The sequence below is a fragment of the Protopterus annectens genome, chromosome 3.part1, assembly GCF_019279795.1.
Source record: "Protopterus annectens isolate FY-2018-M chromosome 3.part1, PAN1.0, whole genome shotgun sequence".
Classification (NCBI taxonomy): Eukaryota; Metazoa; Chordata; order Ceratodontiformes; family Protopteridae; genus Protopterus; species Protopterus annectens.
In genome coordinates, this window is record NC_056732.1 from 1,832,820,273 (window position 1) to 1,833,108,630 (window position 288,358).

At 42.1% G+C, this 288,358-nt stretch overlaps 1 protein-coding gene across 2 annotated transcripts; it reads left to right on the forward strand.

The window, feature by feature from the left end:
- Positions 1 to 34,320: 34,320 nt before the first annotated feature.
- On the forward strand, positions 34,321 to 221,394 carry LOC122798723 (zinc finger protein OZF-like). Of its 2 annotated transcripts, XM_044067820.1 has the most exons (4): positions 34,321 to 34,513; positions 68,876 to 69,002; positions 142,612 to 142,725; positions 219,667 to 221,394. In XM_044067820.1, exons 1-4 carry the CDS (start codon positions 34,502 to 34,504, stop codon positions 221,367 to 221,369), a joined length of 1,956 nt encoding a protein of 651 aa, XP_043923755.1. In that variant the 5' UTR covers positions 34,321 to 34,501; the 3' UTR covers positions 221,370 to 221,394. The 2 variants fall into 2 exon arrangements, with proteins under 2 accessions (XP_043923755.1, XP_043923756.1); XM_044067821.1 differs by lacking the exons at positions 34,321 to 34,513; positions 68,876 to 69,002 and having other exon boundaries at positions 219,674 to 221,394.
- The last annotated feature ends 66,964 nt before the right edge of the window (positions 221,395 to 288,358 follow it).

Consider the following 288,358-nt stretch of genomic DNA (forward strand, 5'->3'; position numbering starts at 1 on the left):
CCAGTCTTAGCAAAATACACAGCCCTCCACGCTGCCACAGGATATAACTACACTTCCCTTGCTGCCGCTCTTTAAACAAAGGCTCAAGAAATACCTGAAGACACACTGGTTATGCCCCTGTACCAACCCTGACTAATTCTCCAATTTCTCTACTTCTATCACCAGCAGGTATCCTCTCACTAATCTATTATACTACAGCCCTACAAAGTAGTTAAGATCTCTAGTAATTTACATAAGTCAAGTCATGCTTGTTATCTGTTGATAACATACCGCAATATGTATTATAATACTAGTAACATACTGTACCACTGATAACATACTGTAAAATGACCTATCTTTCTTGTACAATTTTTGGAAAGTAATGTAACCATTCCTATGAATTAGCTGATTTAGTATCTCTACTTCTTTGTAGAATTGTTCCATGATATATATGTGTAACACAATCACATGTAATATTTTATTGTATGATAAATTGTTTTTCTTTACTATATCTCTTGTTACTACTGGAGCTTTTCTCCCCGGGCCTCCACTGAAAATGGATATATATCTAGCTGGACTAGCCCGGTTAACAAATGTAAAATAACAAATGTAAAATAAATAAATAAAATAAAAGAATATTATAGTTTGCTAGGACCACCAAAAGTCATTCTCCATGGCCTACTGATCAGTGGCATAGCTTGAGTTTGTGCTGCCCGGGCCTATCTTTGAGTTTGCCAACCTTCCCCCCTCACAAAATCATGGTTGAATGGGGCCCTCCATACACAGCCCTCCCCCTGCAGCCATTCCAATGTCCCATTATTTGGCTATTTTGCCCCATTTACCATAAACACTGTAATGTGCACACGGATTTACTTATACAATGATTATTTGGATTTCATTTAAAACTTTATTTTATAGCACAAACACTAATAGACATCTGCTAGACAAAGGCATATAGTCTCACAATGAAAATAGACTTGGCATTAAAACTTCTCTGCCCTTGAAACTTACATTCATTAAAACAGCACTGAAACCCACATTCAAAGAAAATGCATCTGGCCAGTGGAATATAAAGATTACATTTGGGCTGTTTTCTAATTCTAGGCCCCTTGCACATGAAACATACATGTGTTCTTTGATACACCTTCCTGATTGTATTAAATTACATTCCTTGTATAATACTTGTTAGAGCGCATTTTAACCAATTATAACAAAACTGCCCAATTCAGAACATTTCCATCATGAAAGTCTACTCAAACTTTTACAATCCACCAGTATCAGTAAATATGCACAATGTTTGAAGTAAAAGTCATCTAAATAATTCCACTATAAAGACATCTGTAAGATCTGTAACTAATGAAGACGTTGCTGCTAGCAAACAACTTAATATTTCATTGTTTCATCTACAAATAGTATCTGTTGCCCTTGAGGAATAATTGCCTATGTTACATTAAACAAATGATAGGGTTGTAATATTGCAATAGGGAATGGATGGCAAACTGATAACAGGTTTATAGATACTATGTATCTCTGCCAAAGAGGACAGTCTCAGGACTGCAGCATCCACCAATTCCACCCCCTTTAAAAGTGCAACACAGTACAGTATCAGCAATCCATCTACATACTGTGGGAGTAGAACCCACAGCCTTCTGCATCAAGGGCAAATATTCTACCTGTTGTGCAACTAACACAAACACACTTGGCCTAAGCAGTGCTGCTTATGCCAAATTGGTTTGTGTTGTTAGTAGCACAACAGGTAGAATACTTGCTTTTGATGCAGAAGGCTGTGGGTTCTACACCCACTGCATGAGTAGAACCCACAGTGTTCTGCATCAAAAGCAAGTAGTCTACCTGCTGTGCTACTAACTGTTGTTACTTGGCATAAGCAGAACTAAACTTCTCTCCCCCTAAAGAACTATGCAGCACAAGAAATCTGGAAAAAGTCAAAATTTATTGGGGGAACAGAAGCCCAAAACCAGGGACACATTTTAAACATTGCTTGTATAATCTTAGAAAAGTTTCTAGAATAAAATGTTTTGCGTTACCATGCATTTCCTGAAAGATAGGAAGAATGAAATTTAAATGGCTATCATTATTTAGTGAATTCAGTTCAACTTCTCACTAATTTGCAGAAAACCACAATTTTAAGAGGAACAGACCAAAAGTATGAGCCAAACATTCCATAAACTTTGGACAGTTGAGAACTATGGTTAATTCCTTGAATCACAAGGGGGTGGTGGGGATGGTATGGGTAGAGAGTTTAGGCTCTTGCTCCTTGTACCTAAGGTACAGGGTTTGAGTCTGAGTAATTCTAACTAGCAGTTATAACTAACTGGAGCATTTACACACACACACACACACACACACACACACACACACACACACACACACACACACACACACAGGTAAATCAACACATCCCTCACACACCTGTAGCACAAGTTGGCTGTTAAATCAACACATCTCCTTTGTTCCTGCCTGCAATGCAACAAATGAAAGCATAACACATCCCCCTTGTTCTAACTGCTGTTAAGTAAAACACACTACAAATGAAATGCTGGCTGTTAGTTAAGCAAACCACACACCTTGTTTGTTTGGCTGTGGAAATTAAGCATGTTATAAACAGTTGCCATTAAAGTAAGTGCTTCAAAAGCAGCACAGTACAAGCATATTCTAACTGCTGTTAAAAGCATATTCTAAAGTACAAATGAAAACTGGCTGTTAAGTAAACCTCGTTCCGACTGCAAATAGTTGCTGTTAATTCTAAGTATGCATTAGCTGTTAAAAAGTCTTTGGTTAAGTAATCATATACCTCATTCAGCTGTGGAAATGAAAGCTAAGTGTGTTAGCTGTTAAAAACCCTATGAAATATTCTTCTGGCTCACACAGTACAAATTAAAGAGCAGTAACTGTTAAACAGTTGCCGTTAAAGTAAAGATGATTCTGCAGCTGGCTGTTACTTCTAAATATGTTAGCTGTTAAAAAGGGACAGGACAGATGTTAAAAAAGTCTCCATTAAAGTAAAGGACAGCATAGTTTTCTTTACCTGGAGGAGCCCTGCTATTACTCACCTGGAGGAATTCAAATGCAGCTGCTCGCACACTACGGCCAGAAACAAAGTGCAGTGAATTCCTTGAGCCTTCAGCGAATTCTGACAGGCTGGCAGGCTGTTCATGGAGCTGACGTTATCGCACATGCCTCTGCACATGATGATGTCAGCTAAAACCAAAAACATTAAAAAAAGCCAGGAAATTTGGAAATTAAAGGGTGTCACTTGGGAATCATGGCACCCCATTATTTGAACCTCAAATCTGGTAAGAAATTCAGTGTGGTTGAGAGGTATGATCCCAGGGTAGATCTACCCCTGAAAGAATTTAAATGAGATGATTAAAAGCCATAAACAAGAGATGTAAACAAATGGTAGAATGTCAATTTTTATGGAGGTCATCTATAAAAAAATACCTGTCAAGGCAAATATGTCATACAAAAAGAAATGTGAAAGATTTTGTAATTATTGTGGGGAAGAGGAAACTGTTGAAGGGTTATGAAAGTATAGAAGAAATTAGGGATCATAAATTTTGAAGATAGAGTGATGTGTGAAATGTGGGAGGAAACTCACGTGAATGCAGGGAGGACATGCAGACTCTGCACAGAAGGCACCCCAGCAGAGAATCTAACCGGAGAACCTACTGCTGTGAGGCGACAATGCTAACTGTTGCACCACTGCTCCACCCATAGAAAAGTAAACATTATGTAGAAAAAATGATAGAAAATAATTTATTGTATTATGTTTTTATGGAATCAAGAGTATTAGAAATTATGTACAACAGCAAATGGGCTTTGGCTATTTTAGAGAAAATAAGATTTTGGTAAAAGAAGAAAGAGTGGGGGTCAGTGAAAAAATTAATTCAAATGAATGAGAATTATAGAAAAAATATGTTTTAATTGTAGAAAAAAAATGGATATTATATAAATGTATCTTGTAAATAAGTTTTTTTATGAGTTAGGTGCCATGGGATTTTTTTTTTGTTACATACATTAGAGATATCACCAACTCAAACAGATGGGGCTTCAGTTTAACAAAACAAAAAAAAAACAAAAAAGTACTTGTTTTCCCACCTTTCTAAGCTAGTATAGTCCAGTTTCAGGTTAGTGCTGAATTCAGGACTGTGTTACAAGTTTCTGTGTTTGGCCATACCTTACCTGGATAGAAGGAAGATTCTCTGTTCACGTGTGAGAGAGGGGAGCTTTGAGCAGCCTATCTGTCCCTGGTGGAGTGGTTTCAGCCCAGAAATTAGTAGTTTATTGGCCATTTTGGGCTAATTTCTATCACTTTCATTTTCCTGCTATAAAACCCACATTTGCAAGGTTTTGTGCTTGTATACAGCTCAGCAAGCTCCTGCCTGGTGCCCTGCAGAGTTCAACAGCAGCAGAGAGACAAAAGAGAGAGACTTTAGAGTGATTAAGTATAATTTTTCTGCATTTTCTTGCTGCCTTTAGCTAATTCCACCTAAAACGCCAATTATTTAGAGTTTCTGTGATTTAAAAAGCTTGTTTCAGCTACATATTGTACTTACTTTACTGCCTGCACTTTAACAAAATCATTTTTGTGTTTAAACGACCTGTTTAACTGTTGTAGACTACATAGTCAAGTGTGATAGCCATTTATGTGCATTTAAAGTGTTTTTTGATTGCATCTGCTTTATTTTCTGAGCTAGTATAGTCCAGTTTCAGGTTAGTACTGAATTCAGGGCTGTGTTGTAAGTTTCTGTGTTTGCCCATACCTTAATTGGATAGAAGGAAGTTTCTCTGTTCATCTGTGAGAGAGGGGAGCTTTGAGCAACTTATCTGTCCCTGGAGGAGTGGTTTCAGCCCAGAAATTAGTAATTTATTGGCCATTTTGGGCTAATTTCTATGTATTTCATTTCCCTGCTATAAAACATGCATTAGTGCAGTTTTGCACGCCAGGCAGCACCGGCTAGCTAGGGTATAACTATTCCCGGCCTCACAAAGTCTGCTCTTCAAATTTTCCCTTGGAACTAGACAAACTTTCAACTTAAGCACTCAAACCATTCACGTCTCAGCCCGGCACTTGCTCAAAATTCATAGCAAGCACTAATAAACCTCAGCACTAGACCCCCCTAAACAGTTCACTGTACCTATCCAAGCATGTCCAAAGGGCAGTTTCAGGTGTGTTTTCTGGTCCAACTGGTGAAACTGGGCATTTTGAGACAGTGTTACAACTGCCTCATGTACACAAACAACCCTCTCCTCCTACCACCGGACACTAATACATGCAAGAGATACAATTATACAGCCAAACTGGAAGCTAAGCTCTCTCAACCCAAGACTGGACCAGACAGTCAAGAGGAGAAGGGAATTACTTGCATCACACCACCAGTTTTACATAGAGCTATGAAACCAGCACCGGCAAAAAACACACAAATACACAAAGACATACTCGAAGGCTCTAAATGAAAATCTGCAAAAGCAACAGAGACCTCCAAAGCAGATATCCAAGCAACCTCCATCCCCCACCACAAACCTTGAAATACATACTACACAAAATCAGTGTGCCACACAATCACAGCCCTTAAGGCAAAATAACATACCCAGCACACTAGTAATAGTTGACTCTATAGTGAGGCACACTGACATCCCACTCACTAGGCTGAACAAGGAGAAGGTCACTGCTAGCTGCCTGTCAGGTGCCAGGATCTGCCACATAACACAAGCACTCAGATCACTCCAGAACAAGTACAAATACGACTCTGTCATTGTCCATGTTGTTGTTAATGACCCGAGCCATACCTCCCTGGACTACATGGAAAGAGACACGGAAGAGCTCTCTGATCACGTAGTCCAGGCTGGTATGACCCTGACCTTGAGTAGCATCCAGCCCTCACCAAGAATGATACCACGGTATAAAGAAAAAAATATCAATTTCAACAACTGGCTAAGCTTCTGGTGTCATTCAAAGGGGATCCAGTGTCTGTCAGCCTGGGATGACATGCTCGACAAGCCACACTGCTTCGCTAGAGACAGCTTGCACCTGTCACTCTTAGGCTTTCGAATACTGGCCAAGGCTCTTGCTACCCCCATAGTGCCTTTTTTAGGCAAGGCTCAAAAGACAAACCCACCACCGTAAATAGCACAAGTAAGAAAAAACTGAGGATAATGCTACTCAATGTCAGAAGTCTAAACATCAAAATACACACACTCGAGGCACTCTTCAGTATGGAGAAAAATTGATATATGTGCAGTAACAGAAACCTGGTTTAAGGCTCCAGAGAGCACCCCAGCACTACCAGGCTACAACGCATACCATACATTTCGGCCACAAAACCCAGATCGAAATAAAAAAGTCGGGGGTGTAGCCATATTCATCAAGGATACCCACACCTCCAGGTTAGTGGCACATTATGATGCTTCAGAGATAATCAACGTGCAACTAACAATGGGTAAAACTGCAATTCAAATTGTTGCTTGCTACAGATCACCCACCATGTCCCAGGACCCCCATTCCGCATTTCTGGAAACACTGGGAAACAAAGGTCCTACCAAACACCCTGATATTGGGTGATTTCAATTACCCAAACATTAACTGGGAGAACTACTCAAGTACTAACTCCCTTGCCCAGCATTTCCTAGAATTTATAAACTCAAATGTCCTGGATCAACTTTAGGGTTAGGGTTAGGGTTAGGGTTAGGGAACTGGTCAACACCCCCACCAGCGGTGACAACATATTGGACCTGGTCATCACCAACATGGGTGACTGGTGTTCCACACCAGAGGTCAACCCCTCGCTGGTTATATCTGACCATAAACTAATCACTCCGGATATCCACATTCCACCCCCACCCCCGGTCAAAGAAACCACTGTGAAAAACTTTTCAAAAGCAAACTTCATGTTACTTAAGACCGAGGTGGAAAGTTTCAAATCCCCCATGCTAAAGGATAACACTTCCCAAGCTGCAAAATCCTTTACTAATGCACTCTACAGGCACCTACAAGAATGCATGGTTCGTGCTATCCCAAGCAAAACCAAGACTCCCTCCTCCAAGAAAAGGAAACCAGTCTGATGGACCCCTGCCATAAACAAGCTAAACAACAGGAGGAGGAAACTAGTACAGAAAAGAGTAAAATCCCAAGAAGGGAAGACATCCCTGATCAGTATCAGCAAGAGACTACGATCCCTCATGAAATCATCCAAGGCTAGATTCGAAAGAAAAATTGCAAAGGACTCCAAAGATAACTAAAAGGCATCCTTTAGCTATGTCAAGAATCTAAGTGGCAATTCTCAGATCTGCTCGGAGTTAGCGCAGAATGGCACAAAATACACTGAACTGACCGATATCGCTAACATCCTGACAGATAGGTTCAGTGCAAACTTCACCCCCTCTCACCCCCAAAAGGGCCCATAACCATACCAGAAGAATGTAGTGCCCCTGAAATCACAGACACTCTGGTTAAAACTTCTCTAAAGTATTCAATTGTATTTATTACTGCTTGGTTGTAACTTGATTAAAGTGTAGCTATCATTCTAAGTCTTTTGGATTAAGCACTTGGGCTTCAGACCAGTTGTTTTACATTAGGAAGGTTTGTGGCAAGCACTGTGGTGGCAGGACAGGTAGCTTTCATCCTTCTAAGTTGGGAACTGCTGATTTAGAGCCCAGTGTCCAAGGGTATTAGTTCTGGTTTAGGCACTTGGGCTTCAGGCCAGTTATTTTACATTAAGAAGGTTCGTGGTCTGCACTCTTGTGGGAGAAGAGGCTGGACTCTGCCCTTCTGAGCTGGGAATTTCTGGTTAAAGGTTTATAGTGCCTGAATATCTGAACTGTATCTTACTGAAATTGGTACACCTTGTTTGCTCTAGCATAGACTAGATCCAGGCCTGCTGAATCTAGCTTTGTTTATATGCTTGTTGTTTGTTTGCTTGTTATTTCCCTGGAAGCTAATTCCACCTAATTTCTGTGGATCACTAGTGATATCTGCATTGCTTACTGTACTAGTTCCTTGTTTCACTTGAAAGAAAGTTACTGTTTGTCGTTTTTGCATTTAGTTACTTGTAACACATTGCACTCAAGTTACCTGGCACTTGCTCACTAAAGCAATTATATAAGTCAGCACTAAAAATTAAAAGCACTACACCCTCACTCCCCACTGGCCCTTGTTTTCAATTATTAAGGAATTCCCAATATTATTCTAGCATGTCCAAAGGTCAGTTGTCAATCTCCTCTCGGTCCAGCTGGTGAATCTAGGAATCTTGAGGCAATGTTATAACTGCCTCATGTACACAGACAACCCTCTCCTCCTCCCACATAACACAAATACTTGCGAGAGATGCAGCTATTTAGCCAAACTGGAGGCTGAGCTCTCTCAACTCAGGACTGGCAAGACCAGACAGGAGGAGAAGGCAACTACACACACCACAAAACCAGCCTCACATAATGCTAACACACCACTGAATCAAACACATAAACACACAAAGACATACTGGAGGCTCTGAGTAAAAATTTACCTAAACAGCAGAGGCCTCCAAAGCAGACACCCAAACAACTGCTACCTCAAGACACCCCACAAGCAACACATAAACCACAAAAGCATTGTGCAAAGCAGTCACAGCCCTTAAGGCCAAATACAACACCAAACATACTTGTCATAGGTGACTCCATAGTCAGACACACTGACGTCCCACTCACCAGGCTGAACAAGGAGAGGATCACAGTAAGCTGCCTATCGGGCGCTAGAATCCGCCACATAACACAAGCACTCTGGTCACTCCACGGCAAGTACAAATATGACACAGTCATTGTCCATGCTGGTGTGAACGACCTGAGATGTACCTCCCTGGACTACATGAAAAGAGACATAGAGGAGCTCTCTGATTATGTAGCCCAGGCAGGTATGACCCTGACCCTGAGCAGTATCCTTCTTTCACCAAGAATGATGCCACAATATAGAGACAAGATGATCAGCTTTAACAATTGGCTTAATGTCTGGTGTCATTCAAAGGGGATCCAGTGTCTGTCTGCCTGGGATGACATGCTTGACAAGCCACGCTGCTCGCAAGGGACGGCTTGCACCTGTCACCCTGGGATTCCGGATATTGGCTAAGGCTCTTGCCACCCCATAGTGCCTTTTTAGGCAAGGCTCAAATTCTAAACCTACCACCCTAGAAAACAAAATGGGAAGAAATTGAGGGTAATGCTGCTCAATGCCAGAAGTCTAAATCTCAAAATGCACGCACTCGAGGCCCTTCTCAGTATGCAGAACATCGATGTCTGTGCTGTAACTCAAACCTGGTTCAAGGCTCTTGAGAGCACCCGGCACTATTAGGTTTTACCTCATATCATGCGTTCCGCCCCAAAACCCGGACCACACCACAAAAGGAGGGGTGTATCCATATTCATAAAGGATACCCACACCTCCAGGTTGGTGGCAACGCGGAAACCATCCAGGTGCAACTAACCATAGGCAAAACTGCTCTACAAATTGTAGCATGCTACAGGCCACCCTCTCAAACTCAGGAACCCCACACAGCCTTCCTGAAGACACTGGAGGGTATAAATGTAGCTCCAAACACCATCATATTGGGTGACTTCAACTACCGAATATAGACTGGGAACATTACTCAAGCCCTAACTTTCTAGCCCAACGGTTCCTGGAGTTCATAAAGTCAAATGCCATGGAACAGCTAGTCACTGTTCCCATGAGAGGAGAAAATATACTAGATCTCATTATCACAAACATGGGGACAAAATGCTCCACACCGAAGTATATCCCTCATTGGTGAGATCTGATCATAAACTAATCTCACTGGAAATCCACATCCCGCCCCCACCCCAAACAAAAAGACCACAGTGAAGAACTTCTCTAAAGCAAACTTCACACTACTCAAGACTGGTGTGGTATCCTTCAAGGCCCTGAGCCAGTGGAAACCACAACCAAAGCTGGAAGCCCTTACAAATGCCTTCTATGAACACCTCCAGGACTGCATGGATCAGGCAATCCCAAATAAAACCAAGACTCTTTCCACAAAGGGCAAACGTCCAGTCTGGTGGACCCCAGCCATTAACAAACTTTACAATAAGAGGAGAAAGCTATTACATGATAGAACAAAATCCATAAAAGGAAGTCACCCTGATCATTGTTAGTAAAAAATACGAACACAAATAAAATCAACTAAGGCCAATTTTGAGAGAAAAATTGCCATGGATTCAAAGGACAATCATAAGGCCTTTTTCAGCTATGTTAGGAACCTGGGTGGAAACTCCCAGATATGCTCAGAATTAGTCCAAAATGATACAAAATCACTGAACCCACAGACATTGCCAACATACTGGCAGACAGGTTCAGTGCAAACTTCACCCCTCTCCCCAAAGGAGAGATAACTATCCCAGCAGAGTGTAGCCTCCCAGACATCTCAAATGCGCAGGTGAAAGCTGCTCTCTAAAGCTAAAACACAGCATCAATGGGACCGGATGGTGTCCCCGGCTGTGTGCTACACGAGCTAAATGAGGAATTAAACCCGCACATAAGGCAGCTGTTTAATCTCAGCCTTACCACAGGATACGTGCCCAAGGAGTGGCGTACGGCAACTGTGGTCCCACTCCACAAAGGCGGTGCCTCTACGGACCCTGGTAATTACTGCCCCATAAGCTTAACAAGTCTAGTCTGCAAAGCTATGGAGAGGATCATAATGGAGCTCATAAACAAAGATATAGGGGACTTGCAGACATTGGACCCGACCCAGTTTGGCGTCAAGGGCAGATCATGCCTTTTGAACTTGGTCGACTTCTTCAAAACAGTCACCAAGGCCATTGTTGAGGGAAAGGCAGTCCATACAGCCTACCTTGACCTTGCAAAGGCCTTCGACACAATACCCCACTCGGGTATTGTAGAAAAACTTACCAGCTTAAATGTAAACCCATATGTCACAAGATGGGTTGCAAACTGGCTTAAGGACAGAACCCACAGGGTTAGAGTTGCTGGCGCTATGTCAGACTCCAAGCCGGTCACAAGTGGTGTCCCACAGGGCTAGGTCCTTGGCCCCCTATTGTTCGGCATCTACTTCTCAGAAGTACAGGCCAACATGGGAGGACTTTGGCTGACAAAGTTTGCAGACGACTTAGTGGAAAGTGCATCGGACACGGATATCCTTCAGAAGGGACTCACGGAAACAGATAGCTGGTGCCAGAGCCATGGCCTGAAGTTAAACGTCAAAAAATGTATAGTGATACCCTTCGGGAAAAACAAGGTAACCCCAAGCTACCATATAGGTGGCAATCCACTAAGCACAGAAGAGGTTATCAGGGACCTGGGGACCCAGGTTGACAGTGGCCTTTCTTTTGACACTCACGTTGCTAAAGTGGTTAGAAAGACCTTCTACATTGCCCACCTGATCATGAAGGGATTCACATCCAGATCTAGTGAGGTCATTGTTCCCCTGTACTCTTCACTTATCAGACCAATGATAGAGTACAATGCCCCATTCGGGATGCATCTCACCCGACATCTGCAGCAATTGGAGAGACCCCAAAAGTTCCTCACCAAAAGGATAAAGGGACTCCAAAATCTGTCATATGCTGCCAGATTGAAGAAACTCCTGCTCTATTCAGTTGCATACCATCTGCTCAGAGGTGACATGTGCCTGACATACAAGGCCATGTCCAACCCGGAATTAATGGACATGCTCCACCTCAAAAAAATCCAAATCCACCAAAACCACTAGAGCAAGCGACTTAAACCTTAGCATGGATATAAATAGGACGTGCTGGAGGGATAGATTTAGAGACTCCCTATGCTGTGGAATAAAATCCCGATCCATGTGAGGCAGAGCACCTCGCTGGCTCTGTTCAAGAGAAATCTTGACCTGTGGATGGGAGATCGTAGGTTTATCCCGGGAATCATCTCTGTGTCACTGCTGGACAGAGGCACAACAAACTAATGGACACAGTATTTTTTCATATGCCACAAAAATTTGGGCTAGGCTTATAAATGCCTTAGGGCAGATAGCCTAGGAACCTATGAACCTATGAACCTAAAACAGCCCTCTCCAAAGCCAGAAACACAGCATCAATAGGACCAGACGGTGTCCCAGGCTGCGTTCTACACGAGGTCAAAGATCTACTAACCCCTCACCTAAACACACTGTTCAAACTCAGCCTCTCCACTGGCTATATGCCTATAGAGTGGTGCACAGCAACGGTGATTCCACTCCACAAAGGTGGAGCCACAACAGACCCCGGGAACTATAGCCCTATAAGCCTGACTAGCTTGGTCTGCAAGGCTATGGAGTGCATCATCATGGATTTCATTAACAGAGACATTGGGAATCTCCAAACACTGGACCCTACCCAGTTCAGCTTTGTTAAGGGCAGATCATGCCTCCTAAACCTGGTGGACTTCTTTGAGACAGTTACCATGGCTATAGACGAGGGAAAGGTGGTACACCAGCCTACCTAGACCTCGCAAAGGCCTTTGACACCATTCCCCATTCTGGTATTATAGACAAGTTCACCAGCCTGAACATAAACTCCTATGTCATGAGATGGGTTGCCAACTGACTCATGGACAGAACCCACATGGTAAGAGTTGCGGGAGCTAGGTCTGACTTTAAACCAGTTAAAAGTGGCATTCCCCAGGGCTCAGCCCTAGGTCCCCTCCTGTTCGGCATATATTTCTCAGAGGTACAGGCAAGCACAGGAGGACTATGGCTGACCAAGTTTGCAGACGACTGCAAACTAGGGGATATAATTGACTCTCCGGCTGACACAGACATCCTCCAAAAGGGTTTCACTGAGACAGATACCTGGTGTCAGAACTATTGCCTCAAGCTAAATGCCAAAAAGTGCATAGTCATCCCCTTTGGAAAAAACAAAATACCCACAAACTACCACATAGGTGGTAGCCCCCTAAATACAGAAGATGTAATAAGGGATCTGGGGACCCAAGTAGATAGTAATTTCTCCTTTGATAATCACATTGCCAAAGTGGTTAGAAAATCCTTCTATGTGGCCCACCTAATAACAAAAAGGTTTGCATCCAGATCAAAAGAGGTCATTGTGACCCTCTACACATCACTCATCAGACCCAAAATAGAGTACAACGCCCCATTTGGGATGTACCTTACAAGACACCTGCAACAGCTGGAAAGACCACAGAAATACCTCAACAAGAGGATCAGTGGCCTAAAACAGATGCCCTATGCAGCTCAACTGAAGAAACTCCAGTTGTACTCAGTTGCATACCGCCTACTCCGAGGTGATCTCTACCTGACATACAACGCCATGTCTAACCCAGAACTGATGGACATGCGCCACCTAAAGAAAACCATATCCCCTCGAGCCACACACTCTAGGGATCTAAACCTCACCACAACTATAAATAAGACATGCTGGAGGGATAGGTTCCTGTCCCAGAGACTTCCCATGCTCTGGAACAAGATTCCAATCTACATTAGACAGAGCTCCTCACTAATACTCCTCAAGAGAAACCTTGACGAGTAGATGGGAAACAGAATGTTTACCCTGGGGATCACTTCAATGGCTCTGCTGGACAGAGGCACAGGGAACTAATCTATGGGGGTGGTGAAAGCCAATATATTCATCTGTAAATATGTTGTAAGTAATTGCTATGTTAAATTGTTAATCGCTATGTAACCCAATGTAACTACTGTCTTGTTTATTTTAATTGTGGAGCTTTTCTCCCTGGGCCTCCACTGAAAATGGACCTACGTCCAGTCGGACACTCCCGGTCAACAAATGTGAATAAATAAATAAATAAGTTCTGGTTAGGCTTATAAATGGCTTTGGGCAGATAGGTTCATAGGTAGGTACAAGACTATCTCATCCAAAACAGGAGACACTCAGGAGTGCAGCAGCCCCCCCCCCCCCCCATGCTGTACTGCAATGTCAGTAATCTGCGTATCTGGTGTGCGAATATAACCCGCAGCCTTCTACACCCAAGGTAAGAGTGTGTTACTTGTGCCACCGACACCGATGTTCTACCCCATTTTAGTGGTAAAATGGGATAGAATAAGTTTGGATGAATCAGTATTTTAGACTAACCTGTAGTATCCCTGAATCAGTTACACAGACGCCTTTGTTTCTCCAGCATAAATACCACATTGCCTGCAAATAATACATTATATGACATTGTTTAATATACATGAGGACTCCATGGTGATATGAAAAAACACTGACGGGTCTTCAAACTTGCATAATATTGGACATATTTACAGGTGCAATAATGTATGTAGGGGTTGCAGGGTACAAAGCTGTAGATTTCCAAGATGTACATCCCTGTAGATATTATATTTGTGTGCATAATAAAAATCAGATCTGTCATCTCACTGTATGTGAGATTCACTAATTTCCTTTTGATTATTCAGGAAAATTCAGCCCAGCACTATCCTTCATGAGGTGCAGTCCTTCTGTCCATACTGACAGAGACAAAATGTTCTAGGAGTAATGAGGGTTTCTAAATAAGCCCAACTTATCAGCTTGGCCATGCAGGAAGAACAGAACATACAAATTTTCTCTGCCCTCAAAAAACAATGACTGATGAATTAGGTATTCACTGACCTCAGGTGAAGACTGGAGCATAGTGCAGTCATTTTTGAAAATGGAAGGGAGCAGCCACACCTCGTGCAAGGTGTCTGGGGGCATGATCAGCAGTAGGGTAGTACTGGCATACAGAAATGAGGGATTTAAGGTTGGGGTGAAGCATTTCAGCATTGTGTGTGTAATATTTAGCTTTAAAGCTGCAACTCAAATGTAACAAGCAGCTAAGTGGCTTGCTAAAGTTTTCAAAGGAGGGAATCACTTCAGTCCTTAACTTAGAGATGGGGGCTCCCATATCAGGAAACTGCATAGGATGAGCATGTGTAGTAGAGAATGACAAATAATTTTATTTAAAATGGTATCATGCAAGTAAGGTTAACGCTGCATTAATACAGCCCCAATTACAACCCCAGTTAGTAAAATTAATTTAGTTTTTATGCAACTCCCTTGATGCAAAGTCAACAACCAAACCTGTTGGAAAGTGTTGACACCATTAGAATGTAAAATCATGAAATTACCCCTGAACTAGTGACCCATAACCAGCTTGAGCACTGCATTCAGGATACAATGGATATTCACCATATGGATAACTACTGTAGTAGCCTTAGGTATATAGGTCATATCCTACTAGAGGACCTTCCCCATGTCCAAATCATTAGATAGCTTAAACTTCTTCTTTTGGCTTTTCCCAGTTAGGGGTCGCCACAGCGGATCACCTGTCCACTCATGATTGGCAGTGGAGTTTTACGGTGTTGAGTTGCCAGCCCATCACCCAACCTTCCACAAAGGCACACACAAGCATGCACTCACGCCTAGGGCCAGTTTAGAGTATCTAATCCACCTACGGCATGTCTTTGGGATGTGGAAAGAAACCAGAGCACCCGGAGGAAACCCACGCGACCACAGGGAGGACATGCAGACGTCACACAGAAGGCACCCCAGCCGAGGATTAAACTGGAGAACGTCTTGCTGTGAGGTGGCAACGCTAACTGCTGCACCGCCGCGGCTGCTCTGTTAGATAGCTTAAACCGATATGACTAAATTCAAGTTCAGGCATCAAATGCTTCAGTGCCTTCCTGCCATAGAGCACTCTTCATATAGGGTATCAAGGATCAAAGTTTGGCTAACATTGACCCAGTGCTGGGCAGATAAGTTTCCTTTATGAAAGATCAACTTTACTTTTGATAGCAGATATATTTTCTATAGAATAATTTTAAAGCTAGAAAAGTGCTTTGAATGACTGTCATATGACTTTTAATTTTAAATGAGAACATCACTTTTTTACTTTTATGGTAAAAAGCTGTTATGACTAATTTACATTACTTTTTCTCAGTTAAGTTACTTTTGGGTCTGGAAAAGTGTTTCAAATGCTTTTTATTGTGTTTTAATTGGAAAAAAGTTACTTTACTACTTACCTGTTTGGCTACTGCTGTCAGTCTTCCCCAGGAATCTGGCATCTTTTGTGGCTTTAATTATGGAACATATTGGTTCCTTAGTTCTGTCTTCCAGCCAGAAAAAGAAAATTGCTAGTTAACTTTTACCACCAATGTAAGCTGCTAAAGTGACTCTGCTGTGGTCTTAACTAGTTCCTCAGACCATTTATCTCCCCCCCCCATTTCCCTGTAATATAGTCCCTCCAGTCAAAATGGACCAGGGCTTAGACATATTCTCTATCGGATGGACTGCCCTTGGTGGGCAAAGTAAAGACACACTTGTTGGTCCTTGCAGAAGGGGCAGAGAATGCTATCCTGTCTAGCTAGAAAGCTTTGACTATTCTGGTGGAGGTTTCTCCTGGCAAAAGTAGGTCTGCTTTCTCTCAAATTCCTGTCAGAAAATAGCAGAATCTTATATATGTTTCTCCTTTCACAGTCTCTGGAAAGACTTTTGTATTTAGCTCAGGCAGAAGCATAGATTGTAACCAGCACAGGGTGCTGGTAGAACAAAGACAAGTGCATCACACCCTGAGCTCTTCAAGTGAACAGCAAAAAAATTCTACATTTTAGAGATTGACTAATTAGTTAGCTCCATGACCACTCCCACCAACTCTTCCATTCAAACCAGGAACACTGCCATTCCTTTTAGTAGCACACCAATCAGGTGGCCAGATTCAGGACATGACCCCTTCCATCCTCAGACATTCAGGTAATATTTCTGTGCTTTGCCCCAGTGTTCATTCCTCTCTGCACATCCAGCTATAAAAATGTTTTAAACTGTAGCACACTGCTTGCTACAAATGTAGGAAACGGTTACTACACAGTTTATTTCCTGTCTGCATGGAGCGCTACAGTGCTCATGCATTAGTCAATAGTTCATTTAAACTGTAGCAAGCTGCTTGCTATAAATGTAGCAGACAGTTGCTACAGTGAATACTCTGCCTGCACGGAGAGCTAAGGTGCTCATTCATGTCTAATAAAAAAAAATTCTAACTAAAACTATAGGAGACTGCTTGCTATAAATGTAGCAAGCAGTTATTACAGTTTAGACCACACATGTAGTGCTGTTGAACTCAAGTTCCATCGCGAAAGTAGTACAAGCCATTAATGCACTAAAGAGAAAGAGCGATGAAGGATATGGCCGACTGCATTCCACAACCCTCTCTCCCTGACATAGCTATGCTTCTGAGCTCAGGGGTTTTGTTCAGACTCATAACCCATCCAGTCTGTTTCTAGAATGGCCGATTGCACTCCACAACCCTCTCTCCCTGACATAGCTAAGCTTCTGAGCTCAGGGGTTTTGTTCAGACTCATAACCCACCCAGTCTGTTTCTATTTAAAAGAAATAGACACTTTTCTGAAAACTAAAGATTTTGAAACTCAAAATGATTGTGAAAGGAAATATTCTGTTGTGTCTCCCCAGCTTTCTGATTCATAATGTAAGGAGTGTGGCTTTAGCCAGTTCATTTGAAGGATTCTCTTTCTCAAGCATATGTTCCTCCTATTTTTGCAGCTTTGGAGAATGTTTTTGGCACAACCTGTAACTTGCCTGATAAACAACCTGATTTCTTTGAGACAACAGGCTGGCTATCGATCTTTTACATTTTTTATACAGTCATCCCAGATTAGACCTAGCAGTTATCACTTTAATGAACCCAGCTGCTTCTACACATTTGGTCAATACCAGTCTCCTGACAAGGATGAGAAAGCTTTTGATAGATTTACTGTCTCAGCATGGTAATAATTCTGGATTCTATGTTTTGTGTCAGCATGGTAATAACTCTGGATTCTGTGTTTTGTGTCAGCATGGCAATAATTCTGGATTCTGTGTTTTGGGTCAGCACGGTAATAATTCTGGATTCTGTGTTTTGTGTCAGCATGGTAATAACTCTGGATTGTCTCAGCACGGTAATTCTTCTGGATTCTGTGTTGTGGCATCTATGATGCTCATGATACTTTTTGCAAAATGAGAAAAGTTCATTTTTATCTCAAATCTGTTTGGTCCCATCATGAACTTCCCATGCCATTTCAGATTCCAGTTTTGGGGTTGGTGAATAGGCAGATTTTTCCTGCAGACACCATATTTTTCAAAATATAGGTATCCAGTTCTGTCACCCAACTCCAGCACAGTCACTGTGGAAGCCTCAGACTTGGCTTGGGCAGCTGTAAATATGGGGATAAAAGTGCAAGGTCTTTGGAACAGAAAAGACAGATCAAAACAAACTTATATTGGGAATTATAAATGTTCTCACCTCTCAATCATTTATGGTCCCTAGTACCTTTCCAATGATGTGGTGCATAAACAAGCAAGAGGAACCTGTTTTTATCCTCTATGCAGATTAACTATGGAAGCATGGAATATAGCATTTCTGCACTTTCTCACTCTACAGGCACTGAATGTACTGTCTGAGCAAAACCGTGTGGCAGGCAAGCCAAGCAGGACCAGATCAGATTCTCACTAATGGACACTGAATCAGGGGTGCCTTTCCAAGATTTGATCCAACTGTGGGGAGTACCTTGTAGATCTTTTTACCTCCTCTTGCAACAATCAATTAGAAAAGTTCTGCTCCACGTCCTCATACTAGAAAGCCTGTATGACAGATGCACTTTTCCTCTTGCAGAAATGTCCCTGTATCACTTCCCACCATTTTCCCAATACCCATGGTCATTTTGAAAATTCAGAAGACTCTCCAAATATCATTATGTTGATTCCCTTCTAGCTCAGGCAACAGTGATTCTCCCATCTTTTGGAAAGGCCAGGGCAATTACTACAAGCTTCCTCAAAGACTGAATCTATTCACACAGGACCAGGGGTGTTTCATATATCCCAACCCCAAAACTACAACTGACTGCCAATACCCTTTTGGCACTTTTTCTTATGTGCAGCAGGTATTAAAGGAGGCAAGAAAATCTGCTACTAGAAAATCACATATTAGTAAATGGAAAAGGTATTCTACTTAGTGCCAGGACAAGAACCAGAAGCCATACAGAACTAATGTCTCTCTGGTTCTACATCATTTGTGAGTTATTATTGTTTGGCTGTCTTACTCCTCAGTCAAGGTTCGTTTGTTGCCACTCTAAATACAGTCTCACATAAAAATGTTTTTGAAAAAGAGAAGTTGCATATGAAGCCTGCTAGAAATCAGCTGGTTCCTCCTTGGGATCTTGATTTTGTGTTAGAATAACTCTTGCTCCATTTGATCCAGATCAGCAGGCTGACGGAGGTTCTTGATGTGAAAAACTTTAATTGATTTGACTTCTGAATAAAGGTCATATAATTTGCAGGCTTTTGGGTGGGTCAGTCTTCTCATTTTCCACAAAGGTAAGATTTCCATAAGAGCTAATCCTTTATGCCTACTGTGTGATCCAAGTTTACCTGTAGCCAAGCTGTTCATCTCCCAGTCTTTGTTCCAGAACCTAATAATGAAAAAGAGTCTATATCTTGGATGTCCACAGACAGCTTTGGTACTATCTTGGCAAAGTTTTGCAGGATCGCCGATCAGTTCTTTTCTTATAAAGCTAGGAAAAAGATAACCTTTGTCAAGTCATACTATTTCTAAATTGTTGTTTCATGCTATTACCTTTCGATATTCCCATCACAACAAAACAATTACACGCAGGGTCAGTGTTCATTCTTCCAGGGCTTTGGTTTCATCTGTAACTTTTCAGAATGGACTGGATTCTAGAAATATTCTAGAAGCAGCAACTTGGTCCTCTTTGCAAACTTACAGAGCACTATAATCTGGATTCCTTCTCCAGTCTAGGCCAAGCTTTGCTAGGACCATTTTACAGGACCTTCAGGGCCCTCCTCTTCCTCATAAACTACGGTAATACATCCATATATACCCAAGGCTTACTACATCAGTGGTCTATATGATGACCACAGTACAGTTGTCCAAGTAAAGTTACCAAAACAGTAAATGTTAGAAGGATCACTGCCATCTTATATTGTATGTCTTTTATGCCAGGGTGTTGACATTTATTTTCATTTTCCTAGCATTGTGCTTGTCAGGTCTTTAGCCTCCCTCTGTTGGCATGAAAACTCTGAAGGGATTGGCACCCAAACCTGGATTTTTAGCCAAGCTGAGCAATGATTTGCATAAGTGGAAGGTGCCATGAAGCTTTGGAAGCTGTCTGGCTATCATATCCTTAGCAGAGTATAACCCTAAGACAACTGCAGCGGTGATCATTTAAACATCTGTTACGCTAAGTTTGCTTACACAGCTATACTTTTCATAGCATGAATGCCAAGCCAAATAGATTAGAGTATATTTAATTGGATAAGTCAGATAGTACACAAAAAGGGATATTTGTAGAGCCTTAGTTGGAATAAGTGTCCCACTAATAAAAGGAGTGCATCTGATAGTGACAGCATGATTAAGACATTTTCTAGACAAGATCCCAAAGAGTCATAGTAAGTAGAGTCTACATAGATGACAACAAGGTCTCTAGTAGGGTACTACAATGAATCAGTTCTTGGATGGTTCCTTCTCAATTTTATAAAAGTAGCACTGCAGAAGATATAAAATGAAAAGTATAACTTATGCTGATGGGATAAAAATATGTAACATTGTTGATACAGAAAAAGAGACTGCAAAGCCAATTGGCAGTACTAGAGTAATGGCCCAAATCACGACAGACTGAATTGACTGCAAAGAACCCACAAACAATTTGTAATGATCAATTTATCATTATTTAATTCAATAGTAAAAGAAAAAATATTATTAATAAATGTATTTAATAATAATAATAATAATAATATACAATCTGGAAGACAGTAGCTGCAAATGACTATTCAACTGAAGATAAAACCTGTGGTAATAATAATAGAAAGGAGTCTGTGGCCACTCTTATAAGCTTATGTGAAGATTGGGGAAAGATGGGCTAAGGCTGCCAGCCTAGTTAAATAGAATTTGATATATAATTCTATCAGTTGTATAAATAAATGTAAAATACAGGCTTGTGTTTTTAAATGAAAGAAAACACTGTAAAATGTGGACTTCAAGATTGTTGCAACATTTCCATCTGCTGTAAGGAAAACCAAGCCAAGCATTTCAAATGTGTCTTTTGAAGTTGGAAAGATCTTATGAATCTCTTTGATGTTTCACATGTCGGCTCCAGTGAGTCTGGATGAAGGTTTCATGCCCATTGTTTTAAGGTTAAAGTTGTTGTTGTATCTTTTGGCTTTTCCCGGTTAGGGGTCGCCACAGCGGAACTCCTGTCTGATAATGATTGGCAGTAGATTTTTACGTACTGAGTTGCCACCCTAATGTACAACCTTCAATGAAGGTACGCCCATTCACGCATGTCTCCATGCTAAGGGTAATGCTGCTCAATGCCAGAAGTCTAAATCTCAAGAGGCATGCCCTCGAAGCCCTCCTCAGTATGGAGAACATTGATGTCTGTGCAGTGACTGAAACCTGGTTCAAGGCTCCTGAGAGCACCCCAGCACTATCAGGTTTTACCTCATATCATGCTTTCTGGCCCCAAAACTTGGACCGAACCACAAAAGGAGGGGGAGTATCCATTTTCAAAGATACCCACACCTCCAGGTTAGTGGCAACGCACGAAGCATCGGAGACTATCCAGGTGCAACTAACCATAGGCAAAACTGCCTTACATTTTGTAGCATGCTACAGACCACCCTCTCAAACTCAGGAACCCCACACAGCCTTCCTGAAGACACTGGAGAGTATGAATGTCTCTCCAAATACCATCATTTTGGGAGACTTCAACTACCCAAACATAGACTGGGAACATTACTCAAGCCCCAACACCCTAGCCCAAAGGTTCCTAGAATTCATAAACTCAAATGCAATGGAACAACTAGTCACCATTCCCACAAGAGGAGACAATATACTAGACCTGATCATCACAAACATGGGGACAAAATGCTCCTCACCGGAAGTACATCCCTTTTTGGTAAGATCAGACCATAAATTAATCTCACTGGAAATCTACATCCCGCCCCCACCCCCCTGCAGAAAAGACCACAGTGAAGAACTTCTCAAAGGCAAACTTCACACTTCTTAAGACTGAAGTGGTATCTTTCAAGGCCTCTGGGCCAGTGGAAACCACAACCCACACTGCTGAATCCTTTGCAAATGCCTTCTATGGGCACCTTCAAGAATGCATGGATCATGCAATCCCAAATAAAAATGAGACCCATTCCCCCAAAGGCAGGCGCCCAGTCTGGTGGACCCCAGCCATAAACAAACTTTACAACAGGAGGAGGAAGCTACTACATGACAGAGCAAAATCCCTAAAAGGGAAGGCATCTCTGATCAGTACTAGCAAAAAACTACGATCACTCATAAAATCATCCAAGGCCAACTTTGAGAGAAAAAAAAGACACAAAAGACAATCACAAGGCCTTCTTTAGCTATGTTAGAAACCTGGGTGGAAACTCCCAGATATGCTCAGAGTTAGTCCAAAATGACACAAAATACACTGAATCCACTGACATTGCCAACATTCTGGCAGACAGGTTCAGTGCAAATTTCTCCTCCCCCCCCCCAAAAGGAGAAATAACTATCCCAGCAGAGTGTAGCCTCCCTAACATCTCAGATACCCAGGTGAGAGCCGCCCTCTCTAAAGTTAAAAACACAGCATCAATGGGACCGGATGGTGTCCCGGCTGTGTGCTACATGAACTCAAGAGGAACTAAACCCACACATAAGGCTGCTGTTTAATCTTAGCCTTACTACAGGATAAAGAGTGGCGATGGCAACAGTGGTCCCACTTCACAAAGGCGGTGCTTCTACGGACCCTGGAAATTACTGCCCCATAAGCTTGACGAGCCTGGTCTGCAAAGCTATGGAGAGGATCATTATGGAACTCATAAACAAAGACATTGGGGACCTACAGACATTGGATCCTACCCAATTTGGCTTTGTCAAGGGCAGATCCTGCCTTTTGAACTTGGTCAACTTTTTGAAACAGTCACTAAGGCCATTGATGAGGGTAAGGCAGTTCACACAGCCTACCTTGACCTTGCAAAAGCCTTTGACACAATACCCCACTCGGGCATCATAGACAAACTCACCAGCTTAAATGTAAACCCATATGTCACAAGATGGGTTGCAAACTGGCTCAAGGACAGAACCCACAGGGTCAGAGTTGCTGGAGCTATGTCAGACTCTAAGCCAGTCACAAGCGGTGTCCCACAGGGCTCAGTCCTGGGACCCCTCTTGTTCAGCATTTATTTTTCCAAGGTACAGGCAAACATAGGAGGATTGTGGCTGACAAAAGTTCGCAGATGACTGCAAACTGGGCGCCATAATTGATACTCCAGCGGACACAAACATCCTTCAGAGAGGCCTCATAGAAATGGATAATTGGTGCCAGAGCCATGGCCTTAAGCTGAACGCCAAAAAATGTATAGTCATACCCTTTGGGAAAAACAAGGTACCGACAAATTACCACATAGGTAATCCATTGGCACGGAAGAGGTAATCAGGGACCTAGGGACCCAGGTTGACAGTAACCTCTCATTTGACACTCACATTGCCAAAGTGGTTAGGAAGACCTTCTATATTGCCCACCTTATCATGAAGGGTTTCACATCTAGATCAAGAGAGGTCATTGTGCCCCTGTACTCTTTTCTCATCAGGCCAATGATTGAGTACAATGCCCCATTTGGGATGTATCTCACCAGACACCTGCAGCAGTTGGAAAGACCCCAAAAGTTCCTCACCAAGAGGATAAAGGGTCTTAAACATATGTCATATGCTGCCCGACTGAAAAAACTCCAGCTCTATTCAGTCACATACCGCCTACTCAGAGGTGATCTGTGCCTGACATACAAGGCCATGTCCAATCCTGAATTAATGGACATGCTCCACCTCAGAAAATCCAAATCCATCAGAGCCACGAGAACAAGTGACTTAAACCTCAACACAGAAATAAATAGAATGTGCTGGAGGGACAGATTCATAACCCAGAGGCTCCCTACACTCTGGAACAGAATCCCAGTCCATGTTAGGCAGAGCCCCTCACTGACTCTATTCAAGAGAAATCTCAACGAGTGGATGGGAGATCGTAGGTTTACCCCGGGGGTCATCTCTGTGTCACTACTAGACAGAGGCATAGTAAACTAAACCCTAAAAGGACGTAGTATTCTCATCCTAAGGGGTGGTGTAAGCCACATACACTCTGGCTAGGCTTATAAATGCCCTAGGGCAGATAGCCTAGTACGAACCTATAAACCTCCACACAGAAGACGCTTTAGCTGAGAATCGAACAGGACAACGTCTTACTGTGAGGCGACAATGCTACTGCAGCACCACCACCGCAGTAAAGTGAAGGACCAGAATTTACATATGGAATGTGCTTTATTGCTCTGGTTTCTGCTAGAGTGTATATGTGAAATGCCTTTTATTGCTGTGGTCTCCTGAGCAGGTGTTAGCTTGCTAAATAATGTAGTTTGTGGCCTGGGAACTCCAGAACAAGTGATGTAATTTGGGAGAGCCTTAGAGAGCTGTTGGTTAGTGTTTAAAAACTATTGTTAAGTTTGAGACTAAGAAGCATTTTGATCTTGGACATCTAACCCAGCACTGCTTATGCTTTATATATGTAAGTAGGATAATTGGTGCCAGAGCCATGGCCTTAAAAACGTGTTTTCTCTTAAGATTAGGTAAAGATTAGAAAGTTAGATTAAGTGTTTTTCTTTGACATCAGACCTGCCCTACTGTATTATTTTAATTTTGTGAGTGATCTCTGAACTGTTAGATATCTCTGTGGTGTAGCAGTATTGTCTTGCGTTTTAATTATTTATTATTAAATATTTTAAAAACCTTTACCTGTGGCTGGTTTGTGTAGAGATAGGCTCTAGAGTACATTGCATTTTTCTAGAGGTTATCATAATAGGCCACTCTAATAAGCCTTAGACTGAATAGTCACATTACCAATTGGATAATAATATTGCACAGTAGTAATTGGACACCCTTTCAAGGGTCTTTGGGTAGCTGATAAATAAGCTGGTGGTGGCAGAAATTACTACCGAATAGTCTGGGTAAAGGGACACAAGCTGGAGAATCTGTGTCAGCCTTCCCCAGGAGTGTCTGTGAAGATGTATAAATACTTATCTCAAAGTGTGGGTGTGTGTCAGCTACCTGGGCAGGGACATGAAGCACTGGTTGGTCAGAGAGGGTACTGGAGGTTAGCTTGCCAGCTAGTCTGAGATCTGGACCCTATAGCTGTGCCAGTGGGGAGTCTTATTGGGGACCTGGAGAGCAAGGGAGCTACCAGCCCCCAGACTGACTGTGATCTCTGTGTGCACATAAGGGAAATTGTACTTTACTGTGTGTATTAGTTATCCTTTCCTCTTCTAGGAGTCGCCCTCTCTGGTTTCAGTGGTGAAGATTGAGGCTCTTTGATTGCTAGGCCAGGGCACGGTTGTCACAGCTTATCTGAAATTAAGTAAGCAGTTTGACAAACGTGATACTGGGAGAGAATGTAGGCAGTGTTGACATGCATAGAATTGTCATTAGCAGTAGATAAGATATCCTTCTGTACAGACCATTGATAAGACCCAAGCTGTAGTAACATGTTGTTCTGGACACTTCACTTTCATCAGAATATAGTGACCACAGATAGTACAGAGGCAAGTAAAAAATAAATAATGTACAGTCTTCACAAAAAGCCAAACAAAAACTAGAGCATTTAACACAGAGCCTTGAAAAAAGGGGACAAAGGACAGATACATGGACATCTAGGATGCAATATGCCTGACACTTCTGTAACTACTTCCTTAAGCTTGTCTGAATGACAGGCACATTAGTGCCCTTCCTAAATGTGCTAAACACCCTGATAAATGTTAATTCCTTACCTTCCTGTCCTCCTGTACACAGATGAATTGATTCTCTATCTTTCCAGTAACTCCCCAAATACCTACGTCATACTAAATGCATCCACCACTAAATATAAGCGTGTTGGTACAAACTCATCTGATACAAGAAAAGTTCATTATTTCATGATTACAGCAACCATCCCTTATGACAAGTCTATTCAAGTATCTTTGTCTCTGATTAGACTCCTCACTCAACTTTCACTGCATCTTGACACACAAATAAATTCTCCATTTTTCTTGGAATTGAAATATCCATTTTCTCACACTCCATCAGATCTGCAATAGGCATGGCCATTGTTAGCATTTTGGGGGCCGCCAGCAAGTTTCAGGTTGGGGGCCCTACCCAGGAGAATAAAGTGTTCACATTTTGTCATGCCCCCTTCCCTGCCCAGCTCCCCCAGCACCATTTAATGCTCACTATAGTGTTACTACATTCAGACCATTAACAGTGGATGTGCCAAGGTATGCAGACTGACTGGCATTCAGTACAGATTTTACATTAAAATAAACCTCTGTACCACAGCAAGGTAGCCACTCAGAGGTACATGCACACACTGACTGCATACTCAACTGTCCAGATTTTCACAGAATGTCCAGAATTTGACTCTTTGGTCTGTTCCTCAAAATTTGTAGTTTTCTGGATTTCTGTGGCAAATCAGCGAGGGCTGAATTCACCAAATAATGACAGGCATTTGCGTTGGACTTCATATCCTTCAGAAAATGGTGACACAAGATTTTTTATTCTAACAACTTTAAGAATACAAGAGCAATATTTAAAATTTTTCTTATTTTTGGGGCTTTGTCCAGATTTTTGTGAAAAGAGTTTGAGAGCTAACCTTGACTGGCATTTAGTAGCAATGCTGTTACATTACAACAAGCCTCTGTACCACATCAAGGTAGCCAGTCCCACAGAGGTACATAAAGACACCCATACTGACATTCACAAGACAAAGACAGCACTACAGTAAGGCTGAACAGAGACACCTACAGACTCCTTCACACAGGACAGAGAGATATGGCCAGGACAAAACTACTATAAGACTGAAGAGACCTACACAAGACGAAGGCAGCTCTACTGCAGGACAAAACTGAGACACCACACAGACTCCCAAACACAAGATGATGAAAGCACTATGGCAAGATGGAGACAAACAATGAAAGCACTATGGCAAGACTGAGACAAAACAATCATTAGATAAACTGACTTCAACACAAAAGACAAAGACAGCTACCAACATGCAGAACAGTCACAATCCAGCGACACACAAGACAGTCATGGGACAGACATAGAAACGACTACAGGCACAAAAGACATACAAGGGAAAGTCAAGAGGATTACTGAGCCTGAGAGACTCAAACCCAAAGAAAAACAGGGTGAAGTCAACACCACCAGAGTGTAATTTATCTTGACTGTGCAGTTAGCTCCTCAGCTTTTTCTGATTACTAACACTTTTACTGCCATGAGCAATTTGTTCTTTCTGTGCTTCTGTCCTGGCCTCACGACAAGTCCTGCCACTCCCAACTGTCCTGGCCTCACGACAAGTCCTGCCACTCCCAACTGTCCTGGCCTCACGACAAGTCCTGCCACTCCCAACTGTCCTGGCCTCACAACAAGTCCTGCCACTCCCAACTGTCCTGGCCACACAATGAATCCTGCCTCTCCCATCTGTCCTGGCCTCACAATGAATCCTGCCTCTCCCATCTGTCCTGGCCTCACAATGAATCCTGCCTCTCCCATCTGTCCTGGCCTCACAATGAATCCTGCCTCTCCCATCTGTCCTGGCCTCACAATGAATCCTGCCTCTCCCATCTGTCCTGGCCTCACAATGAATCCTGCCTCTCCCATCTGCCCTGGCCTCACAATGAATCCTGCCTCTCCCATCTGCCCTGGCCTCACAATGAATCCTGCCTCTCCCATCTGCCCTGGCCTCACAATGAATCCTGCCTCTCCCATCTGTCCTGGCCTCACAATGAATCCTGCCTCTCCCATCTGTCCTGGCCTCACAATGAATCCTGCCTCTCCCATCTGTCCTGGCCTCACAATGAATCCTGCCTCTCCTAGCTACCTTTACCTCAAAAAATCCTGCTACTTTTCATCCTCCTTTTCCCACGTGGCCGTACCTGCTTGAGTAAGGAAAATCAGTGAATACACAGCATACCAGGCAAGCCAGGCTAAGGTGCTACCTGAAATTTACTGTCATACAGCATTACAAAAGATTACTGGAAAAGGAAATGTGAGCACATACCTAGAGTTTTACTGGGATCTTACGAATTTTCTTCTGGACAAAGTCTTCAATGAGGCTGCTGTGCAATAAACTTTCTCCTCCTTCATGCCCAAATGAGAGTACAGCTAAGTTTGAAAGTCTGACTCATTGATGAACATAGGTATGTCTAGGAGTTTCAGTTTAGAAAAGCTGCATTCCGCAGTATCCACTGTAACAGGTGCAATCAAATAAATGCGCAGTGAACCAAACATTTATACAGATTTCTTGCAAGTGGTTGTGAATGAGGAAATTTCACAGTCAGTGGTAATGATTCATTATCATTCAAGAAAGGCTTTTCAGTTCCTGTCCAAGGTCAGAGTCAATGCCACAGTGGCCACTTATATCAGTTCTTTCAGGACCTTGCACTGTTTGATTAATGCATCTTCCACAACTTCACTCAAGCTTTTATTATTTGGTAAAAATCCACAGTCCTTATAAAAAACTCTGAAAGCTGCCCAGGCTGGTCAGTAAATGACTGTAGCCTTGTGTCCAGCAGCACATTGGAGTCTACAGCTTTACCACTGGATCCCTTACAGTCTCAACCTCCCCTTCACAGTCAAAGAAGCATTTCACTTTACTCTGCCTCTTTTCCTGAAATGAAGTGCCAACATCAAATTCTTCTGCTGTCTTGGAGGCTTCACCCATGGCATGTTGAAATCTTGTCTCTAATTATTCAGTAAGTCCATAGTTGATGACAAAACTTTGATGCATGTAGACATAATCAACCAATTGACTTTGCAGAACTTTTCTTGCACAATTTACCTCTGTCAGCACATCATAACCAAACCACTAAACATAGACTGAATTGATAATTTCCAAGCGCAGTCCCCTTGCTTGTTGATAGGTGAAGCTTTACATACAAGGGATGCCACAACATATCTCCTGAAATGCTTCCATAACTCCCTTCAACTGAAACTGTACTGCCTTGACAGTCTATCCTGCATTCCCAGGGAGTCTCAGACAGTGGTATTGTCATTTCAAGATCTGCCGTCAGCTCGTTGGTGCTGAGCAGAGTGCATACATGTTCTGCAGACATCCAAAGAAAGACACTGCCTGTAGTGATGACTGTGATGCATCACCAACTATAAGATGTAAGTTATGGCAGGCACATGGCACATAAAAAGCCCTTCAATTCATCTGTTTTACCTGGGCCTGCACTTCCCCTTCATACTGATGTAATTGTCATATCCTTGTCCATGACAATCGTCAATGCCTGGCCTGATAATTTTGCAGAGTCTGAAGAAGTGCTTCTGTAAGTACTGCTCCTGTAGTATCATTCACAGGCACAAACCCCAGAAAATGTTCCTCAGCTGTGGCTGCAGTCCGTGAAATGTCCACAACTATTCCCACTTTAATAACAAAACCAGCCAAAATTCATAAGTGCAGCATCACAAAGACAGGCCCTACATAACGTGTACAACTTCATACACATACCCATTACCTCTCAATCTCTTGGCACACAGTTCTGAACAAACCAAAATCATTGTTAGAACAGAGTAAAATCATGAATTTGCTAGAAAAACCTAATTTCTGAGGAACATAACAGAAGTGTCAAGCAAACATCACACAACCTCCCCAGCCCAAGAACTGTGGACAAAAGCATAAAGCCAGGGCATGTACCATGCATTACATGGAGGATATGAAGTCCATTTTTCTAGTAGCTTCAGCCCTCATCATTATGCTATATAATCATTTTGTGAGCGAGGAACAGACCTAAAATCAGTCAAACACTCTACAACATTCTCACAGCCCCTACTCCACTGACATCTCATCACAATAATTCTAGTAGACAAAGCCAAAAATAATGTTGTTGTTCTTCTTTCGGCTTTTCCCAGTTAGGGGTCGCCACAGCGGAACTCTGGTCCGCTAATGATTGGCAGTAGGTTTTTACGGTGCCAAGGTGCCAGCCCGACGCCCAACCTTCAACGAAGGCACGCCCATTCACGCATGTCTTTCAAATGCCACTCGACCGCGGGGAGGACATGCAGACTCCACACAGAAGGTGCTATAGCCAAGAATCGAATGGGAGAACCTCTTCCTGTGAGGCGACAACGCTACCACTGCACCACCATGGCTTCAGACAAAACCAAAAATAATAGCAGTAAAAAAACATATCAAGGACAGTTTAAAACATTTCTATGATAAACTTAAAAAAGATACTAGAATAGCAGGGTTTGCATTAAAACATCAGTACATTTTGCATAATTCTCACAGCCACCCCCCCAAAATCTCAGCAAAATAATTCTAGAAGTAAATACAAATTAAACGAGGCAACATTAGTATTTAAAACAATGTGCTTATGAGCTAAACGATGCTACAACAAATTTTGCAGGAATATGCATTGCATGAACCCACTTTGATGAGAGACAGACCAAAGTTACCAAGGAAACATCTAAACATTGTGAAACATTGTGTCAACCCCACCCTTCTCCTAACCTCTCAGCTTAAGAGTTTCCAGACAAAGCCAAAAATAACTACAAAACAAAGGTATAATATCAGGGAGAGTTGAAAGCATTGCTATGACAAAATTGAACAGGTATTGTGTTAGCAAGCATTAACACATCAGTACATTCTGCAGAATTCTCACAGCCCTTACCCCCCCCCAATGTCCCAGCACAATAAATATAGATGAAGTAAAAAAAAAAACAAGACAAAGGTGTAACATTAACAATGTGTTTATACATTGCGTGACCCCACATTTAAGAAAACAAAATACTAGGCAAACATTTGAGCACTGTACACTACTCACAGTTGCTACCCCCCAACTTCTCAACAAAATAACTCCAGACACAGCAAAAATGATCATAGAACAATGGTGCAGCATCGGGGACAGTTGTAAACACACAAAATACTAGCACAAAAGGGTAGGCATTGGTATGTATTAAAACATCTCTATATTATGCAACATTCCTATAGCCACTATCCCCCAACTACCAACCTTTCAGCACAATTGTAGACAAAGCAAAAAAAATTAATAAACATTCTTATAAAAGACTGGCTAAAAAGACATAAAATTGGGACATTACAGACAAGCCTGCCTTCCCCAATCTCATAGTAGAAGAATTCTGGACAAAATGTAAAATAAAACCATTACAGCTATAGCCCCTCAGCTCCCCAATCATCTTAGCACAAGAACTTTGTAAAAAAAGTAATACAGTCCTCTCCCTGTTTCCTCACTCCCCCCAACAAAAAATAAAGTTCATAGGAGGTTACTAGGCTAATGGCCCTAGGGCCTTTATAAGCCTAGCCATATAGTACACCCTTATTTCCTTACTGACCATCTTGTATGGTCTATACTTGCAGCACAAATCTATGGTCAGCGCTTACTGCCCCTGTTCAAGAGGGTTATAGGGGATACCCCCAGGGTAAATTTATGGTCTCCCATCCAGTTGTCTAAATTATTCTTAAATAGGGTCATTGAGGAACTCTGTTTAATGTGAATTGAGATTATTCCAGAGGAATGGCAATCTCTGGGGGACATATGTATTACTGCAGCATGTCCTGTTAACGTCGCAGGCTAGTTTAAGATCCCTGGAGTGAGCGACTCTTGTCCCATTTGATTTGTGGATGTGCAGCACTTCCATTAGGGTGGGGTCAGAGACTGCAGACAAAGCCGAAAATAATGAGGTGACAAAGGCCCAAAAATAGGGAAACTTTTAAATATTGCTCGTATAAACTTTTTTAAGCTCAAACACATGCTATTATTTAATGACTTCAACGCTCAGTAATTTGCCTGAAAACCACACATTTTATAAAGAGCAGACCAAGAATATAAGGTAAAAATCTGGACAGTTGAGAGGTACGCATGTAGGCTTGTCACAAGTTCCCTCAGCAGCCTTTAAGATATAGGGCTTTAGTCTATCCATGTTGGTCATGTTTTGAAGGCCCTGAATTTTCTTGGCAAGAATACCAATTATTAACCAAGTAGGCCCACTGGGGCAATATAGGAGCAACATCTGGTTAAGTGGCTCACTGAAGGTCAGACAGTAGGCAGAAAATGGCTAAAAGAATCAAATCATGTACCACAGGAACTATTGCTCACAACCTTAAACTTTGCACCAACATTTAGTTTAAGAAAGACTCAGTCCCTACACAGAAAAATACTTATTAACAATCCTCTGCATTAACTGTCAAAAATAAAAAAATCCAAAAACGTATCTTTTATAAAGTCGATAGGAGGCTACTGCTAATCCTCTCCTTCCTCTTCACGACTGTATACTGCTCTGCTGCTCGCTTCTCCTCCATGCGGACCAGATCAGTTCAGCCCTTTTAAATTGCCCTTAAAAGGACAGTTTTTCACATCTTTTAGAAGTTGCCCCTACAAGGGCATTTGAAAATAGCTTGGTATATCCCACGATTGCTGCTGGAAAAGCTTGATCCACCGTCCATCCTCTGGTAATCCTAAGCCCCAATCTGCCACCCCTAAAAAAACAAGACAAACTCCTCTCTTAAAAAAAAAAAAAAAAAAAACAAGAGAATTAATGCTTGCTTCACACACAAGGGAGTTGACACAGAAAGTGATTTGCAAGGATCAATCAGGTCCTTGCTTCATGACTTCCATGTCTAAAAAAAAAAAAAAAAAAAAAAAGCTAGTCAGGTCCCTTGTTTCACTGAAGCAGACCTGACTGAGTGCAGCTTATTGGCAAGTTAACAAAAAATGAATAAATAAAGTTTGTGATCACACAGTTACATCACATCACACAGCCATGTGGACATCCATGAGGTACTGTACCAAGCAACAAACAAAGGAGACAGAAACCTGCAGCTGCTGCATGGGATAATCAGGTTCTGTGGGTTTTTAATGGTGACTTTGGCAATAGGGGAAAGGAATTTTACTCCCTCACCTCAGATTCAGCCTCTGTCTTATATCAGCATCCTCTACTAAAAACTCTACTACTATTACAACATGAGAAAATAAAATATGTAGATTTATTACACACTTCCCAAGAAATGACCACAACTATATAACACTAAAAAGGCAAACTTGCTGAAATATAACAAAAGAGGAAAGCTGCTCCTAGGATCACAACTAGTCAGAGTCCTACATGGACATACTATCCCTCCTTTAACCTAAAAAACTAAAACAGGCCCCTGCATGCAACCTAAAAAACTTGAACCATCATCCATCCTCTACCCCTTTTTTCCCCATTTTTACACATGTGGTCAGGGTGTCACTTCAACAGTGACAATCATCTCAGCCCAGGTTTACATCACCAGGTGGCTAGCCTTGCAGCCGTAGCTCATCTGTACCACTCACTCAAATACTCACAGGCAATTGACAGTGTCCAATCCAGCTAATGCATGTCTTTGGAATGTGGGAGAAAACCAGAGCACACCCATGTGACCACAGGCAGGACATGTAGACTTCACACAGAAGGCACCCCAGACAAGAATTAAACCAGAGAGTCTCTTGCTGTGAGGAAACAACGCTAACCACTACACCACCACAGTCACCCAAACATAAGGAACTTGAACCGCTCAGACTTTATAACAAAACAAACAAACAAAAAAGATTGCACATTCCAAGCTACATATGTCTGATTATGCATTCTCAGTTCTCAGGCCCAAACTGTTTGAGCCCCCCTCCCCACTTGAAATTAAAGACTGATTCTCTTATTCCAAGTTCTGTTCTCTATTAAAATCACATTTAGTTAATTAAGTAGACTGCACCTGTTAGGGATAATTGGCTAGGCTTAAAATGGCTTGCAAGGGCAGTTAGCTTAGTACTAATCTATGAACCTATTACCTCTGAGATCATATCACTTAAATCTACTTTAACTCTTCTCCACGTTAAGTCATCCACTAAGACCCATTGCTCCTTTTCTCATTTCTAATTTATTTTACTCAAATGTTTTGAAACTTTTGTACAGTTTGTAAATTAATACATAGGATTTGTTGTGTCCTAAGCATTACTCTGCCATTGCACTGTTTTACTGTTATTTAATGCATTATTGTATTCTTGCCTATTTTGTATGTCTGGTCAGTTTTTGACCCCAGGCTGAGACTGAAATTGCTCAGAACTAACCAGTTCTCTGAACAAATTCAAACAAACAAATGTAGTTTGGTTTGCTCTGCTTTGCTTACACCACAAATTCATGCAGTAGAAGTGTCACGTCTAGCAGCCTACAAACCCCTCCCTCCTGCTCTTTCCTCACAGCTGTATGTCATGAATATTAATCAGGTTTCCAGCAGAGGGTAGGACACATTTCACAGATGAACAAAAGAATAGGAAGTCACTGATAAGCTTAAAAAAATGGAGACCGCATTTGTCTCTGTATAGCAACTTAAAGAAGTAATTTGAGTGTTTTAATTATTTATCTTTCCTCTGCTTCTTAGCGGCTGCATACAGCAATTGTTTAGCTCCTGAACAGTGTGGCTTGTGGGACTGGAGAGTGAAACTGGGAATCATGAAGCTGGAGGTAAGAATGTGTATAGATTCTGTTGACAGTTGGACTTTGTTCTTCACATGTAAGACATCCAGCCTTGTGCTTTAGTGTGGTGCTGTTTATGTAATTGGGAGAGGCAGGACTAGGACAGCATACAACTTCGGGTAAGGAATTCTGAGCTGCATAGGAAACCAGTTTGTGTGAAGTAAATATTTGTGATTCTAGTCCTCACTTGTAAAGTGCAGCATGTATTTTGTGCTTCTGAGTTAAGCAGTTTCAGTTGGTGTGACTGGGATAGAGTCAGGATAATGAAGTAAGATGTAAGCAGTGCACTGGGTGATGCAAATCTGTTTGGTATAATGTAGTAGTGGAAGTTAGCACAAAGTAAAAACAAAAATGTATTGGGTTGCCCTTAAGATAGAAGTTAATGTGATTCTGTAATATTCAGTTCTAGCCATTAGCAGTCTTCAGTGTTTATTTGTGAACATGTTCTTCTGCAGTGTTACAGAATATATAAATAAACACATTATGCATTAAAATGGCCACATTCAATAGTGCTGGAAATCCCCAGAGTTGAACAAATGTTTGTATGCCTTTGCAGCATGTAGCAGAATTTGTGTATCTGAAAACTGTGAAGATTATGCATATATGTTTATAGTCTTGGAAATCTTAAAAGTCAAGCATAATTTTAGAAGCCTATGAAACATGTAGCAGATTTTCTGTACCTGAAACTTGTGAAGTGTATGCGTGTATTTATGTGAGTGAAAGTCTGTGTGTATATGTGTATGTATGTGTACATACACAATTTTTTCAGGATCATGAAAATGTAGAAATATGTGTCATTAATGTAGGTCATCTGCAGTACCCCCTATGATTGAGAAATGTATCAGACTGTCATCAACATATTATATGTGTACTTGTTTGTTATATAATATAATGGTTATTTAGTACATCTTTTATATTGGTGCTGGAGTAACTCTTCATACATTAAGATGCTCATATGCAAACTGTCTTCTTATTTTACTTGATAAAATATACTATATGCATCTGTCACACATGCTGATATCTGTAATGCTTGTACATTAATGTGCTTATGTTGTACTAGTGTCTTGGGTCATGGCTGAAAGCACTCATTTTGCCAGTCCTACTAGCCAGTTAAAGAAATAAATAAAAAAAAATCCTAACCATCTGACCCAAACTCTAGTATCATTTGTTTTTAATTCCTCTACATTTCTAGATGCTGTTTATGCCATTTTAAATTTCATGTTTATCCCTTTGCATAGACCGTGGTATAGGCTACATTGCTGAGGGTATAGGATACAAAATGGTGAACTCTGCATAAGACTGCTTTAAGTATCAGTGAGTTTTAGGAGTCCGCTTAGCTGAACAAACTTGGATTTATAACAATCCACTTTCAGCTGGCTCAGATGTATTCTCAAACTAGCTGGCTCAGACATATTCTCAAACTAGCTGTTAGAGTAACAACACACCAAGATTCAAAGTTAAAACCACGGTCTTTAATATGCATTCATAATCATAGCAGGGTTAAATCCCTATCACAACTTCGGATTGCTGATTCAGACAAACTACTCTGCAGCTGCAAGCCTGCACTGCAAACTCATGGTGAATATTGCAGCGAAGCAGAAAGGTGACAGAGGACAGGGATGGCTCCACTTAATGTCTCTTCAAATAACTGCCTGCAGTACAGTCGGTTACAGTCATTATAGGGCCACATTCGCTAAACCTGCCTGAACTACTCTGTAGTGATTTTCAAGAAGGCCACTACATTCTGCGTAATGAAAGTCTGCATTTGACAACTAGCAACACCTTTATTATGGCTATTTTCTGATTTTAATAAATTATGTAAAACATACAGACTGTTACCTTTTCTTTTAGTAGTCCAATAATATACACACTTTATCTTTGCATTTACAGCAAGATTGTTCCTCCCTCTACAGCAGACAACAGTGGCAACAACATGAATGTCAACAATTGGTTAAAGTTACTATTTCAAAGATGTCCCCCTGCCATAGGTGTTTACTGATCTTTCTACGTGGGGAATTAATATAAATCAAAAGAGTCCATCTCATAGTCCTGCCCCAGTCTCTGAGTCCGACAGGTAGTCAGGCACTGCCTCACAAAGCTGATGTCATCATGCATGCCCCTGCACATTGATATTGCAGGATATGCTGATGATGTGTGATGACATCAGCCATAGCTCAAAACTTGTTTATAAACAAAATATCGTGAATTGAAGGTGTCACTTGGAAATTTGTGGCACCCCATTATTTTGCCCTCAAAACCAGTAAATATGGAGGAATTTGGTACAGTTGAGAGGTATATGAACCTATTCTGGGAACAGGACTCATTTTAAGGCAATTTATTCTTGTGGCCATCATTGCTGTGCCAATACCCACCCTTCAGTTGTACCCTTTTTCACAAGAAGGGCTAGTCCATTCTTTCCAAGGTAAATGTAAGGTACCCGTCCTGTTATCCAGGTTCTCTATGAAGGATAATAGTGTGTCGCTGTTTAATCTGCAGGGATGGCTTATTCCCCATGTGAGGGAGGTGCAGCGTAGTGAATCTCTCTTCCCCAGTGCATTCTGTTTATATGCTGGTAAGCATTAAGTTCCCTAGCTTTGGTGTTCATTAAGCTATTAGACTTGCAGAGATGTGGGAGAGTAGGGCAACGGGACCTTTATTTGCGTGGTAATTGAGGCACAGATCACCCCTTGGGAGTCTGTAAGATACTCAATAATGGGATACATCGTCTAACCTGTCTTGGTCGCTCACGGTCTTTAAGCCTCTTCTTAGTTCTGAACCTCTGGAGGTCTCCAGTTGTTTGATATGTATTTATTTATTTATTGACATTTGATTATTGGGAAAGTCCAACTGGGTAAAAGCCCATTTTCAGCAGAGATCCAGGGAAAAACACTCCAGATTATTACTAAACATTTTAAGAGCAATAATTTTACAGTCTTCAAAAATAAAACATCTGTAATTTAAATAATTATAACAAATTAGATATAAAAACATTTGGTTAAGAATTGATACAAGGTATATGACAATCATTTAATAGTTACAGAGATTTTAGATAGTTTGTAGAGAGTGTAAAGGTAAGTCAGTTTAATACAAATAGGAATTGCAATATGAAGTGATGGAAAGACAGGCTTATGGTATGTTTAGCGAGAGAAAGTCATGGAAGAGAATTGGATATTACTAAGTACTAAGGAAGTAAGTGAAGAAGGGAGACTACAGAGGTATAAGGAATGAAAAAACACTTGTTCACAATTAGGGATATAGTTTATCCTGGTTTTGAGCAAAAACAGAGCCAGATTTTAGCTAGGATGTCTTTCAGAGTAGTTTTGAAAGATGGGAGGGAGGGCATAGACCTGATGGATACAGGTAAGGAGTTCCAGGCCTTAGCAATGCTGTACAAGTACAGAGAATGCCCAGCAGATTTGTTAAGTTTGTAGACAGGCATTTTTGGTCACTGGATTGCAGTGACCATCTGGGAACATAACTGGTAGAATGTTTTTTAGTGCTGGACAGACAGATGCTGAATAATTTTATAGGTGGTAAGAAGTTGTGTATATGTTAGTTGATGTCGCATCTCTAACAGTTAAAGCTTTTCAGCGCTATACAGTGATGGGTTCTGAAAGGGGTATGTGCTGCAAATTTAGCAACTTTGTTTTCGCATTATTCGAGCTGATATGTCAAGTAAGGTACATCCCTAAGGGGGTATTGCACTTTATAATTGATCTAATTAATGCGGGATGATATATCCTTGGTTGCTGTTAGTATTAAGTAGAAGAATTTTCTGACTACAGTTGCCCCATGATGATAGAAAGTGAAGGAACTGTCAACACAGTATCCAGGCCTTTGACTATATATTCATTTAGCAGTGGAGTATTGTCTGCACTTTAAGTTGATAGTAGGGTTGTTTTCCTACACTTTTGCACATTTAATTTGAGCCCATTTTTGGCATACCAGGTATTAACTAGAGTAACTTCTTCCTGAAGGGTATATAAGACAATATGTTGGAGAGAGAATGAATATTGTTTATAGGAAAGGGAAATGTCTCAAGAATATTTTGGAAACAACCTCAAAAGGCCCCTACAACAGGTATATGAAAAAATGTGGCTCTTGTAACTATTGCCCATATATTTTGGAGGGAAGCACTTTTACTGTTAATAATGTGACCGTTAGGTTAAATAAAAAATACTCCTGTAATACTGAGAAAGTTATATACTGTGCCTTCTGTATGAAATGTCCCTGTTTCTATATCGGGAAAATCGAGAGGAAACTGAGGAATCGTATTTATGAACACCTAAAAGACATAAGGAACAAGAAGGACACATTGTCCAAACATTGCATGGAGTTAAATGACCATTCATTTAAATTTGCTGTGTTAGAAATGATTGAGCCAGATATAAGAGGGGGGTCCGTGGGCTATAATGTGGCAACTTAAAACTAATGCCGCGCAGTGGCCTGGTTTAAATGATTAATTTTCTTTATCGTGCTTTTTCAAACTAAAAGCTACGGAAAGACAGAATAATTGGCGAAATGTATGTTCGGTCATAAATGGTTAAATGCATTTTTATATGCATTTTTTGCATTTATATTCATTATATATATATATATATATATCTATATATATATATATATATATATATATATATATCTATATATATATATATAATGTGTGTGTTATTATATTTAATTAGATATTAGCTTAGTACTTGCATAAGACACCTTGTTTAAGAGGAAGCTGGTTGGCTAATTTGTGTAGTCTGGGGTGTGTTTATTAGTGTATTTGTATTTAAAACAAGGTTTAAACTGTAAAAGGGCGTCTGATGAAGTCTGTGATTTGACAGAGATGAAAGCGCTTAACAGACTGTGTTTTAATTGTGATTTTCGAGTGTGAAATGAAACTGGGTTTTGGAATAAATGGCTTTTCATATATTCTGACTCTCCTGCTCTGCTGTGCCTTTTTATATATGTTAATTTATAAGTTTATAAGTTGTATTCTGTTTCTCCTGTGTATATACACTTGTATAGTAATATTGTATGATGTTTTGCTTTTGTATTTGTTTATTTGTGGAGCTTTTCTCCTCAGGTCTCCACTGAAAAAGGGTTCTGCAGCCCAGTCGGGCTAACTCGGTTAATAAATGTCAAATAAATAATAAAATAAATAAATACATTGCAGGGCTAACCCCTATTTCTCTTATAGACAGAGGCCGACAGTAAACATTCCCAAAATTACAAACCCTCCACACATTTTAGCACCCTCCTAACTAACACACCCCTCCACTTTAAATGCATATGTTGCCAGGGGATGCAATTAGGTTGAGTTACACAGCTGGACTTATAAAGGCCTTGGTGGTCATTAGCCTAGTATATACCTATGAACCTGTGAACCTATGTCTCTGGACATAGGGCATGTTTTAACATTGTCTAACATGTACTCCTTAAGTAACCTCTAGGGCACAATTGGTATAAGTTCATAGGTATATTTTAATTTATTTTATTTATTCATTTAATATTTTGTTAACCAGGAAAGTCCAACTTGGAACAGAGCCAACTTTCAGTGGAGGCCCCAGGAGTAATGCTCCAGATGCATGTTTTTAGAATGTGGTAGGAAACTAGAGCACCCAGAGCAAACCACATGAATGCAAGAAAGGTATGCTGACTCCACACAGAAGGCACCCCAGCTGAGAATCGAACCGGACAACCTCTTGCTGTGAGGCGACAATGCAGACCACTCCACTACTGCGCCTATAGTGGGCTAACAACCACCAGGACATTTATAAGCTTTAGCCATGCAATCCAATCGATTTATGTCCCTCTGTGTCATGGGTTTATTAGGAGGGGGTATGTTTGGAAGTTTCTAGAAGTAATGTGGGGGTATGTTAGTTTGAGCATTATTGTCTGCCAGAGACAGAAATGGGGGACAGATCTGGTGTGAATTTCTGATTTCCTATCCATTGGTATAGGTTCATAGATATGTACTAGGCTAACGACCACCAGGTTTTCTATAAGCCTAGCCCTAAATAACAATAACAACTCGTGGAGTATATTTGGGTTGCATGGCTAGGTTTACCCAGTGGTAATTAAACTTGGTTTTAGGTTTGTAGATGTATACACTAGCCTACGTTTTTAGACTGTGTATTGATAGAAGAGCAGGTTAATTATTTATTTATTGTTAATTAATAGTATTGAAGTGGAATACAGATCAAGATTAATATGTTAGGTTGGATTGGAAGAGGAACAGAACGTTGGGTGATGGGTTAGAAGTATTTACAATGACACAATTTGGTTAGGTGAGTAAGTAGCGCATATCCGAAGTGAGAGATAGTGCTGGTTCTTTTTTAATATTCAGCAGCAACGTGTTCAAACTCATAGATGTAATTTGCATAGAGCCTTTTTGACTTGTAGCTAATGTGAACAAGTAGAGGCTGGCCTAACGCACATTGGTAGGACAGGAGTTTGGCACTGTTTATCAGTAGAGGTATGGAGAGAGTGAGGGCTGCTGCAAATGGGGGGTGGAATTCAAGAAAAAAGGAGCTTATGCACAGTAGAGGTAAATGGAAAAGTGGTGTGTGGCTCTTATTGTGATGTATAAAGAGCTTGTGGATTTGGGAGATTTGTAAATACGGCACTTCTTGTTAACAGCTTTTAAAGAGATGCAGTATGTTGTGACTTGCAAGGTGCCCCAATGGGGGGATATATTCTAGTTTGTTAATGAAAATATTTTAGTTAGAGATTTCGTAGCATACAAGGGTAAGGAGATTATTGAGTATGAGTACAGTGGTACTACAGGTCTTAACATAGGAATAGAGAGGTAGGGAGAGGCTGGAGTTTAGACCCCTTAAGCATTTGAATCTGTATGCTGGTTCATCCGGGTGCCCTAGGGTGTCATGAAGATGCTGTGTTGTAACAGCTCGTATAGTTTCAATAAAATAGAGAACTAGTAGAGACCAGGCTTCCAGTTTCTAAAAAACGGGTTTAGTTCTGTCAGACTGACACACAAACAAGCACTTTCACAATTAGCTTCTTCAGGTGAATAAAATGCAGTTATAGAAACACCCTTTATATAACAATTAATTATGGTCACATGACTAACAGTAATTAATCTTTAAAGCAACCTTCTTATTTCATAAAAACTATGATACACTCCATAGGTATAATATAACAATAGGATGCCATATTCATAAAAAGCATATTAAATGCATAAATACAATACATACAATATATATCTGTAGTAAAAGTATACTTAAAACTCATTTTCTTTGAGGTCTTGCCTTAAGTAAAGGTCTGATAGGGACATGGTCATTAAGTCCATGTCCCATATCTGCCCCAAGTCTAATAATCCACTCAGCTTCGAGTGTTTCATTTCTTGTTCTAAGTCACCACCTCTCATATTTTCAAAACCTCTACCTCCTGTATCTGCTGCTTCGGTTTATTCTTCCAGCAATGGAAGTTCCACAGAACCTTCACCTTTTTGACCCATACCCGAATTGCCTACTCTGACTTTCCCACTTCCCACAAGGCAGAGGTTGACGAGCCGAGGAGGGGGGGGGAGTACAGTACAGGGACTCGCAGAGAGGAAGGAGTGTCACTAGAGGGAAGAGGAAGCATGAGGCGGGTATGGTGAGTCCTTACACCATAAAAAAAGCTTTTATGAAGGTAAAGAACTAGTTGTCAGTTTATCGTCACATGCTTTAATGGCTAATGAATTTAATGTGCTAAACAAGGGACTATCTTTTATTCCCACTTCAGACACTGATATCACGGATGTTGTGTTGGACATTAAACAGTTTACACGAAACCTAATGTTAAAAATTATGTTCAATGATGATTTGAATATGCATAGTAATTTCAATGTATTTAAAAAACCTAGCTTATTTGTTCCGAAATTGAATCCTTTGGTGCATGCATTTGAAAAAATGTGCATAGATGAGGCATATAGAGTGCATTACTTACATAAGGGAAGGAAATATTCAAGCAATAAGTATAATTTAACTAAAAGTGAATATCAAGCGTTATGTGACTTACAAAAAAACTCCGAAATTATGATTAGACCAGCAGACAAAGGAGGACAGATTGTGGTGATGAATAAGTTTGACTATGATACAAGTATGATCAATATGTTGAATGATAGTAATTTTTACAGTAGTATCACTCAATATGATGTTAACAAAATGATTAAGAAAATAGAACATGAATTATATGAATTGGCGAGAACACAGAAAATAGATGATGAACTATTTAAATACTTTAACATGAAGCATCCCACAGTACCTGTTATCCAAGGACTTCCTAAACTTCATAAAAGTTTTGTTAAGCCACCTATGAGACCTATAGTTGCAGGTAGGAATTGGTGTACAGAATCTATATCCATCTACCTGGAAAAGAGCCTACGCTGTCTTATAGACAGCTCTAAGTACATTTTAAAAGATACAGAGCAATTTCTAAGGGACCTGTACCAAGAGACCAAAGGAGGCCATATTCCTCCAGAGTAATTACTAGTTACCTTTGATGTGGTGTCACTTTTTACAGTGATACCAAATGGAGCAGGTATAGAAAGTATCACCAGACAATTAGAAGCCTTGGATTTAGAATCTATTAAAGTGGGATTGATTCAAACTTTACTTAATCTAGTACTTGAGAATAATGTATTCCTATTTAGCAAACAGATCTATTGGCAACGCAATGGGGTAGCCATGGGTACCTCATGCGCTAACACCTACACAAATGCAGTATTGGCAGAATGGGAAGCTAATAATTTAGTTCGAGGCCCATATAGTTGTAACATTGTGTTCTTTTGTAGATTTGTGGACAACCTCTTCCTTATTTGGAGGGGGTCAGTTGATTCACTGAAGGAATTTCATCATTTTATTGATCACACCACCTCTTATTTGAGGTTTACTATGAATTGGTCCTACACAGACATTAACTTTTTAGATGTCTCAATTTTTAGGGATCGGAACCTTAAGCTATGTACCAAACTTTATGGAAAAGAATGTTATATCAGTAGCATGCTGAATAGAGAAAGCATGCACCCTAACTTTATATTTAGAAATGTAGTGCAAAATCAGACATATAGATTATCTAGACTTAATGTACAGGATGAAGAATTTAGTAGACGGATGGGTGAAATAGAAGAAGAGTTTATACAGGGAGGATATGAAACTGAATTTGTAAAAACTAACATAAGTCAGGTAGCTAGACTCAGAGGAGATAGGGCTAAACCTTTCTTCTCAGAACACGCCCATCCTATTACTAGTGTACAAGAAACTAGGAGATATGTTCCCCAGAAATTAAGGATGTGCCTTAGTTACTCCAGGAATATCCATGCATATACAGGCATATTCAACAGATACTGGGACATTCTAAGGATGGATGAACAAGTTAGTAGACACCTGGACACTAAACCACAGTTCACCTTCAAAAATAAGAAATCTTTAAAAAGAAGGTTATGTACCACGAGAGATGTTAATAAAGTACAATGTATGGAAGGGACTAAGGCTTGCAGAAATTGTCAGTATTGCAGATTTATTCTAGAAGAGACTAGATTTGTGCATCCAGATACAGGTTAAATATTTTATTTTAGGACATCTGCCACTTGTGATACTTTACATTTAGTGTACTTAGCCATTTGTCAAGTCTGTTGTAAATTTTATATAGGGAAGACTGATAGGCAATTTAAATTTAGGATTAGAGAGCATTTATATCACATTAAGAAACAGAGTTTATATAATGCTCTGGCTAAACATGTAATGGAGACTGACTTGCAGCATAATTTTAAGTTTTTAGCATTAGGTAGATGTTTTGAAAATATGAGAGCTGGTGACATTAGAACAAGAACTGAAACACTCGAAGCTGAGTGGATTGTTAGACTTGGGGCAGATATGGGACATGGACTTAATGACCATGTCCCTATCAGACCTTTACTTAAGGCAAGACCCCTAAGAAAATGAGTTTACAGATATATCATTGGTCAGCAGTATTTACTTCACCAAAGTAAATGTATAAATCACATGAATTTATTAATTTACTTTGGTCGATCCGTTTCCTTGTGGATATAGTTGATGAAGTGAATACTGCTGGACCACTGAGTTATTTGTGTTATCAGCTTTGGATGAACATACACCTTACATGTGGATTTATTGACCAGAGTGTGGATCTAAAGAACTTTGCTAGTGGATTGAATGCTTTTGGTTATTTAGTGTGGCACTTGCATAGCGTTTTAGCGGTACCATAATCTTTGCAGCGGAAATTCTGCCTTAATGCTTCCCTCCTTTTGAACATTTTATATCCATTGAGTTTATCTGGGTAAGCGTTTTTAAACAACCAACATTTATTTTATTGTATTTATGCATTTAATATGCTTTTTATGAATATGGCATCCTATTGTTATATTATATCTATGGAGTCTATCATAGTTTTTATGAAATAAGGTTGCTTTAAGATTAATTATTATTAGTCATGTAACCATAATTAATTGTTATATAAAGGGTGTTTCTATAACTGCATTTTATTCACCTGAACAAGCTAATTGTGAAAGCGCCAGTGGCGGCTGGTGACTTCAAATCAAAGGGGGGCTGCAAGAGACAGCTGAATGGGTGGGGTCAATGGGAATGGGTGTGACCAACTAGAAAGGGGAGGGGCTATGCTCAAACCCACAAAAGCTGTAACTTTGATTAAATACTCTGCCCTGGATGCCAAACCATCATTATGAGAGTCCAATCAAGACAAAATGAAGTGTAGAAGAAAAAACATATTTGAATCCATTGGCTGTATGACAGTTTACTTAATATCTAGATGGAAATAAAAAGGTTGTGAGGCATGAAAAAATAAATTACTTTTTAAATACATTACTGGAATGCCAGTCAAAATCAAGTATAAGAAAAACAAGCAGCACTCAACTCAAACCACTTCTCCTTGCACTGCAGTTCTAATTATAATTTATATTCAGCTTTATTAAAGTACCAAGTAACATGCTGAAAGTAGCAATCTCTGTGATACCACCACTTGTAAAAATGTTTCATATCCAAAAAAGACCTGCTGCCTGACAACTTGTTTCATGGGGAAAACATGATCAAAGTAAAAAATGAAAAGCAAACAGGAAACAAGCTCAACATACATTGCTTAAAGGATTACTGCACAGGATATGGACCACACATGATAGATTGGCATTCTGTTTAGTTTACGGGTAAAGCCTGTAATGAGCTCTTAAAATAATGTAATCCTGTCCTTTATTACAAATACTGTCATATGCATTCCAATACCCAAGGCTTATATGTTATTTAGTTATGTAAGTATTCTCTGCATGGCAACAACAGAAAGGCTTTCAATGTTGGCAATTCTTTAACAGTATGCTTATTAAAACTTACTTGCATCTTACAATCTCAGACAAGCTTACCAGATGGTCATTAAAGCACTGCTACTTAAACACGGAGCAACAGGCACTTTCTGAATAATAATAAGCATAAATCAACAGTATAAAAATATGACAGAAATCAGAACATTCTGCAAAATCAAGGACAGATGAAAAGCCATTGTAGTACTTGTGTCTACCTTGGATGGGGGAATAGTCTGCACATTCACACTGCATAACTGCTCCTTGCCTTGCTTGGACACATCCAGAGTCACTACATGGGGGAGTGGGGTGCAACAAGTATGTCACAATTTGAAATGTCTCTGGCTGACTATGATGGCCCTGACACACTTGTCATACCTCTCACCCTCAGAGCAAAGCCATACATAGAAGTGGGACAAAGACCCAAAAATAAGGACAATTTTTAAATATTGCTCTTATAAACTTAGAAAGATAATAGAATAGTAGGTCTTGCATTAGTATGAAATTTCTGAAGGGTATGAAATCTGAAACTCAAATGTCTGTCATTATTTTCTAACTTCAGTCTTTAATGATTTGTCACTAATTTGCCAAAAAAAAAATGTTATGAAAAACGGACCAAAATGTGATGCAAAAATATAAAATAGCCACACAATACAGCTTGGAACCTGTCAAAGAAGGGACACTTTAATATTAGTATTGCTAACTTGAGCAGCTGACAAAATAAAATAATCTACATGAATTTCTGAAATAAAAGTAATCTATAACTCTGATTATTACAGTTATTTATTAATTGTAAACCCTCCATGTTTTCTTCCAAAATTGCCATTTTGCGGAGGGATTATTAGGGGAAGAGCAACATTTTGAGCCAAAATCGGGGACAGTTGAGAGGTTTGGATATGCCTAATTCTATAAAGCAATTTATTTGCATGTACCTCTCAACCTGTTAATGCAGGAAATCTGGACAAGGCCAAATATAAGGGGGGAATATATAAACAGTACTAAAAATTGCTCTTGTATAAACTGAGACAGTTGATCGAATAACAGGTCTTGCTTTAGCATGCATTTTTCTGAAGGTTATGAAGTCTGAAACTCAGTGTCTGTCATTATTTAGTGACTTCATTCCTAAATGATTTGACAGAAAACCACAAATTTTATGAGGAACAAATGAAAAATAAGAAACAAAAAATCTATTAATTCTGCAAAAATCTGGACAGTTGAGAGGTATACTTCAGCCGGGGCTGTCTTTGAGTTTGCTGCCCCCCCCCCCACAAAATCATGTTCGAATGGAGCTCCCCCCCCACAGCCATTCCAATGAACCATTACTCGGCTATTTCACCCCATTTACCATAAACACTAATTTGCATACTGCTTTACTTCTGCAATGATTTGGTCTTCATTTAAAAACTTTATTTTGCATTTTACAGCGCAAACACTAATAGATATATCTGCTAAACAAAGTAATGCAGTCTCACAATGAGAACAGACTTAGCATTAAAACTTCTCTGCCCTTGAAACCTCACGACCACTGAAACAGCATTAAAACCCACATTCAAAGAAAATACATTTTGCCAGTGGCAGATTAACTTTGGGTTTGGGCTGTTTTCAAATCACAGGCCCCTTGCACACGAAACATACACATGCTCTTTCATACACCTTCCTGATTGTATTAAATTATATTCCTTGTACAATACAGTACAGTTTTAGAGGGTGTTTTAAATTTATTGTTTTGAATTTTTTTAAAAAATGAAACAAAATGCATGCACCAGTAATGACAAAACTGCCCAATTCAGAACATTTCCATCATAAAAGTCTACTCAAACTTCTACATTCCACCAGTATCAGTACATATGCACAATCTCTGAAGAAGTAAACGTCATCTAAATAATTCCACATTAAAGAGATCTGTAACTAATGAAGAGGTTGCTGCTAGCAAACAGCTTTGTATTTCATTGTTTCATCTACAAATAAAGTGCCCATTACCCTTGAGGAATAAATTGCCTATCTTACACTAAAAAAATGATAAACTAGCAATATTGCAATAGGGAATGGATGGCAAACTGATAATGGGTTCATAGTTACTAGGTATCTTCGCATCCACCCCTTTTGTAACACAGTACAGTATCAGCAATGCATCTATCTACTGTGGGAGTAGAACCCACAGCCTTCTGCATCAAAAGCAAGTATAGTGCCTGTTGTGCTATTAACAATGCAAGCAGAATCAGCATAAGCAGCACTAAACTTTTGCTCCCCTGCAGCTCTCAGAACCTTGTAAAATCTACTCACTCAGTTGTATCTCTGAACGTTGCAGCACAAAGAAATCTGGAAAAAGCCAAAGTTTATTGTGGGGGGGACAAAAGCCCAAAAACCAGGGACACATTTTAAACATTGCTTGTATAATGTTGGAAAGTTGCTAGAATAAAATGCTGTGTTACCACCATAAATTTCACTGCCAAGCCTTAAACCCAGGACTCTGTGCAAAACAGTCACAGCAACATGCCACTATGCCAAATCAACTGTTTGTTTTGTGAAAGAGGAAGACGGAAACTTAAATGGCTACCATTTAGTGAATTCAGTTCTCACCATAGCACAGCTGTCAACCTCTTAGCACAAAACACCTGAACCAAGCCAATAATGGGTGAATACAGCCCACAAACATTCAGTTCTCACCATAGCTCTCAACCTCTTAGCAAAAAACACCCAGACAAAGCCAGTAATGGGGGAATATAGCCCCCAAACATATTCAGTGAATTTGGTTCTTACCATAGCTCTCAACCTTAGCTCAAAACCTGGATGAAGCCAATAATGGGGGAATACAGTCCCAAAAATGGGGACAAATTTCAAATATCCATCTTATACACTTAGAAAATTGCTAGAATAAAAGCTTTTGTCTTACCATGCACTTTCTGAAGAATATGAAGTCTGATATTCAAATGCGTGTCATTTTTAACATTTGTTAACCAGGAAAGTCTGACTTGGAACAAAAGCTAATTTTTAGCAGAGGCCCAGGGAGAAACATTCCAGACAGACACATGTCTTTGTAAGATGGGAGGACACTAGAGGAAACAAAAACAGGGAAGGCATACAGACTCCATGCAGAAGGTAAGGCACCCCAGCCAAGAATCAAACCAGAGAACATGTAGCTGTTGGGCAACAATGCTACCACTGCACCAATGCACTACCGGCTTTGCAAGGACACAAAAATACAGAAACCACAGATTTTGTGAGGAACAAGTATGAGGGAAAAATCTGCAACATTTTTACAAGTGGTGGTGGGTAGGGAATTCAGGCTCTTGCCACCTGGGCCAAGGTACAGGGTTCAAGCCTTATTCTCTACACACCACCATGTAGCACCTGGGGCATTACACACACACACACACACACACACACACACACACACACCCTACCTGGGACAGGTCCGTTTGTTGCAGCACTAAATCCTTCCATAGCTTCGTTCGTTGGAGCACTAGAAAGCCGTGCGAGATGTCCTTCCCAGACGAGACTCCCAGCCTGCCGACGTTGCAGTCCGAGACCGATCCCTTTCCAGTGACAGTCTATGCAGTTACAACTGCATTAGACTTCTGGGATCTCTGCACTTGAATGCTTCTTAATCCGGACTGCTACTGAGACAGTCTGCACATGCTCCATACTGGTTCAGCAGCTGTCTGGATATCGGAAATGCTGCTAGCGTGCATGCGCAAAGGTCCACTACTTGCGATTGTTTTTTTTATTTTCTTTCTTTGTATTTTATTTTATTTTACCTTCTTTCTTTTTTTACAACTGGGGGGGCTGCAGTCCGGCAGTCCAATAGCATGGGCCACCCCTGGAAAGCGCTTGTGTGTGTGTCAGTCTGACAGAATTAAACCTGTTTTTTAGAAACTTGAAGCCTGGTCTCTACTAGTTCTCTGTTTTATTAAAACTTCTTGGATTTATTTGTTACATAGTGGAGATCCCTGGATAGTGTTGGTTTGTGTCTACTTGCAGCTAGCATAGTTTGTCTTTGTGGAATTCATAAAACACTTCCAGTTAATGAACCACGTGGACCTTGTGAAAGATTTCCAAATTAAGTTTTGTAAGAAGATTTCAGGTGAAGAAGAACATCAGCATATTTTACATTACTTCATGTATTTTTAGTAGAGTAGAGTGAAAGATAGGAATAATTACTCACTTTGAATGGTGCCTTGGGGTACTTGAATGTTAAAGGTTGTAGAGATGGGTAAGTAATATGAGAACTGATATGTGATGGTTGCATAAATAGCTCAAGATCCACAGAATAGAGTTTTCATCACATCCAGTGAAATAAGTCTTCTGAGGAGGAGTGGAAGTATTTTGAAGACAGGGGAGGGAGAGAGAGAAATATTTTCATTGAAGTTGTGTCTGAGTCATATTGAACAGTGGTGAGAATATTTTCCTTTTGATCTTAAATAAGATTTTTGTTAGGCAACAGATATGTAATGGATCTGTAATGAGCTGTTTGGGATGGTTTGGAGGCCTTAGGGAGAGGAATAATAATTACTGCTTTGTAGTCTCTCGCTCGGAGCCAGAACATAGAAGATTGCTTATGTGAGTTAGTGGTTGTGCTGTGTAGGTAGGGGAGGGTAAGTGCTAACATGGATATTGGCTCTCAAAGTAATTTTAAGGTTGGTTCTTAAAATAATTTTAAAGTTGTATCCTTTGTCATGGTAAGTGTTTATGTTTTGTGGGCTATGTAGTGGTTTGCTGCATTTGATTGCTGTTTGAGGTAGGGGTGTTACCCATGTGTTAGTTTTATAGGGATGGCTCCCTTGGTAGATTGGATAGTTGAGGAGGAACAGCTGGCCCCACTGATGTTGTGCCTCTTAATGAGGGTGCTCTCCCTTCTAAGAGTGGTTATGCTTGGTCATGTGCGGTAAGACAAAAATGAATCTGTTGGGCCTGAATAAATGGAAATGCACTGCCGTTTACGGCATACATACCTGCGCAGCAGTCTCTCTGCAGTATATGCACAGGTAGGATGAGGGACGTACACTGGAGAACCTTAAATAGACCCAGGAAAAATAGCTTGAATAACCTCCATGGGTAATGGTCAGTAGTTTATGTTCTTTGGTTTCCTTTTTCTACTGCCTCTTCTGAGACCATCTTCATACTGTTAGTGACTTAAACAAATATTTAAGTACAATAGGACCTAGAGATTTGCACACAGGTGCTCCAGGCAGCATTCACTGTTGAAAGGTGAATGAGTATTCATCATGTGGAAGGGGGGGAACGCCTTGCCTTTAGTGGCATGATAATTCCACAGGATTACTTTGACAGGGCATTGTCTTTATACCATAGTTGGTTTACTGCATCAGGGTGTTTCAGTGTAATAGATTTATTTCATACTTTTTGCTTAACAGGAGTAGATGGTTGTCTTGAGTGCCTGAAATGGTGAGAGAAGTAGCTTGTAAGTTAGGTGTTCATTCAAAGGCAGATAACCATTATGTGCAAACTCTAAGCTTTTTATCTATTTGAGATTTTGTCAGGGTAGCAGACGGCCTTAACTGTTTATAGAAAGTATCCATGAAGTGAGAGGATATACAAAGTAAAATATCAAGTTACTCAGCAGAATAGCACAGTTATAGTGGTAGGACAGCTGTATAACCCTAACTCACTAGCACAAAAGTTCCTTGACTTTAACTCAAATGCCCTGGAACAAATTGTTCAAACCCCAACAAGAGGAACAAACCTACTAGATGTGGTCTTCACTAAGATGGCAAACAGATGCACCACTGCAACTGTCAGAACCTCAAATTGGTCACCTTTGAACTGGCACTAACACACAAATTGCAAAGTCAGACTAAAAAACTTCATCAAAGTAAACTATACCCTCCTAGGTGAAAGCATGAATGTATTTGCAAGCCCCATTTCCAACTGGAAGTGGGACGGTGAAGCCCTGTAAATCACTTGTATAAGTGTATTGACTTGGCTGTTCTAGACAGAATGAAAGCCAGAGCCCAAGTAAAAAAAAAAAAAAAACAGACCAAGGGAATTATAGACTCATTAGGCTGACCAGCCTCATCTGTAAAGCCATGGAACGGATTATCAGGGACTTCATAAATAAAGACGTAGGTGACCTCCAAACCCTTGATCCGACCCAGTTTTACTTCATCCAGGGAAGATCCTGCCTGTTAAACCTGGTGGATTTCTTCGAAAATGTGGCCAGGGCCATTGATGATTGCAATCTGTGCACACAACATACCTCAACTTGTAAACAGTTGTAAGCTTGAATTGCTAACTGGCTCACACACTGGTCTCAAAATATCAAAGTGGGTGACTCCACATCAACCAGCAGACCTGTCACCAGTGGGTTGCCACAAGGGTCAGTGCTGGGCTCCCTACTGTTTATTATCTACTTTCCAGAAGTTCAGGCAAAAATTAAGGGGCTGTTTCTGTCAAAGTTTGTGGGTGACCACAAACTGGGTGCAATTATTGAATCCCCAAATGATGTCAGTATAATTGAGCGTTTTTCACAGAGCAATGACTGGTGTCTTAGTCACGATCTCAAACTGATTGCAAACAAATGCATCATCATTTCCTTTGGTAAAAGCAATGTCCCTATTTCCTTTGGTAAAAGCAATGTCCCTTCACAATATCAAATTAACAGTACCCTAGGTGCCTACGAAGTGGCATGACATCTGGGATCACAAGTAGACTGCGACCTTAATTTTGACTACCATTTGTCTGCTGTAGTAAGGAAGGCTTTCTACATAGCACGCGTGATTAGCAAAGGCATCTCCTTTAGAGCAAAGGAGGTTATAACCCCTCTATATAACATCCCTTTCAGTGTGTACCATACAAAGCACCTGCAGCAATTAGAGACACCTCAGAGGTTTCTAACTAAGAAGATCAAGAGACTCCATTCACCACATGCCTTACACAGATTGACTGACTAATGTTCCTGTCACTATACTCTGTATCGTATAGACTTTTTAGGGGAGACTTGTACCTGGCTTACAGAGCAATTTCCGACCCAAAGCTAATGTAAATCAAACGGGACTAGAGGTACCCATTCCAGGAACCTAAATATGGCCTGCGACTTGAATAGGACATACTAGAGGAACATATTTGTCTCCCAGCGTCTGCCATGTTTTTGAAACAGAACACCTGTATGACACTGTTCAAGACAAAGCTGAACGAGTGGATGGGGCACTGTAAATTTTTACCAGAGATAGCTGCCACAACCCTCCTGGACATGGGTAGTCATTAATAAATACAATCCTGGGTGTTGACTAGAGTATCTATTGTATTACATTGAGATGACCACCAGGCCAATAGCCTAGTAACCTCCTATGATCTTTGTATATACAGTGACAGGAAATACTGTCAAAGTGTAATTGAATGGTGAAAACTCCTTCAGTTGTGCCATATGCAGTGATCAGAAACACTGTCACAGTGGAATATATAATGGAAGAAAGTGTCTTCACTCAAGCTGTGATAGAAAATAGTGTCAGAGTGTAACAGAATGGTGGAAACTCCTTCAGTGAAGCCTTGTACAGTGAGATGAACACTGTAGAATTGTAGTGGAATGGTAAAACGTGCCTAACTTAGGACTGTATGTTGTGAGAAAAGCTCCTAAATTAGGGCTGTATGCTGTGATAGGAAATTTTGGTGAAATGTGATGAAACAGTGAGAATCCCCTTTAATAAATCTGTATACAGAGATGGAAAATATTTCAAAGTGCTGCAAAATGGTAGGAATTTTGTACAGTACAGCTATATACTGTGATAGGAAACGCTGACAGTGTAGCTATGCACTGTGATGGGGAACGCTGACAGTGTAGCTGTGCACTGTGATAGGAAACACTGGCCGTGTAGCTATGCACTGTGATAGGAAACGCTGACCGTGTAGCTATGCACTGTGATAGGAAATGCTGACCGTGTAGCTATGCACTGTGATAGGAAATGCTGACCGTGTAGCTATGCACTGTGACAGGAAATGCTGATCGTGTAGCTATGCACTGTGATAGGAAACGCTGACCGTGTAGCTATGCACTGTGATAGGAAACACTGACACTGTAGCTATGCACTGTGATAGGAAACGCTGACACTGTAGTTATGCACTGTGATAGGAAACGCTGACACTGTAGCTATGCACTGTGATAGGAAACGCTGACACTGTAGCTATGCACTGTGATAGGAAACGCTGACACTGTAGCTATGCACTGTGATAGGAAACGCTGACACTGTAGCTATGCACTGTGATAGGAAACGCTGACACTGTAGCTATGCACTGTGATAGGAAACGCTGACACTGTAGCTATGCACTGTGATAGGAAACGCTGACACTGTAGCTATGCACTGTGATAGGAAACGCTGACACTGTAGCTATGCACTGTGATAGGAAACGCTGACACTGTAGCTATGCACTGTGATAGGAAACGCTGACACTGTAGCTATGCACTGTGATAGGAAACGCTGACACTGTAGCTATGCACTGTGATAGGAAACGCTGACACTGTAGCTATGCACTGTGATAGGAAACGCTGACACTGTAGCTATGCACTGTGATAGGAAACGCTGACACTGTAGCTATGCAATGATAGGAAACGCTGACACTGTAGCTATGCAATGGGATAGCAAACGATAGTGTTGCTGTGTGTTGTGATAGGAAATGCTGACAGTGCTGCTGTGCACTGTGATAGAAAACGCTGACAGTGTAACTGCGCTGTGATAGGAAATGCTGACAGTGTAGCTATGCACTGGAAAAGAAAAACAAAAAAAAACAAAAAGAAACTTTGCAGTGTAGAGTATGTGATGTTCACTTCCTAAATTATGTTAAGCACCAAGTCTAGTAATAAAAATCATACCTTAATATACGTGCTACAAAATAATAAAATTAGGAAATGGAAGATAGTCCACAGTTGAGTTAAAAATAGAATATTCTTTCTTGAAACACACAAACAAGTGTTCCGTGTGGAGTGTAAAGTATATATTTGATGTACTGTGATAGGAAACTGTGACAATGTTGCTATGTATTGTGATAGGAAATGCTGACTGTGTGCCCTTATGCTGTGATGGGAAACATGACAGTGTATGGTAAAATGTTGTGAAGTTCCTGCAGGTACAGCTATATACAATGATAAACACTACTGAACTGCAGTAGAATAGTGGAAAGTTCCCAACGTATCTGTATGCAGTGATAGGAAACACTGGTGCAATGTAGTAAAGTGGTGTGATGTTCCTGAGTACAGCTGTATACATTATGCTAGAACAGTGGGACACTCTACAGCAGAGCTACGTGCGGTGATAGGAAACACTGGTGCAGTGTGGTAAAACGTTGTGAAGTTCCTGTGTATGGCTATATACATTGTGCTAGAACAGTGCGATGCTCTACAACAGAGCTATTGAACAGTGGGGAGCTCTACAACAGAGCTATGCCCAGTGATAGGAAGTACTGGTGCAGTGTGGTAAGACATTGTGATGTTCCTGAGTATAGCTATATACATTGTGCTAGAACAGTGGGAAGCTCTACAACAGAGCTACATGCAGTGATAGAAAATGGAGGTTAGATGTAACACAGTGGTGTTACATAGGCTTATAGGAAGCACTGAGGAAGTGTAGTGTATTGATTGGTGAGAATCTCTTAAAAGGGAACAGAGAAAGACACAGGCATTCAGGCTGCATAATAAGGAATGAGGTCATACACTATCATGGCACAGGCAGAAACTGTGCTCTGAATCCCGGTATAAACAAGTAATCCAAGAAATGGAGAGACTAATGATTATAAAGGATGCATAGAAAGGGATGAGTGTCATAGAAGAGACAGAAACGGATGAGTATCATAGAAGAGGCACAGACAATTTGTCAAGTAAGGGGATAACAACAGTACAAAAAAATGATTAAGGGAAAGAAACAAATGACAAAAGATGGGGGATGAGATGGGAATAGAATCAAACATGCAAACTGGGAAACCGTGAGTGCATAATATGCAAAAAGGTATAGAAATGAAGTACAGGGCACAGGTGTAGGTGGGGTGGAGGTGAGGATAAAATCAAATGGGCAAAGCATGGAACAGTGAGAGCATCATAGCTTCATAGGAATGACAAAAGATGGGGGATGAGATGGGAATAGAATCAAACATGCAAACTGGGAAACAGTGAGTGCATAATATGCAAAAAGGTATAGAAATGAAGTACAGGGCACAGGTGTAGGTGGGGTGGAGGTGAGGATAAAATCAAATGGGCAAAGCATGGAACAGTGAGAGCATCATAGCTTCATAGGTTGGCACTAGGTTATCGGCCCTAGGGCCTGTACAAGCTTAGCCGTAACAATTCTCTGGCTATTTCTTCCCACAATATTTACTTCCCTGGAGGGCGACTGACGTGATCCCCGGAGTGAATTTCCTATCTCCCATGCAATCGTCAAGGTTCCTCTTAAAGAGGGCCAAAGAGGCGCTCTGCTTGACATGTATGAGCAGTCTGTTCCAGAGTCTGGGGAGTCTCTGAGTCACGAACCTAGCCCTCCAACATGTTTTGTTCATTGTGATGATAAGGTTTAGATCCCTGGAGTGTGTGGCTCTGAAGGATTGGGATTTCTTTAAGTGTAGCATGTCCAACAGGTCTGGGTTAGACATGGCCTTGTATGTTAGCAGAGATTGCCTCTGAGTAGACGATATGCGACATAGTATAGCTGGAGTTTTTTTAGACGGTCAGCATAGGGCATCTGCTTTAGGTCTGTGATTCTTTTAGTGAGGTATTTCTACGGCCTTTCCAGTTGTTGCAGATGTCTTGAGAGGTACATACCAAATGGGGTGTTGTACTCTATAATGGGTCTAATGAGGGATGAGTACAGTGGGACAATGACCTCCTTCTTTTTTCTGGATGAAAAGCCCATTGCTTAAACCTACAGACAGACAATCATATGCATAAAATGGGGAGAAGTGGATTACAGAGCACAGGTACAGGTATGAGAGGGAACAGAATCAGACAAATCATGGAACAGTGAGATCATATGCATAAAATTAATAAAATTAAATAACAGAGCACAGGTATAGATGGGGAAGAGATGGGGATTGAATGAAACATGCAAACCATGGAACAGTTGGTGCATAATATGCATAAAAGGGATATAAATGAATTGTAGGGCACAGGTACAGATGGGGGAGGAGGTACTGGGATAAACGTAAACCTACAGACAGACAAGGGAACAGTGGTGATAACAATGTATGTCAGAGGTCACCTTTTTAAATTCCAGTAACATGGGAAAATGATGTACATCAAAGGGCACCTTGTTAAAGCCCAGTAATATGGATAAATGATATCAGCGGACACCTTGGTAAGTGACAGATTCAGTGCCAACTTTAGCCCCCACCCCCCCCCACCCCAAAAGGACCAATCACAATACCAGTAGATTGCCAGGCAGCCAGTATTACTGCTGCACAGGTTAAAACAGCACTGTCCAAGGCCAAGAATACAGCTTCTGTGGGACCTGACAATATCCCTGGCTGTGTTCTACATGAACTACAGAGTGAACTGGCACCTCACCTGTGCGCCCTGTTCAATCACATCCTCACCTCAGGCTTTGTCCCAACCAAATGGTGCACTGCTATAGTCATCCCTCTCCACAAAGGAGGAGCGACTACAGACCCTGGGAACTATCGCCCCATTAGCCTGACAAGTTTGATGTGCAAAGCTATGGAACACATCATTATGAACCTAATAAACAAGGATATAGGGAATCTCCAAACTCTGGATCCCACACTGTTTAGTTTTGTTAACGGTCGATCGTGCCTGCTCAACTTGGTTGACTTCTTTGAGTCAGTCACCAGAGCTGTGGATGAAGGCAAGGTGGTTAATACAGCCTACTTTGATCTGGCCATGGCCTTTGATACCATTCCCCACTCAGGAATCATAGAAAAACTCCGTAAGCTAGGCATCAACCCCTGTATCACTAGGTGGGTTGCAAACTGGTCAGACTGCCGACCAGTCACGAGTGAAGTCCCACAGGGATCGGTCCTGGGTCTTCTTCTGTTTGGTATCTACTTCTCAGAAGTCCAGTCCAACATAAAGGGACTCTAGCTGACAAAGTTCGCAGATGATTGCAAGTTGGGAGCCATTATTAACTTCCCACTTTATGTTGACATCCTACTGAAAGGCCTCACAAGATCAACAACTGGTGTCAGAACCATGGCCTTAAGCTCAATGCCAAAAAAATGTGTCCTCATCCCCTTTTGGAAAAAAACAGTTTCCATGAACTACCACATCGATGGTAGTCCACCGAACACAGAAGGCGTTATAAGAGATCTGGGAACACAGGTTGACAGCAACCTCCCTTTTGACCACCACACTGCCACTGTGGTCAGAAAGTCCTTCTATGTGGCACATTTCATTACTAAGGGTTTTGCATCCAGGAAGAAAGAGGACATTGTCTCCCTCTGCTCTTCCCTCATTAGGCCAATCATCGAGTACAATGCCCCATTTGGCATGTACCTCACTAGACATATGCAACAACTGGAGAGGCCGCAAAAGTACCTCACAAAGAGAATCCTAAGCCTTACACACTTGTCCTATATGGACATACTCAAAAAACTCCAACTATTCTCTGTCTTATATTGTCTACTTGAAGGCGATGTCTGCTTGACTTACAAAGCCATGTCTGACCCAGCTCTGTTAGAAATGCTACATCTAAAGAAATCCCAATCCCTCCACACCACACACTGCAGAGACCTCAACCTCATTACCACAGTCAGAACATGCTGGAGGGACAGGTTCATAAACAGAGACTATGGAATAAACTTCCCATACATGTCAAACAGAGCACCTCACTGGCCCTCTTCAGGAGGAATCTTGATGAGTGGATGGGAAATTTGAAAATTCACCCCGGGGATCACACCAGTGGCTCTACTCGACAGAGGCACTGGAAACTAAGGTTGGGTGGCATGATGCCAGGGTAATCCTATGGGCTAGGCTTGTAAACGCTCCAGGGCCATTAGCCTAGTACACACCTATGACCATCAGAGGGCACCTTGTTAAAGGCCAGTAACACTGGTAAATGATGTACATCAGAGGGCACCTGGTTAAAGTCCAGTAACATGTGTAAATGATGCCCATCAGAGGGCACCTTGTTAAAGCCCAGTAATGTGGGTAAATGATGTACATCAGAGGGCACCTTATTAAAGCCCAGTAATGAGAGTAAATGCTGCACATCAGAGGGCACCTTGGGTAAATGATGTACATTAGAGGACACCTTGTTAAAGGCCAATAACACGGATAAATGATGTATAGCAGAGGCATCTTGTTAAAGGCCAGTAACCCGAGTAAATGATGTCCATCAGAAGGCACTGTGTTAAAGGCCAGTAACATGAGTGCAGAAGCAGATAGTGTTTTAATGGTGCAATCAGAAGTACAGGAAATTCAAACGTGAAATACAAGCATCATCCCTAAAGTACTACTTATTAATTAAATGCACTGATTGTCCAAGAACCTGCCTACAGTAGCATTTGACACTGCAAGTAGCCAGAGGCAATTATTGCAGTAATTTAAAATGGAGTGGTCACTTTATACTGTGAAGTACTGGTACCCCATGTTACAGCTGAGGACAAACGCCAGTTTATGAAAGACTGAAAATTATAATTTCAGCCTTCATTAGATGGGATAAAGAGTTTGCAGTTAGCATCAGATTTAGAGGAAAAAAGTTAAAGTGCAATGTAGTAGACCGGAAAGTTTAATAATTTATCTATTTATTTATTATTTTTATTTGACATTTGTTAACTGGGTTAGACTGACTGGGCAAGAAAGCCCTTTTTCAGCAGAGACCCAAGGAGAAAGCTCCAAACATATAAACTATGTAAAACTTTTACGAGTACAAAATACTAATAACAGAGAATATAATTAATACAGTAAATCCAAAACAAATCTTGACTTATTAAAAAAAAGTAAACGGTTTCATTCACACAGGGCGAAAGACTACAGTAACCATATTGGCAAATGGTCAACCAGTTATGTAATAGAGTGTCAATTCGCTGTTTCTGTTCGACTGTGAGAAAACAAGTTATTTATTGCTTTAGACAGTCAGAGGTAGATAATGTAACATTCTGTAGGTATGATTGTGTAAAGTGTGCAGAGGAGTTAGAGGTGACCGTGGAGAGCTATGTTCCCTGTTACCTCTGTCTTCTCCATCACACCTCCAACATTTATCTACCTGAAAAAAAATTCTGTGAAGTCAGGTAGGGATATAAAAATACCTATGCAAACCCTTCCAAGCAAAGATCCTAAACCTTCTGGACTTGGTTGCATTCTTGGAAGCCATGCTATGTCTTTTCATTGTTTTGTTCTAAATTGCTTTTCCAGTCTCTCTTCCTCATCTTTACTAACCCACTCTGATTCATTCTTATAGTTACCATGGAATATTTTATGTGCCCTACTGATTATCCCTTTTTTAACAGCGGAGTCTGTTCTAGATTGAACTAAAAGCTCTATCACAGCATGTTTTTCCCTTAGAACTCTGCTATCCCTTTCTCTTTGCCTGTACTCAGATCACGCCCTAGTGAGGAAGGCAGACCCGATATCCTGTGACCCAAAATGTCTTATTGGCCTCACCCCACTCTATTACCTTTCGTGCTCGAGTTATTTGCTCCTAATACGTTGGTTCCTTTGCCAAAGAGTATCAGTCAAGTATTGCTATTTGTCTTAATACATTTAAGGGTCATTAATACCTCGAAATAAGTTGATCTAAGATACCTGCCTGCTTAATATTTAAAGGAATAGTGTTGTTTACATATGATTTACATCACTTAATAGCATACCTCTCAACTTCTTAGTGCAAGAAATCTGGACAAAGCCAAAAATAATGGTGGGACAAAGGCCCAAAAACAGGGACAGATTTTTAAATATTACTCTTATCAACTCAAAAGTGCTAGAATAACAGGACTTGTGATGGGATGTATTTTCTGTAGGCTATGAGAACTGAAACTCAAATGTACATCATTATTTAGTGGATTCAGTCCTCCGTGATTTGTCCAAAAATCACAAAGTTTATGAAGATGAGGCAAAAATCTGGACAGTTGAGAGGAATGCTTAATAGTATTAGCAGCGCTGTGTATGTAAACCACTCAAAGTATATCATTTCGTTTACAATGTTTACTTCAGTTGTGGTATTCAGTATCCCAAATGCTGCTTGTGTGTGTGTGTTTGAGAGAGTTCTTTTGACTGATTATGTATATTGAAATGAAATACTTATTTAAATACAAGGAAATGGTTGACAGAATTGCTTCTATGTAATTTAACTGATAGTCATTATCCTGATATTCTGATCTGGTTTCCTGAAGAATTTCTACAATTAAAAGACTACCAGACAAGAATGTCTTTGTTAGTCTGAATACATTGCACAACTTGTGCATCTTACAAGTCAATTTAGATTTAGGCTTGGACACTAAAATGTTCCAGAGCAAAGAATTAATGTAGAGGTAAAGCCCTATGAAAATGTAGCACACCTAACTTGGCAACAAAACTCCACTGGTGAGACTGATCTTTGAAGCCTCTCTTCCTAACCACAAGTCTTAAAAACACACGTAAAAGTGGTAAATGAGATGTAGAAGAGAACTTCAGCAGCAAGGTCTTGAAAAAAGGCTACCCCCCCCCCCCCAAAAAAAAAGTCAAACTACCATTTCAAGATCATTTATACAACCTCTTAGCACAGAAGGCAATTATTTTTACCTCTTACCAGAACATCAGTAGGAGAAAGAGCTTTCCCAAGATTGGGACCTGGAACCCGGAACCATCTGTCTACTGAAATATGAAACCAAGAAACTGTTAAGAAGTTTAGAGGCATGCTTAAATATCACCTCATGTCAGAAAGGCTTGCATCTGCCACGTTGTCAGTGGATAATTCTTCCTGCTTTTACTTGTGTTCTAAGCCTTTGTCTCAGGACCCAACAATTCGAACCACAGTACCTTGGAACAACTAAATCCTCTATATCAACGACATCCTCATCGCTCCTCCTTCTAAATATTAATGCTAGAAGTATTCTTAGTAAAACCCAGGACCTTCATGCCCTACTAGCTCTGCACAAGCCAGAAGTCGTGGTCCTAACTGAAACATGGCTCAAACCTGAACACCATGATACTGAACACCATGATAATGAAATTACTGCCGCTGGGTACAATATTATATGTAGGGACAGACCTGGTAAAAAAGGTGGCGGTGTTGCTATACTGTTCCAAAACCATTTCACCATCGAACAATTTGAGTGCAATTCCCAAGAAGTAAAAGACATAGAACTAATTCTAGCCAAATTAAAAGTTAACTCCAACAAACAAATAACAATTGCAGGTGGATATATCCCACTAGGTAACAATACTATCATACTGGAGAGCCAACTGAACTGGTTGTCATCCTCCCTCCCACAAGAAACGATAATTTTAGGAGACTTTAACAGTGACTGGTCTGACTGTTCCAGTCAAAATCCCACCACCCGTATTAACCTCCATGGGTTTAGCTAAATTATAACTGCCCCCACAAGAATTGACAAAACTTCCATCTTAGACTGGATTCTGCTCTCAGACCCCACATTGGCTCAACAATCAGGCTGTCTTCCTGACAGTCTGAGTGACCATCAAGCAACCTATTAATTGGGAATCGATCCCACCACAATAAACAACCCATCCTAAGAGTAGTACGTGATAAAAAGAACTTCAGAGCTAAAGATCTAATCAACTCACTAAAATGCTGCAACTGGACCCACTTAAGACAACTAGCTCTAGATGATGCTGTGCAGTACTTCAACTCAACCTTCCTTGAAATCCTAAACTGCCATGCACCCCCCCCCCCCCCCCCAGAACCATTAGAATCAAAGCTTAACCATGCCACATGGCTAACAAAGGATACTAAAACCATAATGAAAGAAAGGGACAAAGCCTGGGCACAATTCCACAAACAAAAACCCCCCACCTTAAGACAGACTTATCTTGAGCTCCGCAACAAAGCTAAAAAAAAAAAAAATTAATAAAACGTGACAAAGCTAATTACCATACAAGCATACAAGAAAAATATGCTCACAACCTTCAAACATTCTGGGCCACTATAAATAACTTACTGCACCCAGGTAAATCAACCACTCCTACCCCTATATTACCAAACAACCATGACAATATCCCCACCCAGTTTAACACATTCTTTACTGAAACAGTCCAAGCCCTAGCCAACATTCAAAATACTACTACTAGCCCCTTACCTACAGAGACCCCTCTCAACGTCAGGACACCATATAACCTCTCCACTTTTTCTCTGGCCCCAGTCCCCACTAATACAATTGCAAAACTCCACAGAATACTAAAACCAACCACTCTAGCAGCTGACAATCTATCTGCAGACTTCCTTCAACTAACAGCTGAAGCTATAGCCTATCCAGTATCCATTCATATAAATAGGTCAATATCAGAATGTAAAGTACCTAACTCATGGAAAATATCTCATATAATACCACTACACAAAGGGGGAAAGTCCCTTGAGCTTACCAACTACCGCCCTATTTCAATCCTATCACCCCTATTAAAAATACTAGAAAGAGTAGTTCGTTCCCAACTAATGCAGTACCTCCTTAACTATGACCTACTATCTACATCCCAACATGGCTTCCGTCCCTCCCAAAGCACTACTACAGCAATACTCTCCTTTACTAACATTGTCAACCACCATAGAAATAATGGAATATTTGTATTCTCAATATTTTAGACTTATCAAAAGCCTTTGATATGGTGAACCATAGCATGCTGCTAGAAACTCTGTCTTCCCCTAACATAAGCCCCTCCATCATATCCTGGTTCAATAACTACTTATCAAATCGGCAGCAGGCTGTTCTATGGCAAGAACAACTGTCTCCCCTACTACCTATAGGCATAGGTATCCCACAAGGGTCCATACTAGGGCCTTCGCTATTCTCACTGTTTACTAACCAGATAGCTTCATCCTCACTATTATATGTGCCTCCCCCACCCTACAGGAGCTAAAAAACATAACCCAGAAACACTTTTCCTTAGCAGAAGCATGGTTCACTAACATAAAACTTACTCTCAATCCCAAAAAAAAAAAACTTATTCTCTCTAGCCCTGGTAGACCCCCACTAAATGACTTTACCATAACATCTAAAGATAACATATAAATCACCCCAACAACACACACAAAACTATTAGGCGTTGAAATAGATAATAACATAAGATTTGACTTACACAAAGCCCAGTTAAGAAAGTCAACAAAAAGCTTGGTCTCCTTTACAGGAACAGACAGTTCATCACTAAACCTACCAAAGCCACCTTAGTAAGGACTCGCCTTAATGCTTCCCCTATCTTAACTAACCTTCACCACACTGAACTAAGCAAATTGGATTCCTGCTGCAACAAAATTGCCAAGTTTGCTAACAACGCTTCTCATATCCCATCACTGTCTATCCCTCAAGCAACTTAATTGGCTTGAACTACCCCAGCTACTCCTACTCAACCAACTCTCAACAACACACAAGCTCTACTACTTTCCCAACAAAGCCCCTGCACTTCTGAATCTAATTCACCCCTACACCACCACTAGAACCTTAAGATCTAGTTCTCAGAATCCTATAAATGTCATCAAATATAAAAATGAAGCTGGGAAATCTATCTATGCCAGCTCCATTGCCAAAACCTGGAATTCATAGGTTCATAGGTTCATACTAGGCTATCTGCCCTGGGGCAATTAAAAGCCTAGCCCGATTCTGTATGGCTTATGCCACCCCTTGATTTGAGTATACTGTGCCCTTTTTAAGGTTTAGTTTACTGTGCCTCTGTCTAATAGTGACACGGGAGTAATCCCTGGGACAAACCTACGATCCCCCATCCACCTATCGAAATTCTTCTTGAAGAGATTAAGTGAGGTGCTATGCCTCCCATGAACTGGAATTCTATTCCAGAGCGAAGGGAGCCTCTGGGTTATGAAGCTGTCCCTCCAGCAAGTTCTATTTATTTCTGTGCTGAGGTTCAAGTCCCTCAAGCATGTGGCTGTAGATTTACTGAGGTGGAGCATGTCCATTAATTCTGGATTTGACATAGTTTTGTTTGTCAGGCATAGATTGCCTCGAAGTAGGCGGTATGCAACTGAGTAGAGCTGGAGTTTTTTAAACCGAGCAGCATAAGGCATCTGTTTGAGGCCCTTGGTCCTCTTGGTGAGATACTTTTGGGGTCTTTCTAATTGCTGCAGGTGTCGGGTAAGGTACATCCCAAAAGGGGCATTGTATTCTATGATGGGCCTGATGAGGGATGAATAAAGGGGCACGATTACCTCTCTTGATCTAGATGTGAAACCCTTCGTGATGAGGTGGGCTATGTAGAAGGTCTTTCTAACCACTATGGCAATGTGGTTTTCAAAGGAGAGATTGCTATCAGCTTGGGTCCCCAGGTCCCTAATAACTTTCTCTGTAGTTAATGTGTTTCCGCCTATGTGTTAATTTGTGGGCATATTGTTTTTGCCAAAGGGTATGACTATACATTTTTTGGCATTTAGCTTTAAACCATGGTGCTGGCACCAGTTATCTGTCTCTGTGAGACCTTTTTGAAGGATGTTTGTGTCAGCTGGAGAGTCGATTATGGCCCCCAGTTTGCAGTCTGCGAACTTGGTGAGCCATAGTCCTCCCACGTTTGCCTGTACCTCGGAAAAGTATATACCGAACAAGAGTGGTCCCAGGACAGAACCCTGTGGGACGCCACTTGTGACCGGTTTCGAGTCTGACATGGCTCCAGCAACTCTCACTCTGTGGGTTCTGTTTTTGAGCCAGTTTGCGACCCATCTTGTGACATAGGGGTTTATATTTAAGCTGGATAGCTTATCTATGATGCCCGAGTGGGGTATTGTGTCAAATGCCTTTGCAAGGTCCAGATAAGCTGTGTGGACTACCTTCCCTTCATCTGTGACTTTGGTGACTGTTTCGAAGAAGTCAACCAGGTTCAAAAGGCAGGATCTGACTTCCTTGTCACTTAACCTCCACCACCTCTACCTCACAATTTAAAAAACCTTCTCAAAACCCACTACAATAATAATTGGCATTGTTCATTATAAGTTTATATATAAACCTGTAAACTTCTCTAAACCCACTACAGCAATAATTGGCATTGTTCATTATAGGTTTATATATAAACTTCTCAAAACCCACTACAATAATAATTGGCATTGTTCATTATAGGTTTATATATAAACCTATAAACCTGTAAACTTCTCAAAACCCACTACAATAATAATTGGCGTTGGTCATTTATAGGTTTATATATAAACCTATAAACTTCTCAAAACCCACTACAACAATAATTGGCGTTGTTCATTAGAGGTTTGTAGGTTTATATATAAACCTGTAAACTTTTCAAAACCCACTACAATAATAATTGGCGTTGTTCATTATAGGTTTATAGATTAATAGGTTTATATATAAACCTATAAACCTGTAAACTTCTCAAAACCCACTACAACAATAATTGGCATTGTTCATTGTAGGTTTATAGGTTTATATATAAACCTGTAAACTTCTCAAAACCCACTACAATAATAATTGGCATTGTTCATTATAGGTTTATATATATATATAAACCTATAAACTTGTAAACTTCTCAAAACCCACTACAATAATAATTGGCATTGTTCATTATAGGTTTATATATAAACCTATAAACTTCTCAAAACCCACTACAACAATAATTGGCATTGTTCATTATAGGTTTATATATAAACCTATAAACTTCTCAAAACCCACTACAACAATAATTGGCATTGTTCATTATAGGTTTATATATAAACCTATAAACCTGTAAACTTCTCAAAACCCACTACAATAATAATTGGCGTTGTTCATTATAGGTTTATATATAAACCTGTAAACTTCTCAAAACCCACTACAACAATAATTGGCGTTGTTCATTAGAGGTTTGTAGGTTTATATATACACCTGTAAACTTCTCAAAACCCACTACAATAATAATTGGCGTTGTTCATTATAGGTTTATAGATTAATAGGTTTATATATAAACCTGTAAACTTCTCAAAACCCACTACAACAATAATTGGCATTGTTCATTGTAGGTTTATAGGTTTATATATAAACCTTTAAACTTCTCAAAACCCACTACAATAATAATTGGCATTGTTCATTATAGGTTTATATATATATAAACCTATAAACTTGTAAACTTCTCAAAACCCACTACAATAATAATTGGCATTGTTCATTATAGGTTTATATATAAACCTATAAACTTCTCAAAACCCACTACAACAATAATTGGTATTGTTCATTATAGGTTTATATTTAAACCTATAAACTTCTCAAAACCCACTACAACAATAATTGGCATTGTTCATTATAGGTTTATATATAAACCTATAAACCTGTAAACTTCTCAAAACCCACTACAATAATAATTGGCATTGTTCATTATAGGTTTATAGGTTTATATATAAACCTATAAACTTCTCAAAACTCACTACAACAATAATTGGCATTGTTCATTATAGGTTTATATATAAACCTATAAACCTGTAAACTTCTCAAAACCCACTACAATAATAATTGGCGTTGTTCATGCTACTCCCCAGGCTAGGCCGTAGGATTCTGCAAACACCAAAAGGTTGCTCCCCAAATCCCACTTGCACAATAATTATACATGGGTATTAGCTTGCCACCGGAGATTTAGACACTGTCAACCACTTTTATCCGTACTCTTATATATATTGAACATGTATGGTGCTGTTTTTCTTATTTGGTACTATTTCTGTCTCATTTGATAATTGATTAATGTTAGGAGCTTCTATCCCCATTGGAATGTATTTTTAGTGTATTTTTAACATGTATTGTACTACGTTTCACTATGTGTGACTGTTGTATCTCCTTTAACTGTATCAATGTCTGGAGCTTTTCTCCCCGGGCCTCCGCTGAAAACGGACCTGTGTCCAGTTGGACTTTCCCGGTAAACAAATGTAAAATAAAATAAAACATAAAATTTGATATTGCTTTTGTCACCTTTGGAAAGTACTAGCCATTCCACCTTGTATTCCTGTATATACTAATTGTGTGTAACAGTTTGCCTTCTGTGTCATACCATTTATATACATCAAATGCTTTCTATTCAGTTATTGCTGTAGATGGTGTTCTTAACATATTGTATGAAAGAATGAAGTATGCAAATTAATTTAATTTAGCATCTTACTTTTGCTAGTGTAAATTGTTGCCTTTACTGGCCTTGCTCATGGGTTATGCCTGAAAATGATCACTAGACCATCCTACTTGTCTAGTAAAGAAATGGCAGCAAGTCGCAGCAGGTGGAATGGTCTGTCTTTTCCTTTCCTGTCACCGACCAAGCCCCTTAGAAAGTTATGGTTACAACTGGAGGGATAAATAAAGTAATGTAAGTAACTGCAGCAGCACTTACAAATACGTACCTTTTCATTTCCTCTTGCTAACTGATTGTTTTAGAAAGCTGTGATTAGCAAATTGGAAAAAAAAATAAACTGGTCTAACAAGTGACTGCAGTAGCAGTTATAAGCACATGTATGTGGGTGTCAACTCTCTCCCAACGGGCTCTGATGTATTCAGATCTAATTCTTTGCATTAGATGTGGTTTGTAACAATTGCCTATAATTCTGTTTATTATTTATGCGTTTATTTAATCGCAGTAGTGAAGCTTCCAGGGACAGTGAAGCCCTCCACCTGCAGCATCGCTTCACAACACTCCAGAGGAGTCTGTTATTTTGCTGTAATGTCCACTCTGTGGGGAATTACTGGTTGCATAATTTTTTTTCTGTATAAATGAATACTTACTGCAACATAACTTTTATTAGATGTTTGAGATTGAATAAACATAACTGGTCAGCCTGGTTCAACAGAGTTGGTAACCTACTTTTTGAACTGTTGAATTTTCACAAATGTATCTTTGGATAGGAAAAATGGAAGGTTCATCAATTTTATAAAGTTATTGTCCAGTACACATGTTGTACGTGTTATATTGTTTATTCTTAATACATTTGTATGTACAAGACAACCAGAAATAAGCAAACAATTCTTTCTCACAGGTACCAGAAACCTTTGAGGATGTTGCTGTCATGTTTTCAGATGAAGAATGGGCAATGTTGAATAAACAGGAGAAAGAGCTACACAAGGAAGTGATGGTACAGAACTTTGAGAACATGATTTCCATAGGTATGGAGTAATCTCAGAGTTGTCATTCTTATTTGAGGCATGCAGTTGTCTGTATGGTGTTATGTGGAGAGAAATTAAGAACTTGTTTGGAGACTTTGCTAATGTTTGCTCCCTTCTGAAAATTAAAACTGGTGCCAGCTCAGGTGGATGTGCAAGATCTCATGGCTCTTATTGAAAAGAGCAGGTGAATTTCCTCAGTGCCCAGGCCAAATTTCACTTAGTCAGTATACATGTTATATTGGGGCTCTCCTGAAAAGAGGCCACTAAGGTAGCGAGAATAATCTTCTCTAAATCGAGATAAGTAAATGTAGTTTATGGATACTTTTTTTCTAAATTCCCTAATGTCTTTTTAAAGGTAACACTACAGTACAGTAATACATAGTGTGGTAAACGCAGTGACAAAGCCCAACAGGAATAAGCATGCATGGGTGCTGACAGAGTTTTCACACAGCAGTCAGTATTGCATAGTGAATATCTGCACCCACAATAGTGAACATAATTGTACTGCTGGAACAACATTGTAAAGAATCAGGCAGGTGACACAGGCCGTAGTATGCACGTTCACACATACACTGAAGTACCCCAAAGTTATAAAACGGCCACTGGAGGCAGCCCATACAAGGCAGTTAAAGCAAGTCAGTCATTTTGGGGAAGAATATGATGATAGGACAAGCAGAGGTGGGAAAAAAGCTTAGGAACACACCCAATGGCAGACAAGAATGGAAGATTGATGTGGGGAAGAAGTGAGTACTTGTTTTTGTGGGTATATGTTCAAGGAGATGGGTAGAGAGGGAAATAAACAAGAGGATTGTGTAGGTGGTATGGAGGGGAAGATAGGAGAGAGAGACAAACATATAGTGTATACAAAAACTGACAGTGACAGTAGTAACATATTGGGGTACAGCAATGGAGAGACACAGATTAAAAAAGGGTGAACATCTGGTGATGAAGAGGATTCGACTATGTATAGAGAATGTGAAGTTAAACAAAGGGATGAAAAACAACAATTATGGATAGGTAAGGAGGGTCTGCCAAAGCAGCCCAGAAGGGAACTCTGCAGAAGTTAGTCACTTCTGAGGCTAACATCATGGGTGGGTTGTATCTCTAGTGGCCTGATGGATGAGGTTAGCCAGCTGTGTGACTCTGTCAGTCACACAAGGAAGCACCCTAGGATGCCATTGAAAACTTCTAGCCACCAGTCCACTGTGGTCTTCACCAGTTGTTGAACTTCCTATCATGCAACTCGGGAAGACCCCCCCCCCCATACCACTGTCAGTCAAGGAGCCTTTTCTCCTATTAAGATGTAGCTACTTGAGGCCACCAGTGAGGTTTCCATATCAATTTTCCCTGGGTGACCTCAGTGAGGCTAGAGAGGCAGGCCTATGGCTACAAAGGATCCAGTAGTATGTACAGTGAACTCTGCTCACCACTAATTCTAACATGACAGTGAACTCAGATCACCACTAATTATAACATGACAGTGAACTCAGATCACCACTAATTATAACATGACAGTGAACTCTGCTCATGATGCAGAAAAAAAAACAAAGGTTGGGAGGGTGGCCTAATGGTTAAAGTGTTTGCCTTACAAACACAATGTGCAGGGTTTGAGTCTCACAAGGGATAATTGGCTAGGCTTAAAATGGCTCGCAAGGGCAGTTAGCTTAGTACGAACCTATGAACCTAAAAAAAAAGACAAAAAAAACTAAAAACAAACCTAAAAAAAAAGGCAAGTACAAATATGACTCAGTCATTGTCCATGCTGGTGTGAGTGACCTGAGACATACCTCCCTGGACTACATGAAAAGAGACATAGAGGAGCTCTCTGAGCATGTAGCCCCGGCTGGTATGACCCTGACCTTGAGTGGTGTCTTGCCCTCACTAAGAGTGATGCCACAATATGAAGACAAGATGATCAATTTCAACAGTTGGCTTAAGTATTGGTGTCATTCGGGGGGGGTCCAGTACCTGTCGGCCTGGGATGACGTGCTCGACGGGCCATGATGCTTCGCTGGGGACGGCTTGCACCTGTCACCCCTGGGCTTTCGGATATTGGCAGGGGCTCTTGCTACCCCCATGGTGCCTTTTTTGGGCAAGGCTCAAAAGACAGGCCCACCTCCATAGGTATCACAAGGGATAAGAAACTAAGAGTAATGCTTTTCAACGCCGGAAGTCTAAACCTTGGGATGCACGCACTCGAAACTCTCCTTAGCATGGAGAACATCGATATCTGTGCAGTGGCAGAGACCTGGTTCGGGGCTCCAGGGAGCACCCCGGCACTGCCGGGTTATACCTCATACCGTGCTTTTCGGCCCCAAAACTTGGACCGAACCACAAAAGGAGGGGGAGTATCAATATTCGTCAGAGATACCCACACCTTCAGGTTGGTGGCACAGCACGAAGCATCAGAGACTATCCATGTGCAACTAACAGTGGGTAAAACTGCCTTCCAGTTTATAGCCTGCTACAGACCACCCTCCCAAACCCAGGAACCCCACTCGGCCTTCCTGAGAACATTGGAAAATATGAAGGACTCTCCAAACACCATTATATTGGGCGACTTCAAATATCCAAACATAGACTGGGAGCATTACTCTAGCTCCAACACCCTAGCCCAAAGGTTCCTAGAATTTATAGACTCAAATGCTATGGAACAACTTGTTACCACTCCCACAAGAGGGGAAAACATACTGGACCTGATCATCACCAACATGGGGACTCTATGCTCCAGACCAGAAGTGTATCCCTCACTGGTGAGATCAGACCATGGACTAGTCTCACTGGATATTCACATCCCGACTCCATCTCCTGCCCTGAAAACCACAGTGAAAAACTTCTCTAAAGCAAATTTCACACTCCTCAAAACTGAGGTGGAATCCTTCAACACCCCCAGGCCTGTGGAAAATACGGCCCAGACCGCAGAATCCTTTATAAACGCATTCTATGAACACCTTCAAGAATGCATAAATCATGCAATCCCAAATAAAACCAAGACCCAATCCTCCAAAGGCAGACGTCCTGTCTGGTGGACCCCAGCCATAAACAAACTATACAATAGAAGGAGGAAGCTACTACATGATACAGCAGAATCCCAAGAGGGGAAGGCATGTCTGATCAGTATTAGCAAGAAACTACGGGCACTCATGAAATCGTCTAAGGCCAGCTTCAAGAGGAAAATTGCACAGGACACTAAGGATAATCACAAGGCTTTCTTTGGTTATGTTAGGAACTTGGGTGGGAATTCCCAGATATGCTCAGATTTAGTCCAAAATGACAAAAAATACACCAAACCCACAGACATTGCCAACATCCTAGCTGACAGGTTCAGTGCAAACCCCCCCCCCCTTCCCCACCAAAAGGGCAAATATCTATCTCAGCAAAGTGCTGCCCCCCTGGCATCTCAGATGCTCAGGTAAGAGCTGCCCTCTCCAAAGCAAAAAACACAGCATCAGTGGGACCAGACGGTGTCCCGGGCTGCGTCCTACATGAACTCCAAGAAGAGCTAAACCCAAACATAAAACTACTGTTCAATCTCAGCCTTACTACAGGATATGTACCCAAAGAGTGGCGTACAGCAACAGTTGTCCCTCTCCACAAAGGTGGTGCCTCAACAGATCCTGGAAACTATCGCCCCATAAGCCTGACTAGCTTGGTCTGCAAAGCTATGGAAAAGGATCATCATGGACCTCATAAATAAAGATATTGGGGACCTACAGACACTGGATCCTGCCCAGTTCGGCTTTGTTAAAGCCAGATCCTACCTTCTTAAACCTTGTTGATTTCTTTGAAACAGTCACCAAGGCCATTGACGAGGGGAAGGTGGTCCACACAGCCTTCCTGGACCTCGCAAAAGCCTTCGATGCAATACACCACTCGGGCATTATAGATAAGCTCACCAGCTTAAATATAAACCCCTATGTCACTAGATGGGTTGCAAACTGGCTCAAGGACAGAACCCACATGGTTAGAATTGCTGGAGCCATGTCAGACTCCAAACCAGTTACAAGTGGCGTCCCACAAGGCTCAGTCCTGATACCCCTCTTGTTCGGTATATATTTCTCAGAGGTGCAGGCCAACATGGAAGGACTGTGGCTGACCAGGTTCGCAGATGACTGCAAACTGGGCGCCATAATCGACTCTCCAGCTGACACAAGCATCCTCCAAAAGGGCCTCATAGAAACAGACAACTGGTGCCAGGGCCATGGCCTCAAGCTAAACGCCAAAAAGTGTATAGTCATCCCCTTTGGCAAAAACAAAGTGCCCACAAATTACCACATAGTTGGTAATCCATTAAGTACAGAAGAAGTAATTAGGGACCCAAGTTGATAGCAATCTCTCATTTGACAACCAGTGGTTAGAAAAACATTTTATATAGGCCACCTAATCATGAAGGGATTCACATCTAGATCAGGGGAGGTCATCGTGCCTCTTTACTCATCCCTCATCAGGCCCATAATTGAGTACAATGCCCCTTTTGGGATGTACCTTACCAGACACCTGCAGCAACTGGAAAGACCCCAAAAGTACCTCACCAAGAGGATCAAAGGGCTCAAACAGATGCCATATGCTGCCCGGTTAAAGAAACTCCAGCTCTACTCAGTGGCATACCGCCTGCTCAGAGGCGATCTGTGCTTGACTATAAAGCCATGTCCATCCCGGAATTAATGGACATGCTGCACCTCAGAAAATCCAAATCCCATCGAGCTATGCGCTCAAGAGACTTGAACCTCAGCACTGAAATAAATAGGACATGCTGGAGGGAAAGATTCATAACCCAGAGGCTCCCTTCACTCTGGAATAAAATCCCAGTCCAGGTTAGGCAGAGTTCCTCATTGACTCTCTTCAAGAGGAATCTTGATGAGTGGATGGGAGATCGTAGGTTTACCCCGGGTATCACTTCTGTGTCACTGTTAGACAGAGGCACAGTATACTAACATCAAAAAAGGGCATAGCAAAATTAATTTAAAATGGGTGGTGAAAGCCAAACACACTCTGGCTAGGCTTATAAATGCCCTAGGGCAGATAGCCTAGTATGAACCTATGAACCTATAAAATAAATGTGTGCTATAGTGTATTAAAATAGTACATTACTGACAGCAGTACATTATTATCCCACTGTCTGGAGAGCTGGTCGTAGCTCCTTTGACAGGCCATCCCAATTCTGTTTTTTGTTGTTAGCTTTTGTTTACAAATACAATGAATAAAAATCACATAATCATTAAAATGCTAATGTAATATTCACTTAGGTTAATATGAGAAATAATTTGAATATAATAAAATATTTGAAGAAAGTCTTACTATTTCTTATTAATATTACATTTTTATTCAAACACATTTATCTTATAAAAGGTTATGGAGGAAAAATGATGATTCCTTCTTTATATTTCTAAATCAAATTCAAAACAGAAGGCTAAAACTTAAGTTTAAAAATTGTCAACTTTGAAACATTCCTTCACACAAATTTCTTTCAATAAAAATAATAAATTCTGAAAATGTAGGTTTAGCAACAGAGTATATTGAGCTTTGCCAATACTCAGGCAAATATGAACATTATAATGTACTACATCTTTAGAAATATTGTCAGACCATAAAGCTTGACTAAATACTTGTATATAATTCCAATAATCCCATAAGGAGGAACATTCAAACATCACATAAGACTAGTCTGCTTTACAATTTTAAATTACATCTCCATCAGGATTTATTTTTATATATCTTTGCTAGTCTCTGTGGTATAAAAGTGTCCTATGCAGTGTTTTCCAAGAATAAATTTTCCAAAATGGATACTGTGTGGATATTCTTCGTCTCCCATTGCTGCAGTCCTTACATATGGGTAGTCCGCTGTCCACAATTGGCCCGAATACCAAAGGGCTAGAACCGGCGTCGGTCATCGGCGCCCGAGACTGACGTCAGTACGTGCCAGTACAAATGCGCATGACCGACGCCATATCCTCAGTCTTTCTTGCCGCGTGGTCCTAAGCAGAAGCAGCGTTTTGCAAGTGCCGTTCGGCGTTCTGGAATTGTCGGTTTTCGAGTTTCAGACCGGAGACCAAGTTGGGCTAAGTACCCCGTTGGGGACACTTTTGTCTTTTTCTTGCCTCAGTATTGACGGATGTCAGAAAAGTTAATAACTGTATTTCTTGTGGGAAACAGATTCCTCATAGGGATTACCATTCACTCTGTATTCCTTGTTTAGGGCCTGAGCACGACGTTGTTGGGTGTCGCTTTTGTGCTACTTTTAACAAGCGTACTATTAAACGTCGGTTGGACTGTGCTAGGCTAGTGTTTGGTAAACGTTGTAATTACAACATGCCGTCGGATTCTCCGACGCCTGGTTCTTCTAAGAAACGCAAAGAGAGGTCTTTGCGGTCCAAACAGGATGAGTCGTCCGCTCCGGACGCCGGTTCTGTAGAACCACCGACTACTTCAGCGGCTCCTTCTGAAAATTTACCTGAGTCTCTAGGGGAGCCTTTGTTACTACAGGAAGTGGCTTCTCCTGTGTTAGGCCAGGCTGAGGGTGCTTCTCAGGTGTCGGTGGTTCCCTCCCCTCTTAGGGTAGTTAGGCCTCCTCCTTCTAAAAGCCATTCTAAGTCTAAGTCTGCCCCTGCTGGTGCTAGTCCCCAGGGTCCAGCTCCTAGGAAGCACATGTTAAAGATGGCTGAAGATTTGATTACTTTAATTAGGGGTTCTATGCCCCCCCCTGAGAAGAGGCCCAGGGTAGAGACAGAGTTGGAGGGTTTGGTTCAGTCTTCCAATGAATCAGATTCCTCTGTGGAAGAACTTCAGGATTTCCCTCCCTATTCTGATTCGGAGGCTGAGGACACTACTCCCTCTGCGTCCCCTCCAGAAGATTTTTCTTTCTCTGAGACTTTGCATTCCATGAGGGAGCATTTCAAATGGGAAGGCCAGGATTACTCTGATTCTCGTAAAAGGCTGAGAGAGTTCTTGTTTTTGCCTCAGCATAGGCCCTTGGCTATTCCCCCTGTGCTGGATGTTGTTCAAGATGTATTTTCTGAGGCTGCCCTTAACCCAGATTCTCTGCCTCCTGCCCCAGTTAAACCAGATAGATACTACAGGGTTCCGGAAGCTCACAAGTACTTATACAAGAGTCCTAGGGCTGATCCAGAAACTATTTCTCAAGGCCCCAAAGGTGTTAGGGCTTCTGTGGTTAAGAATCCAGTTCCTCTGGACAAGGATGCTAGGGCCTTGGATAGGTGGGGTAAAAAACTGTATACCTCTTCTACTTTGGCTATGAGAGCTTTAAATTGTCAGTTTCATATGCTCAGGTATCAAAATTATTTGCTGGGACAATTGAAATGTAAAGTAGATGCTTTAGCTGAAGGTATTGACTGTAAGGAGCTTCAGGATTTAGTGCATGCTTCAGACCAGGTTGGTAAGCATTCTTTGCAGTGTGGTTTTGATGCTTTACAAGCTTCTTCCAGGGTGGCTGCTACTAGTTCTGTTGTTCGCAGGCATGCCTGGCTTAAAGATCAGACCTTGTCAGAGCATGTTAAGGCTCGAATTATGGATGCTCCTTTGCAATCTGATGTTCTTTTTGGCCCTCCAGTAGAATCAGTTTTGAAAAAAATGGAGGGAAAAGCTAAGTCTATGCAGACAGTTAAGGACTTTTTACAGGTTCAGCCCCCTAAGTTCAGTAGGAATTGGCCTGCTAAGGGATGGTCTTTTCCCTCTTCAGATTTTCATTCTAGGGGCAGGTCGAGGCGAGGTAGAGGTAGGGCTTCCTCTCAGGGCCCTGTTACTTCTAGGACTTTGAGTTCTTCTACCCCTTCTGCTGGGGAGGGCAGGGGTCAGTCCTTTCGGAAGCAGACCCAATGACCTGTGTCTTCAGCTGCCGGACTCTGCTTTGCTGGCAGCTCCTCTAGGAGGAAGACTGGGACTTTTCAAAAGGAATTGGCATTTGGTTACCCAAGACAAATGGGTATTGGACATAATAGATCGAGGTTACAAATTTTATTTTCACACATTCCCTCCTTTCAAAGGTATGCCGGATGTGCCTCATCAGCAAAGACTGGAAGCACAGATACAAATTTCTTCTCTGCTTCAGTTGGGAGCAATACAGGAAGTTCCTTCTGCGGACAGAGGCACAGGGTTTTATTCCCGTCTTTTCTTAGTGCCAAAGAAAGGAAATACTTGGAGACCAATTCTGGATTTATCCATTCTAAACACCTTTCTGGAAATTCCAAAATTCAAGATGTTAACACTGCAACAACTGTTACCTATGCTGGGCAGAGATCACTGGATGGTGACTTTGGATCACAAAGAGGCCTATCTTCACATTCCTATCAGGCCCAGTTGCAGGAAATTCCTGAGATTTCGGAATGGGAATTTGCATTATCAGTTCTCTGCATTGCCCTTTGGCTTATCTACTGCGCCCAGGGTATTCACAAAAGTCCTGGCTCCAGTAATAGCTTTTCTCAGACTAAAAGGAATTCAAATTTATCCTTATCTGGACGACTGTTTGATTCTGGCTCAAGGCAAGCACGAACTTCTTCAACATCTGCAGTATGTAATGACAGTTTTAAGATGCCTAGGGTATTCTGTGAACGAAATAAAGTCCAATCTAGTACCCTCACAAGAGATGTGTTTTCTGGGTGTAAGACTGAATACAGCTACTCAGATGGCATTTCTTACCCCGGACAAACAAAGAAATCTTCACTTATACTTCCAACAGCTATCAGTAATGTCCAGGCTGACTGCAAGGACAGTCCTTCAAGCCTTGGGGTTCATGGCATCTTGCATTCTAGTACTTCCCAATGCCAAACTGCATATGAGGAAGCTACAATGGTATCTCAAAAGCGTTTGGACTCAACACAGCCACGATTTGGACACTGTCATTCGAATTCTACCTTGCATTCAAAACGAATTTGTGTGGTGGGCTCAGGAATGTCACCTAAACAAGGGACTCTCTGTGACCCAACCAGAGGCAAGTCAGATATTAACGACAGACGCCTCGGAGTCAGCCTGGGGAGCTCATTTCAAAGGAAAATGGATTCAAGACCTTTGGCCCCCAGAGCTACTTCACTTGCATATCAACATGAAAGAGATGCTGGCAGTTCAGTTTGCATTGAAAGCATTCAAGGACCTACTTCTACCAGGACTAGTGTTGATTCGAACAGACAACACAACTGTCATGTGGTACATCAACAAGCAGGGGGGAACTCATTCTTACCCTCTTTGCAGACAAGCAATGCTGTTATGGGAAACTGCTTTAAATCTGCACATCACTCTTCGAGCACAGTTTCTGCCAGGAGCACAAAATTCTTTAGCAGATGTTCTGAGCAGACAGATGGTGGATCCTCACGAATGGAAGTTGGACCCTCAGGTATTTCTTCAGTTGACCATGGCTTGGGGAACTCCAGACGTAGATCTGTTCGCTTCTCCTCTGAATTTCCAACTACCTCTGTTTTGCACAAGGCTGTTTCATCCAAAAGCCTGGAAAATAGATGCACTATCCTTCAGTTGGAGCAACCTTTACGTGTATGCTTTTCCTCCTCTGCCTCTTCTTCCAAAGGTACTGTTGAAAGTCAGGAGGGACAAACCTTGCATGATCCTTATAGCACCGGATTGGCCTCGTCAGCATTGGTACCCTCTGTTGAGGAGCTTAATTCATGGAACACCTTGGCCATTACCACAGATTCCTCACTTATTGACTCAGGAAAACAATCATTTTCTCAATGTCAGGATACAATCCCTACACCTGACAGCCTGGCGCATTCTATTTTAAAGAAGGAGGGCCTTCAGGTCCCTCAACAAGTTTTGGATGTTATTTTGGAAGCCAGGCGACCTAGTACTCGAAAGGTTTATGCTGCTAAATGGAAGAGATTTTTTCTTTGGGGTTCAGCTAAAGGCTTTGATGTCAAATTGCCTAATTTGAGTTGTACATTACAATATTTGACTGTTTTATTGGACAAGGGTTTGTCCTTCTCTTCTGTAAAAGTGCATGCTGCAGCTATTTCTGCTCACTATGATTGTGACCCTCCTTTGTTTTCACATCCATTGGTTAAACAGTTTCTTAGAGGGGCTAAGAATATAAGACCCCCACGAAGAGCTCCTACTCCTGCCTGGGATCTTAATTTTGTTTTGGAAAAGCTGACTCTGCCTCCTTTTGAACCTGCAGCTACAGCTGCATTGAAGTTGTTGTCTTGGAAGACTGCTTTTTTGTTGGCTGTTACTTCTGCTAGAAGGGTATCTGAATTACAGGCCCTCATGGCAGTGGAACCTTTTCTGATTTTTCACAAGGACAGAGTTTCCTTACGTACTAATCCTACTTTTATGCCTAAAGTGATTTCTAATGTGGCATTGAACCAATCTATACATTTGCCTACTTTTTATGCTAACCCCCAAAATAAAGGGGAAAAAGTTTTGCATTCTTTGGATGTACATAGGCAGTTAAGGTATTATTTGAGCAGAACCAAAGAGTTCAGAAGATCTCAACAGTTATTTGTTTCTTTTGCTTTGACTTCACAGAGGAAAGCTGTCTCGAAACAAACTATTTCCAAGTGGATTGGCCATTGTATTATTTTTTGTTACTCTCATCATGGAAAGGATGTTCCAGTTGGGATCAGGCCTCATTCTACTAGGGCTACGGCCACCTCTACTGCTTTTCTGAGAGGGGTAGCTACTAAAGATATTCTAGAGGCAGCTACTTGGAGTTCTGTACATACCTTTACAAAGCATTATCATTTACCTCTTTATTCTAGGTCTAGGGCTGGGTTTGCCACTGCAATCTTACAGGGCATGTTAGCAGCTCCTAATGCTATTTAGTTACCCAGCCTCCCTTTTTTCCGTTGCTCTGGGATTCTACCCATATGTAAGGACTGCAGCAATGGGAGACGAAGAACATAGTACAGTTTTGTACCTACCATAAATGTAGATGTTCGAGGATCTCCATTGCTGCAGTCCAATTTTCCCTCCCTCCTTCCCCCTTTTCTTTTTTAGGTTGGGTTTTGGGTGGTGTTTTTTGCATTCTGACGTCTGAGGCAAGAAAGACTGAGGATATGGCGTCGGTCATGCGCATTTGTACTGACGTCAGTCTCGGGCGCCGATGACCGACGCCGGTTCTAGCCCTTTGGTATTCGGGCCGATTGTGGACAGCGGACTACCCATATGTAAGGACTGCAGCAATGGAGATCCTCGAACATCTACATTTATGGTAGGTACAAAACTGTACTTTTTAGTAACATCAGCTTTATGTCTGAATCTGAAAAATTATTTTCAGTACTCTGAAATACAAAATTCCAGTATTTTGAATTTAATTTGGTATTGGAATTTAATGGTATTGAGTATAAAACTGATAATATTTCTTTTCTAAGATTGGGATCATAAAGTACTTTGTGAAAATAGTCAATAAAATGAGGAATTTCCAGTTGATCAGAAGTAATTAAGGAATTGATTTTTCTCCTATATAAACATATTAATCTTTAATATATCGAAATAATCTTCACTGACACTGATTTGAAATTCATTAAAGCATCAACCAATTTCAGTTTTAGACACTAAAAGCAGTTATACCAATCTAGAGGTGTATTATTTCCATACCTTTGAAAATTATCATTATAAAGGCTTCCTACTGAATCAATATAAAAACAGATTGGCTATATTAAAAACAATTCTTTGTAATAGAATATTTATGAAATATACCTTTAAAATGTTTAAGAATATTTATATATTTAGAATTGGAAGGACTAAACAATGTATGTTGAATATAATTGCTTATTAATGTCCAAGCCTTATTCTTTGTGTTTTTGATTTAAATTTCTTGAACTTCTTTAACACTAATTATAGTTTCTTCTAGTTTGCATTTGAATTGATGCCTGTCTGTTGAATAATAGTTTTACAACCTGCAGCCATGTGCATAAATTTCAATATCAGGAAACTTAATATCTCCAGTCTCCCAGATTCTTGTTTGGTGAGCATGTGCCACTCTTAGGTTTTTCAGGATACCATAAAGGTTTAATAGGATTCTATTAATTATTTTGTATTGATATATACTTATAAAAGACAAGTATAATGCTGAAACCATTTTTATAATAATTTATCCTCACATGTGAACAGTATATTATTCTGTTTTCTTATTTTATTACAAGTACTATAATTTTCATTTATTTCTTCTATATTAGAACCTAAGTAATTCCAAGATATATTTTTGTTTATTATCCTGATTAATATTGGATGTTAATGGAATAATAGTGTTTCCTCTCCTATTAAGAATTAAAACTGTAGTTTTATTTTCATTAAAAGATAATCCAGAAACCTCTGCAAATTCAAAATTACTCTTTGAATATTTTATATTCTTAACTGTTAAGAGAATATCACAGCAAAAACAAGAACCTGGTTAATAAAAATAATTTATTTTAATTCATTGAATGTTATTGTTTTGTCTGAGTTGAAATTTCTAAAGATTTTACTGCTCCTGTAAAAGTAATAGGAGAGGGTGACCTCATACTTAGTAGCTTTCTTTATATTTCTTTAAATATTTAATGTTACAGGTTTTCTTATGGGTTTATAAGCAAATGAAGTATAGGTCACATAACAAACCAGAAAATACTGTCCTTCACTATCCATATCAAACTGTAGCCAAATATTGACATTACAAAGACGGCAGCAATTGTTAATAGTTACCTACAGTAAATGATTGTCACTATCTGACAAGTTCAAAATAAAGAAAAAATATTATTTATTTGTTTATTTATTTATTTTCAGTTTGATTACCGGGGAAGTCCACTGGGCCTGAAAGTGCCCGTTTTCAGTGGAGGCCTGGGGAGAAAAGCTCCATAAGCAATACAGTAAGGGTTACATAATTTTAAAGGTATAATACATATACAATACAATATCCATACAGTAAGGAAATGTAAATGCATAAAAAGTACAGCATACAATGCAGTTAACAGATATTAGGGAACACAGTTTACAGGTGTTTGCATTCAGAGCAAGCATGATCAACTGTCTTTGTAATAAAAGATCTAAGGTTCTTGCGTTATTATACTAGTAGATGGGAGACAGTTTACATGCAGTTATTCAAAATAAGTAAAGTATATACGTGACGTGCAGTCAATAGAAGTAATTTGCTATTTACATTATATACAAATTTGGAATCAAGTAAGAGTAGCTTTAATCCGTTACTGAGAGCTTGAGTCTGTTCCAGGAGATTAGAAATATGAGTTAGAGGGAGGTTGGGAACAAGGAGTAAGAAGAACCACTTGGGGAATTCCCTTGACTTTAGGTAGGGTGAAAGCAGGAACGTTTCCATTTGGATGACAGGTATGAGAAAAGATGGGTTTTGAAGGTTTCTGAGTTTGGTATAGTCCTAAGTGAAGGAGGGAGAGAATTCCATTGCTTGCCTAGTGAGAAAGAGAGAAGCTGGCCAGCAGGTCATTTGGGTTTGTGGACAGAAATTAAGTTTTGGTGTTCAGATCTCAGAGATCTATTTGGGATATATGGGGGAAGGATGTTTGTTAGGGCTGGGCATTTATCTGAGTGAAATATAAGATCTGAAGTAGGAGATTCATTTGTCAGCAGCCTGTGGGTATGGATCCGATATCGGATCCGAACCGGCATGGTTTATCCAGCTATGGATCCGAGCTCCTAGCTCCTCCCCTCACCCATAATGCCCTGCTCTCCCTACATGACCTCAGATCTAGTTTGCCGCGTTCATGGTGACAGCTTGATCTTTGAGCTCCTTCAGCTAAGTGATATTTTAGTATTTTACTAAGGGTATTTTTTGTCAAATAAATAGTTTTTTGTGTGAAAGTTTTAGGTTTCTCACCCCTTTAAACTAAATTTTGGTTAAATTACTTATTTTTTGTAATTCCCTCCCCTCGCTGGTAGCGTAGTTTGTGTGCACGTGGTTTCTTTGGGGCCTTTAGTGTGACTGGGTTGTTAACTTGTTATCTTGTTAGTTTTCTTTTTGTTTAAAAAAAAAAAAAAAAAAAGTCTGAGGCCCCAAAGGCGATATTTTCGAAATGCTCCGAGTGTGGCCATAAGCTGTCCCCTGTGGATGGCCACACTCGGTGCGTTCGATGCCTTGGGGTTGAACACCTCACTTCTGGATGTTCAATCTGTGCAGGGTTCAACCCCAGGGCATTGAAGGAGCGGAGGTCGAAGCTGGTCTTGGCGGGACTTTTACCCCCGGACTCGGCTTTGGCCTCCGCCCCGTTGGTAGTTATCGCTCCTGCGGTACCTGCCCTACCTGCTCCCGCTCCTCCTCCCGGGATTCAAACTCCCTCTACGGGTTCGGAGGACAGGGAAGCTAGGAAGAAGGACGGGAGAGAGAAGCACCACAAGCGGCGGGCCAAGACCTCCGTCTCGGCCCCGCCGGCTAAGCGGGCTTCTCCTCCAGCCTCTCTAGCTACTGGTTCTCCTCCTCCTCGGCTCCGGTCCCCAACCTTTTCACCGGGACCTGAGGAGGAGGAGACCCAACCTCCTTCGAGGCTATCAAGGCGGTACTCAAGGCCTACCTCAGTAGCCTCTTCGAGGTCGACCTATAGTCTTTCCGACGCCGATCTGGACCGGATGATGCAAAGGTTCATCCAGGCCCAGATGCAGATGGGAGTGCTCCTGCCTCCCCTGGGGAGCTCGACCCTTTTTCAAGCCCATAGCTCCTTCTCCGACCCACTACCGGGTTGGAGCCGCCCGAGCCGGCAGCTTTGGAGCCGGGGGTGGGTCAGCTCCGATAGTACTGGCTACTTCAGATCTGACCCTGCCCTCGAGTGTGTCGGATCCGACCTCTCGGAGCCTTGGCCCGAGTTTCGGATCCAAGGGACTCAGTGTGCCTTCGGCGCCTTCTGTGTCGGAGCGCACTGGTCCCTCGGATCCGAGGGCGCGGCTCCGATCCACTCGGATCCGAGGGGAGCCGACTGTCGGATCCTTTGGTGGCGGCTCCCCGGCTTTTGATGTAGTGGCGAGGGCTCTGTTGAGGGCTTCCGGACCCCCGGCACTTGTTTCGGCTCCGTCCCGCACTCCATCTGCTCTGGGTCAGGCTTCCGTCACCCGGCCTCTGGGACAGCCCGTTTCAATGCCCCAAGCAGTTCCTGTGGAACTAGACACTGCTTGCGAGGGCTCCTCGGACAGCCCCCCCGAGGAGGCACCTCGCAAGCACACGTGTAAAAGGAGGCACATAGACTCCCCCAAGTCTTTCACTGAAGACACGGACTTGGAGGAAGGGGAAGGCTCCCCAAGATCACCCCCCAAGGATGTCTCCTTTGGAGACATCATGGAAATGCTTCGTATAAGAGGTGGGTGGTCTGTCCCAAAGTCTTCTTCGGACGAGTCCGTGTTCTTGGAGGCATTCGAAGCGGGCCCGTCTACCTCTTGGGTGTCCTCTCCTGCCGACCCCCTGGTGGACCTTATTACCACCAGGGCGTGGAAGGAACCGGACACCATGGAGCCAATCCCCAAAAGGCCAGACAGGATTCTCAGCCCCCCTGCTGACCGTGCCCACTGGAGTAAGGGACCTCCGGTAGATGCCATGTTGACGGCAGCAGCCACCAAGAGGGAACTCTCCTAGGAGAGTCCCTCAGTCCATCCTTCGAGCAAGGAGTCTCGGATGATGGACCGCTTGGGAAAGTGAATGTTTAGTTCAGCGAACTTCTCAGTGAGGGCGCTCAACTATCTGGCACATGTTATTAGGATGCAGCGTGATCTTATCAAAGAATACGCTGCATCCCCCCCAGAGTCCATGTCGGAGGAGGACAAACTTTTGCACTCCTCCCGTATGGCCACTCTTCGATCCGTGACAAATACCTCTATGCGGTTGCTTTCCCATGCTACTGAGGGAGCCGCTAGAGTTGCAGGAGTAGGCCTAGTCACGATACGCCAGGCCTGGCTCCGCCATTGCGATTTCACGGAGCCCTTCAAGGCGTCTTTCGAGAACGCCCCCTTTGATGGTTCTGCCCTTTTTGGCAAGACGGTTCGCGACACCTTGGTTCAGAGCGAGAACGATGGGAAGATGCTGTCTGCCATCGGAGTCCGCTTCTCTGTGCCCCAGAGGTCCTACTCTAGGAATCAAAAGTGCCAGAAGAAGATGTGGTTCCGGAAGTCACAGCAATCCCAACCCGCTCCGGACAACCAGTCTTTCCATGGCAGAGGAGGACAGGGCGGACGCCACCCCAGGGGCAGAGGGGCTCCCAGGAATTTCGGGTCCAGAGAACCTTTCTCTGAGTGACCCGCGCAGCAACCCTGAGGGGTTGCCCGACTGCTCCACTCTGGAGGCAGTCGGGGGACGTTTTTCGGAGCACCTAGCGGCATGGGAGTCCATAACAACAGACCGCTGGGTCCTCCGTATTATATCCAGAGGATACAAAATCCCTTTTCTTCACGTCCCAAAACCAAAATCCCTCCCTGATGTTCCACCCGATCAGAGGGAGGCCGCTTCAGCAGAAATTGGCTATCTGCTGAAGAAAAGAGCCATCCAGCCCGTCCCCCCAGACCAGAACGGATCAGGGTTCTACTCCAGGTTCGTTTTAGTGCCAAAAAAGACGGGGGACCTAAGACCCATTTTAGATCTGTCCCTATTAAACCTGGCAGTTCCCAAGGAGAAGTTTCGGATGGTCACTTTACAATCTATCCTCCCCCTTCTGAAAGAGAATCACTGGATGTGCTCTATAGACCTCAAGGATGCATACTACCACATACTAATGGACAGACGGTCCAGGAGGTTTCTTCGCTTCCGGCTGGGAGCCAGTCACTACCAGTTCAGGGTCCTTCCCTTTGGTCTCACCACAGCCCCCCAGGGTATTCACCAAAGTATTAGCAGTGGTTGCAGCCCACCTGAGGCTTCAGGGGGTGCAGGTCTTTCCGTACCTGGACGACTGGCTTCTCACCACCCCAACAAGGCATCTACTATCCTTGGCAAGAGACTCCTTTCTTCAGCTAGCTCCCTGGCTAGGTATCACGATAAACGTAGGAAAGTCCAACCTGGCCCCTACTCAGTTGATAGAATTCATAGGTGCCAGGTTAGACACGAGGAAGTTAAGAGCCTTCCTCACAACCGACAGAATTCGGAATCTACGACTCCAGGTGCGGGCCATCCTCCACTCCAGCTCAGTTCTGGCGGAATTGGTCCTGGGGGCATTAGGGTCCATGGCGGCAGCAATTTCTTTTCTCTTCTCGCGCTCGCCCGCTTGAACATGTGGGTACTTCAGTGGATGCTTCAAGTACAGTGGTCTTATCTTTCTCTCCCTCTGCATCACCCCATTGCAATCAGCAAGGCTTGCAAGCGGTCTCTCTTCTGGTGGCTGCATTCAGAGGATCTCCAAGGAGGCCGTCCCTTTTGTGCATCTCCCCCTCTTGCCACAGTGACCACGGACGCATCTCGCCTCGGGTGGGGGGGGGCATTTTGCGGGACGGACGGTCCAAGGCACGTGGAACGACTCGGAGACCTCCCTGCATATCAATGTTCTGGAGATGAGGGCCGTGCTCTTAGTGTTGCAAGCACTTCAAGCCTTTCTTCCCCTGGGAACAATTGCGATTCAGTCAGACAACATGTCGGTGGTCTGGCACATCAACAAACAGGGGGAACCAAGTCTTACCCTTTATGTCGGAAAGCCATGAGAGTGTGGGAATGGGCGATCTTCACCAACCGCTTTCTCATCGCAACGCATATTCCGGGTCGGTCCAACATCCTTGTGGGACAAGCTCAGTCTCACCATTCTCTCCCCGTATGAGTGGTCTCTCAATGCTCAAGTAGCGAAACGTATCTTCGCATGGTGGGGAACTCCTTGTTGCGACCTCTTTGCTTCTCCCTTAAACACCAAGTGCGACAGTTTTTTCGTTCTAATCCCTCCTCCAGGGGATTCCCCGAGAGACGCTCTGGTACATGCTTGGCCTCCCGGTCTTCTTTACACATACCCCCCTCTGCCTCTGATGCTCCAGGTTCTTCAGAAAGCCTCTCGGTTGGGGTGCAGAATGATCCTCATAGCCCCATTCTGGCCTTGGCAGATCTGGTTCCCTTACCTAAGGTCTCACTCAGTGAATCCACCTTGGATTCTAGATCCCATTCCGGATCTGATAGCACACCCATCGAACCTACCATCTCCGAACCTGGACAACCTGAAGCTGACTGCTTGGCTGCTCCAGTTCCACTCCTAATCAGGTCTCCCGGTATTTCGCTCCGTAAAGGCCATTCTGGTAGCGGCGCATAAACCTCTACCAGAAAAACTTACCGCAGTAAATGGAAGCGATTCTCCATTTGGGCGGAGCGGCAAGGTCTAGATCCCTTCACGGTACCTCTTCCCGTGGTTCTAGACTTCCTTACCACTCTTTTTAATGATGGCGCCAGTAGTTCCACGGTCAAAGTTCAGCTAGCGGCCATTTCTCATTATCATGTTGGTCATGACTCTGGGCCTCTTATGTCTGCCAAGTTATGTAAAATCTTCCTAAAAGGCACCTTTCTGCTTAGACCCCCTGTCAAGCAGGCGGTTCCACCATGGGATCTTTCCTTGGTTCTTCAGGCCTTGACCGCTCCCCCCCTTCGAGCCTGCGGCCACAGTAGATCTAAAATTCTTATCTCTTAAGACTGCATTTTTAGTAGCCATTACTTCAGCCAAAAGAGTTTCGGAACTTCAGGCCCTGTCCATGAAGCTACCTTACTTGATCTTCCATCCGGACCGTGTGTACCTCAGGATCAATCCCTCGTTTCTTCCTAAGGTAGCTTCGGAAGCAAACATTAATCAGTCCATCAACCTCCCCGTTTTCTTTCCTAATTATCAGAACAAAGGTGAGTACAAGCTGCATTCATTGGATGTTCACAGGCAGCTTCGTTTTTATCTTAACAGGACAGCTGGTCACAGGCAATCCGACCAATTGTTCATTTCCTTTGCCAAATTCAATCTGGGTGAACCAATTTCCAAAGTCTCCTTGTCACGCTGGATTTCCCAGTGTATTCTATTAGCTTACCAAGCTTCTGGGAGGCCCGCACCGGACGGAGTCCATGCTCATTCAACCCAGTCTGTTTCTACCTCAGCAGCCTTTAAGGCTAGGATTCCTCTGGATGATATTTGTTCAGCGGCCACTTGGGCTTCATCTCATACTTTTATTTCTCATTACAAGCTGGATATCACGTCTAGAGGTAGAGCATCGTTTGGCTCTGCGGTGCTCCGGAATATCCTTCCATGACGGCCGCCCAAGATTCAGGTAGCTGGAGACTCTGTCCCACAGGTTGCTGACAAATGAATCTCCTACTTCAGATTTAGAAGTTATGTACTTACCATAACGTTCCATCTGAGTAGGTGTATTCATTTGTCTGCAACCATCCCGCCCTCCTATCCCCCTGGCCTTGTCAGTTTCCTGCATAGAATGTGTTACCCTTTGATTAGGGTATTTGATACAGGGCAAACTCGATCTGAGGTCATGTAGGGAGAGCAGGGCATTACGGGTGAGGGGAGGAGCTAGGAGCTCGGATCCATAGCTGGATAAACCATGCCGGTTCGGATCCGATATCGGATCCATACCCACAGGTTGCAGACAAATGAATACACCTACTCAGATGGAACGTTATGGTAAGTACATAACTTCTAATTTGTGAGCAGTGGTTAGTTGTAGGAAGTGTAAGTGGTTAGAGAGTTCTAGCCAGTTCAGAGATTGTAGGGTAAGGCAATGATGAGTGGAGTTTTTGGATTTAGTGGTAAACTTAGAGATCTTATTATAGCAATTTTCAAGTTTGGAGGTGATGGAAGAAGTCATATTTGTTAGAAGAGGGGCTCCGTATAATAAGGATGGCAGAAGGTAAGTAGTTGCCAGGGTATGCCTTGTGGAGTTGGAGCGAAAGAGGTTATTCCTATAGAGCATACCTAATTTTTGGTGAGTTTTCTTTGTTTTGTTGAATGTGGATATCGAACTTGGTGTTTGTCTATAGTAATACCGAGAAGTTTGGCAAAAGGGACCACTTCTATAGCTTAGTTGGTTTGGCTAAGGACTTTGAAAGCATTTTTGTCATAAGAGAAAGCCCTGGAGGGAAGGAAAAGTAGTATTTTAGATTTAGAGGTGGTTTTGGTGCATCCATTTCTCAGTGGTTGAAAATGCCATTTGGGTTTTAGTCAGCAGTTCAGGAAGGTTAGAGGCAGCATAGACTAAAGTTGAGTCCTCTGCATATTGGATAACTGTTGTTGCAGGGATGGCAGTGTGAAGGTTATTAATGAAGATGTTGAAAAGCATAGGACTGAGGATGGACCCCCTGAGGTATGCCGGTGGGGGTTTGTAAGAAGGAAGAGGTGGAGTTCTTCCATCTGACTGCTTGAGATCTGTCTGACAAGTAACTGGAGAACCAGGATAAAGTATTAGGGGAGAGATGAAGGTTGGAGAGATGATAGAGAAGGTGTTTGTGGGAAATGGTGTCAAATGCTTTAGAGAGATCTAGGGGAACTGTGGATACTAGGAGTCTGGAATCTCAGGCTTGATTGACTGTTTCTAGGAAGGAGCGTAGGGCAGTTATGGTGCTATGGCCAGGACGGAAGCTGTGTTGGGTGGGTGTAAGGAGTTGATTCTGGATTAAGAAAGGCATAAGTTGGTGGTGGACACATTTTTTCTAGAATTTTAGAGATTGGAGAGAGTAGGGCAGTGGGGTGAAAATTAGAAATATTGGTGTTTTTGCCTCCTTTGTGAAGCAGAAGAATGTATGCTGAACGCCAGAGTTTGGGTACATACAAGTCTTTTATGGATCTGTTTATTAAGATGCTGATTGGGAGTGCAATACCATCAGCAGCACATTTGAGGAAGGCAAGGAGGGTATGTTATCAGGGGCATTGGAGCATGGCTTTAGTTTGGATAGGAGCATTTTTATAATATTGGTTGAGACTGGTTTGAGCTCAAATATGAGGGAAAAGTTATTAGGGTTGTTGGAAGGTGAAGAATGAGGGATATGTGGATTGTTGTTTGGGAATGTTTTGGTTAGGTTAGCAATGGTTTCTGTAAAGAATGAGTTGGAACTGTGAGCTTAGTTCAATGTCAGTTATACTTGGGTCAGGGCAGGGATTATTCCTGGAGCCTGGATGGAGAAGGGAATTAACTGATTTCCAGAATTGTTTAGGGTTTTTATTATTGTTGGACTGAAGCTTATTGTAATAGGTTTTTTTGTCCATGGTGATTAGTTTTTTTTACATGGTTGCAGAGTTGGGTGTATTGGAGCAGGGTAATAGGCATTTTATTCATAGGTTCATAGGTTCATACTAGGCTATCTGCCCTAGGGCATTTATAAGCCTAGCCAGAGTGTGTTTGGCATTCGCCACCCATTTTAAATTAATTTTGCTATGCCTTTTTTTGAGGTTAGTATACTGTGCCTCTGTCTAACAGTGACACAGAAGTGATAGCCGGGGTAAACCTATGATCTCCCATCCACTCATCAAGATTCCTCTTGAAGAGAGTCAATGTGGGACTCTGCCTAACCTGGACTGGGATTTTATTCCAGAGTGAAGGGAGCCTCTGGGTTATGAATCTGTCCCTCCAGCATGTCCTATTTATTTCAGTGTTGAGGTTCAAATCTCTCGAGCGTGTAGCTCGATGGGATTTGATTTTTCTGAGGTGCAGCATGACCATTAATTTTGGGTTGGACATGGCTTTATACGCCAGGCACAGATCGCCTCTGAGCAGGCGGTATGCCACTGAGTAGAGCTGGAGTTTCTTTAACCGGGCAGCATATGGCATCTGTTTGAGCCCTTTGATCCTCTTGGTGAGGTACTTTTGGGGTCTTTCCAGTTGCTGCAGGTGTCTGGTAAGGTACATCCCAAAAGGGCATTGTACTCAATTATGGGCCTGATGAGGGATGAGTAAAGAGGTACGATGACCTCCCCTGATCTAGATGTGAATCCCTTCATGATTAGGTGGGCTATATAAAATGTTTTTCTAACCACTTTGGCCATGTGGTTGTCAAATGAGAGATTGCTATCAACTTGGGTCCCCAGGTCCCTAATGACTTCTTCTGTACTTAATGGATTACCACCTATGTGGTAATTTGTGGGCACTTTGTTTTTGCCAAAGGGGATGACTATACACTTTTTGGCGTTTAGCTTGAGGCCATGGCTCTGGCACAAGTTGTCTGTTTCTATGAGGCCCTTTTGGAGGATGCTTGTGTCGGCTGGAGAGTCGATTATGGCGCCCAGTTTGCAGTCATCTGCGAACTTGGTCAACCACAGTCCTTCCGTGTTGGCCTGTACCGAGAAATATATACCGAACAAGAGAGGTCCCAGGACTGAGCCTTGTGGGACGCCACTTGTAACTGGTTTGGAGTCTGACATGGCTCCAGCAATTCTAACCATGTGGGTTCTGTCCTTGAGCCAGTTTGCAACCCATCTAGTGACATAGGGGGTTTATATTTAAGCTGGTGAGCTTATCTATAATGCCTGAGTGGGGTATTGTATCGAAGGCTTTTGCGAGGTCCAGGTAGGCTGTATGGACCACCTTCCCTCCAATGGCCTTGGTGACTGTTTCAAAGAAATCGATCAGGTTTAAGAGGCAGGATCTGCCCTTAACAAAGCCAAGCTGGGTAGGAGCCAGTGTCTGTAGGTCCCCAATATCTTTATTTATGAGGTCCATGATGATCCTTTCCATAGCTTTGCAGACCAAGCTAGTCAGGCTTATGGGGATAGTTTCCAGGATCCGTTGAGGCACCACCTTTGTGGAGAGGGACCACTGTTGCTGTATGCCACTCTTTGGGTACATATCCTGTAGTAAGGCTAAGATTGAACAGTATTTTTATGTTTGGGTTTAGCTCTTCTTGGAGTTCATGTAGGACGCAGCCCGGGACACCATCTGGTCCCATTGATGCTGTGTTTTTTGCTTTGGAGAGGGCTGCTCTTACCTGAGCATCTGAGATGTCAGGGGGGCAGCACTCTGTTGGGATAGATATTTGCCCTTTTGGTGGGGAGAGGGGGGAGAAGTTTGCACTGAACCTGTCAGCTAGGATGTTGGCAATGTCTGTGGGCTTGGTGTATTTTTTGTCATTTTGGACTAATTCTGAGCATATCTGGGAATTCCCACCCAGGTTCCTAACATAACTAAAGAAATCTTGTGATTATCCTTCGTGTCCTGTGCAATTTTTCTCTCGAAGCTGGCCTTAGACGATTTTATGAGTGCCCGTAGTTTTTTGCTAATACTGATCAGAGATGCCTTCCCTTTTTGAGATTTTGCTCTATCATGTAGTAGCTTCCTCCTTCTATTGTATAGTTTGTTTATGGCTGGGGTCCACCAGACAGGACGTCTGCCTTTGGAGGATTGGGTCTTGGTTTTATTTGGGATTGCATGATCCATGCATTCCTGTAGGTGTTCATAGAATGCGTTATAAAGGATTCTATGGTCTGGGCCATATTTTCCACAGGCCCGGGCTTTGAAGGATTTCACCTCGGTTTTGAGGCGTGTGAAATTTGCTTTAGAGAAGTTTTTCACTGTGGTTTTCTGGGCAGGGGGTGGGGTCGGGATGTGAATATCCAGTGAGATTAGTTTATGGTCTGATCTTACCAGTGAGGGATACACTTCTGGTCTGGAGCATAGTGTCCCCTTGTTGGTGATGATCAGGTCCAGTATGTTTTCCCCTCTTGTGGGAGTGGTAACAAGTTGTTCCATAGCATTTGAGTTTATAAATTCTAGGAACCTTTAGGCTAGGGTGTTGGAGCTAGAGTAATGCTCCCAGTCTATGTTTGGGTAGTTGAAGTCGCCCAATATAATGGTGTTTGGAGAGACCTTCATATTTTCCAGTATTCTCAGGATGGCCAAGTGGGGTTCCTGTGTTTGGGAGGGTGGTCTGTAGCAGGCTATAAATTGGAAGGCAGTTTTACCCACAGTTAGTTCCTGATGGATAGTCTCTGATGCTTCGTGCTGTGCCATCAACCTGGAGGTGTGGGTATCTTTGACGAATATTGATACTCCCCCTCCTTTTGTGGTTTGGTCCAAGTTTTGGGGCCGAAAAGCATGGTATGAGGTATAACCTGGTAGTGCTGGGGTGCTCTCGGGAGCCTTGAACCAGGTTTCTGTTACTGCACAGATATCGATGTTCTCCATGCTAAGGAGAGTTTCGAGTGTGTGCATCCTGAGGTTTAGACTTCTGGCGTTAAGTAGCATTACTCTTAGTTTCTTATCCCTTGTGATACCTATGGAGGTGGGTTTGTCTTTTGAGCCTTGCCAAAAAAGGCACTATGGGGGTAGCAAGAGCCTTTGCCAATATCTGAAAGCCCAGGGTGACAGGTGCAAGCCGTCCCTAGCGAAGCATCGTGGCTTGTCGAGCATGTCATCCCAGGCTGACAGGCATTGGATCCCCTTTGAATGACACCAACACTTAAGCCAATTGTTGAAATTGATCATCTTGTCTTCATATTGTGGCATCATTCTTGGTGAGGGTAAGATGCTACTCAAGGTCAGGGTCATACCGCCTGGGCTACATGCTCAGAGAGCTCCTCTATGTCTCTTTTCATGTAGTCCAGGGAGGTATGTCTAAGGTCATTCACACCAGCATGGACAATGACTGAGTCATATTTGTACTTGCCTTGGAGTGACCTGAGTGCTTGTGTTATGTGGCGGATCCTAGCGCCCGACAGGCAGCTCACCGTGACCTTCTCCTTGTTCAGCCTGGTGAGCGGGACGTCAGTGTGCTTGACGATAGAGTCACCTATTACAAGTGTATCAGGTGTGTTGTTTAGCCTTAAGGGCTGTGACTGTTCGGCCTACTGGCTTTGTGAGCTATGTGTTGCATGGTAAAGCTTCCAGGATTTGTACCTCTGATGCATGATTTGTTTTGTTTCTTTGGACAGCCAAGGAGCAGTATTAGCTTTAATTATTTTCTTTCTTAGAGGGGTTAGGGAGTTAAGTGTGTCTAGGAAGACAGATTTGAAATGTTCTAAAGCTTTGTCAAGGGGAAGAGTATTTAGGATTTGCCAGTTCATTTGTTTGAAAATATTTGAGAGAGTTATGGGGTTAAAGTTGCTAAGATTGCGAGTGGGAATGTAATGGTGCTGATATGAGGTGGAGGTAGTTGAGCGATGAATGAAAGCAGGGAGATGGTCTCAAAAGGTGTCTGGGATATTGCCAGAGAGAGTTATTTTGTTTGGATGGGTGACTAGGATCCAGTCTATAATGGATCCTGGGGGTGTATTTTGTTAGGACAGGTGATAGAGTGGATTACTTTTGTAAAGTTGTAGAGGTTAATGGATAGGGAGGGAGAGGGAGTGTTGATTTTATTCCAATTGATATTAACATATTAACATTGCCTAGAATGTAAGTTTCATAATTGATTTCACTTGAGGCCCAATGAAGAATATCTTCAAGGGTAGAGATGTTGACACCTGGGGAGCTCTCTAGGGAAATAATGCAGATATTTTTATGTTTATTCATTCTTAGAAGACTGACTGTTAGTTCAGTATTTTTGAATTGTGGGGTTGGAATTTGAAGGGGGATTAAGTTACGGTTAGAGTAAATTAGAGCAGAGCCGCCACCTTTTTTATTTAATCGGTCATTTCTAAGGATGTGGAAACCAGGAGGTAAGATTTTGGAGTCAGCGATATGGAGTTTTAGCAAAGGTGCAATGATGGCTAAGATGTCATGTTGGTTGCGGCTAATCCAAGCTTGGTGTACTTTGTTGTTGAGGCTTTGGGCGTTGATTGTGAAGAACTTGAGTGTTGTGGGAGAAGGCAGAAGAAGAAGGGGGATGGGGAAGGGGTTGTTTGTAGTGGGACAAGAAGGGGGTGGGGGAAGGAGTTGTTTGTAGTGGGACAAGGACCGGGGTTGGGATGAATATCTCCAGCTAAGGCTAGGACATTACAGGAGATAACATATAGCCATTTGGGTTTATATAGTAGGAAGCTGGGTGGAGCTAGCAGCAGTTTAGGAGTATAAGTTTTAGTTGTGATGGAGAAGTGTTTGGGATAGAATAGGCGCAGTGGGTTAGGTGGAATAAGAGAAGAGGAGATGGAGTGGAAATGAGTGCATGAATGTGGTTGCAGGTGAGAGTATGGGATAGTTTGAGTAGAAGGTAGACTTGGGGGTGCTTTGGAGGAGTAAGAACTAGCATAGTAAAGGGGAATTAGGAGTACAAGAAGGGAACAAGGGGCCCAGAGGGTATAGAGGATTGGGAAGGGCATGTCTAGACAATGGGTGTATTGAAGGGAGTAGTTAAGAGGAAAGGAACTGGCTATTAGAGAGGAGAGGTATGGAAAGAGATAGGGTTATATTTGTTTACAAGGAGAAGAGGAGGAGACTGAGTGTAGAAGTATAGAGGATAGTGGAGTGTATTAGTGGGAGGGGTAACTGGGTGGGTGATGAGAGAACTATGATTAGTTAATTGTGCTGAGTGGAAGGAGTATGGGAGGAATAAATGTAGGCGTGGTGGGGCGGGTGGGAATAGGGGGCAGGGTAGGGGAGAGGAGTGAGCCCGCAGGGTGAACGGAGCAGGATACACCCACAGAGAAGCTTCTCAGGAAGAGTTGAGAAACAATCGGTGTAATCAGGTAAGATATGGCAACTGTAAGTTATGAGACAATAGGAGAGCAGTGTAGGCAGAAAAGTGGGGGAAAAGGAGACACAGTAATAACATAGGGGATGTAGTAGAGAGCAGGGAATTGGTCCACTTAAATGATTTGTATCAGGGGAAACCTGGAAGTCATATGTAAGGCAAAACAATACAATTTAACTTATTTTCTGAGTATAGCTACATATCTATTATGAGTTAAAAGTTTCTAATAAACTTTACTATATTACAAAAATATGAGTGTCACAAAAGGAAAAAGTGAGAAAAAATCAAGTCATGTAATTTTAAATTGACTAATTAAAAACAATAATATATTTCAATAAGCACGCTTCATACTTGGTACATACAACAAACGTTCATATGTATCTTGTATCGAGTAAAAAGAAATTAAGTAAAAATATTAATATCTATTTGAAGTTCAAGAAATGCAAGTGCAGAGGAAAATAACATTGCTAAGAACACTCAAAGCAACAGTTTGACATAAATATTAAAAGGTAATTAGAATATTTACATTAAAGCTACTAACTAAATGTGAGCTAATTCATGAATATTAAAAACTTAAATAGCATAAAAATGATCAGTAGCATTAAGAAAACGATTGTTGGTATAGAAATTGAAGTAAAACAGCATAACCATTAAGTATATATACATAAAGATGATATAACTACTAGAACGTCATAACTAAATTAAAGTAACAAGCAATCTGTTAAATACTATATAATAGATTGAAGAGCCCTATTTAAAGTAATAAGTGCTGTATTAAATAATGTATAATAGATTGAAGAACCCTATTCTGTTTTAGGCAAATGGTAACTTATTTTATGTATATTAAAGTATGACAAAGAAAAAGACCTATTACCAATTATTATTGGTCAGCTCCTTCAAATTTGTTAGGAAAACTGAAGATCCTTATATTATTCCTTTACTCTCTATTCATCGTGTCTTCGGTCTTGTTGATGAGCTAAGTGTTCTATTCCAATAAAAATTCAGTTTGACATTTATCAATTTCCCATCTATTTCATTTAAAGTAATTTCAATGAATTGAATGTGTTTACCTTGTTTTTTAGCATTGCTTTAAGAAGATCAGTCTGTTTCCAACAGTTATTTTGAATGAAGTCCATTTTATTTTTTTTGAACTGATCAAGTTTGAGTGAGTTCCTGTAGAGATGCCATACCCTGTAGATCTTTTTAAAGAACATTTCTCCTGAATAATGATTAGATTTGAGTGAACTCATTGATAAAAATTAAAATTTTAATTCAGCAACTTCTTTAAATCAAGACTCTGTATGTACTTGGAAATTTGTTGTAGAAAAACTCTGAAAATAAAACTAAAATATCTAAATAATAATTCCCTTTTTGTGGAGCTATTAACTGAAGGTGCTACTCAGTGGCCACCTTAAATGGAACCTTGACCATCCCATTTTTATGTCTCTCCTGAGGTGCTGGAAAAGCATAAAACAAATTGTATTGTGCACAGAAGGTGGGGGTTTGGCTCGACAGGGCACAGGAGATATGGTAAGGCAGCTTGTAGTCTTGCAGGGGGCTCAACCTAACACCATAGGGGACAGGGCAGAATAGGTTGCAGTTGTACAGGGGAGTAGTTCAGTCTGGCAGGGCACAGGTCAGTAAAGGTTGTAGTTTGCTAGGGGTATTTATCCTGAGGGTACTGAGGACAAAGTGGGAGAGGAGATTGGAGTCTTTTTGGTGGTTCAGCAAGACGGGGCAAAAGGAACACAGTCAGGCTCAGTCACTGTCTTGCTGAGCAGATGATGGGAGCACCATTCTACATGCACATGGCTGTAGGACAAGCCATAAGACTTATGGGACCTTGAGAATATCAGCCATATATTGAGCAATCTGCACAGCTCCAGTGGACAGTATACCCACTACTGCACCACTGTAATATATATATAGGGTTGGAATGATAACATTGGAGCAGCAAGCAGAGATGGGGGTCCCGGTCACGGATGATACCACTTGCCTTAAATATGTGACATTCCAGGATAGCTGTGGAAGAGTTTGAGTTTCAGCATCACTACCAGTTTCATGGATGGCACCACTGTCATTCTGAAGGGCCAGATAGTCACTGGAGGAGATGAACCCCATTACTCCAAACTAGTGTACCACCCAGGTATGTGAGATGTACTGCTTCAGTCCCTGGGTCTGCTTCACTACTACAAAAGGGTCTGAAGGCTGTTGGCAGAATGGCTTCTCAAATCACATCACTTGTAGCCAGGAGAATTAAGTTAACAAGTGCACATGAATCTGATTTAATAAGCAATTATGCAACTTGGAACCAAGAGCAAAACAGGAATATGCACTGCTGCCCTGAATATGGACTTCCATCATTCATACCCAGACTAGGATTACATACTGGTTACATGCAGTGCTGAGCCTTTGGTCTGACATTCCAGGCTCTTTATCAGCACTCTTGTCTGAACCACACTATCTTCCACTGTCCCTTATCCGCAGTACCTACCTTTCAATCAAATGATTTGGACACAGACACACACACACACACACACACACACACACACACACACACACACACACACACACACAGACACACACTTCTTCAGCTCTCCACAGCTTTCATCCTATCATAGTACTTCTGCCACCACTTATAATATGGCTAGGAGCCAAGCGCACCAGTTACCCGCATTCTTCACTTTAGCTAAATATAAAAATGATATCTCTACTGTACCTATAGTGTCAGGGATTTCATATATTGGTTTAAACTTTGTATATCCCATCAACACTGCCAAACAGAATCTGAATAACATAAAAGTATTACTCCTCAGTGCTAGGAGTCTTTACAAAAAAAAATAAATAAATTCACTCTGTACAAGTATTGTTTTGAGACCATTGAGAGCACTCCTTCAGTGCAGAGTTTCAACACTAGCATGCATTCAGGCTCACTTCTGTAGATGAAGACACTAAAAGTAATGATATCTCCATATTTGTATAAAAAAAAAAAATAATAATGCAACACTACCTCTAGACTAGTTAGACAACATAACAATGTGGAACAAGACTCATTATCATATTATGGCTAAGTATAGGATCCCCCTCTATGTCCCCCTCATCCTAAAACTCGTACTTAACTAGTATGCAGTCCCTTTGCATTAATTCAAACCCCATTCTTTTAGGGGACTTTTAACTACTCCCCACTGACTAGGAGATGTATACAGTCTCTAACATGTATGCCCAGAGATTTCTGGACTTTATCTGTACAAACTCTGCAGATCAGTTATCCTGCCCCACAGCCTTGGCTGATAAAATCCTGGGCTTGGTCCTTACCAACATGGGACAGCTCTGCTGTACACCAATTGTAATTCTCTCCCTGGTCAAATTGCAATACAATTCATAGGTTCATGTCAGGTTACTAGGCTAATGGCCCTGGAGCCATTACAATCTTGGCCCAATATCAACCCTTGTTCCCAAGAGGGTCATTTTTAAAGCAGACACAAAAGTCAGCATCTGTTGCCCTTGTCTAGGAGGGATATGGGTGGGAACCCTGCGGTAAATTTGTGGTTACCCATCCAATTGTCCAGATTGCGTTTAAATAGGGTCAGCAAGGGGCTCTGTTTAACCTGAATTGGAAGCTTGTTCCAAAGGTGAGACAGCCTCTGGGAGACAAATCTGTTCCTCCAGCATATTCTGTTGATGTCACATACAAGGTTAAGGTCCTTGAAGCAAGTGACTCTTGTGCCGTTTGACTTGCAGACATGCCGTATTTCCAATAAAGCAGGGTCAGAGATTGCCCTATATGCTTTGCACACGTCGCCTCTGAGTAGTCTGCATGACGCAGAGTAAAGTGATAGTGATTTCAGTCTGTCCCCATATAACAGATGCTAGAAACCCTGAATTTACTTTGTAAGGAACTTTGTGGTCTCTCCAATTGCTGCAGGTGCTTGGAGAGGTGTACACCAAAGGGAGTGTTGTAATCTATTATTGGGCTGATGAGTGAAGAGTATAGGGGGTTATAAACTCTTTTTTCCTGGAGGCAGTGCCCTTGCTTATGAGATGAGCAATATAAAATGCCCTTCTTACCACTGTGGAGACATGGTGATCAAAGGTAAGGTTGCTGTCAACCTGTGTGCCCAGATCTCTCACCACTGGCTGTGTGCTTAGGGTATTTCTGTTGATGTGCTAGATTGCAGGGACATCGCCCTTATCAAAGGGGATGATAATGCATTTCTTTGCATTTAGTTTAAGACCATAACTTTGAATCATTAGTCTGTGTAAGCTTCTCTTTCAGGATGTTGACATAGTTAGGGGATTCAATGACCGCTTGCAGTTTGCAGTCATCTGCAAACTTTGTCAGCCACAGACCTTTGTTTTTTGCCTGTACTTCGGAGAAGTAGATCCTGAACAGTAGGGATCCCAGAACTGATCCCTGCAGGATACCACTGGTTATGGGAGTGATGGAGATGGAGTCCCCTATTTTAACTGTATGAGATTTAACAGTGAGCCAGTTTGCAACCCACCTGACAACATAGTGATTGATACCCAACCGAAAGAGCTTGTCAATGATGTCTGAGTGGGGGATTGTGTCAAAGGCCTTGGCCAAGTCCAGGTAGACTGTATGCACAGATTTATCCTCATGTAGGGCTTTGGTGACTGTCTAGAAGAAGTCCACCAAGTTAAACAGGCACAATCTCCACTTGACAAAGCCAAACTGGGTGGGGTCAAGAGTTTGTAGATTTCCTATATCTTTGATGATGAGGTCCATATGATTCTTTCCATGGCCTTGCAGATAAGTCTGGTCAAGCTAATGGGCCTGTAGTTCCCGGGGGTCAGTGTATGCACCCCCCTTTGTGTGAAGGGATGACGGTAGCTTTTTTCCATTTCTCTGGGAAAACCCAGCGCTTAGGCTGTGATTGAAAAGAGTTTCCAGTGGTGTCATTAATTCCTGTTTTAACCCATGCAGAATACAACCTGAGATGTCATCTGGTCCCATAGAGGCTGTGTTTTTGGCCTTGGAGAGGGAATTTAAGACTTGTCCTTAGAGATGCTAATTGGACACATGGCAGGAATGCTTAGGGGTATGTGTGGCGAGGACAGAGGAGTGAAGTTTTCACTGAACCTTTCAGCCAGCGGGTTTGCTGTAGCCACACATTCTGTATATATAGTACCACTAACTACATGTTCAGCACAAATCTGGGACATTTTTAGAATGCCTTATGGTTGTCCTTAGTTTGGGTAGCTAATTTGGATTCGTAGTTAGCCTTGGAGGACTTCACAAGGAGTCTTATTTGCTTGTTTACGTTGAGAAGAGAGTGTTTCCATTTTTAACACCTTTCCTTCCTATCCATAGACATCAATTTCCTCCTCTTATTGTACAGCCTGTTGATGTCCACCAGCCAGGTTTGTTTTTCCTTGAAGATTTTACTTTGGTCCTGTTAGGCACAGCAGAGTCAATACAATTGTACAAATGTTCATATAAAGGATTGATGTATAACCCAGCGTTTCCTTCTGTGCGGGGGAAGGGCTGTGAAGCGATTTATGCCATGTCATAAGAGGTTGTAATTGGCCTTAGAAGTTTTTTAGTATAATTGCTGCTAAGGGGGGGGGGGGTCTGGTGTTGTAGTTACTTCTATTGCAATTGATTTGTGGTCACAACCAACCAGGGAGGTCATTACACTGGGGGTGGTGCAACAGTCCCCCATGCTGTTGATCACCAGATCCAGTATATTTCAGCCCCTTGTGAAGGTATCAAGACTGAAGCCAAAAGTGTCCTCCAATATCTTGGTATTAAGAGATTATGCCAAGGTTAATCTACTAAAATTCAGTAATGACCTGGCTAAATTCAACATCCCCTTAAACATCAATGATGCCTGTATGTCTGTGAAATCCTTTACTGTCAAACTCTATGCACATGTGAATAGATGCGTCTCTTCCCTCCAAAGTAAATATAATGCTAACTTCTAAAATAAATCTCTGAATAAATATGAGCTGTCTCTATAATAAAAGAAAATAAATCATTGCATGTAAAAATAAGTGTAACTTTTGGAATGGAAAAAAAGCTCTTGCTAAATCTTTAAAGGAACACTAGACCTTAATCAAATCAATCAAAGCCAGGTACAAGGTAAAAATTGCTAAGAAAGCAAAGGAAAATCATAAAGCTTTTTTTAACCATGTTAGAAACAATGCTAAGCACTGTACAGAGCTAATAGTAAATTATATCATGTGCCCCGACTCGGAGAATCTAGCCACTCTACTAATGGATACATTTAGGTCTAACTTCAGACAGTTACTGGCCAGCCATAAACAAGACCTGTCATACCCCTATAGAGGCTATTGTCAGCCACAGGCTTTGCATTGGATAAATAAAAGGCAGCGGCTATCAGCCCCTTGTACAAAGACTGAGGTGTCATCAAAGCCAGGAAATTATAGATCCATAAATTTCACCAGCCTCATTGGGATGTCATCAAATTCAGGAAACTATAGATCCATGTCTGACCAGCCTCATGTGTAAGGCCAGAGAAAGGATCATTGCCAAATGAATAAATAAGGATATAAGTAACCTACAAACTCTCAGTCCTAGCCAGTCTGGATCTGTTAAGGGCAGATCCTGCCTACTTAACATGGCCAACTTCTTTGAGAAGGTTTTTGAAGGACTAGATGAGGACAAATCAGTACACACTGCATATCTAAACCTTGCAAAGGTGTTCGACACCATCCCACACTCTGTACACACTACATATCTAAACCTTGCAAAGGTGTTTGACACCATCCCACACTCTGGTATCATAGATAACTTTCTCAGCTAAAGGATAATCACTGTGTAACTCATATTGTCCAGTTAGGATGGGCTGCTCTACCTTCTCCAAAGGACCTAACACTAGTCTTGTACCTCAGCGTTCAGTCCTTGGACCACTCCTCTTTGGCATTTACTTAGAGGTCATAGCTACTTTTAAGCATTTAAGGCTAACCAAGTTTGCAGATGACTGTAAACTTGGTGCTGTCTTAAACTTCCCAGAGGATACAATGATCGTCCAAAATGGCCTTTCCCAAATAAATAGCTGGTATCAAAACCATGAACTAAAACTGAATTCCTAGAAATGTGTGACATGCGACTCTGCTGCTTATCTAGCAGCATTTGATTTTGCATTGGATTCATTAATTTAAGGTTTGGATACTTGTATTTTTTTTATGTTTGCTCTTGTATTGCAGCTTGTTTTGTTTTGAATTTTGTTTTACCTCACAGTTTTTTCTTGAGTTTTAAAAGTTTCTGACTATGGTCAATTTAAAAAAAATAATTCTCCTTCTATTCACTGACCAAAGGAGTCCAATCTTGCTAATTAGTCAGAGAAATTGGGAAACAAAATGTATTATTTAACTGGAGGTGTTTAACTAACTACATTATTATTTAAGGCACTGCTGTGCGACTCTGCTGTTTATCTGACTGAATTTGCTTTTTACCACCTACTCACCCTTCTTTATTTTTACTACCTACTCATCCCTTCTTTATTGTGGTTTTATACATTACGGCTTTTCTGCTGCCTATTCCCACTATAAGTTTGACTTTTGGACACGCCTCCCAGTCTCATCTCATCTGCTCATTCTACTGAACACTGAGAGATCATTGGGTAGGCCCTCACCTTAGACTCTTGAAGCTTTGGCTCTCACCTTAGACTCTTGAAGCTTTGGACACACCTCCCAGTCTCATCTCATCTGCTCATTCTACTGAACACCGAGAGATCATTGGGTAGGCCCTCACCTTAGACTCTTGAAGCTTTAGACACGCCTCCCAGTCTCATCTCATCTGCTCATTCTACTGAACACTGAGAGATCATTGGGTAGGCCCTCACCTTAGACTCTTGAAGCTTTAGACATGCCTCCCAGTCTCATCTCATCTGCTCATTCTACTGAACACTGAGAGATCATTGGGTAGGCCCTCACCTTAGACTCTTGAAGCTTTAGTCACGCCTCCCAGTCTCATCTCATCTGCTCATTCTACTGAACACCGAGAGATCATTGGGTAGGCCCTCACCTTAGACTCTTGAAGCTTTAGACACTTAGTAAATACTTCAGCTGTTAGGGTATGAACCCATTTTTTCCATCTTACCTTTAAAATCTGCAATACTTGGTCCAAGACCAGCAATCATTGGAGAGTTCACATCAGTAGTCATCTTGGGATTAGTTTTTGCTTCTGGTAAGAGAAGGAACACAGGGACATTATTTAAAGCTAAGACAATCCATCCCAGTGTTATGACTGGGATGTAAGCCATGTTGGGTTAAGGATAGAAGATTATTATCGGTAAGGTGTTTGAAGATTTGAAGAGCTGTACGTGTATACATTTTCCAGTATTATTCCTAGAACTGGAAGTACTGTGATAGGACTATAGTTGGACAGGCTTGTTTAATTTCCTCCTTTATGAAGTGGTATGAATTATTTCTTCCAGATAGGTGGTATGTAGTTTTCTGCTATGGACTGGTTAAGAGACTGGGAAGGCCAAGGCATCTGCTGCAAGTTTTGGGTACTCTTTTTGCAGATTGTCTGTTGCTAAGGTTGTTGGTTTGAGATTGTGTGTTTTCTTATGGTAGAATTTGGGATGGTTGGAATTAAAAAGATGAGGCTGTATTGTTACGTGGGACTGAGACAGAGTTGGTGGAGGAGTCTTGTTTTGTAAGAGAGATGATTGTGTTCATAAAGTAGGCGCTGAACTGTATTGCTATACTGTCTGCATGGTTATTGGTTGTTGGTAAGAGAGTTGATGTTTGGCCGGAGTGTATTAATTTGTTTATCGAATGCCAGAATACCTTGGGGTTGTTTTGGTGTTTGATTTGGGGGTCAGGGAAAGTATATTATCATTTTTATTAATTTCTTTGCGAGATTTTTTAGGTATCTAGAATGCTAATAAAACAGAATTGAAATTTCTCCAATACCTAGTGTCACACAGGACAACTAGTTTGCAGTGACAAGCACTGTTCACATAGTTGCAAACCAGATACTCTTGACAGTGATTGATATTCTCACTCCAACTGTCTAATCAATAAAAAAGGGTCTGTTGCCATGGATATGAATGTTCCAACTGTCTCTGTTACCAGCTTGGTGGATATGGGCATCCTGAGGCAATGTAGAAATTAATTCTCAAACAAACTGATATGGTATGTGAGAGATGTATTTACACAATGACACTGGAGGCAAAGCTCTCCCATAAAAATACTCCTAATGTCAATAAGGTTGTCAGTAGTACACACGCTGCACCCATCATGCACAATTCAAAGCAGACATATAGACCTACATATGCTTGAGGCACTTACATGTAACCTTCCTAAAGCACAAAGACCTCCTAGACGAAGTACACATAACAAATAACCTGAGCAGCCCCAAATGCGCTCTTTCAAAACAACACCTACATCAACACATAGAGCTACATCTCATGGAGCATCTACCTCTAAACCCATAAGGCAAATCACCATACAATCCAACATTCCAATCATTGGAGACTGCATTGTGAGACACACTAATGCCCATCTCACCAGGCTGAGTAAGGAGAAAGTTAGTCAGTTGCTTATCAGGGACTAGGATCCGCCACGTTATGCATTGACTCAGGTCAGTGGACTGCAATTACTAATATGACTCAGCCATAGTCCATGTGGGAGTCAATGACCTGAGACGTACCTCCCTAGACTATATGAAGAGACACCTCATGGATCTCTCAGAATATGTGTCTCAGGCTGGTATACGAGTCTTGAGCAGCATTTTACCTTCTCCAAGGATGATGACACAATACGAACAAAAGATGATTGACTTTAATAATTGGCTTAGTTTCTGGTGTCATTCTAAGTGGGTGCAGTATTTGTCAGCATGGAAAGAGATGGTCAAGAGACCACGCTGCTTTTCCAGGGATGGTCTGTGCTCTCCCCTCTAGGCTTTTGAATTTTAGCTAAAGCATTGTCTTCCCCATAGTGCCCTTTTTAGGCAATGTCAAACTGAAAGTACTTCCGACATAGCAAACAAAAATCAAGAAACTCTAAAGGTATTACTGCTCAATGCTAGGAGTCTAAAAAAAAAACTCAACTCCCTAGAAGCTGTCTTTACCCTAGAGGATGCTAATATCTGTGTGGTCACTGAGACGTGGTTTAAAGCCACGGAGAGCACACCAACAGTGCAAGGTTATAACGCTTTCCACACATTTTAGCTACTTCACTGGCAGGGATTAAAGGTGGAGGTGTCTCTATTTACATCAAAAACAAATTTTCTTCAAGGCTGGTCAAACAGGACAGTGCACTTGAGCTGCTCTATGTTCAAATCACCATAGGTAAAATCCAGTACCAATTCTTTGCAAGATGCAGGTCCCCCTCTATGACCCAGGAAACCCGTACTATGTATTTAAACTTATTAGAAACATTAACCATCCAACCAAATACCATATTCATGGGTAACTTTACCCCATTATTAACTGGGAATCCTATACAACACCAAATGTACCCGCACAGAGAATCCTGGATTTTGTAAACACAATCTACCTGGACCAGATAGTCAATACATCAACTGGGGGTGCAACCATACTGGATCTGGTCCTCACTAATATGGGAGACTGCTACACACCCCCTACTGCAATGCCTTCCCTGGTAAGGTCAGACCACAAAATGGTCTTCTTTGAAGTAAAAATAAATCCTGGACCCCCAGCTAAAGCTAGAATATTCAGGAGCTGTTCTATAGCCAACCTCCTGCTATTAAATGAGAATCTGGCAAAATTTCAAGCCCCCATAAACCCAAGAACACTTCTGCCTATGCAGAACTGTTAACAGAAACCCTGTACAAATATGTTAATAGCTGCTTAGAGGCAGCTGTACCCACCAGAAAGAAGTACAGAACTAACTCAAAAAGCAAGCCACCCTGGTGGAATCGCAAAATAAATCGATGTATAACAGGAGGAAGAAAATCCTGGTAAAAAATTAGGAGATGCAGCACCCAGCAGGATAAAAGCACTCTCATCAAACTAAACAATCAACCCAGAGGACAAATAAAGTCTACCAAAGTCAAACTTGAGGTAAGTTTGGCCTCTCAGGCCAAGGACAACCACAAAGTATTCATTGCCTTTGAGGTTGCAGACATAGCTAATGTACAATTGTATGCAGAGCTCATTGTGCAGGTCCTTAATGCTCTTAAGACCAAGAACACTGCATCAGTGGGCCCAGACAGTATCCAGGATGCCTTCTTAAATAGCATGAAACCTGACCTGTCAGGGCCTCTGAAATTACTATTTAACTGTAGCCTCCAAACAGGCTTCGTGCCTCATGAATGGTGAAAGGCAACAATCGTCTCTCTGCACAAAGGTAGGCCTTCTACAGACCCTGGAAACTATATGTAAAGCCATGGAAAGAATTATCTTACACATGATCAATAGAGATATAGTTAACCTCCAGACACTGGACCCAACCCAGTTTGGTTTTAAGGGCAGATCATGCCTATTCAACCTGGCGGACTTCTTTGAGAAGGTCCCCAAAGCAATGGACAAGGGCAAAAGCATTCAGACTGCCTACCTTGACCTGGCAAAGGCATTTGACATAATATCCCACTCGGGCATTGTTGACAAACTCAAGAGGTTAGGTATAAACCCATATGTCACTCGGTGGATAATCAACTGGCTCACAGACAGGACCCAGGAAGTTAGAACTGGGAGCTCCACCTTTCACAAAGAGGCCAGTCACAAGTGGAGCCCCTCAGGCATCAGTTCTTGGACCGCTGCTTTTTCGCATTTACTTCTCAGAAGTCAAGGCCAGTGTCAGTGTTCTTTGCCTGAGTAAGTTTGCAGATGACTGCAAATTAGGAGCTGTCATTGAATCTCACACTGATGCAAATGTTCTCCAAGAGGGGCTAGCACAGACAGACAGGTGTCAGAGTAATCGAGTAAAACTAAATCCCAAGAAATGCATAATAGTATCCTTTGAGAAGTCATCCATTCCTGGTAAATATCATATTGATAACACACCCCTTAGAGTTGACCCAGTTGTCAGGGACTTTGGGACACACGCAGATAGTAATCTAGCCTTTGATCATCATGTGTCTACAGTGGTGAGGAAATCATTCTATGTTGCACAACTTATAAACAAAGGTATGGCATCTAAGTCCAAGGAAGTCATTGTTTCACTGTATTCAGCATTCATCAGACCTATTACTGAGTACAGTCCCCCTTTGGTGTGTACCTAACCAGGCATATCCAACAACTGGAACATCCACAGAGGTTCCTCACTAAAAGAATACAGGGTGTAAGTAATATGTCCTATGCAGACCACCTCAAGGCCCTATCCCTGTGTGTTCTGTCTCCTACAGGCTTTTGAAGGGGACAACTATGCCTGGCATACAGGACATAGTCAGACCCCACTCTGATGGACCTCCTGCATATCCACAAAACAAACAGCACCAGAATTACCCATTCTAAAGACTTGAACATTGCCTGTGATACATATAGGACTTGCTGGAGAGAGAGGTATGTATCCCAGAGACTACCCCATTTGTGGAACAAGCTCTCCATCCATGTGAAGCAGAGTTCCTCTCTAACCCAGTTCAAGTGCAGCTTGGACAATTTGGTGGGAAACCAGAAATTCATCCCTGATTTGGCACCTAGTCTCTAATGGACACAGCTAACCTGTAAATGGTTCATCTCTCAGGCTCATGCTTACACTTATCAAGGGTAACAGAACTTGTCAGAGATTTGGGATGCATGGCTGGGCTTAAAAAGGCCCTTGTGGTCGTTAACCTAGTAAACACCTGTGAGCCTATGAACGTACCAGGTGGATTGAGTCTTGGTTTTGGACCATAGTTTCCATGCTTTATCTCTTTAAAGGAGTACTTGCCTGATTTCTATTGTTAGCCAGGGTGCAGTGTTTGACCTTACTTACTGTCTGTGTTCTAAGTGTGGCTTATTTCTAAAAATTCCAGACAACCGTGTTATTGAAATGAGCTTCTGCTTCATCTAATGGCATGACTTTTAGGATATTCAAATTGTACAGTTTAAGGGTGGAGAGGAGGGTGCTAGAATCAAATTTCTTTGTTTTATATTGCATATCTGTTTGCATATGTTGAGGTGGCTTCTGACTGCATAAGTTCACAGATGACACTGATATTGTCAGCTAATCAACTGGAGGAATTTATTGTATTTGGCTTATTTGTAAGTATCCAGTCTAAGATGAATTCCCTATTTGTATTTTTATGAACTCTGGTTGTAGCTTTAATCAGTTGTGAAAATCCAGATACATTAATTGCTGGGGGTGGTAGTACTATTTTAATCCCAGTTTATATTGAGATCACCCATTGTGATGGTTTCCTGGGGTATATTGATAGCCATTGTTGAAGGTCATCTGCAGCTCTTATGTTTTGACCTTGGGGGATATGTAGTCCGGTGATGTCTGTTTTTTATGCTATTCAGTTTGATTTGTCAGGTACTCTACATTGTTAAAGTTTGGTAGATGGTGTTGGTAGAGGCTAACTTCTTGGATATTTTTATATATGATTGCTGTCTCACTGCTTTGTTTGTTTGTTTGTCAGGTCTAAAAATGCTGAATCCTGGGGGAATATTTCATTCTCTTTTATATCTGGTCTTAGCCAGGATTCTCTGATTTAAAGCTATAGCGGGGGAGAGAGATTGCAAGGCATGCTTGGAATTCATGAAGTTTATTGGAAATGCTTCTTCTGATGTTTAGTAATAATTCAGACTTGTTTGGTGATGCAAGACCTGGAGAGTTAAAGGGGTCTATATTACAACGTCGAACTCACAGGAGTTTGAACGTTGTAATATTGAACCGTACAGTTCGAAACCCAATAACAACGAGCACACAGAACAGCGATTTTTTTTTTTCCCAGGGAAAAAAAAAATTGCTGTTCCGTTACCAAAAAAAAAATAAATAAATAAAACATACACTTTAAAACTTAAACTAAATTGGGGGTTTCTCCCCCACACCTCCCAACATGTGGGGCTGTGCCCCCCCCACACACCCTATTTCTACGAGATTGCACGACAGTGGAGGAAATAGCAAAGCCCCGAAAACGGCCCACTGATTTTTTTTCCCCTGGGAAAAAAATCGGTGTGCTGTGGCTTCGCTATTTCCGTATTTCAGACTGTTGGATTCGATATTACAGCGTTTGAACTCCTGTGAGTTCGACGTTGTAATATAGACCCTTTTTAAGGAGGGCTTGTGTGTTTTTTAGGTTAGTATTTATGTAGTTGTGAGTAAACATGTTGGAGAGGTTTAGTAAGTACGTTTCGGCTGAAATGAAAGTAGAGAATGATATATGGAAGCTATATATAGGTGACTTCCAGAAAAGGTGGCTTTGGATTGGATTTGTGTGTGTGGTAGTTGGTTATGTGTGTCAGTGTGATGAGAGCAGGTGAGAGTAGTTGCAGGTGTCATAGTTGTGTAGTGTATGAATGCTTGCGGTGTAATGTTCTCAGAGACTACCCCTTTTTTGGAACAGAACTAATGTTGCCACCTATCCATTTTTTTCTGGACTATCCAGAAATTAAACCATTTGTCCAGTTATCTAGAAAATACTGCACAAACTCCGGTATTCTGTTTCAAAAACAGACTATAGAAGTTTGTTAAACTGGCAGAGTTACTGTGCTTTTTCTTTTTTTTTTTTACAGAAAAGTATAGTAAATTGGCAGAAAAAAAAGCATTAAAAATGGGAAAGAGGGCATTCTTCTTTACTTGCCATGACAGTGACATCACAAAATAGGCCAGATGTGGGCGGGGAGTGGTGGATGTGCAATGAGTGTGGCCTTGGTTTTCTTTTGGCCTCAGCAAAAGGTGGCAACCCTAAACAGAATTCCATTGCAACTACCCCATTGACAGCACAGTCCTAAAAGCTGCTCATGTAATTAGGGACTTGGAAAAATGAGCGCTTTTTAAATCGCTGTATGTCCACTATTGTAAGAAAGTGTATTTTCACTACACTGCTTATTACTTGGGATAAGGTGACCAGATCCAGGGATTTGATCATTCCACTGCATTCTGCACTCATCAGGCCAATCACTGAGAATAATGCCCCCTTCGGTTTGTACTCATCTAAACATTTGCTACAACTTGAACACCAAGAATGCTTTCTTGCTAAGAAAACCAGTGGCCTAAAATCATAACATTTTTTCTGGCCATCTCAAAGCCTTGTCCCTCTTCTCAATGGCATACAAACTACTGAGGTGCAATCTCAGAGTTCCATGCAGAGCTTCAACATATTCTGTCTTGTCAGACCTACTGCACATTTACAAGTGTAGTGGGAACTTAAACACCCATTCAAGAGCTCTAAATCTCTTTTACAACATAAATAGAACATGTTGAGGGATAGATATGCATCACTGAGAGTACTCCATCTTCCTTTCCACATAAAGCAAAGTACTTATTTTGCATTATTCATATGCAGTCTGGATGAATAGATGCGTAACCCCAAATTCACCCTATGTTTAGCACCCTTTTCCTCATGGATAGGAGCAACATTTAAATGTTCTGCTCATCTGTGGGTTATTTGCACTTAAAATAAGGGCTGGCAACACCTCATGGAAATGTGTGGCTAGGATCAATAGCCTAGTGTAAGTACCTTTGAACCTCTATCTCACTGGTAATTTGCTTAAAGGGACAGTCCCAGAGATTTTCTGTTTTGATTCTGGTCTTGTTTATATTTTCAGTCTGGGTTTCTGAACACATACTAGCTTTGGCTCTGGGGGTGGGGGGTGGGGGTGCTTACAGGAAGTTTCAGTGGTCTTAGTCAAACTCCATCTGTTAGTAAGCAGAGTTTTCAGCTCATTTCATTTCATATTTTATTTTGTGCAGATTTCGAATGCTATGATGTCATGCATGAGTGCCACTTGCTCTGTAGATAGCGTCGGAATGATGCCAATTTTGAACAGTAGTAGAAGCAGTCTCTCTCTTTTTTTTTTTTCATGTTTTGTTTTTTGATCTATGAATACTGGGCAAGTGTAATGGTTTTCTGACCTACTGTATAAAAAAAAAAAACATTTTAAAGAATGCCTTCCAAAACTAACTGTCACAATGGGGGCTGTACAGTATGGCATCCTGTGATAGTTTTACATACTAATTCTGAGATTGATTTACTACTGAGTAGGGGGAATATGTCAAGAGACTGCTAAGATTTAGTATGGATTCACTAAACTGTACTGTTTTGACTATACTGCTCACAGTTACTCAGTGGAGAACAAATAAAGGAAATAAAGACCTGCACTATTAAGATAAGCGTTTCTTGCCTAACCACCCCCACCAAAAACACGCACAAAAATGTAAAAACCTTATTGTTTCCCAGTGATTGGGGACTGAAAGCTTTAGAGGAACTGAATATTGTTAACTGTGTTCACCGGAAGGAATGAAAACAGGGCTGCACAAAGTAAACCGAAGCCAGGAGAAGGTCTGATAATGTGGTAAGTGGGTGTGGACAACTGGGAGATATCAGGACTAGTTTCTTTAGGTCAGAATGTTAGACTCTGGGATTGTCCCTTTAATTTACCTGTCTGATTAGAAGTGAACAGCTTGCCAGCATAGTGTTAAATAATATCCTCTCCTCAAATAAATGACAATGCATGCATAAATAAATGACAGCCACAGGATTTTAAGTGAGTAATTAAAACTTTACTTGAACAATAAACAAGACATGACAGTGCTAATACACATTAAATATTCAGAAGTAAATAATTTACAAGGAAAGGAAAATGAGTTGTACAGCATGGAACGTAAAAAGAAATGAACCTTGTAAATGCTCCGCCACTCATGCCTGAGCTACATATCCTCCCAAAATAACTGAGAGTACAACGCAACACCTGGGAGGCATAAGTATGCATAAAAAGACCACCTAGGGTCAATAGCCTAGCAATCCCTCATGAAGCTATGATCCTGTAATCTTCAGCTCAAGAAACTCTGACGACTCTACTTAAAGAAATTTTGGACCCTTACTCATCCAAGTTCCTAAAATATACATGGCAGAATTCAAACAGCAGCTTGCATTCTTGTACCAAGATCTCCCAAGCAAGGCTGACTGACTTTGCTTTCAGCTCTAAATATGTACACCTCAGCACATCATTTCTGTTTTAACAAAAAAATGTGTTTGTGTGGGGGTGGTGCTAATATCCGATTCCATCACTTCGTTTTCCTGGACAGTAACAGAATTTTTATCCACACTCCATTCCCATATATAATGGTTATGTTTCTCATGTCAATACGAGTAGCTACTTCCTATGAAGACTCTTGTAATTGCAGTTTATGATATTTTTTTCGTCTTGATGGACGATCATTTTGGGAATTAATCATATACAGAGAATTAGATATTCCCAAAAAATGCAGAAGTTACACTTTACATTTCAGTTACAAGGTTCTTAAATTTCTTTTCTGCTTTTCATGTCTCTCTCATTCTTTTTCATTCACAGGGGATGTGTAACTTACAAAGATGACAGCAGTCTGAAATATGAAAAGTAAATTATGTTTTTAAATGAAATTTCTCTTCACAGACGGAATGCAGTGGGAGGGTACACATCACAGAAAGGGGTGCAGTGCTAGAAATCAACACGGCACTGGTGGGTACACCTTACAGAGGGGGATAAAGTTGTAAGGGATTTCTTACAGTGAATATGCAAAGGGAGGCTGCACCTCATGGAGAAGGATCCAGTGGGAGCATACACCTCACAGACAGGGATGCATTTTGAGCGTACACCTCACAGAGAGGGACGCATTTCGAGTGTATACCTCACAGAGATGGATGCATGGGGAGCGTACCCCTTACAGAGAGGGATGCATTGGGAGCATACACCTCACAGAGAGGGATGCACTGGGAGCGTATACCTCACAAAGAGGGATGCATTGGGAGCGGACACCTCACAGAGAGGGATGCATTGGGAGCGGACACCTCACAGAGAGGGCTGCATTGGGAGCATACACCTCACAGAGAGGGCTGCATTGGGAGCATACACCTCACAAAGAGGGATGCACTGGGAGCGGACACCTCACAGAGAGGGGATGCATTTGGAGGGGACACCTCACAGAGAGGGATGCATTTGGAGGGGACACCTCACAGAGAGAGATGCATTTGGAGGAGACCTCTCACAGAGAGGGATGCGTTTGGAGGGGACCTGTCAAAGAGAGGGATGCGTTTGGAGGGGACACGTCACAGAGGGGGATGCGTTTGGAGGGGACCTCTCACAGAGAGGGATGCGTTTGGAGGGGACCTCTCACAGAGAGGGATGCGTTTGGAGGGGACCTCTCACAGAGAGGGATGCGTTTGGAGGGGACCTCTCACAGAGAGGGATGCGTTTGGAGGGGACCTCTCACAGAGAGGGATGCGTTTGGAGGGGACCTCTCACAGAGAGGGATGCGTTTGGAGGGACCTCTCACAGAGAGGGATGCGTTTGGAGGGACCTCTCACAGAGAGGGATGCGTTTGGAGGGGACCTCTCACAGAGAGGGATGCGTTTGGAGGGGACCTCTCACAGAGAGGGATGCGTTTGGAGGGGACCTCTCACAGAGAGGGATGCGTTTGGAGGGGACACGTCACAGAGGGGGATGCGTTTGGAGGGGACCTCGCACAGAGAGGGATGCGTTTGGAGGGGACCTCGCACAGAGAGGGATGCGTTTGGAGGGGACCTCGCACAGAGAGGGATGCGTTTGGGGGGGACCTCTCACAGAGAGAGATGCGTTTGGGGGGGACCTCTCACAGAGAGGGATGCGTTTGGGGGGGACCTCTCACAGAGAGGGATGCGTTTGGGGGGGCCCTCTCACAGAGAGGGATGCGTTTGGAGGGGCCCTCTCACAGAGAGGGATGCGTTGGAGGGCCCTCACAGAGAGGGATGCTTGGAGGGACCCTCACAGAGGGATGCGTTTGGAGGGGCCCTCTCACAGAGAGGGATGCGTTTGGAGGGGCCCTCTCACAGAGAGGGATGCGTTTGGAGGGGCCCTCTCACAGAGAGGGATGCGTTTGGAGGGGCCCTCTCACAGAGAGGGATGCTTGGAGGGCCCTCTCACAGAGAGGGATGCTTGGAGGGGCCCTCTCACAGAGGGATGCATTGGAGGGCCTCTCACAGAGAGGGATGCATGGAGGGCCTCTCACAGAGAGGGATGCGTTTGGAGGGCCCTCACAGAGAGGGATGCGTTTGGAGGTGCCCGCTCACAGAGAGGGATGCACTGGAGGGTACCTCTCACAGAGAGGGATGCACTGGAGGGACCTCTCACAGAGGGATGCTTGGAGGACCTCTCACAGAGGGGATTGGCTTGGAGGACCCTCACAGAGGGATGCGTTTGGAGGGACACTCACAGAGGGGGATGCGTTTGGAGGGGACACGTCACAGAGGGGGATGCGTTTGGAGGGGACACGTCACAGAGGGGGATGCGTTTGGAGGGGACACGTCACAGAGGGGGATGCATTGGAGGGACACTCACAGAGGGGATGCGTTGGGGACACGTCACAGAGGGGATGCATTTGGAGGACCGTCACAGAGGGATGCGTTGGAGGGACACTCACAGAGGTTGGAGGACACCTCACAGGGAGGGTATACCTCATAGAGAGGGATGCATTCAGAGGGTACACCTCACAGCCTCACAGAGAAGGATGCATTTGAAGTGTACCCCTCTCACAGAGAGGGATGCATTTGAAGCATACACCTCACAGAGAGGGATGCATTGGGAGCGGATGCCTCACAGAGAGGGATGCATTGGGAGCGGACGCCTCACAGAGAGGGATGCATTGGGAGCGGACGCCTCACAGAGAGGGATGCATTGGGAGCTGACACCTCACAGAGAGGGATGCTTTTGGAGGGGACACCTCACAGAGAGGGATGCATTTGGAGGGGACGCCTCACAGAGAGGGCTGTGTTTGGAAGGGACACATCACAGAGAGGGATGCATTGGGAGGGGATACCACACAGAGAGGGGGACACAGTGGGAGAGTACACCTCACAGGGAGGGTATATCTCATAGAGAGGGATGCATTCAGGGGGTACACCTCACAGAGAGGGATGCAGTAGAACGTTACACCTCACAGAGGTGAATGCAGTAGAAAGGTACACTTGATAGAAACAGATGTAAGAGGGTACACCTCACAGAGAGGGTTTCATTTTGAGCATACACCTCACAGAGAGGGATGCATTGGAAGGGGCACATCACAGAGAGGGATGCATTTGAAGTGTACCACAGAGGGGACCAGGGAGGGTATATCTCATAGAGAGGGATGCATTCAGGGGGTACACCTCACAGAGAGGGATGCATTGGACAGAGGTGAATGCAGTAGACACTTTGATGAAACAGATGTAAGAGGGTACACCTCACAGAGAGGGTTTCATTTTGAGCATACACCTCACAGAGAGGGATGCATGGGGAGCGTTCCCCTCACAGACAGGGATTCATTTGAAGTGTACCCCTCGCAGAGAGAGATGCATTGGAAGCAAACACCTCACAGAGAGGGATGCATGGGGAGCGTACACCTCGCAGAGAGGGATGCACTGGGAGCATACACCTCACAAAGAGGGATGCACTGGGAGCGTATACCTCACAGGGATGCATTGGGAGCGGAGGCCTCACTGAGAGGGATGCATTGAGAGCTGACACCTCACAGAGAGGGATGCATTGGGAGCTGACACCTCACAGCGAGGGATGCATTGGGAGCTGACACCTCACAGCGAGGGATGCATTGGGAGCTGACACCTCACAGCGAGGGATGCATTGGGAGCTGACACCTCACAGAGAGGGATGCATTGGGAGCTGACACCTCACAGAGAGGGATGCATTGGGAGCTGACACCTCACAGAGAGGGATGCATTGGGAGCTGACACCTCACAGAGAGGGATGCATTGGGAGAGGACACCTCACAGAGAGGGATGCATTGGGAGAGGACACCTCACAGAGAGGGATGTGTTTGAAGAAGACCTCTCACAGAGAGGACTGCATTTGGAGGGGACCTCTCACAAAGAGGGCTGCATTTGGAGGGGACCTCTCACAAAGAGGGCTGCATTTGGAGGGGACCTCTCACAGAGAGAGAGATGTGTTTGGAGGGGACCTCTCACAGAGAGGGATGCATTTGGAGGGGACACTTCACAGAGAGGGATGCACAGTTAGTGGATACCTCACAGAGAGGGGGATACAGTGGGAGAATACACCTCACAGGGAGGGTATACCTCATAGAGAGGGATGCATTCGGAGGGTACACCTCACAGAGAAGGATGCAGTAGAAAGTTACACCTCACAGAGGAGGATGTAGTAGAAAGGTACACTTGACAGAAACAGATGTGAGAGGGTACACCTCACAGAGGAAGATGCATTGGGAGGGCACACAAATAGATGGGGATGCAGTGGTGCTATGTCACACACTGATAGGTACACTCACAGAGGGGACTAAAGTGTACTGGACATCTTATAGAGAGGAATACAGTAGGAGGGTGCACCTGAGAGGGGGATGTAGTGGGGGAGGGTGCACCTAAGGTGGGGATGCAGTGGGAGAATACATGCCTCACACGGGATGTTTTGGGGGAGTACGCACCTCACAGAGGGGATGTCGTGGGAGGGTGCACAGCTCACAGAGGAGATGTAGTTGGTGAGTACACACTGTGCAGAGTGGGGGATGCAGTGGGGGAGTACACACCTGGCAGAGAGGGATGCAGTGGGGGAGTACACACTTGACAGAGGGGATGCAGTGGGGGAGTTTACACCTCACAGAGGGGGAGGCAATGGGAAGGTATACACCTCACAGAGGGGGAGGAAGTGGGAGGGTACACACCTCACAGAAGGGGGAGGCAGTGGGAGGGTACACACCTCACAGAGGGAGATGCAGTGGGAGAGTACACTTGACAGAAGCAGATGCAGTGGGATGCAGTGTACCCTCCCACTGCATCTGCTTCTGTCAAGTGTACTCTCCCACTGCATCTCCCTCTGTGAGGTGTGTACCCTCCCACTGCTTCACAGAAGGGGGAGGCAGTGGGAGGGTACACGCCTCACAGAGGGAGATGCAGTGGGAGAGTACACTTGACAGAAGCAGATGTAGTGGGAAGGGGGAGGCAGTGGGAGGATACACACCTCATAGAGGGAGATGCAGTGGGAGAGTACACTTGACAGAAGCAGATGCAGTGGGAGGGTACACTTCATGGAGGGAGATGCAGTGAAAGGGTACACTTCACGGAGGGAGATGCAGTGAGAGGGTACACATCTCACAGAGGGAGATGCAGTGAGAAGGTTCACCTCACAGAGGAAGATGCAGTGAGAAGGTTCACCTCACAAAGGGAGATATAGTGGGAGGGTACACTTCACAGAAGCAGATGCAATGGGAGGGGTACACACCTCACAGAGGGTGATGCAGTGGGAGGGTACGCACCTCACTGAGGGAGATACAGTGGGAGGACACGCAAAACAGGTGGGGATGCGATGGTACTATATCACACACAATGATAGGTACACCTCACAAAGGAGAATAAAGTATAGTGGACTTCTTATAGAGAGGAATACAGTGGGGGGGTGCACCTGAGAGGGGGATGTAGTGGGAGGGTGCACCTCAGAGCGGGATGTAGTGGGGGTAGTACACAACTCACAGAAGGGATGTAGTGAGAGGGTACACACCTCACAGAGGGAATGTAGTGAGTGGGTAGACACCTCACAGAGGAGATGTAGTGAGAGAGTACAAACCTCACAGAGGGGATGTAGTGAGAGGGTACAAGCCTTACAGAGGGGTTGTAGTGGGAGGGTAAATGCCTCACAGAGGGGATGCAGTGGGAGGGTAAACGCCTCACAGAGGGGGATGCAGTGGGAGGGTACACGCCTCACAGAGGGGGATGCAGTGGGAGGGTACACGCCTCACAGAGGGGGATGCAGTGGGAGGGTACACCTCACAGAGGGGGATGCAGTGGGAGGGTACACCTCACAGAGGGGGATGCAGTGGGAGGGTACACCTCACAGAGGGGGATGCAGTGGGAGGGTACACCTCACAGAGGAGGATGCAGTGGGAAGGTACACCTCACAGAGTGCGATGCAATAGAATGTTACAGCTCACAGAGGGGGGATGTAGTTGAAAGGTATATTTCACAGAGGGGGATGCAGTAGAAAGATACTCTTGACAGAAGCAGATATAGTGGAAGGCTGCACCTCACAGAGGGAGATGCATTGGGAGGCTACACAAACAGATGGGGATGCAGTGGTACTATATCACACACAGTAATAAGTACAAGTCACAGAGTGGAATAAAGTGTAGTGATCTTCTTACAGAGAGGAATACAGTAGGAGGGTGCATCTCAGAGGGGGATGTAGTGGAGGGTGCATCTCAGAGGGGGATGTAGTGGGGGAGTGCACACCTCAAAGAGAGGATGTAATGGGTGAGTACACTCCTCACAGAGGGGAAGTAGTGGGAGAGTACACACCTCACAAAGGGGATGTAGTGGGAGAGAACACATCTCACTGAGGGGATATAGTGGAGGAGTTCACATCTCACTGAGGAGATATAGTGGGTGAGTTCACACCTCACTGAGGGAATGCAGTGGGAGAGTACACACCTCATTGAGGGGATGCAGTGGGAGGGTGCACACCACACATGGAGGGTTGCAGTGTGGGAGTACACACTTCACACAGAGGGTGGCAGTAGGAGGGTACACACCTCACATGGAGGGCGGCAGTGGATCTTCACCTTCCAGAAGAGGATTACAGTGGGGGATGCACCTCACAGAGGGGGAAGCAGTGAGAGGGTGTACCACAGTGACAGGATGCAGAGAGAGGATACACCACATTGTGGGAGCAGTGGTGGGAGGGTCCATCTCACAGATGAGTACAGTGGGAGGGTCCATCTCACAGATGAGTACAGTGGGAGGGCCCATCTCACATATGGGATGCAGTGGGGATATCTCAATGGCAAATGCTTTCAGAAACGTGTTTACAGCTCTGTTCAAGCAAATGGAATTGGAATTGCTGTATTTGTAATTCTTGAGTTTGTCTTGTGGTATTATACCTTTTAATCTACTATTTATTTTATTATATCTTTGTGGTCCAAAAACGTTTAGGACCCAGCAAATCCAGTATTAAATGAAAACTCAGTTGTTTGCACTATACACTTGTAATTATCTTTCATAGCTATAATCCAGGAATAGTCACCCACAAGCAGCAGATTAAGTTATGCTGTGGGCTTAGTCTTGTAAACTCAGTTTATGTTGGTTGCCTGTAACTGGGATTTGCCTTTGAGGTAAAAAAACTACAGGATGCCAATTCTACATGTAACTGAATTTATCCCACCCAGGATTTTAAGGCCAATATCAATGAAACCTGCAGACTAGAAATTGTGTCTTTGGAGACCTGAGCAGTGCCAGAGGGATTCCATTGTAGGACAGTAGGATATATACAGCAAGTTTGACCAGATCCTTTGTGTACCCCCCCCCCCCCGGCTCTATGACTTTTTGTAAGAAGTGTAACACCAGTAAGTCATGGGTTAAATCTAAGGACACCTATTCAGTTGTCTCAGCTATGTTTGAAGGATGGCAGAGTTCTAGGCTGTCAGTAGCAAAGTATGTCTTTACTCTGTTGGAGATTGCTTGTGTCCTTGGGTTAGTGCACCCATATCCCAAAATTCACTGTCCATCTCTTCAAAAACACTGTAGAATCTTATGATATTTTACTACAATATCTCTGTGTACAATATCTCTGTGTTCTTGTTTGCCAGTTGGATATCAAGTGCTTTTTTGTGTGTGTCTGAAAAATATACTATATAAAATGTGCTTTTATCCAGGAATTCTCCATTCAGTAAAATTAAAACTTTTATGGGGTGCAGGAGAAACTACATGTATTGTTAAGTTTTGAGAGACTAATAAATGACAGTTGGGTTTTTCTCATTTTTTGAAAAGTGGTTAACAGAGGCTAAATGTCTCAGGAAGAAAAAGATTCACATGAGACCACAGTGCCTTTTCTGAAACATTTCATACTGAGTAGCTAAGGCCAGAATAACATGGTACACACACATTCTGTGTGTAGTAAGTGCATGGATACATGTTTATTGTGTACATACAAAGTTATGCATTATTTAGTCCATTGTATTACTCCCTCCATTTTTAACAAAAATATATTTGTTAAAGTTTCTGAGTGTATCTTGTACAGTAAATGAGATAGCAGGATTTAATAATTAAATTGTTCCTTTAACGAAGAATTGATACGATTAGGAGGTTCTCCATGAGCTTTCACCTCTGGCAAGACATCATTATCATCACCACAAATTTACAGTTTGTACTCTGCTATAAAGTCCCTGGGCGCTCTGTAGACATTTCAGGACTAGGTTTTCCATCTCTGGAGTTCTGTTTCCTCTCTACAGTCCAATATGTAGGTCTCGCCCACAAACAGCACATTGCGTAATGCTGTTGACCTAATCTTGTAAGCTCAGTTTATGCTGACCACCTGTAACGGGCATTTGCCTTTGAGGTAAAAAGTGGAACTCTAAAGTTACATCCTCTACCTCAGAATCATCAAGATGTGGTAAGAGAAGGCATAGATCTCCAATGATCCAAGTGCCCTTTGTACAAAAGTTTGGTATGTCTTCCTTGGATTTTATAAGGCACTGATCCAGACTTTTCAAAAGCAATGCCTGGAATCTATTTTGGCCCTCCTGCTGTTGCATCCCTGAGATGCAAAAAAATCATATTTAAATTATTATGTGTTGCTAGTGTGCAGTCTTGGTGTTTTGGGAAGAATTGTTTTCTGATAGTGTCAGAGTAGATTTCATCAGGTCCATTCTGGTTCCTGTGTCTCAGTAGAAGAAAAATCCCACAAAAATGTGTCACACGGTGTAGTATGTTTTGTTTTATGGGAACAGAAAAAGTGAAATTTTGTAATTTTTTTGTTTATTGCCCAATACTGAAATTTCTTCATGACACTTTTGAAAGTTTTTATATGAATATTTCAACTAAGCCATTCATGGCTGCATGCTGTTTTGCAGTGATAAATTGAATATTCTGTTTTGCTTAATGAAACAACATAGTTCTTTAAGAATGTAATATTCCTCTTTACTTAACGAAATGTCTGAATTTTCTGGTGTGAATTGTTTGCTGTCATTAGCCATCTGTTCAGGTAAGACGTAAACCACAAATAGTCTTCCTAAATGGTTAACGGTAGCCTGAGACGTACTTTGCTGTACAGAATACTTCTGTCCATTTAGAAAATGTACTGGATATCATCATCACCATGTTATTCATTAATATTTACATGCAGTCAGTTTACAACCTTTTCCAACATCTACCTGGAAATCCCCAAAGATATGTTTATGTATTTTCTGATGTTCATCGTGTTTCACTGTTGCAGTCATTACACTTGGGTTATCCTGCTGGCAGGCTACCCGCAGTCGGCCTGAATTCCAAAGTCCTGGTCCGGCATCGGTTGCTGTCACCTCTTCCCTGACGTCAGTGCGCCAGGGGTATAAAAGGTGTACCCGATGCCATTTTCTTCAGTCTTTCTTGCCATGCGCTGCCCGACGCAAAAGCAGTTCGCAAGTGCCGGTCGGCCGACTCCTGAGATTTTCGAAATTGAATTTCAGAACCGAAGTCTTCAATAAAGCTAAGTGCCCCATTAGGCAAACTTTTTCTTGCTCCAGACCGATGTCAGTAAAAGTTAACAATTGTATTTCTTGTGTGAAGCAAATACCTCATAAGGATTTTCACTCTTATTGTATTCCTTGCCTAGGCCCCGACCACGACGTTGCTAGTTGTTTTGCACTAGATTCAACCAACGCACTATTAAGCATCGGTTTGATTTTGCTTTACATTACTTTGGCCGAAGGTTTAATTATATAATGCTGTCGGAACAACCGATGACCGGAATTCAAAAAAAACACAAGGACAAAGAAAAGGACAGGCATCCGAGGTCCAAAACCGACGACAAAGCCTCTTCTAGGCTAGTCGCTGGTTCTCAGTGAGGCGCTTTCGCAGCCCCTGACACACACTACCTCAGAGCCACAGGCCGCCTCCGACTCCCACGTGGAGACACCTAGGCCTCTGGAAACTCAAGGTATTGGGCCTATGGAAACTATTCCCTCAGATGGCTCCGGAGCCGCTGAGCAGGCATCGGCTTCTGAGGGTGTTTTCAGACCTACACAACTTACAATCAGGACTACTTCAGCAGCCAAGACAAAGTCTAAAACACCTATAAAGACAAAGAAACAAGTTCAGCATTCACCTGGGCAGTCATCCATGTCAAAGAAACAGATGCTTAAAATGGCCGAGGACCTAATTACTCTGATCAGGGGTTCCCATCCCCCTCCTGATAAAAGGCCTAGGCAAGATACTGATTATGAATCCTCTGACCAGGTTTCTATTTCCTCTGATTCCTCTTCAAAACAGGGATATTCTCTTCCTCCCTATGAGGATTCTGATGCTGAAGAATCTATCCCTTCAGCCTCTCCTGCTAAGGATTATTCTTTTGGGGAAAACCTGCACACCATGAGGGAGCATTTCCATTGGGAGAGCCAAGATTATTCAGAGTCCAAGAAAAGGCTCAGAGATTTTCTTTTATTGCCTCAGCACAGGTCCCTGGCTATTCCCCCTGTACTAGATATTGTTGATTATGTTTTTTCTGAATCCAGTTTGTCTCCTGATTCTTTACCCCCTGCACCAGTTAAGCGAGATACGTACTACAGGGTCCCCGATTGACATAAATTTATTTATAAAAACCCTGCTGCTGACCCAGAAACAATTTCACAGGGTCCCAAAGGGGTCAAGGCTTCCACTGCAAAAAATCCTGTTCCCTCTGATAGGGATTCAAGAGCACTGGACAGATGGGGGAAAAAGTGTACACCTCTGCTACTTTAGCTGTAAGGGCTTTAAACTGTCAGTTTCACATGCTTAAATACCAACAATATCTGATGTCTTTGCTCAAACAGAAAATGCTTACAAGCTCAGAATGTACTGAAAATAAGGAAATGCAGGATTTGTTGCATGCAGCTGAACAAGTGGGAAAGCATACTTTGCAATGTGGTTTTGATTCATTAGATGCTTCTTGAAGAGCAGCAGTTACAGGTCCTGTCATTCGAAGGCATGATTGGTTAAAGGAACAAAGTTTAATTGATCATGTTAAAGCAAAATTGTTGGATGCTCCATTACAGCATGATACTTTGTTTGGTGTTAAGGCAGAAGAGGTGTTAAAGAAAATGGAGGATAAAAAAAATCAATGTAGACAGTAAAGGATTTCTTAACCAAACCATTCATTTACCAACCTTTTATCCAGATCCCCAGAATAAAGGGGAGAGACTTCTGCACTCTTTGGACATACACTGGCAGCTACGCTTCTACTTGGACAAAACAAAAGGTTTCAGAAAAACTGAGCAACTTTTTGTGGCATACACTGCAGGATCACAAGGAAAGGCTATTTCAAAGCAGACTATTTAAAAATGGATAGGACACTGCATTCGTTTCTGCTATGCACAGCATGGTAAATCAGTGCCTAAGAATATTAGGCCACATTCTACCAGGGCAGCAGCCACATCAGCGGCCTTTCTCAGAGGAGTACCAACCAAGGACATTTTGGAGGCTGCAACTTGGAGTTCAGTGCACACTTTTACCAAGCACTATCATTTACCTCTTTACTCTAAATCCAGAGCAGGCTTTGCCACTGCAGTCCTGCAGGGCCTCATAGCCACTCCTAATCCTATTTAGATCCAGCCGCCCAACCTCAGCTTTGGGATTCAACCCAAGTGTAATGACTGCAACAGTGAAACACAATGAACATAGTACAGTTGTGTACCTACCATAAATGTAGATGTTCGAGTGTATTCACTGTTGCAGTCCAGGTTAGCCTCCCTCCATCCCGCTTTCATTGCTGGGACTTATCTGTACTTCTGTTTTCTATACAACCTATGTGGTGTATTTGCTTGTAGAGGAAGATAATGTTTATGTTCATGCTTTTTTATTTGCAAATTTTTTAGCCTACCCTTTTGGGGGCACCTGACACCTGGGGCAAGAAAAACTGAAGAAAATGGCGTCTGCTGCATCTTTTATACCCCTGGCGCACTGACGTCAGGGAAGAGGCAACAGCAACCGATGCCAGACTAGGACTTTGGAATTCAGGCCAACTGCGGGTAGCCTGCCAGCAGGATAACCCAAGTGTAATGACTGCAACAGTGAATGCACTCTAACATCTACATTTGTGGTAGGTACATAACTGTACTTTCCATTTCACTTGGCTCTCTGCTTATTAGCAATCTTACCTAACATGTTAGGGACCTTAATGCACATGTATTGCTAATAATGTTGTCCTGCATTCAACGCCTTGTTCTGCTAAGTCAGCGGATATACTTACCAGGGACTTTGCAGAAATCACTGCAGGGTTTGCTGTAAAGTACCTTAGGCTCAGCTGTCCTAAAAACAAGTCTATAATCTTTGGTATAAAGTTTACTGTAGTTTCTTTAATCTGGGATGTTTCTTCATCCAGTGGTATGTACCTTGAAAATTTTCAGGTCTTTGAATTGATAGATATTGTGGATGGTGGATGGATGCCTTAATCCAATTCTTTAATTCAGCTAGGTCCTACTTGGATTATTACTCAGCAAAGCTTTGCTGTCTTATTTATTCGACTGAAGTATACACAGGTTCTTGAGCATTGAGCCCAAAGAAGTCAATGGGCATTGGGTCTTTCTTATGTAGGTGTTTCCTAAGAATTTGTTCTTTTATTGTTCCTCAGTGTCTGAAAACCATCGGCTCTCTGCAGTCTATTGATCCATTTCTTCTTTTCAGAGTAAGAGCTGCTTCTGGCCCATTAATTCCCTGAGAGGTGAATCCATTTGCAGTGCTATCATTCTGGCAACCATCATGGCTTTTTCTGCTTTTGGCCCCACACCCACTCTCTGGTGACTGATATAAGCACCCAGTGCATATGCTTCCAGACACACATTATGACGCAGAGCGCTACATCACCAGGTTGAATGGACCAAACTCAAATCCCTATTGTTTGGTCCAATTCATTGGCTGCATGCTGGTGATTGGCTGATTGGAGCCACCAATCATTCCCTCAGTGGTAGGTGAGTTTCCATTGGCAATTCACTTCCAACCTTCCCCACTCAACTCTTCCAGTATGTAAACCATTAGGTGAAGACAAATCATCTTAACCCTAGTCAAGATCTCACCACGTTATGCCATAGAGCCAGGTATTTGTGTCTATTTTAATCATCTGCAGAAGATCTTTAGAGGCTAAAATGATAAAGTATCGTATCTCAGATTTTTTTTCTGGAAAGGTGGCTGCCTGGCTGACCATTACTGTGTAAGAAGACAATGCCCTCTGATGAATGTTTATACAGAATGGTCACTCATGACACATGCCCACCACTTGGGCAGTGGATTCATGTTAGGGATACTACTTGTCTCTTCTTTCTCTAGTTATGCATGATTCTTTTGTTCTCGAAACACAAACTAACCTAAGTTACATCATTTTCTCCAGTCTGGCATCTTTGTCTGGAATATGCTTTCTACAAGAGCTAATTTTTTCATTATCAAATTTTATACACACTTTTCTGTGAAATAAAAAATGTTAAACCTAGAGCTTTTTAAGGAGCTCCTGCACCTCTCTGAAGTAGTTGTGTATTTGATAGATCATTGCAGATTTCAGAATCCCCGATTGTAAAGTGTTAAGTCATAAGAGAAACGCCATTGTCTCAGTGCTACTGTAGTGCCATCACCTTTTAGCTTTGCAAGCACTTGTTTAATATAATCTGATGAACATGCTGTCCTGTTATGAGGGTCTATATTAGATCAGCGAACGCTTAAACAAGCGAACACTAATTGATCGACCTTATTTTAGCGAATGTTTAAAATATCAAAGCAACAGAAACCCAATTTTTTTCCTAGGGAAATAATTTGGTTGTCCGTTTCTGTTGCTTCGGTATTTTCAGTGCTGTGGTGGAAAGTTACAGGTCGGATTCAGGTAAGTGTGTGATTGTGTGGACCCCAGAGAAGTAAATGCCAAACAGTAGGGGTGCCAGGACATATCCCTTGGGTACACCACTAGTGAGAGGTCTGCTGTCGGAGGTGGAGGCACCTATTTTGACCTTGTGGGTCCTGTAGGTGAGACAGTTGGCCACCCACCTGATGAGATAGGGATTTACACAAAGTTGTGTTAGCTTTTCTATGATGCTTGAGTGGGGGATTGTGTCAAAGGACTTGGCCAAGTCAAGGTAAGCTGTATGTACTGACTTTCTCTCATCCAGGGCCTTGGTGACAGTCTCAAAGAAGTCAACCAGGTTCAACAGGCAAGATCTGACCTTGACGAATCCAAACTGGGTGGAGTCAAGTGGTTGGAGATTGCCTATGTCCTTGTTTATGAGATCCCTAATAATACGCTCCATGGTTTTACAGATCAGACTTGCCAAGGTAATGGGGTGTAATTTTCAGTGTCTGTAGTGGCACCACCCTTGTGCAAGGGGATGATAATGGCAGTTCTTCACTCTGCTGGAATGAAGCTTGTACTTAGGCTGTGGTTGAATAGGGTGCTCAATGGCATAGCAAGTTCTTGCTGGAGATGGTGCAGAATATATCTCGGAATACCATCAGGTCACATGGAAGCTGTGTTCTTTGCCTTGGATAGGGCCTTTAACACTTGATCTATGGAGATGTGAGGTGCGGGACAAGTATTTGGGATGTCAGTTGGGCTTCTTGGGGGGAGACAGGAAGTGAGTTTTGCACTGAATCTAAGTCAACAGGATCAGTGTAAGTGGTACTGTTAAGTACTAATTCGGAACAAACCTGGGCTTCACCGTGAAGGTTCCTGACATAACTGAAGAAGGCTTTATGATTTCCATTTGTTTTGGAGGCTAGTTTCAATTCATAATTGGCTGTGGAGGTTTTTCACTAGTGATCTAATTTGCTTATTGAGGCTATGGAGGGAGTTTTTCCCAATTTGGGATTTGTTCCTTTTTACACTTGGACAACAGTTTCTTCCTTTTGTTATAAAGCCTGTTGATAGAGGATGTCCACCAGACAGCTTTGTGTTTCCTTGCGGAGCAGGTTTTAGTTCTGTTGGGTAGGGCTGAGTCCATGCAGTTGTACAGGTGCTGGTATACTGCATTGGCGTACTGTTCAGCATAGTTGTCTGTATCCTCTGAGGGAGGCGATGGTGTGAAGCTACTGATACCCTCCCTTAGGAGGTTGTAGTAAGCTTACGAGAAGTTTTTTAGCCTGATTATGGCTGGGGGGGGGGGGGATAGAAACTTCGAATGAGACAGACTGATGATCTGATCTCACCAGGGAGGAACTTACTGTGGGAGTGGTGCTGTGGTCACCCATGTTACTGAGAATCAAGTCAAGAATGTTATCTCCCCTTGTGGGGAAAGAGATGAGCTGGTCTAGAGCATTAGAACTGATGAAGTCAAGGAATCATTTGGTGATTGCATTAGAGTAGGAATAGCTCACCCAGTCTATGGTGGGGTTGTTGATGTGACTAAGGATCAGGGTATTGGGGTACCTTGCTGGAGTCAAGTAGGTCAAGGTAGGAAGAGTGGGTGTCCTGAGTCATGGAGCGGGGTCTGTAGCTGGCTATTACTTGGATGGGTGTCTTGCCGACTGTCATTACACCTGGCGTAATTCTAGTGTGTCATGCTGGCAAACCAGTCTGGAGGTATGCTCGTCTTTAATGAATATAGAGATTCCACAACCCTTATCTTCCTAACCTCATTTTGGTTTGCTAAAGCACAAATATCTTGCACAATGTAATAAATGCTATGTATATTTTAAAGGTAACACCTGATAGGTTCATAGGTAGGTACTGGGCTATCTGCCCAAAGGCATATATTAGCCCAGCCACATTGTGCGGTATTCACCGCCCCTTTGGTTAGTTCCCTAGGCCCTTGATCTAGTAGCTAGTACCCTTGGCCCCTATCTAGTAGAGCTGTTGGTATGATCCCTGGTGTGAACTTTGTTACCCCATCCACTCGTCAAGGTTCCTTTTGAAGAGTGATAGTGAGGGGCTCTGCCTTATGTAGATCAGGTCCTTGTTCCATAGCAAGGGAAGTTTTTGCAAAGGGAATCTATTCCTCCAGCATGTTCTATTCATTGTTGTGCTGAGGTTTATATCCCTAGAGCATGTAGCTCGAGTAGATTTGGTTTTGCTAAGATGGAGCATGTTCAACAGATGTTCATCGTGTTTCTCTGTTGCAGTCATTACACTTGGGTTGTCCTGCTGGCAGGCTACCCGCAGTCGGCCTGAATTTCAAAGTCCTGGTCCGGCGTCTGTTACTGTCACCTCTTCCCTGACGTCAGTGCGCTAGGGTTGTAAAAGATGCAGCAGACGCCATTTTCTTCAGTCTTTTTTGCCGCGCGGTGCCCAAAGCAAAAGCAGTTCGCAAGTGCCAGTCGGCCGACTCCCCGTTGGGGAAACTTTTTTCTTGCTCCAGACCGATGTCAGAAAAAGTTAACAATTGTATTTCTTATAGGAAGCGGTGGTGGTGCTGCGGTAGCGTTGTCGCCTCATAGCAAGACGTTGTCCCATTCGATTCTCAGCTAGAGCGTCTTCTGTGTGGAGGCATATGTGAATGGGGCATGCCTTCGTTGAAGATTGTGCGTTAGGGCTGGTAACCTGGTATGTAAAAATCCACTACCAATCATTAGCAGACCTGAGTTCCGCTGTGGCGACCCCTAAGCGGGAAAAGCCGAAAGACGCAACATAGTAAGCAAATACCTCATAAGGATTTTCATTCTTACTGTATTCCTTGCCTAGGCCCTGACCCCGACGTTGCTAGTTGTCGGTTTTGTGCTAGATTTAACCAACGCACTATTAAGCGTCGGTACGATTTTGCTTTTCATTACTTTGGCCGAAGGTTTAACTACATAATGCCGTTGGAACAGCTGACGACCGGAGTTCATAAAAAGCACAAGGAAAAAGAAAAGGACAGGCATCCGAGGTCCAAAACCGTCGACGAAGCCTCTACTAGGCCAGTCGCCAGTTCTAAGTGAGGCGCTTTCGCAGCCCCTGACACCCGCTACCTCAGAGCCACAGGCTGCCTCTGACTCCCTCGAGGAGACAGCTAGGCCTCTGGATACTCAAGGTATTGGGCCTTCGGAAACTAATCCCTGAGATGGGTCCAGAGCCGCTGATCAGGCTTCGGCTTCTGAGGGTGTTTTCAGACCTACACAGCTTTATATCTAACCAACTTCAGCATCAAAGACAAAGACTAAAACAGTTTTAAAGACAAGGAAACAAGTACAGCATTCTCCAGGACAGACTTCCATGCCTAAGAAACAGATGCTCAAAATGGCCGAAGACCTAATTACTTTGATCAGGGCCCCCCACCCCCCAATAAGTGGCCTAGGCAAGGCACTGAATATGATTCCTCTGATCAGGTTTCCATTTCCTCTGACTCCTCTTCAGAACAGGGATACTCTATTCCTCCCAATGAGGATTCTAATGCTGAAGAATCTATTCCTTCAGCTTCTCCTCCTGAGGATTACTCATTTGGGGAAGCCCTGCATACCATGAGGGAACATTCCCACTGGGAGAGCCAAGATTATTCAGATTCTAAGAAAAGGCTCAGAGACTTTATTTTACTACCTCAGCACAGACCTCTTGCAATTCCTCCTATTCTAGACATTGTAGATGATGTATTTTCAGAGTCCGGCCTGTCTCCCGACTCTTTACCTCCTGCACCTGTTAAGCCAGACAGATACTACAGGGTTCCAGATTCTCATAAATTTCTATATAAAAACCTTGCTGCTGACCCAGAAACTATTTCTCAGGATCCCAAAGGGGTCAAGGCTGCTACTGCAAAAAAACCCTGTCCCTTCGGATAGAGATTCTAGGGCACTGGACAGATGGGGGAAAAAAGTTTACACTTCTGCTACTTTGGCTGTAAGGGCTTTAAATTGTCAGTTTCATATGCTTAAATATCAGCAATACTTAATGTCTCTGTTAAAACAGAAAATGTTGACAAATTCTGAATGTTCTGAGAACAAGGAATTGCAGGATTTATTGCATGCAGCTGAACAAGTGGGAAAACATACTTTGCAATGTGGTTATGATTCACTGGAGGCCTCTTGCAGGGCCGCTGTAACAGGTTCTGTCATTAGAAGGCATGCTTGGTTAAAGGAACAGACTCTGCCTGATCATGTTAAAGCAAAATTATTGGATGCTCCATTACAGCATGATACTTTGTTTGGTGTTAAGGCAGAAGAGGTGTTGACGAAAATGGAGGATAAAGCTAAATCTATGCAGACAGTGAAGGATTTCTTACAGGTACAGCCACCCATATTTAGTAGGAACTGGCCTTCTAAGAATTGGTCCTTTCCCGTGTCAGACAGGCCACAGAGAGGCAGATACAGATGCCCTAGAGGCAGACAACAGCCCCAGGGCTCATACAGGCCCAGACAATGGGGTGCTTCTACCTCCAAAAGCGGAGAAGACAAATCACAGCCATATAGAAAACAGTCCCAATGACTTCCGTCTGCCAATGCCAAGCATTTATCTTTTGGCAGCACCCTTGGGGGGAAAGCTAGCACTTTTTTCACAAAATTGGCACATGATCACCCAGGGCAAATGGGTTTTAAACATAGTCTCTCAGGGCTACAGGTTCCACTTTCACACCCTTCCAAAGGCAAAAGGTATGCCAGATCTGCCACACAATCAATGGGCAGAGGCACAAAACCAAGTTTCATCTCTCGTGGACATGAGGGCTATTCAGCCAGTGCCACAACAAGAGCAGCGACAAGGATTTTACTCATGACTTTTCTTAGTACCAAGAAAGGACAAAGCATGGAGACCAATTCTGGACCTGTCTATTCTAAATACTTTTCTGGACGTTCCGAAATTCAAAATGTTGACCCTGCAGCAGCTTCTGCCCATGCTGGGCAAGAAGGCTTGGCTTGTAACTTTGGACCTCAAAGAGGCATACCTGCATGTCCCAATCAGACAATCTTGCAGAAGATACCTTAGATTCATAGCTGGCTCAATGCACTACCAATTCTCTGCACTGCCCTTTGGCTTATCTGCTGCGCCCAGGGTCTTCACAAAATGCCAGTTACCAGTAATTGCTTTTTGCAGACAAAGAGGAATTCAAATATATCCCTACTTGGACGACTGCCTTATTCAAGCATAGACCAAAGACATTGTACTAAAGCATCTGGCATTTGTAAAAATATTACTAATTTGCCTAGGGTACACAGTAAACGAAAAGAAATCAAAACTAGTACCCTCTCAAGAGATAATATTCCTGGGTGCAAGCTTAAATACAACTGCCCAGATGGCTTATCTCACGCCAGACAAATGAAGGCAACTGACTTCTTACTTCAAAACCATGGCAACAAAGACCCAGTTATCTGCAAGAAAAATTCTGCAGGCATGGCCTCCTGCATTCTGCTAATTCCATATGCAAGACTGCATATGAGGAAACTACAATGGTACCTAAAAAGTGTTTGGACTCAACATTGCCACAGCCTGGAATCATTAATTTCACTCATTCCCTGCCTGCAACAGGAGTTTCGATGGTGGGCACAGACCTGTCACCACAACAAGGGACAGTCATTCACTTTACCCACAGCCAGGCAAACACTAACAACATATGCATCAGATTATGCCTGGGGGGCCCACATGGCAGAAAAATGTATTCAAGGCACATGGCCCCCAAGCCAAAGGCATCTGCACATCAATCAAAAAGAGATGCTAGCTGTACAAAATGCTCTGAGAGCCAAGGACCTACTTCATCCAGGACAGCGGCTGATAAAGACGGACAACACCACAGTCATGTGGTACATAAACAAGCAGGGGGGCACACATTCCTACCCCCTCTGCAGACAAGCCATGATTTTGTGGAACACATCATTGACCTACCAAGTACACCTGCAAGCACAATTCCTGCCAGGAAAAACAAATGCTCTGGCAGATGAACTAAGCAAAAACCTCATGGACCCTCACGAATGGAAACTAGATCCACAAATCTTCAGCATGATAACAAGGAAATGAGGATGCCCAGACATAGATCTTTTTGCCTCTCTTCACAACTGCCAACTTCAGAGATTCTGCACAAGGACTTATCACAAACAAGCATGGAAAGTGGATGCCTTGTCATTCAACTGGAACAACCTTAGTGTATGCCTTTCCTCCACTGCCTCTCCTCCCCAAGGTACTCCTAAAGGTCAGACAAGAGAAGCCACAAATGATACTGATTGCCCCGGATTGGCCATGCCAACACTGGTACCCAATCCTAAGGAGCTTGTCCCAAGGCCCTGCCTGGACATTGCCTCAAATTCCTCATTTACTGACCCAACAAAACAATCCAATCCTGCACAGCCAACTCAGAACTCTAAGTCTAGCTGCATGGCGGATACTGTAACCATTCAGAATACACCTCTCTCTAAAGCGGTTATGGATGTTATTTTATAGGCCAGGAGGCCCAGCACCAGAAAATCTTATGCAGAAAAATGGAAGAAATTCTGTGCTTGGAACCAGGCACAAGGAATTGACACACTGGTTCCAAGTATTCCTCAGATTTTACAATATCTAACTGAGATGCTGGACGAAGGCTTATCCGTCTCATCAATTAAGATACATGCCTCTGCCATTTCAGCTCATTACAATACAGACCCACCTAGACTGCGGTGGTGGTGCTGGGTAGCGTTGTTGCCTCACAGTAAAATGTTGTCCTGTTCGATTCTCAGCTAGAGCGTCTTCTGTGTGGAGATATGCGTGAATGGGCATACCTTCGTTGAAGGTTGTGCGTCAGGGCTGGCAACTCGGCACGTAAAAATCTACTGCCAATCATTAGCGGACTGGAGTTCCACTGTGGCGACCCCTAACAGGGAAAAGCTGAAAGACACAACAACAATAACAATACAGACCCACCTATTTTTTCACATCCTTTGCTTAGGCAGTTCCTCAGAGAGGCCAAAAACATAAGACCTCCAAGGAGAGCACCAGTACCTGCATGGGACCTCAATTTTGTCTTGGAAAAACTCACACTGCCTCCTTTTGAACCAGCCAATACAGCTGAGATAAAATTCTTATCATGGAAAACAGCTCTGCTCTTAGCAATAACTTTAGCAAGAAGAGTCTCAGAGTTACAGGCATTAATGGCTGTGGAACCTTTTATTATCTTCCATCTTGACAGGGTTTCTCTAAGGACAAACCCGACATTTATGCCTAAGGTAGTGTCCAGTGTGGCTCTTAACCAAACCATTCATTTGCTTACTTTTTACCCAAACCCGCAGAATAAAGGGGAGAGACTTCTGCATTTGGACATACACAGACAGCTATGCTTCTACTTGGACAAAACTAAAGCTTTCAGAAAGACTGAGCAACTTTTAGTGGCATATGCTGCAGGATCACAAGGAAAGGCTATCTCAAAACAGACTATTTCAAAATGGATAGGACACTGCATTCGTTTCTGCTATTCTCAACATGGCAAATCAGTGCCTAAGGGCATTAGACCACATTCTACCAGGGCAGCAGCCTTCTTCAGAGGAGTACCAACCAAGGATATTTTGGAGGCTGCATCTTGGACTTCAGTGCACACTTTTACTAAGCACTACCACTTGCCTCTTTACTCTAAATCCAGAGCAGGCTTTGCCACTGCAGTTTTGCAGGTCCTTATAGCCACTCCTAATTCTGTTTAGACCCAGCCTCCCAACCTCAGCTTTGGGATTCAACCCAAGTGTAATGACTGCAACAGTGAAACACGATGAACTTAGTACAGTTGTGTACCTACCATAAATGTAGATGTTCGAGTGTATGCACTGTTGCTGTCCAGGTTACCCACCCACCATCCCCCTTTCTTTGCTGGGACTTATCTGTACTTCTCTATCCTATACAACCTATGTGGTGTATTTGCTTGTAGATGAAGGTATTATTTATTTTAGTGCATGCTTTTATAAGCAATGTTTTTTTAGCCTACCCTTTTGGGGGCACCTGACATCTGGGGCAAGAAAAACTGAAGAAAATGGCGTTGGCTGCATCTTTTATACCCCTGGCGCACTGACGTCAGGGAAGAGGCGACAGCAACCGATGCCGGACCAGGACTTTGGAATTCAGGCCAACTGTGGGTAGCCTGCCAGCAGGATAACCCAAGTGTAATGACTGCAACAGTGAATACACTCAAACATCTACATTTATGGTAGGTACACAACTGTACTTTCTGAGTTGGACATGGCTCTGTATGTTAGACAGAGATCGCCTCTGAGAAGGCGGTATGCAACAGAGAAAAGCCTTTGTTTTTTCAATTGTGCTGCATAGGGCAACTGTTTGAGTCCAGTAATCCTCTTAGTGAGGTACCTCTGTGGTCTCTCCAGCTGCTGGTGATGCCTGGCCAGGTACATTCCAATTGGTGCATTGTACTCATAATGGGTCTGATGAGGGAGGAGTAGAGGGGCACCACTACATCCTTAGATCTTGATGCAAACCCTTTCATGATCAGATGGGTCACATAGAAGGATTTTCTAACCACCTTGGCAACATGGTTATCAAAGGAAAGCTGACTATCTACTTGGGTCCCTATATCCCTTATTACTTCTTCAGATTTCAGGGTTTTTCCAAAGGGGATTACTATGCATTTTTTAGCATTTAGCTTGAGACCATGGCTTTGACACCATGCATCAGTCTCATTAAGGCCCTTCTGGAGGTTATCCATGTCGGCCGGAGACTCTGTTATAGCACCCAGTTTGCAGTCATCTGCAAACTTGGTCAGCCACAGCCCTTCAGTGCTTGCCTGTACTTCTGAGAAGTATATGCCAAACAGGAGGGGCCCCAGGACAGAGCCCTGAGGCACACCGCTCGTTACTGGTCTGGATTCGGACATAGATCCCACTACTCTTACTATGTGGGATCTGTCAGAGAGCCAGTTTGCGATCCATCTTGTGACGTAAGGGTTTATGCCCAGGTTGGTGAGTTTATCAATAATACCCGAATGGGGAATGGTGTCAAATGCTTTAGCAAGGTCAAGGTAAGCAGTGTGTACCTCCTTTCCCTTATCTATAGCCTGAGTAACTGTCTCAAAGAAGTCCACCAGGTTCAGGAGGCATGATCTGCCCTTGACGAAGCCGAACTGTGTGGGGTCAAGTGTTTGGAGGTTCCCAGTCTCTCCATTTATGAGTTCCATAATGATTCGCTCCATTGCCTTACAGATCAGACTTGTCAGGCTTATTGGTCGGTAGTTCCCAGGGTCGGTTGTGGGCCCACCCTTGTGCAGTGGAACCACTGTTGCTGTGCGCCATTCTATGGGCACATATCCTGTCGAGAGGCTGAGACTGAACAGGGTATTCAGATACGGGGTTAATTCATTTTGGAGCTCGCGTATGACACAGACCGGGACACCATCTGGTCCCATGGAGGCAGTGTTTTTAGCTTTAGATAGAGCCTTATTAACCAACGTATCAGTAATAATTGGAGTTACACAATCCCCTGTAATAGTAATAGAGCCTGCAGGTGGTGGTGGTGGGGAGAAATTTGCACTGAACCTGTCAACCAAGATGTTGGCAATGGGGTCAGTGTATTTTGTTCCATTTTGTACTAGCTCAGAACAGACCTGAGCATTGCCATTTAGGTTTTTGACGTAACCATAGAAGGCCTTATGGTTATCCTTAACTTTCTTTTCGAAGTTGGCTTTAGTTGACTTGATGAGGGCCCTCAACTTCTTACTAATGCTGATCAGGGAAGATTTTTCTACTTTAGATTTGGCCTTTTTTTGTATAAGTCTCCTCCTTTTATTGTAAAGTTTGCTTATGGCCGGGGTCCACCAGACTGGTTTCATCTTGCTTGAGGAAGGAGTCTTGGTTTTATTTGGGATAGCATGGGCCATGCAATCCTAAAGATGCATATAGAGTGCCTTGGTGTAGGATTCTGCATCCTGGATATCATTATCCTTCTGCAAGGGAATAGTGAAGCTTTCCACTTCGGATGCAAGTAGTTTGAAGTTTGCTTTGGAAAGGTTTTTTTACAATGGTTTCTTTGACTGGGGGAGGTGGAGGGGTGAGGATGTCCAAGGTTATCAGTTTGTGGTCTGATCTGACCAGAGAGGGAGTGATAACAGGTGTGGTACAATGGGCGCCCATATTTGTGATGACTAAATCCAATATGTTGCCCCCTCTAGTGGGAGAACATACCAGTTGTTCAAGGGCATTTGAATTTATAAATTCTATGAACCACTGGGCATAGGAGTTAGAACTTTGGTAGTTCGCCAAGTCTATACCAGGGTAGTTGAAATCACCCAAAATTATGGTGTTGGGTAGGACCTTTATATTTTCCAATGCCTCAAGGAATGCTGAATGAGCATCTTGGGACATGGTGGGCGATCTATAACAGGCTACGACTTGAAATGTGGTTTTGCCTGCTGATAGTTGCACATGGATGATCTCTGGGGCATCATGCTGCGCCACTAACCTGGAGATGTGGGTATCCTTGATGAATATGGATACATCTCTGCCCTTTGTAGTGTGATCCGGTAACTTAGGCCAGAAGGTATGATATGAATTGTAACCTGGTAGTGCTGGGGTGCTCTCTGGAGCCTTAAACCAGGTTTCCATCACTGCACAAACATCAATTTTCTCCATACTGAGGAGTGCCTCGAGTGCGTGTATTTTGAGGTTGAGACTTCTGGGCGTTGAGTAGCATTACCCTTAGTTTTTGGTTACCTGTGCTGGTTACGGTGGTTGGTTTGTCCTTTGAGCCTTGCCTAAAAAAGGCACTATGGGGACGGCAAGAGACTTGGCCAGTATTCGAAAGCCTAGGGGTGACAGGTGCAAACCATCTCTGGCGAAATAGCGAGGCTTGTCTGTCATGTCATCCCAGGCAGACAGACACTGGATTCCCCTTAGAATGACACCAGAAGCTTAGCCAGTTGTTGAAATTGATCATTTTGTCTTTGTATTGTGGTATTATTCTAGGCGAAGGTAGTATGCTACTCAAGGTCAGGGTCATACCAGCTTGGGCTACATGATCAGAGAGCTCCTCAATGTCTCTTTTCATGTAGTCCAGGGAGGTACTTCTTAGATCATTCACACCAACATGTACAATGACAGCGTCATACTTGTACTTGTTCTGGAGTGACCTAAGTGCCTGTGTTATGTGGCGGATCCTAACACCCGGCAGGCAGCTGACAGTAACCTTCTCCTTGTTCAGCCTGGTGAAGTGGAACATCTGTGTGCCTTACTATAGAGTCTCCTATTACTAGCATGTTGGGTATGGTGTTTTGCCTTAGGGGCTGTCATGAGGCACACTGCTGAGGTGAATTTTGTGTTTTCTGGCTTGTGTTTGGAGGTGCAGGTTGCTTGCTTGTCTGCTTTGGAGGGCCTTGTTTCTTTTTCATATTGGTACCTAGTGCCTCCGAATATGTTTTTGTGTATTTATGTGTATGTTTTGCCGGTGCTTGTTTTGTAGATCCATGTGTGACTGGTGATCTGTGTTCCTCATGTCAGAAGTGGGATGATTTGTTTACCATTGTTAGAAGTAAATCTAGACTTACTGATGATGATTGCACTTGTGCAATTGGCACAGCTTGGATAACGGTTGTTACGTATATTAGTGATTGGACTGATAAATGTTAGGAAAAGATCAAATAGAACAGATTTAGGAAAGGATGTGCCTATTGTCTGTAAAGATCACTCAGCCCCTATGAAACAAGATAATGCAACTGACAACTTTGAAATTCTGGATGTAATTGTTCAGCAGTCTGAGGATTCAGAGCATATCAACATAAATAAAAAGAAAGGGAGTTAACAGCAAATAATAAAGAAAAAGAAACTGATAAATGTCTGTAAAGCAAAGAGAATACATAATAAAAAGGACACTGCTTTGTTATGTAACACACACATTGCAGGGAATAATATTTTTTCTGTCAGAAAAGTGTCAGTTTACAGAAAAAGGCATAATTTTTTTCAAAAGAGAAGGTAGAAAAAAGAGGCGAGGCACAGGTGAAATGAAGAAATCAAACCTGAACATGAAAGGATTGAAGAACATCACTGTAAGGAAAGAGAAGAGAGAGAGAGCCGCTGACAACACGGCTCAAGCTATGGATGTACAAAGCCAGCTGATGAGAATTGCATGCTTGTAAATGTAATAGGCATTGAAAACAGTGGTATTAATAAGTCTAATGGTGGTGAATGACAGAGCAGATATTGCTGAATTAGAAGATGAAGGTTCTTCGGATATGATCAGAAATGATTGGAGATTCAATTATTAGAGGAACTGATACTTACATTTGCAGAGAAACAAATAATAAACATCGAATAGTGTTATGCTTGTCAGGAGCAAAAACAGGCCTTGGAATGCCTTCATGTAAGGAATTTCGGATCTGTTTTTATTCATGTTGGTACAAATGATCTCCACCACAAAGACTCTGACTGTTAGTGGGTAACTTACAGCCCACTTAGCATAGTTTGTAGATGCTGGCACATATTTTTCACAAATCACATATAAAAAGGAAAGTAATGTGGCCATGAATGAAAAGATTTTTGGGGTAAACACCTCCATGAAAAAATGTCTCATTTTAAAAAAAGGAAATGTGTAGAACATCCAAACCTAATTTTGGGCAGACATGTTCAGACAGGATGGTGTGCATTTGTGAAGATCAGGGAAGAGAATTTTTGCAGCAGATATTTTGCAGCGTTTGACAAACAAAAGGCAGGAATTTTACAAGGTCGAAAATATAACAGTTTACAGATAACATATGATGCATCTCTGATGGTTGTTTAATGCTATGAGCATTAATAATAATGTTTTTTTTATTGGAAAATTGGCTCTGTTCTCACAAGATTGATAATGTTATTGTTTGTGAAATATGGTTAAGGAACAATGAATGGAAACCAGTTCTGTCAGGACATAAATCTGTTTATTGTAACAGACATTCTATCATAACACAAAAATGCAACAAGAAAGTCCCAAAAGTATGAAAATATGACAAAAAGGCCAGTAAAAAAATGTAAAAATCACCAGCTTGCACTTTTATTAACAAGAATGTCTCAAGTCTGTAGCGCTTCGGCAAGAAATGCCTTCTAGGAGTACATCAGTAAGGAAAAAACTGTACCTTTTTATACAAACATTAACTATCAATTATAAAACTGTCTAAAAACATTAAATACTACATTTCTATTGTACTTGGAAACTTTTGATATAATTGTTTTCTGTGAACATTCAGTATTCTATTATAACACCTCCACCTGATTTTTTGTAAAGAGATTAAAGATCTTTAGGAGACCTGTGATTATTACATGTTAAATGAAAACAACCATGTGTAACTGATAATATTGACAACACTGGAACATGTAACAATTGTTGGAGTGGATAGATCTCCAAAGTCAAGTGCAGTTGACCTAGAGGAATTCATACATTGATTGCATGAAACACAGGAGGGAAGAATACCATTAGTCAGGGACTTAAATTTTCCAGAAACAGACTGGAATAATATTGATTCAACAACATTTGTAAGGAAATTATTCACAATGTATATTCAGGAACAACAATTGCTTCAGATTGTTAAAAAAAACAAACAAAAAAAAAACACCATTGAACAGAACATACTAGACATTGTTTGTGTTCCTAAAGAAATTACTGTTACTTCAAGTCAAGTTTTACCACCGTTGATGTACAGTGATCATGGGGTTATAAAGGTTAATATGTTGCTAGATAATTCTGCCAATAAATCTAACCAAATGCAGAGAAGATTAATCACAGATTATATGAAAGCAAAACAGTCACTGTGTAAAACTAATTGGAGTTATGCATTCTGTGGAAAAAACAGAAGGACTATTGAAAGGTTTAAAAGAGAAACTGAGTGCTAAATATAAAAAAAGTTTAACATCATGATCTAGGCACACAACGTCAGGTGGATGTATTTCCTTAAGAACAAGATACTTGATTAAGGTAAGAGACAAAAAAATATAAGAAATGGAAAAAATAGTTCAAACTACATCTTTGAAAACTGAAATAAACAGGTTGGGCAAACAGATTAAGCATAGTGTGAGACAAGATCAAGAAAAATTTGAAGATAATTTATATAAAGATGTTGAGCATAATAGGAAACCTTTTTATTGATACATAAGATGTGGAAGGAGTAAAGACATGCAAATTTATAAACTGTGTGTAGATTCTAAAATTTATTCTCAGACGCAACAGATTATAGATATATTTACAAAATCTTATGCAAAGCAGATTGGCTTCACTAAGGGGGTGATGAGTTGTCCTAGTGACATCTGGGTAACCTCAGATACTGAAATCAAATTAAATTATATTGAAAAAGAACAATGCACACTGGATCCAACCAAAGAACAGGGAGGACATGGAATTAGTAATAATGACCGGAGAACACTTCAGCAAGAACTTACAGTACCATCATATCTGTTATTTACTAGGTTGTGTAAATGTTGGGAGATTCTCAAGATTGGAGAAATGCACTTATTAAACCTGTCTTTAAGGGAAAGGGGAGTAGGACAAAACCAGAGTCGTACAGACCCTTAAGTCTACTTTCATGTTGTGGAAAAATAAGGTAATACTGGATAGGTTATTGTCAGAACTGGATAGGTTAGGACTTGAAACCATATATCAGCATGTTGTTGTTGTGTCTTTCGGCTTTAGGGGTCGCCACAGCGGAACTCCGTTCCGTTAATGATTGGCAGTAGATTTTTACATGCCGAGTTGCCGGCCCTGATGCACAACCTTCAACGAAGGTACACCCATTCACGCATGTCTCCACACAGAAGACGCTCTAGCTGAGAATCGAACGGGACAATTGAAAATAGATGTATTGCTACCTGTAACATGATGTTCTGTAACAATATAGTAACAGCTAAGAATGAAAAATTGTGCTGTGATGTAATTTATATAGTTTTAACTTCAGCATTTGACAGGGTCATACAAAAACACTGATCAATAAATTAGTACAACTAGGTATTGATGTACTCTTGATAAAATGGATAGCCGCTTGGCTTACAAATATGTCATGGCAAGTATCATACAGATATTGGACAGGTGCAATTCTTTGTTGTAGTCAGGGTGTGTCCCACTGCATTCTGTTCTAGGCCCATGAAATTCTTTGTTGTAGTCAGGGTGTTCCACGGGGTTCTGTTCTAGGCCCTTACTTGTTTAGATTTTATCTTTCAGATGTTTGCATGCAGATGACTTGAAACTGGGTAAAATGATTGTGTTAAAATTAGATCATGTCTGCAAAAGAACTTGACTAAATTGACCATTTAGGCACAGGAGAATAATATGCTGATAAATGCATCAAAAATTAAGCATATGAGATGTACCTTGAAAGGTGAATATTTAATACAGCACACAGTGATTTGAAACTGTAGATTTATTTGAGGACCTGGGTAAAAAGGTAGAACCAGTTTTAGATTTTCTAATCATATCAACCAGTTGATTAATGATAATTATAAAAAGATTTATAAAATCTTGGAAAGCAGAAATGAAATTATTGTTTGTTAGTTGCATTAGACCCAAACTTGAGTATGGAAAAACAATATGGAAACCTTCTAAGAAAACAAGCATGAGAAAACTGGAAAGAGTATAGTGGAAATATACCGAGGGCATCCACGGATGTTAACATTTAAGTTATTATGAAAGACTAAACTATCTGAACTTGTACAGTGTCTTATTTAAGAGGAGACCTTATGCAGGTATATATAGGGCATTTAGAGATGGTTTCCTCTGGGAATGTTTGGGGTTATCAAAAAGTGGTAGGAATCATCAGACAGTCTATGTTGAAGATTCTGTAGGAATGAGAACTGTACTGATTGTTTCTGTGAGTGAGTAGCTGTTGCATGGAGTAGACTACCAAACTACATTAAAGCCAGCACTAGTTTAGATATGTTTAAGAATAGGCCGGACACTTACTATGGGAACAACTGCTTTGGTATATTGGCAAGTTAGAAATATTTGTATGTATGTAAAAAAAAAAAAAAAAAAAGACGGAGAGAGATTGTGTGGCAGTAGTGTCATCAGAAGAAAGTACAGGAGTAATACAAGATAAGAATTTGGAAAGTTATCATTTGTCTGCAGAGCTGGCCAGTCATTATCCATGGCTCTTGATAAATTGTAGCTCTTTTTGGTGTATTTGGATCATTTTTCATCAGCTGTGTTTGAATAATCTGTGATGCTATTTATATAAATTTATCTTCAAAATTTAAAAGGGTCATACACAAAACACTGATCAATAAATTAGAACAATTAGGTATTGATATGCTCTTGATTACATGAAAGAATGCAGTTTTTTAACTATGATTTCTTCCCATTTTATTTATAGGATGTCACATCCCAATGGAGCAGCTTTGGATGTTTGTCAGGAAAGATGAAACAGTTTTAGCTGATGACACTGAAGGAAGATTGGTGAAGAAAAAACGTCGTAACATTATTGTTGGTAAATACATGACAAAGTGTTTCATTGTTCTCACACTTGAGTAAGTTTAATAAATCAGGGTGAGTTTTAGAATGGATTGTGTCCACTAGGGAAAGGGTACATCAGCCCTCTGAATGTCTGACAGCACTATGGCTCTATGGCATACAGGGATGTAGCACTGGCCTATGGATCTGTGGCATATAGGGATGTAACACTGACCGTGAACCAGACCTTCCACGATTGATTAGTAGCTTGGGCACTGGAGAGGCCAGGAAAGTTGGGGTAAAAAGAAGTGGCTCTTATCATTTGCTTTGTGTACTACTGTATGTTTTAGGACTGTGGGGAGGGTGGGGTTTCTGCCTGTGATTTAGTACTCCCCCAGCGATGGAAGTAGTAATATTATAATCACATGATCGATGGTCATCGTGTTTGATATACGGGGTGCCAGACCTAATTGGTGTTATGTATGCTGACACACATGATATCCAGCAGTCTCACGCAGTGCCTAACAAAAATTCCTGGCATAGAAGAAGGTTTATCTCATGTTGCAGTGGTAACCCATGTGATGGCCACTGTGGTCCCAGGCATGAGGGGTCATAGTGGGATCAGTAAGATATCAACTGAAGCAATGCCAAACATTTTTTACTAGCAGTAGCAAAGTCCTACTGTATTCTGTAGTTTGTGAATGTGGAATGAGTTACTATCTTAAGAGAAGGGGAGGGTATGACTTCACACCCTGAAGGGGTACTTAGCTAAGTGATGAAGGCTGCTTAAGGCAGCATGTTACCCTTTAGCAGTACCGTGGTACTGGTTGTTGATGCAGCACACTACCCCTTAGCAGCACTATAGTACTGACTGTTGATGCAGCACATTACCCCTTAGCAGTACTCTGGTACAGGTTGTTTTTGCAGCACGTTACCCCTTAGCAGTACTGTGGCACTGGGTGTTGATGCAACATGTTACCCCTTAGCTGTTCTGTGGCACTGGGTGTTGATGCAGCAAGTTACCCCTTAGCAGTACTGTGGTACTGGTTGTTGATGCAGCACATTAGCCCTTAGCACTGCGGTACTGGTTTTTGATGCAGAATGTGTTACTCCTTAGCAGCACTGTGGTACCGGGTGTTGATGCAGCACTTTACCCCTTAGTAGCACTTTGGCACTGGTTGTTGATGCAGCATGTTACCCCTTAGCAGTACGTGGTACTGGTTGTTAATGCAGCACATTACCCCTTAGCAGCACTGTGGTACAGGTTGTTGATGCAGCACGTTACACCTTAGCAGCACTATAGTACTGTTTTTTGATGCAGCAGGTTACCCCTTAGCAGCACTGTGGTACTGGTTGTTGATGCAGCACATTACCCCTTAGTGGCACTGTGGTACTGGTTGTTGATGCAGCATGTTACCCCTTAGCAGTACTGTGGTAGTGGGTATTAATGCAGTACGTTACACCTTAGCAGCATGTTATCCCTCAGCAGCACTGTGGTACTGGGTGTTTATGCAGCACATTACCCCTCAGCAGCACTGTGGTACTGGTTGTTAATGCAGCACGTTACCCCTTAGCAGCACTGTGGTACTGGTTCTTGATGCAGCACGTTATCCCTTAGCGGCACTGTGGTACTGGTTGTTGCAGCACATTACCCTTTAACAGCACTATTGTACTGGTTGTTGATGCAGCACAGTACCCCACAGCAGCACTGTGGTACTGGGTGTTGATGCAGCATGTTATCCCTTAGCAGTACTGTGGTACTGGTTGTTGATGCAGCACGTTACCCCTTAGCAGTACTGTGGTACTGGTTGTTGTTGCAGCACGTTACCCCTTAGCAGCACTGTGGTACTGGTTGTTGATGCAGCACGTTACCCCATAGCAGCACTGTGGTACTGGTTGTTGTTGCAGCACGTTACCCCTTAGCAGCACTGTAGTACTGGTTGTTGATGCAGCACGTTACCCCATAGCAGCACTGTGGTACTGGTTGTTGTTGCAGCACGTTACCCCTGAGCAGTACTGTGATACTGGTTGGGCAGCATGTTACCTGTTAGCAGTACTGTGGTACTGGATGTTGATGCAGCATGTTACCCCATAGCAGCACTGTGGTACTGATTGTTGATGCAGCATGTTATCCCTTAGCAGTACTGTGGTACTGGTTGTTGATGCAGCATGTTACCCCATATCAGCACTGTGGTACTGGTTGTTGATGCAGCACGTTACCCCTTAGCAGTACTATGGTACTGGTTGCTGATGCAGCACGTTACCGTTTAGCAGCACTGTTGTACTGGGTGTTGATGTAGCACGTTACCCCTTAGCAACACTGTGGTACTGGTTGTTGATGCAGCACATTACCCCTTCGCAGTACTGTGGTACTGGTTGTTGATGCAGAACGTTACCCTTTAGCAGCACTGTTGTACTGGGTGTTGATGCAGCATGTTACCCCTTAGCAGCACTGTGGTACTGGCTGTTGATGCAGCACAGTACCCCTCAGCAGCACTGTGGTACTGGGTGTTGATGCAGCACATTATCCCTTAGCAGTACTGTGGTACTGGTTGTTGATGCAGCATGTTACCCCATAGCAGCACTGTGGTACTGGTTGTTGATGCAGCACATTACCCCTTAGCAGTATTGTGATACTGGTTGGGCAGCACGTTACCCCTTAGCAGTACTGTGGTACTAGATGTTGATGCAGCATGTTACCCCTTAGCAGTACTATGGTAATCGTTGAACAGCTGTGTAGTCCCAAGTTAAGATTTTAGGTAATGAGTGGGGGGATATTGTAGGGAGGAGAAAGGTATATTCACAGTTCAGTTCCACTGCCTTGTGTCTGTAGAGTGTACTTCGCCCCACTGTTCAGTCAAGTGAACACTATATGTTACACAAAACAAAGGAATATAAAGCAAATAGAAAAAAATCAAGCAGCCAATCAGATAACAGCTTATTATGAGGCTAGCAGTGATTGAACACCTAGAAGAGCATAATGTATTACCTTATCTTGAAAGGTAACTTCTACAACAGTGTTCTGAATGGTCCTAAAACACTGTGCATAGTAAGCTGTTACCAAAATTAACAAATCAGTGTCTTAGCTGAAAATGCCAGTGAAATGCACACTTTTCTGACCTTGTAGGGACTGGTGTCAAGTCAAATATAATGAATTTAAGTCCACATGAGTTGAAGCATTAGCTCAGTTGTATAACTTCAAGTAGCCCAACCAAACAGAGCTCATTGGTGTGTGAAAGAGAATAATGTGAAGCAAACAGAACAAGGCAAGTAGCCAATCAAAAAATAACTTATGACACAACCAGGCATGATTTAACACCAAGATCAACAACAGTAATACCTTCCCTCATGATGACTACACCAGTGTTCTGGATATCCTCAAAACACTAGACACAGTAAACTATATGCAAACTTAACAAATCAGTTAAAGTGTCTTATGTAATAATAACAAAATATGCACTTCCCTGATCACGTAGGGACAGGTGGTCGATCAGATGTGATGCAGTTATGACCCCATTTGGTTGACACATACGTAACTAAAGAGTGAACTAGAAAAGCATCAGAGTGGATACTTTTCTGTTGTCCTGTTCGGTGCCTTTAATTTTGCTTTTTGTCTGCAGATCATTGACAAAGACATTTTTATCTTCTCTGCATATTTAAATGCATTTCTATTGCTAGGTCATTTGTTTTCCTTTCAAAAGGGTCTTCCCAAAGTGAAGGGGCTGAGATACTGAATACAGGTGTAACCAATGTCTTCGCATTCTTTTAAGGTGCAGCAGGTTTACCTGTGGCTTCTTAAATCAGTACCTGTGCTGCACTGACACCCCATGGGCAACTGACAGATGTTCATCGTGCATACAGCTGCAGTCATCACACTTGGGTTATCCTGCCGTCAGGCGGGTCCTCGGTCGGCCGAATTCCAAAGTCTAGGTCCGGCGTCGGTTGTCGTCGCTTCTTCTCTGACGTCAGTGCGGCAGGGGTATAAAAGAGGCAGCCGACGCCATTTTCTTCAGTCTTTCTTGCTGCATGGTACCCGAAGCAGAAGCAGTTCGCAAGTGCCGGTTGGCCAGCTTCTGAGATTTACGAAAAGTATTTCAGCCGAAGTCTTCTTTAAAGCTAAGTACCCCATTGGGGAAACTTTTCTTGCCTCAGACCGATGTCAGACAAAGTTAATAATTGCATTGCTTGTGGGAAGCAAATACCGCATAAGGATTTTCACTCTTACTGTATACCTTGCTTAGGGCCAGACCACGACGTCTCGGCCTGCCGTTTTTGTGCTAGGTTTAACAAGCGCACTGTTAAGCGCCGGGCGGAGTTCGCCCTTCATTATTTTGGCAAAAAAATTAATTATATCATGTCGTCGGATATACCAACGCCAGTTTCAGGCAAAAAACGCAAGGATAAGGACCGACATCCGAGGCCTGCACCGAGTACTGAGATCACGCTAAGGCCGACTACTGGTTCTCCGGTTCTCAGCGAGGCGTCTACGCAGCCCCTGACTACCGATGAAATTATTTTACCGGCGACTACAGTACCCGAGGTCGCAGGTTCCTCGGTCTCCATTCCCACTGCAGATACCGACGCCACTATTGGCGGAGAAACGGAAAGTTTAGCAAGGCCTGCCATTTCTGAAGGCATTTTTAGGCCTACCTCCTTCTCTATTAAATCGTTCACTAAATCTAAAGCTCCAATGAAAATTAAAAAACAGGGTCCTCAGACCCCCTCTCAAGGCCCCATGCCTAAAAAACAGATGCTTAAAATGGCTGAGAATTTGATTACACTCATCAGGGGTTCTCAACCCCCCTCAGACAAAAGACCCAGGTTGGAGGAAGACTTCCCTTCCTCAGACCAGGCTTCTATTACCTCAGACCTTTCTGAGGACCAGGATTACGCCTATTCCCCATTTGAAGACTCTGATGCTGAGGAGTCTATTCCCTCGATCTCCCCCCCCAGAGGACTACTCTTTTGGGGAAACCCTACATACATTGAGAGAGCACTTCCACTGGGAAGGCCAAGATTACTCAGATTCCAAGAAAAGGCTCAGGGAATTTCTGCTGCTTCCCCAGCATAGACCCCTGGCTATTCCTCCTGTCTTAGATATTTTGGATGATGTGTATGGAGAAGCCAGTCTTAATCCAGACTCTCTACCTCCTGCCCCTGTTAAACCAGACAGATATTACCGGGTTCCTGATTCTCACCAGTTCCTTTATAAAAGCGCTACTGCTGACCCAGAAACTATTTGTCAGGGTCCCAAGGGGATTAAGGCCTCTACTGCTAAAAACCCTTTACTTTCAGAGAGAGATTCCAGAGCATTAGAAAGGTGGGGGAAAAAGGTGTATACATAAGCCACTTTAACCATGAGGGCATTAAACTGTCAATTTCATATGTTAAACTACCAGCAGTTCTTGCTATCTCAGCTGAAAAGCAAAATGACACAAACAGAACAACCAGATTTGAAAGAGTTGCAGGATTTGTTGCATGGAGCAGAACAAGTGGGGAAACATACCTTACAGTGTGGTTTTGATGCTTTAGAGGCCTCATGTGGAGCTGCTGTCACGGGGTCTGTCATACGTAGACACGCTTGGCTCAAAGAGCAAACCTTACCAGATCATGTCAAAGCAAAGTTATTAGATGCACCACTACAAAAAGATGTATTGTTCGGTGTAAAAGCTGAGGAGGTACTAAAGAAAATGGAGGAAAAAGCGAAATCTATGCAAACAGTTAAAGATTTCTTGCAGGTGCAGCCTCCATGCTTCAGCAGAAACTGGCCTTCAAAAAATTGGTCCTTTCCAGCCATGGACAGACCCCAAAGGGGTAGATACAGACGCACAAAGGGTAGAGGACAACCTCAAGGATCTTACAGAGCTAGGCAGTGGCAAGCACCAGCCCCAAGAGGTGGAGAAGATAGACCACAGTCATTTAGAAAACAGATGCAATGACTTTCTCCTATGCCTGCCAAACAAAGCTATGATGGCAGCACCTTTGGGCAGAAAACTGGCCTTATTTTCCAAAAACTGGCACATTGTTACAAAGGACAAATGGATTCTGGATATTATAGACAGAGGCTACAGGTTCCACTTTCACACCCTTCCAAAAATGAGAGGCATGCCAAACCTGCCACAAAATCAATGGGCAGAGGCACAAAAACAAATTTTCACTCTCATGGATATGAAAGCAATTCAAGAGATACCTGCAAAAGAACAAGGTCAAGGTTTTTATTCAAGACTATTTCTGGTACCAAGGAAGGACAAAGATTGGAGACCCATCTTAGACCTATCTATTCTAAACACATATCTAGAGGTACCAAAATTCAAGATGCTCACATTACAGCAGCTTCTTCCCATGCTGGGCAAGGAGTCTTGGCTGGTAACGTTGGACCTCAAGGAGGCATACCTGCATGTCCCTGTCAGACAAGATTGCAGAAGATACCTCAGATTTCTTGCAGGTTCAACCCATTATCAATTCTCTGCATTGCCCTTTGGCTTATCTACTGCACCCAGAGTGTTTACGAAATGCCTGGCATCAGTAATTGCTTTCTGCAGACAACGAGGAATACAAATCTACCCATATATGGACGACTGCCTGATCCAGGCGGACAGCAAGGACATTCTATTGCAGCATCTGGCGTTTGTAATAAAACTGTTAAACTGCCTGGGGTACACAGTGAACAAAAAGAAATCAAAACTAATACCCTCTCAACAGATAATTTTCCTGGGTGCCAGCTTAAATACAATGGCCCAGATGGCTTACCTCACGCCAGACAAACAAGGGCAACTGTCTCAATACTTCAACAAAATGGCAACTTTAACCAGGCTAACTGCAAGGAAAATCCTGCAGGCTCTGGGGTTCATGGCATCTTGCATCCTTCTAATACCATTTGCAAAGCTGCATATGAGGAAACTACAATGGTACCTAAAAAACCTATGGTCTCAACACAGCCACAGCTTGGAAACAATTTTACCACTCATTCCATGCCTTCAAAAGGAATTTTTGTGGTGGGCTCAAGCATGCCAAAGAAACACGGGTCTCCCTTTCTGTATACCACAAGCAAGTCAAATCATCACAACAGACGCCTCAGACTATGCCTGGGGAGCACACATGGCAGATCAGTGCATCCAGGGAAAATGGTCCCAAAAACAGATGCACCTACACATCAGCCAAAAGGAGATGCTAGCTGTGTAAAATGCTCTTATGACCTTCAATGACCTACTGCATCCGGGCCAGCTATTAATAAGGACAGACAACACCACAGTCATGTGGTACATAAACAAAACAGGGAGGGACGCATTCATACCCCCTGTGCAGGCAAGCTATGACCCTGTGGAACACAGCATTGGAATTACAAGTTCAACTACAGGCACAATTCCTGCCAGGGAAGGAAAACACACTGGCAGACAACTTAAGCAGAAATATGACAGACCCACACGAATGGAAGTTGCATCCTCAAGTCTTCTCAAAGATAACTCAAGCATGGGGACAGCCAGACATAGATCTATTTGCTACCCACAGAAATTACCAGTTGGAAAAATTCTGCTCAAGGACCTATCATCCACAGGCCTGGAAAGTGGACGCACTCTCTTTCAATTGGACAGCATTGACAGTCTATGCCTTCCCGCCTCTACCTCTACTGACCAAAGTCCTATTAAAAACCAGAGCAGAGAGGCCACAAATGATTCTCATTGCTCCAGACTGGCCACGACAGCACTGGTACCCTCTCCTAAAGAGCCTGTCACACTCACCACCATGGATCCTACCTCCAGTTCCTCTTCTGTTGTCCCAGCACAACTACAAGACCCTTCACAGCCAGCTCAGAATTCTAAATCTAGCTGCATGGAAAATATCTTAATTTGCCAACAGACTCTCCTCTCCAAGGAGGTACAGGATGTCATCTTGGAGGCCAGGAGACCCTCTACTAGAAAAACCTACTCCGCCAAATGGAAACGATTTTGTTCCTGGAATCAAGCAAAGGGCCAGAATCCTTGGGTAATAAATATTCCTCAGATTTTACAGTACCTAGCTGAGATGTTAAAAAGTGGCCTTTCCTTCTCTTCCATCAAGATCCACGCTTCAGCCATTTCAGCACAATACAATACGGATCCTCCCTTATTCTCACATCCTCTATTAAGGCAGTTCCTCAGAGGGGCAAAAAATATAAAACCCCAACGGAAACCACCAGCTCCAGCTTGGGACCTCAACTTTGTATTGGAGAAGCTGACACTGCCTCCCTTTGAGCCGGCTTCTTCAGCAGAGCTTCAATACTTGTCATGGAAAACAGCCTTGCTTCTGGCTATTACCTCAGCATGCAGGGTTTCGGAGCTACAGGCCCTCATGGCTGTGCAACCATTCATCATTTTCCATCAGGACAGGGTTTCCTTACGAACCAACCCTACCTTCATGCCAAAGGTAGTATCCAGTGTGGCTTTGAATCAGACTGTTCATTTACCTACCTTTTACCCAAATCCACAGAACAAAGGGGAGAGGCTACTACACTCCTTGGACATTCACAGGCAACTTTGTTATTACTTGGACAGAACAGTCATTCAGGAAATCTGAGCAGCTCTTTGTGTCCTATGCTACAGGTGCTCAAGGAAAGGCCATTTCCAAACAGACTATTTCAAAATGGATAGCCCACTGCATACGCTTTTGTTATTCATTTCATGGAAAATCAGTGCCTGTATACATCAGATCCCACTCCACCAGGACTACAGCTACCTCAGCAGCTTTCCTCAGGGGGGTCCCTACCAAGGACATTTTGGAAGCAGCTACTTGGAGTTCAGTGCACACTTTCTCCAAGCACTACCACCTTCTACTATACTCAAAATCTAGAGCGGGCTTTGCCACAGCAGTCCTGCAGGGCATTCTAGCCCCTCCTTATTCCGCTTAGTACCAGCCACCCTTACTTAGCTTTGGGATTCTGCCCAAGTGTGATGACTGCAGCTGTATGCACGATGAACATAGTACAGTTTTGTACCTACCATAAATGTAGATGTTCGAGTGCGCATACAGCTGCAGTCCAGGTTACCCTCCCTCCATCCCCTCTTAGGACAGGGCTTATGACAAACACCTTTAACATACAACCTATTTGGGGTATTCCTTTATGGTGTATTTGCTTGCAACTACTGTTTTGATTTATCTACTTATGTATGTTTGCATAACATCATGTATTGCCTTCCTTTCTGGGGGCACCTGACATCTGGGGCAAGAAAAACTGAAGAAAATGGCATCGGCTGCCTCTTTTATACCCCTGCCGCACTGACGTCAGGGAAAAAGAGACGACAACCGATGCCGTACCTAGACTTTGGAATTCGGCCGACCGAGGACCCGCCTGATGGCAGGATAACCCATGTGTGATGACTGCAGCTGTATGCGCACTCGAACATCTACATTTGTGGTAGGTACAAAACTGTACTTTACAGCCTCAGGCAGCTTAGACCTAGGGAAGCCATCTTCTGTGTCCCATCCAAGGCTTCTTAAATCGGTACCTGTACTGCACTGATACCCCATAGGAAACTGACAGTTACAGCCTCTGACAGCTTACACCTAGGAAAGCCATCTTCTTTGCCCCATCCTAGGTATAGCTCTGTTTTAAATTAAAAAAGTCCATGTTGTAAACAATGAGATAAATGAATCTTTGTGTCATAGCGTGACAACTCTAAAAAGATATGCAAACACCTTTTGGTAAGATTCATTTCACTATATGAATCAGTCCATAAATGGCAGTCATATACATCACCTTTATATTGAATTAGTGAAGCTACCTTTCATTGAGATGATATTTCATCAGACATGTTTCTGCATTGTTTAGTCAAAATCCATTTTTCATTCTTTGTGCACTTAGTCCCCCTATCTACATGAAAAGGCTGTATTTAATATGACTATGGTATGTCCAGGTAACACTAGGATTAAATATAGTCGGATATTCAGTGTCAGCGGCTCGGCAGGTAACACACTTGTCTTTGGTGCTGGAAGATTGGAAGGCTGTGGGTTCTCTTCGTACACCAGGTACTTAATACTGATACTAAACTGCAGAGTAAGGAGTTGCTGCTTCCTGAGTGTGCCTTCCTTCAGATGAGACATTAAACAGAGGTCCCATGTGCCTGACCTGGTGGTAGCATATGTGGATGTCAAACAAACAGTTCCCTGGTGCCTTGGCCAAATTTCCCCTAACCAGAGTGACTATTACCTCTGGTCTCCCATGAAGAGAGGATATTGGCCTAATGGGGACTAACCCTGTAACCCCGATAACAAAGAGTAAATAAATGAAAATAAGAATGTTCTGTTTTCTCTCTGCCCGGCATGGTACATCTACATTAAGAATGTTCTGTTTTCTGTCTGCCCAGCATGGTACATCTACATTAAGAATGTTCTGTTTTCTGTCTGCCCGGCATGGTACATCTACATTAAGAATGTTCTGTTTTCTCTCTGCTCAGCATGGTACATCTACATTAAGAATGTTCTGTTTTCTGTCTGCCCAGCATGGTACATCTACATTAAGAATGTTCTGTTTTCTCTCTGCCCAGCATGGTACATCTACATTAAGAATGTTCTGTTTTCTCTCTGCCCGGCATGGTACATCTACATTTAAGAGTGATGACACGTTTCACTTTCTGTAATTCATCTAAAACCTTCGGGAGATATGCTGCTGGATAAATTTCTTTATTTACACCTGGTGCAGCAGATAGCATTGCCGCCTCACAGCAAGAGGTTTTCTGGTTCGATTCTCGGCTGGGGTGCCTTCTGTGCAGAGTCTGAATGTCCTCCCTGTGGTCACGTGGGTTTCCTCCAAGTGCTCTGGTTTCCTGTTACATCCCAAAGACATGCTGTAGGTGGACTGGACACACCAAATTGGCCCTAGGTGTGAGATTTTGCGTGTGTGCCTTCCGTGGGAGATTGGGCACCGGGCTGGCAACTCAAAACCGTAAAACTCTGCCAGTCATGAGCGGACAGGTGATCCGCTGTGGTGACCCCTAACCAGGAAAAGCCGAAAGAAGAAGAAGAAGACACCTCTTTGAATTAAAGCAGCATTCGTTTCTTTATATGCTCACAATATTTAAATCATTATTAACTAAGCATTCTACCTTTAAGGAAAAAGTACACAACTGGCAACAAGTTACATCTATTTGTAAAAGAAAACCCTTATGTTCACCTCAGTTTTTTAGTTAACATAGTTGGTAACTCTGAAGTAATTAATGTATTTATATTTGGTAACTGGGGTACAGCACTGATCCAAAGTAAGGCTTTTCAGGTTCAGACCATGAACAGTACCTAAGTGACTTGCTCACAGTCATTCCAAAGGAGAAAGGAAGATGAGGGTATCAAACCCTTGACCATAGAAAACAGCTTATTAGCAACATATGGTGTCAATCGTCTATACTAACTGGCAGACATATTACTTCTACTCTATTTATTTCAGAATCGGTCTTTGTTTATTTTCTACAATTCCAATGAATTTCATTTTTGTGCAGTTTAGGATACTTAGGAATTCAGTGTTAATCTGCTAGTCTCAGTTTCACCTCAGATACATTCTTAGAAAACAGCTTGTGTTCTGTAATTTCCATTGCATGCAGTAAAATATCATCTACGTGTTGCATTTTGAGGATAGATATCAAACTTCCTCTAGATCTGATGTGGTACTCCATGAATGTTTGGTACCATGAAACGCTGGATGGAGAGTGTAGTGCAATCTTCTTGTTTAACTTTTTTTTTCTGTCTTTTTTTTTTTTTTAAGAATAGATGGAATGGATTTATGAAAAGAGGAATGAATTGTTGGTGTAGCTCCTGTTAATGCATGTGTTAAGGGAAAAATGGCTGTACTTTTTACAGGGGTACTGGGTAGGTCTTTTGGGGGATCATTTCAAAAAAAGTTCCTCCTCTTCTTCCTCCAGTCTTGCGGAGTATACCACATGGCTGATGGATATTTCAGGCATGTGGAACTTTTTGAGATATTGTTAAGATTTACTGACTTCAGCGCTTGTACTGTGAATGTAATTCTTTGTAGTATTGGAATTTATTTGTTTATTTAAAAAGTTTCCAACTTTATATTTACATTGTGGGGGGAGGGTTCCATGATGAGTATGTTTTTCATGATTTGGCTTATTTTTATTTCTGTTCTGTTTGTTAATTAAATAAGTTAAAGTGGATGAGTTCTAGACTTCATGCTCGTGTAGTAAACGGTCATTCTGTGTGACTTTTTATGTAGATTAGCCGAAATGTCCTTATTTATATGTATGTGTGTATGTGAGCATAATGCACCCTTCAGCATGTACCACACTAAGAACCTTTACCAGCTTAAGAGATCTCATAGTTTCCTCACCAAAATATCTCCTGTTTCAGTACACATAGCTACTGTGACAGACTAAAAACCCTGCCCTTCTACTGAGGGTCTTACAGATTTCCTAGTGAGTGATCTCTGCTTAGACTTCCATGTTATGAATGACACAAAACTCTTTGAATTTCTTCACCTCAGTAGAACTGGTGGTAAAGCAAACACCTGTTCTAGAGACCTAAATCTACGTTACCACATTAACACCAGATAGAGATGGTGTTAATGTAACCTCACAAAGAAGATTACCAGCCTCAAACAGATGCCCTATGCAGACCGTCTCAAAAAACTCCAGCTTTATTCCGTCACATAGCGCCTACTCAGAGGTGATCTCTGCCTAACATACAAAGCTATGTTAAAACCAGAGCTGTTGGACATGCTCCACGTAAAGAAATCCCAATCCCTCAAGCTACACGCTGTAGGGACCTAAACCTTGTCACAGCAATAAACAGAACACACTGGAGGAATAGATTCCTGTCCCAGAGACTTCCCCTAATCTGGAACAAACTGCCTATCTATATCAAACAAAGCTCCTCGTTCGCACTCTTCTAGAAAAGTCTTGATGATTGGATGGGAGATAGGAAATTCACTCTGGGCATCACTTCTGTGGCTGTGCTCGACAGGGACACAGGAAAATACTTTTCTTGGGTGGCGAAAGCCAGGGTACCTTTTTGGCTATGCTTATATAGGCCCTAGGGCCAATTAGCCTAGTACCTACCTATGAACCTGTGGCATATTCTTAACCTAGTGATGTAGCGCTGAATCTAGGAGGAAAAATAAAGGTGAACCAGGAAAAGCAGGCAGTTAGAATGACAAGCAAATCACTACAGGTTTATCAGGATGGTTTACTAACTACTACAACACTGAAAAAGAATGAGTCTGACTACATTTTTATATGATTTCAGAGGGTACAGTTGTGAATTCTTACTCACATAAATGATGGCATGCACAAAATAAATGTATCTTATTCCTATTACTATGCTGTTTCCTATCCTGGTCACAGAACCCGCTTCAGGAATGCTGGTGAGGCATTTTATTATTACTCAGGGTGCAAACACAAGCGATACGACATCATTATCTTTACATTCTTTGGTGATAAAGACTATTGTTTCGACAATTACATTTGATATTAATTGGCTGTAGTAGTCAATGATTAAGAATTTAGTGGTAATTTGTAACATACGAAAGTAATACAACAACTGATATAGAGCTTCATGTAATCAGATTTGTAGAAACTGTCCTGCATCTTAAACAGCACAGCGCTCCTGTACAAGGCACAAATGGAGGAATATGATTGGCTCACTGATCCTAACCAATTTGTGTTCAAGGCATATGGATGCCAAGAAATTCACCTTTCAAGTGAAACTCGAGAGGTGAATCCTGGCATCCATGTTGAGAGCACATAATTAAAGAGTATGATCGGTGACATGGTCATAATTCTTTGTAGTGCATTGAGCTTTATCTGCCTGTGGTCATAATTCTTTGTAGTGCATTGAGCTTTATCTGCCTGTGATCATAATTCTTTGCAGTGCATTGAGCTTTATCTGCTCAGGATCATAATTCTTTGCATTGCTTTGAGCTTTGTCTGCCTGTGATCGCATTTCTTTGCAGTGCATTGAGCTTTGTCTGCCTGTGATCATAATTCTTTGCAGTGCATTGAGCTTTATCTGCTCAGGATCATAATTCTTTGCAGTGCATTGAGCTTTATCTGCCTGTGGTCATAATTCTTTGCAGTGCATTGAGCTTTATCTGCCTGTGGTCATAATTCTTTGCAGTGCATTGAGCTTTATCTGCTCAGGATCATAATTCTTTGTAGTGCATTGAGCTTTATCTGCCTGTGGTCATAATTCTTTGCTGTGCATTGAGCTTTATCTGCTCAGGATCATAATTCTTTGCAGTGCATTGAGCTTTATCTGCTCAGGATCATAATTCTTTGTAGTGCATTGAGCTTTATCTGCTCAGGATCATAATTCTTTGCAGTGCATTGAGCTTTATCTGCTCAGGATCATAATTCTTTGTAGTGCATTGAGCTTTATCTGCCTGTGGTCATAATTCTTTGCTGCATTGGAGCTTTATCTGTTCATAGGTTCATTATCTGCTGCATTGAGCTTTATCTGCCTGTGGTCATAATTCTTTGCAGTGCATTGAGCTTTATCTGCTGTGTAATTCTTTGCAGTGCATTGAGCTTTATCTGCTCAGGATCATAATTCTTTTGAGCTTTATCTGCCTGTGGTCATAACATTGAGCTTTATCTGCTCAGGATCATAATTCTTTGCAGTGCATTGCATTATCTGCTCAGGATCATAATTCTTGCTTTGCAGTTATCTGCCTTTATCTGCTCAGGATTCTCTTTGCTGTGCATTGAGCTTTATCTGCTCAGGATCATAATTCTTTGCAGTGCATTGAGCTTTACCTGCCTGTGGTCATAATTCTTTGCAGTGCATTGAGCTTTGTCTGCTCAGGATCATAATTCTTTGCAGTGCATTGAGCTTTGTCTGCTCAGGATCATAATTCTTTGCAGTGCATTGAGCTTTATCTGCATGTGGTCATAATTCTTTGCAGTGCATTGAGCGTTATCTGCCTGTGGTCATAATTCTTTGCAGTGCATTGAGCTTTATCTGCCTGTGATCATAATTCTTTGCAGTGCATTGAGCTTTATCTGCTCAGGATCATAATTCTTTGTAGTGCATGGGGAAAATCAAGTATTGTGCTGGCTTTCAGAGCCATAAAACATTTAGTTGGCACTGTCAGGGTAATCATATTTTTGGTCTGTTCCTGATGACATCTGTGGTTTTCGGAGAAACCACAGAGGACTGAAGTCACTAAAAAAATATATTCATTGGAGTTTTAGGGTTTGTATATTTCAAAAAATGCTTTGCTAACCCATCCTGTGACTCTAGCCACTTTTTCAGTTAATTAATTGAAGTTAAGGACACATTACTGGTACAGACAGCAGGAATAAAGAACATTTTTGTTCTGCTGTTGTCATTTGCTGGTCAGTACAGGCAGATTTTGCTGCCGAACACTAGACCTGACCTTAACTTTAGCAGAGGGTGCTTAACAGTTGTTAAGGTCGGGTCACAAGCCACTGTGGTGCTTAACTGATTTGTCTTTTTTCCAAATATTGGAGCATAATCATTGCACTTCGTGCACTACATGTGTTTTTATATTTCATTCTTTATACAGAATTTAAAAGTAAAAGCAGTTAATGTGTTTATGTTCTAATATAATTTTAATTATTTTAGCATGATTTATACTTTATATATTAACACGTTTTTATGCTAGTTTCTGAACTATGTTCACTGCTGCTATATCATGTAAGTATGTGTGTTGGTGTGCTCCATTCTGCTAACCCATAGTTTATAGAATTATGTGCCAGTGATGTAGCAGGTAGCACTGTCACTTCACAGCAAGAAGGTTCTCTGGTTCGATTCTTGGCTGGGGTGCCTTCTGTGCGAGGTCTGCATATCCTCCTTGTGGTCACATGGTTTTCCTCTGGGTGCTCCAGTTTCTTCCCACATTCCAAAGACATGCAGTAGGTGGATTGGACACTTTAAATTGGCCATAGGTGAGAATGCGTGTGCAAGTGAGTGGTATGGATTAACTACAGCGGCAGGGCTAGCCACCCAGCGGTATAAGCCTTGGCTCAAGATGATTGTCACAGCTGAAGTAAAACTATACTCACTTTTTATGTATATATTGTATATAAATTATTGCTTATTGTCTAAATCTTCTCTGTTTAAAAACTGTATTCTACTCCCTGGGTCTCTGCTGAAAACGGGCCTCTCAGCTCAGTTGGACAAACCCGGTCTACAAAAGTAAAATAAAATAAATAAAATAAGTGACATCCCGAACCCATGTGCAAAATGGAAAAAGGGGGTTGAGGATAGATGGGTTTATCATAGTAACAGGCTAGCAGTATACTTTCTGAGGTCTGTTGCTACATCTCATAACTGGTTTACATCCGCTTTTTATCATAATTAATTCCAATCAATTAAATATTCATTTATATTGATAGTTATGCTGTGATAGAGGAATTTATGTAAGCACTATTTTATAATCTTATCTCTTTAAGCCGGGCAATGCATTTTCCTGCAGCTTTTATTCTTTTTATAAATTTCCAGCCACCAGTGACATTTGTACAAATAGTTGTCCACACATATTATCCAGGAAGATTTTGTAAACTGGTGTCTCAATTTTACTTGAGATTTCAGTACTGTAACGACCAATATATACTACATTACTGGAAGGGTTACTCTTATCTATCAAACAGAATAATTCCTGGCAACGTTTAAGTCCAGTGTGGATGACTGGATGGGTGATCACAAATTTTCGATAGGGATGTGTGGAGAGTGTACTTAATGGTGGGCATCGTTAGTCTCCCAACGTGTTGGGTGATGTGGTTGAGCTTCTCAATGGTCTACTTTGACCATAAGTTTAGTAACAACCTATGAACCTGTTGTCCGTGTATACCGCTTTTCTTCAGATATAAATGTAGACTTTTATACTGCAAATCAGTGGGGACAGAGATTGACCAGTATCCATTTGAGACCCCAGCTCTACCACAGAGAAAAATCAACCACTATTATCAACTCTTTAGTAATCTCCCAGAGCATACTAACTCTAAGTTATGTGATTCAGGCTATTGCCTGTAATCGACAATCAGGCTGCAGGTCTTTCTCTGTACTTTGTACTTTTTAGAATTTTATTAAGATTATTTATTTTGGAGCGTGTTCTGAGTAACAGCACATAATTTTGCAAATTGTATAACTAATCCGTATCTATCTTCCTTAGGAAAAATGTACCTCTTCTATATTGGGAAGTCAGGCCTGTTGATAACCAATTATCCCAACTGCTCTCTTACAGTCATGATTTTCAAAGCCCATGTTTTGAAAACATGAAGTACATCTTAAATGTTTAAATGCTGTATCTGCTTCATTCATATCTTATATTTTCAGTGCTTTATGTAGGAAGAAATAAACTTAAACATTTGGTTTGATAGTTTTTGTTTTCCCTTCATTCCGACTCATTACTCTGGTCTGTAGTCCATCCTTGTTTGGAACTTTTTTCATTTTCTGCCCTATTTCCCATGTGAGCATTGAGTTTGCCCAAAAGGCTTCAGTATCATACATGAACCAGTGGTAATAGCCAAAGTTTTAGGCTTGGTTTTCTCACTGGAATTTTACATTCCATAATTCCCTGAATTTACAGATACCTCTTGTTTCTCAATGAGAATCGATTGATCTTTGAGAGAAATGTCCTTGTTCATTATTAATGCGCACAACCATTGGTTCTGTACTTCAGTCAGAACTTTAAATCTTCACTTTGTGTCAGAAAATATTGCACTTGTAGGACTAACTGCTAGAACTTTCCCTTCAGACTGTGGTGCAGTAAATTCTTCCACTACCCTATGTGGCAACCGCACGTTATACTTTTTGTTCCTTCTTACGCATCGGTGTCTTTGCCATACTTTAATTCAAACACATTGTTCTCTTCACTCCTGTCCCACTGTTGGTAAATCGGTTTCCTAAATTCTTTACTGCCTTTACACTTCAAGGAGTCTTTTGCTGCATGACCCCCTCATAGTTATTACAGACAAATCTGTGTACCTCCTTTCACCCTCTCACAGTTATTACACACAATTCTGTGTACTTCCTTTCACCCTCTCAGTTATTATAGACCACTCTGTGTACCTCCTTTCACACACTCAGTTATTACAGACAGCTTTTTGTACCTCCTTTCACATCCTTTTAATACTTTGCCTCACTTCCTGTCGTGTGGCCTCATTTTCTGTCTTTCATCATGAATTTAAAGTTTCAGATTTTAATTTTCTTACATCATTACTCTTTTAACATACATTCCAAAAGAATGTGGTAATATTTCAGTTATTCGTCAATCAAGGGGAGAAACACACTAAATATTAAATCAGTCTCAGTCATACCAAAAGATTGACAGCCTTGGAAAGTCTGGATAAGGACATTATTGGTATTTCATCCCTGGATAAGGACATTATTGGTATTTCATCCCTGGATAAGGCCATTATTGGTATTTCATCCCTCTGTAGTGTCATGCATGTTAGACTGTTCAATAGGAACAGACCCTCTTTAATTCTTTTAATGATTTCAGCCTTGCTCCTTTAATATTTATAGGTTTATAGGTTGGTACTGGGCTATCTGCCCGAAGGCATATATTAGCCCAGCCACGTTGTGCGGTATTCACCGCCCCTTTAGTAGTTCCCTAGACCCTTGTACTAGCAGCTTGTACCCTTGGCCCCTATCTAGTAGTGCTGTTGATGTGATCCCCGGTGTGAACTTTCTGTTACCCATCCACTCATCAAGGTTCCTCTTGAAGAGTGATAGTGAGGGGCTCTGTCTTATGTAGATCGGGACCCTGTTCCATAGTAAGGGAAGTCTCTGCAAAGGGAATCTATCCCTCCAACATGTTCTATTCATTGTTGTGTTGAGGTTTATATCCCTAGAGCATGTAGCTCGAATAGATTTGGTTTTGCTAAGATGGAGCATGTTCAACAATTCTGGGTTGGACATGGCTCTCTGTTAGACAGAGATCGCCTCTGAGAAAGCGGTATGCAACAGAGAACAGTCTTAGCTTTTTCAGTCGTGCTGCATAGGGCAACTATTTGAGGCCAGTAATCCTCTTGGTTAGGTACCTTTGTGGTCTCTCCAGCTGCTGGAGATGCCTGGCCAGGTACATTCCAATTGGTGCATTGTACTCAATAATGGGTCTGATGAGGGAAGAGTAGAGGGGCACCATTACATCCTTAGATCTTGATGCGAACCCTTTCGTGATGAGATGGGTCACATAGAAGGATTTTCTAACCACTTTGGCAACATGGTTATCCAAGGAAAGCTGACTATCTACTTATGTCCCTAGATCCCTTCTTTCTTATTCAGATTTCAGGGGATTACCTCCTGTGTTTTGCGGGTACTCTTTTTTTTTTCCAAAGGGGTTTACTATGCATTTTTTTTGCATTTAGCATGAGACCATGGCTTTGACACCATGCATCAGTCTCATTTAGGCCCTTCTGGAGGATCTCCATGTCAGCCGGAGACGCTGTTATAGCACCCAGCTTGCGGTCGTCCACAAACTTAGTCAGCCACAGCCCTTCCGTGCTTGCCTGTACTTCTGAGAAGTATATGCCAAACAGGAGGGGCCCCAGGACAGAGCCCTGAGGCACACCACTCGTTACTGGTCTGGATTCGGACATAGATCCCGCTACTCTTACTTTATGGGATCTGTCTGAGAGCCAGTTTGCAATCCATCTTGTGACGTAAGGGTTTATGCCCAGGCTGGTGAGCTTATCAATAATACCTGAATGGGGAATGGTGTCAAATGCTTTAGCAAGGTCAAGGTAAGCCGTGTGTACCTCCTTTCCCTTATCTATAGCCTGAGTAACTGTCTCAAAGAAATCCACCAGGTTCAGGAGGCATGATCTGCCCTTGACGAATCTGAACTGTGTGGGGTCCAGCGACTGGAGGTTCCCAATCTCTCCATTTATGAGTTCCATAATGATTCGCTCCATAGCCTTACAGATCAGACTGGTCAGGCTTATTGGTCAGCAGTTCCCAGGGTCAGTTGTGGTCCCACCCTTGTGTAGCAGGACCACCATTGCCGTGTGCCATTCTATGGGCTTGTATTCTTTTAATATCTGCTTCAAGTTAAGGTGGTATTTTCCATGTATTGTTAAACTAACGAGTCATGTTAAACAATAGTTTGTTTTAAGTGGCTGTAACCTGGCATTATGTGATAAGGGTTGAATTTTTAGGTTCATACTAGGCTATCTGCCCTAGGGCATTTATAAGCCTAGCCAGAATGTGTTTGGCTTTCGCCACCCATTTTAAATTTATTTTGCTATGCCCTTTTTCGAGATTAGTATACTGTGCCTCTGTCTAACAGTGACACAGAAGTGATACCCGGGGTAAACCTACGATCTCCCATCCACTCATCAAGATTCCTCTTGAAGAGAGTCAATGAGGGACTCTGCCTAACCTGGACTGGGATTTTATTCCAGAGTGAAGGGAGCCTCTGGGTTATGAATCTGTCCCTCCAGCATGTCCTATTTATTTCACTGCTGAGGTTCAAGTCTCTCGAGCGCGTAGCTCGATGTGATTGGATTTTCTGAGGTGCAGCATGTCCATTAATTCCGGGTTGGACATGGCTTTATACGGCAGGCACAGATCGCCTCTGAACAGGCAGTATGCCACTGAGTAGAGCTGGAGTTTCTTTAACCGGGCAGCATATGGCATCTGTTTGAGCCCTTTAATCGTCTTGGTCAGGTACTTTTGGGGTCTTTCCAGTTGCTGCAGGTGTCTGGTAAGGTACATCCCAAAAGGGGCATTGTACTCAATTATGGGCCTGATGAGGGATGAGTAAAGGGGCACGATGACCTCCCCTGATCTAGATGTGAATCCCTTCATGATTAGGTGGGCTATATAAAATGTTTTTCTAACCACTTTGGCCACGTGGTTGTCAAATGAGAGATTGCTATCAACTTGGGTCCCCAGGTCCCTAATTACTTCTTCTGTACTTAATGGATTACCACCTGTGTGGTAATTTGTGGGCACTTTGTTTTTGCCAAAGGGGATGACTATACACTTTTTGGCATTTAGCTTGAGGCCATGGCTCTGGCACCAGTTGTCTGTTTCTATGAGGCCCTTTTGGAGGATGCTTGTGTCGGCTGGAGAGTCGATTATGGTGCCCAGTTTGCAGGCATCTACGAACTTGGTCAGCCACAGTCCTTCCATGTTGGCCTGTACCTCCGAGAAATATATACCGAACAAGAGAGGTCCCAGGACTGAGCCTTGTGGGACACCACTTGTAACTGGTTTGGAGTCTGACATGGCTCCAGCAATTCTAACCATGTGGGTTCTGTCCTTGAGCCAGTTTGCAATCCATGTAGTGACATAGGGGTTTATATTTAAGCTGGTGAGCTTATCTATAATGCCCGAGTGGGGTATTGTATTGAAGGCTTTTGCGAGGTCCAGGTAGGCTGTGTGGACCACCTTCCCCTCGTCAATGGCCTTGGTGACTGTTTCAAAGAAATCAACCAAGTTTAAGAGGCAGGATCTGCCCTTAACAAAGCTGAACTGGGTAGGATCCAGTGTCTGTAGGTCCCAATATCTTTATTTATGAGGTCCATGATGATCCTTTCCATAGCTTTGCAGACCAAGCTAGTCAGGCTTATGGGGCGATAGTTTCCAAGATCCGTTGAGGCACCACCTTTATGGAGAGGGACCACTGTTGCTGTATGCCACTCTTTGGGCACATATCCTGTAGTAAGGCTGAGATTGAACAGTAGTTTTATGTTTGGGTTTAGCTCTTCTTGGAGTTCATGTAGGACGCAACCCGGGACACCGTCTGGTCCCATTGATGTTGTGTTTTTTGCTTTGTAGAGGGCGGCTCTTACCTGAGCATCTGAGATGTCAGGGAGGCAGCACTCTGCTGGGATAGATATTTGCCCTTTTGGTGGGGAGTGGGGGGAGAATTTGCACTGAACCTGTCAGCTAGGATGTTTGCAATGTCTGTGGGTTCAGTGTATTTTTTGTCATTTTGGACTAATTCTGAGCATATCTGGGAATTACCACCCAGGTTCCTAACATAACTAAAGAAAGCCTTGTGATTATCCTTAGTGTAATGTGCAATTTTTCTCTCGAAGCTGGCCTTAGACAATTTTATGAGTGCCCGTAGTTTTTTGCTAATACTGATCAGTGATGCCTTCCCTTTTTGGCATTTTGCTCTATCATTTAGTAGCTTCCTCCTTGTATTGTATAGTTTGTTTATGGCTGGGGTCCACCAGACAGGACGTCTGCCTTTGGAGGATTGGGTCTTGGTTTTATTTGGGATTGCATGATCCATGCATTCCTGAAGGTGTTCAAAGAATGCGTTTATAAAGGATTCTGCGGTCTGGGCCGTATTTTCCACAGGCCCGGGGGCTTTGAAGGATTCCACCTTGGTTTTGAGGAGTGTGAAATTTGCTTTAGAGAAGTTTTTCACTGTGGTTTTCTGGGCAGGGGGTGGGGTCGGGATGTGAATATCCAGTGAGATTAGTTTATGGTCTGATCTTACCAGTGAGGGATACACTTCTGGTCTGGAGCATAGAGTCCCCATGTTGGTGATGATCAGGTCCAGTATGTTTTCCCCTCTTGTGGGAGTGGTAACAAGTTGTTCCATAGCATTTGAGTTTATAAATTCTAGGAACCTTTGGGCTAGGGTGTTGGAGCTAGAGTAATGCTCCCAGTCTATGTTTGGGTAGTTGAAGTTGCCCAATATAATGGTGTTTGGAGAGACCTTCATATTTTCCAGTGTTCTCAGAAAGGCCGAGTGGGGTTCCTGGGTTTGGGAGGGTGGTCTGTAGCAGGCTATAAATTGGAAGACAGTTTTACCCACTGTTAGTTGTACATGGATAGTCTCTGATGCTTCGTGCTTTGCCACCAACCTGGAGGTGTGGGTATCTTTGATGAATATCGATACTCCCCCTCCTTTTGTGGTTTGGTACAAGTTTTGGGGCCGAAAAGCATGGTATGAGGTATAACCTGGTAGTGCTGGGGTGCTCTCTGGTGCCGTGAACCAGGTTTCTGTTACTGCACAGATATCGATGTTCTCCATGCTAAGGAGAGTTTCGAGTGCGTGCATCTTGAGGTTTAGACTTCTGGCATTGAGTAGCATTACTCTTAGTTTCTTATCCCTTGTGATACCTATGGAGGTGGGTTTGTCTTTTGAGCCTTGCCTAAAAAAGGCACTATGGGGGTAGCAAGAGCCTTTGCCAATATCCGAAAGCCCATGGGTGACAGGTGCAAGCCATCCCCAGCAAAGCATCGTGGCTTGTCGAGCATATCATCCCAAGCTGACAGGCATTGGATCCCCTTTGAATGACACCAGTACTTAAGCCAATTGTTGAAATTGATCATCTTGTCTTCATATTGTGGCATCATTCTTGGTGAGGGTAAGATGCTACTCAAGGTCAGGGTCATACCGGCCTGGGCTACATGCTCAGAGAGCTCCTTTATGTCTCTCTTCATGTAGTCCAGGGAGGTACGTCTCAGGTCATTCACACCAGCATGGACAATGACTGAGTCATATTTGTACTTGCCTTGGAGTGACCTGAGTGCTTGTGTTATGTGGAGGATCCTAGCGCCCGACAGCCTGCTCACCGTGACCCTCTCCTTGTTCAGCCTGGTGAGCGGGACGTCAGTGTGCCTGACGATAGAGTCACCTATTACAAGTGTATCAGGTGTGTTGTTTAGTCTTAAGGGCTGTGACTGTTCAGCACACTGGCTTTGTGAGATATGTGTTGCACGTGTTTTGTTTTGGGGTAGCGGTTGCTTGGGTGTCTGCTTTGGAGGTCTCTGCTGCTTAGGCAGATCTTTATTTAGAGCCTCCGAGTATGTTTTTGTGTGATTATGTGTTTGGTTTGCTGTCGTGGTAGGTCTATGTGAGACTGGAATTGTAGTGAGTGTGGTTTCCTTTTCCTCCTTACTGGTTATGCCAGTACTGAGTTGAGAGAGCTTAGCCTCCAGTTTGGCTATATGGTTGCATCTCTCACATGTGTTGGAATTTGTTGGGAGGAAGAGCGGGTTGTCTGTGTACCTGAGGCAGTTGTAACATTGCCTTAAGATTCCCAGATTCACCAGCTGGACCGGAGAGGAGATTGACAACTGACCTTTGGACATGCTAGAATAATATTGGGAATTCCTTAATAATTGAAAACAAGGGCCAGTGGGGAGTGAGGGTGTAGTGCTTTTAATTTTTGGTGCTGACTTATATAATTGCTTTAGTGCGCAAGTGCCGGGTAACTTAAGTGCAATGTGTTACAGGTAACGTAAATGCAAAAACGACAAACAGTAACTTTCTTTCAAGTGAAACAAGGAAATAAGTACAGTAAGCAATGCAGATATCACTAGTGATTCACAGAAGCGCTGAGAAGCCGCTTATTAGGTGGAATTAGCATTCCAGGGAAATAACAAGCAAACAAACAACAAGCATATAAACAAAGCTAGATTCAGCAGGCCTGGATCTAGTCTATGCTACAGCAAACAAGGTGTACCAATTTCAGTAAGATACAGTTCAAATATTCAGGCACTATAAACCTTTAACCGGAAATTCCCAGCTCAGAAGGGCAGAGTCCAGCCTCTTCTCCCACAAGAGTGCAGACCACGAACCTTCTTAATGTAAAATAACTGGCCTGAAGCCCAAGTGCCTAAACCAGAACTAAGACACTTTAAGAATAACAGACACTGGGTTCTCAATTAGCAGTTCCCAACTTAGAAGGATGAAAGCTACCTGTCCTGCCACCACAGCGCATGCCACAAACCTTCCTAATGTAAAACAACTGGTCTGAAGCCCAAGTGCTTAATCCAAAAGACTTAGAATGATAGCTACACTTTAATCAAGTTACTACCAAGCAGTAATAAATACAGTTGAATACTTTAGAGAAGGCCTGGATTAGTGCTCAAGTTACACAAACAAAGCTAGATCCAGCAGGCCCGAATCCAGTCTATGCCACAGCAAACAAGGCGCACCAACTTCAGTAAGAAGCAGTTCAGATATGCATGCACTATAAGCCTTTAACCAGAAATTCCCAGCTCAGAAGGGCAGAGTCCAGCCTCTCCTCCCACAAGATTGCAGACCATGAACCCTCTTAATGTAAAATAACTGGCCTGAAAGCCCACGTGCTTAAACCAGAATTAATACACTTTTAGAATAACAGACACTGAGCCCTCAATCAGCAGTTCCCAACCTAGAAGGATGTAAGCTACCTGATGTCCTTCAAGGATGCATCTGCAGTCCTTACATATGGATTGTCCTGCCTCAGGCAGCCCTTCGGTCGGCCGGATTCCAAAGTCTGGATCCGGCGTCGGCTGATGTCGCCCTTTCCCCGACGTCAGAGCGCCTGGGGTATAAAAGAGTCAGCCGACACCATCTTCCTCAGTCTTTCTTGCCGCGTGGTGCCCGAAGCAGAAGCACTTCGCAAGTGCCTGTTGGCCAGCTCCTGTAGATTCAGCTACCGAAGACTTCAAAAAGCTAAGTACCCCGTTGGGAACTCTTTCTTGCCTCAGCCGATGTCAGATCAAACTCTTAAAGTTAGTAATTGCTTGACTTGTGGGAAACAAACGCCTCATAAGGATTTCCATTCCTACTGCCTCCCTTGCCTAGGCCCAGACCATGACGTCTCGGCCTGTACTGCCTGTGCCTCCTTTAATCGACGCACTCTTAGGCGTCGGTCAGAGTTTGCAGATGAATTTTTTTGGGCTAGTTTCTCTTATAAAATGCCGTCGGAGACTCCGACTTCTCATTTAACCAAAAAACGGAAGGACAAGGACCGACACACGCGGACCGTGGTTTCGGCTGAAACCACGCCTAGGCCTACCGCGAGTGTCTCGGTCTCGGCTGAAACCGAGTCCTTGGTACTTCCGACCGTGGAAACGGTACAACCGGCAGCCTCGGCCCCGGAGGCTTCTTCTGAGTCGGTTATGGATTTACCTGAAACCGTGTTCAGGAAACTACCGACACCATTCCCTTAGACAAGACTACCCCAGCACGTGGAGCAGCCAGGCCCCCTGCATCCATGTCCATTAAAGCATTCACTAGGGCTAAAGCTGCTAAGCAACAAAAAACTCTGCCTCCCAAGACTATTTCTCAGGGATCCACTACAGGTTCACAGATACTAAGTTTGGCTGAGGATCTTATTTCCTTAATCAGGGGATCCCAGCCTCATCTGGACAGGGGCTCTCAACCCCCTCTAGACAAAAGGCCCAGGGCTGAATCCGCTGATCCTCAGTCCTCTGATGAGGCCTCTGATGGCTCTGCTCTATCAGATTACCAGGAGGAGGCCTTCACGGCCTACGAGGATTCTGATGCAGAGGAATCCATTCCCTCTGCCTCCCCTCCTGAAGAGCTGTCCTTTGGGGTGACTCTTCACTCCATGAGATAGCATTTCCAATGGCAGGGCCAGGAATTCTCAGATTCCAGGAAGAGATTAAGGACTTTTCTTCATTTACCTCAGCATAGACCTTTGGGTATTCCTCCTGTTTTAAGTGTCATTGATGATGTGTATTCTGAGTCTAGCACTACCCCTGACACCCTTCCTCCGGCTCCTGTTAAACCCGATAGGTACTACAGGGTCCCAGACTCACATCATTTCCTTTACAAGGCCCACTCTGCTGACCCAGAAACTATTTCCCAGGGTCCTAAAGGGGTTGCAGCTGCCACTACTAAAAATCCACTCCCCTCTGAAAGGGAGTCCAGGGCTTTAGAGAGATGGGGTAAAAAAGTGTATACTTCTTCCACTCTGCCTATGAGGGCTTTAAATTGTCAATTTCATATGATACAGTACCAAGAGTATCTGTTGGATGAATTGCAGAAAAAGCTGTCTTCTCCTGAACCCCTAGACCGTAAGTCACTTCAGGATCTGGTACATTATTCGCAACAGGTTAGCAACCATTTCTTGCAGTGTGGTTATGATGCATTGGAAGCTTCATGTAGGTCAGCAATGACAGGTGCAGTCATCGTGAGACATGCTTGGCTGAAGGAACAATCTCTGCCAGATCATGTTAAGGCTAAGCTTCTGGATGCTCCACTAGAAAAGCAAAAGTTATTTGGCTCCACTGCTCAGGAGTTCTTAAAGAAATTTGAGGAAAAGGCTAAATCTGTACAAACAGTCAAAGATTTCCTCCAGGTACAACCACCAAGATTCAGCAGAAATTGGCCTTCTAAGAATTGGTCCTTTCCAGAAGAGAGATATCAAAGAGGCAAGAACAGGCGTGCCAGAGGTAGAAGGCAAGCTAGAGGCTCCTACAGAGGACGTCAATGGCAGCCTCCTAACCAGCGAGGTAGTGCTGGACCAACAACTGCTGCACAAGGACAGACTCAATGACTTCACCTTGATCCCGCCAACCAGGGCTCAATTAGAAGCACCTTTGGGCGGAAAATTGTCTTTATTCTCAAGAAATTGGCACAGTATTACAAGGGACAAATGGACACTGCAAATAATAGACAAAGGATACAGGTTCCATTTCCATACATTACCAAAAAGAACAGGAATGCCAAACCTGCCACCAAATCAAAGGGCAGAGGCTTTAAAACAAATTGCCAACCTATTGCAGATGAAAGCTATAGAAAAGGTTCCTCTCACAGAACAAGGCCAAGGATTTTATTCCAGACTATTCCTTGTCCCAAGAAAAGAAAAACAATGGAGGCCTATTCTCGATTTGTCCGCACTCAATACTTATCTCATTGTGCCAAAATTCAAAATGCTGACCCTACAGCAACTCCTTCCCATGCTGGGCAAGGGGTCTTGGCTGGTAACTCTAGACCTCAAGGAGGCATACCTGCATGTCCCTATCAGACAATGTTGCAGAAGACACCTCAGATTTCTTGCAGGTTCAGAGCATTATCAATTCTCAGCATTGCCCTTTGGCTTATCTACTGCACCCAGAGTATTCACGAAATTCCTGGCATCAGTAATTGCACACTGCAGACTTCAGGGGATTCAAATATACCTGTATCTGGACGACTGCCTTATACAAGCGGACAGCCAACAAACTTTGGAAAAACATTTGAATTATGCCATCCGCCTTCTGCAGGCCTTGGGATACACAGTCAACATTCACAAGTCAAGACTTGTGCCATCCCAAAGAATAACTTTTCTGGGTGTGGAACTAGATACAACCACCCAAATGGCTTTTCTCACAGAAGAAAAACAAAGACAACTACCGGATTACTTCAAAAATCTGACAAAACAAACTCGGATGACTGCAAGGAAAATCCTGCAGGCCCTGGGTTACATGGCATCGTGCATTCTTCTGATTCCACAAGCAAGGCTGCATATGAGAAAACTACAATGGTACCTAAGGAGTTTATGGTCTCAGCACAATCACAGCCTAGAAACTTTGATACCACTCATTCCATGCCTTCAAAAGGAATTCCTGTGGTGGGTCCAAGCAAGCCAGTCAAACAGGGGTCTGCCTTTCAGCAAACCAGTAACCAACCAAACCATTACCTAGGACGTGTCAGACCATGGTTGGGGAGCACACATGGAGGACAGATGCATCCAAGGACTATGGTCTCAGAAAGAAGTGCGCATGCACATAAACCAAAAGGAAATGCTGGCAGTGATACATGCAATCGAGGCCTTCAAGCACTTTCTACATCAAGGCCACCTGCTAATAAGGACAGACAATACCACAGTTATGTGGTACATAAACAAGCAAGGAGGTACCCATTCCTACCCTCTTTGCAGACTAGCAATGAATGTTTGGGAACTTTCCCTAAAACTCAATATAGAGCTGCAATCCCACTTTGTGCCAGGAAAAGACAATATACTGGCGGACAGCCTAAGCAGAAGTACCATGGATCCACACGAATGGATGCTACACCCAGACATCTTCCTTCAGATAACACAATTTTGGGGAAGGCCGGACATAGATCTTTTTGCCTCCCACCACAATCATCAGCTGAAGAAATTCTGTTCAAGGACATACCACCCACAAGCATGGAAAGTGGACGCCCTCTCTTTCAGCTGGAATACTCTAACAATGTATGCATTTCCACCTCTTCCACTAATGACCAGGGTCTTACTGAAAATCAGGACAGAGCAGCCAAAAGTGATTCTAATAGCCCCGGACTGGCCAAGGCAGCACTGGTACCCACTGTTGCGATGCCTGTCACACACGAAACCGTGGCCTCTACCACAATGGTCACTCCTTCTGACACAGCACAATTACAAAACCCTGCACTCCAGCCTGAAAACCCTGCAGCTGACAGCCTGGAGAATACCTTGACTCCTCACCAGGAAAAGCTATCCAAGAGAGTGAAGGATATCATCATGGAAGCTCGCAGACCTTCCACGAGAAAGACATATTCAGCAAAATGGAAAAGATTCCACACTTGGAGCACCGCAAAGGGCCTAGATGCCACAGTGATGAGCATGGCACATATCCTGGAATACTTGGCAGAATTGCTCCACAATGGCCTTTCTTATTCTTACATAAAAATTCATGCTTCAGCAATTTCAGCAGAATATAATACTGATCCACCTGTCTTCTCTCATCCTCTCCTAAGGCAGTTTCTAAGAGGAATTAAAAACATCAATCCTCCAAGAAAACCACCAGTGCCTACATGGGACCTTAACTTCATGTTGGAAAAATTGACTCTACCTCCCTTTGAACCAGCAGCATCTTCAGAGTTACAGTTCCTGTCTTGGAAAACTGCCTTCCTTCTGGCCATAACCTCAGCAAGAAGAGTATCTGAATTGCAGGCACTCATGGCAGTACAACCATTTCTTATTTTTCATCAGGACAGAGTCTCCTTGAGAACCAATCCTTCATTCATGCCAAAGGTGGTATCCAGGGTCTCATTGAACCAAGCTATTCACCTGCCTACCTTCTTTCCAGATCCGCAAAACAAGGGAGAAAAACTTCTGCATACCCTGGACATTCACAGACAGTTACGCTACCACTTGGACAGAACTAAGACTTTCAGAAAAAACTGACCAGCTGTTGGTAGCATATGCTGCAGGTATCCAAGGCAAAGCAATTTCCAAACAGACAATTTCAAAATGGATAGGAAATTGCATTCGATTCTGCTACTCTTATCATGGAAAAACTGTGCCAGCTAACATCAGGCCTCATTCCACCAGAGCCACAGCCACCTCCACAGCCTTTTTAAGAGGGGTGGCTACCAAGGACATTTTAGAAGCTGCTACATGGAGCTCCGTGCATACATTTTCCAAGCATTACAATTTGCCCTTATATTCCAGATCCAGAGCAGGCTTTGCTACGGCAGTCCTGCAGGGCATTTTAGCTACACCATCATTTTCTTAGATCCTACCACCCCCAGCTTGGCTATGGTATTCTACCCATATGTAAGGACTGCAGATGCATCCTTGAAGGACATAGTACAGTTTTGTACCTACCATAAATGTAGATGTCCGATAGGTATGCATCTGCAGTCAGGTTTTCCCTCCCTCCTTCCCCTTTGTGGTATTTCTTGGGTACTTATAGCTCTTATAGCTAGCTGGGGTTATCTATTATGGTGTATTTGTTTTTTATTACTGTGCATGTTTGGAATATTTTGCATTTCTCCAAATTTAGCCTTCCTTAGAGGGCACCTGGCATCTGGGGCAAGAAAAACTGAGGAAGATGGCGTCGGCTGACTCTTTTATACCCCAGGCGCTCTGACGTCGGGTGAAGGGCGACAGCCGACGCCGGACCCACACTTTGGAATCCGGCCAACCGAATGTAAGGACTGCTGATGCATACCTATCGGACATCTATATTTATGGTAGGTACAAAACTGTACTTTCTGCCACTACAGTGCAGACCACAAACCCTCTCAGTGCAAAACAACTGGTCCGAAGCCCAAGTGTTTAAACCAAAAGGCTTAGAATGAGTTACACCAAGCAGTAATAAATACAATTGAGTACTTTTAAGATGATGCAAAAGTAAAATAAAGTAGGTAGAAACACAAGTACAGTAAAAGCAGATGAACATTTTTTTTTTTTTTCTGAACAAGTGCTGAGATCAAAGAAACAGATTTGAGTGCTGAAACTGGAAAACTGGCTAGTTATAAGGAAAAAAAAACTAAGCTAGAAGGCTTCCCTCCAACACAAAAGGGCTTGGGGGCTCAGAAGCCTAGAAATATTCCATACCACTTAACAGGAAAGGCAGGAAACAAGATTTTTTTTTTCTGTTTCCCAGATACTCTCTTTGTACACAGTAGTAGTGCCTGAAATCAGAATATGATCTCACTGCACTCAGTTGAGTGAGCAAATGAGATGGGCCCAGAAGGAGTATCCAAACACAAATTTACAAGAGGGGCAGGCAGTTTTAAGGCCACTAAGATTAACACCAAAACAAAAACAGGGTGGGTGGGACTAACTGAAGAGCAGACTCAAAACTTCCAGTTCATAGGTTCGTACTAGGCTATCTGCCCAAGGGCATTTATAAGCCTAGCCCAGAGTTTTTGTGGCTTTCGCCACCTTTTTAGTTTGAAGAAAACTATGCCCATTGTTTTGCTGTGCCTCTGTCAAGCAGAGACACTGAGGTAATCCCTGGGGTATATCTGCGATCTCCCATCCATTGGTCAAGATTTCTCTTGAACATGGCCAGCGAGGTGCTCTGCCTCACATGTACCGGGATTTTGTTCCACAGCATAGGGAGTCTTTGGGTGATGAATCTGTCCCTCCAGCATGTCCTATTAATGACCGTGTCAAGGTTTAAGTCTCCCGCCCTTGTAGTTCTGAGGGATCTAGATGTTTTGAGGTGAAGCATGTTCATCAAATCTGGGTTTGACATGGCCTTGTATGTCAGGCACAGGTCACCTCTGAGCAGGCGGTAAGCGACTGAATAGAGCTGAAGTTCTTTCAGTCGGGCAGCATAAGACATATTTTTGAGACCCTTTATCCTTTTGGTGAGGAACTTTTGGGGCCTTTCCAACTGCTGCAGGTGTCGGGTCAGATACATTCCGAATGGAGCATTGTACTCAATCATTGGTCTGATGAGTGATGAGTACAGGGGGACGATGACCTCCCTTGATCCAGATGTGAATCCCTTCATGATCAGGTGGGCAATGTAGAAGGTCTTCCTAACTACTTTAGCAACGTGAGTGTCAAACGATAGGTTACTGTCAACCTGAGTCCCCAGATCTCTGATAACTTCTTCTGTGCTCAGTGGATTGCCACCTATATGGTAGCTAGGGGTAACCTTGTTTTTCCCGAAGGGTATGACTATGCATTTCTTGGTGTTTAACTTTAGGCCATGGCTCTGGCACCAGTTATCCATTTCTGTGAGACCCTTCTGAAGGATATCTGTGTCAGATGTGTTTTTGACTATGGCGCCCAGTTTGCAGTCATCTGCAAACTTTGTCAGCCATAACCCTCCTGTATTTGCTTGTACTTCAGAAAAGTAGATGCCGAACAAGAGTGGGCCCAGGACTGAGCCCTGTGGGACCCCACTTGTGACAGGCTTTGAGTCTGACATGGCGCCAGCAACTCTGACCCTGTGGGTTCTGTCACTTAGCCAGTTTGCAACCCATCTTGTGATGTATGGGTTTACATTTAAGCTGATGAGTTTTTCACGATACCTGAGTGGGGTATTGTGTGAAAGCCTTTGCCAGGTCAAGGTAGGTTGTATGGACTGCCTTTCCTCATCAATGGCCTTGGTGACTGTTTGAAAAAGTCAACCAAGTTTAAAAGGCATGATCTGCCTTTAACAAAGCCAAACTGGGTTGGATCCAAAGTCTGCAAGTTCCCTATGTCTTTATTTATGAGTTCCATTATGATCCTCTCCATGGCTTTGCAGATCAGGCTTGTCAAGCTGATGGGACGGTAATTTCCAGGGTCGGTGGAGGCACCGCCTTTGTGAAGTGGGACCACAGTTGCCGTCGCCACTCCTTGGAGTGCGTATCTTGAGGTGAGGCTAAGATTAAACAACTGTCCTAACTGCGGGTTTAATTCCTCGTTGAGTTCGTGGAGCACACAGCCGGGGACACCATCCGGTCCCATGGATGCTGTGTTTTTCGCCTTAGAGAGAGCAGTTCTCACCTGGGCGTTAGAGATGTTTGGGGGGCTACAATCCTCTGGTATAGATATCTCTCCTTTTGGGGGGGGAGTTTGCACTGAACCTGTCAGCCAGTATATTGGCAATGTCTGTAGGTTCAGTAATTTTCACATTATTTTGAACTAATTCTGAGCATATCTGGGAGTTTCCTCCCAGGTTTCTAACATAGCTAAAGAAGGCCTTATGATTGTCTTTTGAGTCCTTAGCGATTTTTCTCTCAAAATTTGCCTTGGATGATTTTATGAGAGCTCTTAGTTTTTTACTTATAGTGATCAAAGGTGTCTTACCTTTTAAGGATTTTGCTCTATCTTGTAGTAGCTTCCTCCTTTTGTTGTAGAGCTTGTTTATGGCTGGGGTCCACCAGACTGGATGCTTGCCTTTGGTACAAAGAGTCTTTGTTTTGTTTGGGATTGCCTGATCCATGCAGTCCTGTAGGTGCTGGTAGAAGGCGTTTGTAAGCGGCTTGGGTAATGTTTACCGCCGGCTCGGGGGCCTTAAAGGAGACCACACTAGTCTTTAGAAGTGTGAAGTCGGCTTTTGAGAAGTTCTTCACTGTGGTCTTTTTTATCTCAGGTGGGGGCGGGATGAGGACCTCCAGTGAGATTAGTTTATGATCTGATCTCACCACTGAGGGGTATACTTCCAGTGTTGAACATTGTGATCCCATGTTCGTGATGATGAGGTCAAGTATGTTTTCACCTCTTGTGGGGATGGTGACTAGTTGTTCCATGGCATTTGAGTTTATGAACTCCAGGAATCTTTGGGCTAGAGTGTTTGGGCTTGAGTAGTGATCCCAGTCTATATTAGGGTAGTTGAAGTCACCTAGTATGATGGTGTTTGGAGATACATTTATCCCCTCCAGTGTTTTCAGGAAGGCTATGTGAGTTTCCTGAGTTTGAGAGGGTGGCCTGTAACATGCTACAAATTGCAGAGCAGTTTTGCCTATGGTTAATTACACCTGGATGGTCTCCGATGCATCGTGCGTTGCCACCAACCTTGAGGTATAGGTGTCCTTGATGAATATGGACACCCCCCCTCCTTTCTTGGTGTTGTCTGGATTTTGGGGCCGGAACGCATGGTATGAGGTAAAACCTGATAGTGCTGGGGTGCTCTCAGGAGCCTTGAACCAGGTTTCAGTCACAGCACAGACATCGATGTTCTCCATACTGAGAAGGGCCTCGAGTGCGTGCATCTTGAGGTTGAGACTTCTGGCATTGAGCAGCATTACCCTTAGTTTTTTCCTTTTTGTGTTCTAGGGTGGTAGGTTTAGAATTTGAGCCTTGCCTAAAAAAGGCACTATAGGGGTGGCAAGAGCCTTTGCCAATATCCGGAAGCCCAGGGGTGACAGGTGCAAGCCGTCCCTTGTGAAGCAGCATGGCTTGTCCAGCATGTCATCCCAGGCAGACAGACATTGGATCCCCTTTGAATGACACCAGAGTTTAAACCAATTATTAAAGCTGATCATCTTATCTTCGTATTGTGGCATCATTCTTGGTGAAGGTAGGATACTGCTCAAGGTCAGGGTCATACCTGCCTGGGCTAAATAATCAGAGAGCTCCTCAATGTCTCTTTTCATGTAGTCCAAGGAGGTACGTCTCAGGTCGTTTACACCAGCATGGACAATGACTGAGTCATACTTGTACCTGCTGTTGAGAGACCTGAGTGCTTGCGTTATGTGGCGGATTCTAGCGCCTGACAGGCAGCTTACTGTGACCTTTTCCTTACTCAATCTGGTGAGCGGGACGTCAGTGTGTCTGACTATGGAGTCACCAATGACGAGTGTGTCTGGCATTGTGTTTTGCCTTAAGGGCTGTGACTGTTTAGCACACTGACTGTGTGGTCTATGTGTTGCATGTGTTGTGTCTTGAGGTGGTGGTTGTTTGGGTGTCTGCTTTGGTGGCCTCTGCTGTTTTGGTAGATTTTTGATCAGAGCCTCCGAGTATGTCTTTGTGTGTTTATGTGTAAGATTTGAGGTTTTGATAGTACTATGTGAGACTGGGTGTGTGGTACCCTTCTCCTCCTGTCTGGTCTTGCCAGTCTTATGTTGAGAGAGCTCGGCCTCCAGTTTGGCTGTATAGCTGCATCTCTCGCATGTATTTGTGTTTTGTGGGAGAAGGAGAGGGTTGTCTGTGTACATGATGCAATTGTAGCATTGCCTCAATATTCCCAGGTTCACCAGCTGAGCAGGAGAGGACACTAGCAACTGATCCCTCGATATGCTAGAAGAAATAGATAAAAAGCTTACAAAAGACTCCGGGGATGTGGGTTCTAGGCTGGTGGAGTACTATCTATAATACGAGTGCTTTATCAAGGTGAAAGTACTGTAGGAGCAAGTGCTAGGCTTTACAGATAGAGAATAGTCTACTTGGGAATCAAGTAGAGATGAACTTTTTAGTTATGGGATGCGCTGGTTAGATCAGCAGTAAAGTTCGAGGAAGGTAGTTTTAAGGGAAAAATTGAAGAGTGGAATTTAGGTAGCGAATAGTTTAACCTTGTTTAACCGCTGCTCTTGTGTGCAACAGTGGCAACTCCGTTCTTAGCGTGCTTTATAGCAGGGGCTGGAAAAAACAGGAAATGACCCAAAATGGCCAACGAATTACTAGTTGCTGTCTCTAACCACTCCTCTGAGGACAAACAAGCAGCTCAGTACTCCCCACTCCCACTGGTGAGTAAAGAAACTACCTCTGGCCACACAAGAAAATGGAGGAACACAGGAACCAAATACAAAGCCCAGGGATCAGCAAAACCTGATCACTGGAACAACTAACTAGGAAAGTTTAGGAAAGCAGAAGTATTTTTTTGTTTTTTTTGTTTTTTTTTTTGCAGTCAGACAGAAAAAATACAGTAAATGCTTTGTTTTCGACTAAATTGCTATCAAAGGCTGGTACACTTGAGTGTATTAGCCTGTTTGTTACTTTTAAGCAAAACTTTAGCCAACAAGTGCAATCAACAATTTAAGCACAGAAAAACAGGAAAATCAGGTAATAAAACAGTAATATAGGCACAAACAGTAGTCGAAAAGCACAAAAGATCGAAAAATGCAAAATAAAAAGTTTAAAAAATACTTATAATCAAGAAAGTTGCTTTTTCTGCTCTCTGCTGGCTTAGGAACTCTGCAGGGGACCACGAGGAGCTATGCCAAGTTCTCTAATGCCAGAAAAGCCCGCCAAAGCATGCTTTATAGCAGGGGCTGGAAAAAACAGGAAATTACCCAAAATGGCCAACGAATTACTAGTTGCTGTCTCTAACCACTCCTCTGAGGACAAACAAGCAGCTCCCCACTCCCACTGGTGAGTAAAGAAACTACCTCTGGCCACACAAGAAAATGGAGGAACACAGGAACCAAATACAAAGCCCAGGGATCAGCAAAATCTGATCACTGGAACAACTAACTAGGAAAGTTTAGGAAAGCAGAAGTATTTTTTTTGTTTTTTTGTTTTTTTTTTTTGCAGTCAGACAGAAAAAATACAGTAAATGCTTTGTTTTCGACTAAATTGCTATCAAAGGCTGGTACACTTGAGTGTATTAGCCTGTTTATTACTTTTAAGCAAAACTTTAGTTCAGTTAATATTCCTGCAACACACAGTTAAAATAATTTTAAATACTGTATTTTTTTGAAAAAAAAGTGCAGATAAAGGTACTTAAATTCTCTTATACGTCCAGTTGAATACAGCAAGTTCTTAGCCGGCCAAAGCTGAGGTTTTTAAGCAAAAATATTTCACACTGTACCACTTAAATAGGCAAGGACAGGAAATCAAAGAATGTGGCTACCCCCACACCTGTAATTACTAGCAAATAACAAAATTCAGCAAACACTGACTAACTTCCAGTTCAGTTAATATTCCTGCAACACACAGTTAAAATCAATTTAAATACTGTATTTTTGAAAAAAAAGTGCAGATAAAGGTACTTAAATTCTCTTATACGTCCAGTTGAATACAGCAAGTTCTTAGCCGGCCAAAGCTGAGGTTTTTAAGCATTCTCGTTTTCTGAAAACATCCTATTTGTTATTTTTGGGATTCATAGATCGTTGCCTTTATGTTCTTTTTTTTTTTAAATAACCCAAAGCTGTGTCGTGTAATCGTATTGTAAATCTGAATATTAATCCTTATATTCTATGTTAATTCCCCTTTACTCATATCATATCAGACCAGTTACTGAATATAATGTACCTTTTGGCATGTATTTGTTTAAACATTTCACACAACTTAAGATACTGAAGATTCATAATTAAAAAGATCAGTGGTCTCAAAAATTGTAATTAACAGTAGACTGGGCAGCCTTTCTCTATATTCAGTCTCTTACAGACTCCTTTGTGGAGATCTATGTGTAGCCTTTTGTGTCATGAAAGATCCAACCCTATTTGATCTCCTATTTCTTCACAAAACTAATAGAAAATCAATTACTCTGTTAAAGGAACTAAACCTTCATCTGTAGATAAATGAAACCCATTTGCGTGATAGATTCATGTTCCAGTGAATCCCTCGCCACTGGAACACACTTCTGCTTCATGTCAAGCAGAGTTGTGCCACCTTTAAGGTAAACGTAGATAATTGGATTGGCAGCCTTAGACTGTCTCCCGGTTTATCTTGTCTTGCCCTCCTTGAGGCTAGAGGTAAATTCTGAACAGGGTTTTTGGCTAGGCTTGAAATGGATTGCACAACACTGAGATGTCCTTTCATGGTTTTATCAGGTACAACTACTATGCTAATTATATCCTTGAATTTCTGAATCTCTTATTTTCTTTGCCAATGGCTCTAAAATATAAAGTAAATAATAAGGAAAGAGTACACTCCTGTCGCATTCCTCTGTTCAGATGTACCTTGTTAGAAAGGAACCCTCCCATTTTAATTGTTGCCTCTGATTCCTCAGGTATCATTTTAATTAACCTTATTATTGTATCAGGGAATGCAAATGCTTCCAGTGCAGTACTCATAAAATTCTAGCTTAATCTGCTGAATGCTTTCTCTCTATAAATACCCACCAACAACAGGAGTATTTTGTAATACTCTGGATAATCATTGTTCTTTTAATGTTGTTAAATGTTTGCCTCTTGTCCACAAAACCACATTGATCCGTATCTATCAATTTTGGCAACACTTTTGCCGTTCTTTTAGCCATTATAGACAGAAACACTTTATAGTTATGGTTTAAAATTGAAATGGGCCTACATGAAGTGGGTATATATTACCGCATCGAAACTTCATTTCTCTGAATACCAAAACATCAACACTGAAACAGCGAAATGCGAAAAGTACGAACGGCCACTTCCGCAAATTGTTTCACAGGGAAACAATTTGATTGGCCGACCAACAGCAGAACTTCACCCCCCCACACCCCCCTAACTAAATATACCAACTCTGTGATCGCTCTACATTGGAGAAAAGGGCAAATTCCCGATAATGGCCAAGCATATTTTTTCCCTGTGAAAAAATTCGTAGAAGTGGCCATTCATACTTCTTGTATTTCACTGTTTGTGTCGATGTTTTGGTATTTGGAGAAATGCAGTTTCAATGTGGTAATATAGACCCTATGAAGTTGGATCTAATGGATCTTTACTGCCTTTAGGTATTACAGTTATCAAAGCATTTTTTCCAGGATGTTGGTGTTTCACTTCTTTTTAAAATGCTATTAAACAAAACCTTCAGATCTTTTTCACCTTCTTCCCTCCTAGTTTTCAAACTTCTACCAGAATAACATAGGTTAATAGGAGGTTACTAGGCTAATGGCCCTAGGGCCCCTAGCTATGTTATACCTTGGTTAGATGGTTGATATTCGCAGAGCAAGTCTATGATCAGCACCAACTGGCTCTGTCCATTAAGGACATGGGTACCACCCCAAGGGAAAAATTTACGGTCTCACATCCAGTTTTCTAGATTGTGCTTGAAAAGGATCATTGAACTCTGCTTCACATTAATTGGGAATTTAATAGGATCATTGACCTCTGCTTCACATTAATTGGGAATTTAATAGGATCATTGAGCTCTGCTTCTCATTAATTGGGAGTTTAATAGGATCATTGAGCTTTGCTTCACATTAATTGGGAGTTTATTCCAGAGGAAAAACAGTCACTGGAAGATATATCTGTCTCTACAGCATGTTCTATTAGTGTCACAGGCTAGATTGGGATCCCTAGATTGAGTGACTCCTGTCCCATTTGATTTCCGGATGTGCAGCATTTGTATTAGGGCACGGTCAGATACTGCTTTATAGGCCAGGCATGAGTTAACTCTCTCCAGGCCTGTAGAATACAGAGTACATTGACAGGGCTTTTAGTCTTTTCACGTAGGCCATGTTTTGGAGACCCATAATTTTCTTGGTGAGAAACGTCTGTGGTCTCTCCAGCTGCTGTAGGTGCCTGGTGAGATACATGCAAAAGAGATCATTGTTCTCTATTAGTGGTCTGATGAGGGTCGAGTACAGGAGAAATTATAACATCCTTTGTCTTGGTTGTAATGTCCTTACTTATGAGATGCGCAATGTAGAATGCTTTCCATCCCACTGTGGGCAGATGGTGATTGAAATCTAGATTGTTGTCAGCCTGCATTCCCAAATCTTGTATCACTGGATTTGAGCTTAGGGGTACGCTAATATGCTGTAATTTGCAGGGAATTCCTCTTTTCCAAAGGGGATAATAATGCACTTTTTTGTTTAGTTTTTGTCCATGGCTTTGGCACCAATCATTTGTCTGTGTTAGCCCCTTTTGTAATATGTTAACATAATTTGGGGACTCCATGTATGTGCCCAGTTTGCAATCATCTGCAAACCTGGTAAGCCATAGACCATCTACTTTCACCTGGACATCCAAGAAATAGATTCAAAACAGTAGAGGGCTCCGCACATATCCTTGTTGTGTAACTGGTGCACTGGTAGAGATGGAATCCCCAACTTTGGCAGTATGCATTCTATTGGTGAGCTATTTGATTGCCCATCTAGTGTTCTATGGGTTAATCCTCAGCTAGGAGAGTTACTCAATGATACCGGAGTTGGGAATTGTATCAAAAGCCCTGGCTAACACAAGATAGACAATATGTACTGTTCTGCCTTCATCCAGGGCTTTGCTGACATTCTTGACGTAGTCCACCATGTTCAGGAAGCATGATCTACCCTTAACTATGTCAAACTGGGTTGGGTCAAGAGTTTGAAGGTAGCCTATGTCCTTGTTGATAAGGTACATGATGATTTTTTCCATGGCCTTGCAGATAAGGCTGGTTAGGTTTATGGGTCTGTAGTTTCCAGGGTTGGTTGATGGACCCCCTTTGTGCAAGGGGATTACTGTTGCAGTTCTCCACTCTGTTGGAACAAAGCCGGTATTCAGGCTGAGGTTAAAGAGAGTGCTAAGTGGTTCTACTAGGTCTTGTTTTAGATTGTTTAGTAAGCAGCCTGGGATGTTATTTGGTCCCATATAGGCTGTGTGTTTGGCCTTGGAGAATGGGGATATGACCTGTTCTTTGAAGATACTAGGTACAGGACTGGTGTTAGGTATGCTGTGGGGTAAAGTTGGTGGGACAGGGGGCTGACGTTTGTGCAAAATCTGTCAAGTAACAGTTTGGCAATTTCCTCAGGTTCATTATGAAAGGTACCATTCACTAGAAGTTCGGCACATAGTTGGACATTCTGTTTTAGATTTTGTACATAGCTAAAGAATGCCTTATGGTTATCCCTGGCTAGGGATGCTAATTGAACATCTTAACTAGCTTTAGAGTACTTTACAAGATATCTGATTTGCTTGTTCAAGCTGTGGGGAGGGTATTCGTCTTCTGCTGAGTAAGTTCCAGCCGCTGTGATACATGTAGCCACTAGTTTGGCAGGATGATAGTTTACACATTTTTACTTATCAGCTTTAGAACATTGGAACTTATGTCACATGTTACAAAAAACTTTGTTTTAATGAAAACCCTCAAAAAAATGCCCATAGAACACTCCCATAACCTGTTAACTTAAAACAGTCACACAAAACTATATGCATCCTCAAATAATTGTTTAACCCTTCCAGTAGAAACAGTTGTCCCAGACAGACAGCTACACACACAGGCTTTAACATACCTAAAATTGAGGTTATCCATGATGTGATTCATGTTATTGCCTGTGCTTCTACTTAACGAATTGATGTCTGTTCTATTTTATCTTTAATCCCCTCTCAGGTGTGAAAAAAAACAACTTGCATGCCTTCAGAAAACATTAACTTTTAGCCTTGTAGGAACAGTGTTTGTCCTTTTTCTATTATCCTGTAATTAGCTTGTCTCCATGAAAACATAAGGGAAAAAATGTAGTCCTGAGGTGTAGGCTTCTAAAGACAATCTGAAACATTTATTGCTAAAGGAGAACTTTCCATTCTGATGATGTCTCTTTCATTCCTTCTCATGCATGAGTTATGGATCTGTCCTCGGATCCAACTCAGCCACATTTCTTCAGACTAGGATCCAAGTCTCAAGCTTCTCCCACTACCCACAATGCCCTGCACTCTAACCAACCTCGTCAGATCTCGTTTGCTGCCAGCGGAATCAGACGTTGTCGCCTTGGTCTCAAGCGCTTAAGGTTTTTCTATTTGAGTCCTCCTTCTTCAGATAAGTTAAATTTTAACTTACTTTCTTGCTTTCCTCCTTCACTACCCCTTTTAGAGTGTGAGTGGTTATACTTATTCTCTCACATCCCGGATCTCTGGTAGATAGCATTTTTCCCTACTATCTGGGTAGCCATTGTCCAATAGGCTCCCTTTTTCTTTTATAAAAAAAAAAAAGAATCTCGTCTTGCTTGTTAGCTTTTCTGCCATTTTTTTTGGGTTATTCCACATTCTTTCTCTGCTTCTTTGTGTGTGTGAGTGAGTTTTTCCTTATTATGGATGAAAAACCCACTGGATTTAAATGCTGCCTGTAATGCGGACATAAATTTCCACATCCTGATGCACACTCCTTATGTGTCTATTGTTTAGGTGCAGAACATCTGCTGTCAGTCTGCTATATTTGTGAGAGTTTTAACCTGAGAGCTATTGCCAACTGCAGAAACAAATTAATATTAAAGGGTCTTTTGCCCACTTCTTCTCCAGGAGCTCACACCCTCGTAAGAGCCATTATGGTTCTTCTGAACCTATGAAGCACCTGCATAAATCTTTGAAGGTGTTTTTAGAGCCACCCACTAAGGTTAGGAGGCCCTCAGATCTGACCTCCTCAGATCACAGACCCACCTCGGCTCCGGCTGATCCAAAGCTTTCCTCGGATCCATTGAGGACCAGGGTCTGTGGTGATCACAAGTTCACCAGAAACTGCCACCCCTCTCCTCCTCCTTGAATCCTAAGCCTATGGATCCTGCATTGAGGGCCTCTTCACCAGTGTGGAGATTCAAATCAGCTCCTCTACCTGTTCTACAACAGACTGCCTCCAGGCACTCCAGACCCTCCTCCATAGCTTCCTCTAGGCCTTCCAGGAGTCTCTCAGAGGCTGATGTGGACAGGATGATCAAGAAGATTCTCAAGACTCGGATCCAGCTGGGAGTCTTCTCAGCTTTGTCCCCTATGGGGTCAGTGAGTCTCTTCCTCCCAAGTTCAATCTCCTTCTCTGATCCATGTTTTGGCTTCAGAGCCACAAGATCATGCCTATCTGAGGGATCCGGAGTCAAGTGTTTGAAGCCTCCCTTCCTCCACTCCGACCATTGCCTTGACTTCCTCTGCTCCATTGCCTTCAGATCGGAGCGGGTCTTGGACCCATGATGCTCCTGTTGGATCTGGGTGAGGGGTTCACCTCCTACCTTATTGGAGTTGTCTCTTCTTCTATGGTGCTTTGGCACTTGACAGCTTGTGTCTGATTCTGCCCGGGACCCATGGCTCAGGGATTCTGACCCTGTCTTCTGTAGCTTTGTCTCTGGTGGAGTTGGGGAGGGATTATCTGGGTCCTTCGGCATTCCAAGTGGTAGAAATGGCTTTCTCTACCCATAGGGGTCCAGTCCCTTTGAGCCACGATCCTTCTGTCAGACTTCCCTTGGATCAGAGGCTTAAGTCTGTCATTCCTGTCCCAAGTCAGCCCATTTAGACTGGCCTCCAGACACTTTTTTCCCCAGAGAGAGTCCCCTACTCTTCAGAGACCTTCCCCTTGGAATGGGTGATGTCTTTGGACCACTTTCTACTTGCAACACACATACCGGGGAAATCAGCATCCTGGCAGACAAGCTCAGCAGGTCCATTCTGACCTCTGATTGAGGGACCACTCATAAATCAGTAGCGGACTTGATCTTCAGCCATTGGAGCCAACCTTGCTTCAGCCTATTTGCATCCCCCCCAGAAAAACAAGTGCAGCAACTACTTCCCTCTGATCCCCCCCTTCAGGGAAGTCCCCAAGTAATGCTTTGGTTTACAAATAGCCCTCCTCTCTCCTCTATGCCTATCCCCCTCTGTCTTTGATCCCAAAGTTTCTTCAGAAAGCAAATCATTTGAAGTCCTTGGTAATCCTCATTGCCCCCTTCTGGCCTCATTAGATTTGGTTCCCCTTCCTCTGGTCTCATCTGAAATATCTTCCATGGAATCCGGAACCCAAACAGGATTTCCCTTAATACTCCTTGGAGGGTTATCATCCCAGACTGATGACCTTCAAACTGACCATATGATTTGTCCACTTCCAGTGATCATTTGAAGGTCCAGGCTTACTGCCCCAGGGCGAGATGTTATTTTAGCCTCCCAAAAACCAGCTACTAAGAAAGTTTATAGTAACAAATGGAAGAGATTTGTCTTCTGGGTTTGCATAGAAAACACTGATCCCTTTTTGGCATCTATTTCTGAGGTTTTACATTTCCTTGCATCCCTTTTCAAAGAAGGGACCAGATGTTCATCGTGTTTCACTGTTGCAGTCATTGCATTTGGGTAATCCTGCTGGCAGGTTGCCCTCAGTCAGCCTGAATTCCAGAGTCTTGGGTCCTGCGTCGGCTGCTTTCACCCCTTCCCTGACGTCAGGTTGTCAGGGGTATAAAAGATGCAGTCGACGCCATTTTCTTCAGTCTTTCTTGCCGTGCGGTGCCCGAAGCAGAAGCAGTTCGCAAGTGCCGGTCGGCCGACCGACTCCTGAGATTTTTGTGTTCGAGTTTCAGATCCGAAGTTTTCAATAAAGCTAAGTACTCCATTGGGGAAACTTTTTTTTTTGCTCCAGACCGATGTCAGAAAAAGTAAATAATTGTATTTCTTGTGGAAAGCAAATACCTCATAAGGACTTTCATTCTTACTGTATTCCTTGCCTAGGCCATGATCACAACGTTTCTGGTTGTCGGTTTTGTGCTAGATTTAACCAATGCACTATTAAGCATTGGTATGATTTTGCATTAAATTATTTTGGATGCTGGTTTAATTATCCAGAAATGTCGTCAGATAGCCATCCGACTACCGGAGTTCACAAAAAATGCAAATAAAAGGGGAGAGATAAGCAAATAAAAGGAGAGAGATAAACAACCGAGGCCCAAAACCGACGACGAAGCTTCCCCTAACTCAATCGCCCGTTTGCCGGTTCTCAGTGAGGTGCTTTCGCAGCCTCTGACTCCTGCTACTTTAGAGTCACAGGACACTACCGGCTCCCACGTGGAGTCGGCTATGCCGCTGGAAACTCAAGGTATTGGAGCCTCGGAAACTATTCCCTCAGATGGGTCCGGAGCCGCTGAGCAGGCACCAGCTTTTGAGGGTGTATTCAGACCTAAACTTCTTTACATTAAACTGAGTTCAGCTTCAAAGACAAAGACTAAAGCACCTTCTAAAGCAAAGAAACAAACTCAAGAGCCACGTGGACAGGCCTCTATGCCCAAAAAAACAGATGCTCAAAATGGCCGAAGACTTGATTACCTTGATCAGGGGTTCCCATCCCCCTCCCGATAAGAGGCCTAGGCAACAGACAGACTATGAATCTTCAGATCAGGTTTCTATTTCTTCTGATTCCTCTTCTGATCAGGAATATTCGGTTCCCCCCATGAGGATGCTGATGCTGAAGAATCTATACCTTCAGCTTCTCCTCCTGAGAACTATTTTTTTGGGGAAACCTTGCATACCATGAAGGAGCATTTCGAGTGGGAGAGTCAAGATATTTCAGAATCTAAAAAGAGGCTCAGGGACTTTCTTTTACTACCTCAACACAGGCCTCTAGCCATTCCACCTGTGTTGGACATTGTAGATGATGTGTTCTCGGCGTCTAGTCTTACCCCTGACTCCTTACCTCCTGCTCCTGTTAAGCCTGACAGATATTACAGGGTTCCTGGCTCTCATAAATTCCTTTTTAAAAAACCCTGCTGCAGACCTAGAAACTATTTCACAGGGTCCCAAAGGAGTTAAGGCTTCCGCTGCAAAATACCCTACCCCCTGTATCAGAGATTCTAGGGCACTGGATAGATGGGGAAAAAAGGTTTACACATCTGCTACCTTGGCTATAAGAGCCTTAAACTGTCAGTTTCATATGCTCAAATATCAGCAGCATGTCATGGCATTGCTTAAACAGAAAATGTTGTTAAACTCTGAATGTGCAGAAAACAAGGAAATGCAGGATTTATTGCATGCAGCTGAACAAGTTGGAAAGCATACTTTGCAATGTGGTTTTGATTCTTTGGAGGCCTCCTGCAGGGCCGTAGTCACGGGTTCCGTAATTGGGAGGCATGCTTGGTTAAAGGAACAAAATCTGCCTGATCATGTCAATATTAAATTATTAGATGCATCTTTACAGCATGATACTTTGTTTGGTGTTAAGGCAGAAGAGGTGTTAAAGAAAATGGAGGACAAAGCTAAATCTATGCAAACTGTCAAAGATTTTTTACAAGTACAGCCGCCTAGGTTTAGTAGACACTGGCCTACAAAGAATTGGTCCTTTCCTGTGTCAGACAGACCTCAACGGGGCAGATCCCAGGCGCAAGGTTCATACAGGTCAAAGCAATGGGGTGCTTCTACCTCCAAAGTTGGAGAAGACAAATCACAACCATACAGGAAACAGTCCCAATGACTTCCCCCTGCCTGCACCAAGCACTTATCTCTTGGCAGCACCCATAGGGGGAAAATTAGCACTCTTTTCTCAAAATTGGCACATTATAACCCAGGACAAGTGGGTTCTAAATATAGTGTCACAAGGCTACAAGTTCCACTTCCATACCCTGCCAAAGGCAAACTGCTGGCCAGATCTGCCAAAAAATCAATGGGCAGAGGCACAAAAACAAGTCTCATCCCTCATGGACATGGGGGCCATTCAACTAGTACCAGAGCAAGAGCAGGGACAAAGATTTTACACAAGACTGTTCTTGGTACCCAGACAAAGACAAGGCCTGGAGACCAATACTGGACCTTTTTATTCTGAACACATTCCTGGATATACCAAAATTCAAAATGTTGACTTTGCAGCAGCTTCTGCCCATGCTGGGCAAGAAGACTTGGCTTGTAACTTTAGACCTAAAAGAGGCATACCTGCATGTCTCAATCAGGCAATCATGCAGAAGATACCTTAGATTCAAGGCTGGCTCAATGCATTACCAATTCTCTGCACTGCCCTTTGGCTTATCTACTGCGCCCAGGGTCTTTACAAAGTGCCTGGCACCAGTAATTGCATTCTGCAGACAAAGAGGAATACAAATATATCCTTACTTGGACGACTGTCTAATTCAAGCAGAGAACAAGGACATTCTTCTACAGCATCTGGCGTTTGTGAAAAGACTTCTAACGTGCCTAGGGTACACAGTCAACGAAAAGAAATCAAAACTAGTACCCTCTCAAGAGATAATATTCCTGGGTGCAAGCTTAAATACAACTGCCCAGATGGCTTATCTCATGCCAGACAAACAAAGGCAACTGACTACCTATTTCAAAATGTTGGCAACAAAGGCCCAGTTATCTGCAAGAAAAATTCTGCAGGCTTTGGGCTTCATGGCATCCTGCATCCTACTAATTCCATATGCAAGACTGCATATGAGGAAACTTCAATGGTACCTAAAAAGTGTTTGGACTCAACATTGCCACAGCCTGGAAACAATGATTACTCTCATTCCCTGCCTGCAACAGGAGTTTCGATGGTGGGCGAAGGCTTGTCACCAGAACAAGGGACAGCCATTCACATTACCCCCAGCCAGGCAGAACCTAACAATGGATGCATGAGATTGTCTGGGGGGCACACATGGCAGGAAGATGCATTCAGGGCACATGGTCCTCAAACCAAATGCATCTACATATCAATCAAAAAGAGATGCTAGCTGTTCAAAATGCCCTGACAGCCTTCAAGGGCCTACTTCATCCAGGACAGCTACTGATAGACAGACAACACCATGGTCATGTGGTATATAAACAAGCAGGGGGGGACACATTCTTACCCCCTCTGCAGACTAGCCATGACTTTGTGGGACACAGCATTGACTTACCAAGTACATATGCAGGCACAATTCCTGCCAGGAAAGGAAAATACTCTGGCAGACAAACTAAGCAGAAACCTCATAGATCCCCACGAGTGGCAGCTAGATCCACAAGTCTTCAGCATGATAACAAGGAAATGGGGATGCCCAGACATAGATCTATTTGCCTCCCCTCACAACTACCAACTAAAAAGATTCTGCACAAGGACTTATCACAGACAAGCATGGAAAGTGGACGCCCTATCTTTCAGCTGGAAAAACCTATCAGTATATGCCTTTCCTCCACTGCCTCTCCTCCCCAAGGTACTCCTAAAGGTCAGACAGGAGAAGCCAAAGATGATACTGATTGCCCCATACTGGCCCCGCCAGTACTGGTATCCAATCCTAAGGAACTTGTCTCAATGCCCAGCTTGGACCTTACCTCAAACACCTCATCTACTGTCCCAGCAAAACAATCAAATCCTGCACAGCCAACTCAGGACTTTAAACCTGGCAGCATGGCGGATAATGTAGTCATACAAAACACACCTCTCAGTAAAGATGTGATGGATGTAATTTTGGAAGCCATAAGGCCTAGTACTAGAAAATCTTATGCTAGAAAATGGAAGAGATTCTGTGCTTGGAACTAGGCACAAGGAACTGACACAGCTGTACCAAATATTCCTCAGATTTTGCAATACTTAACTGAGATGCTGGACAAAGGCCTATCTTTTTCATCAATTAAAATTCATGCCTCTGCCATTTCAGCTCATTACAATACAGAGCCACCAATCTTTTCTCATCCTTTATTAAGGCAGTACCTCAGAGGAGCCAAAAATTTAAGACCTCCAAGGAGATCACCAATACCTGCATGGGACCTCAACTATGTCTTGGAAAAACTCACCCTGCCTCCTTTTGAGCCAACTGCTACTGCTGGTATAAAGTTTTTATCTTGGAAAACAGCTCTGCTCCTAGCAATAACTTTTGCAAGATGTTTCAGAGCTACAGGCACTCATGGCTGTGGAACCTTTCATCATTTTTTATCCAGACAGGGTCTCTCTGAGGACAAACCCAACATTTATCCCTAAGGTGGTGTCCAGTGTGGCTCTTAACCAAACTATTCATCTGCCAACTTTTTACCCAAATCCACAGAACAAGGGGGAGAGAATTCTGCATTCTTTGGATGTACACAGACAGCTTAGATTTTACTTGGATAGAACCAAAGATTTCAGGAAGACAGAGCAATTACTACTGGCATATGGTGCAGGATCACAAGGAAAGGCTATCTCAAAGCAGACTATTTCAAAGTGGATAGGCCACTGCATTAATTTCTGCTGTTTACAGCATGGCAAGCCAGTGCCTAAGAGCATTAGGCCACATTCAACCAGAGCTGCAGCCACTTCAGCAGCCTTTCTCAGGGGAGTACCAACCAAAGACATTTTAGAGGCTGCTACTTGGAGTTCAGTGCACACCTTTACAAGGTACTATCATCTGCCACTCTACTCTAAATCCAGGGCAGGCTTTGCCACTGCAGTTCTGCAGGGCCTCATAGCCACTCCTAATGCTGTTTAGCTCCAGCCTCCCAACCATAGCTTTGGGACTCTACCCAAATGTAATGACTGCAACAGTGAAAGACGAAGAACATAGTACAGTTGCGTACACTTACCATAAATGTAGATGTTCGAGTGTATTCACTGTTGCAGTCCAGGTTACCCACCCGCCATCCCCCTTTTTTCTGCTGGAACTTATCTTTCCTTCTCTGATTTATACAGCCTATGTGGTGTACTTGCTTGTAGATGAAGGTAAAGTTTATATTGGTGCATGTATTTTTATATATATATAAATGTTGGCTACCCTTTTAGGGGGCACCTGACATCTGGGGCAAGAAAAACTGAAGAAAATGGCATCGGCTGCTTCTTTTATATATACCCCTTATGACCTGACGTCAGGGAAGGGGTGACAGCAGCCGACGCAGGACCCAAGACTTTGGAATTCAGGCCGACTGAGGGCAACCTGCCAGCAGGATTACCCAAATATAATGACTGCAACAGTGAATACACTCGAACATCTACATTTATGGTAAGTGTACACAACTGTACTTTTCTCCACCATCAAACTCGAGTGAGTGGCTATTTCTAATTTTCACTCTGGCAACTCTAACTCCCTTTTAACTTCCAAACTTTGCAAGGCCTTCTTGAAAGGGGTCTTTCTCCTTAGACCTCCAGTAAAACATCTTTCTCCACAATAGGATCTCACTGTGGTTTTACAGGGCTTAATTCAAAAACCCTTTGAATTCATGGGGGACTGCGACCTAAAGTTCATGGAACACCGTTTTTCTCATTATCATCACCTCCGCCAAAAGACTACCCGAAATTCAGGCCCTGTCTTCTAAACTGCCTTACATAATTTTCCACTAGGATAGAGTATCCCTTCATACAAACCTCTCCTTTATGCCCAAGTTAGCTACTGAGGCCAAGCTTAACCAAACTTTCCAGCTTCCATTTTTTTCCCCTTATTTCTCTAATGATGGAGAATGGCCGTTGCATTCGTTAAATGTTCACAAACAAGTGTGTGTCTACTTGCACAGGACTAAGCCGTTTTAAAAATCAAGGTTATGATTGTCAAATGGCTCACAGACTGTATCACCTTAATGTATAATAAAAATGGATTACAATAACCTTGTCCTCCTAAGGACCACTCCACCAGGTCTATATCCACCTTGTCTGCCTTTTCTTTCATGGCCTCTTTAGTTACTGTCTCTGCTACAGCGACTTGGTCTAAGGCTCACGTGTTTGTGTGACATTATAAATTGGATCTTGTCTCCCAAAGCAGGGCTTCCTTCAGTTTGGCAGTGCTCTGGCCCATCCTTCCTTGACACAACCCAGGAGTTGCATAGCTGGGGACTCTACCCATCTGTGAGGAGGAATGAAAGAGACATCAGATTGGTTAGCTATGTACTTACCATAGCTTGGCATCTGTGTTGTCTTCTTTCATTCCTCCTCACCTTCCCATTCTGCCATCCTCCTTTCTAGCACTCTAGAAGACCTGGAGAAAAATTATTGGAGAAACCATGGTTTCTGGGTTTCTCTGAGCCTCTGGTAATGGAATTATATATATATATATATATATATATATATATATATGTATATCTATCTATCTATATATATATATATATATATATATATATATATCTATATAGATATACATAGATATATATATCTATCTATATATATATATATATATATATATATATATATATATATATATGTATATATATATATATATATATATATATATATATATATATATATATGTGTGTATATATATATATATATATATATATATATATGTATGTATATATAATACTAATACTGGGTGATTTTAACTACCCTGCCATTAACTGGGAAAACTACACGTGTACCAACACCTTTGCCCAACGATTCTTGGAATTTATAAATTCCACCGCCCTGGATCAACTAATCCATAGTCCCACCAGGGGCTCCAATATCCTAGACCTGGTCATTACCAACATGGGAAATTGATGTTCCACACCTATGGTCACCCCCTCGTTAGTCAGGTCTGACCATAAGCTAATCACCCTTAACATCCAGATCCCACCCCCACCACCCAGTAAGGAAACTTTCATAAAAAACTTCTCCAAAGCCAACTTCATGCTACTCAAGTCAGAAGTGACAAACTTCATGACACCCATGCAGACGGGAACTGAGAGTTCAACTGCTGAATCCTACATTAAGGCACTATACGAGCACATCCACTCATGCATGAATCGTGCCATCCCAAATAGAACCAAGATGCTCTCCTCCAAAAAAAGGAAGCCAATCTGGTGGTCCCCTGCCATAAACAAACTTTACAACAAAAGGAAGAAACTGTTACAGAAAAGAGGAAAATTCCAGAATGCAAAAAACACCCTTACCAGCCTCAGTAAGAAGCTGAGATCCCTCATAAAATCCTCCAAAGCTAGTTAAGAAAATAAAATTGCCAAAGATTCCAAAGACAACCACAAGGCATTCTATAACTATGTCAAGAATCTAAATGTCAATGCTCAGATCTGCTCTGAACTACAACAGAATGGCATTAAATATACTGATCCCAAGGATATTGCCAATATCTTGGCAGATCGATTCAGTGCCAACTTCACTCCCCTCTCACCCCCTAAACGGCCCATCTTAATACCGGAAGATTGCCAAATTCCGGTAATAACGGCCACACAGGTAAAAAATGCACTCTCCAAAGCTAAGAATACAGCATCCATGGGATCAGATGACATCCCGGGCTGTGTACTACATGAACTACAATATGAACTGGCACCTCACCTAAGTGTCATGTTTAATCATAGCCTCACCTCAGGTTTCGTGCCCACTGAATGGCGCAGAGGTACAGTTATTCCACTCCACAAGGGGGGATCCACCTTGGATCCTGGAAACTACTGTCCCATCAGTCTGACGAGCCTTATCTGCAAGGCCATGGAGCGTATTATCATGGAACTTTTATAAACAAAGACATTGGCAACCTTCAAACACTGGACCCCACCCAGTTTGGGTTCGTGAAGGGCCAATCTTGTCTCCTGAACCTGATTGATTTCTTCTAATCAGTCTCCAGAGCCATGGACAAGGGTAAGGTGGTCTACACAACATATCTAGACCTCACCAAGGCCTTTGACACAATCCCCCACTCTGGAATCATAGATAAACTTACTAAGCTGGGCATTAATCCCTACATCACCCAATGGGTTGCCAACTGGCTTACTGAGAGAACCCACACTGTAAAAGTAGCCGACTCCAAATCCAGCTCCAGACAAGTGACAAGTGGAGTACCTCAGGGTTCAGTCCTAGGACCGCTCTTGTTTGGCATCTACTTCTCTGAAGTACAGGCCAACACTAAGGGACTCTGGCTAGCAAAGTTTGCAGATGACTGCAAACTGGGAGCCATTATTGAATCCCCAAATTATGTGGATACTCTACAAAAGGGCCTTACAGAATCAGATGCTTGGTGTGAGTGCCTCTTTGGCCCCCTTCAAAAGGAACCTTGACGATTGGATGGGAGAAAGGAAATTCACCCCGGGGATCACGTCAGTCGCCCTACTAGACAGGGGTCCAGGGAAGTAAATAGTGTGGGAAGAAATAGCCAGGGAATTGTTATGGCTAGGCTTGTACAGGCCTTAGGGCTGATAGCCTAGTACCAACCTATGAACCTACCTATGAACCTAACATATATATATATATATATATATATATATATATATATATATATATAGCTATAAATATTAGATATAAATATATAGATATGTTTGTATGTATATATAGCTATGTCTGTGTGTGTGTGTATATATATATATATATATATATATATATATATATATATATATATACACGCACACACACACACACACAAATACATACACACACACACACACAGATGTGTGTGTGTGTGTGTGTGTATATATATATATATATATATATATATATATATATATATATATATATATATATATATAAAATAAAAAATTAAAGTCACTTCTTCCTGTCTGCTTTCTATTATGTATGAGCAGCAAACTCAATCCATGGAGGTTAGTTAGAGTGCTGGGAATTGTCCGTAGTGAGAGGAGCTTGAGAATTGGATCATAGTCTGAAGAAATGCAGCCGAGTTGGATCTAAAGATTCGTGAGGAAGAAAGAAAGAAGACCACACAAATACCAAGTTATGGTAATTACTTAATTAACAGTTATATTTAGTGTTCTCTTATTTACTTGTTTTCACTAGATTAAGCCGATGGTCTTAATCCAGACAGTCACTTAATCAATAGTAGGAGAAAACATTTCCGCTCTACATGTGTTATGATCTGTATACTTTTGCACCCCACCCCCTACCTCATCAGCCCAAGATTACAACCTATTAACTTAAACATGCTTTTGACTAGCCTTTTTCTCTTTTTGCTTTGTAATCCCTACATTTCTTAATACTAAAAAAGAAAGAAAGAAAAAAATCTGTTTAGTGTATTCCTGACATACAAGTACTAAAAATGTTTTTAGTTGCAATTTATATAGGTTCATAGAGTCATAGTTTGGAACTAGGCTATCGGTCCTAGAGCCTATACAAGCCTAGCTGCAACAATTCCCTGGCTATTTCTTTCCACAGTATTTACTTCTCTGGACCCCTGTCTAGCAGGACATCTGATGTAATCCCCGGGGTGAATTTCCTATCTCCCATCAAATCTTCAGGGTTCCTTTTGAAGAGGGCCAAGGAGGCACTGTGCCTGACATGTATGGGCAATCTATTCCAGAGTCTGGGGAGTCTCTGGGTCAGGAACCTATCCCTCTTGCATGTTTTGTTCATTGTGATGACAAGGATTAGATCCCTGGAGCGTGCATCTCTGAGGGATTGGGATTTCTTTAAGTGGAGCATGTCCAACAGCTCAGGGTTTGACATGGCCTTGTATGTTAAGCAGAGATCGCCTCTGAGTAGACGATATACCACAGAGTATAGGTGGAGTTTTTTTAGACGGTCAGCATAGGGCATCTGCTTTAGGCCTGTGATTCTTTATTGAGGTATTTCTGCGGCTTTTCCAGTTGTTGCAGATGCCTTGAGACGTACATACCAAATGGGGCATTGTATTCTATAATGAGTCTAATGAGGGATGAGTACAGTGGGACAGTGACCTCCTTTTTTTCTGAATGAAAAGCTCTTAGTGATGAGGTGTACCACATAGAAGGATTTTCTGACTGTTATGGCGATGTGGTTATCGAAGGTGAGACCACTGTCCACCTGTGTCCCTAAGTCTCTTAGTACTGCCACCTATGTGGTAATTCATGGGTACATGTTTTTTTCCCAAAGGTGATAACTATACATTTCTTGGCATTGAGCTTGAGCACATGGCTCTGGCACCAAGCATCTGTTTCTGTAAGGCCCTTTTGTAGAATATCCACATCATTTGGGGATTCAATAATGGCTCTCAGTTTGCAGTCATCTGTGAACTTCGTTAGCCAGAGTCACTTAGTGTTGTCCTGTACTTCAGAGAAGTAGATGCTAAACAAGAGCGGTCCCAGGACTGAACCCTGAGGTACTCCACTTGTCTGGAGCTGGATTTGGAGTCGCCTACTTTTACAGTGTGAGTTTGGCAACCCATTGAGTGACCTAGGGATTAATGCCCAGCTTATTAAGTTTATCTATGATTCCAGAGTGGGGGATTGTGTCAAAGGGGTTGGCAAGGTCCACATAGGTTGTGTGGACCACCTTACCCTTGTCCATGGCTCTGGAGACAGATTTGAATAAGTCAATCAGGTTCAAGAGGCAAGATCGGCCCTTCACGCACCCAAACTGAGTGGGGTCCATAGTTTGAAGGTTGCCAATCTCTTTGTTTATAAGTTCCATGATAATACATTCCATGGCCTTTCAGATCAGGCTAGTCAGACTAATGGGGTGGTAGTTCCCGGGATTCAAGGTTGTAGCTGTGCGCCACTCAATGGGCATTAAGCCTGAGGTGAGGCTGTGATTTAACATGACACTTAGGTGAAGTGCCAGATCATGTTGTAGTTTATGTAGTACACAGCCTGGCATGTCATCTGGTCTCCCATGGATGCTGTATTCTTAGCTTTGGAGAGTGCGTTTTTACCTATGTGGCAATTATTACTGGACTTTGGCAATCTTTAGGTATTGAGATGGGCCCTTTAGAGGGTGAGAGGGGGGTGAAGTTTGCACTGAATCAATCTGCCAGGATATTGGCAATATTCTTGGGATGAGTATGTTTAATGTCATTCTGTTGTAGCTCAGAGCAGATCTGAGCATTGCCATTTAGTTTCTTGACATAGCTATAGAATGCCTTGTGGTTGCTTTGGAATCATTGGCAATGTTTTTTTTCATAACTAGCTTTGGATGATGTTATAAGGGATCTCAGCTTCTTAATGAGGCTGGTAAGGGTGTTTTTTGCATCCTGGGATTTTCCTCTTTTCTGCAACAATTTCTTCCTTCTGTTGTAAAGTTTGTTTATGCAAGGGACCAGCAGATCGCCTTCATTTTTTTGGAGGAGAGCGTCGTGGTTCTATTGGGGATGGCACGATTCATGCACAAGTGGATGTGCCCGTAGAGTGCCTTAGTGTAGGATTCAGCAGTCGAGCTTTCAGTTCCCGTCTGCATGGGTGTCATGAAATTTGTCACTTCTGACTTGAGTAGCATGAAGTTGGCTTTGGAGAAGTTTTTTTACAGATGTTTCCTTACGGGAGGGTGGGGGGTGAGATTTTGATGTCAAGGGTGATTAGCTTATGGTCAGACATGATGAAAGAGGGGGTGACCATAGGTGTGAAGCATTGATTTCCCATGTTGGTAATAACCAGGTCTAGGATATTGGATCCCCTGGTGGGACTAAGGATTAGTTGATCCAGGGCATTGGAATTTATGAATTCCAAGAACCGTTGGGTAAAGTTGCTGGTACATGAGTAGTTTTCCCAGTTAATGGCAGGGTAGTTGAAATCACCCAGTATTGTGGTGTTTGGTTGTATCTTAATATTTTCCAGTATGTTTAAAAAGGTGTAGTGAGAATTTTGGGGCATGGTGGAGGGTCTGTAGCAAGCTACAATTTGGATTGCAGTCTTACCTAGTGTTAGTTGCATCTGGAGAATTTCAGATGCATCGTGTTGGGCAACTAGCCTGGTGGTGTGAATATCCTTGGTGAATATGGACACTCCTCCACCTTTAGTGTTTTGGTTCTGGTTTGGTGGCCGAAAAGTGTGGTAAGAGTTGCAACCTGGTATTGCAGGGGTGCTCTCTGGAGCCTTTAACCAGGTCTCAGTTACTCCACAGATATCGATGTTCTCCATTTTTAGGAGTGCCTTGAGAGAATGCATTTTGAGGTTTAGACTTATAGCACTGAGTAGCATTACCTTCAGATTTTGCATGCTTGTACCTGTTACCTGTTACGGTGGTGGTTTTGTCCTTTGAACTTTGCCTAAAAAAGGCACTATAGGGGTGGCAAGAGCCAGTAAACTGAATCCCATGAGCGACCGGTGCAGACCATCTCTGGCAAAGTATCGTTGTGTGTTGATCATGTCGTCCCAGGCAGACAGATACTGGATCCCCTTTGAATAACACCAGAAGCTTATTCAATTGATGAAGTCAATCATTTTGTCCTTACACTATGGCATCATTCTAGATGAAGGCAGGATGTTACTCAGGGCTATGGTCATACCTTCTTGGGCCACATGACCCGATAGCTCCTCCATGTCTCTTTTCATGTAGTCCAGGGAGGTACGTCTCAAGTCATTCACTCCACATGGAGAATGACTGGGTCATATTTGTACTTGTTGAGGAGTGACTTGAGTGCATGTGTTATGTGGCGGATCCTGGCACCTGACAGGCAGCTGACTGTAATTTTCTCCTTGTTCAGCCTGGTGAGTGGGACACTAGTGTGCCTGACTATAGAGTCACCTATGGCTAAAGTGTTGGGTACGTTGTCTTGCCTTAGGGGCTGTTGTTGGGTGGCACACTGGTGGTGTGAGGTATGTGACACTTTGGTTGTGATTGGTGTTTTTTTTGCGTTTCAGCTTCGGAGGTCCTTGTTGCTTGGGCAGGTTAATGTTAAGGGCCTCCACATATGTGGGTTTAGTGTTGCTATGTGTGGGTGTTGGTGGTGTGGGTTTAGAAGGGCTATATGTTGCTTGAGATATAGTGCGGGTGTTAACCTTCTCCTCTTGACTGTCTAGCACAGTCTTAGGTGGAGAGAGCTTTGCTTCCAGTTTGGCTATGTAAGTGCATCTCTCACAGATTGTAGTGTTGGGTGGTAGGAGGAGAGGGTTGTCTGTGTACATGAGGCAATTGCTGCATTGCCCCAGTATGCCCAGATTCACCAGGTGGACAGGAGAAATCACTGGAAGCTGACCCTTGGACATGCCTGGTTTGGTGCTTTTTTTTTTTTTTTTTGTAAAATACAAGAGCTGTTTTCCCTTACCTTAGCAAGGTACTTTGTAATTATAGTATGTTGAGTGCCTACGATTAATTTCTCCTTATTAACAAGGAGAATTGACTGCTTTTATCTGTTTAAGACGTCCTAGTGCTTTCCGGCAGGTTTTAAAGCAATTGCTAGTAACAGGGATGCTTAAAGGTAAGATGAAAAAAAAATGGTTTATCTATGTGCACTAGAGGAGTTAGATGTGTAAGTAGGTAACTTAAGCTTTACCTGTCTAAACAGTTAAGTTTTAGTGGAAAGTCACTATTTTTAAAACAGCAAGGTAGATTGAAACGGGGTAGTCACTTTTGTATTCTGGTACTATGGAATACAGTAGGATGGCCAATAAATTTAAATAGTTGAAGGGGAGTGATTTCACAAAATGATAATTTTGTGCGTACACAAGCCAGTAAAAGCAGAGAGGAAATGAGATATATGGTCAAATTAACATAAGGCGCAGGTAACTAGAAAGACCAGTGGTATTGAAGAACACAACAGTAAGCGAGTGAGGGGGTGGGGGGAAAAGTTTCCTGTAAAGTTTCAAAGAACGACTGTTAAGAACATAATCTCTTTTACTTACAGTTACCTTTTTCCTTCCTCTTCTCCTCAGTGTCCTTCCAAATATTATTGACATGAAGTGAGGCAATTGTGTTTCAGTTCTGCACAGGTTTAACAATGTCTGCTCATGTCCACACTCTACTTTTTCTTAAGCAGTCATATTTCACAAATGTGATTGAAGCTGTAAAATCTGACACTTGCATTCATTCTCCATCTCCTACTTCCAGACTCTGGTTCAATTCCGAGCTACTCCCAGGTTTTTAGGCAACTTCTGTTCTTTTCTTTGTCTCTCAAGTATTTTCCTTTGGAGCAATGGGACAGGTTTCACTGGCAAACTCTCTCCTTCTGCTTTATTATCAGAAGAATGAGAAGCAGAGTCCCCTTCCGCTTGATGGGTCATTTTTTGTTGGACAGACTTTTGTATTTCCTCCATAGCCTGTTCTACATCAAAACATGAATTTGATCCTGCAGGAAACAAAAAAAAAAAAACATTCTGAAGACAGCTGGATATACAGCAGCTTGAACCTCACACCTGCCTCTCCACATTCCCTGACTGCTGGAATAAATTTCTCTTCTGCCTCGTGTACATTAAAAAATCATTTTCCACAGGCACTCTGCTGTTGCCGACTTTTAATACTTTGCCCCTTTGCCACAGTTTTGTCAGGTTAAACTCTGGTATGTTTGCATCTTTACTAATAGCTTTTTAATGGCCAAGTTTAGAACATATACATGGTGTTTCCTTAAAAATTAACAGTTCCTGCTGTGGAATACCAATCCCAACTGTTTATAGGTGTGTACTAGTCTAATGGCCCTGGAGCCTTTACAAGCCTAGCCCATAGGATTAACCTAGCATCGTGCCTCCTGACCTTGGTTCCCATTGCCTCTGTCGAGTAAAGCCACTGGAGTGATCCCCGAGGTGAATTTTCTATTTCCCATCCACTCATCAAGATTTTTCTTGAAGAGGACCAGTGAGATTCTCTACGTGACATGTATGAGAAGTCTGTTCCATAGCATGGGCAGTCTCTGTGTTCTGAACCTGTCCGTCCGGCATGTTTTGTTGATTGTGGTAATGAGGTAGAGGTCTCTGGAGCATGTGGTGCAGAGAGAGTGGGATTTCTTTAGATGTACCATTTCTAACAGAGCTGGGTCAGACATGGCTTTATAAGTCAAGCAGAGATCGCCTCTAAGTAGGCGATATGGGGCTGAGAATAGTTGGAGTTTTTGTCTGTCCATATAGGACAAGTATTTAAGGCCTAGGATCCTCTTTGTGAGGTACTTTTGCGGCCTCTCCAGTTGTTGCAGGTGTCTAGTGAGGTACATGCCAAATGGGCCATTGTACTCGATGATTGGCCTAGTGAGGGAAGAGTAGAGGGGGACAATGACCTCTTTCTTCCTGGATGCAAAACCCTTAGTAATGATATATGCCACATAGAAGGACTTTCTGACCACAGTAGCAATGTGGTGGTCAAAAGTGAGGTTGCTGTCAACCTGTGTTCCCAGATCTCTTGTAACACCCTCTGTGTTCAGAGGACTACCATTGATGTGGTAATTCATGGGAACCGGGTTTTCCCAAAGGGGATGACAACACATTTTGTGGCATTGAGCTTAAGGCCATGGTTCTGACACCAGTCGTTGGTCTCAGTGAGGCCTTTCTGTAGGATGTCAGCATCACTTGGGGAGTTTAATAGCTCCCAACTTGCAATCATCTGTGAACTTTGTCAGCCAGAGTCCCTTCGTGTTGGCCTGGACTTCAGAGAAGTAGATACCAAACAGGAGAGGACCCAGGACCAAACCTTGTGGGACTCCACTCATGACTGGTCGGCAGTGTGACTTGGAGTCAGAACCCACAGTGTGAAAATAGCTATCTGTGAGCCAGTTTGCAATCCACCTTGTGATATAGGGGTTGATGCCTAGCTTAGTGAGTTTTTCTATGATTCCTGAGTGGGGAATGGTATCAAAGGCCTTGACCAGATCAAGGTAGACTGTATGAACCACCTTGGCTTCATCCACAGCTCTGCTGACTGACTCAAAGTCGACCAAGTTGAGCAGGCATGCTCTATCCTTCACAAAAACCAAACTGTGTGGGATCCAGAGTTTGGAGATTCCCTACATACTTGTTTATTAGGTCCATGATGATGCGTTCCATAGCTTTGCATGTCAGACTCATCAGGCTAATGGGGCAGTAGTTCCCAGGATCTGTAATCGCTCCTCGCTTGTGGAGAGGGATGACTGTAGCAGTGCACCATTCGGTAGGGACAAAGCCTGAGATGAGGTTATGGTTGAACAGGGCACACAGGTGAGGTGCCAGTTCACTCTGTAGTTCATGTAGAACACAGCCAAGGATATTGTCAGGTCCCAGCACAGCCAAGAAGGGATATTGTCAGGTCCCACACAGCCAAGAAGGGATATTGTCAGGTCCCACACAGCCAGGGATACTGTCAGGTCCCAGAAGGTCGCCTTCATAAAATTAATAAAGTCTGTTCCTTGTAGTTTTTCTGGTACAGCAAAAAATCTTTGATATTCATTATGTGCTCTGTCCACCTATTCTACCATTTTTACAAACATGTCTTCTTGAACAGTGTGATACTCAGCCAGCCTTTCCTTCATTTCATCCTCTGATTTTTGCAGTTTTATCATCCCATCTGAATGACTGTTTAAAGCTTCTTCCACTTTTTCCAAACTTTTATTTGAGTTGATGCACTTCTTCATTGTTTTTTTAATCAGGTCTGTGCACATCTGACATATTTTTCCTTTAGATTACTGGAAGCCATCTCTTGCACCATAGCTGGAGCTTGAACTGCATTTTGCTGAAAAGCTGCAGGATTCTTTCCAGTCATTGTTTCCTATTCACCGTTTCTATTTAATTTTCTTTCAGGCTGCCCTGGTTTCTTCTTTGCTGTTATCCAGGCAGTGTGCTTACTAGCCAAAATTTACTAAATGTGACAGAGCTCCTGGCCCTTGGCTTTCAGTTTTTTTCACACTGGGAGAGCTGAAGTTAAGCTGTTAGTCCATTTGCAGCCATCTTAGAACTTCCAGCTGCCAACCGGTCTTTATAAGTCAGGAGTCAGGATTCTCTGCCTGTGATCTTTTTGGCAAACAACTTTTAAAATCTTTCTGATTGATATGTTTCGAGAGATGCTTCCTGAAGGAGGCACTGAACTCAGTAATTGGTCTGTTCATTTCTTAAAAGACAGCGATTACCTGATTAAGAAAGGTGAGGATAGTCCTCTTGAATTAGCTGTACTAAATAAAAGAACTTTCTGGCAACCACTTTTACTACAAAAGCTCACCAGACTCTGCTGCACTTTGCTGTGAAGGAAAGGTTAGTTTGCGTTTTATTTGTTGTATTTTGTATTACTTTATTGCCTTTTATATTTTGAGTACTGTGATTTGTTTTCTTTACCTTGTGTTTTACTTGTATTCTGCTTTTAACTGCATATTAAACCTTCAAAAGAGACCACAGCTCTCTTGTCAGTCGGGTAGAAATTTTCCCCCTCTCGCCCGTTTACTGTCGTGTTCTTAAATACCACTGTCTTTCTAGTTGCCTGCCTCTTATGTTAATTTGACCATGTATCTCTCTTCCTCTCTGCTTTCACTGGCTTGTGTGAGTAAGCACACAATTATCATTTTGTGAAATCACTCCCCTTCAACTATTTAAATTTATTGGCCATCCTACTGTGTTCCATAGTACCAGAATGCAAAAGTGACCACCCCCTTTCAGTCTATCTTGCTGTTTTAAAACTAGTGACTCTCTACTAAAACTTAACTTTTTAGACAGGTAAAACTTAAGTTACCTATTTTCACATCTACCTTATCTAGTGCACACTGCAGTGTTTAGGATAAACCATTTTTTCATCTTGCCTTTAAGCATCCTTGTGACTAGCACTTGCTCTAATACCTGCTGGAAGCACTAGGACGCTTTAAACTAATGCAAGCACTCAACTCTCCTTGTTAATAAGGAGAAATCAATTGTAGGCACTAAACGGCCTATAATTGCAAAGTACCTTGCTAAGCCAAGGGAAAACAGCTCCTGTACTTTACAAAAATAGCACCAAACCAGGCATGTCCAAGAGTCAGCTTCCAGTGATTTCTCCTGTCCACCTGGTGAATCTGGGCATACTGGTGCAATGCAGCAGTTGCCTCATGTACACAGACAACCCTCTCCTCCTACCACCAAAACCTGTGAGAGATGCACTTAGGTAGCCAAACAGGAAGCAAAGCTCTCTCTACCCAAGATTGTGCTAGAGAGTCAAGAGGAGAAGGTTAACACCCACACTACACCTCAAGCAACACATAGCCCTTCTAAACCCACACCACCAACACCCACACATAGCAACATTAAGTCTACATATGCAAAGGCCCTTAACTGCAATCTGCCCAAGCAGCAAGGAGCTCCAAAGCTGAAATGCAAACAAACACCAATCACAACCAACATGTCATATTGCTCACACCACCAGTGTGCCACCCAGCAACAGCCCCTAAGGCAAGACAACGTACCTAACACTTTAGTCATAGTTGACTCTATAGTCAGGCACACTGATGTGCCACTCACCAGGCTAAACAAGGAGAAAATTACAGCCAGCTGCCTGTTGGGTGCCAGGATCCACCACTTAACACATGCACTCAAGTCACTCCACAACAAGTACAAATATGACTCTATTATTGTCCATGTTGGAGTGAATGACTTGAGAGGTACCTCCCTGGACTACATGAAAAGAGACATGGAAGAGCTCTCAGCTCATGTGGCCCATGCAGGTATGACCCTAGCCCCTGAGTAGCATCCTGCCTTCGCCCAGAATGATACCACAATATAAGGACAAAATGAATGACTTCAACAATTGGCTAAGCTTCTGGTGTCATTCAAAGGGGATCCAGTATCTGTCTGCCTGGGATGACATGATCAACAGACCACAATGCTTTGCCCGAGATGGTCTGCACCTGGGATTCAGGTTACTAGCTAAGGCTCTTGCCACCCATATAGTGCCTTTTTTAGGCAAAGTTCAAATGAGAAAACCACCACTGTAACAGGTACAAGCATGCAAATTCTGAAGTTAATGCTACTCAATGCTAGAAGTCTAAACCTCAAAATGCACTCTCTCGAGGCACTCCTAAAAATGGAGAACATCGATATCTGTGCAGTAACTGAGACCTGGTTCAAGGCTCCAGAAGAGCGCCCCTGCAATACCAGGCTACAACTCTTACCACACTTTTCGACCACCAAACCAGGACCAAAACACTAAAGGTAGAGGAGTGTCCATATTCACCAAGGATATTCATACCACCAGGCTAGTTGCCCAACACAATGCATCTGAAATTTGGTGCAACTAACACTAGGTAAGACTGCAATCCAAATTGTAGCTTGCTACAGATCCCCCACCATGCCCCTAGATTCTCACTACACCTTTCTAAACATACTGGAAAATATTAAGATACAACCAAACACCCTAATACTGGGTGATTTCAACTATCCTGCCATTAACTGGGAAAATGCCCATGTACCAACACCTTTGCCCAACAGTTCTTGGAATTCAGAAATTCCAGCGCCCTGGATCAACTAATCCATAGTCCCACCAGGGGCTCCAGTATCTTAGACCTGGTCATTACCAACATGGGAAATTGATGCTCCACACTTATGGTCACCCCCTCGTTGGTCAGGTCTGACCATAAGCTAATCCCCCTTAACATCCACATCCCACCCCCAACCCCCAGTAAGGAAACCTCCATAAAAAACTTCCCCAAAGCCAACTTCATGCTGCTCAAGTCAGAAGTGACAAACTTCATGACACCCATGCAGATGGGAACTGAAAGTTCGACTGCTGAATCCTACACTAAGGCACTGTACGAACACATCCACTCATGCATGAATTGTGCCATCCCAAATAGAACCAAGATGCTCTCCTCCAAAAAAAGGAAGTCAATCAGGTGGTCCCTCACCATAAACAAACTTTACAACAAAAGGAAGAAACTGTTGCAGAAAAGAAGAAAATCCCAGGATGCAAAAAACTCCCTTACCAGCCTCAGTAAGAAGCTGAGATCCCTCATAAAATCCTCCAAAGTTAGTTATGAAAATAAAATTGCCAAAGATTCCAAAGACAACCACAAGGCATTCTATAAATATGTCAAGAATCTAAATGGCAATGCTTAGATCTGCTCTGAGCTACAACAGAATGGCATTAAATATACTGATCCCAAGGATATTGCCAATATCCTGGCAGATCAACTCAGTGCCAACTTCACCCCCTAAATGGCCCATCTCAATAGCAGAAGATTGCCAAATTCTGGTAATAACAGCCACACAGGTAAAAAACGCACTCTCCAAAGCTAAGAATACAGCATCCATGGGACCAGATAACATCTCGGGCTGTGTATTACATGAACTGGCACCTCACTTAAGTGTCATGTTTAATCATAGCCTCTCCTCAGGTTTCATGCCCACTGAGTGGCGCACAGATACAGTTATCCCACTGCACAAGGGGTATCCGCCTTGGATCCCGGGAACTACTGCCCCATCAGTCTGACGAGCCTGATCTGCAAGGCCATGGAAAGTATTATCATGGAACTTATAAACAAAGACATTGGCAACCTTCAAACACTGGACCCCAACCAGTTTGGGTTCGTGAAGGGCCGATGTTATCTCCTGAACCTGATTGACTTCTTTGAATCAGTCTCCAGAGCCATGGACGAGGGTAAGGTGGTCCACATAGCCTATCTGGACCTCGCCAAGGCCTTTGGCACCCTCCCCCACTCTGGAATCATAGATAGACTTACTAAGCTGAGCATTAATCCCTATGTCACTTGATGGGTTGCCAACTGGTTTACTGACAACCCACACTGTAAAAGTAGCCAACTCCAAATCCAGCTCCAGACAAGTGACAAGTGGAGTACCTCAGGGTTCAGTCCCGAAACCACTCTTCTTTGGCATCTACTTCTTTGAAGTACAGGCCAACTCTAAGGAACTCTGGCTAACAAAGTTTGCAGATTATTGCAAACTGGGAGCCATTATTGAATCCCCAAATGATGTGGATACCCTACAAAAGGGCCTTACAGAAACAGATGCTTGGTGTCAGAGCCATGGGCTCAAGCTCAATGCCAAGAAATGTATAGTTATCCCCTTTGAGAAAAAACATGTACCCATGAATTACCACATAGGTGGCAGTACACTAAACACTGAAACTGTGATAAGAGACTTAGGGACACAGGTGGACAGTGGTCTCACCTTCGATAACCACATTGCCATAACAGTCAGGAAATCCTTCTATGTGGCACACCTCATCACTAAGGGCTTTTCATCCAGAAAAAAGGAGGTCATTGTCCCACTGTACTCATCCCTCATTAGACCCATTATAGAATACAACGCCCCGTTTGGTATGTACCTCTCGAGACATCTGCAGCAACTGGAAAGGCCGCAGAAATACCTCACTAAAAGAATCACAGGCCTCAAGCAGATGCCCTATGCTGACCATCTTAAAAAACTCCAGCTATACTATGTTGCATATTGTCTACTCAGAGGCAATCTCTGCTTAACATACAAGGCCATGTCAAACCCAGAGCTGTTGGACATGCTACACTTAAAGAAATCCCAATCCTTCAGAGCCACATTCTCCAGGGATCTAAACCTTGTCATCACAATAAGCAAAACATGCTGGAGGGATAGGTTCCTGACCCAGAGACTCCCCAGACCCTGAAATAGACTGTCCATACGTGTCAAGCAGAGCGCCTCTTTGGACCTCTTCAAAAGGAACCTTGATGATTGGATGGGAGAAAGGAAATTCACCCCGGGGATCACGTCAGTCACCCCGCTAGACAGGGGTCCAGGGAAGTAAATAGTGTGGGAAGAAATAGCCAGGGAATTGTTATGGCTAGGCTTGCATAGGCCCTAGGTCCGATAGCCTAGTACCAACCTATGAACCATTGTCACATGTCAAATGGGTAATAGAGAGGAAATTAACAACCCAAGTTCCCATGTCTCTGATAATTTAATTTTGTAGTGTTGTCTATACAGTATTATGAAACTAAGTGTTGTCTACTACACAGGATGATACTACACTTTTTATCATTTAGTTTAAGCACGTTGTTTAGTACATCAAAGGTTTACTAAAGAAAGTTCATGCTGGAGGGTTTGGGTGTCATAGGGTGACTTAACAACTCACAGTTTGTAGTCATCTGCAAGTTTTGTTCACTATAAGCCTTTGCTGTCTGCCAGGAGGTCTGAGAAATAAAGGCCAAAAAAGAAGGCTCCTTGAGAGACAGTGCTGGTCAGTTTAATACATTCTCATGAGTTGTCTGCAACTCGCACTGTGTGGGTTCTGTCTTTCAGTAGGTGTGCTATTCATTTTCTTACATATTGGTTGATTTTTAATGCATTTGGCTTCTGTATGATGCTAGTATTTGGAATTGTGTTGAAGGTTTTGGCCAGGGCAATGTAAGCTGTAAGCCATGTATCCTGCATGGCCACTGCCTACAGACTCGACAGTCTTTTCATAGAAGTTTACCAGATTCGGTAGGCAGGATCTGCTCTTCACAAAGGTGAAAGTTTGTTATCTAAGATTTTTGATATTGTAGTTTGAGGTCAGTTACATTACATTCTATGGCTTTGCAGGTAAGGCTGGTACGTCTCCTAGGGCTGTAGTTATCCATTTTCCCACAGGTTGAAGACAAATGAAGTAGAACTACTCAGATGGAACGTTATGGTGAATACATAATTTCTTTTTTGGATTGTTTCCTCTGGCTCTGTTAGTATATTATTTTAATTAATTTCAGATGGAACGTTATGGTGAATACATAACTTCTTTTTTGGATTGTTTCCTATGGCTCTGTTAGTATATTATTTTAATTCATTTCAGATGGAACGTTATGGTGAATACATAACTTCTTTTTTGGATGGTTTCCTCTGGCTCTGTTAGTATATTATTTTAATTAATTTCAGATGGAACGTTATGGTGAATACATAACTTCTTTTTTGGATTGTTTCCTCTGGCTCTGTTAGTACATTATTTTAATTAATTTCAGATGGAACGTTATGGTGAATACATAACTTCTTTTTTGGATTGTTTCCTCTGGCTCTGTTAGTATATTATTTTAATTAATTTCAGATGGAACGTTATGGTGAATACATAACTTCTTTTTTGGATTGCTTCCTCTGGCTCTGTTAGTATATTATTTTAATTAATTTCAGATGGAACGTTATGGTGAATACATAACTTCTTTTTTGGATGGTTTCCTCTGGCTCTGTTAGTACATTATTTTAATTAATTTCAGATGGAACGTTATGGTGAATACATAACTTCTTTTTTGGATTGTTTCCTCTGGCTCTGTTAGTATATTATTTTAATTAATTTCAGATGGAACGTTATGGTGAATACATAACTTCTTTTTTGGATTGTTTCATCTGGCTCTGTTAGTACATTATTTTAATTAATTTCAGATGGAACGTTATGGTGAATACATAACTTCTTTTTTGGATTGTTTCCTCTGGCTCTGTTAGTATATTATTTTAATTAATTTCAGATGGAACGTTATGGTGAATACATAACTTCTTTTTTGGATTGCTTCCTCTGGCTCTGTTAGTATATTATTTTAATTAATTTCAGATGGAACGTTATGGTGAATACATAACTTCTTTTTTGGATTGTTTCATCTGGCTCTGTTAGTACATTATTTTAATTAATTTCAGATGGAACGTTATGGTGAATACATAACTTCTTTTTTGGATTGCTTCCTCTGGCTCTGTTAGTATATTATTTTAATTAATTTCAGATGGAACGTTATGGTGAATACATAACTTCTTTTTTGGATTGTTTCATCTGGCTCTGTTAGTATATTATTTTAATTAATTTCAGATGGAGCGTTATGGTGAATACATAACTTCTTTTTTGGATTGTTTCCTCTGGCTCTGTTAGTATATTATTTTAATTAATTTCAGATGGAACGTTATGGTGAATACATAACTTCTTTTTTGGATTGCTTCCTCTGGCTCTGTTAGTATATTATTTTAATTCATTTCAGATGGAACGTTATGGTGAATACATAACTTCTTTTTTGGATTGTTTCCTCTGGCTCTGTTAGTATATTATTTTAATTTCAGATGGAACGTTATGGTGAATACATAACTTCTTTTTTGGATTGTTTCCTCTGGCTCTGTTAGTATATTATTTTAATTAATTTCAGATGGAACGTTATGGTGAATACATAACTTCTTTTTTGGATTGTTTCCTCTGGCTCTGTTAGTATATTATTTTAATTAATTTCAGATGGAACGTTATGGTGAATACATAACTTCTTTTTTGGATTGTTTCCTCTGCCTCTGTTAGTATATTATTTTAATTAATTTCAGATGAAACGTTATGGTGAATACATAACTTCTTTTTTGGATTGTTTCCTCTGGCTCTGTTAGTATATTATTTTAATTAATTTCAGATGGAACGTTATGGTGAATACATAACTTCTTTTTTGGATTGTTTCCTCTGGCTCTGTTAGTATATTATTTTAATTAATTTCATTGTAACAATCTCTGAATTCCTTTAGAATATTTTCTATTTCTGTTACTTTTCTTTTCTTTCTATGTGAATAGATTTATTTTATGTGACTGGATTTACCGAGTAATTTTGTGTTGGTGGCTAGATTATGCATAGACTTTAGGTTGATAGAAAAGTTAATTATCTTAAACTTCTCAGGACTGATTTTGGTTTTATGATTAACATTTCCAAGCATTTGTCATTTAGCTTATTGATCTATTCTATGTTATTTTTATTCTTCTGGTTTTCTAACTTCAGCTTATCAAGTTTTCCCTGTATTTTGTGTAATTCTTTGTAGCATAGATGTTCATCGTGCATACAGCTGCAGTCATAACAGATGGGTTCTCCTGCCGTCAGGCGGGTCCTCAGTCGGCCGAATTCCAAAGTCTAGGTCTGGCGTCGGTTGTCGTCGCTTCTTCCCTGACGTCAGTGCGAGAGGGGTATAAAATAACCAGCCGACGCCATTTTCTTCAGTCTTTCTTGCTGCGCGGTGCCCGAAGCAGAAGCAGTTCGCAAGTGCCGGTCGGCCAGCTCCTGAGATTACGAAAATTTGGAAACCGAAGTCTTCTTAAAAGCTAAGTACCCGTTGGAAACTTTTCTTGCCTCAGACCGATGTCAGACAAAGTTAATAATTGTATTTCTTGTGGGAAGCAAATACCGCATAAGGATTTCCATTCCCTCTGTATACCTTGTTTAGGCCCAGACCACGACGTCTCGGTCTGTCACTTTTGTGCTACATTCAACAAGCGCACTATTAAGCGTCGGGCGGAGTTCGCACAGCATTTTTTTGGAAAAGCATTTAACTATACCATGTCGTCGGATACTCCGACTCTGGTTTTGTCTAAAAAACGCAAAGACAAGGACTGACACTCGAGGTCCGTGGCCTCTACCGACACCACGCCAAAGCCAACTACACGTGGTCCGGTTCTCAGCGAGGTGCCTACGCAGCTCCTGATTACCGACGACACATCTTTGGCGGTGTCTCCTGTACCCGAGGTCGCAGGCTCCTCGGCCCACACCCCGACTACAGATACCGAAGCCACTCTTGGCGTTGAAACACAGAATGTGGACAGGTCCACCTCCACTCAAGGTGTCTTCAGACCTTCCTCTTCTTTCTCCATCAAGGCTTTCACCAAGTCTAAAGCAACCTTGCACCCTAAGAGACCAGCTACACAGGGCCCATCTCCAGGCCCCATGCCTAAGAAACAGATGCTTAAAATGGCTGAGGATTTAATTACTCTAATCAGAGGTTCTCGGCCACCTCCGGACAAAAGGCCCAGAGTGGAGGAAGATTCCCCCTCCTCTAATCAGGGCTCCGTTATTTCAGAACACTCTGATGATCAGGAACAGTCTTACTCCCCTTTTGAAGACTCTGATGCAGAGGAGTCTATTCCTTCTGTATCCCCCCCTGAGGATTACTCATTTGGGGAAACTTTGCATACCTTAAGGGAACACTTCCACTGGGAAGGCCAGGATTATTCAGATTCCAAGAAAAGGCTCAGGGAATTTCTTTTGTTACCCCAGCACAGGCCTCTGGCTATACCTCCTGTCTTGGACATCCTAGATGATGTTTACTCGGAGGCCTGCCTTAACCCGGACTCTCTACCTCCAGCTCCAGTTAAGCCTGGCAGGTACTACAGGGTTCCTGACTCACACCAATTTCTATACAAAAGCCATGCTGCTGACCTAGAAACCATCTCACAGGGGCCCAAGGGAGTTAAGGCCTCCATTGCCAAAAATCCATTGCCTTCCGAGAGAGATTCCAGATCCTTAGAAAGGTGGGGAAAAAAGGTATAGACCTCGGCTACCTTAACCATGAGGGCCTTAAACTGTCAGTTTCATATGCTAAAATACCAACAGTTTCTGTTATCTCAATTGAAAAGTAAAATGTCACAACCTGAACAACCAGACTTGAAGGAGTTGCAGGATTTGATGCATAGTGCAGAACAAGTGGGTAAACATACCTTACAATGTGGTTTTGATGCTCTAGAGGCCTCATGCAGAGCTGCTGTTACAGGCTCAGTCATACGTAGGCATGCCTGGCTCAAGGAACAAGCCTTGCCTGATCATGTCAAAGCTAAATTACTAGACGCCCCTCTTCAAAAGGATGTACTATTTGGGGCAAATGCTGAGGAAGTATTACGGAAAATGAAGGAAAAGGCTAAATCAATGCAAACTGTGAAAGAATTTCTGCAGGTTCAACCCCCACGTTTTAGTAGAAATTGGCCTTCCAAAAACTGGTCCTTTCCTGCCACAGACAGACCTCAAAGAGGCAGATACAGGCCGAGGGGCAGAGGACAATCACAAGGATCGTGACAGAGGCAGACAATGGCAAGCTCCTACACAAAGAGGTGGTGAGGACAACTCGCAATCTTTCAGAAAGCAAACCCAATGACTTTCCCCTTTGCATGCCAACCAGGTCTCAAATGGCAGCCCCTTAGGAGGAAAGCTGGAACTATTCTCAAAAAATTGGCATGTTCTCACAAAGGACAATTGGATCCTGGACATTATAAACAGAGGCTACAAATTCCATTTTCATTCCCTTCCAAATATGAGAGGCATGCCAAACCTGCCACACAATCAAAGGGCAGAGGCACAAAAGCAAATTTCAGATCTTATAAACATGAAAGCTATTCAAGAGGTACCTACACACGAACAAGGTCAAGGTTTTTATTCCAGGCTATTTCTGGTGCCAAGGAAGGGAAAAGATTGGAGACCTATTTTGGATCTTTCCATCCTAAACACATTCCTACTCGTACCAAAATTCAAGATGCTCACTCTACAGCAACTTCTTCCCATGCTGGGCAAGGAGTCTTGGCTGGTAACGTTGGACCTCAAGGAGGCATACCTGCATGTCCCAATCAGACAAAATTGCAGAAGATACCTCATATTTCTTGCAGGTTCAACCCATTATCAATTCTCTGCATTGCCCTTTGGCTTATCTACTGCCCAGAGTATTCACGAAATGCCTGGCATCAGTAATTGCCTACTGCAGACTTCAAGGGATACAAATATACCCTTATTTGGACGACTTCCTGATCCAAGCGGACAGCAAGCACATTCTTCTGAAACATCTGGCTTATGTAATAATGTTATTAAACTCTCTGGGATACACAGTCAACAAAGAGAAATCAAGGCTAATACCCTCTCGGAAGATCATTTTCCTGGGTGCCAATTTGGACACAAACACCCAGATGGCCTACCTCACGCCAGAGAAACAGGGGCAACTAATTCAATATTTCAGAACACTGGCAAATTGCACCAGGCTGACTGCAAGGAAAATCCTGCAGGCTCTGGGATTCATGGCATCTTGCATCTTACTAATCTCATGTGCAAAGCTGCATATGAGAAAACTACAATGGTACCTAAAAAACATATGGTCTCAACACAGCCACAGTTTGGAAACAATAATACCACTAATTCCATGTCTGCAAAAGGAATTTCTGTGGTGGGCTCAAGCATGTCAAACAAACACAGGTCTTCCATTCAGCAAGCCTCAAGCAAATCAAGTCATCACAACAGACGCCTCGGACTACACCTGGGGGGCGCACATGACAGACCGGTGCATTCAGGGCAAATGGTCCCAAAAAGAAAAGCACCTTCACATCAATCAAAAAGAAATGCTAGCAGTAATAAATGCTATTATAGCTTTCAAGGACCTTCTACAACCAGGTCAACTATTGATAAGAACGGACAACACCACAGTTATGTGGTACATAAACAAGCAGGGAGGAACACATTCTTATCCCGTATGCAGACTGGCCAGGAACACATTCTTATCCCGTATGCAGACTGGCCATGTCACTTTGGAACATGGCCATAGACTTACAAATGGAACTACAAGCACAGTACTTGCCAGGCAAGGAAAATACGCTGGCAGACAACCTAAGCAGGAATATGACAGATCCACACGAATGGAAGTTGCATCCAAAAGATTTTACAGAAATAATCCAAGAATGGGGAAGGCCAGACATAGATCTCTTTGCCTCCCACAAAAATCATCAATTGACAAAATTCTGCTCAAGGATCTTCCATCCAAAGGCCTGGAGAGTGGACGCTCTCTCTTTCAGTTGGACATCAATGACAGTTTATGCCTTCCCGCCTCTTCCTCTGCTGCTCAAAGTCCTATTGAAGACCAGGGCAGACAGACCAAAGATGATCCTCATTGCTCCAGGACTGGCCAAGGCAACACTGGTACCCACTCCTGAGGAGCCTGACGCATTCCCCACCATGGACCCTGCCTCTAATGCCTCTTCTTCTGACTCAGCACAGCTTCAAAACTCTTCACAGTCAGCTAAAAACACTCAATCTAGCCACATGGAAGATTCCTTAGCATCACAGCAGGCCCTACTCTCCAAGGAGGTGCAGGATGTCATTTTGGAGGCCAGAAGGCCATCCACTAGAAAAGCTTACTCCGCAAAATGGAAACGTTTTTGTGTCTGGAATGAGAAAAAGGGCCAGAACCCTGGAAAACTGAATTTACCTCAAATACTACAATATTTGGCTGAACTGCTAAGCAGTGGACTTTCGTTCTCCTCCATCAAAATCCATGCCCCAGCCATTTCTGCAGAATACAACACTGATCTTATTCCCTCACCCTCTATTAAGACAGTTCCTCAGAGGGGCTAAGAATTTAAGACCTCCAAGGAAACAACCAATACCTGCTTGGGATCTTAATTTCATTCTGGAAAAACTGACTTTGCCTCCCTTTGAGCCAGCTGCCTCATCAGATTTGCAATATTTGTCCTGGAAAACAGCTTTCCTTCTGGCTATCACTTCAGCTCGTAGAGTTTCAGAACTACAGGCTCTCATGGCTGTCCAGCCTTTTATCATCTTCCATCAGGACAGAGTTTCCTTATGAACCAACCCGTCCTTTATGCCTAAAGTGGTATCCAGGGTAGCTTTAAATCAGGCCATACATTTACCTACTTTTTATCCTAATCCTCAAAACAAAGGGAGAGATTACTACATTCCTTGGACATCCACAGACAACTGCGTTATTATTTGGACAGAACAAAACCTTTCAGAAAATCAGAACAGCTCTTTGTGGCCTATGCGGTAGGAGCTCAAGGAAAGCCAATTTCCAAACAGACAATCTCAAAATGGATAGCCCACTGCATACGCTTTTGCTATTCCTTTCATGGCAAAACTGTACCTACAGGCATTAAAACTCATTTCACCAGGGCCACAGCCACCTCTGCAGCCTTCCTCAGAGGAGTTCCTACCAAGGATATTTTGGAAGCAGCCACTTGGAGTTCTGTGCATACCTTCTCCAAGCACTACAACCTACCATTATACTCCAAATCTAGAGCAGGCTTTGCCACTGCAGTCTTGCAGGGCATTTTGGCTCCTCCTAGTTCCACCTAGTGCCCACCACCCCTTTCTTAGCTTTGGGATTCTACCCATCTGTTATGACTGCAGCTGTATACACGATGAACATAGTACAGTTTTGTACCTACCATAAATGTAGATGTTCGAGTGCTAATACAGCTGCAGTCCAGGTTTCCTCCTCCTTCCCCTCTAGGGGTATCCTTTTATGGTGTATTTGCTTGCAACTACTGTTTTTTGATTATATTGCATTGCATTACTACATAATTTTATGTATTGCCTTCCTTCTGGAGGCACCTGACATGTGGGGCAAGAAAAACTGAAGAAAATGGCGTCTGCTGGTTCTTTTATACCCCTGTCGCACTGACGTCAGGGAAGAAGCGACGACAACCGACGCCGGACCTAGACTTTGGAATTCGGCCGACCGAGGACCCGCCTGACGGCAGGAGAACCCATCTGTTATGACTGCAGCTGTATTAGCACTCGAACATCTACATTTATGGTAGGTACAAAACTGTACTTTTTTTTATTTGATAGACAATTAGTGATTCTATCAAACAGATATTCTTTTAGTGCATTCTATATATAGATTTCTGAAGTATCCACTGTATTGTTAATTTCTATAAAGAATGAAAATTATTTAAGAAACTAGTCTTTAAATGCTTGTAAACCTGTTTATGTGCTGGTATTCTGATTATTTTATTATTAGAGTTCAAAGGCAATTCAAAAGTGATTGCATTATGATCTGAAAAATAGGCAAGTTACAGTCTTAACTTTACCCAGCTTGTCTACTAGTTCATTAGAAATATAAACTCTTGTATATTCTAGATTGTGTTCCATGCCTATAGCAAATTTCATCTAATGCATATTGAAAAGGTTCCACCTTTTATTTAAATTATCTTTCCAAAGCTGCCTGTCAGACCAGATCTCCAAGCTTGAACAGTTCTATTCTGTCAGTTTGGGTAGGAATTTCAAATTATTTCATGCCTTTTACCTCAAAGGCTTCACGTAATCTAATGAAAGAAGAAAGCTTGAGACAAACCACACTGAAGCTCTTCACATAACTACAATCTCTCAAATAGTAATTTTCATTACATACAACACCAAGCTCCATCCTTCACTCCAGTAAAGAGTTTTAAGATTGTTTAATATATGAAAACCTCTTTTTTAACTAAACCATAAAAGACACCTTTTTAACAACTATATTCACCACACCCCACATTTCATCTTGTCTAGCAAAAACAGTAGCTTATTATCTAAGACTGTATATTGGCTCTCCATGCAGCCTTAGAATGCAGTTATTAATATTACTCTAGCAAGTGTTTACTTTGTATAATTTCTATTCATTTTATATTAAAGTGATGGTATTTTGTATAATACACTGTTTAAGTAAAATAAATTAACACTGTTGTTACTTTTCCCAAAAGCATCATAGTACTAAAGCTGTATGCTGTGTTCAAGCCTGTAATAGTAACTATATAAGATAAAAGTGAGTTCAACTATGTGTCATGTTGCAGTCTTTTCTGTTTCATAAGTAAAAGATGCAGTAACTTCTAAGCATGCAATTTTATATAGAAGCCTGCAACTTTATATATTAATATAAACACTGAATGTTTTTGTTAAAAAATGTATACTTTTTTGTTCCAACTCATAAAAAGATCTTGTCAGTTTCTAAAATAAATAAGTATAATGCAGAAAGAGAGTTAAATTACCTTTCATATGCAGTCTACTTGCTCGTAGTTAAGTTTCTATTTATGTTGTAACATAGTATGTTATTGTTTCTTGCTTTTTTGTTAAATGTTTGTATCAAACTAAAATTGTATTTGTTTACAAAAATGAAAAAACAAACCTGCTTTAACATAATGTTACTTTCCTGATAAATAAGGATTGAAGAAAGGGAAAAGGAAACGTTCTTCATTGTCCCCTTATTTTTTTTCTTTCTGTCACTTATCTTTCTTCCATTTCAATCTATATGCCTCTTCAAGGATATATTACTACAATCCATTTGCTCTGTTTGTTCAAGAATTTTATTTGTTTGTAGAAATGACAAAGCAAGGTCATGATCTTTGAAGAGTTTAAAGAGTTTAACCCCATTTGTAAGGAAAATCTTTAGTCTGGCCGGGAACAATAAATGTACTTTGATTTGCTTCTTTTTAAGTTCTCTAATAAGTGGAAGGAGGTTTTCTTTTTGCCTTCACTGTTGTTAAGTAGTCATTGTCAAAACACACAATATTTCCATCATATTTAAGTGGTGACTTAGCCCATGCAGTCTCAAGTACCAATTTTTTGTCTTGAGATGAAATAAATTTCACCACTGTAGATCTCAGAGAAGAAGCAGGTTTTGCAGTGGGTTTACCTAGAGAGCAGTGTGCTCTCTCTATCCAACAAGAGAGAGCTTGAAGGAGATCAAAAGTCTTAGAAAGCCAGGCAGTTAAAGAAATCATATTGTTACCTTTAGTATATTCAGGAAATACAAATGTATAAATATTGTTCCTTTGAGATTGTTTTTCAGAGTCATCTACTTTAGCTAACAAGATTTTATTTTGCTGCAATAACAATCCAGTGTTGTTTTCTCCTTCATTTAGCCTTCCGTCCATGATATTAAGGGATTATTCGATGACAGAGATCTGATTTTTCTGTACCTGAAGAGCCTTATGAATTTGTTTCACTTGTTTGGAACAATCTTTCTTAAAATCATCAATTTTTATTGTCCTAGCTGTCCATTTTTAATGATAATTCTTGAAAATGAGACAAAAGTGACTGGAGCTCTTTCTTACATGAAGAATCCAGAAGTGCTGCCCTAGTGTAGCTCATGTTGCTGCCAGATGCAGTGAAAGGAATTACTTTTACCCAGTTTTTGACAGGAAGGCTATTAGATTTTCAAATGTTTTTTCTTGAAATAATCTGTTATAACACCAAAGACTATTGAAATTCAGTAGTGTGAACTGTTTTGGAGTACTCAAACAAAACATTGCCTGTCAGAAATGTATCTTTTGTAGCAGAATAGTGAAGCACTGCTGCTATCCTTGTCTCGTGCTGGCCAAGTCCCCCAATAGCTATATTTCTGAGTAATTGTGTAGGTAAATGATTGCACTACAATGTGGGTAAAAGTAAAAAACACTGAGCAAAGTAAATCAGCTGGCTGTTTCAGCGAGAGGCAGTCATTTACTAACAGTAACTGCTTCACTGCAAGCACAATCAGATGCTACTAGTTATCCCTGTTACATGTAGTTTGAAGCAAAGGTGAGACAGCTGAACAGGCTTTTTTTTTGTTCAAGACACATTCATTACTGAAGTTTTATGTGACAGTCCATTGTTGCTTCAGTTACAAATGAAAGTTTACATGATCTTCTGTGTATATCTGTGCATTCTAATATTCTGACAGTCTAATTTATTTTCTTTTCAAGTCAACAGGAATGCAGATTTCACCAAGATGCCATTCCATGGGAAACACCATGACGCTGAACATGACAAAGCTCCCCCAGATAAGATGTCAACGACAAGAAAAGGCAAAGTGAAGTTTGAAACCAGAAATGCTAAATGTAAAGATGTCAATAAAATTGAATTTGAAATGCCTCTGAAAGATCATAGCGAGGAAAGACTGTGTAGTCAGCTTGAAAGTAACAGTTTGATTCATAGCAGCAGCCAGTCTGATAAATTAATTCACAGTGAGAAAAAACATAACGACTCGGCAACAAAAAAACAAGTATGCAGCAGAAAGAAATTACGTAACTGTGCCTCACGTGACAAAGGTGTTACAGGGAAAAGAAGAATGGAATTACGTGAAGGTATTTGTACAAGACAGAAATCCATTAAACGTACTACTTCTGACAAGGGCAATATAGAGAAGTCAAGGAAGGAAAAACCTCACTTGTTCCACATTGACCGAGGACCGCAAAGCCACACCAAACGTGACAAGAATTTCTCACATAAAGGTCTACCAGTACAAAAGAGCGTCAGCACTTGGCAGAAACCCTTCAAATGCAGTATATGTGAGAAGACTTTTATATCTAAATACAACATGATATGTCATGAGAAAATCCACACTGGATATAAACCATATAAATGCAACTTTTGTGATAAAAGTTTTAAACATAAATACAGTATGATGTGTCATGAGAATATCCACACTGGACAGAATCCATATAAATGCAGTATGTGTGAGAAGAGGTTTAAATCTAAATCCAACATGGTACGTCATGAGCATATCCACACTGGGAAGAAACCCCATAAATGCAGAGTGTGTCAGAAGAGTTTTATATCGAAATACAATATGATATATCACGAGACTATCCACACTGGGCAGAAACCCTATAAATGCAGTGTATGTGAAAAGAGTTTTAAACGTAAAAGTAGCATGATGTGTCATGAGACTATCCACACCGGGCAGAAACCCTATAAATGTGCTACATGTAACAAGGGTTTTACAACTAAACAGAAACTGACAAGGCATCAGAATGTTCACACTGGCCAGAAACCCTATAAATGTGCCACATGTGATAAAGGTTTTGCAAGTAAGCAGAATCTTACCATGCATCAGAATGTTCACACCGACCAGAAACCCTATAAATGTGTTACATGTGACAAGGGCTTTATAAGTAAACACAACCTAAGAGTGCATCAGAATATTCACACTGGGCAAAAACCCTATAAATGTGCCACATGTGACAACAGTTTTACAACTAAGGGGAAACTGGAAAGGCATCAGTATATTCACTCTGGGCAGAAACCCTATAAGTGTGCCACATGTGACAAGGGCTTTATAAGTAAGCACAACCTGACAGTGCATCAGCATGTTCATACTGGGCAGAAACCTTATAAATGTGCCACGTGTGACAAGGGTTTTACAACCAAGGGAAAACTGTCCACGCATCAACATGTTCATACTGGACAGAAACCCTATAAATGTTCCACATGTGACAAGGGCTTTATAAGTAAGCATAACCTGACAGTGCATCAAAATATTCACACGGGGCAGAAACCCTATAAATGTGCCACATGTGACAAGTGTTTTGCAAGTAGGCAGAGTCTGACAAAACATCAGAGTATTCACAAGAGGCAGTCCATTCCTGTCATGGTAATAGAAACCCAAAAGACTCGGAGAAATTAAACCAGCAGAAACAATACTTATTTCATGAACTTTAATTATACCCTGACCTAGGAATGGGGTCCATTCCCATCATAGTATTAGAAACCCAAAAGGTTTGGAGAAATGAAACTGGCAGAATTGTGTGTGTGTGTGTGTGTGTGTGTGTGTGTGTGTGTGTGTGTGTGTGTGTGTGTGTGTGTGTGTGTGTGTGTATTATACACATACAATCGGTATATGTATATAGAGAACTGGGAAACAAAGCAAAAGGAATAGAAACACCACCAAAAAAGAAGAAATAGACGCATTTTTGGAGAAATGTTTATGAAGAAACTGTGGAACACAATGCTAAATGGACAGAAAAAATAAAAGAAACCGTGAGTACTTCATATGTACAGGATATGAAATTGGATGAAGTAATGGCCAGATTAAGAAAGTCTCCTAAATGAAAAATCCCATACCCGGATATAGTCCTTAACTCAAAGATTTAGCCCTGAGTAAGAATTACTTACATGTGCATCCCGAACAAACACCAACTTAGTTAACTGTAGGAAAAACAGTGCTTCTTCTTAAGGGTAAAACTGTAAGCCAGGCTAAAAACTATAGACTAGTAACTTGCCTTTTGAAGATGTGCAAACTGTATACTGCAATTCATGATGACAAGAGTTATATAGTCATTTAGAAAACATAATCATGACAGTAGAATAAAAGGGTAACAGATGAAAGTCATAGAAACAAAGGATCATTTGCTGCTACATAAATCCATAATGGAGAATTTTAAAAGGTGGAAGAATGTATGACATGGATAGATTACAAAAAAAGCATTTATCATCCCACAGTCCTGGATAAGAGTGCTTACATTGATGACTTACTTCATAGTGACCATGAAACTGTGGCAGACCACTTTGCAGCTAAGCCAGGATAAAAGACAAATTACCATCCCCTGTTGTTTTGTCTTGCCAATAACTCAACAAGATGTCCCCTTAATAGATTAGGTCTTGGCTAACATTTCTGTCCCATAAAACAAACGTGCTTTAAGATTTCTCATCTACTTTTTGTTGATGACTTAAACTGTATAGTTCATCAGATGAGTTGAAAGCACAACTTCAAGTAGTTAAAACTTTCTTAGATGATGTACAAATGATTTTTGATCTTGATAAATGTGCAAAAGCAATGCTTAAAGCAGGAAAGTTGCAGTACCAAGAAAATATCAGTCTGGGACAGGAATGTGATATAAAGGAACTTCACCAGGAAGGAATGTATATATATTTGAGAACTGATGAAGGATTAGCAGTTAAACATGAATAAATGTGCATAAAACTCAATAAGGAGTACTTCAGAAGACTAAAATTAATATTGAAAACAGCCTTGACATCTAAGAATGAAGTCCAAGATATAAACCAATTTCTCTTCCTGTTCTAATTTACATTTTTTTGTGATCTGAAAAGGTAAAGAATCGCTTGGACAGAGCAAAAAAAAAAAAAAAAAAAGCTTCATACTGATTAAATGATACAGAAAAATCAGTGTAAACCAAGATTATATATTCCACTCTCTGAAGGAGGTATAGGCCTCCTTGAAATTAATTACATGTATAGATCTAAAATCTTGGGACTACAAAAATATTCACTGACCTGAACAGATCTAAACACAGTGAAAGTTTTAAAACACGAGAAGTCGTCTAAGGTGACATCTCTGCTTAGTTAATTAGGGGCATTCCGGTGTCGAGAGAGAATAGAAATCAAACCAGAAGTAGACAAAAATATGACTGCAACTGAACATACAAAAAAATAAAAGAACATAATTAGAAGGATCAGATGAGAAGGAAAGAAATGTGGAAAAGCTGTACATATAGTGGCAAGTGTAGAGATCTCTTAGAGCAATTTCATGTTGATAATGATTTGATGCAGGAATGTTTAAGGAGTGGCGAGTTGAAACCAAATATGAAATATTAATGGTAGCCCAGGACAGTGGACAAGATCCAATGAACATGTGGGAGAAACAGTTCCAATAGTAGTAAGAGCAATGGGTCTAATAAAAAAATAATCTACAGTCATGTTTAGATATTGTACCGATACATGTAACTCCATATGATCTGCAGGAGTCGGTTCTGAGCACATTGCAGGTCCTGCAAAGACTACTTTTGGCCAACATCAAACATCGAAACAATACTAATTTTATGGGCTTTAATTGTACTCCGACTTAGGAATGGGTCCATTCCCATCAGAAACCCAAAAGATTTCAATAAGTAAAACCAGCAGAAACCCTATAAATATACCACTTATGGCAATGGCTTTACAACTAAGAGAAAACGGTCTGCATAAGCATGTTAACAGTGTGCAGAAACCTTGCTAATGTGCCATATGTGACAAGCCTTTCAAGTTAGCACAGTCTGACAATACATCAAAGACGGTCTGAATGGAAATTTAAAGGGGGATATTCCAGGGTGACTCTCTGTCACCGCTGCTATTCTGCCTTGACTTTAACTCTTAAGCTGTCTACTTAACAGATTAGGCCATGGCTATAATTTTGCTCCTAGAAAACAACAAAGTGTAAAGACTTCTCATCTTTTCTCCGTTGATGATTTAAAACTGTATAGTTCATCAGATGAGGAACTGAAAGCACAACTGCAAGTTGTCAAATCTTTTTCAGATGATGTAAGAATGTCATTTGGTTTTGATAAATGTGCAAAAGCAATCTTTAAAGCAAGAAAGCTGCAGCACCAAGAAAACAGCCTGGGACAGAGATCTGATATAAGAGAACTTCAGCAAGACAGCATATAACTATTTGGGAATTAATTAAGGATCAGCAATAAAGCATGAACAAATGTGAATAAAACATGGTAAGGAATATTTTAGAAGACTAAAATTAATACTGAAAACAGCTCTGACATCTAGGAACAAAGTCCAAGCTATAAACAAATTTGCTCTTCCTGTTCTAACGTACAGTTTTGAAGTGATTGATTGGCCCCATAAGGTGTTATATGAGTTAGGAAAACAAGAAGGACGCTTCATGCTTATCCAGTGATTTACAAAAATCAGTGTATACCAAGACTACATGTTCCCTGTTCTGAACGAGGCATGGGCAGCCTTGAAAATAACTACATGTGTACATCTGCAGCTGTAGGACTGCATACACATCTCAGTAAAACCAAACATAGTAAAAGTTTTGAAACATGAGGAGAATAAGTCTAAGATTGACTTCCCTGCTTAGTGTAGCCGGAGCATATCAGTGTCAAGCAGGAATGGAAATCTAATCAGAAGCAGATAAAAATCAGACAGCAACTGACTGTGCCAAAAACAATAAAAGGTGAAGGATCAGATGAGAAGGCAAGAACTGTGGAAAATGCATAAATATTGTTGCAAGTAAAGAAAACTCTTGGCACAACCTCATGTTGATTAGGATCAAATGCAGGAATGGTTAAGGAGAGATGAATGTAAACCAAAAGACGAAAGGTTAATATTGGTGGCCCAGGATAGTGGACTTGCGTACATGTTTACAAAGTCCACTGAACATGTGGGAGAAACAGACAAATTTAGGTTCTGTAAAACAATTAGAAACAGTCGCACATCTTGTTGCTTGTTGTGATATACTAATGGCAGAAGGGCTGTATACCGATAGGCATATTAATATGGCAAGACTATTGCATTGGGGATTGTGTAAATATAATATTGAAGTAGCTGAAAAACTCTGGAAACATGAGCCAAAAAGCATTACAGAAACTGATGAAGTTTATATCACATGGGATCACCCTTTACCAACAGTTCAAAAAATGGATGCGGGAAAACCAAATATATAGTAGTCCATTAAAAGAAGACAAAAGTAACATTGATCATTGAAATTGCTACACCCTGTGACTACAGTGTCTTATCTACAGAGAGACAGAAAGTCATAAAATACCAAGCTTTGCAGGCAGAAACAAGGGCGATGTGGAAGAAGGATACCCAGACTGTTCCAATAGTAGTAGGAGCAAAGGATCTTATTCATACTTAGGCGTGTTAGCGATACATGTAACTCCATTATGAATTGCAGGAGGAGTCATTACTGGGCACATTGCGGGTGCTGCAGAGTACTTCTGGCCAACATTAAAAATTGAAATAAGACTAATTTTGCGAATTTTAATCATGCTTTGACTTAGGAATGGTGTCCATTCCCATCATGGTATTAGAAACCCAAAAGACTTAGAGAAATTAAAAAAAGAGTTGGGCAGAAGTGAATTTAAACCAAAAAATGAAAGGTTAATATTGGCAGCCAAGGAAAGTGAACTAGGTTCATGTTGGTTTAGAATGTCCATTAAACATGCTGGAGAAATGAACAAATGGAGGTTTTGTAAAACAGAATTGGAAACCGTTCCATATTTTGTTGCCGGGTGTGATACACTAATGGCAGAAGGCCTGTATATTGAAAGGCATAATAATGTGAAAAGACATTTGCATTTGCATTGGTGATTGTGAAAATAATGTAACTGAGAAGTATTGGAAACATGAGCCAAAAAGCATTACAGAAAATGATGAAGTTTTATCACATGGGATCATCCATTACCAACAGTTCAAAAAATACATACAAGAAAACATGATATAGTAGTCCATGAAAAGAAGACAAAAGTAGCATTGATCATTGAAATAGCTACACCCAGTGATTACAGTGTTTTACATACAGAGCGACACAAAGTCATAAAGTATCAGAATTTGCAGGCAGAAACGAGGACAGTATTGTAGAAGGATACTCTGTTCCAATAGTAGTAGGAGCAATGGGTTTCTTAATAAAGAATTTACAGTCCTATTTAGATATGTGACCAACACATGTAACTCCATATGAATTGCAGAAAGAGTCAGCTCTGGGCATGTTGTGGGTGGTGTAAAGAGCACGTTTGGCTAACATCAAAGATTGACACAATACTAATTTCATTAACTTGAATCATACTTTGACTTGGGAATGGGGTCCACTCCTGTTATGGTATAAGAAACCCAAATGTCTGTGAGAAATTAAAAAGGGAAGAATCTTAAGTATGATATGGGTAGATTACAAAAAAAACGTATTTGACAGCATCCCACATTTATGGATAAAGGAATGCTTATAGATGTATAAGATACGCCGTATATTGATCAAGTACATTACAGTGACCGTGAAACAGTAGCAGCCCACTTTGCAGCTGAGCCATGACAAAAGGCAAATTGTTATCCCAGGGATAACAATTCATAGTGGGATATTCCAGAGTGATTCTTGGTCACCACTGCTGTTTTGTCTTGTCCTTAACTCATTATGCTGCTTACTTAACCTATCAGGCTATGGTTACAAGTTGTCTGCCAGAAAACTACCTTGTTTAAAGACTTCTTATCTACATTTGGTGGATGATGTAAAACTGTATAGTTCATCAGATGAGTAATTGAAAGCACAGCTGCATATGGTTAAAAACTTCTCAGATGATACAAGACTGTAATTTGGTCTTGATAAATGTGCAAAAGCAACATTTAAAGCAGGAAAGCTACAGCACCAAGAAAATGTCAATCTGGGACAGGAATGTCATATAAAAGATCTTGAGCAAGGAGTATATAAATATTTGGGAACTAATGAAGGATCAGCAATTAAGCATGAACAATTTTGAATAAAACTCAGTAAGGAATACTTTGGAAGACTAAAGCTAATATTGAAAACAGCCCTGATGTCTAGGAACAAAGTCCACACTATAAACCAATTTGCTTTTCCTGTTTTAACTTACAGTTTTGGTGTGACTGACTGGCCCCAAAAGGTCTACGATCAGCTGGACATAAAAAGAAGAAAAATGCTTCATGCTTATCAATTGATGTATAAAACTGGTGTATACCAAGGTTATATATACCTCATTCTGAAGGAGGTGTGGGCCTCCTGGAAATTGATTACATGTGTAGATCTGCAATCATGGGACTGTATACATACCTGCTGACCTCACCCGATCCAAACATAGACTTCTTCTCATGTTTTAAAACTTTCACTAAGATGACTTCCCTGCTTAGGTTAGCAGTAGCATCTCAGTGTCAAGTGGGAATTGAAATCAAACCAATACTATCCAAAAATCAGGTAGCAACTGAAAGAATATAAAGAAAACAATCAGATGAGAAGGCAAGAAATTTGCAGAAGGCATAAATATAGTTGCAAGTACAGAAAACTCCTGGAACAACCTCATGTCGATCAAGATTTAACACAGGAAAAGTTAAGAAGAATTTAAACCAATCTATGGAAGTTTAATATTAGCAGCCCAGAATAGTGGAATACATATGTGTTGGCTTACAAAGTTCATTGAAGATGTGGGAGACACAGACAAATGCACACTCTATAAAACAGAACTGGAAACGGACACACTTCTTGTTACTGGGTGAGATGCAGTAATGGCAGAGGGCCTGTATACTGAAAGGCAAAGTAAGGTGACAAGATTGCTGCATTGGAGATTGTGCAGCCATTATAATATTGAAGGTGCTGAGAAGTATTGGAAACACGAACCACAAAGCATTATATATTTATTTAACATTTGTTAACCAGGAAAGTCCAACTTGGAATGAAGCCAGTTTTCAGCGGAGGCCCAAGGAGAAATGCTCCAGACATATGTCTTTGTAACGTGGGAGGAAACTGGAACACCAGGAGGAAACCCACACGAACACAAGGAGGACATGCAGACTCCGCACAGAAGGCACTCCAGCTGAGAATTGAACTGGAGAGGCTCTTGCTGTGAGGTGACAGTGCTACCGCTGCAGCACTGCACCGTCCTCTAGAGAATGATGAATTTTATATCACATGAGGTCACCCATTATCATCAGTTTAGGGCATTTCTGTATCAAGTAAGAATGGAAATCAAATCCAAAATAGACAAAAGTCAGGCATGAACTTGAATGTGCAAAAAAAGAACGAATATATAGAAAACAGGGAAAATGATCCGATGAGATGGAAAGAAAATTGGAAAAGCCATCAATGTGATCTCCTGGAACAGCTTCATGCAGGCAATTATTTGAAGTAGGAATAGTTAAGGTGAGGTGAATCGAAACCAAAAGATGAAAGGCTAATTATGGTGGCAAAAGACAGTGGGCTACACATACACTGAACACACTCCGTTGAAAAAGTGTGAGAAACAGCACAATGCAGAATGTTCTTCTGTAATCACTGTTGCAGTTTTCCTTATTAGAGGTATAACCTGCCAAGGCTAGCCATATATCCACCCAGCATACCAAACTCTTGGCTCTTCCATGCACATACGTCTGAAAGCTTGAGGTACATGACTGTGTTATGAGAGCCAAACCCTCGGAACTTGTTTACCACCAGTCTGAATGCAGCATTTCATTTTTGCTCTGTAGGTCATATGTCTTGGTACTGTTCACTGAATTTTGGGTGGAAAACTACCCCATTGAGGACTATTCCTTTTCCCTTTAGTTTGGTTCATTGTAGGCACATATCATCCTGAAAGGAGAAATGTGATTGTGGAAGGCACAAGAAGTGCCTTTTTTTAGGTGTGATATGCAATCCTAAAGTGTGTTCTGTTGGCCAGGTCTTTGTTCCTAATACTCTGCACAGTCATTTTTCTTTCAGTCTTCCTCAAAAACCAGTGTCTTAAGCTCCTTGCTCAGGGATCCATGGTTTTGGAATGTTACCACATGGACATCCAGCTGAGTTTGAAAAATAAGTAAAAAAATTAAAACTGGTGACTTCTGCTGTCTAGCCTGTGCAGGGCATCTCCATTGTGTCTGATGATGAGACCATGAATTGTTTTGTTCATATGCTGTCAGTATCCCTATTAGAGACCAATACAGAGCTGTTAGTAGGTTACTAGACTATGACTAAAAGGCCTTTACAAACCTAGTCATGTTATACCCATGTTTCCTAATTGACCTTGGTTAGATGGTCATTATTCACATAGTGACTCTGTGATCAGCACCAAATACCCCTGTCCATGAGGAACATAGGTGCCACACTTGGAGTGAATTTACAGTGTCCTAACCAATTGTCTTACCTGCTTGAATAAGGTCATTGAGAAGCTCTGCTTCACAGAAATTGTTAGTTTATTCCAGAGGAGCAGCAGTCTGTGGGAGCTATATCTGATTTCCAACATATTTTGTTAATGTCACAAGCTAAGTTGAGATCTCTGAAGCGAGTGACTCTTCTCCCATTTGATTTGGGGATGTGCAGCATTTCCATTAGGGCAGGGTCAGAGCCCACTCTGTAGACAAGGCACAAGTCACCTGTCAGCAGCCAAAGTGGTCCATTCCCATACCAGGAGTCAAACCTGGGTTGCATGGGTGAAAACTAGGAATCCTAAACACTAGAGCATATGGGATAGACATGAACTCTGTGGCTGAGCCTATTTCTATTTAGGTTGAGAAGGGAAATACTACTGGTCATCTTGGAAGAGCCTAAGGGGATTCTGCAAATATTGTTGAGGGAAGAAATTTGAAGTTCTTTAATAGAAGGTGCAACAGGTTTGTCAGGGCAAATGTCCCTGTTAAAAAGAAAATGAGGCATGTTGATGCTATTGCTGAGGATCCAGAAAAGGAATAGCAAGATTTCACCAAAAATCTTCAAAGTCCTAATGGCTTTGAAAACCTCCTCAGGAGTTGTTAGCCCATATTCTATTGGATTTCCTTCTACTTCCACACCTTCAAAAAGAACTAGGGTGACATCTTCTGAGGAAGAAAATTTTGATTCCGGGGAGGAATCCTTAGTTTATTCGGGTCTATATTGAATTAGCGAACGCTAATTCATCGACCCCTTTTTAGCGAAAGCTTACAATTTTGAACACCTGGAACAGCGTTTTTTTTTTTTTTTTACAGAGCAAAAAATCGCTGGGCCAGTTTTGGGAGTTCGCCATTTCCTCCACTGTTATGCGATCTCAGAGTTGGTAGTAGGGAGGTGTATTATATATATATATTTTTTTATGCGGACCAGCGATTTTTTAAAAAATCGCTATTCCGGGTGTTCGAGATTTTAAGCTTTCACTTAAAAGGGTCGATTAATTAGCGATCACCTTTCTAAGCATTTGTTTATTTAGTATAGGCTCATTTATTCTTCCCAGACTTATTCACCTCTTGTAAGTTCTGATGAGAGTACTGTTTCCTATCATTCTTCTATTGAGGAACTTTCCCCTTGGAGATTCTATCCTTTAAAATGTTTGAACATTTTAAGTGGGAAAGTTCTCAGATGTCTGATGTTAAAAAAACATATTATGACCTTCAGACAGATACTTCTAGACCTTCTGCAGTACCTCCTGTTCTGGAAGCAGTTTTAGACACATTTACATCTGCTTCTCATGCCCCTGAGTTTCAACACCCTGCTCCTAAAAAGCTTTGCAGGTTTTGTAATGCTCCTGAGGCTGAAATGTTTCTTTGTAAGATTCCTTCTTTGGACCTGTCTGTCATTTTCATCTCAGTTGGCAAACCCAGTAATCATATTGCTTTTCTGAAACTCTTACCAACAGACAGATAGCAGAGCCATGGATAGATATGGCAAGAAGGTGTATACCTCTGCTACTCTGGCTTTTAGAGCCATCAGTTATCAGACTAATATGACTAGATATGTCCTTTCCTGCTTTCCAAACTCGAGCCAGGGGATGAGGGTAGCTGATATGCCCGTATTGATTTGAAAACTTTGTCTTTCTTTTCTCAGCTCTGCTTTCCAAGTAGCTGGACACTCCGTTAAGTGTAGCAGTGATGCTGCTGATGCATCATCTAGGGCAGCTGCATTAGGGTCAGTGATTAGAAGGTATTCCAGATATGGACTTCAGTCCCTGCCAGAGGATGCAAAAGCAAAATTATTGGATTCTCCTCTAGGTAACAAGAATGATTCTGCTACAGCAGACCTCTGAAATTTTACAGGACAAGTGGAAGGCTATGCAAGATCTTAAATTGTTCATCCTTCTGTTCCTCTGTACCAAAGAAACTATCCCTCTAAAGCAGGTCCTTTTATATGCAAACATCCCAGTCAGCCCTTAAAACCTAAAATATCTACTAAAATGAATTTTTCTGAGAAATCAAGTAATGGGTCTAGGGTCTAGGGTCAAAAATCTTCCTTTCCAAACAAGCCTTCCTCCATCTGACTATTTTTCTCCTCCCTTTGGCCAGATTCTCACAAACAGTCTTTGGTCCTTCCTATCTGGCAGTAGATTACAACAGACAAGTGGGTTATGTCTATAATTAATCAGTAGGGCTACCAAGTGGTGTGGAATTTTCTTTCTACCTTTTCAGGCATTCCTCAGCTGCCTCCTTGCAAACTGGCTCATTTCCACCACTAATTCAAGATTTTTTGGTGCAGGTCATGATTTTGATAGTTTTTCTATTCCAGAATGTTTTCAGCTTCCAGGAAAGAGGGTTCTTGGAGAACTGTCCTAAAATCTGTCCTTTCACAACACTTTTCAGAAAAGTTCCCTCATTCAAAATGTTAACTCTTCAGACACCCTTAATAGTGCTTATACCCAAGACCTTTCTGACTTCTCTGGACTTGAAGAATACTTATCTCCATATTCCTATTCATACTATTTTCAGGAAGTGTTTATAGTTCTCTCTGTCTTACTTACAGTATCAAATATGTCCTTTGCCGTTTGGTCTTTCCATGGCTCTGAGGGTGTTCAAATGTATGGCCCCCTGTTACAGCCTTTTGTAGACTTCATGGCTTTCAGATATTTCCTTATCTGGATGACCTAAATCCCTTCTTAGCAGATTCTTCTGCAGGACTTGGCATTAACAATGCTGCTGTTGTGCAGTGTAGACTTCACTCAAAATCTGAAAAAGTCCATTCTGATGTCATGGTGGATAACTAAGATATCACTAAATCCAGATCTTCCATTTCTGATTCTTCTTCTACTCAACAGCTGTTCACAGACACCTCAGACCTAGCCTGGGAGGTGCTTGTTCCAACTGCATTAGGGTCTCCACAGGAGGTGAAAAAAACATAAATGTCAAGGAAATGAAAGCCTTAAGCCTAGATCAACAGGTCTTACATTTATTGTGCTCTCCAGATCCTCTCAGGGCCCTTATAGACAACATCATTGTTATGTGGTACATAAACAAGGAAGGACAACATTTTAATTTCCCTTGCAAACTAGCTTTCATAGCTTGGGAATTTGCCATTTCCTTCTTCAGCCAGTTTGTATTCCCTTAGAAACGAATATGATGACCGACACTTTGAGCAGGTCCTGAGCAGATCCTCATAAGTGGATATTGCTCAGAGGGCTGTCCCTGTGCATATTTAATCATTAAGGTACTCCTCTGTCAATAGGTTAATCCTGCAGTAGACATATTTGACTCGCCTTTGAGCAGACAACTCCACAAGTTCTGTTCTACAGTGCCAAGTCCTCTGGCTTGGAAACTGGATGCTGTGTCTGAATCTTTCAGTTAGTAACTCCAGTCTAGTAAAATGGGAACTTTTATTAAAATTACTGTCTTTATTCACGGATAATTTCAGATAGATTCATCATGTAGTTAGATGACAGTGGATGCCCCGTAAAAGCAGGCACCCTTGAGTCATTGTTTATGTTGACTTAATATACATGCTGTTCCCATGAACATATAAAAACAGTGACTTTTTTGATTGCTAAATGATTTCTGTGAAAAAAAGACTTAAAACTGGGAACATTTTTTGTTTTGTTTTTATAATAGTATTGTGAATGAATATTTTTCCTTAACAAGTAGATGGAGGTGAATAACAACCTAATATTCTAATTAGAGACTTGACCTCCCTTCCAGTAAGCTGGCCTGACTATTAGTCAATCCATAACTCTTATTCTGATTAGGGATATGGCCTCCCTTCCAGTTAACTAGCCTGTTAGCCGTCCATGATTCTCATTCTAATTAAGGATTTGACCACTCCTCCAATTAGCAAGCCCAATCATAAGCCAGTCTGGAACCATATCCTTACCCTAATCATGATGGCTGTTTTTTCACCGCACCCCCTTGTTTAGGGCTATTTAAACAGTTAGAATTGTAATGCTTTTCAGAAAGAAAGATTGTATCTGAGGAAGTCTGGTAGACAAAAGTGCTCATTACTTTGAATAAACTGTACAACATAAAGCTCAAAGGATTGTTTCGTGTTTTTATTGCTTGATTTTAGAAATGTGTACATTCTACTTTGGTTAGCTGTCTGCTTGCAAAATGTCTACTGTACAGGAATACAACAGTGGATTACTTCAAAGATTCTTTTTCCTTTGGTCCCAGGAAGAGCCAGCCACTCACTGGGTTTAGACAGCCTTTAAGGGGGCCTACATTTTGTTTTGGTTTGTCCTACAGGATCCTTAAATTCAAACGGACTCCCCTGGAATTCCTTGGGCCTGAAGGTTTAGCACCTGGAGACAAAAACCCTACCTCCACACCTCAGTATGGATACTACCACAGCTGCAGGATCCCACCAGGAAGTGTACAATGCAACAGCATTCTTCAGGAACTTGCTTCAAGCTCCCAAATGGGATTACTAAGACAATATGAGGAAAAATTGGACATGATTGCACCCACCAAAAAAAACAAAAAGGGGGGGGGGCAATAACCAGACATTTTTACTTTTGGGAAAAAAACTCAGAAAACTTAAAAGCCTCCAGTAGTAGGAGATTTACCTCACTACATCACTGGAAAATTCCACTGTACTCAGACGTCTAATACTGGATAAGAAGCCAGTGTGGATCAACGCCATTGATGGGCTAACACAGGAATTATTAGAGGAAGCAGGACTTAAACTAGTCAGGATTCTACAAGAATATAAGATGCAAACCGCCAAACACTGGAGAAAGAAGGATGGGACCTGACTGATTATAGGGATAGATTCTTCCACAATGAAGAAACTCTCTAAGTTCACTACAAAAATAAAGGAGAAAAAGCTAATAAAGACTGATAGGAATCTGAATGACTACAAGAACAGATGAACAGACCAAAAGGTCATAAGCCATACATGAACAGCAAGACACCCCTTCTAATCTGCAAACAGGCCATTTGCATGAAGTACCATACAGAACCCACTCTGGAATCAAACCAACAAGAAGAAACTGCAGCCTGGATTGAAACATTAAACTCTACTCCCAAAATTTTTGAACATAGCAGGATTTTTGAGAAATTAATATTCCCCCTAGGACAAGACAAAACTCCAACTCCAGGACCCCACAGACTCCCCAAACAGAAGAATGGTGCTGACAAGAGATGGAAATACTGGGGCCTCCCACTGAGATATGGAGGACAAAAAAGACCCCAGACATCACAATCCCCAGCCATGATATAAGACCTGGAAAGGAAAAAGGACATCAGAAGCTTCCAGGAGTACTATAAAAAAGGACATGAACTAAACTCTTGTTCACAGAGATTGAACTAAAAATACAGGAAAGAGGTTTTGCTTTTACTCCCCACAGTAGAACTGGCCCAGTTAAGACCACTATAGTTTTCAAACTCTGTCTTAAAAAAATAAACTTGAAGGTCTTTTACCATGAGGAAGAAACAAGAAAAACTGGACGTTATAACTACCTGAAAATGGAAAAAAAACAGTGTGATTTTTTCCCCCAAATGAATCAAACTCTTGGAGCGTATGAAGCAAAATGTGAGAAAAAGAGGATAATTCTAATAAAAGTTGATAAGGGAAGGGGACATTGTAATAATGGACAATGCAGCATACATTAGCAAGACTGAAGATATGTTGACCCCTGTTACTATAGCAAAGTGGATTTGGGTGCTATTGAATCTGCCTATGACAATATATGTGGAATACTGGAAAAACTGCATGATAAGGAACTTGCAAGCAATAATGTGCATGATGTTTTTCAGTCCCACCATTCTTTGGTACCCCCAGAATCATGTAAGAACATGAAGGATCCTCCGTACCAGCCATTAGTAGAGATTGCTATCAACCTGGGGCCATTGCTGAGCCTCACTAAGCCCATGGACACACATTTAGAGGTAACCATCAAGCCACTACCAGCCAACACCAAATTATTTGTGATGAATACACTGTATTTCCTTCAAAAATAAAGGAAATCAATATCCAACAAGATACCCTGTTGCTCACAATGGATGGTAGAAGCACTAGTAGAATCGCTATAATATGGTATTACCTCACAGCTATTGTATAAAAGCAGTTGAAGTACTTTTAAAGGGAAATGGAGCCTAGCCAGGAAAATATGAGAAGACTACAAAACTGTTACAAATACTCCTCAGCAACAATTACATTTGTTTCAGCAATAACTATTACAAACAGACAACTGAAACAGCAGTGGGAGCACCAATGGCTCCAAATCCAGCCAGCGTAGCACCAGACAAGTGGGAAGCAGGGAAGATCTGTAACTTGGATTTTCAGCCTAGTTACCTGTACTTTGATTACATTTTTCATTTTTAATAGGCAGTGAAGGTCAGCTCCTTGAGTTCTTTGACTACATCAGCAATTCCACAGGCTTCCTTAGGTTTACCATGCACTATAGCAAAGAAAAAATAGTCTTCCTGGATTGTACTGTCAGTAAAAGAGAGATGGACAACTTACTGACAACATGCTGAAGAAACCAATGAAAGTTAATATATTTTTCATCATAAGAGCATATACCCCAGATCACAAAACATAGGAATGCGCATAGCAAAAGTTTCAAAAAGATGAATGATTTTATTGTGAATCTTAATCCATAAAGTGACTTTTTAGCTCATGGCTGTGAAGAAAGACTAATGCACTCCATACTAAATCTTATTACAGATATTAAGATCCAGGGAGACTTGGTTGCTAGTGAACATATGAAGACTCCATCTGGGCTTTACCAGCCTTTACAAAGATCCCAAAAATGAAGCAAGAAAATCTAGTATGGCCATTACCTTTGCTATTAACGACTTATTCCTACATGAGATTCATAGGTTCATAGGTTCATACTAGGCTACCTGCCCTAGGGCATTTATAAGCCTAGCCAGAGTGTGTTTGGCTTTCGCCACCCATTTTAAATTAATTTTGCTGTGCCCTTTTTCGAGGTTAGTATACTGCGCCTCTGTCTAACAGTGACACAGAAGTGATACCTGGGGTAAACCTACGATCTCCCATCCACTCATCAAGATTCCTCTTGAAGAGAGTCAATGAGGGACTCTGGAATAAAATCCCAGTCCAGGTTAGGCAGAGTGAAGGGAGCCTCTGGGTTATGAATCTGTCCCTCCAGCATGTCCTATTTATTTCAGTGCTGAGGTTCAAGTCTCTCGAGCGCGTAGCTCGATGGGATTTGGATTTTCTGAGCTGCAGCATCTCCATTAATTCTGGGTTGGACATGGCTTTATACGTCAGGCAGAGATCGCCTCTGAGCAGGCAGTATGCCACTGAGTAGAGCTGGAGTTTCTTTAACCGAGCAGCATATGGCATCTGTTTGAGCCCTTTGATCCTCTTGGTGAGGTACTTTTGGGGTCTTTCCAGTTGCTGCAGGTGTCTGGTAAGGTACATCCCAAAAGGGGCATTGTACTCAATTATGGGCCTGATGAGGGATGAGTAAAGAGGCACGATGACCTCCTCTGATCTAGATGTGAATCCCTTCATGATTAGGTGGGCTATATAAAATGTTTTTCTAACCACTTTGGCCATGTGGTTGTCAAATGAGAGATTGCTATCAACTTGGGTCCCCAGGTCCCTAATTGCTTCTTCTGTAGTTAATGGATTACCACCTATGTGGTAATTTGTGGGCACTTTGTTTTTGCCAAAGGGGATGACTATACACTTTTTGGCGTTTAGCTTGAGGCCATGGCTCTGGCACCAGTTGTCTGTTTCTATGAGGCCCTTTTGGAGGACGCTTGTGTCGACTGGAAAGTCGATTATGGTGCCCAGTTTGCAGTCATCTGCGAACTTGGTCAGCCACAGTCCTTCCGTGTTGGCTTGTACCTCCGAGAAATATATACCGAACAAGAGAGGTCCCAGGACTGAGCCTTGTGGGACGCCACTTGTAACTGGTTTGGAGTCTGACATGGCTCCAGCAATTCTAACCATGTGGATTCTGTCCTTGAGCCAGTTTGCAACCCATCTAGTGACATACGGGTTTATATTTAAGCTGGTGAACTTATCTATAATGCCCGAGTGGGGTATTGTATCGGAGGCTTTTGCAATGTCCAGGTAGGCTGTGTGGACCACCTTCCCCTCGTCAATGGCCTTGGTGACTGTTTCAAAGAAATCAACCAGGTTTATGAGGCAGGACCTGCCCTTAACAAAGCCGAACTGGGTAGGATCCAGTGTCTGTAGGTCCCCAATATCTTTATTTATGAGGTCCATGATAATCCTTTCCATAGCTTTGCAGACCAAGCTAGTCAGGCTTATGGGGCGATAGTTTCCAGGATCCGTTGAGGCACCACCTTTGTGGAGAGGGATCACTGTTGCTGTACGCCACTCTTTGGGTACATATCCTGTAGTAAGGCTGAGATTGAACAGTAGTTTTATGTTTGGGTTTAGCTCTTCTTGGAGTTCATGTAGGACGCAGCCCGGGACACCGTCTGGTCCCATTGATGCTGTGTTTTTTTGCTTTGGAGAGGGCGGCTCTTACCTGAGCATCTGAGATGTCAGGGGGGCAGCACTCTACTGGGATAGATATTTGCCCTTTTAGTGGGGAGGGAGATTGCTCTGAACCTGTCAGCTAGGATGTTGGCAATGTCTGTGGGTTCAGTGTATTTTTTGTCATTTTAGACTAATTCTGAGCATATCTGGGAATTCCCACCCAGGTTCCTAACATAACTAAAGAAAGCCTTGTGATTATCCTTGGTGTCCTGTGTAACTTTTCTCTCGAAGCTGGCCTTAGACAATTTTATGAGTGCCCGTAGTTTTTTGCTAATACTGATCAGAGATGCCTTCCCTTTTTGGGATTTTGCTCTATCATGTAGTAGCTTCCTACTTCTATTGTATAGTTTGTCTATGGCTGGGGTCCACCAGACAGGACGTCTGCCTTTGGAGGATTGGGTCTTGGTTTTATTTGGGATTGCATGATCCATGCATTCCTGAAGGTGTTCATAGAATGTGTTTATAAAGGATTCTGCAGTCTGGGCCGTATTTTCCACAGGCTCAGGGGCTTTGAAGGATTCCACCTTGGTTTTGAGGAGTGTGAAATTTGCTTTAGAGAAATTTTTCACTGTGGTTTTCAGGGCAGGGGGTAGAGTCGAGATGTGAATATCCAGTGAGATTAGTTTATGGTCTAATCTTACCAGTGAGGGATACACTTCTGGTCTGGAGCATAGAGTCCCCATGTTGGTGATGATCAGGTCCAGTATGTTTTCCCCTCTTGTGGGAGTGGTAACAAGTTGTTCCATAGCATTTGAGTTTATAAATTCTAGGAACCTTTGGGCTAGGGTGTAGGAGCTAGAGTAATGCTCCCAGTCAATGTTTGGGTAGTTGAAGTCGCCCAGTATAATGGTGTTTGGAGAGACCTTCATATTTTCCAGTGTTCTCAGGAAGGCCGAGTGGGGTTCCTGGGTTTGGGAGGGTGGTCTGTAGCAGGCTATAAACTGGTAGGCAGTTTTACCCGCTGTTAGTTGCACATGGATAGTCTCTGATGCTTCGTGCTGTGCCACCAACCTGCAGGTGTGGGTATCTTTGATGAATATTGATACTCCCCCTCCTTTTGTGGTTCGGTCCAAGTTTTGGGGCCGAAAAGCATGGTATGAGATATAACCTGGTAGTGCTGGGGAGCTCTCGGGAGCCTTGAACCAGGTTTCTGTTACTGCACAGATATCGATGTTCTCCATGCTAAGGAGAGTTTCGAGTGAGTGCATCTTGAGGTTTAGACTTCTGGCGTTGAGTAGCATTACTCTTAGTTTCTTATCCCTTCTGATACCTATGGAGGTGGGTTTGTCTTTTGAAACTTGCCTAAAAAAGGCACTATGAGGGTAGCAAAAGCCTTTGCCAATATCCGAAAGCCCAGGGGTGACAGGTGCAAGCTGTCCCTAGTGAAGCATTGTGGCTTGTCGAGCATGTCATCCCAGGCTGACAGGCATTGGATCCCCTTTGAATGACACCAATACCTAAGCCAGTTGTTGAAATTGATCATCTTGTCTTCATATTGTGGCATTATTCTTGGTGAGGGTAAGATGCTACTCAAGGTCAGGGTCATACCAGCCTAAGCTACATGCTCAGAGAGCTCCTCTTTGTTTCTTTTCATGTAGTCCAGGGAGGTACGTCTCAGGTCATTCACACCAGCATGGACAATGACTGAGTCATATTTGTACTTGCCTTGGAGTGACCTGAGTGCTTGTGTTATGTGGCGGATCCTAGCGCCCGACAGGCAGCTCACCGTGACCTTCTCCTTGTTCAGCCTGGTGAGCGGGATGTCAGTGTGCCTGACGATAGAGTCACCTATTACAAGTGTATCAGGTGTGTTGTTTCGCCTTAAGGGCTGTGACTGTTCGGCACACTGGCTTTGTGAGCTATGTGTTGCACGTGTTTTGTTTTGGGGTAGCGGTTGCTTGGGTGTCTGCTTTGGAGGTCTCTGCTGCTTAGGCAGATTTTTATTTAGAGCCTCCGAGTATGTTTTTGTGTGATTATGTATTTGGTTTGCTGTTGTGGTAGGTCTACGTGAGACTGAAATTGTAGTGAGTGTGGTTTCCTTCTCCTCCTGACTCAGTTTCGCCAGTACTGAGTTGAGAGAGCTTAGCCTCCAGTATGGCTATATGGTTGCATCTCTCACATGTGTTGGAATTTGTTGGGAGGAGGAGAGGGTTGTCTGTGTACATGAGGCAGTTGTAACATTGCCTCAAGATTCCCAGATTCACCAGCTGGACCGGAGAGGAGATTGACAACTGACCTTTGGACATGCTAGAATAGTATTGCAAATTCCTTTATAATTGAATAAAAAGGGCCAATGGGGAACGAGGTACTCAAGGGGAGTTTGTGAGGGTGTAGTGCTTTTAATATTTTAGTGTTGACTTATATAATTGCTTTAGTGAGTAAGTGCCAGGTAACTTAAATGCAATGTGTTACAGGTAACTTAAATGCATAAACGACAAACAGTAACTTTCTTTCAAGTGAAACAAGGAAATAAGTACAGTAAGCAGTGTAGATATCACTAGGGATCCACAGAAGCGCTGAAAAGCCGCATTTTAGGTGGAATTAGCATTTCAGGGAAATAACAAGCAAACAAACAACCAGCATGCAAATAAAGCTAGATTCAGCAGGTCTGGATCTAGTCTATGCTACAGCAAACAAGGTGTACTAATTTCAGTAAGAAGCAGTTCAAATATGCAGGCACTATAAGCCTTTAACCAGAAATTCCCAGCTCAGAAGGGCAGAGTCCAGCCTCTCCTCCCACAAGAGTGCAGACCACGAACCCTTTTAATGTAAAATAACTGGCCTGAAGCCCTAGTGCTTAAACCAGAATTAATACACTTTTAGAATAACAGACACTGAGCCCTCAGTCAGCAGTTCCCAACTTAGAAGGATGTAAGCTACCTGTTCTGCCACTACAGTGCAGACCACAAACCTTCTTAATGTAAAACAACTGGTCTGAAGCCCAAGTGCTTAATCCAAAAGACGTAGAATGATAGCTACACTTTAATCAAGTTACTACCAAGCAGTAATAAATACAATTAAATACTTTAAAGAATGCCTGGATTAGTGCTCAAGTTATACAAACAAAGCTAGATTCAGCAGGCCTGGATCTAGTCTATGCTACAGCAAACAAGGTGTACCAATTTCAGTAAGAAGCAGTTCAAATATGCAGGCACTATAAGCCTTTAACCAGAAATTCCCAGCTCAGAAGGGCAGAGTCCAGCCTCTCCTCCCACAAGAGTGCAGACCATGAACCCTTTTAATGTAAAATAACTGGCCTGAAGCCCAAGTGCTTAAACCAGAATTAATACACTTTTAGAATAACAGACACTGAGCCCTCAGTCAGCAGTTCCCAACTTAGAAGGATGTAAGCTACCTGTTCTGCCACTACAGTGCAGACCACAAACCTTCCAAATGTAAAACAACTGGTCTGAAGCCCAAGTGCTTAAACTAAAAGGCTTAGAATGAGTTACACCAAACAGTAATAAATACAATTGAGTACTTTTAAGATGACGCAAAAGCAAAATAAAGTAGGAAGAAACACAAATACAGTAAAAGCAGATAATTTTTTTTTTTTTTTGAGTGAGCAAATGAGATGGGCTCAGGAGTTACAGAACAGAAACAAGTGCAAATGCAGGCCTTCAAATCAGAAAGTTGAGAGATAGAGATATGGAAGACCGCCCAAACAGCCAATAACTACAAATTCTGGGCCAGAACCATTCCTTATGTGGTAGACAGGTTACCTAGTGCTTACCACTCCCACTGATAAGCTAGAAGGCTTCCCTCCAACACAGAAAGGCTTGGGGGCTCAGAAGCTTACAAATAGTCCTGGATACAGCAAATCTGTATCTGGAACACTGATTACAGGAAAGGTAGGAAACAGGCTTACAATTTTTTTTGTTTTTTTCAGAAAAGTAGCAAAAACAGTAGTAAAAACAATTCACATGCAGTGCAAGCTGGCACACTTGAGTATGTAGCAATATTAGTACACACACAGTTTGAGAAAATGTAATTAAATTAAAAAGAACTAAAAGCAAGTGCAGAAAGGGTTTATTAGGTAGAATGCGGTAAAGAGATGGGACTGGGGGAGTGTCCTAGATCAAAACTACAGTGGGGCAGGCACTGCAAAAGCCACCAAATTTAAACTACAACCAAGAACAGGGATGGGGGGTGGGGTGGGGAAAAGTTTCAACAGAGATGTGAGGAATCAGAGTGCAAATTATAAAACCAAAAAAATATATACTAATCTCTGTATATTTGCATAACACTAAGACAACAGATATCTAAGCAACAATTTAGCTCTATAATACAGAAAAATATACTCAGCTCTATATATTTGCAGATAGTCTTGTAAGGCTGTCTCTCAACACACAGGTTCCACTTTAAATGCAGACTGCTGCTATTAACAGTTCAAATTAAGGGAACCTTGAGTTAACAACACACAAGCAATAGAAACCAAAATGGGGGGGGGGGGGGGGGTTCAACAGAGATGTGAGGAATCAGTGTGCAAATTATAAAACCAAAAAAATACATACTGATATCTGTATATTTGCAGAACACTAAGACAACAGATATCTAAGCAACAATTTAGCTATATAATACAGAATAATACAGAAAAATATACTCAGCTCTATATATTTACAGATAGTCTTGTAAGGCTGTCTCTCAACACACAGGTTCCACTTTAAATCTTTTTGAAGGAAAATGGAACATTATCAATAGTGACAAACAAATTGCCAAAATTTTAGAACTGGGACCTTGGTTTATCTTCAGAAAAAGTAGTAGTATTCAGGACTATCTTGAACCTAACAACGACATAGTGGAACCCTCAGGAAAATGGGATATTCAAATGCAAAGCCCCAAATTACTCCTTCTGTGAACACGTAAACAACACACACCATTTCACTTGTCCAAGCACTAAGAAAAGTACTGCAGCAGGTGTAAAGCTGACTAACACAGAAAGGGCGGTTTACAGAGCTCAGTGTACCAAATGTGAAGCATTCTATGTTGGGAAAGCCATTAACAGATTAAAAATACGTATGTCGCACCATATTTCTGACATAGACATTAGATTAGTAGAAATGCTGTAGCAAAACATTACATTGAGACAACGGATTACTCTAGGTTTAAATTTCATGTCCTTTACAAAATTATAAGCTTGCCTGTAGGTGGGATTATATAAGAACATGCTCTTAGAAAAAAGAGAGCTGGAATGGCAAGTCAGGTTGCATGCATACAATAAACGGGTCAATATTACATAATCGAACAGTCAAATGTTTGAACACATAATCAACCCCTAAGTATCGAACCGTCAGAATGTCAAACTGTTCAGTGGAGATCTCCGTACAGTGCAGAAATTGAAGTTTTCCATTGTCTGCACTGTAGTGCGATCTCTGAGTTGGTTTATTTGAGTAGCGGGGGGTGCAGGGGGGCTTGCCCCCCTGCTTAGAGCATTTTAATGGTTTGGGAGGTTTTATTTTTGTTTTGTCATTTGACATTATGGCGTTTCGATATTTAGGGGTTGATTATTACATGTTCATACATTTGACTGTTCGATCACTTAATATAGACCCCAATAAACCAGGTCTTAATTTCAGGTGCTCAGTCAAGAGCATCCTTCAGCTCAAAAAATGTAACCGTAGGACATTCTATTAATTCAAACAAAAAGAGGTAGGGCTGTTGTTTGTCTTGCATTTCTGACCTGTTCTCAAACACATACATTTAAGGCAAGATCCACCACAGACACAAAGCTGGTGAGATGGCTGTCAGGCATGGTAAGCAGGTGACTGTCACATGAAAATGCGTGATTGACCACCACTGTATACTGGCTATTTGAAATGGGATGAGGATAAAACCAGACCCTTAATATTTATTCAAGCAACTGACACAGGGGCAGTCATTTCTTAAACTTTATTTTTTTTTTCAGACAGATTCTTACCAGTATGTTTGGAAGTATTTTTACATGTAGACTAAACAAAACCAACCACATTTAGTGAAAAAGATCTGTTGATCCACTCCTGGCAGTGCTGGCTTATGTGTGATGACACTCATTCACCATAGTTTTTTATGGCAAATCCTTTTGTTTGATTCTCTGATTGTTATAGGTTCATAGGTAGGTACTAGGCTATTGGCCCTAGGGCCTATATAAGCCTAGCCAAAAAGGTACCCTGACTTTCGCCACCCAAGAAAATTATTTTCTTGTTTCCCTGTTGAGCAGAGCCACAGAAGTGATCTCACAGCACTGTGCGAGGCATAGTACAGCTAAACGGACAGCTTAACACTTTAAGAAAATTGCAAAAGAATCAGGGTTTCTTGTAGCTTTACTGAAATTGCTTAACTCTTTTTTTATAAAACTGCAACACAATACAAATAGCAACATACCAAAATATATACAGTATACAGCACTTCTAAATGCAAAGAATTACAACATACAAATTACTTACAGGATATGTGAATGCCAGGACCTGAGAAAAGAAGATCATGACTGCACTTCAAGAGGGCTAAAAGTGAAAGAAAGCTGCTTCTTGACTGAGTTACATCACTTCTTGAGGCTTGCTATAATGCTGTAACACAAGTTAATCTAACTGTTGTAAATAAAAGGCCACTAGATGGCAGCAACAGATCAAAAATGCTCAAACTGTACAACTATGATATAAACTGCCTGAATTGCTATGAAGGGCAGAATACTCCATGCCTGGCATATTACGGGATGCCACTACACTTATTAGTATTACTACACACAATAACACATTTTAGTTCTTGTTTTTGAAAATGGTTAAAATGTCCAAGACTGGTCTCAAATAAACTTTAGCAGGTCCTTGTTTGACAACTCTTTTTATTTATTTATTTATTTTATTTGCAGTTGGTTAACCAGGATAGTCCATTGGGCCAATGAGAACCCTTTTTCAGTGGAGTCTTGGGAAGTAAAGCTCCATGACAAAACAAAGGTTACAGCAGTTTACAAATTAAATTTTTGGTTACAAGACACAACAAAGTTTCAGCAGTTACAATTATATTTTTAGGTTACATTTAGTAGAAGACAAAACATTGCATTAGTAAATATACAGTTTCTTGAAATGGAGTAGTACAATTTGAGAATTTAAGAAGTTATTTAAATTGGCTTAGTATTTGCTAGATGCAAATATGAAGTTAGTGTCTGGGATATATGAGATAGTTGCCTATAGGAAGTAGAGAATAGGCTATGTGGGGTGGGAGCAGGAGCATTCTCACTTGAATGTTAGATGTGAGTGAAGTGATTTTTTTAAAGGAAGGGTGGTTGGCAGTAGCATGGATGGAGGAAGGGAGGGAGTTCCATAGGCGTGCTAGGGCAAATGACAGGAGGTTTTGTCCAGGGGGGGCAAAGGGGTCTGTGTAGTTCTATTAGGTTTTGGTCGTTAGATCTTAGGAGTCTTTCTGGGTGGTACATTTTAAAGGTAAAGGAAAGGGAGGGACAGAGGGAGGGGTGAAAAATGAGATCTGAAGTAGGAGATTCATTTGTCTGCAACCTGTGGTTTATGGATCCGATATCGGATCCGAACCGGCATGGTTTAAGAGACCTTACTGCATATCAACGCTTCTAGAGATGAGCAGTGTGCTCTTAGCGCTGCTAGTGCACTTCTTCCCTTTTCTTCCCTTTGGGAACAATTATGTATTCAATCGACAATGTGTTACATCAACAACAAATCAACACAAGGTCACCTAGCCGTCTTACCCTGACCAGGTAGCCATGAGAGTTTGGGACCAACACCCACCAACCGCCACAGCAACGCACATTCCAGGTCGGGTCCAATATCCTAAGGACAAGTTTGTCGCATCTTATTCTGACCCCTTACGAAAGTGGCCTCAATTTTCGGCAGAAATTGCCCATATTCGCGACGTGGGGAACTCCTTTTTTATGCGACATCTTTTGCCTCTCCCCAAACACCAAGTGTGACAGTTTTTTCGCCTGATACCCTCCAGAGTTCGCTCAAGAGACGCCTGCGCATGCCACACCCGTCTTCTTTACGCTTATCCACCCCTTGCCTCTGATGCCCATGCTCCTCTCCAGAAAGCCCTCGGTGGGTTGCAGAATGATTCATTGCTCCGCTTTGGCCTCGACAGAGATCTAGTTCTTTCTCTCGTTCACTCTCCCTTCTTCCTATAGATCTAGATCCCATTCCGATCTGACTATCCATCCATCCTCCATACCTCCTCCGAACTCTGACAAGGACCGGTTGACCGGGCTTGCTGCTCCAGTTTCACCAGGACTCGGTATTTCTGCATTTCGTCACCTGTTAAGGCAATACTGGTCATAAACCATAAAACCCGGCCCACTAGGAAAGTCTAAACAGGAAAGTGAAAATTCTTTCTTTGTGGGGCGCGGCAAGCAGGCCTGAATCCCCCACGCAGTTCCTCTCCCCTTGCTTGTCTCTTCACACTTTTTAATCCATGGTGCCAGCAGTCTACTCATCAAACAACTGGCAATTTCTTCTTATCTCATTATCACATTGGCCATGACTAACCTCTTATTAAGTTGTGTAAAAATAAAATTTTCCTTAAAAAAAGGTTCTTTTCCCCCCTGTAAACAAGCTGTTCCTCCTGGGGATGGCTCTTTGGTTCTTTGGCCTTGACACCGCCCTTCTAACCAGCGTTGCCGTGGATCTCTAAAATTTTGTCTTATTAGACAGCCTTTTGGCCTTTATTACATCGCTAAGAGAGTAGACAGAGTCAGAGCTTCAAGCAGTATCAACAAAACCCTTTTGCTTGTATTTTATCCGACCGGTGTTTACTTAGACCAACTCATTCTTCTTTCTAAAGTTATGTTTCTGAAGCAAACATTAATCATCTGATTAATTAACTGTTTCTTCCCTCCCTAAATAACAAAGGTGAATACAATATTCACTCATTAGATGTTATGTTCTTAGATTTATCTAAACAGACTGGCTGGTCATAGTAATCCCACCAGTTGTTTATTTCCTTTGCTAAATTTAATTTTAAGTGTGTCTTCATTTTCTAAAGTTTCTTGTAGTTTCTGGATTTCACAGCGCATCTTATTGCATTATCAACAAGCTTCAGGAAGGCCCGCGACCGGAGGGTACATGCCCATTCAACCCATTCAACCGGTACTCCCGCAGCCTTCGGCCTTGTGATTCCTCTCAGATGATATCAGCAGCAGCCATGTGGGTTTCATCTCATACTTTCATTTCCCACTTTAAGCTGGATCTGTATCTAGGTAGGAGTATCATTTATTCACGGGTGCTCCGAATATCCTTCCATGATGGCCCAAGATTCAGTGTAGCTAGACTTGTCTCTATTACTCCTGGGAGACAATGAATTTCCTACTTCAGATTTGTAGTTATGTACTCACCATAACGCTCCATCTGGAGTAGGTGTATCTTGTATTCATTGTCTGCAACGCCATCTATCCTCCTATCCCCCTCCTGCTTCCTGCATATTATCTGTTACCTTTTCAGGCAAGTGTTTTTTTTGCTGTTAACAAACTCTGTCTGAGTCATGAGCAGGAGCAGGGCATTATGGTGAGGGGAGGAGTTGAGAGCTTGCTTGGATCCTGGTAAACTATACCATGCGGATCCGATATCGGATCCATAACCCACAGGTTGCAGACAAATGAATACACCTACTCAGATGGAACGTTATGGTGAGTACATAACTTCTAATTTGTGTGCATAAGTAAGCTGCGTATAGGTGAGATAGTTGGGAAGTTCAAGTCAGTTTAGTTTGTGGAGAGATGCACAGTGATGGGTTGAAGATTTGTGGCTAGTGGCAAATTTGGCAATTTTGTTATAACAAGAGGAGAGTTTTGTCTTGAGAGCTGAATGTAGGTTTGTTAAGAGAGGGGCACCATAAGGAGAGTTTTGTCTTGAGAGATGAATGTAGGTTTGTTAGGAGAGGGGCACCATAAGGAGAGTTTTGTCTTGAGAGATGAATGTAGGTTTGTTAGGAGAGGGGCACCAGTTTCATCTTGAGAGATGATTGTAGGTTTGTTAGGAGAGGGGTACCATAAAGGAGGGAAGGAATGAGGAATGTAGTAGTGAGAGTGAGCTTAGTAGATGTAGTGAGAAATCGGTTATGTCGGTAGAGCATGCCAAGTTTTTGGTGTGTTTTTTTATGTTTAGTTGTAGATGTAACCTGGTCTTCAATTTGGACCCCTAATAGTTTGGTTTCAGATACCAGTTCAAGAGGTGTGTTGTTCTGGCTAGTAACTGAGAATAGGTTTTTATCAATGGTGTTGGTTTTAGATGGGGTAAATACCATGAGTTTGTTTTTTTGATGCATTGAGTGCTAGATGATTGTCTTTCATCCACTGTTCTGTGGTAGAGAAGGCATCTTGAGTTAGCTTTAAGAGAGTGGGGATGGATGTGGTGGCACAGATTATCTTTGAATCGTCTGCATATTGAATAAGGTTAGCATAAGGAATTGAGCGGAAGAAATAATTTATGAATATATTGAAGAGGGGGGGACCCAATATGGAACCCTGGGAGACAACATTGGGGGTGATACGGAAAGAGGAGATGGCTTTTCTTCAGTTGACAGCTTGTTGCCTGTTAGAGACTTAGCTGGTGAGCCAATTGAGAGAGGAAAGGGATAGGTTTCGGTTAGATAGTTTAGTAAGGAGAAGGTTGTGAGAGAGAGTATCGAAGGCCTTAGAGAGGTCAAGTAAGAGGGTAGATACAATATAGCCAGAATCTCTGGCTTTATTCACAGTTTCCAGGAAGGATAGGAGGGCAGTCATAGTGCTGTGACTGGGTCTGAATCCGTGTTGGGTGGGAGTTAATAAGTTGTTATGTAAGCGATACGGAAGTAGTTGAAGATGGATACATTTTTTTAGGAGTTTTGAGATGGGAGTGTGGATGGCAATGGGACAGAAGTCAGCAATATTGTTATTATTGCCTCTTTTGTGCAAGGGAATGATGAAAGCCTTTTTCCAGAGTTGGGGTACAAAACCTTCTTGGATAGAGCGATTGATTAGGATGCTGGTGGGGAAGGCAATGGCTTTGGCAGCTATGCTAAGAAAGGTTGAGGGAATGTTATTGGGGGCATTGGTGCATGGTTTTAGCTTTTGCAATAGTTTTTTTATGGTAGAAGTAGGAGTGGGTTTTATGGAGAATGGTGGGGGTTGAGAAGATAGGGTATGGGAGAGTGGAGGTGAAGGGGGTGACGAGAGGAGATGCAAAAGTAGGGGGAGAAGTGTTGTTAGAGAAGGATGAGGTTAGTTTGGAAATAGAGTGTATGAAGAAAGAGTTGAATTCTCTTACTGAACTCTTACTTCCACCTTTCTCATTTTACCATCTCTGCTTGGGAATGTGTCAGTGATGAGTCCCACAGGCCATTCATTCCTGCCTTTTTGACTGTCCTTCATTAACACAACATCACCTAATTTAACATTTGGATAGCCTCGAGTCCACTTTCTGCGACTTTGTAAGGTGGACAAGTATTCCCTTTTCCATCTTTTCCAGAAGGTGTCAGCGAGACTCTGAACTTGCTTCCATTGTTTTACATGAAGGCCTGCTGTTTTGAAGTTACCAGAAGGAGCCTACAAAGAGTTTGCCTTTTGAGTCAAAAGCATGACTGGTGTAAGAACCTCAGGATTATCTAGATCATTTGACACTGGTACTAAAGGTCTTGCATTCATAATAACCATAACTTCTGCCATAAAGGTACTTAAACTCTCTTGGGTCAGATGAGTGGGCTTTTCTTGGAGCAACATTGCATCCAAGATGTGTCTAGCTACACCTATTAGTCTTTCTCAAGCACCTCCCATATGAGATGAGTGCAGAAGATTGAAGATCTTCAAGAAGGTCACTCCAAAGCAAATACAAATATGGCTCGGTCATTGTACATGCTGGTGTGAATGACCTGAGACGTACCTCCCTGGACTACATGAAAAGAGACATAGAGGAGCTCTCTGATCATGTAGCCCAGGCTGGTATGACCCTGACCTTGAGCAGCATCTTACCCTCACCTAGAATGATGCCACAGTACAAAGACAAAATGATCAATTTTAACAATTGGCTAAAATTTTGGTGTCATTCAAAGGGGATCCAGTGTCTGTCAGCCTGGAATGACATGCTCGACAAGCCACATTGTTTCGCTAGGGACGGCTTGCACCTGTCACCACTGGGCTTTCGGATATTGGCAAAGGCTCTTGCCACCCCCATAGTGCCTTTTTAGGCAAGGCTCAAAAGTCAAACCCACCCCCATAGACAGCACAAGGAACAAGAAACTAAGGGTAATGCTGCTAAACACCAGAAGTCTTAACCTCAAGATGCACGCACTCGAAGCTCTCCTCGGTATGGAGAACATCGATATCTGTGCAGTGACAGAAACCTGGTTCAAGGCTCCAGAGAGCACCCCAGCACTACCAGGCTATACCTCATATCATGCTTTCGCCCCAAAACCCGGACAGAACCACAAAAGGAGGGGAGTTTCCATATTTATCAAGGATATCCACACCTCCAGGTTAGTGGCATTGCACGAAGTATCGGAGACCATCCATGTGCAACTAACAGTGGGCAAGACTGCTTTTCAGTTTATAGCATCCTACAGACCACCCTCTCAAAGTCAGGAATCCCACTCGGCTTTCCTGAAAACATTGGAGAACATGAAGATCTCTCCGAACACCATTATATTGGGCGACTTCAACTACCCAAACATTGACTGGGAGCACTACTCAAGCCCCAGCACCTTAGCCCAAAGGTTCTTGGAAATTATAAACTCAAATGCTATGGAACAACTAGTCACCACTCCCACAAGAGGGGACAGCATACTAGACCTGATCATTACCAACATGGGAACTCTATGCTCCACACCAGAAGTATATCCCTCATTGGTAAGATCAGACCATAAACTAATTTCACTGGATGTCCACATCCAGACCCCAACCCCAGCCCAGAAAACCACAGTGAAAAACTTCTCAAAAGTGAACTTCTCACTTCTCAAAACCGAAGTGGAATCCTTCAAGGCCCCAGGGCCAGTGGAAACTACGGCCCAAACTGCAGAATCCTATATAAACGCATTCTACGGACATCTCCAGGAATGCATGGATCATGCTATCCCAAACAAAACCAAGACCCAATCATCCAAAGGCAGGCGTCCAGTCTGGTGGACCCCTGCCATAAATAAACTGTACAACAGAAGGAGGAAGCTACTACATGATGGAGCAAAATCCCTAATAGGGAAGGCATCTCTGATCAGTACTAGCAAAAAATTACGATCCCTCATAAAATCCTCCAAGGCCAGCTTCGAGAGAAAAATTGCACAGGACACCAAAGACAATCATAAGGCTTTTTTCAGTTATGTTAGAAACCTGGGATGCAACTCCCAGACATGTTCTGAGTTGATTCTAAATGACAAAAAATACACTGAACCCACAGATATCGCCAATATCCTGGCAGACAGGTTCAGTGCAAACTTCTCCACCCCCCCAAAAGAGCAAGTATCTATCCCGGCAGAGGGCTGCCTCCCAAACATCTCTGATGCTCAGGTGGAGACTGCCCTCTCCAAAGCAAAAAACACTGCTTCCATGGGACCAGATGGCGTCCCAGGTTGCGTCCTATATGAACTCCAAGAGGAACTAATCCCTCAAATAAAACAGCTATACAATCTCAGCCTCACTAGAGGATATGTGCCCACAGAATGGCGTACAGCAACAGTGGTCCCACTCCACAAAGGTGGAGCCTCTACGGACCCTGGAAACTATCGCCCCATAAGCCTGACTAGCTTAGTCTGCAAGGCTATGGAGAGGATCATCATGGAGCTCATAAACAAAGACATTGGGGACCTACAGACACTAGATCCTACCCAGTTTGGCTTTGTCAAGGGCAGATCCTGCCTTTTGAACCTGGTTGACTTCTTCAAAACAGTCACCAAAGCCATAGATGAAGGGAAGGTAGTCCACACAGCCTATCTGGACCTTGCAAAGGCATTTGACACAATACCCCACTCGGGCATCATAGATAAGCTATCCAGCTTAAATATAAACCCCTATGTCACAAGATGGGTCGCAAACTGGCTCAAAGACAGAACCCACAGAGTGAGAGTTGCTGGAGCCATGTCCAACTCGAAACCGGTCACAAGTGGCATCCCACAGGGTTCTGTCCTGGGACCACTCTTGTTCGGTATATACTTTTCCGAGGTACAGACAAACGTGGAAGGACTATGGCTCACCAAGTTCGCAGACGACTGCAAACTGGGCACCATAATCAACTCTCCAGCTGACACAAACATCCTTCAAAAAGGTCTCACAGAGACAGATAACTGGTGCCAGCACCATGGTTTAAAGCTAAATGCCAAAAAATGTATAGTCATACCCTTTGGCAAAAACAATGTGCCCACAAATTATCACATAGGCGGAAACCCATTAAGTACAGAGAAAGTTATTAGGGACCTGGGGACCCAAGTTGATAGCAATCTCTCCTTTGAAAACCACATTGCCAAGGGTTTCACATCTAGATCGAGAGGTAATCGTGCCCCTTTATTAATTCCTCATCAGGCCCATCATAGAATACAATGCCCCTTTTGGGATGTACCTTACCCGACACCTGCAGCAATTAGAAAGACCCCAAAAGTATCTCACCAAGAGGATCAAGGGTCTCAAACAGATGCCATATGCTGCTCGGTTAAAAAAACTCCAGCTCTACTCAGTTGCATACTGCCTACTTCGAGGCTATCTATGCCTGCCATACAAAGCTTTGTCAAATCCAGAATTAATGGACATGCTCCACCTCAGTAAATCTAAATCCCTTAGAGCCACACGCTCGAGGGACTTGAACCTCAGCACAGAAATAAATAGAACTTGCTGGAGGGACAGGTTCATAACCCAGAGGCTCCCTTCACTCTGTAATAGAATTCCAGTTCATGTGAGGCAGAGCACCTCACTGAATCTCTTCAAGAAGAATCTCGATAGGTGGATGGGGGATCGTAGGTTTGTCCCAGGGATTACTCTTGTGTCACTATTGGACAGAGGCACAGTAAACTAAACCTTAAAAAGGGCACAGTATAATCAAATCAAGGGGTGGCGTAAGCCATACAGAATCGGGCTAGGCTTATAATTGCCCCAGGGCAGATAGCCTAGTATGAACCTATGAACCTAAGACCCACGTGCATCCTTTGTCTTGTAGATAATCTCATACTGCTGTATCACCTGCACAAATATTCAGTTCCTTACAAGCTCCCACAAAGTATGTTCCTCTATCAGAGCAAAGTAACGTTGCTGGGCCATGAATTGAAAAGAATCTTCTCAAGGCATTAATAAAACTGGAAGCTGACATAGATTCAATCAGTTCTGTATGTACAGCTCGTGTAGACAGACATAAAAAGTACTGCCCAGCATTTGTTGTCAGCACTACCTCCTCTAGCGCAGTGGGTTACCACTGTCCATGGGCCAAAAACATTAATACCCATGCTAGTGAATGGTGGTTCAGGAGTCACTCTATCTTCTGATAAATCTGCCATCTTTTGACTTTCTAATCCCCTTCTCAGTTTTCGACAGATAACACATTTGTGAATAACTGCAGACATCAGGCATTTACCACCAAGGATCCAGAAACCTGCAGCTCTAATTGCACCTTCTGTTATGTGACGTCCTTCATGAGCCACTTGGTTATGGTAATATCTCACAATTAGTGTAGCAATGTGATGACTGTTGGGGATAATTGGTTGCTTTTCTTATTCAGTCAATGGACAAGCGTCCGCCAACTCTCAGCAGTCCATCTTGATCTATAACAGTACTAAACTTCTTGAGACGACTTTGTTTTGGTAATGTCTTTTGCTCTTTTACGCAGTCATATTCCTTTTTGAAGTGTTTGTGCTGAACAGAAGAAATTATCACATTCATTGCTTGTGAAAGTTCCTCTAAGCTAACTTGCTGATGAAAACTTTTACAGCCTCTAAGTAGAGAGCTTGTCTGATTTTCTCTGAAAACATTTGGCAATATGAAGAAGTCTGGCTATAGTTTCAACTAGTGTCTTCCAGTTTGAAAATCTATCAAAAAAATGTGAATGAATAGTGGAACAGAAGCTCTAGTGCTGAAGCTTGCAACTGCTGGTTTAATTTCAGGATCAGCTTCAGACTGTATGAGGATAACCAGTAGCCGTGTCCTTTGAATTGTCTTTAACTGGCTGGTAAAGAAATGAATGGCCTGAGGACCATATAATGTTCTGAAGGCAGGCTGTCTGTGTAGGCCTTGTAGCATAATCAGCAGGGTTTTGCTCTGTGGGTATGTAGAACCACTGATCAGGATAAGTTACTTGTCTGATTCTGTTTACTTGGTTAGAGACATACAGAAAGAATCGTCTAGAGGTATTGCAGATGTAACCCAGGACAGTTTTACTGTCTGTAAAGAATGTCACAACATCCAGTTCCAGTTCTATTTCATCTCTGATTAGCTCATACAGTTCTACCACTAATACAGCTGCACATGCTCCAAATGTGGGATTGTATGTGCTGGTCTAGGGCTTAACTTAGACTTTCCTATAACAAACCCAACATGATGTACACTTACTGCATCAGTTGTTTTCAAGTAGGCTAGTGCACCTATAGCTGTGATGGATGCACCTGAAAAAATATAGAGTTTCTTTTTACAGGCTACTGTCAGTGAAACAGGCCCATAACATCTGGGTATCTTTAAGTCTTTCAGAGCCTGCAATGACTCCTTCCACTGAATCCACTCATGCAGTCTGTCTTGTGGGAGTAATGCATCCCATTCCCATTTCCCAGATGACAGTTCACTGACTAAGGCCTTACCTTTTATAGTCGCTGGTGCAACATACCCAAGGGGATCATAAAGGCTGTTCACGGTAGCTAAGATTCCTCTTCTGGTTAAGGGTTTTTCCTCTGAAGAGACCTGAAAAGCAAAGCTGTCTATTTCTAGATCCCAGCCTAGTCCTAAACTTTTCTGAAGAGGAAGGGAGTCTGTACCCAGACAAAGATCTTTAAGGTCCTTAGCTCTGTCTTCTGCAGGAAAGGCTTCCATGACCTGTTTGCTGTTAGAAGCATGAAACCACAGATTAGATTCTGCCAGCATCTGCTTTGTTTTGTTGAGAATGTCAGTTGTTATCTCAGGAGTGCTAGTAGATGCGAGTCCATCATCTACATACCAGAACCAATACAAAGGATGGAAGTAAGTCCAAAGACGACCAAAACCAAAAATAAGACTCGCAAAGAATGTCCAAATGAAGGTCAGAAACCACAATTCCTTCTGGAAATAATGTTTATTAAATTCCACAGAACGCCAATAACGCCAAACTAATCTGTACGTTTTCGACAATACCAAGTCTTCATCAGAAAGCACATTCAAACCACAGATAAAACATTTACATAGCCTTTCAATTCATTATTCAATTAAATAATCAAATTTCTATCCAATAAAATTCTTGATACTAAACAAGTTTAAACACATCAGTTCAAGAATTTAATTAACTTTGCTGTTTATGTTTAAAAATTATGTGCTCTAAATGAAAAAATATGTATTGATACATAAGTTAATGATTCAAGATACATTTTAAATTTATTAAAAAATTGTATATTCACTTAAATATATATAAATAATTATAAAATAAAGTGAAATGTTGTTTAAAAACTCTAACCCAAATTCCATGGTTGTATTGCCACCTTGTGGCCAAAACCAAAGGTCATAATTTAGCAGACCTTAATTTAAGAACTGAGGAAATGGAAATCATATCATTCAAACCAGGTAACTTAGTGGAATCCAAAATAATCTGCCAATACAACTCTCTGTATTAGAGTTTGGCTTCCCACATTCCACCTCTTGTTTCCTTTGGTATAACTTCTAAAACAAAAGATAGAAATGTAGCCTGGGTACAACTCAAAGTATCTCTACAAAGGGCGTTCTTACTATTTTCTTTCTTTATTTCATACAAGTGCTCGTATATACGCTTCTTTAGCTTTCTCTCAGTTTTTCCAACATCATAAGAATTACATTGTTTACATATAGCAATTTAAACCACTCCATAGGTATTACAGTTGCAAAAACTGTCAGCAACAATCTCCTTGTCCCTTGCTGTAATAAAAATACTAGTTTTGTTAGCAATATAAGGGCACTGTGAGCAGGTTCCACATTTGAAAGTGCCCGCTCTTTTTAAAATGTAAACAACAACAAAATAAATAAATAATTACATAAATGCATTCCTTGCATGAGAAGAAGGAATGCGTTACACATCCCGTATGGCTGTAGCTGCCCGTCCATAGATTATAGTTGCAGCGGCTATGCTTTTCAGCCACTTTGCACTATGGCAAAGTGCTGATGCAGCCGTTTGGTTTCGGCGATGTAGCTCGCAGGGTAATGTCTTGCGAGCTACACGCCAGAATCCCTACCTAGTGCCTACCACTCCCACTGATAAGCTAGAAGGCTTCCCTCCAACACAGAAAGGCTTAGGGTCTCAGAAACTTACAAACAGTCCTGGATACAGCAAATATGTATCTAGACTAGACTGCTTACAGGAAAGGCAGGACACACGCTTAGAAACATTTTTTTTGTGAAGTGGAAAGGGAGAAAGGAGGAGCACAAGGTAATTCAAGGTTAAGAAACTAAGTGGGTTTGCCTTTTCAAATGTACTTCCCTGTATTAGGTAAAATGAAGTAATGACACTAGATTGGGAGGAGTGTCCCAGATCAAATTTACAGTAGAGGTGGGCAACTGCAAAGCCACCAAGTATAAGAACAGGATACCAATAGAGAGGGAGGGTGGGAAGCAAAAATCAGAACAAGCAAACCCAAACAGATGCTTAACAATTGTAGAAAACTTCTAGTTAATATTTTACACATAGTAAAACTAGCTAGAAAAGTATGCAGCAGACAATAAAAGTGCTATAAATAACTCATAAAAATAAGCAAAAAAACAGGATACTTAATGTTACATATCACAGATCAGTTTGCTCAGTGCCCTTCCTCCTATTAGCTCAGTGAGGTGCCAATGAGGTGCTTACTCCACTCCATAGTCCAGGTAACCCCAATAAGCCAATGACCATAAACACTTCACTCTCACTGAAATGCTATACTGGCTTTGGCTAAACTAAGATGGCCTGGAACATGTGCTCAGGCACACAGCTGCTACCAACAAACTAGGCCAAAAACACAAGCCTGAATATGGACAATGCTACAACTACCCACACTACATAGGTAGAAAAAACTGCAGAAATGTTTAAATAGATAAAGGAGCAAGAAGACTCTAGAGAATGCTTTTAACTGCAAACAATTAAGTTATATGATACACTCCTTGGCAGGAAATCAGAACAAACAAGCCCGAACAGATGCTTAACAATCGTAGAAAATTTCTAGTTAATACCTCACACATAGTGAAACTAGCTAGAAAAGTATGCAGCAGACAGTGAGTGCTATAAATAACTCGTACAAATAAGCAAAAAAACAGGATACTTAGTTATATATCACAGATCAGTTTGCTCAGTGCCCTTCCTCTGATTAGCGCAGTGTGAAATGGCAGAAACACTCACAAGTTAACTTCTTAAGTAACAAAGTTGAAACCTGTAACAACTTTAAAAAAAATCTCGAAAGAACCAATGAGGTGCTTACTCCAAGCCATAATCCAGGTTGCCCCAATCAGCCAATGACCATAAAGACTTCACTTTCACTGAAATTCTATACTGGCTTTGGCTAAACTATGATGGCCTGGAACATGTGCTCAGAAACACAGCCTCTACCAACAAACAACTAGGCCCAAAACACAAGCCTGAATATGGACAATGATACAACTACCCACACTACTTAGGTAGAAAAAACTGCAGAAATGTTTAAGCAGATAAAAAAAGCAAGGGGACTCTTCAATGCTTTTAACTGCAAACAATTAAGTTATATGATATGCTCCTTGGCAGTTAATAGTTAATAGCTCACACACAGTGAAACTAGCTAGAAAAGTATGCAGCAGACAATAAAAGTGCTATAAATAACTTGTAAAAATGAGCAAAAAACAGGATAATTAATGTTATATATCACAGATCAGTTTGCTCAGTGCCATTCCTCCGATTAGCTCAGTGTGAAATGGTTTCCTTTCTACTGCCCTAGTTCTGGTAATCTGAGGAAGCTTTAGTTTAGAAATAAAAAGTTTACTTTAATACTGAATGGATCTTTCAATTAGTTAATTCCAGCCCCATAAAATCGTCACTCTTATTAAAATCACTGTTTTTATTCACTCCACTTTAATTTCAGATAGATTTATCATACAGTTAGATGACACTGCCCTGCAAAAATGGACACTGTTGATTCGCCGTTTATGTTGAATCCAGCAGGGTATTCCTAGAAACCTCTAAAAATACATGATTTTTCAATAGCTACAAAATTTCTGTAAAAAAGACTTGTAAAACTAGAAAGTTTTTTGCTTTTATAATATTGAATGAGTCTTTTCCTTAATAAGTAGATGAAGATGAATAACAACAGCATAACCAGTCTGTGACTCATCCAAATTATGGATTTAGACTCCCTGCCAATCAGCTGGCCTGACCATCAGCAAATCCATAATTCTTATTCTGCTTAGGGGAATTGATCTCCTGTCCTACTAACAGGCCCAACTATAAGCCAATCAGGAACCATTGCCTTACTCCCAATCATAAGGGCTGTTTGAAACCACAAGCCATTGTTTAGGGTTATTTGAACACCTACAATTGCAATGTTTTTTCAGGAAGAAATATTGTATCTGATTGAAGTCTAATAGATGAAAGCACTCGTTACTTTACTTTAAATAAACTGGACAACTTAAAGCTCAAAGAAGGATTGCTTCATGTTCTTATTGCTTGTCTTTTGAGAATGTGTGCATTCTACTCTGGTTAGCTGTCTGCTTGCAAAGTAACTGCAAGACTACAACAGTGGATTACTTCGAACAAAGAGGCTTTTCCTTTAGTCCCAGGGACATCCAGCCACTCCATTGGTTTGGGTAGATGTAAGGGGGGCTTAGTACACAATAGGTAGCCTGCATTTTAATTGTCTAGAAGAGAGATTTTCTGTATTCCTTAGATAGGTCAAAAATCTTGGTGATGATTCCATTTTGGCTAAGACAATATGGATTTTCCCCTTTTTCACCTGGCTGGGGCAATAATCACAAGTTACCTCACAGATAGGGTTTTGATCCATTGTGGGCACCATTTTTCTGAGCATGTGCTTCAGGTTTTGCAGGAGACAAGAAAATCCACTACTAGAAAATTTTGCGTAGCTAAGTGGAAAAGATTTTCATCCTGGTGTCACAAAAACTAATAGGATTTCCTGTTGACAGGTACTCCTGTTCTTTCCTGTTTGTGTGAGTTGCTCAATTATGGTCTGGCATGTTCTCATGTTATAGGTTCACAATTAAGTACTAGGATGACTGCCCTTTTAGGCATTTTAAGCCTAGCCATCTTCCCTCTTAAAGGTGAGAATCAACCCTGTATCTTGTGACTGTTCACTTCTCTCATTTCTGCCTGTCTGTCTCTCTACCATACTGTTCTAGATTTTAGGTCAAACAATTTCTAAAAGGTGTCCATCTTAGACCCCCAAGAAAACCCATTCCTCCTTTTCGGACCTGAACTATGGTCTTGAAATATAAACTGAGCCACCCTTTTAACCAACAGCCACTTCCATATTGAAATTGTGTGCCTGGAAGACTATCTTTTTGGAAGCTTTGAGTTCTGCCGAAAGAGTTTCATAACTCCAGGAACTACAAGCTCTTTTGGCTACTCCTTTTCTAGTTTTTCCCAGAAGCAGGAGATGTCTTAGACTCAGCCCTACTTTTATGCCTAAAGTGGTTAATGATATATCTTGGAGTCAGACAATCCATCTACCGTACTACTTTCTTTCTGTGCAGAATAAAAGTGAGAGGATTCTCCATTCTTTGGATTTACATAGATAGCATAGATAATATTTTGATAAAACTAAACATATTGGAAAGTTTGAACAGCTGTTTTGTTTTTGGGTTTTGCATTTTGTTTTTTCCAAGCAATCCATTTCTTCTTGGATTTCTAAAGCTGATTTTTGATATTTTTTCCATGGGGAAAAGCTCCCTAATCCTGTTAAAACTCACTCTGCTAGGGCAGTTGCTTCTTCTGGAGCTTTTTTAAGGGTCTTGATCCTAGGTTCATTCTGGAGAGACTGTTACTTGGTCCTCTGCACTTAGTTATTATTAGGCATTATAAGCTGGATGTGATTTCAAGGGATAAAGCAGTGATCTTCGTGTTTCACTGTTGTAGTCATCACATTTGAGTTATCTCTGCCGGGTAGCCCTCAGCCGGCCCAAATACCAGAGGCTTAGTATTTCTGCAGCGGCTTTTGTTGTTTCAGGACTGATGTCAGGTAGTCAGTAGTAAAAATTAAGGCAGCCGATGGCATTACGTCAGTTTTTCTGGCTATGGAGACTGAAGTAGAAGCAGTTTGCATGAGTGAGGTTTCCCTAGTTCTCTGTTTCCCCTCCCATACTGTATAGTAGCTTTTGTATTGTGTGTCCCAGACAGGTATGAGTGTAGCAACTGAGCAGCATTCTACCTTCTTCAAGGATGATACTTCCGTATAAATAAAAGATAATTAATTTCAACAACTGGCTTAATTATTGTTGTCATTCTAAGGGGGGGGGGGGGATTTCAATAATTGTTGGCTTGGAAGGACATGCTCAATAACCAATGCTGCTTTGCATGGATGGTCTGTACATGTCCCCATTAGGCTTTTAGATATTGGCCAAAATATTATCCATCCCATACTGCCTTTTTTGGCCATGCCAGCCTAATAAACCTAGTAAATTCTACTCAAGATAAAACATAGAAAATTCCAATAAAGATAAATTTAATTTGTTACTACTCATTCATCGGAGTCACAACAAGAAGGTCCACTCCCTGGAAGCACTCCTCACCCTTGAGAGCATTAACATCTGTGTGGTTACTAAAACATGATTTAAAGCCATAGAAGGCACCCCAACAGTGAAGGCTGTAATGCCTTCCATGCATTTAGATGCTGCTGCAAAAGAAGGGACCAGACATGGAGGTGTATCAGTCTACATAAAAAGTAAGCATACCTCAAGGTTAGTCGAACAGTATAACGTGCTTGTGCTACCCCATGTTCAACTAACCTCAGGTAAGGTCCCATACTGTATTCTTACTAGCTATAGGCCCTCATCTATGACTCAGGGTAACCAATCCATGTACTTGAATCACACACCATTCAGACTAACAGTATTCTCATGTGTGATTTCAACTATCCTACTATAAACTGTGATACATACATAACCACTAACATCACAGACTCAAAGATTCCTGGATTTTTTTAATGCAATCACCCCAGAACAGCTAGTTTGCACACCTACTAGCTGTGCAAATATCCTGGATCTGGTACTCACAAATATAAGGGAATGTTTCTCAGCCTAGTGTAATTTCCTCACTGTTCAAATCAGATCACAAAGCAGTTATATAAAGCCCAAACTTCCAGCAAACCTCAGTACCTTTAAGAGCTGTTCTAAGCCTATCTCCTATTAAGTGATGGCATATCTAAATTCCAACCCCCCACCACAAATTTGAAGAGTACCATTGCTTATGTGGAATTGTTTATGGAAACCCTGTACAAGCATGTAAATAGCTGCGTAGAAACAGCAGTACCAAACCAAAATAAATTTAGGACAAACTTCAAAAAGCACGCCCCCTTGGCAGACCTCCAGTAACAAATAGGTTGTACAACAAAAGAAATTCCTGTCCAAAAATAGGAAGGGCTGTGCCCAACAAGCAAATAACTCCCTCATCAGTCCCTTCCAGCAGCTCAAGGGACTAATCAAGTCCACCAAAACCACCTTTGAGTAAAAATAGCCTCCCAGACTAAGGAAATTTATAAGGCATTTTCTCATTGTATACTTTGCCTTAAGGGGATCATCCAACAGTATGCTGAAGTAATAGTAAATGGATCTCCCTGTACTGAACCAGAAGACATAGCAAATTTGTTGGCCGATAAATTTGGCTCCCAATTTCACCTCTTATCACCCCAGTTACCCTCCAGGAACTACCCTCTACCATTTCTTCCCATCTGTCACAAAATAACAAGTTATCACTGCACTTTCTGAAACTAAAAACACTGCATCAATAGGTCCTGGTAGTATCCTAAGATGCCTCCTAAATAGCTTGAAACATGACCTGTCAGACCCACTAGAATCTCTATTCAACCACAGCCTTGAGACAGGCTTCATCTCTTGAGAATGGAAGTCTACTGCAGTCATGCCTCTACACAAAGGAGACCATCAATAGATCCAGGGAACTACAGACCCATAAGTTTGAAGGTATATGGAAGGGAATGGAAACCATTATGTATGTGATAGAAGACACAGGAAATCTTCAAACACTGAACCCACCCAGTTTTGTTTCTTCAAGGGAAGACTATGCCAACTAAACCTGGTGGACCATTTCGAGAAGGTCACTAGAGCCATGAATGAATGTCAAAATGGTGCATACTGCCTACCTCAACCTGGCAAAGCTATTTGACACAATACCTCACTCAGGTATTGTAAACAAGCTTATACATTTGGGCATACATTCCTATGTCTCTAATGGATAGCCAAATTGCTCATGGACAAGACACATGAAGTTATATTGGTGGAATCCACCTCCACCAAGAGACGTTTTACTAGTGGTGCCTCACAAGGCCCAGAACAGAGACCTCTTCTTTTTGAAATGTACTTCTCTGAAGTCAAAGTAGTTGCAGACAGCCTTTGGCTAGCCATATTTCTTGACGAATGCAAACTCACAAAGATATAGATATCCTTTAGGAAGGTCTGACAAATAAGTGGTGCTGTGGCCTAACGTTTAATGCAAAACATGCATACTTGTACCCTTTGGGAAGATGACCATCCATGCAAATTACCACACTGATAACACTCTGTTAAGAGTAGACCCAGTAGGACTTGGGAATTTAGGTTGGCGGTAACATGAACTTTGATCACCATATGTCCATGGTGGTGAGGAAATACTTCTACATGACACAACTTAAAAGTAAGGGCATGGCATCCAGACCTACGGAGGTCATAATCCCATGATACTCAGCTGCCATTAGACCAATAATCAAGTACAATGTACCCTTTGGCATGCACCTAACCAGGCATTTGCAACAGCTGGTGCAGCCATAGACGCTCTTCACTAAAAGAATACATAGTGTAAAAAATATGTTCTGTGCGGACTGCCTCAAAGCCATACCCCTGTACTCGGGCTCCTACATTCTCAGAAGTGATCTGTGCCTAACCTGCAAAGCATTCTCCAAATCAGCCTTGTGGATCTGCTTCACATTCGCAAAACAAACGGCACTAGAATTACCAGCTCTAAGTATCAAAACCACGTCTGTGACATGTCTCTTACAGACAGGAGCAGCTTATAGATGATGCAGTGTACAGACATATGCAAAATCCATTCTTGTCCTTGGATATTGATAATTGGGAAAATCATGGCATGAAGTGGTAGGCTTAAAAAGGATATAGAACCATTAACCTAGTAACCTCCTATGAACCTGTAGTACAGTTGTGTAAAACTTACCATAACAGTAGATCTCCTACTTATCACTTTTGCAGTATTCCGTCCCTCCTTTCTTCCCCCTGTTTTCTTCTTTCTCTTATCTGACTGAGGAGATTTATTTTCCTTCTTCCTAGTATATGTATCATATTCTTTGTGTATCTCATCTGTTGCTCCTGTTTTTTAGGGCAGTTCAGTTCTGAGGATTTGGAGTTTGTATGTCACACGTACTTCATGCTTTCAGATATAGGTCATGCATCTAACACAATGCATGGGAGAGCCCAGTCTTTGGTAGGTTGGCTAGACATACAGCTATCCTTGGCAGGATATCCCTATAGTAGGGAATACTGCAACAATGACAAGTAAGACATTTATGTTTGTGGTAAGTTTTAACACAGTTGCATGATCTGTATATAAAAAAAATTAAAAAACAGAACTTGAAACAGTCACACATCTTGTTGCTAGGTGTGATGCATCATACTAGAGGGCCTGAAAAGGCTTAATAATATAGCAAGACTACACTACAGTATAGGATCATAGGAGGTTACTAGGCTATTGGCCCTAGGGCCTTTATAAGCCTAGCTATATTGTACCCTTTTTTCCTTGTTTGACCAAGTTGTATGGCCTATATTTACAGGGTGAGTTTATGATCAGCACTGACTGCCCTTATCCAAGAGGGACATGGATGACACTACCAGGGTAAATGTATAGTCTCCCATCCAGTTTTCTAAGTTACGCTTAAATAGGTTTATTGAGGAGCTCTGTTTTACATGAATTAGGAGTTTGTTCTAGAGGAGTGGCAATCTCTGAAGGCATATGTGTCTCTCCAGCATGTCCTGTTAATGTCACAGGCTAGGTTAAGATCCCTAGAGTGAGTGAATCTTGTCCTATTTGACTTGCAGATGTGCAATATTTCCATTAGGGCAGTGTGTGAGACTGCTCTGTAGACCTGTTAAGATACAGAGTACAGTGACAGGGCCTTCAGTCTGTCCATGTAGGTCATGTGTTAAAGGCCCTGAATTTTCTTAATGAAAAACCTCTGAGGTCTCCAATTGCTGCAGGTGTCTGGTGAGATACGTATGGAAGGGAGCTCTGGAAGTAGCTGAGAAGCATTGGAAGCATGAACCACAAAGCATTATAGAGAATAATGAGCTTTGTATCAGATGACATCATCCATGAGCCACAAGGCATTATAGAGAATAATGAGCTTTGTATCACATGACATCATCCATGAGCCACAAGGCATTATAGAGAATAATGAACTTTGTATCACATGACATCACCCATATCCATGAGCCACAAGGCATTATAGAGAATAATGAGCTTTGTATCAGATGGCATCACTACCCACAGTAAGAAAAACAGATATAGTAGGCCATGAAAAGAGAGAAAACTAGCATTGATTGTTGAAATTGCTTTGCCCAGTGATTACAGTGTCTTCTGTACAGAGAGACAAAAGTCATAAAATACCAGGATTTGTAGGCAGAAATGATAGTAACTTGGAAGGTAGATACCCAGACCATTCCAATAGGAGTAGGAAGGAGTGTATAAAGATTTGGGAATAGATGAAATATCAGCAATAAAATGTTAACAAATGTGAATAAAGCTCAATAAGGGACACTTCAAAATGCAAAAACTAAAACTGAAAACACCCTTGACATCTAAGAATAAAGAAATAAAGACTAAGCTGTAAATCAATTTGCTGTTCCTTTTATAACTTACAGTTTTGAGATGATAGACTGGCCCCAAAAATTATTGGATTAGTTGGACAACAGTCAAGAAAAAATGTTTCATGTTTGTCAAATGAGATATGAAAATCAGTGCATACCCAGGTTATATATTTCAAATACTGAAAGAGGTATGGGCCTCCTTGAAACTGATTGCATTTAAAGCTGTGCAGTATGCACACATACTCGCTGACCTCATCAGAGCTAATCATAGTGATCACTTGAGGAAGGTAAGAAATGTTGAAAATTTATAAATATAGTAGCAACTACAGAGATCTCCTGGAAAAACCTCACGTTGACCATGATTCTGGTGCAGGAATGGTAAAGGAGAGGTACATTGAAACCAAAAGATGAAAGGTTAATAATGGTGACCCAGGATAGTGGACTATGTACACACTGGTTTACAAAGTCCATTGAGCATGTGGGAGAAACAGACAAAACTAGGATGTTCATCGTGTTACACTGCTGCAGTCATTACACTTGGGTTATCCTGCCGTCAGGCGGTTCCCCAGTCAGCCTGAGTTCCAAAGTCTTGGTCAAGTGCCGGTTGATGTCTCCTCCTCCCTGACGTCAGTGCGACAGGGGTATATAAGATGCAGCCGATGCCATTTTCTTCAGTCTTTTTTGCTGCGCGGTGCCCAAAGCAGAAGCAGTTCGCAAGTGCCAGTCGGCCGACTCCTGAGATTTTCATTCTGAATCCAGAACCGAAGTCTTCTACAAAGCTAAGTACCCCGTTGGGGAAACGTTTTCTTGCCTCAGACCGATGTCAGTAAAAGTTAATAATTGTATTTCTTGTGGGAAGCAAATACCTAATAAGGATTTCCACTCCTATTTTATTCCATGCCTAGGCCCAGACCACGATGTCACTGGTTGTCGGTTTTGTGCTATGTTTAACAAGCGCACTATTAAACGTCTGTTTGATTTTGCCCAACATTATTTTGGCAGAAAATTCAATTACACCATGCCATCGGAACTTCCGACGACTGGATTACATAAAAAGTGCAAAGACAAGGACAGGCATCCGAGGCCCAAAACTGACGACGAGGCCTCTTCTAGGCCGGTCGCTGGTTTTCAGCGAGGTGCCTACACAGCCCGTGATGACCGCTTCCACAGACCACCTCCGACTCCCACGTGGAGCTGGCTGGGCCTTCGGACGCTTTTTGTTTTCAGCCTACCAAAACTAACCCTTCTGAGGGAACTGAAGTAGCTGAGCAATCCACAGCCTCAGATGGTGTCTTCAGACCTACCCAGTTAACCATTAAACCCTCTGCTAAGTCTAAGGCCCCCTTAAAAACAAAGAAACAGATACAGCATTCCCCAGGACAGGCTTCCATGCCTAAGAAACAAATGCTCAGAATGGCCGAAGATCTAATCACCCTGATCAGGGGGTCCCTTCCCCCTCCTGACAAAAGGCCCAGACAGGATGCAGACTATGAATCTTCCGACCAGGTGTCCATTTCTTCAGATTCATCCTCAGACCTAGGATATTCCTTACCCCCTTATGAGGATTCTGATGCTGAGGAATCAATTCCATCAGCCTCTCCACCTGAAGACTACTCCTTTGGGGAGACCTTACATACCATGAGGGAGCATTTCCATTGGGAAGGCCAGGATTACTCAGAATCCAAGAAAAGACTCAGAGACTTCCTTTTATTGCCTCAGCACAGACCCCTTGCTATTCCGCCAGTGTTAGATATTGTGGATGATGTGTACACTGGATCCAGCTTAAATCCTGACTCCTTACTTCCAGCCCCAGTTAAAACTGATAGATATTACAGAGTCCCTGACTCTCACAAATTTCTGTATAAAAGCCCTGTTGCTGACCCTAAAACTATTTCTCAGGGACCCAAAGGGATTAAGGCCTCATCAGCAAAAAACCCAGTTCCCTCTGACAGAGATTCCAGAGCATCAGACAGATGGGGAAAGAAAGTATATACGTCTGCAACTTTACTAATGAGAGCCTTAAATTGCCAGTTTCACATGCTAAAATATCAGCAATTTTTGATGTCTCAGTTGAAACAAAAGATGCTTCCAGATTCAGATCCTTCTACTTTTAAAGAAATGCAGGATTTATTGCATGCAGCTGAACAAGTGGGAAAACATACTTTGCAATGTGGATTTGATTCCTTAGAGGCCTCCTGTAGAGCAGCAGTTACAGGCTCTGCCATTAGAAGGCATGCTTGGTTAAAAGAACATACGTTACCAGACCATGTTAAGGCAAAATTATTGGATGCACCTTTGCAGTGGGATGTGTTGTTTGGAGTTAAGGCAGAGGAGTTATTAAAGAAGATGGAGGATAAGGCAAAATCTATGCAAACAGTGAAGGATTTCTTACAGGTTCAGCCTCCTTGTTTTAGCAGAAATTGGCCAACAAAGAATTGGTCCTTTCCAGTCAGACAGACCTCAGAGGCAGATACAGATATCCAAGAGGTAGAGGTCAAGGACAAGGTCCTTACAGGCCTCGACAGTGGGGTACACCAGGCCAGAAAGAAGGGGAAGACAGGCCACAACCATATAAAAAGCAGCCTCAATGACTTCCCACTACAGCTGCCAAACAGCTCTCTTTTGGCAGCCCCCTTAGGAGGAAAACTGGCACTTTTCTAACACAATTGGCATTGCATCACCAAAGACAAATGGGTTCTCAACATTGTATCTCAAGGTTACAGGTTCCACTTTCACACGTTGCCAAGGTTAAAAGGAATAACAAATCTGCCACCAAATCAATGGGCAGAGGCTCAAAAACAAATTACAGCACTCATGGACATGAGAGCTATTCAAAAGGTACCTCCACAGGAGCAAGGACAAGCATTTTATTCAAGACTCTTTCTGGTTCCCAGAAAGGACAAAGCCTGGAGACCCATTCTGGATCTTTCTTCTCTAAACACTTACCTGGATGTTCCGAAATTCAAAATGTTGACACTACAGCAGCTTCTTCCCATGCTGGGCAAGTAAGCTTGGCTCGTGACTTTGGACCTCAAGGAGGCATACCTGCATGTCCCTATCATACAAAACTGCAGAAGATACCTCAGATTTCTAGCTGGTTCAATGCACTATCAATTCTTTGCACTGCCCTTTGGCTTATTTACTGCGCCCTGGGTCTTCACAAAGTGTCTGGCACCAGTAATTGCATTTTGAAAGCAAAAAGGAATTCAAATTTATTCATACCTGGATGACTGCCTGATTCATGCAGACAGCAAGGGCATTCTTCTAAAGCATCTGGCGTTGGTAAAAAAATTAAGTTGCCTGGGGTACACAGTAAACGAAAAAAAATCAAAACTAGTGCCCTCACAACAGATAATATTCCTGGGTGCCAGCTTGAACACAACGGCCCAGATGGCTTATCTCACACCAGACAACAAAGACCCAACTCCCTGCAAGAAAAATTTTGCAGGCCTTGGGCTACATGGCATCTTGCATACTACTAATTCCATATGCCAGACTGCATATGAGGAAACTACAATGGTACCTAAAGAGTGTATGGTCTCAACACTGTCAAAGTTTGGAAACATTTATACCACTAATTCCTTGCCTTCAACAGGAGTTTCTATGGTGGGCTCAAGCTTGTCACCTCAACAAGGGACAGCCTTTTACTCAACCCACAGCCAGGCAAACACTGACAACAGATGCATCGGATTACGCCTGGGGAGCACACATGGCAGGAAAATGTATTCAGGGCGAGTGGCCCGCAAAGCAAAGGCATCTTCACATCAATCAAAAAGATATGCTAGCTGTACAAAATGCACTTATAGCTTTCAAGGACCTGCTGCATCCAGGACAACTACTACTAAAGACAGACAACACCACAGTTATGTGGTACATAAACAAGCAAGGGGGCACACACTCCTACCCCCTCTGCAGACAAGCTATGACCTTGTGGAACACCGCTCTAGACTACCAAGTTCATCTGCAAGCACAATTCCTGCCAGGAGAGAAAAACACACTGGCAGACGACCTAAGCAGAAACATCATGGATCCTCACGAATGGGAATTGAATCCACAAATATTCAGAATGATAACACAAAAATGGTGGAGCCCGGACATAGATCTGTTTGCATCCCCAATGAACTGCCAGCTACAGAAATTCTGCACAAGGAGTTACCATCCACAAGCATGGAAAGTGGATGCCCTCTCATTCAGCTGGGAGAACCTACAAGTATACGCTTTTCCACCACTACCTCTCCTGCCAAAGGTACTCATAAAAGCCAGGCAAGAAGAGCCAAAGGTGATCCTGATTGCACCAGACTGGCCATGCCAGCACTGGTACCCAATCTTAAAGAACTTAGCACAAGAACCACCCTGGATTTTGCCTCAAATCCCACATTTGCTGACACAGCACAACAATCAGATACTTCACAGCCAGCTAAAGACCTTAAACCTAGCTGCATGGAAAATTCCTTAATCAAGCAAGCAATGCCTCTCTCCAAAGCTGTTATGGATGTCATTCTGGAGGCCAGAAGGCCTAGCACCAGGAAAGCCTACTCGGATAAATGGAAGAGATTCTGTGCCTGGAACCATGCGCACAGCCTTGACCCTCTTGTCCCAAACATTCCTCAGATACTTCAATATTTAACTGAGATGCTGGACAATGGCCTCTCCTTTTCATCCATCAAGATCCATGCCTCAGCCATTTCTGCTCATTACAACACGGATCCACCAATTTCTTCTCATCCTTTGCTCAAACAGTACCTCAGAGGGGCTAAAAACATAAGACCGCCCCATAGAGCACATACCCCAACTTGGGACCTCAATTTTGTTTTGGAAAAATTAACTTTACCTCCTTTTGAGCCAGCTAACACAGCATAATTAAAATACATCTCTTGGAAAACTGCTCTGCTACTGGCAATAACGTCAGCACGAAGAGTTTCAGAATTACAGGCACTAATGGCAGTGGAACCTTTCCTCATTTTCCACCAGGACAGGGTGCCTTTAAGAACTAACCCTATGTTTATGCCAAAGTTGGTATCAAGTGTGGCTCTAAACCAAACTATTCATTTGCCAACTTTCTATCCAAAACCGCAGAACAAAGGGGAGAGACTACTACATTATTTGGACATTCACAGGCAGTTACGCTTCTACTTGGATAAAACCAAAGCTTTCAGAAAATCTGAGCAATTATTGGTAGCATATGCTGCAGGAGCACAGGGAAAAGCCATTTCAAAACAGACTATCTCAAAATGGATATGACATTGTATACATTTCTGCTATACTCACCATGGGAAACCTGTACCTAGCAGCATTAGATCTCACTCCACCAGGGCAACAGCCACTTCAACTGCCTACCTCAGAGGAGTACCTACCAAGGATATTTTGGAAGCAGCAACATGGAGTTCTGTGAATCCCTTCACCAAGCATTACCATTTCCCTTTATACTCCAAATCCAGAGCTGGCTTCACCACTGCTGTGCTGCAGGGCCTTATAGCCACCCCTAATGCCTTATAGAACCAGCCTCCCTACCTCGGCTTTGGGATTCCACCCAAGTGTAATGACTGCAGCAGTGTAACATGATGAACATAGTACAGTTATGTACCTACCATAAATGTAGATGTTTGAGGGTAAACACTGCTGCAGTCCAGGTTACCCTCCCTCCCTCCCCTCTTACTTGCTGGTACGTACCTATGCCTTCTACCCTTACTACCTATGGGGAGTATTTGCTGGTAACTGTAAGTTGTTGATGTAATGTGATCCTATCTCGCCTACATTCTGTACAGATGGGTTCGGAGCCGATCCTCGGCTCCGACTCTGCACGCTATACTATAGAACGAAGTCTCTTATTGGCTGAGCCACCTCATATCCCAGGATGCCCCACTACTGCTTCTCCAGATCTCGTTTGTCGCTTCTACAGCATAGACGTGGTCTTGGACTTGGCTGAGCTAAGTGCCTCTTAGTGATTATATTTTCTGTCAGAATTTTCACTAAACTTACCCAAAAGCTGTTTTAACAGCTACTTATTGTTGTGTGACTGATTTTTTTCAAAGTTTGTGGTGAAATTGTGTTTTATTCGATGGTAAAGGTTCCTGTTTAAATTAGAGTGGCCTTTGCCTAGCCCACACGCCTTAGTTAGAGCTGTTTAACAGCTACACTTTGTGTGATTGTGCAGTTTAGGAATTTTTTGTGGTAAATTGTATTTTTTTCTTGGTGGCAAGTGATCCCGTTTGACTTAGAGGGACCTTGCCCTAGTCTACGTATTATTTTTCTCTGAAGTTTCCTTTTAAAGTTTAACTGAAGTAGGTAGTCATGTCTAAAGAACATAGGCCATCAGGATTCAAGAAATGTTCAAAATGCAGCTACAAAATGTCCATTACGGATGACCATTTGTTGTGTGTATACTGTTTGGGACCGAAGCACCTACAGGAATCCTGTAGCGTTTGCCAAGCTTTTTCCTCTCGCGTGCTCCAAGAGAGGAAAAATACGTTGATTTTGAAAGGGCTTATTACCCCTTCCTTTGAGGAAGCCCTATCTTCTTCTTCTTCCCCGTCGAGGAAGAAAAAATCTTCGGCTCCAACCAGCCCGTCGGATCCGGCAGCAAAAAAGTCAAGGCAGGCTTCTCCGTCGGCTCCACGGACTTCGGAGCCGAGGGTGGAACGGTCTGCCTCGATGTCTCCAGCCTCGACTCCTCTGGCTTTGGAGCCGAGAGCTGGAGCGTCGAGAGGCGAGTCACCTCCATCGGCTCCACTGCCTTCGGAGCAGATGAAGGTTGCCCGCTCAGACTCTTCCCCTTCGGTGCCGAAATCCACATCGGCTCCGAGGGAAATTGCTGTAGTGGTGGAATCTCCCTCTGCGCCGATACTTCTCGAAACCATTCGGAGCCGGTCCTCCAGTCTTTTGGAGCCAGCAGAGAAGTCGACTCGGACCCGGTCGGTCTCTTCTCAGTCATCGAGGATGTCCGATTCGGATGTAGACAGGGTGCTTCAAAGGCTTTTTCAGTCTCCGGTCTTTCAAAAGTTGGTCTCGGCTCCAGCCCAGTCGGCTCCGGAGCCGATTTCCCACCCTGCCATCTCGGTTCCTCCTCCAACAGCTTCGGCGCCGTTGGAGTCGGGTGTTGGTGGAGCCGGTGGAAGTTGTCGGGTCGGCTCCGACCCTAACTCCAACCCCGCCCTTCAGGTCTGTGTTCGGTACGCGGACCTCTTCTGTCGGTCCCGGGGGGGATGCTTCGGGACCGATTCTTTCGGTTCCGAGCCTCCCTCTCGGGGCGTCGGCAGCGGGAGTTCCGACTACTGTTGTGGCCTTGGGGGTTGAACCTTCCCAGGACTCTGGGGGTCCCGCCTTCAGGGCCATGAGGAGTGCCTTGGCCAAATCCTCTCTGGCCACTTCTACCATCTCACCACCACCTTCCCTTGGCACGGAGACTGGTTCCTTTGTAATCCCCCTGTCTCATGACAGCGGAGCCCTGGAGCCTGAGGTTACCCCCATCGGGGGTTCCCTTCTTCCTGGAGGTCCCTCCGAAGCGTCTTCGGAGGAACCCCCGAGGAAAAAACAGTGCAAGAGGAAGCACGTCGACTCCCCTGATGAGTCTCTCACCTCGGATACCGACCTCGATGATGCGGAGGGGTCCCCCAAGTCATCCTCGGATGATGTATCCTTTGCGGACATCTTGGAAATCCTTAAGCAACGAGGCGACTGGCAGTCCAAACCATCTTCTGCTGAGGATTCGGTGTTCCTCAAGGCCTTCGGGGCTCAGCCCTCTGCCTCCTGGGTATCTCCGCCCTTCGATGAGCTCCTGGATTTGATCTCTCGAAGGGCGTGGGAACATCCGGACTCTGTTGAACTGGTGCCAGCTCGCCCCAATAAATTTCTTTTGACACCCCCATATAAGGACTTCCTTACCAAAGGCGTGGCTGTAGATGCCTTGGTGGTGGCATCTGCTACCCAACAAGATGTGGCAGAGGCTTCAACGTCCATCCATCCTCCTAATAAGGAGTCTAGGAGCATGGATCGGTACGGGAAGCACACCCTTGCTTCAGCAACCTTTACATTAAGGTCTCTGAACTACCTGACGCATTTTACGAGACTGCAGAGGGATCTGGTCAAGGAGCTTTCGGATACCCTCTCTGGTAACTTACCTGAGCAGTTAGCCCAGACGGTTAACTCCCAGTTGGCTACCCTGTCCTCCCTATCCAACTCGTCCATGAGGCTCATTTCGTATGCAGCCGAAGGAGTGAGCAGAGCGGCGGGCACAGGTGTTGCTCAACGGAGACAAGCCTGGCTACGCCTGTGTCACTTTGCGGAGGCCTTTAAGTCTTCCTTTGCCGACGCCCCCTTTGATGGGTCCTCTTTGTTTGGACCCAAGGTAAAGGACACTTTGACTCGCTGCGAGCAGGAGGGTAAGACTTTTAACTGCCGTAGGGGCCCGGTTTTCCACTCCCTTCAGACCTTATCCCAAGGCTCGAAGAGGAGGGAAAATGTGGTTCCGTAAATCTCAAAAGCCTTACTCATCGCAGCAGAGCAATTCCCCGTCTAGAGGCAGAGGAAGGGGAAATTTTTCAGGGAGATGCCATCCCAGAGGTGGTGGAGGCCCCCGCAACACTGGAGACCACGAGTCCTTTTGTGGCTCTTCCTCCTTCCAGCATCCCTGAAGGAGTTCCCGACTGTGCAGCTCCGGAGCCAGTCGGGGGTCATTTTTCGAGGCATCTAAAGGCCTGGGAGAGTATCACTCAGGACCAATGGGTGCTCCGAATCATCGCCGGAGGTTACACCATTCCCTTCTCTCAACCCCCCTCACCATCCCAAAGAATCCCGGACCCACCAGCCAGTCAACGGGATATGGCAGCCATCGAAATTTCAAAGCTGCTTCAAAAAGGAGTCATCCAACCTGTCCCCGCAGATCAGGCCGGATCAGGGACTTACTCGAGATTCTTTTTGGTACCAAAAAAGACCGGGGACTTGAGGCCCATTTTGGATCTCAGCAAGTTAAACCGATCAGTGAAAAAGTCCAAATTCCAGATGGTCACCTTGCAAACCATTCTCCCGCTTTTGGAGAAGGGTGTTTGGATGTGCTCCATAGATCTCAAAGACGCCTATTATCACATTCTGGTAAATCAGGCGTCGAGGAGACACTTGCGCTTCAGCCTAGGGGACATTCATTTCCAGTTCCGTGCACTGCCCTTTGGTCTCACCACAGCCCCCAGGGTGTTCACCAAATGTCTGGCAGTCGTGACTGCTCACCTGAGAAGTCTAGGATTCCAGGTGTTTCCATATCCAGATGACTGGCTCCTAACTGCCACCTCAAGGCATCTACTCTTAAAAACTCTAGCAGCCACTATCTCCCTAGGCAGCTCCTTAGGAATCACCTTCAATTGGACAAAATCCGTATTGCTGCCATCACAGCATATTCTGTTTATTGGTGCAGAAATAGACTCAAGGCAGATGCGAGTCTATCTTCCTGCGGAAAGGATAGCAACATTGCAGTCTCAGGTTCAGCATTCCTCAGATGTCGCGCTCCAGCGAGAATGGTCCTACAGCTGTTGGGTTCCATGTCAGCCACCATTCTTCTCGTCCCCTTGGCAAGGTTACATATGAGGATACTCCAGTGGCTCCTCTTAGTCCAGTGGTCTTATCAAGACCTCCCCCTCAGTCACCACATATTGGTCACAGAGACTTGCAAACAGGATCTTCGTTGGTGGCTTCTTTCCTCCAACCTGGATCAGGGGCGACCCTTCGTTCCCCCATCCCCCTCGGCCACGTTGACTACGGACGCCTCCCAGACAGGGTGGGGGGGACATTATCTGGACAGGTCGGTCCAAGGCACGTGGCACTCCGATGAGAATCTTCTCCATATCAATATCCTGGAAATGAGGGCGGTGCTTCCAACGTTGCAAGCACTGCACGATCACCTCCCCCAGGGGACGATTGCCATTCAGTCCGACAACATGTCGGTAGTCTGGTACTTGAACAAGCAAGGAGGGACCAAGTCTTATCCCCTTTGCAGAGAGGCCATGAAGGTATGGGATTGGGCGATTGCTACCAAACGCTTTCTAGTGGCAACACACATTCCGGGGACATCCAATGTGATAGCCGACAGACTGAGCAGAACTATTCTCTCCCCTCACGAATGGTCCTTGAATCACAAAGTGGTAACAGATTTTCACGAGATGGGGAGTTCCGTGTTGCGATCTTTTCGCAACTCCCCTCAACACAAAATGCCAGCAGTTCTTCTCTCTCATTCCAGTTCCGGGGGAGACCCCCAGGGATGCTCTAGTCCAAACTTGGCCAACCGGTCTGCTATACACCTTCCCACCAGTTCCCCTTCTCCCCAAAGTGATGCAAAAGGCGATTCGCTTGGGAAGCAAGATGATTCTAATCGCCCCATACTGGCCTCGTCAAGTGTGGTTCCCCTTTCTTTGCAAGTATCCATTGGACGGTCCCTGGTTCCTGGACCAAGTTCCGGACCTCCTGACGCATCAGTCAGGACAGCTCCATCAGTCCCTCCATTCATTGAAGCTAGCAGCTTGGCTACTCCTCTTCCGACCATAGTTAGAAGCCATTCTCTCGACCCGGAGGTCGTGCATATTTTGTCCTCGGCCCACAAGACTTCTACTAAAAAGATGTATAGCAGTAAATGGAAGAGGTTTGCCATTTGGGCCCAACTCCGAGGATTAGACCCTATGACAGCTTCTGTGTCGGAGGTTCTGAAGTTTTTAACTTCCCTGTTCAACCAGGGTTGTTCGGTGTCTACCATTAAAGTTCAATTGGCGGCTATTTCCAATTTTCATGAGAACATAGAACCACCTTTAATGAGCAATAAGTTGTGCAAAGCTTTTTTTAAAGGAGCTTGGCTTCTTAGGCCCCCTATATCGCATCCTGCACCACCGTGGGACCTTAACGTGGTGTTAGGCGCATTAACCGCACCCCCCTTTGAGCCGGCAGCAACCTGTGACTTGAAATTTCTTTCTTGGAAGACTGCCCTTCTAGTTGCTATCACATCAGCCAGGCGAGTTTCAGAACTTCAAGCCTTATGTGTCAATCCACCATACCTGATATTTCATAAGGATAGAGTTTCTCTTAGACCAAACCCATCCTTTATACCAAAGGTTTGTTCTAATTTTTGTTTGCAACAATCACTGGAATTACCGGTTTTCTTCCCTAAGTATACAAACAGAGCTGAGTATACATTTCACACCTTAGATGTGCACAGACAACTACGTTTCTATTTGGATAGGACACACCAAGCACGAAAATCGGATCAACTGTTTGTGTCTTTTTCAGACAATAAATTGAGCAAAGCCATCACGAAAGTCACTATTGGCAAGTGGATCAGAGACTGTATCAGTCATATTTATCGCATTTCAAATAAAGAGCTTACAATTCCTGTGAAAGCTCATTCTACCAGGGCTATGGCCACTTCGGCAGCCTTTCATTCCAAGCTCTCTATTAATGACATCTGTGCAGCTGCTACGTGGTCTTCACTACACACCTTTATTTCTCACTACAAATTGGATGTGGCATCTAGGGGTTGAGCTTCCTTCGGTTCCACGGTTCTCCGGACTGTTTTCCAGTGAGCCACCCAGGAATTAGGTGCTAGGGACGCTGTCCCATCTGTACAGAATGTAGGCGAGATAGGATCACATTACATCTTTTAGTTATGTACTTACCATAACTTTAGATGTATGGGATCCATCTCGCCTACATTCCTAATAACCCACCCTCCTTCCCCCTGCCTTGGAGGTCAGAAGAGACCGGACGGTCCGTATACAACTGTTTTCCTCTCTTAAAACATCTGTCAATCTTATAACAACAGTCTATGTGTGTGTGTGTGTGTGCATGAGTGCGGACAAACAAGATCTGGGGAAGCAGTAGTGGGGCATCCTGGGATATGAGGTGGCTCAGCCAATAAGAGACTTCATTCTATAGTATAGCGTGCCGAGTCAGAGCCGAGGATCAGCTCCGAACCCATCTGTACAGAATGTAGGCGAGATGGATCCCATACATCTAAAGTTATGGTAAGTACATAACTAAAAGTTTGCTTTTCTTATGTATGTTTTATTAGCAATTTGAATTGCCTACCTATTTGGGGGCACCTGACATCTGGGGCTAGAAAAACTGAAGAAAATGACATTGGCTGCATCTTATATACCCCTGTCGCACTGACGTCGGGGAGGAGGCGACAGCAACCGACGCCGGACCAAGACTTTGGAACTCAGGCCGACTGGGGAACTGCCTGATGGCAGGATAACCCAAGTGTAATGACTGCAGCAGTGTTTACACTCGAACATCTACATTTATGGTAGGTACAAAACTGTACTTTATGTAAAAAAAAAAAAAAAAAAAAAATGGAACCAGTTGTACATCTTGTGGCCGGGTATGATACATGTATGGCAGATGGCCTGTTTACTGCACAATATAAAAGTAGCTGAGAAGCATTATAAAAAAAAAAACACAAAGCATTATAGAGAATGATCAGGTTTGTATCACATGGGATCACCCATTACCAATAGTTCAAAAATAAAATGTGAGAAAAACCAATATAGTAGTGCAAAAAAAAAGATGAAAGACTTAATCGTTTAAATTGCTAAATAGTTTAATATTTTTTTTTACACACACACACTGCTCCTGCCAATCCAGACCTATTACAAGGTGCACAGACATGCACATATATGTTGCACGCTTACCTTCAGTAAAATGGGAGAACTGCCAGTTTGTCTCTGGCATGTCTTTGGGGGTATTGGACTAAACCAGAGTACAAAGGCAGCATTGATCATTGAAATTGCTATGCCCAGTGATTACAGTGAAGGAGTCAGTTCTGGGCACATTGCAGTGCAACAAAGAGAAATTTTTGGCTGACATCATACTAATTTCATGAACTTTAGTCACACTTTTATGTAGGAATGGGGTCCTTTCCCATCATGGTAAGAAACCCAAAAGACTTGTAGAAATTAAACCAGCATGCCCTGTAACAAAAACAAAACAGTTGCAAGTCTTGTTGCTGGGGGTGATACAATCATGGCCGGAGATGCAGGTAGAAATAGGAGCAATGTAAAAGAAAGATAACTCAGACATATCCAATATTGGTAGAAGCAGCAGGTTTAATATTTTATTTAATTATTTGTCTTTGTTGATGGGAAAAGTCCTACTGGATAAAACCCATTTTCAGCAGAGGACTGGGGAGAAAAGCTCCACATTTATATTTTTTTCAAACATGAACATTGCATTTTAATACAGAAAATTAAATTAACATATACCATAGCAGTTAGTGTGTTTATATCATGATGGCTGTGGGGGAAAAGATCAAACTGAGAGATTTTTGATGTTAGTAATAATTTACAGGCAGACAATTAGTAATGTAGGTTAAAAATTGATGATGAGATATGAAAGGAGAAATTATGGAAAAGAGCAGAAAGATAAATGGACAGAGGAGGAATTTTAGTTAGTGGTGGGATGTGAGAGGAAGAGTAAGGATTTAGGAAATACGTGCCATAGGGGGAGGAGTGATAAGGTACAAAAAGATTGGGTAATCAAAGTGGCTGTAAGAATTGAAAAAAGTAATCAGAGTAAAACTAGCCATGTGAGCAGGAAGAACAGAGGCATCTTTGGTATTAGGTTTTCCCTTTGCCTTTAGATGGAACACCTTGTGCTTCAATTAAACTGTATAGAATATATATAGACTGTAAACTATACCTTGTGTTTTAACCAAACTGCTGCAACTCTCCTATTTTGGATATGCACATGATTTAACTGATATAATCCTCAACTGAGTATCTATGTAATGTGCTTTGCCTAATTGCTTATTTTCTTGCCTGACTTACACTGTTGTAATGTGTTATATGATGGAGCAGTGGATTTGATTACTGTATCTGTGTATTTGGTTACAGCTTTATTTTGACAATACTGCATTTTTACTTACTTTTATTGTATTATCTCCCTCTTTTTTTCTCCTGTTCCAGCTAATTCTCCTGCCTTACCCAGTGTCTGTTTGCCTGGGCTGAACTCTTCTCTACTCTACGAGGGTACTTTCTGCCTACTACCCTTGAAAGCTCTGGACCCCTGTACTCTTCTACAAACCCACTACCTCAAGTTTTAAGAGAGTATGTCTACTTAATTTGATTGTAGTCCATGACCATTTTTATCCGGTGCAGTTTCTGTTTGCTCCCAGCTAAGCTTGCCAGCAGCAGCCCCCCCACCCCTTACTCTGTTTAATCTTCCTCTCCCTTACCCTAGTGTTTTACTTAGCCTATACTCCCCCTCCCAGTAGTGTATGTTGTTTTTTTTTTTCCTGCCCCAGAACCTTGGGACTCTTCTCTGTACCTCGACTCTTTGTCCTCTAGGTGTCACTCTGTCCACATCTAGACTTACAGTACTGGATTATTCCCTTCCATATTCTTCCTACCTTCACCTTCTCACTCCTATTCCTTTCCATCTCTGTAGTGCTCTGTGACCCACTCCTCCTTATGCTTCCTATCTCAAACCTTCTATTTGCTAGCTTTCTCTGTTACTTTTTCCTTCCTCTCTGGATTCTGTGTATCCCGCTCCGTTCGCCCTGCGGGCTCACTTATTTCAAAATGATCTCAAAACATGCAACTGGAACCTCTTGAAATCACTTCCTCTTAATGAAGCAGTATCATTCTTTAACTCGACCTTCCTTTCCATTTTGGATAAACATGCCCCTGAACGCTCTATTAGAATGAAGTCTAATATAGCCCCATGGCTGTCAAAGGAAACAAAGAAATTAATTCATAGTAAAAATAAAATTTGGGCCAAATGGAGACACCATAGAATCAGCTCTGATTTTCTTCATTTTTGCCAACTTAGAAATCTTACAAAAAAGCTGTAATCTCTGACAAAAAAAACTACTACTGTGAACTTCAAGAAACCCATTTATATAAACCCAAACAATTCTGGTCTTCAATCAACAAACTCCTTTCACCTGGTACAGCTAAAACTCCCTCTCCAATAAACGCAGACCCAGATACCCCTAACCATACTGCAAACGCCTTTAACACCTTTTTTATTGAAACCATTCAATCTCTTGCTAGACAACTGAACGCCAATAACTTTTACCCTCCAAATAATCTTGTTGATTCCTCACAACTACCCCCTCCTTCCAAAGGTACTCATAAAAGCCAGGCAAGAAGAGCCAAAGGTGATCCTGATTGCACCAGACTAGCCACGCCAGCACTGGTACCCAATCTTAAAGAACTTAGCACAAGAACCACCCTGGATTTTGCCTCAAATCCCACATTTGCTGACACAGTACAACAATCAGATACTTCACAGCCAGCTAAAAACCTTAAACCTAGCTGCATGGAAAATTCCTTAATTAAGCAAGCAATGCCTCTCTCCAAAGCTGTTATGGATGTCATTCTGGAGGCCAGAAGGCCTAGCACCAGGAAAGCCTACTTGGATAAATGGAAGAGATTCTGTGCCTGGAACCAGGCGCACAGCCTTGACCCTCTTGTCCCAAACATTCCTCAGATACTTCAATATTTAACTGAGATGCTGGACAAGGGCCTCTCCTTTTCATCCATCAAGATCCACGCCTCAGCCATTTCTGCTCATTACAACACGGATCCACCAATTTCTTCTCATCCTTTGCTCAAACAGTACCTCAGAGGGGCTAAAAACATGACTGCCCCATAGAGCACATACCCCAACTTGGGACCTCAATTTTGTTTTGGAAAAATTAACTTTACCTCCTTTTGAGCCAGCTAACACAGCATAATTAAAATACATCTCTTGGAAAACTGCTCTGCTACTGGCAATAACATCAGCACGAAGAGTTTCAGAATTACAGGCACTAATGGCAGTGGAACCTTTCCTCATTTTCCACCAGGACACGGTGCCTTTAAGAACTAACCCTACGTTTATGCTAAAGGTGGTATCAAGTATGGCTCTAAACCAAACTATTCATTTGACAACTTTCTATCCAAAACCGCAGAACAAAGGGGATAGACTACTACATTATTTGGACATTCACAGGCAGTTACGCTTCTACTTGGATAAAACCAAAGCTTTCAGAAAATCTGAGCAATTATTGGTAGCATATGCTGCAGGAGCACAGGGAAAAGCCATTTCAAAACAGACTATCTCAAAATGGATATGACATTGTATACATTTCTGCTATACTCACCATGGGAAACCTGTACCTAGCAGCATTAGATCTCACTCCACCAGGGCAACAGCCACTTCAACTGCCTACCTCAGAGGAGTACCTACCAAGGATATTTTAGAAGCAGCAACATGGAGTTCTGTGCATCCCTTCACCAAGCATTACCTTCACCAAGCATTACCATTTCCCTTTATACTCCAAATCCAGAGCTGGCTTCACCACTGCTGTGCTGCAGGGCCTTATAGCCACCCCTAATGCCTTATAGAACCAGCCTCCCTACCTCGGCTTTGGGATTCCACCCAAGTGTAATGACTGCAGCAGTGTAACACGATGAACATAGTACAGTTATATACCTACCATAAATGTAGATGTTTGAGTGTAAACACTGCTGCAGTCCAGGTTACCCTCCCTCCCTCCCCTCTTACTTGCTGGTACGTACCTATGCCTTCTACCCTTACTACCTATGGGGAGTATTTGCTGGTAACTGTAAGATGTTGTTTGCTTTTCTTATGTATGTTTTATTAGCAATTTGAATTGCCTACCTATTTGGGGGCACCTGACATCTGGGGCTAGAAAAACTGAAGAAAATGACATTGGCTGCATCTTATATACCCCTGTCGCACTGACGTCAGGGAGGAGGCGACAGCAACCGACGCCGGACCAAGACTTTGGAACTCAGGCCGACTGGGGAACCGCCTGATGGCAGGATAACCCAAGTGTAATGACTGCAGCAGTGTTTACACTCGAACATCTACATTTATGGTAGGTACAAAACTGTACTTTATGTAAAAAAAAAAAAAAAATGGAACCAGTTGTACATCTTGTGGCCGGATATGATACATGTATGGCAGATGGCCTGTTTACTGCACAATATAAAAGTAGCTGAGAAGCATTATAAACAAAAACCACAAAGCATTATAGAGAATGATCAGGTTTGTATCACATGGGATCACCCATTACCAATAGTTCAAAAATAAAATGTGAGAAAAACCAATATAGTAGTCCAAGAAAAAAGATGAAAGACTTAATCGTTTAAATTGCTAAATAGTTTAATATTTTTTTTACACACACTGCTCCTGCCAATCCAGACCTATTACAAGGTGCACAGACACGCACATATATGTTGCACGCTTACCTTCAGTAAAATGGGAGAGCTGCCAGTTTGTCTCTGGCATATCTTTGGGGGTATTGGACTAAACCAGAGTACAAAAGCAGCATTGATCATTGAAATTGCTATGCCCAGTGATTACAGTGAAGGAGTCAGTTCTGGGCACATTGCAGTGCAACAAAGAGAAATTTTTGGCTGACATCATACTAATTTCATGAACTTTAGTCACACTTTTATGTAGGAATGGGGTCCTTTCCCATCATGGTAAGAAACCCAAAAGACTTGTAGAAATTAAACCAGCATGCCCTGTAACAAAAACAAAACAGTTGCACGTCTTGTTGCTGGGGGTGATACAATCATGGCCGGAGATGCAGGTAGAAATAGGAGCAATGTAAAAGAAAGATAACTCAGACATATCCAATATTGGTAGAAGCAGCAGGTTTAATATTTTATTTAATTATTTGTCTTTGTTGATGGGAAAAGTCCTACTGGATAAAACCCATTTTCAGCAGAGGACTGGGGAGAAAAGCTCCACATTTATATTTTTTTCAAACATGAACATTGCATTTTAATACAGAAAATGAAATTAACATATACCATAGCAGTTAGTGTGTTTATATCATGATGGCTGTGGGGGAAAAGATCAAACTGAGAAATTTTTGATGTTAGTAATAATTTACAGGCAGACATTTAGTAATGTAGGTTAAAAATTGATGATGAGATATGAAAGGAGAAATTATGGAAAAGAGCAGGAAGATAAATGGACAGAGGAGGAATTTTAGTTAGTGGTGGGATGTGAGAGGAAGAGTAAGGGTTTAGGAAATACGTGCCATAGGGGGAGGAGTGATAAGGTACAAAAAGATTGGGTAAGCAAAGTGGCTGTAAGAATTGGAAAAAAGTAATCAGAGTAAAACTAGCCATGTGAGCAGGAAGAACAGAGGCATCTTTGGTATTAGGTGTTGTTTAAGCAAAGTTTTGAAAATATTTCAGTTTTCTATCTGTTTTGACTGTGTGGGGATTTCATTCCAGAGTTTTGACATATAATGGGAGTAGAGAGATTCCCTAGCAGTATTGAATGTCATACTGATACACAATAAGAGTTTATTGATGGAGTGAAAGTCTCTATTGGATGAATAGTACAGTACAATATTTTGTAATGCAGGGCATTTGACTGGAGAGCACAGCAGGTTGTGAGCAATGATTAGTTGTGAGTACTGAGTATTTCAACTGGTTTGGGGGTTCAAGCCAGTTTAGTTGTTTTAATGCAGGGTAGTGATGTGTTTATAAGTTCGGTTGGTTGCAAATTAAGCTATTTTATAGTAGCAGGAGACTAGTTTAGTTTTATATGAAGTGTTGGTATTTGTAAGAATAGGGGAAGCATATAATAGAGAAGAAAGGAGGTATGTTGATGCTAAGGTAAACCTTGGTTGAGCTGTCAGGTAGTGTTTGGCCCTACAGTGGGAACTGAGTTTTTGGTAAGTTTTTGTGATGGAATGCAGTACATGATGATCAAATTTGAGATTCTCGTCTATTATGATTCAGAATAGTCTAATTTGGCTTATGGTTTCTGTGAATAACTCAGTGGGAAGGTTATCAGCAGCTGAGGATGTTGCTTTTAATTTGACTGGTAATTTTTTATAGTTGATGTTGAAACGGACTGAAAACTAAAAGACAGTGTTTTGCTTTCAATTATAGATGGAAGTTAGAGGAATGAAATGAAGTGGTCATTGAGTAGTGATAGAATTGGCTGGATAAAATGAGTTTGAACTAAGCGGCAATGTAGTCTTTGTTATTTGGTGCTGTTACTTTTACCCTTTTTATCCTAACTGGTACTAAATCATTTCGTATTTTTAGGAAGGTGTAATTGAAGTGAATAACTGCTTCATCTAGGGACATTACTCTTAATACATTCCAGTTGCATTGGGACAGGGCTGTCAAATTTGGTTAAATTGCATACTTTTTTATATGTTCATAGGTTAGTACTAAGCTAACTGCCCTTATGGGCCTTTTTAAGCCTAGCCAATTACCCCATGTAAAAATCAAACCCTGCACCTTGTGTCTGTAAGGTAAACACCTTAACCATTGGGTGAACCATGTCATTGTCTGATTTATACGGTGGGAGGTGGTCACTAACAGTATCTGGTAAGCAGCCAGAAGATTTTATATTATGGGGTTTGTCAATATCCAGTCCAGTGTGAACTGCCTGTTAGTGCTTTTTTGATTCTGGTAGTTCATCTTATAAGCTGGGTGAAGCCAAATAGGTGAGTAGAATCCTTGTGGTTGCTGCTGCTGTTTAGGGACTGCCAGTCTATATTCAGATCACCTAAAATGACGGTTTCCTGGGAGATGTTGCCTGATATCCCGTGTAGCATATTTTTGGTTGTGGTAATATTGTTACTTGGCGGGACATGTACTGCTGAAATACATATAGATTTTTTTTGGTTGAATTTGTGGTAGGCAATCAGAAGTTCAGCGTTATTAAATTGTGGGATATGTAGATGGACTGGAGTTATTTCTAAGTTTTTTATATTAAGAATACCAATACCAGCTGTTCTTGTAAGTTTTCTGTCCATTCTGGGTATGTTAAAACCTGGGGGAATAATTTCATTGGCAGTTATTTCTTGTTTTAGCCAGGTTTCAGTGGCAATTAGAATGTCTGTATTATAAAAATGTAGACATGCATGAATAATATGAATTTTGTTGCAGATACGTCTGACGTTAATATTGAAAAGAATGAGGTTAGATTCATAACCTGATGGGAAAGTTGTGTTGGGAGCATTGGTAAGTAATGGGTTGACCATGGTGGGTAGTTGATGTGTGGGTCAGGGTTAGGGTGAATATCTCCACTAAGTTTCAAGCTGGAAGTGGGGTGAGTAGAGGTATGGCCATATGTATTTGTATCTGAATTTACAGTCATACTTAAGTATACTACCAATACATGTAACCCCTATGAGTTACAGAAGGAGACAATTCTGGGCACATTATGGGTGTTAAGAAGAGAACCCTTGGCTAACATCAAGACTGAAACATTACTAATTTCTGAACTATAATTCTACCTTGACTCAGGAATAGGGTCAAAGTACTTGGTGAAACTAAACTGGCAGAAAGTAAAGAGAACACTCTTAGTTGACAGAGAGTAGTCTAAGGGAAGATCTGCTTGAGTTAATATAAATAGATAGATATATTAAGACAGATGAAAGAAAGAGAACACAAAGTGTGAATAAATCCCAAAATGTTAGGATCTCATAAAACAGATGAACACAGAAATCCATGAGAGAACTAAATAGAATGTACCAGTGTACAGCAAAAGTAATAACAAATAGCATACCACTACAAAAGTAAAGAGCAACAAAGGAAATGACTGGAACAAGCAGAATATCTCATGGGAAACATTGAACAGACAAAGACACAAGGCAACTAAGGCAATAAGTATTATTGTTGGAAGTAGACAAAAAAAAGGAACAGATTATCAATAATTCTAATAAAGATGTGATAAAAGCATCACAGAGCACCATAGCAGACTGGATTTCCAATAAGTTAAAATAACAGTGCAAACAGAAAAGCTTAGAATATATACAGAAAAATGCTAAAGGAAGGTTCAGCAATTCATTGATGACAAAAAGGTTTTAAAGGAAATGGAAAACAACTCCAATGGCAATACCACCAAAAAAATACATTTTAGAGAACTATTTATGAAGATCCTTTTCAACATAAGATGGGAAATGGAAAGAGGTTAAAGGAATAATAGTAATACGTTTCAAAATAGAGGGTATGCAGTGGAATGAAGTAACATTTAGAGAAACAGACAAAATGAAGAAGGACTCTTAAATAGGTTGCTAAAGCTCATAAAAATAACTTTTACTCAGGATGTCATATGTGGACTAGTGCTAAGAAAGTTTTGTGAGTTTTGGTGCTTCTGTATGTCCATCTTAGACTAGCATGCCCTCTTGTGCTAAGGGCAGACATATACCACACAAGGTAGAATCCTGAAGCTTTTTAGTCTGGTTGGATGTACAATATACTTAGCAGGATATCACCCGTATGTAATGGCTACTGCAACAGTCATCCAATGAAGAACATTTTTCACCACGTTTTTACCTGATGATGTCAACAAATGCATATGTAAATTCCATAATTTCAGACATATAATTAATTTTGAGGAAGCCCTTATCTCATTTAGACCAAGGGGCATATAATCTTGCCAAATATTATTTTTCTATATATAATTTGATAAGCATGAAGCATCTTTTTTTTTCTTGTCTGACGCAGCCAATGTTTTTGGGACCACTCAAAGCTATAAGTTAGGACAGGAAGAACAAGCTGATTTATAACTTGAACTTTATTCCTATGTGTCAAGGTAATTTTCAGTATTAGCTTTAGTCTTCAAAGTATTCCAGTGTGCTCATTGGTTTCTGATTTGTTGATAACCCTTCATTAATTCCCAAATATTTATACACGCCTTCCTGTTTTATGTCATTTAAATCACATTATTTATACCAGCATGATATTTTGTTGGTGTTTCAGCTTTCCTGCTATAAATGCTGCCTTTCCACAAATACCAAGACTATTCTTATGTCATCAAAGAAAGCTTTAACCACTTGTGGTTATGTTTTCAGATGCTTGTCTGATGAGTTGTTTGATTTTATATCATCCACAAAAACATAGATGAAATGTTTTCAAGCAAGGCTGGTTTTGGAGGTTAAACTGCAACCATAGTCTAGTCGTAAGATTAGATTAGTAAATAGATTAATGGGTTAAGTGCAAAGCAAAACATCATTGGTGAGAAAGAATGACCTTGAAATATCCTCCTTTAGATTTGTATTCCAGTGATAACTTGACATTTATCATAACTCATTTCCAGGGTGGTTTGCCACTGTTTCATAGTCATTTTATATAACTGATTGATGTCAGGTGTCCTATACTTCTGAAACATTCCATAATCTGGGAATGTGGAATGTTGTTGCATTTTTTTGTAATCCATTCATGCCATAATTAGTTTCCACCACTTTTTATATATGTTTTTGTAGCCTTATCAATAGGTTATCCTTTTTCCATATTAATGTTATTGTTTTTGTTGCTTTTTTTTGTTCTACTGTCACGGCTGATTTTTTTTTTCTAAATGACTATAAACTTTATATGCATCTGCTCTGAAATATGCTTTGGGTCTGATTCATTAAATCCTATGCCACTTGTACATTGTTCTGAGTGAATAGATAACACAAGTATAACTCCCATCTTTTTCCTTCTAATTTGTGTTTTCCGTGCAAATTTAAATATTGAGGGGGGATTCATAAAGGTTACCACAAAGGGTAGACTGTATGTCCACCTGGTATAGTCATTCTTAGTGACTAGAAAGGACAAAAAAAGTGGTAGGGATATTCTTGAATACAGATTGCGTACACTTGGTGTACATTTAGTGTAGGTGTTCATGAATCCAGCCGTTTATGTATTCTTGGGGGGCAATTTATTCGTCTGTCATTTTAGGATAGTTTGCAGATTTGTTCGTAAGGAGGATTATAGTTTTCTTGCTGTTATCCAGATTGCTAAAGTATTATTATTATTTTTTATTTTTATTATTATATGCAAACTCTTGTCAGTGTCACATCTAGTGTAACCATGCAGTCAGCTTCAGCACTTTGTGTTATGGCAGATAAGTGCCCCTTCAGGGAACTCTACTTTTTTTCTTACAAAATTCTTGTAAATGGTTTTCTTATGCCTGTCAGAAAAGGAAAGTATAGTTTTGGGTGCCAGATTAAAGACTCGCACTGTAACTGTTTGTTTAGGTGCTGAACATAATATACGGTCATGGTATGTTTGACAGTCTTTTAACATTTAAATTGTTTGGGAATGCATTCAGCTTTCTTCATATTTTCCTTGAGAACAGACATCTTGAGGACTTTGCTTGAGTAACCATGCCATCATCTTCCTCTACAGTGAAACTTCCACCTCAAGTAAAGAAAAGTTTAGAATGGTGAGTGATGATAACCATATGCCCCCCAGCCCTCATATGATCTATGGCTCATGGCTCCAACAAAGTGCATTGAAAGCCTCTAGGCTTTTATCTGCTTCTCTTGGGATATTTAGTGTGACAGCTTCAGGGGCCTCTATGGCCCAGGTCTATGACTTGTCTCATCAGACTGTTCATCAAGCTGAGACAGCTGAAAGGAGAAAACTGGGGATTATTTTTTTCTGCGGGTCAAAGAGATATCCACTAA

What these genes read in the sequence shown, in the direction of transcription:
- LOC122798723 (XM_044067820.1), top strand. An exon ending in TGAGAACATGATTTCCATAG is followed by an intron (nt 69,003 to 142,611) that starts GTATGGAGTAAT and finishes TTTTATTTATAG; the next exon opens with GATGTCACATCCCAATGGAG. An exon ending in ACGTCGTAACATTATTGTTG is followed by an intron (nt 142,726 to 219,666) that starts GTAAATACATGA and finishes TTTCTTTTCAAG; the next exon opens with TCAACAGGAATGCAGATTTC.